The sequence below is a fragment of the Pezoporus occidentalis genome, unplaced genomic scaffold (genome assembly GCF_034315485.1).
Source record: "Pezoporus occidentalis ecotype Australia unplaced genomic scaffold, CSIRO_AGI_Poc_V1 ctg63, whole genome shotgun sequence".
NCBI classification, from domain to species: domain Eukaryota; kingdom Metazoa; phylum Chordata; class Aves; order Psittaciformes; family Psittacidae; genus Pezoporus; species Pezoporus occidentalis.
Window position 1 is genome coordinate 5,239,116 of NW_026915977.1, and position 208,966 is coordinate 5,448,081.

The 208,966-nt window shown below is 37.5% G+C and overlaps 1 protein-coding gene and 1 long non-coding RNA gene across 4 annotated transcripts; both read left to right on the plus strand.

The window, feature by feature from the left end:
- The first annotated feature begins 17,596 nt into the window (after positions 1 to 17,596).
- LOC134174862 (connector enhancer of kinase suppressor of ras 2-like) lies at positions 17,597 to 207,350 on the plus strand. 3 transcript variants are annotated; one of them, XR_009968814.1, is made up of 25 exons: positions 17,597 to 17,907; positions 79,924 to 80,087; positions 101,317 to 101,519; positions 102,828 to 102,915; positions 110,209 to 110,250; positions 114,527 to 114,646; positions 126,350 to 126,409; positions 130,501 to 130,569; positions 142,729 to 142,875; positions 152,755 to 152,888; positions 153,510 to 153,715; positions 158,515 to 158,600; positions 159,170 to 159,424; positions 168,159 to 168,193; positions 176,679 to 176,727; positions 179,956 to 180,004; positions 181,334 to 181,509; positions 182,738 to 182,811; positions 188,951 to 189,022; positions 200,045 to 200,115; positions 200,824 to 200,927; positions 202,338 to 202,845; positions 203,148 to 203,347; positions 203,713 to 206,050; positions 206,237 to 207,350. XR_009968814.1 is itself a non-coding variant. In XM_062640167.1 (24 exons), the coding sequence occupies exons 1-24, from the start codon at positions 17,841 to 17,843 to the stop codon at positions 203,926 to 203,928; spliced, it is 3,195 nt and encodes a 1,064-aa protein (XP_062496151.1). In that variant the 5' UTR covers positions 17,597 to 17,840; the 3' UTR covers positions 203,929 to 206,210. The 3 variants fall into 3 exon arrangements, 2 of the variants coding, with proteins under 2 accessions (XP_062496151.1, XP_062496153.1); XM_062640167.1 differs by lacking the exon at positions 206,237 to 207,350 and having other exon boundaries at positions 203,713 to 206,210; XM_062640169.1 differs by lacking the exon at positions 206,237 to 207,350 and having other exon boundaries at positions 17,598 to 17,907; positions 200,827 to 200,927; positions 203,713 to 206,210.
- On the plus strand, positions 50,933 to 76,020 carry LOC134174782 (uncharacterized). The gene is made up of 3 exons (XR_009968775.1): positions 50,933 to 51,296; positions 74,107 to 74,171; positions 75,107 to 76,020. It is a non-coding gene; the product is annotated as an uncharacterized LOC134174782 (long non-coding RNA).
- Positions 207,351 to 208,966: the final 1,616 nt, after the last annotated feature.

The window sequence follows — 208,966 nt, forward strand, 5'->3', positions numbered from 1 at the left end:
GAGAGCTCTGCATAATTTCAACAACTCTTGGTAATATACCAGATACTTTGATACACTATTTCCTTTGTGTCACACCCAGTGATTGTGTGGGTTAGATGTAGTAGTAAGCACCCTGAATTTAATAACAGGATTTTGCAGAGAGTCCACGTATCTTAAACCCTTAATCTAGCATTATACTGCTGCTTCCTCTACATATATCCCCTTCCTCTTTGTGCCATCAACACATACCTTGTAAAAATTAAACACAGCAACTGTAAAAGCCCTACACCACTTTAATAGAAAGTATTGTTTTGGAATTTGGAAGGACACCAGAGAAATCTGGTACGTTTTCTTCTCACATTCTGTGGGACTTGGGAAACAAACATGGTGAGACGGTCTCCTAAAATGAAAAAGCCTTTGATAAAATACCTCTTATTAAACTCTTAAAATGTGAAATGATACTAATATTTCTAGAGCTGTTATTTGACTAATAATGTGCTCACAGGTGCTTTTTCTATAGTTAATATCAAAAGGTCATAGGATTGTTCTTAAAGGAGACATCAGCTGTGCATTTAAGTTGTCGAAGAAACATGTATGCAGACTTCTGGCCACATAGATCATAGCAATAGAAATTTGTCTCAGTATAGAAGGTAAGACCAAGAGCTAAGAGCAAGCAGAATATGAAAAGAGAGTAAAGGACATGACTAAGTGTAGTCGTGCTAGTGATAGGAGCTGGGTAGAAGAGCTGCGCTTAACAATACACACTGGACAATACAAAAGAGTAAACTGGATGTACAGGATCAAAAAGCCACTGCTGTTTGCAGCACCAGAATAACAAGCTCCAGAAAGAGCTTCATCCTATTTACTTCCTTCCCTGGTTTTTGTTTGCCCTGAGACACACCTGGAGGGAAAAAATATGGCAGGGTGAAATAAAACAAATAATTCCTCCACTGCACCCGCATCCACATGCTTTCTCATTCATTAATAATAGATTTAAATTAACAGAGGCTGGCAAATTGGTCCAGGAGTTTAAACAGTAGCCCAGAACATAAAAGGACTCCTTACATGAGGGAATTAACATCAAAGCGAGACTCTCTGGTGTAGCTACTTTGTATTAGCTCATTAAACTAATTAGCTCAGCTTACTATTAGTTACTTAGCTCAGTATGGGTTACTGCTTCTATGTGGCAGAGAAAGCATTTCCCAGACATACGTGTGCTGATTTCTGAGCACAGTGCGTAGGTATTGCCCACTTTAACGGCAGCCCCATCATTCCCACATGGGATGTGGAACATAGTAAAAGCCCTATTCTGTAGTCCACAGTCAGGAACCCAACTGTCAGATAGCACAATTCCTCTCTTTCCCGTGCCAAGACCTTCTCCCTTTTCCAGCAGCTTGTACCATTTTTGCATTTTTAGCAGATCGTGCAGGTAAGAGCCTGGGGAGATGTATGGGAGAAGCCGGTACTGCAAAGCCCACAGTTAATCTAGTGCTTGGCTGTCCCCCCATTGTGAATGTTTTGCTAACATTCGTGCTGAATCTTTGATGAGTTAAGCCCTCAGAAGAGATTACTTAAACTTCAGGCTCAGGACTGACCGCAGCAAAACCCCACTTGCTCCTTTTGTTTCATCAAAAGACTATAACAGTTTTCTGAGCAGTTCCTCAGCCTGTTCTGATCCTCCGTGGCCCTGGCTTTGGTACAAGAATATCATGTCTGACCATGCCAAGTGTGTATAGTAAAACACGTTTTCATCCTTAACTGTTTCACAAAAAAATGATTTTCTTCTGAATAGTTCTAAAAGCACAGCACAATTCCTGAGATGGGGCGAGACCAAGTCTGTCAGGTGAAGTGTCCTCCTTGTGCGACAGCCGTTGTCTTTTTGAAGATAAAAATATCCTACTTTCTTCAATCCCAGAGCATCACATATATTTTGCAGAAAGACTGTGTAAGATTAAATGTTATCACAAACTGCTATCGCTCATTAGAAAATTATCCTATTAAGAACTATGTTTACAAAGGAATCTTCCATCTCTGTCCTTGAGAGAACAATAAAATTGAAGTGTTGATGGTTTGATGCCAAATAATTTTCCCTTTAGACTAATGCTGTCAGTTTATTCTATCTACACGCAGAGGAGTTTGTTTAAATGCAAATTCCTTGTTTCCTGAAAGAAGGCAGTCGTTTCAAAGCTTTGCAGGCACTTTTGTATTAATCACTATTTGTTTGAACAATTTCCTAAATGAAGTCCTACTTGTGGTAGGACTACAGAACTGTTTGCATTGTTTCCAACCTGGTTTACTTCCTCCATTTAATCCCAGTCCAGGTAAAGTGGAATGATGTAACATTAAAGGGAAGATTTTTTAAGGGGAGGGAAAGGTTATACACTTTTCCCAGTCACTGTATCTACAGTTTGTACTGTTGGGTCCCTAATAGATGCTTTTTCTTTAACAAACACATCTAGAAAATGTCCTTTTATCTCCTTTGAGTGTAAGACAGGGTGCCAAATCTTTTTTAGATACAGGCCTAGCCACTGTCATCTGTGCTTGTTGTCATAAGGCAATGCTGCTGTGGCGATGCACTTGAAAGCAGAATTTGGTGCAGAAATAGAGTTGCGTCCTTTTTAAAGCAAGATAAGAGCACAGGAACACAGGACAACTGTGTTGTATCATATCAGAAGCCTTTTTAGCCTAACATCCTGTCCCTGACAGTGGCTGATGATAGATGTTTTGCGTTAAAGAACAGTAGAAACTCACATATAGAGTGTATTTCAAGCAGTCGGTATTTTTGATGACACAAATACACTGTTTATCATGCTTTAATGCACCAAAGATGACCTGTGGGAATTTGTGTTTCATGACAGTATCAATGTATTGCTGACCAAGGAATTTCCAGCTATGAAACCTTAGAATAAAAATGTTAATCATTAGTGTTCATCAGTATCGGTAACTAATTTTGATCTCTGTATTTCCCAATGAAAAATCTGGATTTCATTATATATTTCATCCATTGCATACATTTCATTATAAAAATAATATATTTTACAACGTGGACATTTTGATTCATTTTGTCCCCAAAGTCTGTTACTTCATCTAGCTTCATCACTCATTCTTTTTCCACCTTATTTTTTTCCATACAGTAAATAGAATTAAAGATCAGAAAACCACTGGTAAACTTTAAAACAAGTCCCTATTTAAGGCTTCATGTTTCAATAATCTCATTAATATATTCTTTTTTGCTATTAGATATATATTTAGGAGAATATTATATACAATTTGAAGTTATTATAAGTAAAACCAAGCAGCATTATATTAGTGGATGCATCAGTATCAGCAACAGTGTGGGTTGGGCTCTTTTATTCTGCAGTGAATAAAACCAGGGCACCTCTGCATTGCATTAGAGGGAATCTTGTTTACCACATACTTTGTTCTGAAAACTGACTTTGCCTAAAAAAGTCCAAAACTTCAAAAGAATGCACTAGCACATACAGATGGTAACATGTGGAGCATAAACTACCTCCTCTGTAGTGGCAAACTCAGTGACAGGCACGGCCAGGCCACTTGTTTAACTGAGACCTGTAGCTGGGAGTATGTTTGCCTTCCAGCATATGTTTGAATGCAACAATTTTGAGTCAGAGTAGGGTCTGTACCACCGGGCCTCAGGATCTCCTGCTGGTTAGTCAGCTTGTCACTTGGTTTCATCTAAAAATACCAATACTCAACCACACGTGTATTTGTAATTAAGCACCAAACAACCTGGGTTATTTGAGTACATACATGGATAGATGGATAGGTGTGATTTATGAGAGTGTCTTAGCTTGCCTGGAGTGACTCAAAAACTCATTTAAATTAACAGTTTGAATCACAGAAGGGGCAGTGGCATCTGGAAAGGGCAGATGGACTTAGGTACTTTTGGCTTTTGATGCCACTCTTCTTCCAACCATGTCTCCCAATATTCTCTTCTAGGCCCCTCTTCCCTGGGGCACCGGGGTCCTGGCTGTGGGACACTGCCCTGTGGGGAGCACCCATTCCTTCTAGCCCCCAGGGAGCACCACCTCCACTTTGTCCTAACACATCATATTAAAACAAGCTTTTTGATATAATGGGGGAGAAAAAGATATAGTAGCTGTTAGCAGTCTATTTCAATAAAGACCTGAAAGCAAAAGCAGCAGCAGCCTGTCATGCTACGCAGCTGATGGATTTGCCCAGGAGACCTAAATCACTGGTTTTTACTTGGATTCACAGCTAATGAAAGGGTGCAGTGTGCTGCAAGCCGTGGAGCCGGAGCTCCATTAACTAATCAATTTCTAACTCTGGGAATTAAAAGCAGTGGTCAACATAATATCGTGGTTCTGCAGTTTCACAGGAAGCAGAACTTCAAAGCAGTTTTTTAACAGCAACATGAAAACTGGATTATGAAGGAGACACCAAATATCACTGTGTTTGCTAAGGGAGAACAGGGCAATAAAACAGGGTGATAAATATCTTGAAGAATGTGCTTTGGAATTATAAAGCATAGAAATAAATAAATCAGTAATTGTTATCATCAATCAGATGCTGTAGGTACAGCCCAGCAAACAACATATCTCAGATGCTGTGCCGTAGGAGACATATCTTTTGTATGTCTTAAAAAGGGGAAGGAAAGGTGGCTTTGTGCCATACCACAAACATATTTTCCCCTGAGCTACTTGATATATCTACAGACGCTGTTCAATATTGTGCAGGTATGTCACTGTAGTTTGCAAAAGCAATAGCGTAGCACTGTTCCCAGGTTAATTAGCTATGCCCTTCAGCAAGGATTAGAAAAGACTTGAAAGCATCGAAAGCCAGGGAGGATTCAAGAAAAGCAAATAGCCCGACTTGTGTGGCAGACTCTATTGCCAGGGATTCAACTTTGACTTAATCGAGATCTGTGTCAGCTGCATTGAGGGGCCTTCGCATAAGTCATTTAATTTTAGGTAAACATTTGTAAATGAACTTCTTTGTATCTGTAGCATCATTTGGGAAAGGGGTAAAAAGGACTATCCTACCAGCAGCGGTGTTACCTGAGCTCTACAGAAACATTTAGACCTTGCAAACTAAATGTCAAGTTGTTTCTATTGAGTTAGATTATTGCAAATTTAAGCTAATTAGCATAACCACTTTCCAAGGCAAACCAGACCCTTGTGCTTTGCTTAAGTGGTATTAATGGGTGAATATGTCCTGATTGACACAGCCCGTCATGAGCCCAAAGGATTTTTTACTCCAGGCAACAGAATTCTTCATGGACAAAAATGTAACTTTATTACAATAATTTTTAATGCAGAATTTTACTGTTTTCCTCATCCAAGTAGGAAACAGTCCTGATGAAAGGACTATAAGAGAAGGGACACAACCAGCCAGGAAGGAATAGTCAAATAGCAGCTGTGGGATTTTTAACCACAAGACTGGCACAACAGGCTCATAAAAGGTGAAGACCTGAGTTCTAGAAAATGGAAATGTAATTCTGCTTTGTTTTCTAATGTCAACCCTCTCCTTGTCACATCAGTATGCTGAAGAGATGCCCCCTTAAATGTTGAGCCTTGTGCTCTGGTTAAAACACTTTATTCTCAGTTTGGTGAAACTCTCAGGCTTACTAAACTTGTGCACTGTGTAAGCTGGTGTGCATCATTTTCTAGGTGTTACACTGGCAAAGTGGAAATCAAGATTAAAATCAATCCTATTTTAGAGCTATTAACTTGATGCAGCTAAAATATACAAAGGGGGATGCTTATTTACAGCATAAACCCAAAACATTTGCCTGGGGAACATTTTCTTGTCAAAGATATTTGTGCTACATCTAAGAATTCAAAAATGCTGTCTCAACAGAGAGGGTCAAAGCCTATTCAAGTAGTGACCCATCCAAATCTAATCCACGATACAAATCTGGATTTGGTATAAAAGGCAAAATTCTTCTGTCAGTTAACAACGTGACAGGATCATTGCTGGTTTCCAAAAGACTTGGGAACTTTAGGGAAGACATCACAAGACTTCTTGTAAGCCACAGTATTTGTGCATACAGGTACTGACGATCTCCTTTTGTACTTGGACATTTTGTACAAAATGTGTTCATGTTGAAATATATGTGTTGAAAAGTTTCAAAATATTTTGAAATTAAGGAGTTGAACCCAAGGGCTTACTCATTTAACTAACGGGAGGCTGTAGCTTGCTTGCGCTGGCATAGTAAGAGTGCAGATGAGCAAGTCTTTGGAAAACTATCTTGGCTTGATATTTTTAGACAGCGTCATTTAACCAGGATATGGTGCTCTAGTTTTGAAATCTTTTCTGTGACAAATCCTGGCACAACACTAGATTAAAGTCAGATCATGTGCCTGGAAAACCAGGCACCAGCTGAGTGGCCAGCCAGTGGCCTTTTCAGATTCTTCAAGGCAGGAACTGCATCTTGCAGCACTGCACCAGCTGGGTAAATGTCCAAAGCCAAAACATTCAAGTATCTTTGCCTAGCTGTCCTTGTTGAAAGTGTCCTCAGCAGCCACTCACACTCGTATCCATGGTTTATAACAAAGGTTTAAAAACTTTACATGGGAAGCCGTGCTTCCAGATCCCAAATTATCTATTTAAAATACTTTGTCAGCGTTTAAATGAAATAGATAGTATACAGTGCAATTGCACAAATAATTGCACTGACAAAATTAATTGCCATATAAAGTTTTCATTTTCATTAGGCAACTCCATCACTAGCTCTCAAAGGCTTTGTTTTCTTTCTTTCTATGACAGGGTGACTTCCGCTGTTGAGCCTCTCCAGAAGAACACCTACTTTTTGCATGTGTACTGATTTAAAAATAAATTGTTAATCTGAAGAATTGCTTTGGGGCATTTTGATTGTGTTTTATTTGGAGACTTGGAGTTCAAACGGAGGATTCATACTGTATTTCTGAAAACTGTCCCTGAAAACTCCCTCCACAAAATGTATTTAAACATTAGAATGAGTGTGAAAGTAAGCCCAAGATAGATATCCTCCAGTTAACTTGAATAAAGTACTTGAGTAAAGCAAGATCTGCAGAGAAGCTGTGAACCTGTGAAGACAAAAGTATGGCGAATGGAAACTAGGAAGTTGTAAAATCACCAAAGGATCCCTTTTCCTTGTGGTCAAAACTGGAAAAATTGGAGTCACAATTCCTGAAAAGCTTTGATGCAGTGATATTTTAACAGGAAAAGAATTTACTTTTAAATTCTAATATGTATACTAGAATTCTAACCAGGACAATGTCCTACCAGAAATGTTCATGAAAGATGTATCAGCAGCCAGTTTACATGGCTGTTTTCAATGAAGCAATACATTTCAAAACTAGTTGTCTTTCTATTGCTTCTTCACAGCTCAATGTGATACATATTTTTGTTCAAGTGTAAAATCATGGAATTTGGAATTTTAGGGGAAAAAGCTTTCAAGAAAGTTATCAGCCTAACCTGTTCTTAATCTTAGCATTTTCTGTAAATAAATAGAAAGAAATAGGAAAATGAATTGTGCTGTGAAAAAGCACTAAAACAGCTTTTCCCCTAGGAGATTATAAATGACTGTATGTATGAGCAGAATATTCAATTAACGTGAAGAATGTTCTGCTAAGTTTCATGATGATGTAGAGTGAGAAAGCAGCCATACAACAGAATTGGTGAGCTATAGAAAAGGTGCAAGAACTTCCTTAGGAAGATACATGATAGTATAAATGTAGACATTTATTGCAAAGATAGATGCAGAGATGAGTCAAATGTGGTGCTTCATCAGTAAAATGTAGGCAGCATTACACATAAGTAATGTTGTGTGGTTTAGGTTAGCATGCAAAATGAATTTATAAATCATAAATTGAACTAGTATTAATAATTTTACAGGTAGATAAATGAAATCAGTATCTTTCCTAACTCTCCCAAATAAATGTAAAACAGTTGCACCGTTACTCCCCTTTACCAAAGAGTTAAGGAAATATTCAATGTGTAGCTTAAATGATGAAAAGTTATCATCCCAAGATTAACCTTGGAGGAACTAGGATGAAGAGGGAGGTTAATATTGGAATATACAGCTTAGATTTTTATTTAACTTGAGCTTGGTGCTGCAAGTGTGAGCAATGATGCCTCCAGACACCTCTTACTTCTCTCTGCCACTGTGGCTGGTTGCTGCTGCAGCACCATCTCCAGAGTCCCATCACCCATCCCAAGTAAAAGTGGGGACTGGTACCAAGTTCAAAGTGAGTGAGGATATAGAATACGAGCAGAGTCAAGCAGTGGGAGCCTTGATCTCAGCTGAACCTAGGGAGAAGTTTCTCAGCTACATTTATAATGTCATTTTAAATCTACCTAGTAAAAAAAAGCAGGCCCAAAAAGGCATGAGGACTGGAAGCTGAATCCAGTCTAAAACCATCATGAAATAGTCACTAAAATCATTGAGCTCTTCCAAACAGAAGGCACAGAACCTTGTCTGTAGGGACTGTGAAATAAGGGTCAAGTGCATAACAGCTTTCTTGTCTGTCTCACCTTTTCACAGCGCTGGCTCACAGTCCTAACCTCCTACCGAGAGTTTTTGTAGCCAAAAATTGCTGCTGCTGCTGCTACTTCACTGAACTGAGAAATGAAAACACAACGACTCGAACTGCACGAGAGATTTTTCTCTGGAGGAAACCTGGTGGATGGAATTTGACTGGGAAACTGACAGAAGCTTGAGGAGCGAAAAAAGCAAAGCTTAGTGACATGGGGAACTGCTGATGGACAGGTAGCAGGGCTCCAAGGGCAAGGCTTAGCCATGGTCATATCTGTGTTAAAAGAGTCATGGCTCCTTTTTTTTAGGACTAAGTATTTTGATACTTGCAGCCGTTAGCATTTCTAATTATTCTGATAGGCAAAACAATCCCCATGAAGAGAAGAGCTAAAAACGCTAGCTGTTGTAAGGCCTCAGAGGACACAGGTCCTGAGGAAACACTCAGTATGTGTCATCAGGAATTAGAGAGCATTTAAGGAATCGCTGTAACTGTTGAAGACCACTGAAGCAAGGAGAGATGAAAAAACAATGCCCAGATTTTAATGGCAGGGCTGTGGATGGTCTTTGTTGGCTGAAGAACACTGTTGAGTCTGTCCTTCTCCCACAGGGAACAAAAGGACTATGTCTGGCTGCAGAGCAGTCGAGACACCCAGCAGAAGGAAGGAAATGCCACGGGTCAAGGGGAGGAAGGTGAGCAGAAGCTGCAGATGGCAGGGGGATTCTGACAGCTATTGCCATAAACGAGGCTTCCGGATGGCAGGTCTTAATTTTGGAGCTGAGCTCATGCAATCTGTGACTCCAGGAGAGTCAGAGGGAAATGAAAGCTGACTTTGAAACACAGCTACAGTCTTGGAAATTACTTTATACCTACCTCTGCTTGATCAGAGCAGGGATTGTCACCATCTAAAATGGTTTCGGGTTGTCCAAGGGCACTTTTAAGAGAAAAGGAAAACATGACGTTGTTTGCATCCCAAGCTCTTTAAAAATAAAGCTACCATTACATGTAAGAGAGAGCAGAGCTGTGTGGAATAGAAAAGGCAAAGCAAAAGTCCTGACAAATTAATTGCAGGAGGAAAGCTGGTTGTTAATGCAAAGGCTGCTGGTTAAGAGCAAAGAGCATGCTGCTGGGATATAGTGGAAAACACGACAGGACATATCACCATCATCTTTTTGGTCTATTTAAACGTCAAAGCAAGTTAATTTGGGGAGACAGGCTGAAGGGAAGAGACCTTTTTGTTCTGCATCCTTCTTTTGTATTACTGTTTTCCTTGTGTCAGTGTATTACTACAGAGAGAATCAAAACCTCCCAGCTCTGCATTTAAACCCAATGTTTCATCCACCAGTCATTCATAAATTTATGAAGGGCAGTATAGGAAGCTTCACATATTAAATTCTCTAAAGTAAACACAGTGAAGGCTGCAGCAAATGTTTTGATGTTAGTTTAGTCTGGCAAGTATTGGAGACCTTATATAGATTTTCTTTTTCTGGCTTTCAGCTTTTATCTCTCTTTCTGTTCACAATATTAAGGCAACAAAAAATTTGGCTCCAGTCACGCACTGAGACTATCTCTGTAGTCACTGCACAGCCAGTCCTCCAGGCAAATATTTAGTCTAACTAAACATCATGAATGAAGAGGTTATTGGAGTATAAAGTAGGAGCATAATCTGAGGTTTTAACCAAGGCATTAGAAAGACCTAATAATAGCAGGGCTTTGCAGAGATGCTAAGATAAAGGCATCTTGCAAATGCCTCCAAGAAAAGCTTTGCCTGTCACCAGTCACTTGGCAACATGAATGACAAGCTTGGACCAAGAATCATGCAGAAAAATGAAGATGGCATAACAATAATTGTTTCATGAATCTGACATTCTCCTTGCCAGCACATCCTGAGTGACCCCATCAGATACCTCTGCAAGGCAAAATGACTCTTTTAATATTTAAGCCCATATTCAAATATTTCTGTAAGGCAAACTTCACCATGGGGTGATGGAGAAGTTGAAGAAGAACAAAATGTTTCTTTACAGTGGAATACTTCTCCATATCATTGCCTAGATCGCATCCCAGTACTCTCCTGTATGCTTGAACTTGAACTTTTATTTCCTTTATCACCAGAGTGAGTGTCTTTCAGTAGCAAAACAAATCCCATTTGCAATGCTGCTGGACTGCTTTCCTCAAATAATAAATCTTACATGGAATATACAGATCAAGTTCCTTGAAAACATTAGGAAAATCAACAGGCAATTTTGTTTCAAAGCTTACTTTCCAGCCAGCAAATAATGAATAACAAGGGAATCTACTATCAACAGTTTGGAAGTTTTATTACTGTTGTCAGGTTTCCCATTATTACTGTTTTTTTCTGAAGTAATATGGTTTACTTCATGTAGTGAGAAGCAGATGGTTTATCACTTGTAAGTGGTTATATGCATCTTGCTGAGGAAGTATATTGAACACTTTGAATGCTTTTATCAACTAAGTATTTTCCATTTTTCCATTATTTACTAGAAGAAGGGGAAAAGCAAATAGAAATTATATTGTATACAAATGAATATGGATGTACTGACAGGAAATTAAATGTACCATAGTAATAATAATTCTTACATTTTGTTAAAATAATCTTTCTAATATTTTCTTAAAAGAAGCTGGAGTTAAGAGCCACTCAAATTTTAGAACCCATAAATGCAAAGATCTGAGGGCCAAAAAGAAGAGTTATGAAAATGTAGTCTGATCTACACAATGCCTACATAATACAGACCACTGATCCACATGGAATGGTTTTGGCATCACACTGACAATTTCTGGTGAGCTGGAACGTATTTTAGAAGGAGATTGTCCACTTTTGCTTTCAGAAATCCCCACGCTGACCTTGTGACTGTTGATTCTATGAGCCCCATGTTTTGGGAAACAGGGTGAATCCATTTTGAGCACAGAATCATCTGCACAATGCAACAGGATCCCCTCAGAAGGTGGCAAGTTGCGTGAGACTCAGACAGACCTGCTCTAAGATGTTTTCCTGTTCCTCCTTAGTTTAGTTACATTAGCCAGTCAGTTCTGAATTTAGCAGAATTTTGTAGCAATTCCTAGAGGAATTCTGTGTAGAAAAATGATAACAAAGGATCTTTCTGCTGTTTTTCCTTGTTTACCAAACTGATGATGGCAAACTGAGGAGATAAATTATGCAGATGAGGCATCTGTATTGCTAATCCTCTCTTTTCCATCAGCTCAGAGTGAAGATTTGCCCAAATATCTGTATCCTCATGACGTTTACTCTTCTGCAGGGAGGAAGCTGTGGTTAGCTCTGGTGGTACAAGTCTGTGTATGAAAGAATCCTTCTCCTTGGCAAGGTAGATGCATATTTGACAGGCGCTTCTTCAAGATGCTTTCTTCTTGTATCTATGCTTTAAAGACTGTCCCAGTGATTCACAGATTTGAGCATGCCCCGTTATTTGGAGCTGTTTAGAAGACTATAAACATGTTGACAATATTAGCAAGCAGACTAAAACCAGACGATCCTGTTTCCCTTTAATACGAAAACATCTTGGTATTCTCTGCTCAGAAAACATTTGCAGTCCTAGTCAAAGCAACACAGAGTTCATCTTCTGTGTGAATAAATTACTCCAGTTGTAACTTCACAATGTCTTTTCTGAAGTCGATGGATTTATATTAGAGAAGAACTATATTCTTCATGTTAATTTTTGGTATGGTTTTACATATCTTTTATATTAATACACTTAGTATGCATTTTAAACTCTGAACATGGCTGCAAAAAGTGATTGTTTTTTTCCCAGGAATATGTAATCTGGAGAATTCTTCCTACATAAACTAAACTACTGCTGACATTAAGGAATTGTAACATATCTGAAGGGCAATTCCGGGGCAGATGGAGGAGGAGAAAGATATCGTGATAAAAGTGATAGCAAGATAGGATGAAATTTGCACCTCCCCTGTCCATACTATACACGTTTTGTGGCTGAATAGAGGACTTCAGTCTCAAGAGGTGTCAAGGTAGGAGCTTTTGTGAACACTAAAATATGCTAAGAAAAACTGCTCCATAAAAGCATCTCAGCAATGTCAAAACATACTTTTTAGTAAGCGATTATGAAATAATTTCTCTCTAGTCCTAAAAAACTGAGTATTTCTTGCATTTTTGCGATCTAGCCCTGATTTCCAAACGTTTGTTAAGGGTGTTTTAACACCAAATTAATGTGAAGTATCATATATTATCACCAACACGCATTAATAAAACAGTTATATCACCTAATGGAGCGTGAAAAATATAAATTTCTAATGAAGCTCCATGTGAAACTGGCATATGAATACAGTATCTGCGACTGAATTGCAGATGCTACAGAGGGCTTCTATGAAAAAGGTACTACAAAATGTTGTAACAATAAAATCAGCAGTCAAACCAAACTCTTTGCTTCCAATTTTTTTTTAAGCCAAAATGTTCCTGCTTTCAAACTTCAAAATCTTCATGAACTTCACCTTGCTGAGAGCCGACGCAGGTGAAATCCCAGGGGGATGCTTCCAGCCATCACTACAGCCTAGTCAATAGAGACAAATCTTGCAGGTGGAACAAACGGCCTACAAAAGGGAAGGCGATGGGTGTTTTGCACAGCTTTCTGCTCGCTCCTGGCAGGCTCCTGGCTTGCGCAAATGAGTGTGGTGCCAGTAGATGGCACTCCAGAACGTGTAACACCGGCGCTGGGTCTGCGGGCTGGCTGGGTGCGGGCAATGGCCTCCACTGGCCACCCCTTGCGCTCTGTTGGAATCGAGATACTCGGAGAAAGGAGAGTAAGAGCTAATGCCTCCACAGGGCTAAATACCTCCCAGCACCAGCTGGTGTTGTATCTTCTCCAACACATGCTCACTTTGTATATCCAACCTATTTCAAAAGCAGTAGGACAGACCTATCATGCAGCACCTTAGTGTTAACCCTTGTTGGCGGTGGTCTTACCCTTCTTTACAGCCCTTGTAGGGGATTCTGGAAGCACAGGAAGCTTCCTTCAACTCTTCCAAACTTAGGTGAGGACAGTCAAAACCCAACCTTTCAGTTTGTAAACACAGGGTAAATTAAGGCAAAGGTTTATAGTTAAATAGCTTGTCACCACTGTGAGCCAGGTTTTTTGTTCCTCGTAGCACAAGCTTTATTGCTGTCATACAAATTCACCAAAGGCAATATTTTGCCCTGCATCTTTGAAACACAAGTCTTGAGAGTTATGATGCAAAGAAGAGATGTCGTGAAAGCAGCACCAGGCAGAACCCATCTTAGAACAGAACTGAGCAAAACTAATTAGCTTCTGCTCTTCGAAAATGTGCTTTTCCACACAAAATGGCTATATAATAGGTGAATGTTACATGATAAAAAAATTTCATTATAATCAAGAGTTCAGTGGTCATTTCCATGGACATTTTGCTTATATTTTCATTAATAATATAAATTATAGATATCCTAAGACATAACATTACGTACCACTTTTTAAGGGCATTCATGATTTAACTAATCTGAAACTGCATGCTTATGTTTTCCATAATGGCTATCGAATGCAATGTCAAGATGTTCTTAAACTGATCTGCTTATAAAGCACTTAATTCAGAACATGCAGGCTATGTCTTCATCAAAGACTATGAGAATAATTGTTATCAAATTAAAAATGCAAGAAATATGTGGTTGCTCTCAGTGTTATACCGTGTTACCAGGTCTGAGCACAATCATTAACAGGAAAGTTGTCGCTGGCCATGAAATACACAAGACCGTTTAACTGCCGCCCACAGCGACCATGAAAATGCAGAGAGTGATGATTTAATTAATAATCCCAGAGATACCAGGAGGTGCTCAAAAACTAAAGAACTACCAGCATTATTGCTGTGAAGAAGGAGAGAGTCGGAACGTTCCCACCAGCATGCTCAGCCTTACGCCTTTGCTGTCAAACATGATAGCAGAGATTATGGCTTGGAATCACCAGATTATTTCATATAGGCCTTGACAACAGCGTTGCATCATATAGTGAAGGGTCTGTTTCCTTTCTTTGTTTCAAATGCCTTACTTTGCTCCTATGCTTGTGCAGACTTCAGTCAAAAAGCATTTCTCATTTACATGACCTAGATAGAATAATAGTGAGAAAGCTGTTCCTTGATCTTTTTTTCTCTTGATTTGCTATATTCAGCCTGGAAGGAAAACAGAGTCATGGGAACGCATTGTTTCTTTTATGCTGGCATTAGGAAGCAGTGCTAGGTAGATTGGGGGATAGATCTAGGCAGAAGCCTTGCAATAAATGGACAGAAAAACACATGGAATAGCTTTAGGGATTACACAGTTTTGCTTATTTTTTAAAAAAAGTTTCTTGTTTAGTGACTTTTCAAACTTGATTTTACTACAGTGACCTGGAGCTGACAATAACTATAAGGTCAGTGATTTAACTCTAGCATAGCTATGTTTAGAACCATGTCAGTAGTTAAGGGCGATACCTCAGTGCAATGGGTGTCTTAGTCCATGATTACTCATTTCAGAGTCATTACCTCAGCTGGCATACTGGACAACCTATATTAAAAAGTGCTATGAACTGACTTGAACTGTTATGGAAATAGTTTGAACACATCTTGACTCCATCTGGCCTTAGCTGTTTCTCCGTTGTATCCATTACTCAGATCTGTGGCCCACCACAGGCTCCTTTTCTGATCTAGACAGATGTTTCTGTGACATCTCATATGACAAGGTATGAGAAAGAAATCTTTCTTGAACTAACAAAGCAAGAAGCAGAGGAAATACCCAGGTACAACTGTCCATGGACTGCCATGATGAGCATACCCATGAGGCAAGTTAAAGGAACATTTGCCTGGGTTTAGAATGATTCGTGACAAGCTGTGGCTATGTGCACTGAACTATGCAACGATAATGAAGCTGAATAAAACATCTGCTCAGGAAGGAAAGAAACAGAGTTATTTTAAAACAGAGTTTTTAACAACTTTAAATATTTTATTCCAAGAAGTAGAAGGAAAAGCAGACAGTTGTCCATAAGGCTGTAGAATCCCCAAATACAGACAAACTCTGACTAGCAATAACAAAGAAAAGGAGATCATCTGGTAGTTAAGATGTTTCTTAACTACCATTATCATTAAGATAAGTGCCACTGCTGAAGCCTGTTGGCGCATAACAGTATGAATAAATGAAAACACAAACCATCTTTGTGGTGAGGAGCCTCAGGAACAGGGCATGAAATAGTTTTTAGAAGTTCTTATCTCGAAAATGGAAGGACCGATTCCAAAATAATGGGTTTGGCGCTCTTGTCATCCAAGTGCAATTAACATAGATGGAAGTATGCCCACTGACACTGGGGGCATACTCCCACACAACCACCGGCACTGATGGGCTTGAATTCAGCCTCCATCCTCTTTCAAAAATATGTCAATATGTATATATATATAAAAAAAAGTCTATCCAGTCAAACATAGGTAGGAAACGTGAGACAAAAGGGCACTGACAGAGGAATTAGGGAAATAATCCAAGCGATCATGAATGAAGATTATTTCATGTAATCGTGTCCAAATATTAAATTCATACAAAACAGAGCTTACCACAAATTCTTCCATGCTTGTCTTGAACTTAAAAGAACTTATGAGAGGTGATCATTGGGTGAAAAAGAATTTAAGAAAGCCTGGCCCCCAGACAAACAGCTTGTGTGGTTTCCAATCTCCAAGCTAACAGAAATATTTATTCTACATATCTCAACTCTAGCCCACTATTGTATAAAGAAAGAAGTATTGTGTGTTTGAAATCTTTGTCATTATTATGTCCACTGTAAACAGCTGTTTAGGCAGAACTAAAGCTACTGAAAGTGGTTTCCTAAAAATCATAGAGGATACTGACATGCTCTTTCTTGAAGGAAAATTGATGTGAGTCCTTTTATAAAGGAGATCTGTGCTCTGAGCACTCAAAATATATCATAGAATCTAATCGTACTACTTCCCAAAAGGGAAGGATAGAGTGCACCACTGAACTGAGAGTGGTACATCTCTTTGGAGACATTTCGGGGGGGGGGGGGGGATGATGCCTGGCTGCATCCTTCTTTATATAAAGAACCCTGAAACAGTATAGCATGAATCCTGCATTTGTATTTTATGTTCCCCCATATGAGAGAGAGAGGAGAGATCTCAGCCTGTGTAAATGAGGCAGACATGGTAATGAGATCATCTTCTTACCCTGATGTGCTCGTGGAACTTGGAGCAGTGCAGGCTGAACAGATGAAAGATTACCGAAAAGGAGGTGGAACTGCTTTGTTCTGCCTTTTTTCCCTGAAACCTGAGTTTCTCCCCCGAAGATAAAATAGTGGGGATGCCTGTCTCAGACAATGGGTCATACAGAAAGCATACATCTATTCAGTGACATGATGCAGAACTTGTGCTGCATGAGGTGCAAAGAGTCACAAATGGGTCCAAAATGGGCTGTTTGGTACATCTCATTGCAATGTTTCACCTTCATCTTATGGAAGGGTAGTGAACTTCAGTATTAAGAATATTTAAATATTTTTTTTCTCCCTAAAAAAAGAGAGGTTGGCTAATAGTCCCACTGCTTTGAATTAAAATACTTGCTATACTTGTCTGTATTAAAGTGCTGTAGTAGTAAAAATTGACTCTTCCATGCTGTCATTCTTTCACTATAAAATGAGCAGCTCATAGGAGCAAATATTTTGGCTCTGAATGTGGCCAGAAAAAAAGAGTTTTCTTCCAATAGTTTTTTTCTTGGGTAAGACTTTTCATACTGTGTTTGACATTCTGAATTACATGATTATGTAGTATAAGACTCCAGCAACATTTTGTATTGTAGAGATGGAGATGCTCAGCATTTTGCCAGATGCCAAGTGATATTCTGATATTTATCTTTTCACTTTAAACTGAGTGACAGCATAGTCACAATGAAGCCAAGACAATCTGCTATCAAGTTACAGTAATGATATTTTCGCTGATGAAGATCCCAGAGCTTGTTGGAATAAAGCTCCTTAAAACTCAGTGTCTGGAATAGCTCCAGCTTGAATTGCTCTCTGTGTAATATCATTTTATATTTGTGCCAGTCTAATAAGTAGATCACTGGGTAGAGGCTTTGGTAAGTAAGTCTATACGTACTGCACCATTTCCTGGCTCTGTGCTCCAGTGTGTTGCAGGCTGTGTGCAGTGGGGGAGGTGCCAGCGCTGATCAAGCAGTGTAATTTTATACATTACTGAATCAGTGCAGGAGAAACCTGGAGGGACAAAGCATCATCTTCTCTTTGAACTGCACTGTAAAATCCTACAGCTCTCTTAGCCTAGCCATGCTTTGATACATTTTTTCTCTTCTTTTTCTGATTTTGGTGTGAATGATAAAGTGATCTGATGATGGCTCTCGTTATGGAACCTATTAGCAAGTGGACGCCCAAGCAAGTAGTGGATTGGATGAAAGGTATGATCATTTATTACCATGTATTGTCTGTACTTTGGATCCTTGCAATTTATGTATTTGCTTTTGTATTCTTTGTTTTGGGAAGAGTTTATTCAGTTTAAATCATCTGTATGCTGCTTTGCACAGTAGTTTTAAAGACACAACTGAGCAGAGAGGCTGTTTCAGCTGTGCAGAATGTTGTTGGAATTTCTGCCGAGAACTGAGTGGGGATCAAATGCATTTGTTGCTAAATGCAGACATAAAGTGTTTGTGTCTCATGGCTCCATTATGCATTGCACAGTGTAACATTAGTATGTTTGGTTGCTTTAAATTTGCCCTGATTAGGTCTGTTTTGCTCATATCAGGTGATCTGATGCAGTGCCTGTGCAGCACTTGTGTGTAGTTTTAGGGTACCACAAGGAGCATAAGGTGCCGGTGGCTGGATGAGGAATTGTGCTTCTTACTGACATGATGTCACATTAGTCCTGATGTGTTCACGCTTCCCAGCTGCTCCTGCTCGTGCTGCTGCCATGTCCAGCACACCCGGTCCCTGTCCGTCGCTGGTACCGTGGACAGTGCAGCCCCTGCCGTGCGTGGGGTGCGTGAGGGGGAGCACGCAGGGCTGAGCCTGGCTTCGCTGGGAAAACTCTTCCCGGTAACTTGACAGGAATGATGATTTCCCTGCACATTTGCAGTTTCACAACACAGCCATAAGCTGTGACATGTTTTGCCTCACAATGCTCGGCTGTGCTGCAAACAGATTGGATTGGATGGGAGGGTGAAGAATTGTTCGTGATGATGAGTGGTTTAAATTTCTCCAGTGTGGGGGAAAATGTATTTCCATGGTAGGATGCATTAGTGTTGTTATTCGTGACTTCTGATGAGCTGTCTGTCTTAGAGGCAAATAATTTCTGCTCCATTATATAAGGAGAAAAGGTGCAAATTTTGGGTTTATGGTACACATTTCTGTAATGTGATTGCTGAGCTTATTAGAGGGTTGAGTCAGATGCCCACTGTAATATCCTTAAAGCTTTTAAAGTAGTATCATTATTAAGAGAACGGTTCTAATTTCATTTTGCTGAGATGCATCTCCATACTTAACTGAAATTGGGCTCTTTAGGTGCTTATCAGACACAGTACAATTATGAGCAAAGCATTCTTTTACAAGTATATAGTAGTATGAAGCAAATAGTATCTTGGAGAATGTATGGAGTTTTTCTCAGGTGTTTGAGAACTCAGGTTATTTGGGAGGTCTTAAGCAGGTCATCAGGAAGGATCCTGAAACCGTTAGATACAAGACTGATTCCCATTCTCCAATGTCGTTACTTGAAATCACATCCTAATGTATGTGCAGAGGAGAGTTTTCAGTACATACAAGATTTCAAAAGTGGGCAGGTAATCATGCTATTTTAACTCATGACTTCAATTATAGCGTATGTTAAATGTCAAAGTGTGTGTAAGACTTGTTGCTAATTTAAAAATACTTCCTGCTGCTTTTTTACCCTTTACTAATTTACCCTAACTAATTACATCTCGGTTAACATGAACCCATAACATCTGTAGTGCATACCATGGGAAGCAAGAAGATCACACAAACAAAAGGGTTTAAAATGTGTGGAGTTGCCTGACAGTAAAATTTGTATACAAAACTGCATCCTGCATCCATAGGGATGTGTGGAGTAGGCAGTGATGTCTCCGTGCCTCTGGGCTTCAGCATAAATGAGGATAATGCAATGAGCATTGAAGTATTTACAAGAGACGTGTGTTCCTTGGTAACATGAGCGCTACACATCCACAAACATAACAGTTGCCCATTTGTCCATTTTTACCATGCTAATATTGCAAGCCCTTCTTTTGTCCTGGTGTTTACCTTTATAAATGCATTCTCCAGCTGTAGCCAAAGAAAAGCCCTAACACACATAAATGGAAGTGTACCAGAGTTAGTTTCAAAGTACTTATAAATACCTCGCTTTACAAATAATGCCCAGTTGTGGCCACTGTTTGCCTGTAATTTACATGTATTCTGTATGTCAGCTCTATTAGCTGTAGTCATTATGCTAAACAGCTATTAATACATTGGAGAGGTCAAAGGTCTGCATAGGTAGTGATTTTCAAGTGATGAGATAGCTTTTATGCATTTCTTCTACACTGAAAGGTACAATTCTGTGACAGTGTTAAAAAGATAAAGACATTTTAGGAAAATTGTCACGCCGTGAATGTGGAGTGTTATCTCTACTACAGATAGCAACATGTTAATAAACAACGTGACAAATATGGCAAGTGTAATGTGCCTTTTTTGGCTTAAAAACATGTAGTCAATTAGCTTTATTTGTAAAGGGAAAATTTCATAGGGAAATTATAGTAATATGCCTTTTAAACTTGAGTTTATCAGATTATTTAAGCTATCGTAGCTTATTTATAAAAGCTGTTAGCAAAGTACATGTTTTAAAATCAAATAGCAGTGAGTACCAGCAACATCAAATAATTGAAGAGAAGATGAAAGAAAGTCACAAAAATAATACTACTGTTTTGAGACCTGGCTGCCCAGGATGCGTCCTTGTTCCAGTGTTCTGTTACCAGCAGTAGCAGTAGCCTAAGCCCCAGCCAGGAGGGGACACCCTTCTCGTCTCTTCTTCCTTAAGGAAACATTACCTGCCAAAAAGGTAAAAACTGGTAGGGTTAAAGGAACATTATTATGACAAGCTGGCATCTTGTATTTACCCACAGTTCCTTTCTCAGGAATGCATTCAACTGGAAATCAGCTTGGGAACTGTGGACAGCCTGAAAAGGCCATGGAAGTCGTTTGAAATTGATTCTTAAGGTTTACAGGGGATCTAGAAGTTAAGGCTCCAAATAGCTTTGTGCTAAAAAGTTGTCTTCATACTAACATGTTCTGTAAAGTTTAGCAAATACACAGCAGAAGTCGCTGCGGTTCAAAAGAATGTTTTCAAAGGAATGGAAAGTGTTAATTGTGAAGATATTTTTAACAACAGTTTTCAGGCACTATTCTATTTTTTTCCCAGATTTCCTAAAATTTTAAATTTCTCTAAATGTTTTTTGCTTCAGAAATAAGGGAGTGTTTCTGCTGGTATATAGCCATTTCTTACATAACTCATTTTTTTTCCTGGGGATATCTACTATGGACCCAAAGGTTTTTTAGGAGAAAGAGCTTTGCCTTGCTCAAATTCCATTGTGGCACTGTTGGAAAAGAAGTACAGCCATAGAGCTTTCAAGTACATGAAGAGTCAGAGTGGTTTTTTAACCTGGTCAGGTTTTCCTGTGATTTAGTTTAACATATTAATATGACACTTCAATATTTGCATCCATAATCCTTCTACCTGCAGACTTTGATTGCTTTTTGGCCTATGAACTTTCTGTGAAACTCAGCAACACTTTGCTGGTGCCAAGAGGTTATGGGAGTGAGCGCTCCTAAACCAAAGGCCGTCTGTTTTTAGATGCATGTACTCTGGAAGGTGATCCTGTACAGAATTTGGGGGGCTTGGGGCGCAGAGGGGAGGTATGATGCCTTACTGCTGCCTCTGATTTGCACTTAGAATTAGTAAAAGCGTGATAGTTTGTGTTTTCATTTCAGGCTGTAGACAGTGTGCTCTATACTTGTAACAGAATTTACGAGTTTGTACTTCCTAAGTGAAGCAGTTTACAAGTAGGTCATGTAAAATGTGAACTCATTTACAGTGAAGTGATGCCTCTTTCCAACTAAATACTAACTTTCCCAAACAATGCAATGCAATGAAATGAAAGACAATGAAATAAAGCTGTGACTTCGGGGGAATGGAATGTTATCAAACAGCCAAAAAATAAAAATAAGGAACCAGTTGTTTCTTAAGTACCTGTAAGTAATAAGTCCACATGGAGTCAGTTACTCAAAGTCTTGGGGACTGACAAAACAGCCTGCAGTGGCGGTTTCTCTCATAATGTATGCTCAGCTTTGGATCCTCATTTCACAACTGCAAGGCGGTTTTTTTCCCCTTTAAATGCAGAATTTCTCCACTCTCAACAGGAGATGCAGAAATGAAAAAAATAAAAATTAATTCAGTTGGTAAACTGACTAAGTGTGCTGCACTGATCCTGTGCAGAATAATTATATGTTTAGCTGAAGGGTTTTCCTTAGCATGTAATTCCCTGATTTCAAGCTGGCTCATAAAAGAGAAAGGAAGGGAGGGAGGGGGGAGCTGAGAGCAAGGAAGCTGATGACGTGAGTGGACTTGTTAGCATTCATGTCACGCAGGGCTCCGGCAAACCCCTTCTCAGTCTTCCTTTGCTTTTCATTCGATCGCTACCTGTTCTGTAGCAATGTCGTAACCAGGGAGTCTCCCTCTATTTACAGCAAGTAATACATAAAATCTTACAGCATGCTGGAAACACAGCTAAATATGGTGACATGCTGCAAAAGCAGCCTTGTAGGTACTGAGCTGGATGATACTTAGCTTACTCGGTCCCCCTTCATGACCTTAGAATCCCATAATACAAGAACTCTACTTCACAAGATGCAATTTGAAACTTGAGTGGTTAACCCTGGTCATATCTTATTTAGAAAAACGTAGGGTTTATAACGTCGTTTCGGTTCTTTCTGAAGACAAATAGGTTTGGAAGAGAATTGAGAGCCATCAATAGAGATGCCCTCAGAATTAGCTTTGAATTTTCAAGCAGTTCCAATGTAAAGGTTTCACCAGTTTCTTTCTACTCCCACCAGTTTCAAAACTCAGACAATTTACTGTTGTGTCTCCTTCTTGGAGGACTGTGTTCCACTTGTACTACATTTCCAGTTGTCATTAGAAAGTCACTGAACAGAATTGTCTGCAGTTCCTCTCCAATTCCTCTTACAAGTTTCAGACTGCAATACTTTTTAGATATAAATTTTGGCAACAATTACTCTGTTGAATGTTGTCAACTGTTTGCTTTAAAAAGGTCAGAGCACACCTCAGAGTTGAATGCTTTGCAGTGTAGGTGGTTAAGATCAGATTTCAATAAACCAACATAGGTACAGCTAAGTGTTGGAATAAGCTGTCTGGGCAGGTTTGGCTGTTTCCTTTGTAGGAGATGTCTAACCCAACTAAGAAGAGCTCAGACAAGCATCCCTCTGGAATGGTTTATTTGCTGTCTGTCCATAGCAGAATGGCCTAATGTGTTCTCAAAGCTTCTGCAGCTCAGGCAAGATCTTGGGATGGTTTCTTGCATATGTGTGACCCTCATCTTTGAAATATGTGACAGAGTTCTGAAGAGATTACAGCTCTAGCTTCCTCCTGGATATTTCATGGTTTGTATTTTCCAGAATACCTTTGTATATCCTAGCTGCAGACATAGGTAGACAGCTGGGATGAATCTGCATTTCAGATATCTGGAATCTAGTCTCAATGGGAAAATTGCATTGGGGGAAAACTACAACTTACTTAGGAGAGTATATGAAAAAAATCATACACAGACTGTAATCTGAAAGCTCAAGATTACAGCTCACTTTTTCTTGCAAAGGGAGCCTAGTGCAGGTGAGTTGTTCTTTCATGATGAGTAAATACGACATAAGGATACATTGCATTTTGCTTTATTCTCTTTCATTTAATTTTTTATTTTCTTTAATTCTCATTTCTTCTAAAATACCTGCATTAATACTAAGAATTAGTATTTATAAAAGTTACTGGCAAGCCATGTTTTTATTACCACCTACTGTACACATGGAAAATGAAAGCAGATGTAGTCAATATTGACTATAAATTGTAAGCAATATAGGTATATGTGTAATATTTAGACATAGCAGGAAAAAACTCTAGTGGAAGTCTAACAAAATCAAGTCAGACACAAAGTATTCAAGATCAGATCAATACTCCGTTCCAAATGTCTAAAGTTCAAAAATCTTAATGTTGTATTTTATAAGAAGCTGGTGGCATAGCCTCCTGAGAACAGAAGACATGATATTCATCAGTTTCAGCACCAGAAGCAAATATATACCCATTCCACTTTTACTAACATTTTACAAAAGCCCCATTCATTTCAACCTAAGAGATCAAGGTATCATACAGAGCCTAGAAGACCCAGTACCTTCAAGGCTTTTAACTATCTTTACTTTGAATTCAACTTCTGTTCTACTGGCAGCCTGGACAGACAGCCTAACACTTTGCTGAGTCCATTACTCCATTTTCTGCCTTCCCAGTAACCATGCAGCCATATTTAGAGTCACAGTAAGCTGACCTACAAGCTGGGTAGAGTGTTGTACAAAGACCTCTATATACCAGGTCTACCTGTAATATTCTAGGGAAATTATTCAGCTGAGGTATTTCTGCATCCCTATCACTATTACCTCATTTTTACTAGCACCTTTTTGAGGACCAATTAGAAACTGGTCTATATATCTTCCAAGAACCAAGTGGATTAGTGCTATCTCTGTAAAATGTTTCAGCAATATTTAGCAATTTAATGGTCTAGATCTGTGATCTGGAGATTTAGGAATACATTCTAAAATTTCCCTAACTGTAAAGCATATACATTCAGACCTTTTAAAGAAATGTAATTCTGCAGTTCTGCTTGCAGAGAAAAATCTGAGCTGAATGAATCTCTCTCAAGTCACATCTATCAAACCTAACTAATCTTCCAGGTCATGATATATATAAATTTACTTTATTGCCTTGAACCCTAATATAGGCAGTCAGACACAAATGTCATGCATTGCTGTGTCTGTGTTTAAGAACATACCTTACTGTATGTTCTTAAAAGACATTATGCAAATCCTCAACTTTCTTCAGATTCTGAGCATTACAGGGAGAACAGAGTGGCGATGAGATCAGATCTGCCTTCTCCAGATCGTCATTATTTCACAATCTATCACATTAGGAAGCAAAATTCAGAATAAATTGGATCCTGTGAATGACACATTCCCATTAAATGAGGGACTGTATGTCAAGAAACTGCAAAGATACTGGATCCTGCTGACCAGTAATACACCTCCATGATTTCTTCCCAGACATAATCCTGATAACATGTTCTTGCCCTAATAATTCTGGATTGTAAATTTTTGCTTGCTTTGACAACACGCATACACGTTGCGAATTCTGTGTGTAACGCGTCAGAGTCACTTTTACAAGTTTATAAAATAAAAATAGTAGAAAATCTCAGTATTGCAGTATTCCTGGCTACCCAAGTTGGAAAGCAGTTTTAGAAACATTACACTTTGGAGAAAAATACATTATGAATAGCATTTTAGTGCATGCTAGCAAAATGCTGTCTAGACAGCAGAGAGTCAGGCAAAATTCTGTTCCTGTTCTCATGTCTCAAAGCCAGTGGGGAGGCAGCGGCTTGCTTTCTGGATCTTTCCCCAAGGTCAGATGGATGCTTCATGTGCTTGAGTAAAGAAGTATTCCTACCTAATGAAATTTCCATACATGTCCTTCTGACAGGTTTAATGTCTTGCATTTCTATTTGTAATGAAAGAAAAAGGCATGAGGCACAATAAATATTACAATGCTTGCATATGCCAGGAAACTAAAAAGTATGTTACAATTTGTCCTGAGGTGCTTTATGCACCTACAAAGCTTTAAAAGCTAAAAAGGAAAGAACTTATCCTTTTAATGCCATTCTAAGAACAGCTGTCCTGCCATGCTGACAGAAATGGAGGTTGTAGTTCTGCTGGTGAAATTAGTGGCACCATTGATATTAAATGAAGTATTGCACTTGATAAATGACAACAGTATCAAATATTGCTGAGCAATAATATACATTCATCCTTTCCCATGGAATAATTTTGTAGCTATCTTCTAAATCCTATTTTTGTAGTTAAGGTTCTTTTAACTCAACACGAAACTTTCCCCTGTCCCCTGATGTCATTGTAGTGATGACAAGAGTTGGAAATACGGAGTTTCAGGAGTTATTGTTATAGGATTCAGAGAGATATAATATTATAAGGTTGTATTTGTGAAGAGCTCTAGGGCTGGATCAAAATGAAGTTACTTCTGATTAACTAATAGTCAAACGGCTCTCAACAAGTATCCTTGTTGACCTTTACTCAGAAGAATTCAGCGCAATGTTCAGTTTTCCTACTCAAATTCTCCTCCGACTCTTTTCCAGTAAAAATGAGTTATAAAAAGGCTGTGGCACATTTCAGTTATAACATAGGTGTACATTTAAAATAAAAATGAAACAGACAGTAATGTTCAAAATACATTCAGCTTTATTCCCTACAGCCGTGACCACCTTTCTCATTCTAAACAGCATACAAAGCCTAGAAAAATTCTGCCGATTTCAGGAGTTCTGAAGACAAAAACTGTGTCTTCTATAACCACACTGAAACTACTACAACTATAGAAAGGATTAATTTGACAATCTGCTTTTTTAGCTTACATAGAAAACTGCCTCTGTTTGAGTTAAAGCAGACAGTGGTGTCATCAGCCTGACAAATCAGACATAGCAATTATCACTTGAATGGAGCATGTTATAGCTCTCTCTCCCCACCAGCCTGCCCTGTTTTCTCTGTCTTTCTCCTCTTGTTTATTCATATTACTCATTAGCAGTATATTTCTTGTCTTTTTCATAACCAAATAGAGAGTAAGCATCAGATTGTGAAGAAATTCATTCATTAAAAATGTCTAGGTCTAGGTTTATATCTCAGAGAGGGTTGCAGTGATTTGGAAATGAACAGCATTCAAAATCCAGGAGAGGTAACAAAGGGCTAGCAATGTGTGAAAAGAGTGGAAGAAACTCCCACAATGTGGGAGTGATATCTTTTCCTCGTCTGTCCCTCTTAGATTGCTGTCTGATCCTGCACAGTAGTTTTAACTGTCCTATCATACAGAGTTCAGGTACTATCTAAACTATCTAAAGAGCAGGCACCTCTGTGCTGTACCATGTTATCTGTCCTGACATGCAAATATTTCTTCTTTCTCAAAATGTCAAAAACGTGTTCACGTTAAGCATTACAGATAACAGAAAGTGACATGTATCAGCAAATTTTGATCTTCAGCTTGGTAAACCAGGAGTGCTTCTGTATGTCGCAAATGTGAGCAGTTCCACCACAATACTCTGTTATAAATAAAGGGTTACCATTTCAACATCCTCAGATTAAGTTGAGCAAGACAAAAGCCACCTGCCCTGAGAACATCTTCTGGTAGCTTTGAAGTGCAGTTGCAAGAGGACATATGTTGGTGTTTCATTGATTCTGTATTAGAAGCAAGGATGTGCCTAACTTCTCTTTCAGACTATGAAATGTTGCTTCCCTGGCAGGCATGGGGGAGGTAGTTCAACAATGGCATCTATTTACAAATTCTTTGCAATGACTAAGAACATATACTAGACAGGAATGTGCTGCAGTGGGCACATTCCTAAACCCAGGAAAGACATATGTAGGCATCTGTTATTGATCACTCAGCATGAACAATGAGCTCATAATGAAAATGTCCTAAATTACAGAACACTAAGGCGATATTTTAATTGGCCATTGTCAAGAGATTTTAGGTTTTTATTGCCAAGCCACGCTAAGAATTTTCCTTAGTTATGCAGAAAACAACTTTATGGTTTACAGAGGCAAAAAACATCCAAAGCAGAGAAAAAACACACTTTGAAAACTGCATTTGAATCATGTAGTTGGAGGGAACAGGTAGAGTAATGTAAGAGAAGTCCAGAACTAATAGAGAAGTTTAGATTATTCACTACTTGAATGTCATATAAAAAGAAATGGATCCACTTAGTACAGTAGCTCAGAGATGTTGGTTGTCCAGAAATAAACCTTGAAGAATGAAGAGAGCTTGTGAATAATCCACCATGATATTTATCATTCAGAAAATGATAATTTTTTGAATCCATATTAAACCAAGTCATCATGGTGGCACTTCCCTCTTTGTCTCAATGAAAGTACATGCTAATGTGATCTAAACAGATTCCAACAGAGATGATAGAAAGCAGTTCGTATTGCATGGTTCACTCCTGTTTTAAGCAAGAATCACATTTCATCCCACAGCTTGTATTTCAGTTAAGGATAACATTGTCCTTGTACAGTTTTTACAGCAGAGTTTAAAGCTTCTGAGGTGAGAAGCACTATGTAAATGTAGGATCGTTATCAGCATCCGCTGCTTGTTAGGTTCTTTTCTATTTCAGATCAGGTAACTGGGGACAAAGCAATACTTATGACCACAGAGTAATGGAAACCTTATATACATTGTAGACTATTAACTTTTATTTGGGCTCTGGTGTCTCCCATGTAGCAGTATTTCGACATAAAACTCTGCTGTTGCATGGTTCAGGGCATTTTTGGATTGCTAGAGAGAATGTCCACAGGGACAGACAGAGTTGGTAGGTACTGGAAGAGATATGAGAAGTTCAAACCAGAGGTTCTGAACTTTAAAGATAAGAAGTATTTCAAAAGCAACAACTCTTAATAGTGACAGGGAGACACGGTGAAATGCAGAGAACTGGCAGTTATTACCGTTAGCATCTGTAGCACATGAAACTTTCATTTTGGGTGTTTGCACTTTAGAATCACAATCATTGTTCCATAGTGCAGGGAAACTGCTCCAGTAAAGGAAGTCTGGCAAGAAATGGCTTCATTCGGGAAATCGCATCTTCAAGACTGAAGCAGTTTTCTGCACGCATATAGCCTATTAATCAAGAGGAAAAACTGAAGCATATTATTCATCATGTTTGCTGTGTTTGGATTTGAAATGATGAGAATTAAAATAATGATCTTGACTATTATTATTAAGTAATATGAAATGGTTTGTCTGAAGGAATAAATATGATTTGGCCTGTGAAGGTTCAGACATCTGGTACAAGCATATGGGTTGGGAATCATTAGCTAATTGTAACAAAAATACAACAAAAATGTCTTTTTAATGACAGAATCAAGTCCTTCAGGAGGACTGCTCCATGTGCTTGCCTCTTGAATTAAAGCTCCTTACTGTCCTGTCATGCCTCACAGCTCTCCAAAAGCATATGTGGTGCTTGACAAGTTATTGAGTTTACTTATTTGGAAACATGTTCAAAGTAGAACATAATTTACATATCTATTGTCAAACCTAATTTTCAGAAAATGGTTTAGATTGCACTGTTTTTTTTTTGTTTGTTTTGGGGGTTTTGTTTGTTTGTTTGTTTTTTTTTTGTGATGAATTGTCTTCTTTTCTAAATGTATCTATGTTGTGGATTCCTATTGCACTGCAATGTCAAGTCTTAGTATGGATTTAGTTAGTATGGATGTCCTGATGTAGGATTTGGTGCAAATGCTCAGGTGCTCACTTCTTTGAAGATGGAAGCGGGTATGTGACATAGCGTGAGCTAGTGAAAGAACTGCAGCTGTATTTTGTGTGGTCTGGCAAGACGTACAGTGAACAGGAGGAAAGACAAACAAGTTAATTCTTCATGATCCTTGATCTTCCCTGCTAACTTGAAAGAGTCACTCTGTGGCTGTCTTTTCCATCCATGGGCACTTGGAAAGGAACCTGTTTTGCTGAAGGGACTATCTCTTATACCAAGTGCGTGCAGCGTGAACATAATAAACCTTGATTAAGAAAAATCTGATGATTTTTCACCTAATGATACTGTGCTGTTATCCTCAAGCTGTGATGGAGAACCATTTCCTTGTCTAAGGCCAAACAACCTTTACAGATATCTTTGATAGGTCACTATGATACTAATTCACGTCTAAGTATTAGCCAGGAATCACTTATGGAAACAAAATTAAGTCATCTTGTCATCATAAGCCTAGTACTTTGCGAACCAGAGCCTATGGAAAAATACAATATTAATTCTCCGCTCCTTTTTTTTTGGGTGTATTTTGATTTCATCTTGGAATTTGTTAAGTTAAAACATCTTCACAATTTATTCAACAACTGTGACTTGCTGCAATCTTCTTTATGGTAGCAATTTAAGAAAAAAAGCCTTGGGCTGCATAACATTATTAACATTGAGAATTCCTGCTGTTTCTCAGGTAGCTGTCAGTTCAGCATAAGGAAGAAGCTAATTACTGTAAGCAGGTCAGTCGGAAAGAAAACTGATGTTTTACATAGCATTTAGAAATCAGTGTCCATTGACTTCAGCTGGAATTTGCCACTGCAGAAATATGTGGCTGAAAAAAGAATCTCCTGGTAAAAATACATGCTGCCAATATTTAACAATGTAATCTTACTAGGCTTGAAATCGGTGTATTTCATGCCGCTTAGTTCATTGGTTTGCACTAGAATGAGGCCAAGAAGGAGGATGAGGAAAACGAGAAGATGTGAATAAGAAAAAATAAATAAAAGTATGTGGGTAAATATCCTCTTTCTTGATGTAACGATTCTTTTTCTTCAAGAAAAGTGGGTAAGAATTATAGAAAACTTCTCAGACACTGGGCAAGATCTAAGGAATTGTACTATAATATATTCTGTATTTTTATAAAATATTTATTAATTTTAAAAGGCTTAAATTACACTTGGGAGTGTCACATCCCTTGGAATTCAAAGGCATTTAAATACTACAGTCTATTTACTTATGTTAAAGCGCCACTACTAGACAAAAAACTAAAAAAACTCTATAAAAATACTGCCTGTATTATATATAAATACAAAATTTCCTGTATCATGTGGTGTCCAAAAAATAATAAAGTTAAGTATTTTACTATCCAGCCTATTTTTTCCAGTGTTAAATGCTTTGGTATTTCATTTTGAAGGATGCAACAGGTTAGACAATTTTACTTTGCAGCAGTTACACTGGCCTTTTAATTAATGACAGTATATATATAGGAAAAAAAACACTTACGGGGATATGATGCCTCTTTCTCCTGTCACTCCTGCTAGTGTAAATCACTGGTACATTTTCACTATGAAACACTGCATCCAGCTGTTAACAGATTTATGCTTCATTGCTTACAAAACCAATCTGGTTTAGAAATAAAAGGAATTCTCTCTAATAAAATATAAAGGAAGTCCACTTTAGTTCTTCATGTCGGATAATGAAAACTACTTTATTCACCCTCAGGTGACATCAACAGCATGTGCACTGAATGGTCCACTTAAATCAATGGGACTACTTCTAGAATACGCTACTATTTAGCATATTGTTTTGTCTGTGAAGCAACAAACATCAATAGTATCTGGTGGAACTGAAGTGCCTCAATGGAAAAGGCACTTTTCTATTTTTTTAAGAAGAGAATTAAGGTAGAATTTGTAGCCTTGCTGAGCCAAAATCCATGTTGGCTCTGTAAACCTAAAAAGCTCTTGTGGTGATCATTTGTCTCTTCATGTGTACCTCCAGACACCTATAGGCTAAGCTTGGCTGTAATCCCATAAGTGATTCAAGCAGAAATTCCTTGACTTCAGCAAGCTCTCTTTTAACAGGGGTTTACAGTCTTAGTAATTATTTCTTTTTCAGATGAATTAGTTCACATTTTCAGTGCTTCAAGGAAAGAGTCAGATCCTCAGAGCTAAACTTGCCTGTTAAACTATGCATTAGATGTTTTTTTGTTATTTAAATAGGTACTACCTGAATAGCCCTCTTAGAAAGAGTAATCTTGTTTTTTCTTTTTAAGTGTATAAATGGTGTTTTCTGAAAGTAACTGCAATCTAAACACGTCTTACATGGTCCTGTTTCAAAAGAGAAGCAGATACAGCAGAAAAAGGAAAGCTAATCTGGTTAATAAAAATTATGAACTGTTCTGCATTGATTGTGGCTATTCTGATTACACATTTAGTTCAAGGTTTTCCTTAGCAGGCAGTTCCCTGTATTCAAGTTGGCTCGAAAAAAGAGGGAGAATAGAGAGTACAGCAGGGAAGCTGATGACGTGAATAGGCTTCTTAACATTCACATCACACAGTGCTCCGGCAAACCCCTTTCAATCTTTGCGCTTTTCATTAAATCACTACCTGCTTTGTAGCAGCTTTTCTCAAGCAGCGATTCTCTTACATTTACATAACATAAATGCTAGCAATGTGCTAAGTATCACTGTGGGATTGACACGCATCCAGGCTTCTTTGATGTTATCCTAAAAAAAAATATCTTACATCAGCATGCAATTCAGACAGGAGGAGGACCAGGCTGAGGAAGACATCAAGTAAGACAGACAGACAATTCTGGGACGTTGCGTCTGAAGAACAAACTCTTGGAAAGAGAGAGCTGGATTTTCGCAATGTACTTTGTTACCCTGTAGAAAGCATTGACCTAGAATGTTCCATCATTTTCAAAACCATATCAAATGAACATCAGAAAAAAAACAAAAAATCTTTCTGCAACCAGCATGTACACTAACCCAATAAATGTGGGTACCACAAAGGAGAATCACAGCAAAAGGAAGGACCTTCTGCTATAGAAATCCCTGGACTATACAAGAGCTCTAACTGTCATCATCTTTGCCAAAACTCCTCAGTCTTCCTTTTTGTTATTCCTTTTTTGCAAGGAAATACTGAATACTGAATTTTTAGGCAGAAGATTACCCCAATAGGACAATACATCTCCTCAACCAACCTTCCAGTGTATCCCTTTCTACACTGAGAATCTAACACTTTGTCACAAATTCCAACTGTGAATTCTGGAACCTAAACAGGTATTTAATTACAGAGTTCCATCTGTTTTGCCTGGGGTACCAGCCTTGAGATCATAGAAGTAGCCGAATCCCCTAGGCCACATGGATGTGGGAGAGGAGACAGGAAAGGTCTGCATGTGTTTTGTGAAGTGACACAGTTACACTGCTGTTAAAACAGAACCAGGAAACTTCATACCCAGGGCAAGGATATCGTGTTGGTTTTACATTTCCATTTGTGGTATCTTTTATCACCATCAAGAAGGTGAAAATTATGATTTCTTTGTGCAATACGTGTAGGTGTGGAGAACTAAAGCCATGGGTAATGTCCAAAACCACAGTGATTTCAGGGGTATGTTGCTTAATGTTGCTAAAAAACTTGCCACTTCTGGCTTTCTCTTATTTCCCATTTATAAAACACGGAGAACTGCCTCTTCAGAACCAACTCTGTACTCAAAAAATTGTTTTAGCAAGTTAATAGGGTGAAAATCCTGTACTTATTTTCTTTTCAGTTGCACAGACCTTTAAGACCAAAAAAATACACTCACTTTTAAGCCTTAACTGAATGTGTAAAGTTTGCTCATTTCTCTCTTGGTACTCTATGCATTATAGATTTTAATTAGCTCATGAATCTAGAGAAGGCTGTTTTCTGTGTTTCGGTTCCAAACAGGCTACCCAGCCTCTCTCTTTTTTAATTGAAGAAGTGCATATAATGTTTTTTATCTCCTGCTGTAATAAATATATTGGAAAATATTGCCTTTTCACGAAGAGTACGGCTGTCTGCTCTACCGTGTGGTGATGCCTCTGAGTCATAAGAAAACTCCAGGCAATCCCCTGTGTTTCTTCATTCACTTTACAGTACCTCTAATCACAGAATAGATTTTATAGGAATTTCCATGACATCTCTCCCTCTTCATTCTGTTTTTTCCTGGTTGTTGTAATCTCACATAGTTCCTTTGCTCTTTGTAGGTAGCGGGGCAAAAGACAAGAGCAAGAAATTATTCTGTCACTTTTTCCAGGTTTCTACCTTTTGTCAGCCCTTCCTCTAATGGTTATTACAAGATTAAAAAGTCATGGTTGGTTAGAATGTGGAGCACTAACACGTTACATCTGAGTTACGCAATTTTCACTTCAGTTTTGAATTTCTAACCAACTGCTCTATTTTAAGTGTTTCGTCAGGAGAAAATGCAAGTAAGCAATTAAGGGGAGGGGGGTATAAAATTATAACAAACTAGACTCCGTAAGACATTCTTTTTGTTAGCAAGGGCTCGTTGTGCAGTACATTTTGTCTCAGAAGACTGAGTGCTCGAAACACAGGAAATAGCGTCCCAGAATACTGCCTAAATGCAGACTGATGTTTATGTTCTCTTCCTAAAATGTCCGATCTTGCTCATCTTGAATTCAGTAGCTGAATTCAGTCTTCTTTGGGATTCAGCTGAAGCTGAAACATCTCTCGTAATCACCAGTTCATAGAGGTCTTCAGAAATTCATGGAAGTCCAGTCAGTGTCGCGCAGTTTCTCCATTTTCTTGAACCAAGTCAGGAATGCCATCAAGGGCAAAGTCTGAACGAGAACACAACCTAATAAAAACATGTACTTGCTCTCACAGGTAAATGCTTTCATTATAAATGGGATCTTCACTTTGCAAAAGACAATTGCTATTATAAGCATCATAAAAGTGATAACACAAAGCTCTAGGGAGCAAGCTACAGCAGAAATCAATACGTGCAGCAACTGAGCATTTACGAGCGAAGGTGCTAAAAGAAATGACAGAAGGATCATGAGAGAAGGCACAGATAAACTACTGCTGTAAAGAAATAATAAGCTCAGCATGACCAACAATGTGTACTTGCAGCTCAGGAAGCCAGTTGTGTGCTGGGCTGCATCACCAGCAGCATGACCTGCAGGTCAAGGGAGGTGATTCTCCCCATCTACTCTGCTCTTGCGAGACCCCACCTGGATACCACATTCAGCTCTCTGGTCCCCAACATAAGAAGGATGTGTTGGAGCGAGTCCAGAGGAGGCCACAAAGATGCTCCAAAGGCTGAAGCACCTCTGCTCTGGAGACAGGCTGAGAGAGCTGGGCTTGCTCTGCATGGAGAAGAGAAGGCTCTGGAGAGAACTTAGAGCAACCTCCCAGTATCTAAAAAGGCTACAAGAAATCTGGAGAAGGACTTTTGACAAGGGTATGTACGTACAGGATAAGGGGGAATGGCTTTAACCTGCCAGAGGGGAGATTTAGATTAGACATTAGGAAGAAGTTCTTCCCTGTGAGGGTGCTGAGGCGCTGGCACAGGGTGCCCAGAGAAGCTGTGGCTGCCCCATCCCTGGCAGTGTTCAAGGCCAGGTTGGACACAGGGGCTTGGAGCAACCTGCTCTAGTGGAAGGCGTCCCTGCGCATGGCAGGGGGGTTGGAACAGGACAAGCTTTATGGTCCCTTGCAACCTAAAGCATTCTATGATTCTGTGGTTCTTTGACTGCAGCCTGAATGCAAACTGCATTTTTAATCACACTGTGTTTTGGTACAGTCAATGTTATGCAATCTACGTGGTCAAGAATGATATCAGAATTCACGTAAGTATCTCTATCAGATAGACCTATAAATAAGGATAATCACCAAAGCTTTCTTCCTCACAGCTAACTTTAGTATTTTGTACTATTTTATATAGTATATATATAAATATATATAAATATACATATAGTATATATATAAATATATATAATTCTTGTTCACATTTAATTTCACAAGTATGGTTTAGCTAATTTTCAGAATACAGACTATATGTTTTTGTGTGCGAAATTACCTTTCTCACCAGAAGGATTTCACTCCAAAGCAATACCTGTGGTTTAATTCTCTCTAGTGGCATTTGGCTCATCTGCCTGGAAAATTAAGATTGGTTTTGCTTACAACTTAAATTCCCAGTCACCACATTACCAGTTTGGCAGTTATGATAACTTTTACTGAATTAATTTTCATCACAAAAAAAAAGCCTTTTCCCCCTGGCTTTCGAAGCTCATTCTGGCTGCTGGTGAGAATTCATTAATGCTTCAGATGTTACTGGTTCCTTTTTAAATATGTTTGTCCTTTAGGGAAAAAAAAAGAAGGTCCATCTCACTGCTTAAACACTGTAGGTCCAAGTGCAAGGTATGACAGCTGAGATACCCCTCTTTTCAGTTTTACACAGTTTAAATTTGTATTTGTTTAGATGGTTCCTGACCAGTTAATTTGTTTTGACAGCTCTGAGGGTCACATTTAGTTTATCCCCATAGGTGCCTTGTTCTGGAGGAGAATAAACTGCATTTGTCTCATCCACTTGCCTTTGATTTCCATATTTATGTGAATAACCTCAAAATCATAAGGAACATAAGAAATAGATTAAATAAAATGCCTGTATTTCCCTAAAGCATTGCCTGAAAGATCCACTGATGGACAAAATGACCACTGTCTACACCAAATGCTGAAAAATTCTGATGTTATTGTACCCTTAAAAAAGCAGCACATCTTCCTTTACTTTCTAAGCGGTCTCAAGTATTTTCATAGAAATATTTACATTATGGTTATTGGAATATCTGTATGTGGGGGTGAGGAGACCCAGTTTGTCTAAAATGATGATACCCCAATGTTGGAGGACATCAAGTTATTGCAAAGCCAAAAAATGAGAAATGTACTAATAGCAATTCTACTCAAACTTGTGTAAGCAGAAAGTGTTATGCTTGCTCTAAAAAAATACTGAAACCTAAAGTAAGCTTTGAGGCCATAGAAGATCTTTGAAAAAGAACTGCATTAAGACAGCATCTTCTAATAGCACAGGTGTTTGTAAAATAAAAGGAAGTAAGTAGTTACTTGAGCCCAAACATCTCATGGCACTTGTGACAACAGAAAAAGGGTGGCTAGAATGTAGTGGGTCCACACAGTTATTTGGTAAAAACATATCCATATACTGATGAAAACCAAAACAAACTGAAATTGATCTACCTTCAAAATGGCAGAGGATTTTTCATACCACATATATGGAAGTCATTCAGCTACTGCACGCTGCAGCCTTTTCTGTTACTTTCAGCTGTGTTCTTCCATATACAAAGAAATATGGTTCCCTATTACAGCAAACTGCATATCAGCACATGCTATGTAAATCACATCCACTTGAAAACCTCTCTCTATGTGTAGGAATATTCATTCCTTTCAATAACAGGCATCTACAGCTGCCAAAGATGTCTATTATTGTACAAAACTTAAAAGACTTCATAGTGTCTGCGAAGAAGGACCCCATGGGCTTGCGCATGAGTGTCAGTGACATCGGGAAATACAGTCAGGATAGAACATCATTTTGAATTACATGCCAAAAAAGGCTTTAGCTCATAGCCCTTCAACAGTTTTCTTTAAAACATTTCTATTCCAAGAACCCAGACAGTGAGATAGTGTTCCCATCTGTAGATAAGAAAAGCTGTAAATAGGTTTAAGATGTATGAGTCCCCTGAACCTTACTGGAGTTAAGGATCTTGCTTACACAGAAAACATGAACTTCAACTCAGGTTCCCACCAGACTGAATTACACATGAAGTGAACACTTTTGAGCTGGCAGCAGAAGTGAACGCTTTTGGAGCTGGCAGCAAAAGTGAGTGTACTTAATGAAGGACAATCAGTTCATATCAAGATCACCGCAGCAAGCGAAATGTCCAGACTGCATGCCTGCATGTTTTAAGGGGAAAAAAGAAAGACACTGCAGAGGGTAGATGTATCTGGCAGTTTTTCCAGAATAAAGAAGTTAGTAAACCCAGTAACATTTGCCAAAAAATAGAAGAGAGAACATTAGATAAGAATATTAGAGAAGTCAGAGAAGCAGATGCATAATGCATGACTGCGAAAGGTGGTAGGCTTAAACAGTAGAACAGTAATCAATAAGATCCTGAAAGAGTTAGCTCTAAAAAAAAAGCAAGATTACATCATGAGGGCAAGATCTTGGCAGTGCACCGAGGGGATTCTTACAGGATCGTATTTGCAACAGGAAAAGAACACACAGAAGGTTATGCAGTTAATGCCTAACATTATACTGGTGCAGCCTCTGAATTGAAGAAAGAATTATATGTGTAATACCAAAGGCAAAGAGAGAACTGTATTTAATAAAGCAATAACTACAGCTGACACTACCTGCCTGCGTAGATTGGTGACTTCTATCAAGACAGAATTCACAGAAATGACTTTCCAGCTTTTCAGTCCACTGTTTCTTAGAATTAATACAGAGCCATCAGGAGAAGCTACCCTAACTCAGAAACTCAGGAACAAGCTGAAGAACTAAAGTTAACTCACCAAGGAAAAGTGATCTTGACATATATTGTTATAAATACATCAGCTAAAGAAGACTACAGTCTTCACAAGCAGCTACAAACCTTCAGTATCAGTTCCTGTGGAAAGTCAATTCTGAAAATTATCTGGATTAGGTTAAGCCCTCTTAAACTAGTGATAGGGTTTTTCATCTGGAGCATTTAAACAATCTAATTGACAAAAACCACACACATGCTTCTACATAGAGATCTGACAGGGGAAGGATGAATTACCTCTGAAAGAGGGTGAAGGAACATAGTGAAAACAGGATGACGACCTGGGTGGAGTGGGTGCCTCTTTAATACACCACTGAAACACCTGCACTGCACATCTGGATTCAGATCCCAACTCATTTAGATGGGTTTTGAATTTTATTTTGTTCTTCTAATGAATCTTCAGGCTTGAATGGCATTTAGAAGTTTTCTGATATTCATACTAACACTTAGGGTACCAGATCTTGGTGATGGAAGCTTGCGATGGACAAGGATAGTCCCTTGGAAAAAATACAGTCTTTTGATTCTTGTCAATAAATTAGTGGAGATTGGGAGTTATTACAACTCTGACACAAAAGTGAGAGCTATTACACACAACTAGTATTTTCATGAAATATCAAATGGAGGAGTGGAAACCCACAAAAGGAGGAAGAGAGACGGTAGAGCTGATTTTTCTGTCAGCTTTCCAGGTAGAGTCAATGAATGAATTCTGAGCAGTCTGAAGCTCAGCAGAGAAATGACTCATTGTGCTGTCTTCTCTGAAGATTACAGAAAGAAAAGCATGCAGGCTGGCTTTTCAAACATACTTCCATGAGACATTCTATGCATGAATTATATGAAGACATACCTACTAAGCTTAATTTGGATCCTTCAGTCTGACTTGATAAAGTGTGTCTATTTAGATAGCTTTCATGGGTTGTTTAAATTCAGTTCAATGGGTTACACAGGAAAATTGCTTGCAACAGCCCTGTCACATCATAGTGGCTCAGCAGCCAGTCTCAAAATGAGGTAGTGGCTAGCAATCAGTAGCTTGATGAGGGCTAGATGCCTGAAATGTGTTTCCCATATTATACCGCCATTATTATACATTTATGCCAACAGATCTTCATAATTTATCTAATTATCAGGTTATTCCAACTAACTTTTAAAAATTAATTTACTGGAAATAAATGGGTCAATTATGTTCTTTCATACTCTGCTGTATTCAACCATGGTTCGCCTGGCTTTTAAGGCAATGAATGAAGAGAGCAGTGCAGGTGCTGTGAAGTGCAAATACACATGTGCGTGTGAATAATTTTATGCAGACTTTTTTGGCAATGCTGAGGCAAAAACTAACAAAAGAGATTTTGGTTTCAGAAAGATGTCACAAAAGTAGGGGACAGCTAGTTAATGGTTTAACAATGTTAACAGCCATTGTCTTCTATACCTAGAAATATTCTACAATATAGCCAAGTAGCTTGTGAAATAAATATAGCTTGATCAAGTATAGTTTTCAAAAGAAACATTTTTTTTCTTTCCTTCTCTAGCACTAAAATGACCCACATGCTCCAACTGTAATTTTTTACATGTTTACATTAGATTTGGGCCTAAATCCCCTGTACTGCCTTTGAATAGGTATTTTCAGTTGACAGAAGCTAAGGTAGCATAACTTGCAGGATCTGAGTTATTGCAGGTAATAAAGATAGTATTATTTGCCATATCCTAATGAGCAGCAATATAAAAAGTAGAAATAAATGGTGGTCAATATGTGCAACAAAGACAGAGGGTATGATGAAAAAAGAGCTAGAAATGTAAAGCAAAATAAAATACAGAATTAATGGCAATTTTTTAATAACTGCTTTGTAAATTTGATACCCAGTCTCACCCCCCCCCCCCCCCCCCAGCTGATGCAACATGATAATAAGGCCCATTAGTAAATAATTGCTTAAATTTACAACTATGTATCAGCAACTCCCTTGAATAATGCTGTAGTCAGAAAGACCTTCTCTGGGTTAAATAGACCTGATGCAGTAGGGTAGAGAAAACAATGAAAACTATGACTACAACTCATTATTCTGAGTAAAGTAGTTTTTGCTTCTGGAAACTGCAGAGAAAGTGTTTGGTGAAAAAGAGTACTTTTGTATTGATATACATAAAAATACTTAATCATGTTGGTGAAACAAACCGCACTGTGTTCAATCAACACAAGCATAGTACTGATACTGCAGTTTAAAATAGGACATGCTTTTTAAAATAAATTTTCTTCTTCAAACTTGTATTTTATTTTATATAATAATGTAGTTTAGAAGAACACATTTTGGTAAACAGGTGGCACGTTTTTCAGTGCCAAATCAGCACAAAATGGCTTCTAAGAAAAATGATATTACTGTTCAGTAAATACATGTTTCTTTTTTACAAGGCTTCAAAAATGTGAGCTTCAAATTTCAGTGACCTCAGGAGTGTGTCAGGAAGAACATATATGGATGATATGGCAGTGGCCATATGGAGTGCTCCACAGAAAAATTAATCAATAAATGTGAAATTGTCTCACTCGTAGGAAGATACTGTTATCTTAACTTTCTGCCAAGTCCTTGGCCATGAAAAAACTATCCAAATTATTTAGCAGATGATGTCTTCTGTTTTTTCATTAAACTAGTGGAGAAGATTAAAAATGGCTTTACAATTTTTGATAATGTCAGTTACTGTTCCATCTTTTTACTCCTCCTGACAGCATGTAAATATTTAATGGCACTCAAAAGGTAGACTGTCTGGGGAGGAGGACCAACATAAATAAATAAGCAAGAGTTGAGTACTAAGCTATTCAGTCTTTGGAAAAGAAATACAGTAAACTCCTTCAGTCTAATAAACTTAATTCAGTCTAATAATGCAGCCATGCCTTATTGATAACTTATGTAGTCATATCCATATCAGAAACTGAATTAATATCCTTACAGTTTCATACATTTACAGTTACATACAAAGGATGTATTTCTTGGATTCCTGCAAAGGTACATTTATATGTGTGTGTGCATTCTGGTATCTCAATGACACCATACATATTTGTGTTGTCAGAGATTAATACACATATTCCTATGATTTGATAATGTCAAATGTTTTATCTTCTTGCTTTTAAATTAGGCAGATTCAATTATAGACATGCTATCACAGTATGAACTGATCCTAAGCCAAATATTGTATTTGTCTAAGTTTCCTACCATCATCTTTATCATGCAGGACCAATGATGATTTGCAGTTTTTACCTCTTTCTAGTATAGTTTTTCCACATAAGAGAGATAGGATGCTTCTGTCTTTTCTACTTGATAAATTCCTTCCTCCTGATCTTCTGATCCTCCTCCTCCCAAAATAATCTGAAAGCAAATGAAACCAAAGTAAGTGAAACATGAAAACAGTGTGTAGGTCTCTATTTTATTTGCCTAGCACTATTTTCTATCAATCTTTTTAAGATTTTTAAGCAGTATTAAAAAAACAAAACAAGGAAAAGGAAGTCCAAGTTGAGAGTCTCACAGTGTTTCTGCTCCAGGCTGAAGTAGGTTGCTGAATGGTACTCACCTATCAGACATTTGAATTTCCATAAATCTGTCCATAAATCTACCCAACATGTTGTAAATGCTAATGTTGAACAAATTCTAATATAAAAGGCTTGATTATTTATGCAGGTTTTATTTTCTTCTCAAAAATAGATTTTCTTTTGATTCAGGCTTTTCAAGAGGTTATGTCTGTGTGCAAATAAGACTATTTTAAATACACAACAAAAATTGCTTGGCTCCAAGAAACAGTACTTTAATGATTATGTTGCATAATAGGTCCCAGACTAACTCTGGGCTGCACTCAGGAAACATGAGCAATCTGCTGTTGAGGTATACATGCCTTAAAGATCCAATATCCTGAGCATACAGAAACATTTGAGAGCAGAAAAGGGCCTGGAGATTATGAACCAGTTCTTCCTACAGCTTCCAGAAAGCTGGTGTGAAAAAGACCCAAAAGTCTTTTTGATCTCCAATATACAGAGCAACAACCTGTGAGGGGACAGCTCTGTAAAGCTGGGTTTTCACTACCACCTCCAGCTCTTTTTGCCAAACCAGCAGCACTCATCACTGGTTTAATAACACACTTGGACATTAACTGTCTGGGTCTCCAAGATAATGAAAATCTCCTTAGTGAAACCTGTTCCTGATTTTTATAGGGGTGTCAGGTATATGATCGTGGACTTTCCGTGTGGATATAAACCATAATTACCATTAAATGATTTTTTAAAATTATAGTATTGTACACTAAGTAATGCACATTATGGTTACAGCAGCAAGATGAGGTGAACACTTAAAGTATATAAATCTAATATTAATCCCTATGGCCTCAGCATGCTTTTCCTTAAGATTTGCATTCCTAGATGACCTATTCATGTGAACAACTTCTATGCATCTTGCTGTTCTGAAACAGTCTGTATAGGATATCGAACATCCAGGAGAGAGTATACTTAAGAATACGTCATGTTTAGAAACTGGATTGCTCCATAAGCAATTCCTGCCTTCTATGGTTCATTTTGTGTTCCCGTTCAGAAAGCAGAGGCCAACACAACAATTCCACGAGGCCAAACACGTGCCTGTGTTTGACACGCAGCATTGTTTCTGTGCTGCTTCCCTCTGGGTAAACCTCCCTCTGCAGTTCTACCAGCCGGAGGGCCTTCAGGCTGAGGGGAAGTTCAGGGCTCCCTTACCTCCAGGCCGCCTCAAGGATGCCATACAGATTGTCCCAGTCACTGAGGCAGTACAGGGACTTGGAGAGGCTTCCCTGCTTAAAGGGCGTGTTGTGGACAGCAGCTCTGCCCTCCATGAGGAAGGAGGAGGATGAGGAGGGGATTCCTCCTGCAGGACCCCCCCTCTGGCAGCTAACACTCTCTCCTCAATGGCCTGTTGAAGGGTCAAGCCCGTGGCCAAAGCTAGGCCAAGGAGGCTGAATGGTGGAGTGGAAACGGAGGGTGGTGATCTGGGAGCAGGGCACGTTGCTGGTGATGGCATGGGCCCACTGGGCAGTGCAGCTCAGGGAGGGTGGAGGGTGGTGGAGAGCAGGGATGTGAGCAAAGCCAAGGTGGCAGAGGCTGGGGCAGGCGGGCAGCAAGGGGCACTGCTGCTGCTCCTCCTGAGCTTCCCCAGGCCTTCCTCCATGAGGTCTGGGATTGAGGTTTGAGGGAGGAAATTCAGGTTTGTGCTGTGTACAGTGATATATACACAGTTATTATGTGTATCGATGTTATAAACTCATCGTCAGAAAGAGTGCCAGCAAAGTGCAAGGTTCCAAACTGCACAAAATGAGTGGGGAGAGCAGTGTAATGGACGGCGCTGTGGAGGAGGCTTGGACACGGGCCTGGAGCAGGAGGATGAGCTGCTGCTGCGGGTAATGTATACGTAAATGCCTGTCTATGTGTATAACATGCTAAATAGATTTGTGGTGGAGCCTGATTAAGATGAAATAACTCCTGCAAGTGTTTATGTGGGATGAGTGCTCGCTGACGTGAGTGGGTGCGAGTACAACAAACAGATGCAATGTGCTGAGACTGAGCACATATTTGTGCAAATATGTGTGAATGAGATACTGCTGTTGTTTTCCAAATATTGATGAGGAGCTGCTAGAATCATACTAGCCAGTTGCTTTGTCTGTTTGTTTTCTTAAATTGAGCACAGATTGAATAAGTAACGGCTGTTAAACAAAAACAATACCCACATTCCCTTCTAACCTCATCCGCACCTTGATTTCCTACTATAATCTTCTTCCCAACAGTTTTATGTGCCTTCTGCCAAAAGGAGCAGCTCAATGAAGTACTTGTAATTTCTCCCTTGGATATTATTGACTAACAAAATACCTATACATTCAGCCCTAGTAGATTGGGTATGTGTCTGTTTGTTCATATATCAAGTATGAATAACTCTGTAATTATCTAATATACTAAGAGAATGTAATGATATAAAATTCCAAGCCACATTTTAAACTGCATCTTTGTTGTAAATTTTTGTGTATATAATTTTCTAGAAAATGATGAGGTACATTAAAGTTAGAATCATAGCTGTTGAGGAAAACACTAGTCCATTATTTTCCATTCCTTTTCTAGTTCCTTGCAATCCATGTGCACTGCAGTGAGGCCTTTGTGCTAAATAGCTCTGCAGAAAGCAAAAGCTTGCTCGTTTTCATTTGATTCCTGCAAATCACCTCACAGTTATTCAGGCTGCAGGTGCAGAACCATGGAGCTGGTTCCCCTTGAGCCTGTGGGTGTGAAAGCAGAGGAGCTGTACTTGATGCAACGCTGCGCTACGTAGCTTCGTGACTTGGGTCGGTGCTTGCTGTGGGATCTCTGCCTTTGCAGTCTACGGTGATCCTGGTTCTTTGGTGCTCTCTGCAGTTTAATTTGCATGTGTTTGTGTAACTACTGTGGTTTTGCTTCATTTGTGTTACTGGAACTCTCAATTGCTTTCAGTAATTGACAGGTGATTGTGCTTGGTGTTGTGGCAACTTGGTGTGATTTTGGAACAGATTTTACATTCGCTTTCCCTGGGAAAACTAATGACAGGTTTGAGGGAATTGAACTAAAACTTCTGTCAGAAACAGGTTGGCAGCTTGGTTTCAACCTGTATTTCAGTTTCACTGTTTAGCTCAGATAAATTTGAATCAGATTGAGTCAATGCACATTGCTGGTTTTGCTCTACAAAGAGGTTCTTGCTTCCAAGACAGTATTTTTTCCTTAAAATACATTAAATGTACTTTAAACATCAGAATTTAGGAAACAGTTGTGTAGAAAACAAAATATTTTTCAAAGTGAGTTGAGTATTAATAGTCAAACCTCAGTCTCTTTTTGAATGTAACAAGTAGCATAAATGTTCCAGGACTGACTCATACTTTGTATGCTTGCCAAGAATGACGTGAGTAAATATATCCCAAAGCCAGCTCTTTTTCAGTAGACTATTGTTAACTGGCATTTGATATATTATGGCAGCATTCATCACAACTCTTCAGATAAAGTTCAGTCAGGAGCCCAGTGATATTTGTTATTTTTCTCTCCCCCATCCCTCCTCTTCTCTTAGTCTCTCTCATTTAGCTGTGTATGCAAACTGGAGCACTTGACATGAAATACACTATTGCCATGAGATTTCATGTTGTTCTTATAGGTGCCCACATAAGGTTCACGTTTTAGCATTTTTTTCAGCTTACACACCTCAGTACTAATGAGGTTTTGAATTTGTGAATGCCATAGATTGAAACAAGTTTACTTCATAATTAAGATCCAGAAGCACTTGTACTACTCTTCTTAGATGTGCTTGGTTTCCAGGAGCTAATCCTGGAGAGAGATTTAAAACAAGGTCTGAGTAAGAAGCTAGGCAACTACTTCAGAGAGGCTTTTGGGGGAAAATGAATGAAGTTGCATGTTTCAAGTTCTATTCATTACATGGATGTAAAACCAAAGCCATATACCTGAAAGCTTTTATTGGTAGTGAATTTCTAAAAGATTTTCTAAATTCAGAATTTGTAAAATACTTTAGTTGTAGCTTCGATATTCCTATTGTGTTCTAGGCAATGCAATGCTCTAGTAATTCTTTAGGTAAATTACTGCAATATCACAAAAAAGTATTAACAAAATGAAAGCAAGACCTTTTTAATTATGGTTTGGGATTATAATATATATGCGTTTTGTGTAATTTGAAAACAAGCAGGGTTTTTATTTAAGCCATTAAAAAATTGGCAACAAAATGCAGCAGGTGAAAATAAAGTGTTTGAATCTTGCATGCAATTCTTCTAAAATTCCATTGTTATTTCATAAGATAATGAGATGGTAAATCCTACTGAACACTGCAAACCATGATGTCGGGTTCTGACTCCCACAGTTACTACAGCAGGTTTTCAGATCTCTGGGCACCAGACAAGGAGCTCTTCTTTGAATCTCAAAAGAGATAGCTTTACAGCAGAGATGTGCCTTGAAGCTGGAACATTTATTCATGGATCAATGGGTGGCATTGCTTGAGAGAAGCTAGCAGCCTTGCAGTCTTATTTCTGTCAGTATGTTTTGATGTTAGACTGGAGATTTGTCTAACACTTGAAAGGAGTCTTGGGATGGGAAAAAAAGGGAAACAAGATCAAACAAAGGCCTGATTATATATTGTTTAAATAGGAGTTTCCAGCGCATATATATAGCAGCATTGAAATATTAATCTGATACCCATTATTTTTTCTGTGTAAGTAAAAAGATACCTCTATAAGTAAACAAACAAGTAATGGCCAAAATGCACAAGGTGGAGTTCTGATAGGTGAGCTATGAATCTGATACATTGATGTGGAGGAAAAAAGGCCTGGTTTACTGTGAGCCTTGGAATTTCAAAGGAACAGACGATACTGGCCCAGTTTACATCCTTGCTAGAGCTGTAAGTTACTCCTTTTCATAGGGATAATATTTTCTGGGTGTATTTTTTGTTTTGTTATTCTGCTATAGAAAAAGGAATGTGGACGTCAAGCGTGGGCATTTTAGTAAGGAAATAACCTACTTGGGGGCTTACACTGGTGGAAGTGTTTCCAGCGTAAGATCATGCTCTTTCTTTGATGTAAGTGGTATATTAGCACAAAAGCTGTGTCTGTACTGGAGCACGTGCCAGCAATCCTGCCAAGAATTTATATTGGGATATTTTTCACTGGAGAAATTGTATAACAAATAGCTAGCCAGATTTTGTCTGCAAATATTCACTGATAGTGGGTCTGAATAAGGGTTATATAGGATTTTAGTGTTGCTCAGAAAGCATTTCCAGATTTTCCTGTGGTGAACATCTTCCAAATGCTACATAAGGCAGAACTCTCTTACTGAATCTCTATAACCATGCTGCTCAGAGAAAAACCTGTTACAAATCAATCTTAAATGGTGCACAAACTGTAAAGTTAAATAGGCAAATTTAATGCTTTAAAACACTATCAAGACTGTTGTTGATAATAGCTGCATCTGATCATTTCAGCTTGAACATACTGGTTTTCTAAGAACATCTCGGCATTAGGGATTGCTTCTGTCTCTTTTTTTTTAGTTACTTTCTTAAAATGTTCATTTTGGTTTTTAGCATTCGGGAAGGAGTTACTGTAGTGTAAATAAATTAAGTCTGTACTGAAAACTGCCCCATAGTGCACACAAATTCAAAAGAGCTTCAGATATATCCGAAGCCAGCAAAGTTAACTGACCCACAGTAACTAGGTTGGTTCTGTTGTTCTAGACAGTTTTTAAGCTCACTCATTTTATTTCTAGGCTACATGGCAGTCATCAGTGGAACAATTTCCAGAAACACATTAATTATGAACCTACAGATGAAAGGAATTAAGACTGCAGCTTTGATTTTTGTAGTCCTGAAGTACAGTCCTCTGCCACTTGAAGTAGAGGAAAGGTTTATTAGTTTACACTTTCCTTATGGATTGATCTCTTAGGAGTAATTTCACTTTTTATAATCAGAAAGTCATTGCATTCCTCCATGGCCTCTTTTTGCCTCAGCCCTAAAGAATGACTACCAGACCAAAGAATCCCAGTAGTATTGCTGTTCCATTCTTGCTGGTGTGAATAAAGAAGGTATATGGTCTCACATGTGGAATAAAAAATGGTTTTGAGCAACATGATTGTAAAGAGTTTCTCTTTCTTATTTGCTTGGCGTCTTATTCTCATGTTTTTCCAGACATCCAACAGTACAAACAACATTTTAATTATTCAAGAAGCTCAGTGAATGCTGAGACTCAAGCAAATCTGGGTCTGGAAGCCTAAAACTTCTTTGAATATTAAGAACTGAATGCATTCAGTGATTAGCACTTCATAAAACTTCCTAGTGTTATAGCACAATCAGTTATGTCCAATTTATTCCTTCATAGTCAGTGAGGATCAGCACATTGGCTCAGAAATTAAATACATAGAGCTGAGCAAAACTCATTCTCAAATAGCAAAACCCCTGTATTCCTGCTGAAGGAAGAAGGGGAATAATCTGAAATGCACTCAGTGAAGGATAAGTTAGCTGAATGTAAATATATACTTTGTGCTGCTTGATACAGCAACAGTCCCAGATGACAAATCTGATTTAAAATATTAACGGATAGTTAGAAGCTTTGTCAAGTTGGACTCTGAATGACAGATGCTGACCTATATATTTTCTGAAAGATCTCTAAATCTTGCTCCCAGTTAGTAGATACTGGTGATGCCTTAATGGCTTTGTGATTCTAGCAGTTATTCATGCTCCAGTTTCTTCATCTGTGTTCATGCCAGCAGTGTAGCACTAGTATTCTCTGAAGGGGGGTTTGAACAACAACATTTGTATAAATGTAGGTGTATTTGAAGCAGCACTCTATAACAAGACCTTAAACAGGAGGAAATCTGTACTCTTCATCTAGTTTTTTAGTTTCTCAACAGATACAAACAGAGTAAACCCCAAATTTAAATTATGTTTTCATGGATTATGGTATTTTGTCTATAAATATATTAAAGTAATAAGGAAAAGGATTTAGTTTTGAGCAGTTGCTCAACAGTTATGCAATTGTTCCAGTTGGTCTTTTTATAGAGATAATTACAGAGAAATTCTAAATGAAATGAAAATTCTCCCTAAATATCTTTTTTTGTTTGTTTGTTTTTTTTTTACTTTGGGTTTTTTGATCACATTTTCAGGGTATGTTAAAAAAGCTTGAATTTTAAAGCACATTGCCAACATTTCAGGGATGTGTTGGCTTGGATCTGAAAGGCTAGAAAGGGGAATGAGCAGATATTTGCTCATTTTGATCCATTTTCTGAAAGCAGATTTACCCAGAAAATAAAATATGAGTTAAAAAAAAAAATAATTACCAAGATGTGCAGAATATCATGTAGAACAGTTCTACTCCCCCATGGCTTTTTAATTTAAGCCATTTCTGGTTAAACTATGGAAAACTGCTGAGTTTTGTTAAGGAAAGCAAATTATATGGGCAGTTGTTGAAGGTGAAGCAAATAAAAAGTAATACTGTTTAAAAGTAGCTTTTATAATGCCAAAACTCAAAAATCAGCCTTTGTGAAATTACTATTGGCTGAATAAGACTTTCTTATTTTTTCACTTAAGAGATAATGGTATATTTTCATTATTATCTGAGTTCTTGACTAGCATGTGGAACCAGAATAAAAGAAAAAAAACTTAGCACACATTCTATGTTTTGGTCTCCAAAGAAGAAAATATTCCTGGACGATGTTTAGTTGCTACATACCTGTAACGCATTTTGACCAACATGAACTAATAGTCACGCTATAAATTGTTAATTTCTTTTGCCTGCTGATATGGCACTTCATTTTTTCAGACTATCTGTAAAACATGTAATGTGGATCATATTTGTCAGGGCTGAATGTAGGATTATTTATTTATTGCTGCTGGAAACAAAGATGTATTTCTTTTGCTGCTGACATTCTGAATTGTAGCCATAGGGCAATCTGTTCCCAATTTGAAAGTGTTACTAGTTAAAAACGTATGTTTAAAGCTGCCTTAAAAAAAGTAGACTGCTTCCACTTTAGCAGTTGGTATAGAAACCATCTCAATCTATAAACATAAGTCTTTGAGATGTATGTAGACTCATTTACTATACTTCTTTATTTTTAAATAAGATTGCAGGATACAAATTTTATCTTTGCATATTTTTATCATTGGCCTGGTTAATGGAAATTATTGAGTACCCTGTGGAAATAGAAAAACCGCATGTTTTAATCTTGTTGTAAATTACCTGCTTTGACTTAAAAGCAGAATAAAATTGTTGGGATTACCTTAAGTAAACTTCTTTCAGCTTTTTGTAGTATGTATTTTCACATAACAAAATAATTGAATTATTTAATTATGATTTAATACATATCAGTGCATGGCACTTACAGTCCATCCTTGTTTCTGGTCAAGAGGTGAGAACAGTAAAGGTGAATAATTACATATTACAAAATATATAATGCCTAATGTAAAAGAGAAGATGTATGCATTTATATTTAATTCTAATACATGCAGCAAATTGTAATCATTAATAGCATAAATGCCAACTTAATGTTTGTAGTTGGACATATTCTGACGGGGCCTGTGGATAGGAAGACACTCAGGCTGACTTTATGTACTCCTTTCTAAAGCAAAGCAAGCCTGTTTTCAATATGCTTAAATTTGCCGTGCAGCTTTGGAATTTTTTGAGGATGCAGGAAAGAAATTGAAATCAGTGCAATCGTGTGAAGAGTCTGGGCAATTTGATCATTTCAGAGGGTTTGCAGGATTTGCAAAAAGAATCAGATGAAGGTAGAGGTGGGAAATTGCAGTCAGATATTATGATAAAATTCAGGAAGAAATAGCTTTTTACAAGGCTAAAGGGAAGTAATGAGTGAAAATAACAAAGGGGTATAGGGACCTTTGGCATCTTTTCAAAAGCAGAGAAAGACAGGGGTCTTGTGTCATTGTTTTTTTCATGGCTGCATTAAATACCATTTTGGTTCTGACTTGCTGCCTGGTTGCATGGCCAGCAGACATTTGCAAACAATTTTGGCAAATTCTACTGACATTTGTGTCCCATATCTGAGGAATTCTGCTAGATGTTAGTTTCAATGCACAAGCTGTAAAGCATTATACTTTGGAGAATCCTGTATTCATGTTTCTGCAATATTTTTCTCCAAAATAAGGAACAGCATGTATAATTTACCAAGTGCCTCATTAGATATTATATTACTCTTTTCTGTGCTCATTCAGACATGGAAGTGAGCCTTGGTTTCTTTTGAATTACAGTCAACTCTTTCATTTTCCTGCTGAGCTTTTGACTACTTATTTTTTGGTTAAAGAAAAAGCTGGCATGAAGTTAGCTTTAGGGATGTGGCTGTATTTCACATGACTGCAATAAGCCGGTTTTAGATCTCTCCATTAACAAGAAAATTTATTCAGGAAGTGTAAATAATGAGCTTGCTAATAATATAATGGGAAGCTGATTCTCAGGTTGATGTACCCACTTCTATCACAAGTTTGAATATAATTTTAAAAATCCTGTTTAATTAGGAAAGATGACATGCTAATTATAAAATCCTGCCATCAGATCAGCTGGAGAAAACTCAGACGTAATGGAAATGAAGGCTTGACCTTTCTCAGGTGCAGGCTTTTATTTCATTATGTGGCTCTGCCAGCCCTCCTTTTTGAGAGGATAAATTCAGGCGGGTCCTCTCTAAAGGCTCAGAAGTGTGGTCGTTCTTTGCTAATGCTATGTTACATCTTTAACTTCTAAGGGGTTGTTTAGCTTGACTTACTCCAGATTATTTAGCAGCTTGGAGTAGCGAGCACTAAGCATTTTTATTATAGGACTTTCCAGTTTTAATCTGTTTTAAGGACAAAGTTACTTTTGGTGTTAAAAACCTTTGTAAAGAAATCCCAGAAACATCTTTTTATGTAATATTCTTTAAAAGCAGGTGTTTCATTTCCAGTAGAGCAATGCATGTATGTGCCCCTAAATATTGTGCTGATTAATTTGTTGACCACCGAGATATGTATTTTGTTTTCAGTGGATGCTCAAATGAGTTTGTAAACAGGAGAACTATGTTCCATGTTCTCTTAGCAGAAGCATATATAGTTCTTATAACGCTTAAAGAAGAAAACAGGTATGTTATATTAAGTCTTTTATGTGATATGCACTAAAAGTTTCCATTTGCAATGCTTTCAGTTATGTTTGATAGTCCCAGCTAAAGAACAGGGTAAAATAATTCTAAGGAATGTTTTGGTAGAACTATGAAAATATCAGTTTCTTTTTGGTTAATTGGAACATTGGAGTTGAGCACTTTTTCTGAGTCTAGGTGGGTTTTAGTCCTTTTAATGCAAACAAATAATACAGAATTTATTCTTCTTTACAATTAATTTGCATATTTTCACTTTTAAAAGTGCTTTTTTCCTGATGTACATAATTTCACATATTTATGCCAAAACATGTGTTATTATAGAAAAAAAACTGTTCCGTAATTTTGAGATGTGAAATGAATAAATATTCCTGATCACTGTTTCAGACGTGTATGATGTTAGCTCCATATGCATTATCTAGTAGTATCCTTAAGTAAGAACTGAGCTTTAAAAATACATAAGATCCTCCCGTATTGCACTTCAAAAAACTCCTAAACTTTCAGTTCTTTGCCTAAGTACAGTTCTCTGCTGCTTTGTACTTGAGTGACAGCATGCCGTATGAGTTGCTACCACTGCTAAGTATGGGTTTGTGAGTTCTGTTCTTCTGATCACATATGATAACTCTTTGATGTCACAGGAACCTCAGTGTTTCTAGAAAATATATGTTACATAACAACTTAGAAGTTTCATCAAAAATACCAGTTTTCAAACCAGAGTGACTGCTGATTTAATTAGAAATAGAGACTTCCTTTCACCTGGGGCTATGTATCACTTGCATCAGAATGCACTTATTAGCTCAGTAATCTGTTCAGCATCCAACTCTGTGGAGGGGCATTTTGCTTTGTTTTGTTTTTTTTTTTTCCTTTAAGAACATGAGTGTTCCTTTCATTTAAAGTCCCTTACTATGGAAGTTTTCTGGTTGGTATCACAGTTAGTACCAAGAAAAGGGTTAGTAAATTTTGGCTGAAATATGAAACACTCAGCTACTCTCAGATATCATTGTTTTGGACTGCATGATGTAAGTTTTATCTTAACTTTGTTTTTTAACTTTTGGATTAAGATTGCGGTTTTTGTGTGTGTATGAAAGGGGTTTAAAGCTCTGATTCATTACTGTGCTTGTTGGTGCTTATGAAAGCTCAGCTCTAGGTATCTCAGTAATCTGTTGCAGTCTTCTAGCTGGTATATGGTTTCTCTAGAACACCACAGCTCTAATGCATTTCATATTTCCCTTTTGAAGATCTGCATCTCAATGCCAATGTCACTGTAGCATGTGCTGAATATTCTTGTCTGTGCACAACTTTTGCTGAAGCCTTGGACATCTGACTGGGATATTGTATGCAACTGGTCTGACTGGTTCTGATGTTATTTCATAAAACCTTAGTCTTTACCTACCCTTAGCCTTCTGAGGAAAATACCTGAAAGTCTCAGGTACTTTAGAACAGAAAAGCTGTCAGTCATTATTCACTGGTTGGTTTGGGGTAGGGTGTTTTTCTGGTAACAGGTTAATTACCTCAGAAAGTAATAGTTAATTACATGAAAGGCAAAACAGTGTGGTAAAGAGAATATAAACCTGAGGAGGAAGAGTCAGTATACGGACTCTAAAATCCTTCTTTTTAGACAGTAGGCTTACATTTAAATTTCATAGTTATGTGTGACTTCTGAAAAGTCAGATGGCTTCATTTATCTACTACTGTGTTTTTAGGGCTTTATATTGTCCTTTTACTTGGTGGCAATTTTTCCTTCTAACCTCAGTGGGGCCACATGCAGCCTATGGAGATGCTAGATATTGTATTTGATCCCAAAGAAAACCGGCTGCAAATATGTACTTTGTCAGTTGGGATGTTTTTTTGTATAGGGTTTTCCTATTTATTATTCCATTTTTATCTGGCAAAACTGCACAAATGATGTTTTTAGCAACAAGGCCATGCATCTGAAATTAAATAGATGAACAAAGAAGGTATAGCAATGAGACTTTGTGGAGACTGAAGTTCTAACTGGGGACAGTCACATAATTCACCTGAAAAGGATCTGCCAGTGAAGTTTTTTCATATTGCAACCTAAATAATGCTGGCACTACTTGGGTTTATATGCTTTTCTGCATCTTCATTATGACATAATGGTGGCTTTTACAGATGATGATATTTCAAGCAGAAATGATGATTATTGATGCTTTAATTAAGGTGCTTGAATAGTAAACAATCTTCTCACAAAAACTTAGTAATGTTTTCACACAGTATTAAACTTAATAAGCATTATTTAAATAAAACAATTAGTTCCACAATTCAGAATCAAAATTTAGCTGTTTGGCAAAAATCATCATCATTCTCAGCAACAAAAGTGTAGCCGTATTCCGGTTTTGTCATTTTTACTACTTATTGTCATGCATAGATTTATAGCCTGTATGTGAACAAATCTCTGCTGAAGAGCAAAGGTCATCGTTTCACTGCCCAATGAACACATAAAGTACAGTTTCATATACTTTTAGGTAAATCTAATATAAGTGAGGTCAGTTAAATTCAGATTAATCCAATTCAGTAAGTCCCCATCTCCCTGACTGTGCTAGTAACAACTGTATTATGTAGGGGTTTCTGTGGAAGGAATCAGTGGGCTAAAAATGCCCCTCTGCCCTCCTGTTCTTTCTACAGGGTCAATTTTAAGTTAAATAGTGTCACTAATTATGTTTACAACTTAACTCCATATACATACTTTAGGATTCACAAAATACCATTTTCTTATTCTTCCTTTTCCCCATTTTCATTAGTTTCTTCAAAAATAAATCACAGAGTATATTGAACACAAGCCAGATTGTTCAGATTCTTTATCCAGGTAACCTTACAAAATATGCTAAGTGGGAGTATATCTACATGGACACTAAAACCCCATAGCCTGGCTGTATGTAAACAGCATAAGCACATTGTTCACAGTCCAAAGAGTTATTCTGGCATTTGAAGACTATCTGAATTGGTAGTGATAAATATGGTGGAGTAATAACAGTCCCGCTAATGTTCCCCTTTTCAAGCCAGAAAGCTGCTTTTTGACATTTATGACTCCTGCAGGGTTTACCTAACTACCTTAGTGTGCTGTGTGTTCTACACAGTTCAGAGCCTACTACACAAGGCAAGGTTTTCCTTACATGGAATAGCCTCGCTGAAGGTGTAGACTGGGATCAACAGAAAGCTTGAATCTTAAGTCAGGGAAGAAAAGGGGAAGATTCTTGACTGAGCAAGATAATTTCATTCAGGTTCTGTAGAGCACTAGTAAGAGCACAGCAATTGCTGTTCGGCTCCTTTCTTATGCATGTGATATTGTCTCCACCTTCTCTGGGCTTTTTACCCTACTCTTGGTTGCCTGAATTTTTTCCTCAGGCTTGCAGCAGTTGACTTATCTTCTTGCAGTCTGCAGTGAGTTAAAACTGCAACTAGTAACTACATATAGTGTTTAAAAATAGCAATAGTGGTAATATAATTTATTGTTTACATATCATTGAAAATTACAGCTGATAGAATATCAACCCCAGTATCTGTATTCTGAGATGACTGGTAGAGTTTGTGTGTTACATAAAATCTGGAACCTGTTTGCAAGGTACTGTGTTCAGTAACTGACTTGACTAGAGCAGGGTTTTCCAGAGAGGTACATTTGAAAATATTAAGAAACAGTATATCCATTGCTTGAGGGTGCTTGTTCTTCTGTTTAATAACATTCACTGATGGGTTTTCAGTGTTCTGTTGTATGCTTTTTGAATCAGTTAATTTCCATCTTTTGTCTGGCTTTAACTTTGAACCAATCTTTCACTGCTAAAATTAAAGTGCTTCAGTTCCTGGTATATTATTTCTTTCAACAAGTACGAATAAATTGTAGCTCTATCACTTAAGTCTTATGTTCGTGAAGTTAAATGACTTGAGGAGATCATCTCATGATGTTCCTCTAAATCCTATAACACTTCTATGTATCATCTCTGATTATTTTTTTAACATCCTAAAATTGTAGGCATCAAAATTAGCTGCAGTATTTAAGTACCACTTCACCCATGGTACATCTGGAGGTAAAATTACTTCCCTATTTCTGTCACTACGTTCTTACATATTTACCTGAGGATCAAGTTATATCTTTTACCATAGCATTATATCCTGGGGCTCATATTAGGTTACTGTCCCATCTCAAGACTTTTTCAGAGTATCTGATTTCCCTGATATGTGCCCCCATTCTGGAAGTATGCCCTCCAGTCTGTTCCTGGATGTGTAAAATGGATTTGACCATTTTAATAATGCACTACTTTGAGTGGGTCAAACATGAAATGATCCAAATTGTGCCGTACAACTGCCCCATTGTCATCATTATTTACATCTTTCTGTAATCTCTCCATTTTATTTGCCATGATCTTGTATTTAACACCAGCAGAGATTTTTAATGAGGGACAGAAAGAAATTGTGGTAATTGAATGTAAAAAATTAATCACCTGCCAATGGATGTGAAAAATGAAGATATATAAAAAACTTGGTTTAAAGGAAGCAATGAAAAAAGATGATTGATAAGATGATAATAATAATACCCAAAATGAATGAGATGTGTTCAGGAATGGCTTGCAATGGGAAAATGAGGATTTTTAGTCTGTTGCAAAGCAGTCAAGGTATAAATATGGGATGTTGGAACTGAATAGGAGAGGGTTAAGGGACTATGTGTATTATGTAATTAAGAGAGAAAAAATATAAGAAATACAAATAATACTAGAAATTAGACAACCTTTGTCCTGTTTCTTTTAAAGATCAATTTCAATGTCCCCTTAGTTAATATGTATGTTTTGAATAATTTTTAAATACTCTGGAAAAACCCCAAATGTTCTTCAGGGATCATAGTTTGGGGATTTTTAGGTGGGTTTTTCAGTTGTACTATTTCCATGACATTGTGTAAATAATGTAAGATTTCTTCCCCCCACTCTATTCCTGGAAGAAGCCTGTTGGCGATGGCAGCCTCAGCAGTGCTGGCACTCACAAGCTTGGAGTGTGAAGTCACTAGCTTCTTAATTGATAACTGAATAACGCGCAGAATATTGTATGTGTTTAAAGCACCTAATATAGGATCCAGTTTATCTATGGTGTTTTCCCAATAATTTTTCTGGATGTGCTTTCATTTTAAAAGAATAAAAAAGACTCTTCCTTCACTCTTGCTGACAGATGGATTATATTTTCTTCATGACCAAAATTAGAAAGCTTTCTGCGTTGTTGCTGAGATGCAATCATGGTTAAACAAGATTGTTTCCTAGAGGTGAGGTTTTGCATAATGTCTCAATAGCATTAGTACTTGCACAGGAATCCCCTGGCTTTCCTTCGGAAGTTAATTAGAGTCTGTGCAGGGAATGAGTCAGACTGAATTCTGCGGCTGAGAGTGTGCGTTGATTACAGAACTGAAATCATACTAATGGCTTCTCTCAGTCTGCTGGTAAAAGCAATTACTGGCTGATATTTTTACAATAAATTTAAAGCTCTAAAATGTCATTTTAAGAAATAATTTGCTTCAAATGGCATTATGAAATTAGTATTATGAATATGCTATACACAAAAAAAATGGTGGCCTTATGCTCTTCCATAGTTTCAGTTTTGGAGACAGTGACTTTAGGATCTGTATTTGGGAGACTTTTTGTGAAGGTTTAAAAATTACTTCACTGAATTAAGAATGCTGTGAAGCTGTAAATGCTCTCTAATATTATAGATCCTAAAAACTGATCCAAAATAGTTTAAAAAAGGAAGGATGTACCTTTTAAAGCTATGAAAATGAAGGGTTTTTTCCCCTCTCTTGCTGAGTCAAGCACTGCTTTCTGACTCATGTATTTTGACTGTCATAAAAATGAGCAAATTCCAGGTTAAAGTCAACCATGAATGAAAATAAAGATTTTTGCTACTTTTTTTTCCGTCTGAGGAAACTGAAGTGAAAGCCTTGTTTGGCTCCTGGGTAGCTCTGACTTGCAGAAGTTATCAATAGGAGATTGTGATGGAAAGCTGAGCACGGAAGGCTTTGGAGCTTTTCTGATGGAATAGCATATATTTTACAGGCTGATAAGGATCATTTTCTTATGAAGATTTCACTCACATTAGTAATACTTTGGATAATGGCGTAATGGCTGCAGGGCTCTCCCAGATGGTATCAGAGATTTATGAGCCCACTGATACCTGTATATTTTACTTTCCGCTGCATACTGATAGTCTTTCAATTTGTCAGTTCCTTCCTTTCGTATATCAGCTGTGGTTCAACAGTGATATTTATATCTATTAGTTTATTATCAGAAAGTCCTTTTATATATGCATGTATTTTCAAAGGAGAGCATTTCTCATTATGATAGCATGAATTTGGATATTACTAATTGGTTTTTATGCTAACAAACTGTTGCTCAGTAAATTTATAAAGTTTCTAGCAAACGTGTCTTTAGATGATGCTTAGACCATTGTGGCTGCATCAAAATTGAGATTGACTTGCTCTTTATTAAATTTTTGAATGAGGGGTACATGTCACTTGATATCTGAAGCAAAACTTAGAAACTTTTCAACAGCTGAGATTGGTAATATGTGCTATTGCTTCATACCTCTGACTCTCTCTTAGTTCTGCCGTTAGAGCAAAGAATTGGAAAATAAGCCTAGCGTAATGGTGGGAACATCCTGATTTTTAGACTCTTTTTTTTCCCCCTTTCATTTCATGTTCAAATCCTGAAAGTACCTTTAGCATGCTTTTCCAAGCAGGTTCCCATCTTCCCTCTTTCCCCTTTCTTTTTTTTCAGTCTCTTACTCTGATAGCACATTCCCTGGAAACCACTAATTCAGAAATTACATTGCATAGCTGAACCCTGAAATTACTTTAGAGAGATAAAAATACATGCAGGTACAAAATAATTGGTGAGTATAAGTTACTATGAATTAAGTGCTGTGGCAGGAGATGACAGGTTACAATGAGCTGTTATTAGGTTTTCCTGCTGCAGTCATTCGAGCCACTCATTTTTCATCTGTTAACAATAGAGTTGCATTTTGATAACAAGTTTAATTTTTCTGCTAATCATTCATTTCAGTACTTGGATCTCTACATCCATTTAGGAGGCTGTGGCCTGTACATAGTAGCAGAGATATATCCAAAATGAGCATGATTGAGTTTAAGTGCAATATTCATCACAACTGTTTTACGAATAATTGCCTAATTTGAGCATTACATGCTCCTCTTATAAACTATATTATACATAACATCATTTGTTTTTTGTCTGATGAATTGAAAATATAATGTAAAATAAATAATGCCTTACTAGAGGAGATCAGGAGGATATTCTGCAAAGGAAATATGTCTGGAGCATTGTCTGAAATGGAATTGTTAGCAGACAGTTTATGTAATAAATTGGGGGCAATAAGAAATTATTACAAGGTGTTTTATTAGAACATTTCCAAAAGTTTTAAAACCAAACCAAACAGTCCACCACAAAACACAGCCCAACCTCAAATGTGAGAAAACTCATAGGTCATCTTTTCTTCAAAGGAGTCCCAGTACCAGAGAGACAGAAGATTGCGAATGAGATATAAATCTTTAAAAGGGATTATTACATGACCGTGGAGGACTGGAGAAATAAACCTAATTCCTCCACTAGACAAGTTTGGTAGAAATCACGTTAAGAATGAAGAGTTACATGAATAAATCTGACACTCTTGAAACCACTTTTACCTAGTTCCTGATTCATTTTTTGTATCAATAAAACCCAAACACTCCCCCTCCCCCTTCTAAATTATTGGATACTTCCCGTAATTCTGGCTCTTTTCATTCTGAAACCTTGCTCTGTTCTTCCTTCCATGGCAGCATGGCACACTTGAGGAAATAGTTTTACACTTTCAGGTCTACTTTTCTTAATGCATTTGTGATATTTATAGTCTTAATAGATGCGCACAAAGTTTCACAGGCCTGAAAAAAAGGTTTAATATTAAAGTTTAATAAAGTCTGAGGTAGTAGCAGATCATTTTGTTATATAATGAGCTGTGCAAACTCGCGAGAAAAATGTGATAACTTTGGTAATCTGATAAAATTGATAAATGTGACAATAGTTAATTTTACACTGTATTAATATAATGTGATGTGAGAAGTGCCTGGTTAACCCAGAAATTATGCTAGCAACTTACACTGGTAGCTGCAAATATGCTAAATTCAGTGGCAGTGAATTGAATATCTCCTCAGGCACTTGAAACTTGACAAGGCAAGGCATAATTATTATGAAGGCTTGTATGAGCAGATGTAGCCAGAAACAAGAACTCTCCCTGTGGAACACCTCACTTGTCATATACAACTCCACTTTATTCTTTTTGTGTGTATAGGTCTGCTATATAAAATATAACCTGTTGAACAGTAACACTTGAGGTTGTCATCACTTTCTCAGTGCCACTGCTTCTCTTTTTAGGTGTTATTCCAGATAAGTTTCTTAAATGTGAACTCAACAATTGCTGAAATCAGAATTGCAGTGGGTTGAGCAGAGAATCAGAACATCTTTCATAAGATTATCTGAATTTTGGGAGTGTTTTTTCTGGAAAAGAAGGGTGTGATAAATGCTGATGGAGCAGGATGGGCTGTGTGAAACGCCTAGAAGCAGTAACTATAATTTTTCTGAGTGCTGCTGTGATAAAAGTTTTTCTACTGACTTGATTTCAAACTTTGAAGTCTTATTTGTCAAATAATGAAATTTCACGTTCTTTTAGAAAAATGAATCAACATGATTCTGCAGCAGGGTGGGAGAGTAGGATGCACCTCTCCCTGTTTCGGCACTCCAGATGGTGTACTGTTGAGGGAAAACTAAAAAGTGGACACGTAATACATTTGCTAGGCTCTGGGTTTAAGAGAATCCAACATGGCACTCCAGACTCTTAAAATAAAATGAGCAAATACAAAATAATTAAGGCAATTAGCTTTTAGAGTGCACTTCAAGTTATTTATATTTGTGGCAGAATCTCAGGAGCATGTTTTTGCTTAATAGTAATAAAGCTGATTATTAAGGCAACTTTGGCAGATTTACAATAGAGAAGAAGGAAATCACCACAGACCTTTGGCTGATTTGCGTATGAGTAAATTAAATTGCTGAAAATTTATCTCCCAATTCGCTTGAGGTTTGTATTTCACTTCCTCACAGCCCTGGCTCATTGCTGTCAGGCAGTCCTCTGTCCCTAGAGTACTCAGGTTCTTTGCTTTTCCACTTCCCTTTTCTTTTTTCCCTCTTTGTCCTCTAACTAATGACTCTCCACACAGTAGCAGTAATCTGTTAATAGTTCTCATGGCATGACCTGTTGTATTACTCTATTTCATTCAATTTCAAGTGATCTAGTTCTCAAAGTCATACAGTTCTCTTCAGACAATATTTCAGTCTTTTTATTGACACAGCCTTTTAAGTTTATTGTTAATGTGTTTCATGAAAATGAAAGGGAGCACTTTTGATGGAATGTGAAAGAAGCCAATTTAAAAAAGCCAGCAGAAAGGAAATGTGTGCAAGAGGAAGAGAAAATATGCTGTGAGACTTGGAAGGTAAATTGGTGGATGAGCTATAAAGAGTTTGGAGGTGGATTCCCAGAGAGACTTGATGTTTTTCAAGAGAGAGGGAAGAAATAAGTGCTTAAGATCAAAAAGGACAGAGTAATTAGAGGATAATGAGAGTAAGAGTGAAAAAGTATTTTGTGTGAGATAACTACACTTCACAAAGGGGAACTGGGAGAGAAGGGTAAATTTGAGGAACTTTTAATCATTTTCTATCTATAAGTTCAAGGTATAGCAGTGTGCACATTATAGGTTAGTTTAGTTTAAAAAGTTCTAAGCAGCCCTTACTCACATTTTTACCATTTGGTGTCTGTGAGGTGAGGAAAGTGGAATCTTCCAAATCTTTCTGGAATATGAATGTGAAATGAAGAGCCTTTCAGCTGAGGTCTGATGCTCTTAAGCGTTACAGTGCTATTTCACATCAACAGTTACGTTCATTCTTGCACTTCTGAAAAGACATCACCAAGGTCCATGGATAAGAAGGCACTATAACTGAAGAAGCAGCTTATATCCTTCTGGTTCTGAAATGAGGCAGAAACTAGAGTTTGCTCATACTGCAGTCCATGATGGTTTTCAGTTATGGAAACAATGGTGAAATGCTTTGTTTGTTTTTGAGGGGTCTTGGTTGTGCTTTACCCTGAAATTTTTCAAAGACTTCTTTCCTTGCAGTTGGAAGTTGACTCTTCTGTTGGCCCATCTCCTGATCAGAGATTGAAACCATGCACAGATATGGAGACCTGCAGATTTACTGCAGCAAGAGAAATGCTTGTAGGAGAATTATGAGAATACTTAAGATTAAAAATTAGGAAAAACAAGGACTGAGAATTTATTTTTTTTTAAGCACAAAGGTGTTCAGGAGAAAGACAGGAGATAATTGATTATTTTGTTTTATTAACTTGTTAACAAAGCTTTTGAAGAGGATTAATTTTGACATAGCACTGGCATGCTGTTTGAGGGGGAGAGAAGTGGGAACGCCGCATACTTGCAGAGTGGACTTAGAATTGTTTAGAAGAGGATAGGGTGGACTGCAAATTGTAATATGTCTGCATCATTGCTGTGCTCCCAGCAGCCGCTCAGCTGCACGTTGGTAGGGATGGTAACAGAAAGCTCAGGTTAGGAAGTGGGAGTTAGAGCTGACACTGCAGGAAGCAAATGGTATAAACAGAATGTCAATCTAAAATCAGAGAGCAGAGATACTGAGACTAAGAAATGGGAGTACGGAGGACTAAAACAAGACAAGGATGTAAAGATAGCATTTGCAAAATGAACAAGAGATGTGTGGGAAAACAAGTAGAGTTAAAGAGCAAGCAGCAGAATGTGTGAATACATAATACGTAGTAATTTGATCTTTTTTTGGCATGAAGAATGTGATAAAGATGTCGTAGATCAAGTGGATGTAATTTTCTCTGCCTCGTTTACAATACTTGGTTGAATTTATTTTGATGATGAACACTTGTGAACTAAAATGCAGGAGAGGAAAATGCTGCTTCAACAGTGCTTATTGCAAATACTTAGAAATTCTTTCCCAAAAAAGAGAGGCCAAAGTATATGTCATAAATTTCCCTTTTTTTCTCTTGGAGGCCATGAATGTTTTGGTGGAGGATTAGTTAGGGTGTGATCTCCCTTTCACTTCTGTTAGAGAAGATGGGAATTTTTCCCAGTTAATTAGGCTCCTGCATGAAAGCTGTGAACAGACATGGGCCTATTTCTAGTTCTCCCACTGCTCTTCAGTGTGATTTCATGAAAATTGCTTTACATCGCTTTGGCTCAGTTTTCCTACCTGTGAAATAGGGAATTATGATGAGCTCCAAGCTCTTTAGGTTTATGTATCTGTGCTTCTTGACAGCTTGTATGCTAAGAAGCCAGAGGTAACCTTGGAGTATCTCCTTTCAGCAGGATGGTGATTGAAACTCTGTAAGTGCATTTCAGCCTAGAAATTTTTCCTTATTTTTTTAGGTGAATTTGAGCTCTCCCATTTCTTTTGTCTGTTGGACAGGCTTCAAAGAAGAGAGTTGTAATTTCTGCTACATTTAAAGAGCTGTCTGCTCTCAGTGCTTCTGCTTGTCACTGGCTTACCAAAACAGTTTTGTCAGAACTGTCTTGAAGAAATGATGACATATTTGGAATATTTTGATCAATATTAGACTTTGAAGAGAAACAGTTTTCTGAGAAATACATATTTAGCTGCCTGGAAGTCCGTGTCACACATTCATTGTGAGAAATGAGATCTTTAACAAGGGGTGAGCTCTGAATTCTGGCCCTGTCCCTCCAAGGCTTCATTCATCTTCCTGCATTTTCAACTGAAATTCTGAGGTTCTCTCTAAAATAAAATTCTATATTCTCAAAGGGAATTTACTTCAGTCAGAAAGCACCCCTCAAACTGGCATGCTTGGACATCCCCATGTTGCAGCAAGTGATGGTTTGTGGTAGTTCTGAAACGTGTGTGACTGTAGAAGCCAATCCTCCCCAACTCAAAGCAAACGCAGTGGAAAGTAGAGAGAACAGGAGGTACCACCTTCCTGCTGTCACCTCTGCTTCTAGTCCTTGGAAATGCAATTGCCTTTCTCCAGCTGATAACAGCTGTGCCGTGCCATTCCATGCAGGTCTTTATCTGACACTGAGACAAATTCAGCTTTTTTTTAAGTGCAGAGGAGTTACATTGACTGTTTCTTTCCTCACAAGCAACAGCTAAATTCAGCTCTTTGGGTTAAAAATGAATAGTGCAAGAACACGGCATATGGCTGTTTGCCTAAGAAACTGTGGCTTGTGTTTACTGAAAGAAATCGTAATGCGTTGGCATTCATTGTAGTTCAGTTTAACTGGGAGCTTGCCAGAATCAAATCAAAATGTGTTCACAGTGTATCCAAAATACTGCACAACTGCCAACTTTGTAGTAGCAAGATGTAACAACCTGTTTCAGAATGAAACATGAACATTTCCCAGCATGCAAGACAAACTCATTACGTGTTATCACTGAAGTGGGATGGAGGTATTCCTTTCAAGGCTATCTTGTCAACATTTAGAGTTTGATTAGCTATTTATAGCTGGAAAGATGGCAAAATATGCTTTAACTTGTCCCCTGATAAGCTACACCACTGGATTGCTTGTTCAGATGTGTGGCTGACCACTTCAGTGGGTCTACCAGATGTAAGGAGCTATTGAAGGCGTGCCGATATTGTGGGACACCATTTCTGCCAGCACAGAGAACAGATATCCTGTTTTTCTGTCTTTGAGTGAGTATCATAAGTAACAGTTCACGTCAATTTGGATGCGTATGTGTGTTGAAGAAACAGAAATGGATCATTTTCTTGCCCTAGCAATATCCATATGGCATGCTCAATTCTCATCTCAAACATCAGCGTTAGCTCAGTGTACTTTGTATCTCATTTTATACACAAAACACAGGTGACCTCAAGGTGATGAGATTTGAGGATGCTTTTAACATTGAGGTTAGAAGATTGGGTTTGTGCATTGTGTGTATGTTTTTGTCAGGCACATACATAGCAGTACATTTCATAGAGGTGTTAATTCTTGTGTTTTTCAAAATGGAGAAAGCTTTAAGTGAGATATAAATTTCCTTCCACAGAGACATGAATTTCGAACTGTGAAATTGAATGGGACCATCTCCAAACCTTTGGCCCTCATGGGCTCAGTCATGCAATATTCAGTGCACTCTGGCTCTGCTCCAGCAGTGCACTTAAGTTTGATTTGAATCATGTGAATATCCCTGTTCAAATCAATTGGAGGATTAGCAATATACAGGGAAGCGAGGCAGGCACTTAAATTTTTTGTTGGATCAAGGCCACGTTCACACAAATCATCACTGTAGTGCTTCCTATCTTAAATAATGACTGGTCAAAGAATAGGACCCCCTGTGATCAGACCAGAATTCATAAAACATTTATTCCTCAAATAGCTATGTGCCCAGTAATCTGGGCATGAGTAAGATGGACATAAGTCTAATTAGATTTCTATTTTAAAAGAAAATGTGTTTGATTTGGTGAGTTATACAGTCTGACTGCTGTTTCAGTCATGAAATTAAACAGAACATACATCTTAAGAAGAATTTCTGTAACTGCCAAAGATTTAACTGATGATTTCTTAATTCCTAGTGCAGCATATCAAAATTGGCTGTCTACCGTCTTACAATTTCGTTGACACAATCTTTGGTTTCATTCCTCATATTTCCATGAAGAACCACTAGAGGCACTCGGGACTAAAACAGTTTCTGCCTGTTGGAAAAGGACTCATCTGTTGCGCTCTGTGTTCTACCTCTATGCTTCTTACGTTCCTGCAATTCCTCTTTGCCCTGTCTCCTGGGAATGCTGGCTCTTGTTTCTGTGCCTGTGTTGCAGAGCAGTCATCTGCCAAAATATAACACTTCTCCTTTTATTTTTTCTGGGCTATTGTTCACATGGATCAGTTCCCCAGTGCAGCTCAGCATGCAGCCACAAAGACATTTGGAGGTAGCAGCAAGTGGCAGCGAAGAGCAGAAAATGACAGCTTCAGCTGTTGGATTTTCAAACCAAAGTTGTTTCACAGGCTTTTGACAAAAAAGGTTGAGCTTCCCTTCACCTTCAGTTTGCTGAAACAGGCGGATCTGAGGCACTGTGCTGATGTAAAATTACTAACGCCAATACAAGTGGAGTGGGGAGGAAAAGTTGTTGCCTTTCCTGGCAGCAGCATGGTCTGAAATTGGCTCGAGCCCATTACGGAACTGCACCTTGTGACCTTTTTCTATCAAAGGGGATAAGAAATGTACCATCTTAGGAAGTATAGTAGACACATCAGTACCTAAAAAGAAGAGCTGCTGAGGGGTAGTGAATAGACATTTAGACATACAAAGCACAGCTTTTGCAGAAGAATACAGCACAAAAGTATCTCAGCTTATCAGGCCTAGGATTTCTGTGGCAAATGTGGAAACACTAAGACAGTGTGATTAAATTTGAAGCCCCAAATGTCAGTTAAATTTTCTAGTAGTGTATACATTCTTTGAACCAGGAACTTGGTTAGCAAGATTGTCGCAATGCGGACTTAGAGGAAAAATTAAAATAGGAGTTTATTTAGTATGTGACTTTTGCATAGGCATTGCTTTAGAATGTCTTGTTAAATTCTAAAGTAATATTAACGTGGTATTAAAATAATCTTTAAAGAGAGATCAGGTTCTCCATAGGGAGAAATATTCCAAGAAAACATAAACTGAAAAGTTATTCAGCATTTCTAGTAACAATAATCATACAGTCTCCGTCTCACTTTCTGCTTTCCTATAACGGTATTGCAAGAAGAGGACAGTAGCCATGACAGGCTCATCAGTGTTACCTATGCATTTAAGTAATTGTGCCTTTTGTTTTAAAGCAGGAGCAATCAGAACACCAGTGAGCCTTTCCAACCCTCAGTAGTGCAGTCACTTAGTGAAAAATAACTCAGAAGACTTGTGAAATACTATAGACCTTGAAGCCCTCTAGAGGGAATACTAACTTCTCATCCTGTCCCTGGAAATGACTGAAGTCAAGGATGTTCAATATTCGTAGATCATTTTTAGCATGTTTGCAGGTACCTGATTTATTTTTTTAAGTTAGGATTTGCAAATTGGTCCTAGGGAGCCAATAGCATCCTAAGAGGTGTAGGAAATGTCATCACAATTTGAATTTTTCCAGTCTTATGTCTACATTCTTAGGGAAAAGAAACACTGTGAATAGTACTGCCAATTACTATACATTATCAAGTTACTTAACAAGTCACACTCTCAAATGTAGTTTATCTATGATTCTATGATCTGACAAAAGCCCCGTCCAACCTGGCCTTGAACGCTTCAAGGGATGGGGCATCTAGATCATCTGGAGAAGCATATAGTTGCAGCACAACAGTATCTAAAACTACTAATCACATGCTCTTATGCCATAAAAATGTGTCTATGCTTCTGGCTGAAGTGAAGATGCAAGTTGCCACCCTTTACATATACAATCCTCTTAACACAGGTGCACCAGGCTTCTATTTCCACCTACTGAAGAAGCAAATTGTAGCTGAATCTTTGCTAAATCCTCTTAGTGATGAAGCAGCCTGAAATTTCGCTGTGGTGTGTAAAATTAGCAACCAAGTTACATTTGCTCTTTGCCTGCTCTTTTGATTGACTGTGTCATGGGCCAGTTGTGTAATGTATTCCTTCAAGTAGCTCTGCTCCTCCAGCACTTTCCTGACTCTGCAACACCTCTACTGTAGCCTATTTGTAAGCACTTAATCATCAAATGCGGGCTAAAACCCTTTGTTATAAATGGCAACATTTCCCTTTTAAATCAGGTAGTATAACACTCACATAAAAGCATTTCAAGTTTTCTTTTTGCTTTTACTAATAGAAAAGTTTGAAAGAGAATATCTCTTGGATCCAGGATGCTCTGACCTTTTTCATATTTGCTGAAAGAGATTGGAGCTGCCAGATTTGCTTGTTAATTTACCAAGTGATATCACAGGAAAAATCCTTGCAGCAATAGGTGACACAATGCATTTTCATGGAGAATTAGTGACATCCTGAGAAATGAAGCTGTCTTTGTTTCATATCTTACTTCCAGAAGTTCAGGAAAAAGGCCAGTTAGAATAAGCTAATCGCATCATTATTTAAAGACAAAATGTTTTGTAAGTGTGAAAGTCATACTTAGCTCACTCTCTGACCTTTTTGGATTATCTCAGTCTTACTTCCCTGCTTTTTTCTGATCACAGCTATTTTATTTCATACAGAAACCTGTAGTTCTTTAATCTATTTGTAAACTGACTTTTCCAAGAACTTGTTCCTTCTGTGTAACTCTGGGTATAACTTGGTGCCACTTGAGATTCCCAGCCATGTTATCTCAGGGTTATGCTCAGTGACCAGAGGATGTCATCTAAAGCGTGTCTCTCTGTTGCAGCCTCCTGCCTGTGAGTATCATGTATAGTAACAACGTGTGGTGAGAGGATCAAATTGCTTCCTAAGCCTGTCTCAAGGTGCTGCCTAACCTTTAATGTCTTTCCATCTTTAGTTCTCTGGAACATAAACAGGGTAAGCCAGAAAGGACTTTTCTTTTTGAGGCTTTACTGGGAAAGGCTGCTGCAGCAGGACAAGAGCCTGCTCCCTGTGAAGCCATGAGGAATATCTCCAGAAATGTTATTTCATATTGTGCTACTTTTGCTGCCATAGAATTAATTTATCCTGCCTAGTTAATACAGTGCATTGCTCTGGGTTTTTGGGTCTGTATCTTTAGTGAGTTAATACATTTGTTTTCACTAGCACCTCTATTTAGAGTTTTTATGGACAGTTCTCATTACTATTACATATCTCTTATTCCTTGTCTGATATTAAAAAAAAGAAGCTTGAACTGTTCACTTATGGAGAACAGGAAAAAAACTAGGAATGGTCCAAGAACTGCGTTGGTTCTCCTGTTATCCTCTGGCAATAGGAGGCTCTATAGCTGCACCAGTGTTTAGGTTGAGATGGGGACTCTGTAGTACTTCCAGCCTGATGCTTTCTTGGCAAAGAGAAACAAATTTCAGGTGCTAGGCCTGACCTATGTCCCTTTTTGTGTGCTGCCATGTAAAAGATTTAATCATTTAAAGTATATGAAAAAGTAGTATTTCAAACATATGAGTGAGTGATATCCTGTGGTTTTAAAATGGTTTGTAATCACTTGATTATACCTTTTTTTTTTTTTGTACTGAATTACCAATAACCTTATTTCCTTGCTGGGCTGATTAGAATTTTCTTATGCATTGAGCTGCAGTCATATTTTATTCATGGACTTTGTCTATATATTGCTCTAGATATGATAAGATTCTAGCCTGTTTCATGTTACTTCACAAAGGTATTTAATCTTGGATAAGCTATGGCTGGATCAAATAGCAAAACATTTAGAATTCAGAATTAAAACACAAAATAATAGTGATTTAAGATGTAGTAATATTTTTTCATCGTGTAGTTGACGCCAGAGACTTAATCTATCTTAATCTGATACTGCATGAAAACTGGTAGCGAATAAAAATTTCCAGCTCTCATTCTGTTCAATAAAAACTATAATAAATTTGGCATAATCATGTAACATAAATATGTGGAATAAAAATGGGTAACTGTAAGGAAAGAGAAAAGCTTCTTCAGTAGGATTTACAATGTGATTTCTCTTTGTTTTGTAATTTCTTCACATTTGCTTATTTATGCTAGTTTCACATCCTTTGTCGTGACAAAAGTATTCCCAGGTTGGGAATTTCCTGACAGCTGTTCAACAATTCCTGACAAATCCACCTGCCTTTTAACCAAGCTAACTATCAATTAGTAGAACTAATTCTTCCCAACTACTTAAGTAAAGAACCTAATTTAACATCATCCAGATCTATAGAGTCAACAGGACAGCATAAACAAGAGCTGCAGTGTTGTGCATGACTCCCTCAGTGTTTCCTTGAAGTAAAAGGAATGAGAGAGAGGCATGCGTGGAAGCCCAGATCAACTGATCTATAGCCTCTTCCCTAGTTGTTGTCCAGCAGATGCCATCACCAAAGGTTCTGAAGAGCCCTGAAAAGCAACAAATCCCAGTCTTTCCTTTACATTCCTATTCCTTCCTATTACAGAAAGCCGAAAGCAGCTTCCCAGTGATTTTTTTGGCAACTGCGTGAAGAACTGTGTTAGGATTTGCCAAGGCCACCTTCTACTTCTAGGATTTGTATCTTGCAGCTGTTTAAACTATTAGTTGTGAATTAGGTTGTAGACTCATAGTTGTTGAAGAAACTGTGTTGAGCAGAAATGCTATTTGTTCAGGCTTTTCACTACAAACACCTACGCTGGATTTGGCTGTTCTTCTGATACCTAGGATTTTTAGTAAAATAGGGCAATGAGGTTGAAACAAGAATGAATGTATTTTGGAACTGAAACATCCATAGCGCTTCTTGTTTGACTCTTCTATGTCAACAGTTTATCACCACTCAGCTTTGCAGGTGTTGGCACTTCCGACAGAGAACACTGTCAGAGATTCTGGCTGTCCTATTACAGGTTTACGTTGCTGATAACATCTTGCAGCCGAACGTATGCCTCAGAAAATTTCCATTTCTTCATGCATGTTTTGGCCAGGAAGTGTGTTCTGAAGCATCTGTGGCGTTATGCTGGATGTCTTTGAATCTGAACTGCATTTATTGTAGAGCCCTGTAGCAAGGGCTCATCAGATACTTCTAGGGAAGAACTAATTTCACCTAAATTGCATACATTTTGCCCAACAAGTTACTTTCTACCTCTGTTGATCAGCTCAGACAGACTTGTTATGTATCTCTTCGGTATCTTTTTTTCTTCACAGGGAACAAGGGAAAAGTGGGGAATATCTCTTTATAACTTGTACAAAAACTTGCTTGGCATGGTTTTGCATGATACCAAACTAGTGTTTTGAAGGTCAGCCTGTGTCAGAAACTTGCCTGTGGGGAGTGCAAGGAGGATAAATCCTCAGAAGCTGCAGGAGGGACCTTTCAGTTATATCTATTTGTTCTGGTACTTTTGCTTTTAAGATTAGTCCTTGTAAATAAGAACATGGTTAATGCAGCTCCTTCTTTATTACAGTTGCTGACCTTTCTAAAATAGAGACAATGTGCTTAGGCTCTACTGAAGGAAACTTGATTTTCTAATGGTTTTCTTTCCACCTAAGAATGGTTCCTTTTTGTTGGTTGGTTTTTGTTTGATTTGTCTTTTGGTTTTGGTCTGTTAGTTTTCTTTCCCCCATCATCTTTGGTAGCAGCTTAATAGAGGACTGTAATACACCACTACCCTCCAGTCCAGGGAGATGAGAAGACAACCTTTGCCAGTTATTGCAAAAAGGAGAAACACAAAACTTGATCACCTCAGTTCCCCACTTGTAAGCAACGCTGTCCCTGGGGTATACAGGGTAGATGTTGTTTCTTCTAACTGTTACTACTGATCCTACAGATGTTCAGTCATCACCAGAGCTGTTCTGACACAGATCTTTGCTCTTTTGTGAGTGGGTAGAGATTTGAGAATTTAATTATGCTGGTTCTGCATTTTGGTTTGAGTATAAATCAAGGTTCCTTGAAATATGAAATCTATTTTTTGCCTTGTGAATTTATTTTATATTGTCTTTCTAGCTAACCCTAAAAGCTTTTTAAAATTTAGTTGTGTTTCAGGATGGCCAGAGCAATGGCTGGGATGGTGATCAGACGTTTGCCATCTCAGCAAATAGGAGAGAAAACTAAGTAAAGAATTACCAAATATGGCTTTCTCGTGGTGTAGCTTGAAAAGAATGTTTGTTGGCAGTCGTGCCAGTTTAAGCATCTGCTCCTTCATCCACTGGTGAAAGGAGTGAAGTTAACATGGAGAGAATTCTGACCCGATTCACTACACAGCCACGCACAGAGCTGTACGAGGCACAAGGATGTACAAAGGTACCACTCTAACTTGGAGCCAGTGCTTCTGCCAGCAGAGATTCTCATCAAACTCTGACTGGAAAAAGAAAAGCAGCGTGTTACATGAGTCTAGTACAGAAAATAGACTTGTCTTGCATTTGGCCAAAGCATTACCCTGTTAAAACAAAGGTAATGAGGCAGATTTGGGGTCCAAGTATTCTCAGCTTAGTCACGTTGGAAAGGGGAAGCATATAATCAGACAAACGGAGGTATGAACGTGCTGGCTTTTTGAAGCTTGCTAGCACTTCCAGGTCACTTCAGCAAAACTGCTTCAGAAATCTCTCTTTATCATGGAGAAAGTTACTGAGGCTCTGGAAAGACTTAATTTTTTATTAATACAACAATCTAATAAAGACACTTCTGGTTTTTATCACTTCTGTGGGAAATTCACTAATAACTGCATCAGTGACATACCTCGAGGTTAAGATTGCTGTGAATGTGACAGCAGGGACAGGCATTTGTGTCTGAAAATGTGATACATTCTCTGAGTGTGACACTTTTCTTCCAGAAGTATCCTTAAGGTCAGGCCTAGTTCTGGTTGTTTATTGCCTCTGTGATAATGTCACAGCTCAACAACATGTGTCAATTTTCGTGGAAGAAGTTAAATGGCTTCATTTCCTATTACTCAGACACAGGTAGTGAAGGCAGAACTATATTAAGTCACTTAATGTCGCTTTAAGGGAGATGTCATATTATTACATCAAATTGTATAGATGCAGCAGTTTGATAATTTGTTATTAATATTGCTTGACACATCCCCTTACAAAACCTCCTCAGATGCTCTGAACTCTTAAAGTATTAATAATTTCAGCACAATTTTGGTCTTGGTGATATGATTATCTTGGAAAATTGCTGCCCAAAGAGCTTGTAATCACAGACACTGAGATAATGGGAAAGCCTTGGCCATGCCCATGATGATGTAGTATACCCATAGGTTTTGTTTATTAGACAGAATTTGGCAGGCTGGTTTGTGTGTCAGACATGCACTCCTGGTGAAGAGGCTGTGATGTTTGCCTTTATTCAGTGTGTATGTGTGTAGTTCATATGCTCATGAGCTTGCAATGGATTTTTCTTGAGGATTGCACCCCTTTTAACAAAGGTGCTTTTGGCTGAGGAGATCTGTCATTGCCAGTGAAACTCTGGCCTATTCTGGGGATGGAAGAGGAAGTGAGGTTGGAAACTCCCAGCTCCCTCCAGCTTGTGCTCTCATAACACTGCTTCCCCGCTGGTACAGGGGAGGCAAAGCTGCCTACCTCACCTAGAGAAAACACAAAAATAGGGGTGGTGTGGAAAGAGGAAAACACGTGACAACTGGGCATGGAAGGTGGGAGTAAATGGAGTTGAAAATATATGGGATTTTGCTAGGGGGAGAAATGGAACATGATAAAAATTAGGAGGGTGAGGTGATACTTGTAACCAGGGCTACTGAGCCAGTGACATAGGCTGGTGTGTGGGATGTAGCAGCAGGATGAGGATGGGAGAGGCTGGATGCTGGCTTTTGAGCGTTTCTGCTCTCATGGGGCTGATGAAGAACCTGGCACTCTCAGGAGAGTAGAACAGGAGCAAGAGAAGTTAGATTGTGGACCTCAGCCGTGGTGTGAAACAAGTGGAGCAGTTTGTCTGGTGAAATTCAACCCACTTTGAAGCCTGGAAGTCAGCCTTTTTGGGTGTCAGTTGGTCTTTGAAAAACATCCATTCAAAGTGCTCATTCTGCACCAGTTCCTGTTCATGCAGATGATGGGTCTGTAAATGCAAGCAGCAAAAGTCTGCTTGTATTTGCATCTAAAACATCCATCTGTATCTGTGTGAATATTATAGTGACGCAGAGGAAACTCATCTGGGAAGCAACATTTAAGCCCATAATACTTGCACAGTCAAGCATTTAAAGGTCAGATAATGCCAGAATTCAGGGATTATTTTTTCAAAATAATCTTAATTCTTTCTTTTTGGGGTGTTTGTGCATTCCTGCTCTAACTTGCAGTTTTAAATGTACTTTTTGTGTGAAATTTTGTACTCTAGCTACCTTTTTGCTACAGAGCAGGTTTGTAATAAGCAGGGTAGCTTAAAGATGCAAATACTGCATGATAGTCTAGTTTCTAAAGAGACTCCAAACTTTAAGGAAGTTTAGGTCTGTAAAGCTCTCAGCTTGGTGTCTGGAGTGTTTTCAAGCACAGGGTTGTGTGGGTATGGAGATCATTTTCTCCAGGCACTCCTAACAGTGTTTTGGTTTTGCTTTTGTATTTGTTTCCTCATGAAAAGGCTTTAAGAACAAATAGCTGATATCTGAGAGTCACCTTAACAGGAACATGGTCCTGAGGATTACGCCTTTTCTTTATTTGGAGTGAATAATTCTTCAGAAGCTTTTAATGTCCCTAACAAATAATACCCACCTGATGGTTTTCATTGTTACAAGTTATATAAGAATGGGAAAAGACCCACTGTGCCTCAGTCCAATGTAGTAACTCAAAGGGGTTTGCGATAAAGAACACCCATGAACTGGAGTGTGTGTGTGTGTGTGTGTGTTCAATAAAATTACATTTAGGAAAAGGCACATGTTCTCCACCTACTCCTAGCTGTTAACAAACCAGTGGATTTCTTCCAGATCTTTCCAAGTAGCTGCTAAATATTGTTTTATATAGAAAACACCACTTGTTTAAAAAGAAAAAATGCACACCCCAACTTTTTCACTTTCTGTGACAACGACTGCCTGGGCTGAGGCTGTAGATGCTGTTAAACATTGGATATATTCAAGCAGATCTGCATATGTAAACTGAAGGTTGTGCTGCCTTCCCCACTTAATTAGGTAATTTCCAGCACAGAGCTTGGAGACTTCTTTTTGTCTAATAGTGAATAGCTCATTTCCTGGACTTGCAAGTGCTTTGCCTGAGAAGAGAAGCCACTGGTGGAATCAGGTGTGTTGTCTTGGGTGCAGTCCTGCTTATCTGGAAGGTCATGTACGAGGTCACTTCCAAAAACCAGCAGGAATCAATGTTTCTTTGCTTATGGTTCCAAACCTACTTCAGCAGTCTTCCCTATTCCTACTTTTGAAGCGCACACAGTTTCTGGTTGTCTTTTGCCCTTTCTCTCCCCTTCTTTGCAGTGTTTCTATCCTTTTCTTTCATCCTTGTCACCTGAGGCAGTTTCAGTACAACCAGTTTTCTCTTGCATTATTAGGTGACCCTGGTGTCTCACACTCCTGAGACGCATGTGCTGGTGCAGGCACGTTCCTGTTGTGCACTGTGGTCATATTATACAAGATTCCTGCCCTCACGAACAAGCGCAGTCACTGTTTGCATTTATCTTCCCTGAAGGACACTGCAGCTCCAGTGGATTTCCTCCAGCATCCAGCAGGATGACATTTGAAAATTGGTTTTGTCCCTTTTTCACTTTGATTTATTGATTTTCACAGGTTGCCTGTCTGCAAAACCAGATACAGTTGTTGTATAGCTTTTATTAGTCAAATGAGATACATTAATAGGAATATTAATTTGCTCTTGTCAGACCAAATTGTAATTATTCTGAACAAGCTGAGATCATTCCCTTGGCTTTCAGGTTTTGTACCTTAGATCCAGATCCCACCGACACTTGCATATGTACCTCGAATTTGCTGCTGTGTGTAAGCCTTTATGCAATTGTCATTTTAGTATTCTATGTGCTTTTTATTTTAGAAGTTATTTTAATTAGGAAAGGTGTTAAGTACATTCTCAGACCCTCGGTCAAGCTGGGTTTGACTTCTTTGCCAACTGGCTATAAATGGACTCTTAACACTTCCTTGTAGAAGTCAGCAGTGGTAAATGCTTTTCCACTGAGCTGTTTTCTTTCTCTTTCATCTTGTACCTAAAAGCAGAATGAGCAACGCTGCATTTTTAGAATGGAGCGTATCACTTTGCATACCCTCTTCTGTCAGAAGAATCCTCTCATGAGAGCAGTCGTGTTTGTGACAAGCTGAACTGGCACAGACCTTTCCTGTCTGCCCTCCATGTAACCCCTCCATTTCACAGCCAGCGTTCTGCTCTTCTAGCCAGCTGCTGTAGATTTTCCTCTGGGAATAATGATGTGGTATGAAGAAAACCATCACTTGGTGAGGAATTTTTAGGATCGATTATAAAACCAGCATAGGTAACAGAGTTCAACTAAAATATATGGAAAAAAAAGAAGCAAATAAATGTAGTGTATGGAGAGATTTATGAAAAATTGGAAATTAGACTTTTTAAACTTAGAAATTACTTTTGTGATGGATCACACTTCATAAAGTTATTGTCACCACATTCCCCCCTGTGAGAACTTCCCTGTCTGCGTAATTTGACTTCCTGAATAACAGGCAACAACTAACGTTTTTCCTTCATTTATTCTTACAGTAATTTTCTATCAGTATCTCTGTCTAGTGTTACAGGTAAAGGGACAGACCTTAACATAACATGGCAACTATGTGCTTTCAATGTAAAACAAACATGATGTTGTTTGACATCAATGAAAAAATTCACTTTAATTTCAGGGGGTCTTATTGCCCACAGTATGTAGCATCTCTTTTGTAATGTTGGCTCCGAGTTAATACCTAGGTTTAATTTTAGCTAGCTCTACAGAGGATTTTTTTATAACAAGTTGGTTTGCTTTGTTGTTTTAATGATTCTGTTTTCTTAAGTATGCAGTTCTAAAAATAAACATGTTAGAGCTAACTGGCTTGTCTTTTCCTGCCCTTTCTCCCTACCTGATTTTTCTGCCTCCTCTTTTTCATGTCGCTTTGATTTAGGCAATTTACTACATGCCTTATTTGCAAAGGCGTAGTTGGCAGTTGGTATATCACAGATGCTTGCTTTTCCTCTGCTCTTTGAACACAGGGATAGAGTTTTCCTAGTCCTAGCTTTTTACTTAAAAATGGGAAGGATCACAGAATCAACTAGGTTGGAAAAGACCCTTCAAATCATCAAGTCCAACCGTTCCCTAGCACTGCCAAGACCACCACTAAACCGTATCACTGGGGACCTCATCCACATGGTTTATGAATGCTTCCAGGGATGGTGACTCCACCACTGCCCTGGGCAGCCTGTTCCAACCCTCTCTGTGAAGAAATTGTTCCTAATATCCAACCTAAACCTCCCCTAGAGCAGCTTGAGGCTGTTACCTCTTCTTCTAGCACTTGTTACTTGGGAGAGGAGACCGACCCAGATCTCACTGCAGCCCTCCTTTCAGGTAGCTGTAGAGAGCTCTAAGTTCCCTCCTGAGCCTGAGCACAGTATGCTAGGTGTGGATGGTCACTGTCCTGGCCCTGCTGGCTACACTGCTTCTGATACAGGCCAGGATGCTGTTGGCCTTCTTGGCTGCCTGGGCCAAGAAACGCACAAGAGACAATATAGCAGAGACAATATAGCAGATCTCTCAGCATATCTCATGTTAAGTCTCAGCTTTAAAATAAAGCATACATGTTTAAACCTTTTTCCTTGAATTAATTTACTCCAGTATGATGGATATTTTGGTTAGTTACAAACTGTACCCCAAAAAAGTAGGAATGGGCAGGATCAGAACTGAAAGCCTCTGTGTTTCTTGCCTGACACCAATACTGTGTAACTTGGCACTAGTGGTTTAATTTCATTTAGATATCTGTAAAGCAGAGTTAATGCCTGTTAGTTGTTTGTAGTAATGAGTCTTAACTAATGTAAGTCTTACCTGTAAACAGAAATCATGTTGAGAAAATTGCATAAAGAGCAATTGGAGTGGCTTGAGGAAATAAATATTCCACTTGACTTTGGTGAGTCAAAATGATCTTATTCCATACTCTTTCTAATTGTATCTTTGATATTTTCATGCTAAAAACAATTACAGCCACAATAATAAAGAATGAAATTACTCTTAGCTAAGTTCCTGCTTCGTAACACCTCACAGTTATCAAAAACATTTTTACATTGCAAGAGAAGGAACAATGGAATACAATTCCTACCTCCTAGATAGACAGAAAAGCAACAAGCAATGGACAAATACTTCTTTCTCGGTGTGTGTATTTATCAAATGCTGTCATGCTATGAGACAGCCTGGTCCTTTAATGATATATTTCTGTATTCTGTTGTCAACTGCCATACTGTTTGCACTATTAAGTAAATGCCTCCTAAAGATGCCCTGGGGAGCTATTACAGAGCAGTATGAATAATGCAAATTTCATATTTTGCTCTTGTTGTACATTCTGTCTGGCACAAAGGGACATTTAATACATCTGGCTACACAGTTTTTATAGGATGTGATGTTAATCTGGTATTTTCTAAACCTTTCTGAATACTACAAATGCTTATTTGTAGCCACTGATACTAAGGTTTTTAACTACTTTTCTTCACTTTTGTTCAAAATAATTTAGTGTCTGGTATCAGTTTTAGTGACTTTTTATGATGAGTTTCAGGCAAATAGTCACTAAAAGCAAACCTGAAACACAGGGGTCTTGGAATTTGCTCTGGAATTGTTCTTGAGCAAGCAGGGAGCAGGAATGTGGAACGGCTCTGAATTTCAAATGTTAAATTCGCAGTGGTCAGCTTTTAACCAATCCAAATTGAAATATGCTTACATGAATTTGTTCATCGAATCATTTAAACCCACAAACAGATGCAGAGAAATAGTGTCCTGTTTGCAAACCATTCCAGAACAGAGAAAAGGCTTAGGTATTGGTTACAAAGAGACTGCTGATTTGAGTTAAAAAGAAACAAAACACCCCAGCAAAACAAAACCAAGAAGCAAAATTAAACCAAACTAGCTCATAATTATGGATAGCAACATAAAATGTGACATTTTACGTCACTGACCTTGTTTTGGATGGGCTATACGTCTAAGTGGCTATAAGGTCCTGTTGGCTACATGGTAAATGATAAAAGAGCACTGTAACATAACTCAGGACTATCTGTTTGCAGAGTAAATAATTGAGTAATTTTGAAAGGTAATTTCATTGAAGGAAACTGCAGTATATCCCCCTGTATTTCTGGAACAGAAGACAAATACATTATTTTGTTTATTCAATTCTTGTGTCATCACAATCCTTGTATGTCAACTGAATTATGTTGGCTTAACTGAGACTTAAAGTGGTAATATTAAGCATGCCAAATAGAAGATGTCAGATCTCTCTTCCTCAGATACTCTATTTAATAAACCTGAGAATAGAAAAACATGGAAACATCAAGTATTCTTGTCTACAGGGTAGTTTTAAATTCCACATTTGCTGGCTTGCTTTCAGTTCCCCAGGATTCCTGCAATGTATTTCTGTTCGTCATTGTCATATTGTGTCATCTGGTTACTTAGAAGGATCTCTGTGATTCAAAACATGTTTAAATACCTACGGGTTTCTCTTTCAAAGATCCTAAGGTGAATGATGATAATAATAATAATAATAATAATAATCCAGGAAATTAAAACACAATTAACTTTGCTTTATTTCTGTTTTTATTGTGTCTGTGAGAAATTTTAAAGAGACAAACAAGAACAATATCGTTCATATGCCTCTTGCTTTTCTTTTCTTTATATCCATTGGCTTTTCTTAGTGCTTGCACAAACATCTTCCCCTTAATTTAACCGTAATGGTGATGCTCTCTGTATTTAACACAATGTTTCTTGCCTTATCAATTTTCAGGGCTAAATGGAACAGTTCTTTGTTCATGAGTAAAATTGAATTATTAATCACAGGGTTTATAACAAAATCATTTGTATGTTACTGAGTTTCAGAAAGTTGAGAGTTTGACATGAATAAATAAATATATTGGCACCGGGTGTAGCAGATAGTGGGGGTGGTTACTGAGCCTCAAAACCGCTCTCATGAGTGGTACGATACAGTGGCTACACTGTATGACTTTGAAGAGTCAGACAAGAGGAATACCAGGAAGAATGTGCTTCTAATCATATTCTTCCATAACCGAAATTTACACTTAGGTCCTCATGACATCGGAAGAAAAGGGTTTTATTGTAATGGCACTCTCTGTGCTTCCCTGCTCTTCCTGGGTCTCCCTAGTGAGTACCATGGAGGATAAAAATTAGTGTTAAAGCAAGGAGGGCCCCCAGGATGATCAGGGGCTGGAGCACCTCCTGTATGAAGACAGGCTGAGAAAGTTGGGGCTGTTCAGCCTGGAGAAGAGAAGGCTGCGTGGAGACCCCAGAGCAGCTTCCAGTATCTGAAGGGGGCTACAGGGACACTGGAGAGGGACCTTTCATCAGGGACTGTAGTGATAGGACAAGGGGTAATGGGTTCAAACTTAAACAGGGGAAGTTTAGATTGGATATAAGGAGGAAATTCTTTACTGTAAGGGTGGTGAGGCACTGGAATGAGTTGCCCAGGGAGGTTGTGAATGCTCCATCCCTGGCAGTGTTCAAGGCCAGGTTGGATGACGCCTTGGATGAGATGGTTTAGTGTGAGGCGTCCCCGCCCATGGCAGGCGGGTTGGAACTGGATGATCTGAATGTCCTTTCCAACCCTAACTATTCTATGAAGAGTGTTGAAAATAATGTCAGTAATAGAAACTTTTCTCTTTAGCAGTATGCACTGAACTATGAAAGTTAAATTATACTTTTTGACACATTTTTCCATAACAAATCCAAACAAGGAATTATATTTGCATTTCCAAGCAACTTGGAAACTCTGTGAATTGCAGAATTATTATTGTCCCTGTTCTCTGAATATGCGTTGTTGGCTTTTTCAAACAGGCCTCGACGACTGCCTCCAACAATACATTAAAAACTTTGAAAGAGAAAAGATCAATGGTGAGCAGCTGCTGCACATCACTCATCAGGAGCTTGAGGAACTGGGAGTCACTCGGATTGGCCACCAAGAGCTGATTCTGGAAGCGGTTGATCTGCTCTGTGCATTGGTGAGTGATTTCTTGTACCACTTCATAATCTGGGTTTATGAATTTGCAAACCACGGTATAAATAATATAGACTGCACTCCCCAGCCCTGTGCTTGTATGGACACAGCAGGTTTGCTTGGACATGTAGAGGCTTCTTTGAGCTGTAAAGAAATTACATACATCCATTTTATGATTATGATGGTCTTTTGTTGCTCTTCCTCTGACTGGCTTGATCTTGAGTTCAAATACTGTTGACTATCACTACTGGCATCCATATGGTTCTGTAATTATATGCCATATGCCCTTCTATTTCACTGACATTTGCTACACTGTACTAAACCAAGTAGACCTGAGTGGTTTACCCATGCCAATATCCAAAAGGATGGTACTAAGGAGCCAGAAGGTAATGCTAATTAGACTGGAAGATTGTTTAAAACGAGCTTTGAGACAAGATTGGAATGGTAAAATTGACTAAAAGTGTAGATACAAGTGTCAATTTGAACTTTGGGGAAGAGGGTGCTTAGCAAAATACATGCATTTGGAAGAACACTGGGGCCTATATATAACAGGTCATTAATTCACCCAGCTTCTTATTTGATGTCAGAAAGTTCCTGTTTTCCTCTGTTATGTAATCCCTGCCAGCTAATAAAATGGAATGTATTAACTTAATTCTAAAGGAAAACTAACCTTCTTTTGTGTAGGTGAACAGTGAAAGGATATTGGAAACACAAAAAATAAAACAATAAAACTATATATAGGTAAATTACATATAACATCCCCAGTGCTTTAATTCTCGATCAGTTCTGGTTTTTCACAAAGTAGGTTATCCTCTGAGATTCTGGTCCAGTAAATTTTCTCCAACAGGGAAACTGGCACTTAATAGTAAAATAGAAAACAAGTGGGGAAGAATGCACTTGAGCTGAGCAGAAAGCATTATGAAGTACCTCTTATTATGCATATGCTTCTTGCAAGTACCTCTAATTACAGAATATAATGGATGCAGCTTGAGATCCTCTCTTAAAACTAAGTAACGTGTATGTCAAACCAGAGACATGCCTTTGGCCCTGATGCAGCTGTGCCTGTGCACTGGGGCATAGTGCATAACCCAACAGACTTCTGTGTTTTGGAAACATTTAAAATCGAGCTCCAGAGTTTCCCCCCCCCCGACACGCTGTTTTCCACATGAAAGGAATCATAACTACCCCACAGTGTTATGTTGTGTTATCTAAAGAACAACGCAGTGCTGTGCCCTGACACCAGGGAGACATAGCAGACCCAAGAAGTTTCCTCTGGCAAAAGAATGCCCTTCAGTGAAGTCTGCCCATTAGGAGGACCCTTGCTGGTTTTTCTTATTATTATTTTTCCTTCTTTAAACAAAGAAACTGTACCTCTTAAACACTGGCCCTGCTGCTGGTCAGTGGTGCAGCTCTTCTCTTACTGTGCTGTCTCATGACCTTATTTCTTCTTTTAAGGCACGGTGGGGATTTTCCAGCTCCTGCTATCATTTATTTAGCCTCCTGCCTTTAAGTCCTTACCATTCCTTTCTCACTCAGTCTCTAAAATGCCTGTTTTGGTTTTTTTTTCCTGCTTCTAAATTCTTATCTTCCTGCCCATTCCATGTGCTTTCTGCTGAGTGAGTCTGCTGCCTGCGGCTCTGCGCTTGGGGGTATTCTCCTGCTTCTGACATTTCTGCCTTCCTTCTGTGCACATCATATTCTTCAATTCTTGCAGCTTCTTACTGAGCCAGGATCACAAGTAAAAGTTGCACAAGATCAGGAATGTATATTTTTCATAGGCAATAATTTGTAAAGGTTTTAATCTACGTAGCCAAAAAGCATCATTAGGAATTTATCTTAATTCTTTATCTTAATGACAGTAATTGAACGGTAGGAGATCTGATGCTGCCTCTGTTGACAACTGACATACACATCTGAAAATTACAGTTGCACTCTTATTCTGTGCTAAATTTTGAAATAGGAATAGATTATTGCAGTAAAATATGATGTCTGGTTGAGTGATCAGTGAAAATTGTTCATCACTGCAGTGGGGTTTTAGACTAACTAGTCTAAAAGGAAAACAGAAGAAAGACCCTGCTTTTAAAAGTAATTAAGGAAAGGAGGAGAGGGTTTAGGGGTATGCTTAAGCCATTTAACAGGAATTAACATATAAGAAATTATTTGAATTGGAATGTCTTAAGGAATGCATCATTTTACCCCTGATTTTCTGAGTTACATTATGAGAAAACTTAACACAGTTTGTGAGCAGCTAGAATACAGCCACAGTCAGTAAGATGTCAGTGCCTTAATGTGTGTGTGTTTGTATCTATGGGGCAGAGAGTGTGAAGTGTATTTGTAGATTTGTATATAAATATACTTTAAATTTTTTTTCATAGGTTATTATGAAAAAACATGAGGGGTCACATCAATTCAGTCTAAAACTGACGTGTGGAGGGGTGGTAACAGCAGGAGCCATGGCTTGTTCTCTCCCTCCATCCCTCTGCTCACCCCATTCAGCATGGCATGTCCTCCCCACCCCATGCTGGCAGAGCATCCATGATGCTGTGCACACTGTTTCCTTCCTGTCTGGATCACAGACAGCTGCACTCCTCGTTACATCAATACATGTCAGTACTACTTTGTGCTCTGCATATCACCCACTCACTGGGCCATGTCAGTGACCATTGATTTTTCTTTTCTGTACATGGATTTCTTAATTGATTTCTGTTTGGCGATTGGCAGTGGCCAAGTTACATGACCTATTTCTTCCAGGCAGTATTAGCAGGATGTTCTACTCCATCTTTGCTAAGGTTGTGTAACACATTGAACAGAGGCATCTCCAATGTACTGTAGAAATCTCTCAGGTAAGCTTAGGCTCAGTGGTGCATCAGGAATTGAGCTGCCTGTTGGTCATGAGTTTAGCTGCAGAACAGCTTCAGGAAACCAAGAGAAATTTGGCTGTCTCATCTCAAGCTCTTGGAAGGCACTGAACATGCATGCTATGATGCCATATTTTCCATATGTGCTCCCTGCAGGGCTGGCCATCCCAGTGGCTGGCCAGCCAGTGAGCATACCCACTGGCTTTTAGGGGTAGGTGTTTCATGGGGTTCCACATCAAAGAGCAATGCTTCTGCTTCTATCTTAGTGATACAAGTCATTATACAGCATATATGTAACTAAATGCTGCCCCATAATGAGGGTTCCAAGAGCAAGAGAAAATGAAGAATAAAGGAGGCATCTCCTGTGTTTCTCTTCCCTGTCCTAGAGCACCTATTAGTTAGACTCTCAAATGCAAATTACTAAAGGCAGGAAGAATTACTATTATGCGTTTGCCCTGGATATGATTTTCTATCCCCTTTACACAAACAAACATGACCCCCCCAGTATTATGTCTTGGTTAATTGCTTCAAACCACCATATTATTTCTGAATAAATTCAAAAGAGAGAGTACTATTGCTATTACAGATCATAATTTTTCTTTTGAGAGGAAGCTAAATAGAGAGCTTTCTGTAAGTAGGCATTATACATGAGAATTCTGCCTAGAGAAGATTCTACACTGGAAGAAGACGACCTACAGCAGGGAAAAAGGAAATGTAAGAAATATAAATAGGGAAAAAGAGAATTATTGGATCCCTCTGTGCACAATAGGAGTGGCAACGTGGTGGTTTGGAAATGATTTTAAAACGTTGGAATAATCCAGGTTCTGAAAAGGTAAAACTGAAGTGCAAAAGATGAGAGTATCTTCCACTGTAGGAGAGAAAATACCGATGCTTTCTTGGGGTTGCTCAGGGGTGAATTTATGTGGGATGAAAGGAAAAGCCATAGGTGAGCCATGCTTTCAGCTTTGATTCTTTGCCCATTCTAGAAAGGGCTTTAATTATGAAGAAAATTGGGAATGATGGCTGTGGTGGAAAAAATCCAGTGTTAAACATTCTTCCCACTGTGGTCAGAAGCTGCTCTGCAGTTACTTATTTGAAGGGACCTAAATAACATTTAAGGACTAAAAAGTGCAGGCCAGTTAGGACTTGGACTGTAATTTTATTAAAGCTGAAATACTGATCTGGGTATGTATTAGAGGACTAGTTGCACAAGGACTGACTCTGAAAAAGTAGTAGGGCCTGGGGAAAATAACTCTTGATAGACAGTAAAATATACTGGACAGAAGAAAAAGGAGTACTTCTGATGTCAACAAGGGGTTGTTAAATCTGTGCAAGTAAATTTAATTCAATTAGGGCAGTATTGGAGTCAGTCTATTGTTAAAGCCTGCACAAATTAAAATATAAACAGTCTAGTGGAAAGAAAGACTGATAATGAATGGAAGAAAAAGGAATGCAAAATGAAAAGCATGCTCAAATATAGATTGTATCTAAAGTAATTAAAAGTAGTGTTAATTCATAGGCATTCAGCTAGTGAAAGTTAGGCACTGTTCTGTGATAGCGTTCAAGGAGAAATAAAGATTAGGAAATGTCTCTCTCTGCAGAAGTTGGCAATCCAAGCATGAGAGTTTTTCTGCTAGAAGGCACAATAAAGTCACCTGTGGGTCAACATGTTTATAACAACTGGCATGAGCTTCATTTGCTTCCCTATGTACTGCTTTTTTAAAGCAATGGATGGGAAGCAGCTACCAAGCAAACACGCTTTTTTGTTTGTTCATCTTCCTACCATTTCCTAACACATTTCTGTATTAGGCATCTCCTTAACAAAATTGCACCAGGAATAGCGTTTTGTTGGTCGGACGGAAAGCAGTTTGCAGTAATTTGTTCTCAAGTATGCCATGCTGATGACGCAGCCAGCCTTTCCTTGCTGTCTCTGTATCTATTGATAAGGTTGTTTCTTCTGAGTTAAAATTATTCAAGTTTTGCCTGAATTAATACTGCTTTTTAACGGCCATAACTACAAGGATCTCTCATGAGATCCTTTTAATCTTTCATTCTGCTGATGTGCTTTTTGATTTGTCAATGCTGTGCATATATTAGGAAGTATTTTTTCTTACTTTACCCAACAAGTAATCAAGTTTCATTTTGAGCAAATCATTCAATATCTCACATTCTTATTTTTCCCTCACAATTTAAAGGTTATTCAAAGGTAAGGTTTCTACAGTAAAATCCTCACTTTACATATATATTGATGCTTAAATAGATGGAAATAAATCTTTGAAATGGAATGCCATCTTAGTGAGAGGTGAAGAGATAGCCCATCTCCTCAGTATAATGAGGAACCTGGCACATACATTATTTTTGTCTGTGCAAACATATATGCATCCAGAGAGCTTTATTAATCTCAATTGAGAAAGAAGTTCAACTTTCAGCAGTCCAGTGCTATTTGTTAGGCGATGCCAAACCTTGGAATTAATACTATTGAATGTGTTATTTAATTATTCCATGTATTAGAAAGGAAGTGTCTTCTTTTCTTAGTCGAAGTAGATGCTTCATTCCTTTTTTAGTCTTTCCAATCATGCAATTTGGTAAAATGAACTATTTTAAGGACTGTCTGTTTTTTCTCATTCCCAAGTCTTTTACCAATTTTTTGCATTTTAAAAAGTCTTTAAGGATCAGGATGTTGAAGGAATGTAAGTAAGTTTGTACAAACAGTTCACAGTAGCCTAAAGTGCTTGTGATCACAGGTGTTTAACACTCATGCGTAATAGTTTTGTCTTACTGGTAAGAAGTTAGAAATTCAGGGTCTGCCTAAGCTGCTATGCTGAAAAAGGAGAACCTTGAATGCAATTATATGTTATTTGTTGGAACTATCTGGTGCAAATGAAGTTCTTCCATTGTGAACTCAGGCAGTGTTCCCTTACCAGACATAAAGGCAGCTGTGTGAGGTGATACAGAGGAGAACAAAGTAGAAGGCAATTTTTCTTGATGTCTTCTCAGTTTTCTCGTCAAACACCACTACCTCTACACTACTTGTTCCATAGCAGCACATGGTTTTCAAGACTAGAATTTGCACAGTGAGAATGTTTAGTACTCTAACAGTACTATCGATGTTTGTATCAATGTTTACTAAGTAAAATTTTCAGAGGTACCAAAGCACAGGATTGTTTTGAAAGGAATTTAGATCCTAAGTGACCTGTGAATTTGTGTTTTGTGTGTTCAGTTAGGATGGGGCTCTTTTGAAAACTCTATCCTATGTGAATTTGTCATTCTTGTCCAGCAACAGTGCCTCAGCAGTCAGGCCACAACCTCTGATGAAGGCACAGGACCCTCTGGTTATGTGATGTCTGCATATCAAGTAGCCAAACACAGGTGGAAATGGTCCTGTCCAGGTATTCCAAAGTGTGTGTGATCTGTTCTCACAAGATGAGGCGTATGTAGTGGAAATAAAAGGATGGAGGTTGGCTGCATTTTACTCAAATTTCAGCTCTCTTCATAGAGCCCAAAAGTGGACTGCAGTTCAGGTGAATGCCAGTAGACCACATCTAATTATTTTCTACGAGTAATGCATTCAGTCTTTGTGGTATTAGGCTATCAAACTTCAGATAAATTACTTCAGGCTGTATTTCTGTATTTTTCCTACTTAAGGCTGGGTTTAAGTTTAGAGAAAGGAGAACCATGTTCTATTGAAAGTAGTAAGTCTGTTCCAAAGCTTGTAATTTTCTTCTGAAATGCATGTTTTAAGTAGCAGTGAGAATGAGGATCCTAACCCATTGCAGGCTAGGCTGGTGAGTAGGCAACTACAGGCTTCTGCATGCTTCTGAAAATTAATGTACTTATTCCCATTTATAAATTTATAATACTGTATCTATCAATATATAGTAATGGATTACTATAATCTGTAACAATCCATTACTGTATCTTGTGTCTGGGTAAAACCAGTGGTATTCTATCATATTGTGAGCTACTGTCACTTGCTGGTAGAGAACAGTGCATAATATGTACAATTAAATTGCATTGCTGCTTATTAGGTCAGCATAGAAGGAGAAATTAATGCAAATGAGTAGGTGCCATAATGATATGGCCCCAAAACCCACACATGTCCGATGCTGTAGACGAGGGCAGGAGAGAAAATACTGGCTGAAATCCAATCCAAATGGTGTTGGTATATATTGTAGTTGGTGTATATTCTACCCCTGGTTTAGGGGGTGTTAATGGTGCATTCATTTCTGACATCATTTGGATTCTTTTGAGGTTTACATCGGGAAGACAAGGGTTTTGTTTGTAATTTCAGCCCATCTGGATGTTCAGTTTCCTCAAGGCTGATGATAATGATCACAATTGCTTCTAGGGATAAAGGAACGGACATTTTCCCTGCACAGTGAAAAGTAAAACCTGCATGGTAACATTCTATTTTGTTTCAGAAGCAGCTGTCGTAACATTGCATGTTACAGTGTTGAGTGAATGCTTATTGCTTCTTTGGCTTTGATTTCTGCCTGTTTCAGAAAGCATCCTTTATTGCCTATTGGTCTGGTTTGCCAAAACCAGCAAAAAGCAGGAAGGCTTTGTTTCCTTAACCTTGTTCCCCTGCTGCCTTTCTCCAACACTCTGCATTGCTCTGTGTAAGCTCTCTTGTATCCCAAGACTGGGCAAAACTGGACACTTATCTGCAGCAATGTGGAGATACCCTGCAGTCTCCTTAGGGCACTTACCTAGCCTTTGTGGGCTAATTAGAATTGACATATCCAATTAATTCATATGAATTCTTGCTTTTGCTAGAATTTCAATGTGAAGTGGATGGCATAGCCTGCTAGTGACACGTGAATAAATGTTCCAATGGAAGACTCACATTTTCTTTTCTATCTTTTTCTTTCTACACTAAAGGAATTAAAAAGAACGATGCTTGTAATGTTTGTGTCCTGTGTCATCTCACACCTCTTGATAAAGCATGGTGCCAGCTGTCTACACTGCTTTTGATAACATTACGATGTACTTGATTAAAGCCTTCCACAAAAAGGAATCTTGTGAGAGGTTCTTATCAATGCTACCACAAACATTAATCTCTGAGATAAAATAGTGCTTTGCACTTTTCCTTTTCCATTGCTGGATGATATTTGTGGGGGACTTTGAGGTAAGAATGCACTTACATTTTCGCACAGCCTTGAAGAAAGCAGGTATTTAATGTTTTGCAAGACTATGAGCACAGGAATGACAGCCAACCACTCGTGAGTTGACCACTGTGGAGGGAGAAAGCTCTAAGTTGTAAGTGTGAGGTTTGGTGCAAGTCAAGTTAAACCTTTTAGATCACTCTGGTCTTAAAATGACATTTATTATGTTATAAAACTAGTAGCAGTGCTGTCATACAAAAACGCTTGCACAAAATACTCAGCTGTCATAGCCTCTTACTTTAAGAGTCCCTGCTTTTATACATAATGCCATAGGCCACAGAATATAATGTCTCTAGCAAATGTGCTTTTCAGATAACAGCATTGCATTAAGTGGTGCTTAGCACTGAGCAACTGCGTCTTCCTTTTGTTTCAAAGTGGGCATTGCTTTGGCATTTCTTAGCTCTGTATAGCCAAAATGCCTGGATTCATGCAAATATATAAAGCAAAATTCCATCTAGAGAAAACGATATGAAAAGTGGCTTAGATAACTGAATCTTGACCAAGAGAGCAAGTAAAGTGAGTACCCTTGTTTTGAGAACTGTGGAAATGTCTCTGGTTTGGGACAGTGCAGAAACACTGGCCAAGTTTATACATCGAGTCAGACTTGTTTTGAGATTTGTCCGGGGACTACATTTAAGGTTGGGGTGGGTTTGGGTTTTGTTTTAGTTTTGGCAGATGCATCAAATTTTGGAACTGGTGCCACTTCAGTGGTTGAATATAGTGCGGGTCTGGCTGTAGGAATTCATCATTCTGCTGCTCTTTATTGGCTGACATAAAACATAATTACTGGTTGTTGATGCAAATCCATGTTAATTTACTGGGTTGAGACATCCACGTGTGCACTGACTTGTAAAAACCAAGTCTCATGTCAGTGGCTTAGACAGTCTTTATCCTTGTTTAATTTCTTCATGCACAAGAAGGGGAAAGCTAGCAGGAGCAAAGAAGTGCTGTTTCAGTACTGGTAACTTTTCAGTTCTATGTTCCGGTGTCTTGCATGCTATACATACTTTATTACAGATGTATTCTTATAGTAAATAATTTTACTGCTGAAACAATTTCACTGATGACTTCATATCATTGTTACAAGAAACATGGTTGGAAGTGGTTGGCCTGTTCTCATCATGAGGTTTTGGAAAGTTAGTGCTCCATTCTGTGTAAAGCATAAAAACACGTATCTTGCAAGGTGTGCTGTGGTTTCACAAGATTGCCACTAAACCACCATCCTTTTGTACAAGAGATAAGTTTTAAGTTCAGGAATCTTGGTGGTACCTCTTCCATTCTTATCTTTTATTGCAAACAGAAACAGTGCTTCAAGCAGTGTATATGGATGGAAAACATTGTTTTTCTGAAATCAGGACTTGAGCAAGGAGGGCTTTTGTGCTTTCTGTCAGAAACCAGCATATGGTTTTGGTGTATTGGTAGATAACAGCACTAACTTGGATACTGTTGCATTAAACAATATATAATTTAAATCCATTAGCCAGCTGAAATTGATAATTTTGACTTGGCATGCTTCGTTAAAAGCCATTACCAGAGCTGTTTGAATTCCCATATATATTTGGGTGTGAGACCCATCCAAATATGAGTGATTCTGAATGCAGAGAGGAGGGGCTTTGTCACTGTGCTGCCCGTGTCTGCCCCAGCTCACCCCTGCAGCATGTCCAAGAAGTTTTGAGTGTTTTAGCCAGTCTCATCCAGGGGTGTATCCTGCACCAGTGACTTTCTGGGAGAAAATGCACTTGGTCCTTGCGAAGAGGCATGAGCCATATTGTCAATGACAGGTGCCTGTAGCCTCTGTGGCCAGCTATGAGGTGGCTTACCCTGGCTTCCAGAGCTTGTGCCATCAGCCTTAGTGTGCAGGTTACATGGAGGCAAGTGAGGAAGGAGATGTGGGTAATTAGCAAAACAGATGATTGAAAATCAGGCCTGTTCAGTACCTCACTGAACAGTTTGTTATTCCTTACACTGCGATTTTAAATACCTGTGCATGACTCCTGGTTTGCTAGCATTGCAGTAACATGCTTGTGGTGTGCCAGCACTGAACAACTTAGAATTAGAGCAATGAAAGCAGTGAAAGACAGTTCATTGACTGGATCCACTTAATGGAATAATAATTCAGGCCTAGATAATTACATTAAATGTAGGGTGAAGGTATATTAAATTAATAGTACAGGGTTCTATTTTTGGAACAAAAAGGAAGAATAATGCACGGTATTGCAGGAAGAGATTAAGTTTTCACCATAAAATGAATAAAGTATTATTCCACTAACTTAAAAATTATTATTTTTTTAATTACCCAAAAGCTCAGTGATGCACAGAAATTGTTGTGGTTTGTTCATGTGTTCAAAGTTTTAAACCCCAAAGAAATTGTTGTCTCTGTAATGGTCCATGTGAAACGCATTGGTAATTCTTAATCTTGTAATGAAAATAACTGCACTACTATGTAGACAGTATTTTAAATAATCAGGCATAAACATTATTATGAACTTTAAAAATTAGCCTTCTTTTTCCCAAGGCTGTAGATTGTTTGTCACTGTCAAGGATCGCGTTTTATGTGTTTATGTTTGCAAAAGCTTCTTTCTCCTGCAGAAAGCACTAGTTAATATTTTCTTCAGGATCATGCACTCAATGATGCAATGATGCAATGCACGTTACATTGCACTGGTAGCACGCGCTATACCACAGCAATTCCCTGTGCAAAGGCAATGCTGGGAGTGTGTCAGTGTAAGTTAGGAATGACGACTTTTGCCCTACGCAGAATTGTTTTCTTCATTTACAAGGAGCAGTTTCTGTCATAAATTCCCAGTAAGTTATTTTTCACAGCGCTCTGTGTTACAATAGCAATTGCTATAAGCTGCCTGAATTCCTGAGTAATTATCTATGATCAGTTATTGTTACAGATAGTCATATGCATGCAAATATATATATGTATGCACATGAATATTCACGTAATTGTTGACAAGTGTGAGCTGCTTGAGCAGCCTTCAGCAAATTCATGATAAAAATAAATGTACTTTTTTCACATTCTCATTAATGCCCATTCAGAAGAATCTGGTTGCTAATTTAATTTCTGTATGCTTCCCTCTGAATTTTTATGAATATATGTAACATATTTTTCCTTAACGAATACAATTTTCACATGGAACTACCAATCCTGCAAGAACCTAAGCTAAATATCTGACCTAAGTGAAACAAATGGTCAGTGTTGATGTTTTATTTCCAGAAGACAAGCCCATAATTTATTCCCTGAATTATTCATTCACTGCTGTTTAAAAGTCTAATTTTCTCTTAAGTACAGAACCTCTTATTCTCCATAATCTTGCATTTCTGCCTCATCATTCATTTTAAGAGGCACTTAAAAAATTGAGAAAATGAGACTTCCTACAAGGAAATGGCTGGTTTTCACACACAACTAGGATTATTATGAAATAAATAGCAAAGTTTAATTGGTCACAAGGTTTTAGTAACAAATAACAAAGGTTTGTAGTTATTGAACAGTGTACTACTATACACACGTATGACTTCATTAGATCTTGCTGAGAATGCAGCACATGAATAAAGATCAGAGTACTGGAAAGGTGTAGTAAAAGCTTAAGACATTTTGTCCTTGCAATAAGGCCAGTGGAGTTCCCTGGATTATCAACAAGAAATTTAAAGAAGAATTTGGGTGTAATTTCAGTATTTCTGAGAGACTTAAGTGTTGGCGGTTGCATGCAGCATGGAAAACAGCAGTTGGAGGCATGGGAACCACTAATGCAGGCGATATTTGGTCATCAGTTTTAAAGTTGGCAGAACATCTTCTAATATGTTTTTGGAGGTAATATCTTGTAGTCATCCTTTGGTCTTGTTTATTTATCATGGTATCCCCAGTCAGTATATTCTGCACAGCTTGTTTTCATACACATACGTGAAGAGGTCAAGCCATCACAGATGTCTGGCTTGCGTATGTTTTTTAACTGAATCCATATACGGATCAGTCCTTACTTAATACTGAAATAAAGTGATTGGAAACAATTTCTCTTGTGATGAAGAAGCCACAAAATAGACTGACTTCCCCCATCCTCCTGGGTCTTGTTTCTGTGCATGTCAGAAAAGAAACGCTGCCACAGATTTATTTTCTTACTGATACTTTTCCTGAGAGTTGACATTGAAGCTCCTGAACATGCACACGTGTAAGTTTGACAGAGGACAAATGATATATGGATGGTGTGATACATTCACCGTTTTATATCTGTATGCTTATGAGAGGGTTTCATTATCCCATGCTGATGTAATATTAAGCTTTTGCTCAAAAATGTAAGAGAAGATAAAATGCATTTTGAACTGGAGACTTTTTTTTTAAATGCAAATTGACTTCCAGGGAATTTAGACCTAAACTCTTTGTGAAGACAGAGTTGAGCAAAAGATGTGCATTAGAAGTACAGGGGGAGAGCAGTTAAGAACAGCTCAGAGGGATGCTGCTGAAGTTCCATCGAGAAGTAGTTGAAAGCATTCTCTTTCAGATAAGCTGAAGTATTGTTTAAAGCAAAGGTTAGGATCAGTCTGATTAGGATTAGCCTGACAGGAATACTTGTATATTCTATTTGTTTAACATTGTAGGACATTTTAAAATCCCTGTGCTGTTTTTAATGAATTTAATTTTCTCCTATCTTTTTATGTTTTAGATACTTGTACCATAGTAATATATTCTTGCTCTCTCTCCAGAGATAGATATGTATACATACATAAACAAAAACATTAAGATGTTCCAGTTTATTCAAGCTTACCTAATTAGAGTATTTGGATATTACACAATTTAAGTCACGTTGACTTCATTAGGATTAAACAGACCAAGAAGGGCTTTACACAGTTTGTTCAGAGATCTGTAGCAAGAGCTACAGTGTAAAAGCTACTTGGAAAATGTTTAGTCGGGAGATATGAACACTGGTTAATTCTTGATCATCTTGACTATTTCACAACAGAAACCAGTATACAGTGCAGATTTAGCCTGGGTCAAGCCTTGTCATAATCAGTGACCCTTCTGAGATCCATTAACAACAAACCTGCATGCTGTGTCGGAGTCTTCTCTTGATCATCTTCTGTGCATAGTCCCTTCAAGGTTCAGTCTCTCCATGTGTTCTTCATGTTTTCAGAGAGGAATCTGCAGGGATATAACCTCATCTTCTGCTTTTCTCTAACTCTGTTCCTCTTACCACCTGTCCAGTCATTTGACTCTTTAATGCTTAAGCGTAAACTTAATGATTGATTTAAATACCATATTCTGGAAAAACCTGTTTCCGAGGCTAGTCTACAGTCTTTTTGAGTCCAATTGTTAAAGGAAAGACTCTCATGTCTTTCTAATTCTTACCTGAAATCAGAAACACGTGGCTTTTTCAATAAAATACTTTTCAAGGCACCTTAATTATGCTTGATGACATTTATATATGTCAATTACAATGGAAATGCTAAAGCTTCTTCTGGAAGTAAAAGATATAATGCAGGTGCTGATTTTTTAAAGAAGGTTGAAACATCTAATCTTAACACTGTATCTACTTAATGTGTCTATTTACAAGATAATAGGAAGGCCTAGGAAGTGCTTAGAAGCACTGCGACAAGTTCCAAATTATAGACTCGGGAGACAAGAACACGTTGTGACACAATTTGCTTCTGGAAGGTGGGATAATTATAATGGAAGGGAGCCCAAGGGGGAGGAAAGCTGCACGTAGGAAAGACTCGAGGTGTGTCAGATAATACACTCTAATTTGTATTATGATGTTGTATATTTGCATAGTATTACCATAGTTATTAATAAATTGCAGACTTTCATTTTTAAGAAATCTCACTGTGTTCTGTGTATATAAACTCTGTTATAATACTGCAGTTTATAATAAAGTGATCAGCAAATGTTATTAAAGGTAGTGAGAGGGATGGTTTTTATTATGTAGCATTTCTAATTTACTGATTTAGAACAAGAAGAGCTTTTAAAGTAAAAACTGAAACAAATTTGGGCACTGTTGTGCTTGAACTGCAGTCCCCAGCCATTAGGATGAAATGTATTATCTTCATACACTTGTAGTTTGCAGAACAACAGGGGCTAGGATTTTATGTATCTTTAAAATCTCATCAATTATTGAGTATTTCAGCTTAAGTAGCACATATACAGAAAAGCCTTCTATTTTTTAACTTTCCCTAAGGCAGAGCAAAGCAAGTTTATTTAGTAAATAAGGCTTCTCTTGTCATTTGAGAAATTCATCTTGGTTAATATCAAACCAGGTATAATTCTGAGTGTTAATATACAGTACAGCATCTTGTTGCTATAAAGTAACTGGAATGACCATTACAGTAGTAATTCCACTGGATGGTTACTACAGACAGATAAGTTAAACTGCACAGAAGTGGGGATTTGTGATAAGACACAGGGAGATTGTCACATCGGGTTCGTTTACCTGTCATTCAGAGGCCCCATTCCTCTGCTCACAGAGTAGGTGGTTATGATGAACATGACCCTGTTAAAACCCTACTGTGCAGTGACAAGCCTGACACTGTATGAACTACATCTGACATGGGGTTTCCTTAATAAAACTTACTCCATTTCTTTGATTTGATACCAAACTAGATATTTTAGCACTTTATCTGCAGTCTGTAATACTTAAAGTGGGTCATATTCTGCGGAACCAAGGTTTAACACATACTTTTGACTTGGTATTTTCAAATGTACGCTAAAATGTGTTTCCTTGTTCAGATAATTTCAAACCAAGGACCTTTGTGATTTACATGAAAAATTCAATTTACCTCCTTTAAATTGCTAGTCATATAAAAGATATTCCACTTGGGAATTCTTTTTAGAGCGGAAGATGACACACCTGATGGGAATGCACTGCCTCACAAACTTTGACTTCGTACTGCTCTCAGAATTTCAGGTTCAAGTTGTATCATAGAAATATCACCACAAAATTTTAACTGATCTGCCTGATGAAATCACAGAAATGCTCAGAGACAAGAATAAGGTTTCTGCTGTGTTTGCCGTCAGGCTCTTAGCCTTACAAACATACCTCCAGGGAGGAAAATGAAGACAGAAAATGTGTTCTGATTGTTTTCATTCTATTTATGTGTCAGAGCTATTTAGGCTAAAATCGCAGTGTATGATTATTTTACATTTTTGCTTTTATTAAACAGGCTGTTTGCCTGGTTTTATTCAGTCAGTGCTAAATGACTACATGCTATCACAAGCACCATAACTTTCCTTGCGAAGATACGACCTTTGCAGGAGCAGCATACACAGCAAGGCAGACAGCAGGGAGTTGTGGGATCCCATCTGGCATGTCATGTTTTCCCAAAGGAGATTCTAAAAGCCCAGAGCTGCCTTGGGGAATTCTGTTTCCTTGTCATCTCGGAGCCCTGTGCTCGACCATGCCCCCTAAGGAGACTGGTGGGAGAGGTCTTGTGCTGTCATACCAGGGCTGTGAGCACACGTCCCTGGGACCAGGAGGGCTGAGAGGCCAGCAGGGACCGACCGGGCCTGCTTTCCTGCCAGAGCATCCCTGGAGAGCTGCATCTGATGTAGGAAGTCCATAATAACTTAAAGTCAATTTGTGCATAATCTGAGAACAGGTTGAAGACCACTGTTAGTGGGGGAGATGCTCCTGAAGATCAAGCTTTTAAATTAACCTCCTAATCCTGCTCATTGCACAGTGGTGCTGGCACTCAGGAAGAGGGCATGGCAGCATCTTTCTCTGGCAGTTCACAGATACATCTGGGTTCTAGCAATCAGGAAGGTGAGGCCTGAGGAAGAGTGGAGTGTGCCATGAGTCCAGATGTGCTGCTTTCAGGGTGGGCTGGCGTGGGAGCAGCCAGCTGTGCTAAGCACGGCTGTGTGCTGAGGCAGGCTGATGATGAGGGGCAAAGGCAGAGCTGCTGCATGGGTTTGTTAATGGTCCTGAGCTCACATTTGACACAGAGACCTGCAGCGGTGGCTACCACAGTTGAACTGGGCTCATAAACTGGGGGGATTCCTTAGGTTTGTGCATGAAACACAAAAATGGGAGTGTAGCACAATATTTAGGTTGTCGTATTTTAAATGCCTTAACATGGTGAATTTAATATAAGATGCTTGAGATTCTGTCAGGGCTGTTTCCTTTAATCTCCTCAGTCAGATCTTGGCTCTGCACTTCCATTTCTCTGAACCTTACAATTCAGTGAAAATGGGAACACTCTCAAAATATCACCTACAGAAAAAGCAGTGTATACATCCATGTGTTTATATGTATTTATTCAGAAATTACATTGACTACTTACATGAATGGCAACATCAAGAAAAATTACTATAATTAAAAATAACTCTGGTTTTGAGGTAGGTTAAAGTCATCACTTATGCAATATAAATTATCTAGCTAAAATTATATCCTCTGTCAGGTAAATTTTGATGTGCACACGTTTCTTACCTCTCTGTGACACATTACAGCAAAGCAATTTCATTATATTAGTACTTTAAAGTATATCATGCTGCGGTGGGGTGTCCACAGAAGAAATAAACTCCTCTTATATTGAAGGTATTTCCTGCTCTGCTATTCAGGTGTTTACAAAAAATTTGATTAGTACTTGCCCTTTTTTTCCCCCATTGTACTTGTTATTTTTTATTTCAGTGTTTGCTACAATAATTTGGACTATTTTATCTTAGTGGCTAAAATTTTATTCACATAAACTACTCATTTGTGATGTTATTACACACCTGCTGTAAGATATGAGAACACCCTATGCTATAGCTGAAGACTTTTCCTCATTCCACCTCTTTGAGTATGTACAAACCACAGGTATTGTATGGTCAGATGGATAAAAGGTTTTCCCAGTTTTCCCAGTGTCTCCTAAAAACGGAACTTCAAACCAGAATGTATGTACAAAGCAGGACTTGCAATATAGACACAGAGCAGCAGGGTTCATGTCACACTGCATTTAGCTATTTATTTCTGCAGTTTGGATTTATGCAAAAAGGAAGAAATATGCGTTTGGAGACAGATTCCCTGGTTTTCAATTTCCAGTATGCATTTTTAACTATATGGAATATTCAATAACTTATTTTTTACATCATCCCTTACACTCCATCAGCACTTTGACCAGCTGAATAAGCCCTGGAGCAACCTGCCTTGTCTCGTCCCTCTTTCCACCCTACAATAACCTGAGTCACTAGAAACACTGGAACAGGCATCTCCAACCAAACTGGAGAAGGGAGCTGGGGAGATGGCAGGAATCCTCACTGACAGTCATTAGAGAATGAGATTGCTAACACTGAAAACTGTGTTTTCCAGACAGCAAGCAGACTTACCCTTAAACACAAATCAATTGTACATCTCATTAGCAAGTGTCATTTTCAGCACAGCTTCATCTTGCCATTATCACTAATGATATTCTTCCATAATAAACTTGTCTGGCTTTCATCTCATTTGCATTTCATTTCTACCTCTTGAAATCCTTCTTTTCAACTTCTGTTGTTGTACAAGGCATTAGGTATTCCTGAGCTCTAACCTAAAATACACTACTGCATCAGTCTGAACAAATCAGATAACCTCTAGGTAACTTCCTCTATTTAATGTGAAGGTAATAATGCTATAGTATATTACACTCAGTGAATATACAGAATCTCTCACTGTTTGAACAGTGCTTTTATGTGAAGAAGCTTGAGTAAACATTTAATAGATTTACCAATTTACAGTCATGTCTTCCTGTGCTCAAGATGTCATTACTTTGGCCCTGGCCTCCCAGTTACCCTTTCTGCAGTGCGCCTGTCAGGCCTGCTTGACTGAAATGGAGTGTGGTTGACTTCAGTCCACTTTCTGTTCTCACTAAACAGTTTATAATTCAGATTTAGTAATAATTTGACAATTTGTATGACTGTGTAGTTCTGGACAGGCAGTGTTTGGGGTCACTTTTAATAGTCTGTATTAATTCTCTAAACCTGTATGTCCATTTCCACAGATCAAGTAAAGAAAAATTGGTAAAAATGACTGTGCAACAGGGAATGGATTAAACCTTGCTTGGCTCTTTTTTTCCCTGCTCTTGGTATGAAAAATTATCCTGTCTATGCTAATGGCACCCCCTTGTCCCTTTTATAGGCTTTTCCCCTTTTTTTTTTTTTTCTTTTTCTTTCTTTTAAAACCAGAAATTATATCTAGGATTTACTGTGGAAGAAAGAAATCACCTGCCAGGAGGAAGAATTTTACCGGCTCAGGAGCATCATTTCTGTGGTGCATCTCACAATAATAGCACATGTTTAGCGCAACAAGAGCAGAATATATGGCTGTGAAACTGAAGGCTGGTACAGTAGCTGGGATAATGAGTTAGTCTAGCAGGTTTGAGACTATCTCAGTCATCACCATGCAGATGAGATGCCTACAGGAACTGGAAGTGATACTTGCAGGGTCACGTCTACAGAGCAAGGCTACCCATCTACTTACTTGTTATCATAAACTGCATCTCTTCCAACTGTGTTTTCAGGTGCATTCCCAGAATCTGAATCATTGCAGTTCACATCTGTGTGTGCACCCGCTTGCCTGCTCTTTTCTGCTCCAGAACAATCTCTTTTATATCAAGGCATCCTGGTTGCTGATGAGGGAAGGTGCATATGGAGAGAGAAACATGCAGCTGACACGAGGTTGGCTGGGTGCTGAGAGTCAGGATGAGGTGCTCAGAGGTGCTACTTTTGAGGATTATTTCTGACTTTTTCCCATTTTATAATTAATTACGGTAGTTTCATTTTAAAATGATCTTGGATTTAAGGCAAGCTTAAATGTAGAGCAATATAATTCTTGTCTTCTACAGAGATACTGATTCACTGTAATTTTTTGTAATATTTTTATCTTTTCCCCTTTACTGTGGCTTGTGAAGTCTCAGCTAAACCACTCACTTGCATCAGCACTTCTACTGTGAGGAACAATTTCCTTTCATCTTCTGATTATCTTTATGAACATACTTTGTCTGCGCTCTGCTATATTTTGAATTTGATGCTCACAGTAATTGAGGTTGCCATTGGCATGTAATTAATAAAGATAAAACAACAAACTTACTCTTTCACTAGGTGGATTTCCTCAAATGCTTTTTCTGTTCAATTCTGCATATTTACTAATGACTTGAGAAGATCGCTCCAGTTGCTTACTACTTGGTAGCATCTAGCATACTTTCTGGCTTTTATAGCTTCACTGGCCAATCTGTTTCCCTTTCTGCTTAGCTTTTCTTGGCAGTAAACTGAGAGGTTTCCAGAGCTTTTGTGCAATAGTGAATTACTGGGGAAATATTTTCTGCTTGCTTCCACAGGGATAAGCAAAGCTGGACGTGGAAATAAAACCAGGAGGATCTGGTTTAGCATCTTTGTAACATCTTGTTGAGTGTGCAAATTCAAACTCTTTCTGAGGGGAAACCAAGCACTGTCTAGTTGGTTGCTAGTCAGTAAAGGTATCCTGATAAGTCCATTTAGTCATCATCTTGGCACAAGGAGAAGCTGAGAGAAAAATAGGGCAGGGGAAGGAATTCCTTCAGTGCCTTAATAAAATAAAGATTTGCTACAAATATAAAACAGATGGCATATTAGTATCAAATACAGCTGGCTTTTTAACATTAAACTTTTGCAAAATAGAATGACTTACATTAGTGATGCTGACTAACTGCACAGTATTTGTTATGGAAAAAAGATGAAGAGCATTATTCTCATCTGTAGCTAAACCATTGCAACTTCCGTTTATTTCACTGCTCAATCTTAAACTCAAATTCCAAACCTCATTGACTGTGATGCTTTAGGCATGATATGTGTATAACAAATAAATTAATTCTGCCCCTACTATTTAAAACTATTTTAAAATCTGAATTCTTTGCAGAACTGACTCAGATAGCAAAGTGTCTCCATTCCTTGTAGGTTGCCCTCCAAGCTAGAGGCAGGGGCTTGATTTATTTTTCAGTGTGAGCTCTAAGCAGGAGAATGGCTGGCAGAGAAAGCATGGTCCTCAGGATGAGCTGTAAGTGGTCCAAACAACTTTACCCAGTGTTTGTTTGTGTTTTGTTTGACTTCCATCCAATTCCATTTCATAAGCTTGTTATTGGTCAATGCATTTTCCTTTTTTGGTGTTGGAAATTATGATTGCCAGTAAAAATATCCATATTGGCATCCATCAGATTTTATGCTGTTTGCAGTTCTTAATTTTCTGTTTTGAGGAACAAGTTCAGGCAAGAAAAATGTGATATTCATGATGTAACATAAACAGAGTTGAAATTAATAGTGGGCAATCAAATCACACTCTGAAAGTTGATTTTTATTTAAATGCTCATTAAATTCTTTCACATGCTACATCCTGTTGTGGGAGCAGGAAATCTGTGTTCAATTCAGTATGTTTCAGACTTTCTATGTGAACCTGACTGAATTATTTAATGTATTTGAGCTGAGATATCTTTGTGCTTGTTACCTGGGTCTAAGTGGGGAATTGGCTTGGTGATAAAAGGACAGAGACATAGATGAAGCAATGTTGGACAAAGGGAAAATGGACTTGTGTGTGGGAAACTTTACTTAGATAAAACACCCCAACCCTCCCCCAGTTCCCATCAGCACTGGAACGGTGGAAGAAGATCCATTAAGACGTATTAAATATGAAGACCCTGTCAGTGGCTGAAGTCTCTGAACACTAACAGCTGTTACAACATGCTTGATCTTTTCTCAGATTCTTCCCTGTGCAGTTACTGGACACAGGAGTACCATATCTTTGTTCTGACCTGATTTGACTGTTCCCATCTTACATTACCTATGGGACAGCTGCTCACCACCAATAGCAGGATTCAGGAATTTTCCTGTAAAAGCATAAGTGAAAAGGAAGTTCTGCCAAGGCTAAGTCATTCTGACTTAGTGGAGACACTGACACAATCTGTGTGAGCAAGATCCAGTGCAGTGGGGCTGCTAAACACTTGCTAAACTTGCTGTACACCACATAGTTGGCTAACACTGAAGCATAGCAGGTAGGGATGATGTTCTGACTCATCCCCACTTTTTGAAAATGGGAAAGACCTTCAGACTCAGCATATAAGGATTCTTTTTGCCTTCCCCTTGGTGACATAGCTGGACCAATGGGTTTGCAGAAACCAGGCATCCATAAGTCCCCCAGCTTTTCAGCCAGTACCATTCAGAATGTTTAACTTCTTGGTTTATGTAGCTGACAATGCACTATTTCACTTCATTATGTATCTTCTTCTTTCCCCTCAGAATTATGGTTTGGAGACTGAAAACCTGAGAACTCTGTCTCACAAGCTGAATGCCTCAGCCAAAAACCTTCAGAACTTTATAACGGGTAGAAGGAGGAGTGGCCACTATGATGGCAGGGCCTCCAGACGACTGCCAAATGATTTTCTTACCTCTGTAGTTGACCTGATTGGTGCTGCCAAGAACTTACTAGCCTGGCTGGACAGGTAATTTACTATTCCTTGATCCTTTATGCATAAGAATAATTATTTGGGTTGTTTTGTGTTTGTTCTTTTTCTCTTGTACTCTTACATTCTAATATTAAAATGCCAGTTCTGGAATTCTAGTTCTGAATTTTTTTTGGCAAATTTCTCTAAAATAGGAGGGAAAAGTCTAGTACCCTTTTCTGTCAGGAGGGTGTTAAAGTTTTCTCTAGTTACTTTCAGTCTGACAGTATTTTATGTGAAATGAACTGTTTTGTCCTATTCCAAGTTGACATTTCACTGCCAGAAGAGGCAATGTCACAGGTAATTTCAGAAAGAAGGGCAAGGAAGAAAAGATTGTAGAGTTTGAGCTGTCCTTCAGCCATCAAAGGAGACACAAAAAAGCTGGAGTTGAGCAAATCAATTAAGAATATTCAAAATAAATTATAGTACATGCTTTGCCTGAAATTTAGCTTTACTTATTAGAGTTCTTATCAAGAGCAGGATTGATGTGTTAGATACAGTTGTGGTGCTAGTTCTCAACAATCAGTCATTTCCAAGTTCAGAATTTGGTGTACGTATCTCTCTGAATAAATGCAGTTAAAATTTTGATGGTGGAAAGATGGAAACCAAAGCACAAACTAGCATCAGAGCACTTATGTTTTGTTTCTCTTTCTTTAGAGTTGTATCAACAAATAGTTTTATCTTGAATCTGAATGCTTTCAGGTGTATAAATGGAACCTTAGAAATCACAGTGAGAGTGAATCACCTTCCTTTCCAGGATTTGTATAATCCTGGTGACATTTTTCTAACCTAATGCCAGCAGTCATATTCTCTTGGGCTATCACCTTGTCAGTTCTTATGAATTCAAATGGGGCCAGATTCAGCTAGAATCTGCAAAGCCTGAAGAAAATCCGAGTGTGCAGGAAGCTGTTAGTGACTAAGTAAGCATTGCTTTGGTGTCTTAATTAAGGTGCTAACTGCTGCTGAAGAGTGGTGTCATATTGGAAAAGCTGTCTTTGTAATAAGCTGCACAAAGGAAATCTGGACTATTGACAATTTTTAGGACGCTCCTATTTCCACTTGCCACAAGAACTATAACTTCCGATATTCTGGCCAGAATCCAGTTTACAGCCTTCCTGCCTACCTTGTTTCTTGTTTCAAAGATATATTTTAGAAAAATTGTGTAACTTGCTACTGGAAATTGTTATGATTAGGTATTTCATATTTCTGTGATGTAGAATTGATCTCTATATTACGTGTTTCTGCTTATTCGGTGAACAGGAGGCGTCATTGTGAAGTCTGTACTAACCTACCCTTCCTTTCTGACAGGTCTCCATTTGTCAGTGTGACAGAATACTCACTGCTGAAAAACAACATTGTTCAACTGTGCCTGGAACTTACAACCATTGTGCAACAGGTAGGAGTGATTATCTTCCTATCTGAGTCCTCCTCATTCTGATGCTTAAAAATTGCAGTAGTAAAAACATTGCTAAGCTTTCACTTCATCAGAAAAATTGTTTTAGCTTTACCTCTCTGTTCTTAACATATTCTCTTTCTCTGGGAGTGCTGGAAAGGTTTCATGTCAGGTTATCTGCCACCATGCAAGTGTTAAAAAAAAAAACAAAGCTACAGTGGGAAACAGCATAACTACTGCTAACAGTTTATTACAGGTTAAAATATGAATGATCAAAATTCTTTCAGGGACAAGTTCTTAGAATACATACAAATAAATGTGTTTGTACTGTGGCTTGCTCAATTAAAGGAGACCCAGTTACCTGAAAGTTGTTTAGTGATTAACATGAAATATTCATAGCACTGAGCAAACCAAATATGGAACAGATAATGGTAGTAGTGTTATCATCACTAATGTTCATTAATTAATTGTAATATAGTACTGTCCACAGGTACACAAAATAAATTTATCTGGTCTATGGTACTACGCAATATACAAATAATAATAGCCTCTAACAGTGCCTGCCCCTGAAGTAAGATAAGAGGTGACACACAGGTACAGAAACACTAAGTGGAAGCTGGTTTTACAAATATTTACAGTGAGCTTCTCCTCTTGTGAGTAGATGAAAGCACTGATGAGAAAAAGCAGCGTTACTGCAAGATGTGGAGAGGTTAAAGAACAGGCAGGGCTGTCTTGGAATGAAGCAAAAGAGAAAGATGAAAGTGTTGTAGGAAGGAAAACAAGAAAAAAGCTTAAAGCTGTAGTTTCATAAGTACTGTCTAAACGACTGGCCAGTTAAATGGCCCTGCCTCCAACACAACAATTAAGTACAGAGTAGCTGCTTTCTGCAAACTCTTCTTTCTTTTCCTCCTCTTCAATTTCATTTTAATTCTTGGAAAAAAGAATTAAGGTTGATAAGTATCAGTCTTTGTATTTTACACTATTACAGTATCACAGTATCACAGTATGCTGGAGATTGGAAGGGACCTCAAAAGATCATCTAGTCCAATCCCCCTGCCAGAGCAGGAACACCTAGATAACGTTACACAGGAATGTGTCCAGGCGGGCTTTGAATGTCTCCAGGGAAGGAGACTCCACAACCTCCCTGGGCAGCCTGTTCCAGTGTTCCGTCACCCTCACTGAGAAGAAGTTCCTTCTCAAGTTTAAGTGGAACCTCTTGTGTTCCAGTTTGCACCCATTACCCCTTGTCCTATCATTGTTTGCCACTGAGTAGAGCCTGGCTCCATCCTCGTGACACTCCCCCTTTATATTAATTTATAATATTCAGCTTTATTCCTGTTAGAAATTTTGCCCTTTATGCGTTTTTACAGTGCAAAACAAAGATCCTTTTTCTGTTTTCTTGGTTTAAAAGTTCCTATGTAGGCATTTAATTATTGATGTATCTTTATTAAGCTTTCTCTTACAAGGTGTTTATAGCACTAGGCTATTTTTGATTTACAGACTAAGCAAAATGAACTTCTCTACAGTATAAAAAGTTTGGATTCTGATTCTGCCCTTCAGCTGATATTGCACTTTGTGTGTTTGATTTTTCCCTGTGGTCTAGGTGAGAACAGTATACTTTTGAATTGCTGTCTCCCTTTCTGTCATTCATTTCACTGGTTTTGGCGGATGAAATTCAGTTCTGCTTTGCCAGCAATAGTTTCGTAGTTTGGTTCTTTTTTTAATTCCGAGTCTTCAGCACCACTCCCAAAGCTGTCCTCCTTTTGACAGCATAAAAACAATCTATCTTTTAGCATGAACTCCAAGACATTCCGAGATGAGAAATGTTTAGTTAGTTCTTCAGGTCTGTTAAAAATCAAGTTTTGTCTTTTCCTTATTGTCAGGTCTGGGTTGTTTGATAGTCATCTATTGAGTCCTTTTTACAGTAGACTAAATTTAGCAACCAGAAAGAGTAATAAAAACCAAAATCATTGCTAGGGAGAATGTTCTGATGTTACTAAATCTGAGGAAAATTGATCTTAATGTGTGAAAGCAGAAATGTTTCACTTAACCCAGAATTTCAGTCTTAACTATAGGCTAAAATATGAATTGAAAGGTGGAACTAATAGAAACCTGGATTTCAGATCCTTTCAGGTACTCTTTGTTTCATGAACAATGTATACTTTAGGTGTCTAATTTAGTCAGTGTGAAAGTAGCAGACAGGGCTATGCATTTGGCACATTGTGGAATGCCTTCAACCTGATGATTTATTTTGTGCAAAATCAACACACTTTTGTGGTTAACTTATAGCTGCCACTCAGGGTGAACTTCCTTCTGAATAGGGGGCATTGGTGCATAACCTTAGTTTAGTACAGACACTGCGTGTGAAGCTTCTTGCTGGGATGTACTGTATGTATCTGAGTGACATACTCTTAGCTCTAATCAGGAAGTAGGTTTTTAGCTTTTATGTCATGTTTTTTCTCTGTATGACTGTGAAGATGACATCTTCATTCGAAATTTAAACTAAACATGAACTGCAATGCTGGATATCATTATTTACACACCACATAAATGCTATGATGAGTAAGCATTCACTTGTTTATTTGGAAACAGTATTTTTTCATACTGGTTATGAGAATGCTGATCTTTAGCTTTAGAGGAGTTTTACGCCTGTCCATTTATGCTTGGGATTGTACTTTACTCAGTTTTCTTATCTCTCACAATATCACCTTCACTAGAATAAGCAGGGAAAGTATGAAAGAATAGCATTATGCAGAAAGCTGCAGGCACATCCTGATTTTAAGGTGTGATGTCCTATCAAAATGTGCTGATGACAATGTGCAAAAAAAAGCATGTTAGAACAGAGTATTGAAGTGTCTGAGCTGCTGACTTCATTTTGAAGTGCAACTTTAGCTTCAAGGTAGGCTAGCTCTCCTTTCTCCTCTGAAAATGAATCCACCAGAGTTACTTAACTGAATTTGGATTTGGTCATGCTCGAGTGCCAAGGTTACCCTGGAGGAAAGATAACTGAAATAACAGTTGAGGAACAGGTTTGGAATTTTGTTCATAAAATGTAGACGCTGGTTAATTTTTCATTGAGTAGAAAGAGTTCACTTGTTCTAATAGAAATGGGTTTCTGATTTTTTTCTGTTTCTGTCTGAGATGTTTAAGCTTGTGATAGATGCTTTTGGTACATCCATTATAGTGCACGAACAAATGTCCTCTAAACAAAAAGTTTGACTGTGCCTCGTGAAAGAATGTCAGCACAACTCAGGCTAATTTTTTTCCAACAAATGCCAAAAGAACTTTTGCTTGTTCTCCCCTTCATTAATGTTTAATTATCCTCACTGAGATAAATTCAGACACCATAACGCAGACTTTTACCCTACTTTTAGCCAAACACTTTGTGTTCAGGATGAAGCTTTGTTTTTTAAAGCTATCTAGTTTGTACTGCCATGAAAAGAAATTGTTTCACAGCAGTTTCCTGTACCTGGTATAACTTTTATTTGCTCCTCCGAGCAGGTGGTTGGACTAGATAACCTCCAGAGGTCCCTTCCAACTGAACTATTCTGTGATTCAGCAACTGCCAGTAAAAACGTGGGTGTTATTTTCAGTTTGAACTTTGCAGACTTCAGCTTTCAGCCCCTCCATCTTATTTGGCTTGCGTTTGCTAAAGAACATTTTGTTATTGAACATCTGTTCACTGTTTTCTAAATATAGATTATGATCAAGTCTTTACCTTAATTAAACCGAGTAAAATAAGTTACTTCAGTCTATTTACCACTGCATATTTGCCTAATTTCAGAGCAATCTCATTCTTTTTAATTCCAGAAGTGTTTGATTTTATATATGCAAGCAATATGTTTTTAAATATCGTGTTGTCATATCCACCGCACGAAGCTTGCAGTAGATCTTTACTGCAGTGTTATATTGGGAAATGGCATTCAACTGGCAAACATCATAAAGTTTGAAGTTCTCTTCCAGGCTGCTCCTTTATAGGGTCTTTTTTTTTTTCAGTAGTTGACTTAACTCATGCAGGTTTATTGTACTAAGGTAATGAACTAAATAAATATTTTACTTGTGTTACTACCTTTATGTGTTGGTTAACTGTCCTCAACATTTCTTACAAAATGTTCTTTATGGTATCTGTCTGCAAATTTCAGTAGTGCTTGCATTTTTCCCTTTTGGAAATAGAAACTAGAATTATGAACATAGTGTGGGTGAGCACAAGTCCTACTGACCTTTTTTCTTCATGAATATTCAAATAATGCTGTTTTGCTTTATCAGAGTTATGAATGCGTACTGTACCTTTGAAAGGTAGGTCGTTCTGCAGAGTGCAGAAGCTGACTTGTATGTAACACTGCTGCTGTGATTGTTTTCATAATTCCTGTATTTTACCATTTTACAGAGGGGAAATAGAATGCAGGTGCTTTGTTAAGAGCTTTTTAGCTCAAACCATTTTTAAACATGTCATCCTGCCTAAGGAGGATGTAGGAAGAACATTACTATAACTATATTGTTTATTTCCTAAGAAAAATGGATCAAAATTCTATTCATGTTAGTCCTGGAAGGTTTTGATTTTTTATTAATGAGGTCCCTAGTGCATAGCTGTGTATCAGAGAAAAATAAATCAGAAGAATATCGTGACCTACGTTATCTTAATATGTCAGTGTAATATTGGAAGTGCTTTTAACCTCTCAGTTAAACTAGTCTGATGTATTTAAGCAAAAAAGTCAATATACATCTATTTTGGAAGGAATCCCAAAGCCATTAACATTTTTAATGCTAATGTAATCTTGAATGTGCAACATAAGTATAGCTGACATTAATTCTGCTCTACAAAACATTAAAATTTCAGTTTTTCTATACAAAATGCTTCTATTCTCTGACCTGAAGTAATTAAGTTTGTTCAGAATGAAGCTCATATTGCGTTTCTAGCACAGAAATTAAAGGAATAATTTAGAAAGGAGCATTAGCTCTGAAGTCAAGTGGTATGCCCTGCTGTGATTATTTTGTTCTCTTGGTACTCAGAGGGTTAAAAGGAGATGGTGGATGTGCTGTTTTAAGTGTGTAAAACTTGTAGGGAAAACTGCCTTGGGCATTGCCATCCAAACTGACTAATTGAATTCTTTTTTTGTGCTCTAGAAAATAACAGTGTGAATACAGGAGAAACATCAAAGGAATACTTGACCATGAAATGCTAATATAAATTCTTCTCTGTGTTTCTTGGCACTCTCAGTCTTCTGATTTTAACTTTCTTATTCTGTCACAATATTCTCTAAACGGTGTTCACTTAGAAATTAATTTCTCTATAAAAGTGCTACTGTTCCAAAATAAACATGACCCTTGGGGCAGAGGCTGCGGTAGTTGCCTGTACCAGGAGCTGAGCGGCTCAGGCAGGTTGAATCAGATCTGCAGCAGCCATGGATGGGCGGAAGGACAAGGTCCTCAGGAGAGCACCCCAGGAACATAGTTTGGGGGCTGGGCACTGTATCCTCAGTGGGGGGGGATACAGCTGAGGTTTTAAGCCCCTGGACAAGCGGAGCAGAGATCTGCCAGTCAGCTGCTATCTCTCTCACAGAGTACCACAGCCAGAGCTAATCTGCTTCTAGAGTAAATACAGTGGGGATGTTGGAATTATTTAATGGGAAGTTTAAAATAATCAGCTGTTATTGCAAAGGTATTATGATCCAGGAAAGAGAAATTATAGGGAATCTTAAGTTATTTGAGGGGGTCTTTTAGGTATATCAATAAGTTAAACTTTACTTGGAAACTAAACACCTAAGACACCTAAACAAGGCAGACTGTTTTTTACTTGTCATATCCTCATCCTTATAAATATGTTCTGAAATCCTCATCCTGCTTTGCAGAAAGCTTTTTCCAACATGGCATATCACTTGGAGAAGTGTTTAACAATCTCCCAACATAGCTTTTCTATTAATCATTCATTTGCTTAAATGTAATTACTCAATGCACGTATGGCATTACAGACAGGAAGCTGGGCACTGGTGAGGTGAGGAGCCCACAGCTTGGTTGTGGAGGGCTCATAGGGCTCTGGGGCTCCCACCTCCCTCAGGGTCTGGTGTGGGTCTCCCTGAACACAGGGAGATGCCGGGTGGTGCTGTGGAGCCCTGGCCGCGGTGGAGCTGCCTCAGTGCACCCAGGGCCTCTCCTGTAGCAAGGAGTGAAGCACTTGTGCCATGGCTGTGCCTTGCTTTACAGAGGGCTGTGCTGAGGAAATTCCCTAAACATTCAAAAGCAGTGGAGGCTCCTTTTAGGAATTTGTATGCTTTGTTCCACAAAGGAAAAGTGCTATTCTAGTCACTGTAGTATCACTAGATCAAAACAGACATTAAGGGAGAAATAACTCTTAAGTTATGGAGTTATAAGATTTATTAGACTTTAAAAAATAACTAAAATAGGAAAATGGCTGCTCTAGAAGTTACAAGCAAATTCAGAGGTTTATCAGGAATATTGTTTTTCAGCCCTACTTTAAATGGTTAAGAGCAACATTGTGTAATGGAAAGCTGGGATGGAGTTGTTCTTTGGGAGGTCTTACGGCAGTGAAACCTCCTGGATATTCCTGGATCAGTGATCAGCATGAGCAGCCCTGTGTCCTTTCTCATCCCTTTTTGGTGTGGCTTGTGCCTTCCGTAGTTCAAAGCTCAAGCAGTTATGTGACTTCTGCAAGCAGATGGGACCACTGCTCTTTTCTGTCCCTTGTGCACAGTGTAGACAGTCAGGCCTTGGAGCAAAAGATGGAGCAGAAGAAACTGACAGAATGTACATGCGATGTTTAGCATCTTTAGCATTGTACTTGTCAAATATTGTCTGTTTACTCTTCCTTCCCGTGCTTTATAGTAACACAATCTACCTAGTGATAGGTCTGACATGACTGCGCCCCGCACAGCTTGTGCGACAGGTAGCAAACATTCTGCCTGATTTAAGGCCAGGCAGTGTAGCCCTTGCTCTGCACATCATTGAAAATCTGACGTGCCACATTAATTATACGCAGTTACTTTTTTCTCACTATCATGACTCTGTCCCCCCCCTGCTTACATTTATATTGTTGTTACTTTTGAACACGAGTGTCAGGACTGACAAGGGACGAATAGATCCCTGAGGTTAACTAGCCACAAGAGAAGTCAAGTGGCCTGAGATTGTAAAGTAACCTTTTGGTCATGACAAACTCAAGAGCTCATTTGTCTTTACACGTACGTCTGTAAGAGATAGCTATCAGCATAAAGACGCCTTTCATTTCTTCACAGGACATTTAAAATAACGTGTACTTATTGCTTTTTGTTTATTTTGCCACAGGATTGTACAGTGTATGAAACAGAAAATAAAATTCTTCATGTGGTAAGTAATCTAAGTGTTCTGCTTTGCTCTTCTCTAATCCTACCCCTTTTACTTAAATGATATTAAAAAAATTAAAGCTACTAGAGAAAAATAAAGTTTATTAATGTTTGACACAGCTTCTGATGAATTGTGACAGTTGCTAAAACTTAAAGTTTTCATAAATAAGATCAAGACCAGCGAGAGAGAGATCAGCTTACATGCTTTGTGACCCTGCCTGAAACCAACTTAGTAATAGCTCTGCTTCCTACCAGCCAGTTTACTGGCTGCCCCAGTACTCTAGATTTAACACTCTAAAATGTCCTTTTTTACATCAACATAAAGAAATGGAGATTCTACCCAAACGATAGTAATAAGGTAACACCCACACCTGTTTATTTTAGCAGGCAAAGTCAGATGCTCCCTCTCACTCCCCTGACACAGTTCCTATATTCCTGTTATACCTATAGTTAATTGCAAATACATAATTATTGCTCTTAGATTGTTTTAGAAGCTTCACAGAACTCTTACTAGTATAATACACCTATTAGTATTGCTGACGTGGAATTCTAGTAATGGATCCCTCAGACCTGGTGCCTTCACTGGTTGTCACACTGAGCCATTGGTGCACAGTGTGCACACAAAAAATACAGCGATGAAGAGGAATGGAAGAATCTTATATAAAAAGTTATTGATTAGATACTGGCCTGTAAAGTTCAAATCCTTTATATTTTACTGGCACTAAAAACTTGTACTGGCTGAGACAGAGTTAAACCCTATGGTGAAAGGGAAATCTCAAAGGATTTGCAAGTTCAGATAAGCTTTTGACAAGCTCTAACCAAGTGCCTGACTCGTTTTAGCAGGAAAACAAAAACCCCAAACCTTTTACACATACTTTGCTTCCAGCAGGGATTAAAATATGTCCTAAAACATTTATGTGCTGTTAAATTCAAAAGGCATGCAGTGACTTTTAGACAATAACTTACTATTCTGAAATAGCTTACCTGATTCTGAAATGGACTTCTAAAAGCACCTGAAATCTTCTGGGATTTGGAGTATGTGTGTGCATCTATGTATATATAGATACATATATGTACATTTTTATCTCACGATTCTAATTGCATATGACTTTCACAAATACATCTTTAGCACAAATATTACTTTTGACTTTTCTACCTCTTGTTGATGGTAACCTGAAAAGATGGAAGTGAAGAGAGAAAAGTTTCCATTTTTAAGCCTTCCACAGGCTCAGCAGTGAGAGTGTGATGAACCTTAAGGAGCCTAAATCCCAAGGCAGTAGAACTCATCTTAGCCTGAGCAAAATCATGTGAAGCTATGACCCGGAGCATCCTGGCTCTAAGAATTGACATGATTATAGTCATAACTCTGGGTAAATTGAGAAGAATCACCATCTTTCTAGCAGCATCTTAAAAAAAAAGAAAATTTATTTCAAGGACACTGAATTAAAGAATAAGCTTTGTAAACAGTTAATTTCTTTTATGGTCTCTATATTTATAAAAAAAATAAAAAATAAGAAAAATAATTTTGATGCTCTAAAGTAAAAATTTACACTTGTAAGAGAATCTGTAATTCTTAAACACCACATGGCCTTTTGTTCTCTTTCTGAAAGATATTAAGAAAGGTATGCTTAGAAGTAAATACAGATTTATAGAATGATGATCAATGGTTGACTTTCTTCATTGGCTACTGGAGATATTCACTGAAGTGTAGATTTGTGTGGAATAGCTCCACACTGAGGGAGAATGTTCTCAGCTGCAATCACAGGGCACAGATGCCATTCCCTCAGTAGTCGTGGGACTGGACTGTGTCTACTCTGCACTCAAGTATTATGGGAAAAGACAAGTTATGAAGGAGTCATCTTCAGGATCACTCTGAAGTGAATGTTGGAGGGTCAGGTTTCCTTTTTTTTTTGGGTATCTGTTCAGCAAATGTGGTTGTTGGGACTGCCTCAGTTCTTTAGACTAACATAGTATGCCTCTCATAATAAATAAATGACAACCTGCTAGTTCTTTCTCTCAGCAGTACATACAAATTATTAACTATATCCGTTCTACCATCCAAGCAGTAGCTGCCATACTAAAAAAACCTTTTGTGACATAGAAGTTTGCTTGGCTTTTTCAAGGCTTAGTGGCTACCTAGAGGGTCTATTGTCACGGCGCATTGAGGGAAGTCTAACAGATGAATGTTGGTGTTGAACCACCTGTAAAACTGTATGGAAAGTTCCTCTGCAACAGGTACTGAACTTCTTGAAGAACCCTTTTTTTTGTTTGAGATTTTCTGAAGCACAGTAGTATTGCGCCATCTGGAGAGTGTGCACTTTGCTTCTGTGTGCTTTCAGAACTAGTACTCAAGACTTCGGTTCTTCCCTTTTTTTCAGTGCCCAAAATACTTCAGCATGTGTTGGTGTATCATCCCATGTTGATAGTCCGTACCAAACATTACTTCCTGACCCTGGCCTTGGCATTATTTACAACTGGTGTCAGGCCTCTCTTGTATCTGCTGAACTTCTTTTGCAGCAAACTGATCTTTTTAAATACTCTAATACAATTTTCTTGAATATTTTCCTCATGATAAAGTCCTACATAGATGTTATTTGATTTTCTGAATCATGGGGAGATCTTACAGATTCATAACAGTAAATTTGACTGAAACCTTCTTTGTTTATTTCATTCCAAAGTTTATTTACTGAAAAAATATTTGAATTACATCAGAAAGTAGAAAGTGATGTGTCTGGGATTTAGTCTGCATCTAATCTATACATATGATCTTAAATGTTAAAGCATAAGAGAGGGCTTCAGTTTGAAATCATCATAGTGTTTTGATATGTCTAGTTCAAAAGCTGGATGAAAGCATATACTCACAGACAGGGTGAAACATGAATTCATAAGCAGAATAAGCAGTAGGGTCCACTTTTTGAGCAAGCCAGTTTCTATGTCTCTGGTGGCAGAAGACAGGACCTAAAGTTTTGTTTAGGGGTTCTGTCCCAAAGCTGAAACTACTAGAAATATTTTGGGTAATGATGACCTTTAGGTGCAGTCATGCATATCTGAATGGGGGACTTTGCACCTTGCAACTGGTACAGAATACAGATGCCACATCCAGTACTCCAGACCTGTCCTTGGATTTCCAGATGAGTGAATGGAAACATAATCTCTAAATTCAGGCAGTTAATTTATACATTGTGACAACTTTATTTGTTTAACCTATAATATGTCAAATGAGTTATTAGAAGTCTTCATGCTTTTGTAAATGCCTGGAATAAAACTTCCCTTGATTTCACCAGAATTTGCTGTAATTAGGGAAAATGAGAGTATAGTCCCCAAAGGAAAATAGATGCATACCGCACAACTTTGACCTGAAGAACATACAAAAATCTATCCATACAAATGCTTTCACTTTCAGATTAGGTTCAAATATTTTTAGGCATAGTCTTTTTAAATGAAAGCTTTAAGCAACACATGCAAACTTGGGAATCAATCTTTATATATGAAGATTCTCCAAGAGTACAGATCGACTTCTTTCTAATCCATATAGTTGACAGTTTGCCTTTGAGAGACGTGTTTAGTCTTTCAGTAATACTGTGCAATGGAGTTCCTACTTCGAAGGTGTTTATGTGGATTGGCATTAAGATTTTGAGATCTTTAGCTGGAAGGCAGGGTAAGAAAATTATTGCACAGTTGCAGTGATCCAGAATATCAGTTAAAGGATGTGTTCGAAGATGCATAAGAATTTTACTTCATGAAATTAGTTAAATAAGGCACTCATCTGCCAATGTAATTTTTAACAAAGGGAACACTTTCTAAGTGGTTTAATGCAGATTCACCTAATGATCACTGCTGATCGGGTTGCTCTTTTGGTAGCCAGAATAGATTATTGAGTTGGTGGATAAGGCATTTATTTTGACATTTTTCACTTGACTTCCATTGTATTTATGTCGATACATTATAATGACAGATAGGATGTAGTTGATCAGGTTGTTTCTGGTTTTGTGTGTAGCTGGAGTTGAGAAGTTAGTTCAGATACACAGTTGTTCTCAGTGCACAGTAAAATGTTTTGATCAGAAGAACATGCATGTACATGCATGTAAACTTTTTTTGTAATTTATGGTTATTTTCTGTTCCCTTAACTTTTTGTTCTTAACTATCATATACCTGTAGTTTTTACAATGCTAAGAAGTAAAATTATCTATTTATTCTCAATTAGTTCTCAGAATAAGAACTTCTTCACTAGTAGTTTCAGTTTAATATGAGCAATTATATTGACTTGTTTTTCTTCGTAGTGTAAAACCTTGTCTGGGATTTGTGACCACATCATTTCGCTCTCATCCGATTCTCTGGTGTCACAGTCAGCACATCTTGAGGTAGTTCATCTCACCAGCATTATGCCCAGTGAGGGTTTGGTAAGTAGCAAAGCAGTTTAAAGTTTACCTGTTAGAGTACAGAATACAAGCCTCAGTTCTTCAGGGTGATAACTTCTTTTGATGTATCGTGAAATCAGAATGTATTTACACGCAGGGTCCTACTTATTTGGTAAACTGATTCAGATTTCCGAAAGTGGTTTAATTAACATTTATCTAAATAAAGGAATTGTATTTTTTTTAAGAAATTAAAACCTTTTTTTACCTAGGGCTTCACGTGCAACTGGTAACTACATGAGCAGCTAGGGAAAGGTTATAGCCATTTGATAGCCATATTGCAGGTTTTGGCATGTACCAAAGTAATCCCCAAATACATACATATACAAATAAAATGAACTAAGTATCGTTAATGTGGTTTGAAAATGTGGGAGATATGTTTCTTGGGGTTGCATAAAAATAGTTATATGCCTCCCTACGGATTCAGTTCAAATAAAGCTTTCAGAAGTATCATCCCAGAAACAAAATGAAATCTCGTAAGTTATTGTTGACTGAGCAGACTAGTCAGGTGTCTTTTGAATGCCACAGCTGCTCTGCAGTAAAATGGGTCACACCATTAACATTTTCTTCAGAGGTAATAATTTAATAATTATTTGGCTACCACTTTTAAACAATAATGTACTGTTACATATTTTGGACAAGGGATTTTTGTGAAGTTTTAGGGGCAGGTGGTAAAGATTTCTGTCTCCTCTCAGTAGTCCTTTACTTTACATCCTGCTATTGGTAGGCTGCAGGAGGATAGGGGTTGTGCTTGGGAACCTAGTGCCTCAATAAAAGCTAAAGAATAAGGTAGCACTGCAGGCATGAGGATGTTCTTGCACATTCTCCTCAAGAGACAGACTACTTTTTCCAGTACAATCTCATATAATGTCTCCAACTGCCCTCTCAGGGTTCAGGTTTGGTTTTCTTGGGTTTACTCCCCCCCAACCCCTAAAGAGGAGGTATCCAAGAATGTTGGTCCTGGGTTGGTGGAAGCACCCGGAGGAGCTAAAAAAGGAGGAGAAGTTGGTAACCATAAGACTTACCTGCCAAATATCTCAGCTTTAACAAATAAAATACATGTGAGTGTTACTATAGGCATTCTGGCATGTTTCTTGACTGCGATTCAGTGTGATTTACAGTTAAATTTCTGCTAGTTGAGATGTGGTGTATCATTTCAATATCTTACTCTTTGGTCTGATATAGAATAGCATGAATTGAATGCAAATCCTGTCAAAGTTACAGGAACATGATTTTGAGGTGTGCATATTAATTTGAGAATGGTGTATTTTAATAACATGAGGAGGTTTTGTATGACTGCATAAGTTTCCTTTATTCTTAGATTAAGTCAACAAAGATCATTACAACAGTATAAAACGCATTTAATTTTAATTCTGTAGCATCACAGATGCAAAGCCTAGTATGTAATCCTGAAGACAGATATAATTTGCTTGCTGTGCTCCTGCATCCCAGTGGCCAAATGTGTTCCCTCTGTGGCCCAGTTTCCCCTCTTGGTCTGATTTCTGGGTTAGTGCAGGGGTGTCCAGAAATACCAGGTCATTTACAGTTTGTGTAGTATATATGCTGTAAATCAGTCCGTGCTTTCGACTCACATTAGGACTAATACATCCTGTATGCTAGTAGTCTGGATCTCTATGTAGCTTTCCTTTCTATCAAGAACTGTAATGTATTTCTGCTGATCTACTTAGAGGAAAGGTCACTCTCAGTGCTGAAGAGAATGTGAACAGAGATAAGATGCCTTTTCCTCAGAGATGATGCAGTATAACAAGCAGGGCTTGGCAGTGCTAGTGTTTCCTGTTCAGTGATAGCTCTAGATCTAGGACAGGGGTGTAGACTGCTGGAGGACAGGAAGAGTGTAGCCTACTTCAAAAATGGCATGTCTGGTCGTGAGCTGAAAACGTGCAATATTAGGCAGGTGTCTTTCCAGAGCCCCTGGGAATGAATGATATACTTTCTGAGCATCTTATCATAAAGTATCAGGTTATGATTTAAACCTTTAACGTGTGAGTGTCAAGATGAGAGTTGTTGACTGTATTGTTGTGGCCTGTCATGTGGTCCACACTTTCCTCCACACCGCTCTCGTTACTAACAGGACATCAGGCAGATAGGGCTGATGCTGTGATCATGCTGTAGACTGGACTCTAACACTGGGTGGAAGAGCCATGGTTTAGTCTTCACCCACAGTGCACACACAAATCTATAGCCAACAAAACTGTGGTAAATGGGCACTGCTGACAGAAGACATGAGCAAATACTGCAATCAAAATTGCCTGACTATTTTTTTCCTTTTTCTTCTTTTTCTTTAAGAAGAAGTGAAATCACGGTGAATAACAGCATTTTCTGTGCCTAATTGTGAAGGCGCTGTAACATGTTAGGTTGGAAAGTTCCTTATAATCAATTTTGCTGACACTGTGTTCTGTTTAGAAGAAAATATGAAAAAGGACTATAAATGGGAATAAAAGAAAAATCATGTGAAAAGGAAAAGAAAACATTAATCAGTATCAAATATAGAACAGAGTAATGAATTACAAATGGTTTTCTCATGATTGTATAGCAGGTTTTTTTTTTTTCCACAGGATCTCTGTTCCATTCAAGAGAAAAATGAGTGCTATTCACTGAATGGAATGTATTCAGAGTTCCATTTTTATCCTTATCATTCAGTGTAGGGGTTGAGGTCTTATTTACCACACTTCAGCTAAGCTCTGCATTCCTTTGAGTTACTAATTTCATTGTGAGTTCTTGGGTTTGGGGTTTTTTATGTGGCCTTACTGTGTGCTTCACAGACACCAATGAATTCATCTGCACAAAACATTTGTGAAAATTATACTGTAATTTTAGGTTTATGGACAGGAATCTAACAGAGTCATTTGGGTCAAAATCTCCCAAAATCTATTTTTTAGGAGAAGCTTACCACCATACAGTTGTTCAGAACAGTTGTTACTTTTAGAGCATAAGTTTAACACATAGTCTCTCTTGCTTTTAAGTGTAGCTAAGGTTTTCAGAGCTATTGAGAACTTTAGCTTGAGATTCATACATTTTGGCACCTAGAAAATTGACACAATTATTTGCCATTGGTGAAAAGCATGGTGTAAATTACTCAGATTTATATGAGAACACAGTTATCTGGAATGATACTCAGTTGACTTAATTATAAGTCTTCCTCTTTTTTCAAAACTCCGTTTGCAGACTGGTTTCATTTTATGCCTTCTAATTTCCTCAACACATGAGCCAGAAATCCTATAGACATTGCAAAGGCTTACACAGAAACTGGATTAATTTCCAGGCCCAAGTCCATGCAGTTGCACAGAGTCAGAACTCCTGTGGGGCAGTGTCTGTGTTTAACTGTTTAAACAAATTCTGGACCATAAGTATTTTCACAAAGGGTCTGTATGTCATTTGAATGTGCATCTGTGGTTCCAGCAATTTCTAACCTTATGTCTGTGCTTTTATGAGCTTAATAGTTGGGTGTTTTTGTTTATTTTTTAACTCTCTTTTCAGTCTGGTTTATAAAAAAAGTCTTACCTCACCCTTTGCCCAGAACACACTCTCTGTTGGTAGTTTCATGGCAGTTTTTGCCATACAGAATTTGCATGGGGAAGCACACGTTTTAGGTTCCATTCCAAGTTCTGATGACTGTGTTTGTATCCTGATCTCTGTAGGCATTTCTTTGCCTGCAGAAACATACTGGGATTTTTCCTCTCTCTTTCCATTCCTTCCCTAAGTATACCCATCATACGTGTCAGTTTAGTTGCTTCCTCCTTTTCTTTATTTAGCCTCTAAATCTTCAGTGGCAAATACTAAAACACCCTCCATATATTTTCTATTTCATTTTAAAATAACTTTAAAGATTGTAAGACACTTTTTCTCCTGAATTGTAGTGCTGGATAAGGTAATACCATTTACATCTGATGTGTACTGCACGATCAGCCCGAGTAAGATGTCTGGAAAGCAAAGCATGTTTCAAACAGCCAGTTTCACAAACTTGAAATAAGCTCCTGGGCTGAGAAAGTGTTAGATCGTGAGAAGCCCTGTCAGCTTTGACAGAAAGAGAACATGTATACGGGTGTTTTTATGAAATAGAATAGAACAAAATAACTTCAGCATTGTGATTTGAGAAAATTCCCTTCCTTGGCTTTTTGTTTTTCAATTCTTTGTGTTATCTACAGTGTCATTTGTAGCATAATGAAGGATACTGAATTGTTTTTATACTTACAGATGTTTATTACAAATTGTTTTCTTACTGCTTAGAGAAAGATAGGTTTCCATTTCATTGCACTGCATGGTAAACTTCCTTATGGAAGTTTTACTGTCAAATAATCAAACACAGGCTAAGGGAACAGAGTGTTTTGTACGAGGTGATGGATATGGAGACTTCTTGGAATGGGAGCAGGGAGGGGTTTGGAGGTTTGGGGCTTTTTTTCTCTTCTCCTACTCTTGGATGATCAGGGATTGTCAGTAGTGGAAGATTCTTTTTATTAGAGCCAGTATTATTCCAGACTAAACTTTTTCTTAATGTTCTGACCTCGATGTGCTGTATGTGTACATGGAACTTTAATCTTCTTTGAGGAGATTAATGATTACCCTTAAGCAGGAAATTCTAACCAGGCAGGCTGTTGGGCTTTTGTTGTTTGGTTTTGTATTTTCTGACGTCTGAGGAACGTTTTGCTTCTCAAATGCAGTAGCACTGTTATTCCTCTTCCTTTTTTTCCCCCGCTGTTGTTGTCTCTTGTGTCTGAGCTTCCTACTGCTGATAGAAACAGTGTAACCTGTCACCCTTTAATTGAGATATACGCTACTTCTATCCACAGCCTTGTTAACTTTTCTGCAGAGGGAACTTTTCCAGTTTCATTTAATAATTTAAGGGAAGCAAAGATTGTGGGAATAAATATTTTTATAAGACCAGCTGTGTATCACTGGAAAATAACCTCAAAACCAAAGAGACAAGCTGTCAGAAACAAACCCTTTCTTTAAACCCTTTCTTTAAACCCTGTCTTTATTAAGGGTTATTCATCTATCTAATGTACAGTTACCCTTTCAAATGGTACTTCTCTTTCTGTGGAATTTGTAATTTAAGGTGATGGAAACCAATCTTTCCATTTGTACAAGAAAATAACTTCAAGAGAATGCAAGAAGAAAAAGTAGAATGTGAAGGCAGGTTTTTTTGTGGAAATACTCATGTCTGTCAGACTGTTAGTTCACATTATTTTTTAAAGGCTTAGAGAAACTCAAGCTTCCATCATGCTTGACATAAAAAGGTTGTCAAAGCTTACCTTTTTTGCTGTCTATGGGTTTCTATTTAGGTAAGATTTAGTAAAAGGAACATAAGAAAGAAGAATAAACTCTCTTTTGAGTTAGATGAATGTTTTAAAGAACTAAGAAAAAAAAACAACGTTAAAATGTCTGGTTAAACTGGGGGGGCAAGAAGCTCAAGAAGGACCAGAAAACCAAAACAAACCAAACTCTGCTTATGTAGAAGAAGAAGAAAAAATGCTACTGTATAGCAGGAATGAAAGTAGAGGCATTTAGTATAAATGTGGGCAAAGGACTGCAGCATATGAGGTAGACCAAAAAAATATTTCAAGAAATGCTTTGTAATGGAATGAAATTTAAGTGAAAACTCTTTCAGGCACCTTCTTAAAGCTACCTTGTCTGTTTGTTTATACATATACATATATATATATATGTATATATCTATCTTGTCAGTTTTTTATATGCCTTTGTCCAAATTTGATACTTAAAACAAGGTTAAAGAACCATTCTACATTAGAGGCAAAAGATCAAGGGGTGTAACTGTTCCCTGGTAGTTTCTAGCATTACAGACCTGAATCTTGGCTATTGATGTTTAATTGTGTTATAAAAGTCGAGCCTGCACTCCTGTCCTTCTAAAAGTGCTGTTGAAGACACGTAGACCACTACACTGTAGTTTTAAAACCCTGACATTTTCATGCTCAAGTATTTTGTCTTATTTCATCAAAGAGTGGTACAAAAACACGAACCCTCTGAAAATAGGTCATTGTTACCCAGAAAGCAGTAATAGCCTACATGGAAGTGTTGGAATTATGAGCCAGAAATGCTTATACCAAAAGAGTTTAGTCTTATTGTGAAATTCAGAGCTCTTCAAACATTATCTGAAATATCCATGAATTGACCTGGGTATAGTTGTTGACACATAAAATTACACTGCTGCCATTTGCAGATGTCTGCAAGAAATTTTGAAGAAAATTCTGCTTACAACTGGAAATACCATTTTCTGGGCAACTGTCTCTTCAAACTGGAATTTTAAATGTCTGGTTCCTTCCCATATGTTTTAAAAGGTCAGATTTTAATTAAAAGCTTTCAAGTCACTCTCATTAGAGACCAGTGACAGAGTTACTTGGGAACAGTCAGATTCCTGATATAACAGCCTGTGAAACATTTCCGTGTCCTGTGGCACCTCTCATATATCAGCATAATTCTTTGGAGTTTCACATTTAACATATCACATATTAAAGAGCAGCTACTTATTTCTAGCCCAGTAACTTGAAATGACAAAGTATTCTTTGGATATCACTGTTAAAGCAGATGAGTTCCTTCCGTTCTGTCTGCATAGTGATTCCGGGGCTGGATGTGTGTAGGAAAAAGCTTGTAGTAAGACTGGGGTTTGGGTGCTGGACACAGAAGGGGAGATCAGAGCTGATGGAAAGGCTGGGGGGGGATATAAACTTATTTGAGAGGGATAGCCATTCATGTTGAAGAGGAAGCACCAGAAGAAGAGGGAGGTGGAAGACAACCAGAAAAAAAAGCCACTTCCCACTAAAAGTTTCCCATCCGGAACCTAGGATGGATTCCAGGATTTGGAAGTTCCCTCATTTGTGTGCTTTTTGTCTGTGAAACCCCTGACAAAACATTCTTCTTATTTAGTCCTAGCTGATGTTTCTGCTCTTTTGCTTTTACAGCTTACATGGCTGAAATCTATGAAATAGTTAGCAAGCAGTTTGTGTAAAGAGTGATTTGAGAATAATCATCTTACAAGAGTATAGCTTCATTTCCATCCCATTTATTTTTTAAACAGACATTAATAGGATCACAGTAGCAGATAGGTGGATCCTCTTTTAATAGATTAGTTTACAGGTTAATCAAAGATTATGCTTATGCTATAAAATACATTATTACAGAAGAATATGGCTCTTGAATATGCTGAATCAGTGTAACTGCTCTAAGTCACAGACAAATAGTAAGTGTAAACAAAATAACTAACAGTTCCAGAAGCAGTAGCAGTTGTCACAACGGGATCTACTCAGCTATTCGTATCTGTGCTTGCGGAAAATAAGCTTGCTGCTTCTGTTCTTCAGCTGTGGTATTCAATCAGTATTTGCCTGGCAATTACATTATCTGACAGAAAAAATAATCAGAATATATTTCCTTTTTTTTTGTTTTTTAGTCTTATTAACCATTAAAAATGCTTATATCAGTGGAAACAGAATGAAACCATGATGAACAAAGAGATAGCCAATAGCTATCTCTTTGTTAGAAAGAAAGGTCCAGCTTTTCTGACTAATTCAGGCTGTGAATACTTTTTCAGGGTTCACAGAATTAACAGCTCTTTAAATGACTACATTTCGCAGTTTTGGACATTTCTTGTAAAACAGAGTAGATTAATTTTTAAACTGAAGTTTGATGAAAATGACCCACTTTGTATATTTATTTGAGCAATTTTAACTTCCAAGAGGTTCTGCTAACCTGTGCCAGTATTGCTTGAAATATGCCTGGAGATTCTAGTCGTTCTCTTTGGAAATGCTGGTTTTGAGAAATAAAACGAGGATGGGGTTGGGGATGAAACACATGAATCACTAAAATAGGGTTGACACAGATTGTCCTTTAGAAATAATATTTTTCTTAGTATGAGTCCTTTCATGTTGAAGGATAAACTGTCCTTTAGAAGTCATGTCTACAACAGAAAGCAATTGTGAGCTAGTTTAAACTGTGGACAATGTTACACACCACATTATCTGTTGTAAAAGGACAGGCAAGTGCTGACAGTCAGCGTATCAAGGACAGGGGTAGCTAGGGAAAAATGTTTACAGGGTTGGAAGGAGTGACTTGAAGCAGGGAACATAATCTGGCCTCTAGGTCAGATGACATAGACTAAATAAAGCTCTTTCAGACTTGGTGTATGTTGTCTCATTGTCCAGTTGGAGACCAGTAACGAGTGGTGTCCCTCAGGGATCAGTGTTGGGACCGGTCTTGTTCAACATCTTTGTCGCTGACATGGACAGTGGGATTGAGTGCGCCCTCAGCAAGTTTGCCGATGACACCGAGCTGTGTGGTTCGGTTGATACCCTGGAGGGAAGGAATGCCATCCAGAGGGACCTCGACACGCTTGTGAGGTGGGCTGATGCCAACCTCATGAAGTTTAACCATGCCAAGTGAAGGTCCTACACCTGGGTCGGAGCAATCCCAGGCACAGCTACAGGTTGGGCAGAGAAGAGATTCAGAGCAGCCCTGCGGAGAAGGACTTGGGGGTGTTGGTCGATGAGAAAATGAACATGAGCCGGCTTCAGTGTGCACTCGCAGCCCAGAAAGCAACCGTATCCTGGGCTGCATCAAAAGGAGCGTGACCAGCAGGTCGAAGGGGGTGATCCTGCCCCTCTACTCTGCTCTTGTGAGACCTCACTTGGAGCATTGTGTGCAGTTCTGGTGTCCTCAGCATAAAAAGGACATGGAACTGTTGGGACAAGTCCAGGAGCCACGAGGATGATCAGGGGACTGGAACTAGCAGCCTTCCAGTATCTGAAGGGGACCTATGAGGATGCTGGGAATGGACTCTTCATTAGGGACTGTAGTGGCAGGACAAGGGGTAACAGGTTAAAACTTACACAGGGGAAGTTTAGATTGGATATAAGGAAGTTCTTTACTTTGAGGGTTGTGAGGCACTGGAATGGGTTGCCCAGGGAAGCTGTGAATGCTCCATCCCTCATGGTGTTCAAGGCCAGGTTGGACAGAGCCTTGGGTGCCCTGCTTTAGTGTGAGGTGTCCCTGCCCATGGCAGGGGGGTTGGAACTGGATGATCTTAAGGTCCTTTCCAACCCTAACTATTCTATGATTCTATGATTTTTGGGGGTTTCTTTTGAAGAGTACTTTCAATCTTGTCATGAGTATTATACAGAAAACCTTCTCCCAACTGGAAAAATAGTTTTCAGCTATTATTTTGTGTAATATAGGTATGTAAAATGTATATATGTAATATATTATACAATATAAAATACCTTGCATTCTGAACTATATTTTAAAACCCCCAATATAACAATTTTAATAATTTTAGACAGAATGCAATCTTTCCTGGGTTTGGGTAACACAGATATGTCAATGTGATACAGTTCTACTTTAACAATCAACAAGAATCAAGCTCTTTTCAGTATTTTTCTTTTGGGAAAACAAGGATAAAAGTTCCACCTAGGTTAATTTGAAGGCTATGAGTCATTCACTAAAGTTGTTTATTTTTATATAGTTTGTTCTTAAAGTTTAATAGCTAAGATGAAAGAGCAATAGCAAAATGTAGGATACTTCTTAGTGATCAGTCAGTATTTATGTCTCTCAGATGGCGTATGTTAAGAGATAAAATTGTAATTTGATTTTTCCAAAAATAGACATAGCTTAACAGGCAGCTCAAAACTTAATGAAGAATTATGTGATGAATTCTAGTTAAAAATTTAGCACTATGTTCTGTTTTGGTCTTAAAAATCTTAGTCTGTTGGTTTAAGTGAGGAACGAATCTTGTCAAAACAAGTAGGGTGTTAAAATTGTGATATTAAATTTGATATTAAAAGTGTGGTTGGAAATGTGTTACTGAAGTTTACTATGTGCTAAAATAACAGACTTCTGTGATGGCTGCAGCAGTGTTGTGTAACATTCCGGCTAAAATTTCACTATGGAAATCCAGTGTTACACGTGCTAGATGGATTTAAATGTTTAGATTTTTCAATGGAGATTCAACGTCCCATTCTCAATGAGAACCTTCAGGTTTTTTCATGATCTAGTGCTCCTGTTTATGTCTTTTAGTTGGGAAAGAGAATGAGATGTGTGTCAGTAACAGTTGAAGGTAGTACAGAGCCAGTAGAATAGCAAACTGAAATTTAATCCAACTGTATAGAAGGAAATACTGGAAGACTCAACAGAAACTTCTTTCTTCCAACTAATCACATTTTATGAATGTGATTTCAAGACTTTCAAGGTCTAATTTGGATATCCTTATTTTTCACGAAAAGCTCATAAAGCAGTCTCATTTATGAGAAGAAGTAGTCACGGTGAGTAAAATCTAAAATGGAGTTTTCTATGCAGCAGAGTTAAGCAACCTGATGAGTTTTAGGCAGTTCTAGTTTTGAACTTTTACGATTTAAGTAAAATTCGAACTTGTTGAAATTGAACTAGCTTGCCTTAAAGTAGAAGTCACATTTTCTCATGACAAAAAAATCAAACCAGATCCAGCTAGAGCAGGTTACTCAGGGCCTCATCTAGTCAAGCTTTTATTATCTCACAGGTAGAGATTGCACATCCTTCCACTCTGTTCCAGTGGTTTATTATCCTCACAGTAAAATTAAAACCAAACCAAACCAACTTCTTCTTTAATTGAGTTCCAACTTGCCCCTTGCTTCTCATCCTCCCACTGTGCGCTCTGAAGAAGAGTTTGGCTGTATCTTCTCTTTACCCTTCCAGTTTAGGTACTTGTAGAGAGCAGCATAATCTTGCCGTTGTAGTATTTTACCTTTTTTGACGGGGGGGGGGGGGGGGTAAGATTGGTGAGGTGGGGAGTGTTTGTGTAAACAGCTACCCTGAAGATCTTCATTAGTGTTCAGGAATCTTGAAATTGATTAGTCTGAACAAAATGTTCTTTCTTATTGCTGGGGGCTCTAAACTTCCAGTTTGATAGCACAAGGTGATGCAGAATTATTGAAAGAATAATAAATCAACAGTACAGTGTACCAATTAGATTAATTAGATTTCAAAATTTGATGGATAACCATACTAGGGAGAGATGCGAAGCTATGACCTTATTCGTGAGAGGCAAGCGTACAAGGAATTGAGTCTCACTGACATTTAAAGTTCTCTGTGTGTGTGTGTGTGTACAGCCGGATAGATACCTACTTCGGTTGTCTCTCTTTATCTTGTTCATTGCCTCCTTGAAGCACAATTATTGCTGGACTAATTGCAAAGCTCCTGTTAGTTCACCAAGTTCATTTTTCTCCATAAATCGGCAATATGAGCCCTGGCTCATGCATTTTCTGAGTTAGACTGTGGTTTCATTTTCATTGAATCAGTAACTCTCTGAAGATGGGGCATTTAAGTTTAAAGGCAATTCCTGTTTGTGTTTTCAGTTTTTGATACTACTTTTATGTCTCTTGTAATGAAAAGAGGTCATGTTAAATATTTCAAATGCTGAATATGCACAAGCTTTTATACTGATGCCGAGTGTTGAGTTCTGCCAAAAAAACCTTTGCTTGGAATTTGAAAAAGTATTAAGTAAGAAAACTGTGCTGTTTATAATGGGTCTTGATACATATTTGTTAAACTTAAATTCGCAAATGTTAATTGACCATGGTCCATAATGTTATGGTCCTTAAACTGGAAAAAATACGCTGTTCTAATTATTATGCAAACATCATTTCTTTATTTCCTGCAAATATTAATTATGTCTCTTGCTCTTTTTTCCAGGGAATGTATATCAAATCAACATATGATGGGCTACATGTAATCACAGGAACAACTGAAAACGTAAGCTTAAAGACTCTTATCATACATACAAGTATTTTCTGTATATATGCAGTGAATTTTGTAATATGAAATCTTACTTTTAATTAAGCCACTTTTATTAATACTTTTTATCTTTGCTCTACATCTGTCATATTGCCTTTTTAAAAACTTGGGACCCTTGAAAATAAGCATAGAAAAATATCTGTGGTGAAGTGACTAATAACTAACAACATAGTAAAATGAAAATCTTGAACTTCTGTTCTAAATGGCTTTTCAGAGACTCCTTTCCAATAGTGTTCATGGTGATGCTCTCTCTGGCACAAAATTGTTGTCCTATATATTAAGTAAATTTTTCTAATGTAAGAACATCATCACTAGTCTAAAATAATACTTGTATATCAGAGTTGCTGATGAGTGAAGCTGTCCTCTGAGCATCCTTTAGTATGTGCAGTCAGCTTACTTTATGCAGTGAGTAAATGTTGTCACACAATAATGAATACATGTTTGCTAAGAGTTCTTTGTGTTTTTTTTTTCTCAGAATGAACTGTAATTTTATTGTGTGATTTTTCTTTCTAATTACCAAATTAATTTAGAAAGAATGTTAGAGTAATCAGACTTTTGGAGATGATGCCTTTCCTGGAACTGACTCATAGAAAATGAGTAGCTTCTGTATGTATAAGTGATGCAATAAAATAGATTGTAAAATAATAAGTTTTAAAACAGTTACATTATCATCAGCTTGGGTGGATGAAAAACACAGGTAATGGAGAAAGATAATGAAAAATACTGTATTTGATATCAGGCAGGTTATAGAATAATCTTCGATAAAGCAGAGAGTTTTCCAGTCTAGCAGTAATTACTGACAGAACTATCTCTAAGAGGGCAGAAATTGTGGAAAGAAGCAAACAGGTTTTGGTGCATGAGTGGAATGAGATGGATGATTTGACAATGCTAAGAAAACATTAGTTGACAACCCTGTTGTGTGAACATGTATGAAAAAGTTCTTTTATGAAAATAATCATTCATTATTCAGTGTAAGAAAGATTTGTATTAGGATAACTTAAGCACCATTGTATTTTCATATTTTCCATCATGTGTAGTAGAAATACAGAAGAGACCAAGAAAAATGTATTAATTATCATTTTCATTGTAGTCCCAGAAGTGTTAGCCAAAGCACACAGAAATGCTGGTGCGCATGAATCAGTATGACTGATTACAGGAAACTAAACAGTGTGACAAGAATAACAAAGGAGCTTCTAAATATCCTCCTTGTTACTTAACTTGCAATGCATAATTAGAAATTAAAAAAAAAAAAAAAATCAAATCTCCTTCAACTGCTGCAACCTAATTACCATCACAGCTTTCATAATAGGACCCATCCCTTCTGGTTTTGATATGGTCCTTTAGTCACACTTCACATTCAGTCTTGGATCTGTTAAACAGCACATAGCTGGATAAACGACAAGTTTAGATTTTATAAAGTGAATGTTGAAGTTATGTAATGCTGACACCCAGGGAATATAAAATTAGCACTATGCAGCTAACCAAAGCTGTAAATGCTTGCTGTGGTATGCTGGCCCATATGGGTAAGCTTCAACTGCGATATTTCGTTCTACGTGATTTATATCTATTGGGTAGTATTACAGCACACAGTTCTTGTCACTCAGTGCGAACCCATGGAAAGGCTGATGATTTGTGTGTCACAATTTGTGAAGACAGGTCTAATGCAAATTAAACTTCCAATTCGTTAGCTTGTTTATATTAATGTCATTGGCGGCAGTTAGAACTATTAAAAGAACTGTATGCGTACCTTGGGTCCTGAACCTTATGAATGATCCCTCTTGATTATGTTGCAGCAGGTTATGTTCATAGATTGGATTACTCGTTCTCTAATTAATACACTTTTTTACTGTAATTCTAATTCATTTGAGAAATATAATGCAGTTGTAGGGAAAATATTTATATACTTATAACTGAAATTCACAGGAGGAATTACTACGCTGCCAGTCACTATAATTTTTATTTTGAGTAAACTTTAGATGTCAAAACTTTTGGTAAGACACCCCCATAAGAAGCTGCTTTTTTGTTTTTTGCTAAAAGTATAATCACACATGAGATAAAGCAGCTTCAAAGACATGTAATTTCTGGTGTTTCAGCAAATTGATTTTTCGTTCCTTTTGAACGGATAATTGACCTCAGAGCCAGTGTTTACTTTTAATTTTCATAGATAACAAGTAGCTCATCCTCATCAAAGTCAGGAAAGCAGCTAAAAAGAGAAAGAACCAGGCCTCTGCTTGCTTTTCCAGCAAACATCAACTGAAGTTAAATATTCTAAATCATGGTACTTCAGTTTCCTGCTTACCTTTCATTCACTGCTTAGAGCAATCAAGTTTGCATTTACATTGAATGCCAGAAATATCTATCTGTTACATGTCTAGTCCTGTGCAAAACAGCAGTCTGCCAAAATTCTGCAAGCTTCCACTGAAAGGAGAAAGTGACATTGGAATCAGGTAGCTCTTTACACCATCACATTAAATACATAGGTAAAATACTGTTTAATTTAATGCAGAAAGACTCAGATGGCTGGAGTTGAGATGTGGATGCCATGACCATGTAGTTTAGCTCAAGGGCTGGACTCCCCAAGACAGGAGATTTAAGAAGCCCTCATGAAAGTTCAAGCAATGATCAAGCAGGTGAGGGGTTGGAACATGGCTTGTGTTGGGGAGTCTGGCCAGAGCATGGTTAGGAATGATAAGCAAGCAGTAGGCTGAAGGTAAAAGCTGGGCTTGGAATCACTATGTCAAATATTGGCTATTTGCCCTGTTGGCTTGTTTTTTCTTACTGATTGAATAATTAATGATGTTTCCTACCACTCTCCAGCAGCTGTGTAGGCTGCAGAATCTATTGATTAGTCAGCAGGTGCTGACGATGGGAGAGATTTGACATCCTCATAGATGAGTCTCTTTGGCATTTTATTCAGATGTAATTGCAGTAATTTTTTTCCCAGTGGCGATTTAGGGGATTTTAATATTGTTTCCTCTTGCCTTGTTCCTTTTATTTGTTTATCTTATATTTTTAATCTCCATCCACAAAAGGGATGGAAATGATGGGTGGAAATGATGGGTGGAATTTTTGGTTGATGAAGACTGTCCAGCTGGAGAGCTCTTGCCTGTTTCCTGGAAGTCTTTATCGGTACACAGTGAGCTCATGTGTATGAGCTTCTACAAATCACTTTGAGTTCAGATAAATCTTTTCTTCCTCTGCATTTGACACCTGGCTCTTGTGCTGTGAGCAATTTATATATATGGGCTGTCTCTAAAAGAGATCCAGAAACTGAACTAAGTTTTGGTAATGTAACTCCTTTTCTGTGAGGAAATTCTTCAGCAGTATTAGAGCCACTCCACTTTCTGTAGCTGCAAGTGGCTCTTTTCTTGCCTTTGTTAGGAGTCTGCTTACTTAGGGAACTTTAACTGTCAATCCAAGAGTATTTTGCTTTCAATGTTTCTGCATTGTTTAAGATGGGACAGTTTGTCCTCTCCTCTCTCTGACTCTGTATCTAACAAGTAGAGTAAATATTCAAGCTTGTCTAATCTCCTAACTGATCTACTTACTTAATAGCTAACTTCCACAGTGATTTACTTCTCAAGGTGATGTCTCAGCTCTTCAAGTATTTCTTGTTTTTTTCTCTTAAATTTCAAGTTCTGTCAGTAGCATGCTCTTGTAAGCTAGTGTCCAATGCAAGTAAGTTGCCTTGAATTCTCAAGTCTCTCCTTCTGGGTATGACTGCTGATCTCCTGCATGCCTTACAGATTTGTCTTAGAGATACTTGTACTCCCCACAGAGAGGTAAAGAAGCTAGAATAATTCAACCAGTCAAAAAGGCTGTTCACCACCCATGGAAATGGGATTCTAGATTACTTCATCAAATTGCCATCTGTAACCAATAAAAACATAGTTACTTATAAATATGGGTAATTATTGCTATTTGATAGCAATAATACTTCTTTGGGCACAGCTTTTTTGCCTCCATTGACATCCTTTGTTTTAATTCCTGCTCTTCCCTTCCCCCTCCATGCCACCCATGTAAAGTCAACTGTTGTCTCTTGTCCTTAGTCTCCTGCTGACCAGTGTAAGAAGATCCATGCTGGTGATGAGGTGATCCAGGTCAACCATCAAACTGTGGTAAGTGTTTTGGAAATTCTGTTCTGCAGCCTTTGCCCACTCCCACTGCTAAAAAAGTCATAATTCTTCTTAGAAGGTAACTTTGCTAAACTATATTATTGTTTGTGTCTCTTAAAATACCATAACCAATACTTATGCTTCATAAGAAAAGGCACAAGTTGAGTCAGTAACCAGCAGGATTAAGCCAAATTTTTATTTTGAGCAGTTGCTGTTCAACATTATTCTCTTACATGAGGAGATCCCAGAATATTTCATTGAAACTCTTAGACTTCTCATTACAGATGTGCCAGCTAGTTTAAGTTCTCTTAAACATGATTTTAGATTCTCTTTAATACAGAATTTGGATTAAAAATGCAGAACTGCTGTAACAGACATATATTGTGAATCTTTTGGGGAAAAAACATAAAGACAATTGAAGTGTTGATAGAAATTTTGTCAGGATTTTGCTTTTGTGCATTCTTGTTTGCTGATTCATTTTTAGGCAGATGAACTGTTAGCAAAACTATTAATCTGTTTAAAATCACATAAGTGTGTACGAGAAGTATATGCTGAACTTCAGGTATTGCTGTACATGGTTTGCCTACATTTAAATGTGCCTGCCATTTCATTTCTTTCACAGCTGTGTGCTGTATGCACACAAAACTACATTTCATGTTATGTGGAAATACAGGAATATGTTTCTGCAGCATCCATAGAATTTTATTCTGACTTAAAACACGTGACTTCACTGAAGAATTAATAATTTCATTTTAAGATTAAATCATTTGTAATTGAGCTCTAAAAGCCTATCACAGCCTCATCCAAGGTTGCGTGATTCTTTTTTCTTCCTATTTTTTGATGACATAAACTGCTGCCTTATATATCATGTTAGTTAGAAATCTGGTCATTACTAAAGGGAATGCAGTCACATTTTGTCCCAGTATTATCTTATTTCATGAGGAACTGTCTTTTTTTAAAAAATGAAATTGTATGTTGCAGAAAAATGGAAGCATTGTTGATGGGACTACAGGTGAAAGGAACACTTGTATTTATTACTTATTAGGCATGAGTACCATTTCAACAATGATAACTTCCTAAAGTGCTTACAATGTGGACATTTAACTTTGTCTTGCTGAACCCCGTCTCCAAACACAGCAGCAGCAAAATTAAGAAATCTTCCTCTGTCTGTCATTTGTGGGAGGTGGAAATATGAAAGTCTAAACTATTAAAATCTTATGATTAGAGAGCAAATATTTTCTCTTTAAAAGAAATATAACTTATTCATTTACACTTTAAATATTCATCCAATGGGCAGCTCTTAACTATATTAGAGAGGTTCTACGAGTTGTCATAGTTACAAGTTGAAATATGCATTAGACTGGTTTTCTCCATCAAACATACTCTTCAAGTGACAGGCCTGGTTTAATCTTTACTCCCAGAAGTGAAATCCCCTTATTCAACTACTCAAGAATTGGCTTTCTGGGTATGAACTCTTTCTCTGTGTGTTGTTACAACAGGCCCAAGGTGCATGATACTTGTTATCCCTTTCCAATGGAGGGCATGGTACCAACAGCTGAGCCAAGTGGCAAAAAGTACCTCTTTCTGAAAAAAAAACCTACTATGAAATATTCATTCTGAAGTTTATAACAAGCAAAGAGATAAATGACAAGCTGTTTCTTTCAGAAATTTATTCTTCTTTTGAAATGCCTGGGAAAATATCACTCTTGTCTTCACTGTGACTTTGGAAAATCAGACAGTAATAGCGTTTGGATGTTGTGATGATCAATATCTTGCTTATAATTGCCATTATTTCCATTAGTGCGCTAGAATAGTTCAAAGGCAACAGCTCATTAAGTTTCCATGTAATTAATATTTTAATACTAGCAAGACCAGCTCATGAGGTGTAACCCACTGCTTTCATTTTCCCTTCAACTTGTTCTGGGGCTGAAAAAAGTGCAGTGTTTTTTTTCTCTGCTGTGTAATTCTGTTGAATTGATTTCATATGAAGCTTTTAGCATTGCCCTGTGAAGGGACAGTTTTTTACATTTAGTATCCCAAATACTTCTTGGGTTGACAAAAATTTTCAAGATAGTTAAAGTATGATTTACAGTATATGTATCTGGTGAAATCCATGGTCTCCAGTCTCGTATTAGTTTTCCACAGAGACTCTACTTAAAGCATTAAAAATCTAGGTGACAAAAATATAGGTCTTAGTGTAATCTCTTATTCCTACTTTTACCTGTTTATTGGTAAGGGAGGATCCATGCTTTCATAAAATTTATACACAGGTTAAACTATATGATGTAAAGATGCAGAAATACATTTTGTGCAGATACTTGTATGCTTCAGAGACTCTGCATCCAACAGATTTTATCTTTGTTGTTTTATCAGAGACATTTTCTTAAGGTTGAAGTTTCTGTAGCTCTTTGGTAGTCCATCAAATACAAATCCCATTCAACACAACGTGATTTGAAAGAATCTGTTCTGAAGGTGATTAGATATAGTCATTTTGTATTGCCACTGTTGAAAATACTTTACTGATAAGAGAAAGTATGCATCTCTTTTAATAGATTCCAATCCTATAACTGAATACTGGTATCATTTAATCTGATTTTACTGAACTAGCCCAAAGTATTTTCTAGATGAATTCATATTTGCTCATTTAATGAGATCATTTGAGCTTTAAAACTTCTATTGATGTTCCTACAACTTGTAATAAATTGTCACCGTCGTTAATTATTCTCATTTCTGGGGAAAAATAAAAAAGCCATTTTAATTGTAGTCTACATTTGTCTGGCACAAGCTTCCAGTGTGTATTTTTATCCATTAGACTGGAGAGTGGGTTTCTCATTTAGGTATTTTCAGGATTCAATCAAATTACCTCTTCACACTTTTTTGGTGAGCTAGGTAATTTGAGCACTTCTAGTTTGTCATCCTAATGCATGACCTTCCTCAACAACCTCTTTAAATTCCCAACTGTAATACTTTGCATATTTAGCACAGAGTTACAGAACTCTCCAGTGAAAGCATTCATTCATGGTTAGGGTGGTACTCCTGTGCTAAAATAGTACCAGTGAAACTACATTAATGTAGCCATTACCAACTAGCTGTTTATTCTTCCTTACAGGTTTGTGTTCGTTTTTCATTTATACATGGGCAAAAATGAAACTGAGACCACTTTTACTTGGTTTTTTTTTTTTCCTTTAAAACCAAAACTTGTAATTCCAGTTTGAACTCTTTCCATTAGGAAGCCCATTTTAACAGAAGAATCTGTGAGAGGACTAAGCTCTTAAACAGGTTTAAGAAGATGTAACTTGGAAATAGTTGTACTGTCCCTGCATTTGAGCGGAGTCAGCACAGATAACAGCATTTCTAATCCTGGAAGCACTTCTCTGGGGCTGCATGGCTATAGCAGAGGATTAAGTGTGCTGACAGTGTCAGTCCCATTGAATTGCTGGATGTATGGAGTGAAGCATTTTGGAATTTATGTGATGAGAACAACTTAGCTGTATGTTTTCCAGATTATTACCTCCAATTAATATAATCATAGAATCATAGATTAATTAGGGTTGGAAAGGACCTTAAGATCATCTAGTTCCAACTCCCACCTCACACTAAACCATGTCACCCAAGGCTCTGTCGAACCTGGCCTTGAACACCGCCAGGGATGGAGCATTCACAACTTCCACTTTCTTTAAAGCATTATTTGTATTGAGTGAGAAATATCAGATAGCCAGGAGGTAGCTATATTCATTTTTTTTTCTGAAACCATGTATATTAACAAATATATTAAAAATATTAACAAACTAAGACCACTTGTTTTTCAAATAACTTTTCAATGTAGTTGAGAGTTAGAAAAAAATAAGGAAAAGAGTTCAGAATGTATCAAAGGAAAGCAGCTTACGAATTATACAATGCAACCATTGCAAGAGTTAGAGATAAAAGACTTAAAATGTGGAATCTGGTCTGACCAAGAAACACTTTGTAATACAATTAAAAAGATCAAAGAAAAAAATAATAGTACTTTAAGCAAGAAATTAATTAAATCAAGCGATTCACCACTGGCTGTTAAGATCATTTAATCATGATCCAATTTCCTTATTTGCTTTTCTGCTTCTTGTTCTTGCTTATTAGATTTTAGTAAAACAGCATAAGAAACTTTAAAAATAAGTTATACATTCCAAATTACTGCCATACTATTTTCTCCCTACAGTAACAACAGGCAGTAGTTCTGCCTTTTGTAGATTTTTACTTTCTCTCTCATAAAATTATAAAAAAGTGCTGAAGATGCCACTGTACGTTTCTTTGCAAAATTAATAATGACACTTTAGGTTCTGTGGATGCTATATTTTCTGCTGCTTAGCTGAAATAGTGAATTTCATAGTTTTTTTAAGATAAATTTATACACAGAACATAACTCTTTAATCAGAGAATTGAGACTGTAATGCAGTTAAAATAGTTTAAAATTAAAGCTAAGGTAGTCACTAGCCAAGAAACACTTGTTTCAATTTTCCATAACATGGATAGTGTTGAGCATAGAACAAAGAGAAGAAAACCAGTCATAACAAATGTATAGGCATATGCATACTCAAAATGTAAGCAAAGTTGGATAACTTAATCCAAAATCATCCACATCTCAGTTTATTGAAGATACTGAAGCTTTATATTGCAAGTCCCTAAGCACAGATTTTTTTAATGAATAGTCTGCTTTAGGATAATATTGTATGCTGGGGAAATTTAATAAGGCAACACTTGCTAGTCAATACTTTGCAAGATTTTTAGGTAGCTTAGAGAGGAAAGGATAACTAATGACATGAAGGAAAATGCATGTGAAGTGAAATGCAGCATCAATTCATGAAAATTAAATAGTGCTAATGTTCCACCTTTGACAGTTTTTCAGACATAAGAAATATTGCAGATCCAAACAAGTATTGATCTAGCTGCCTGACCATCTGTAAAAAATCTGATCTACTTCTGTATAGAAAAGTGTTTGATAACCTGGGGAAAACTGACTTGAATTTTTTTTTTTTAATTAGAATTTGAAGGTCATTTAATAGGACAGAGAGCAATAATAATGGTTTTACTAATGCCTGTTGAAAGCTCAATGTTACTCAGGAGCAACTGGCAAGACTCCAGAAGTCAGAATGTAGTAATTAATCCCATATCAGCTGAGCACCATAGAGGTGATGTGACTGAAAATGGTAAGATGAACCTGGAATTAATCAGGAAGAGGTTTCCAGGAGAAACAGTTTTAATGCCATCATCTTGACAATGGTAATATCTTGTCTGAAATACAATGTGATGTTCAGGTCATTTATAGTCATTAAAAGTGTGAAGTTAAATATGAACATTTGTCCTGGGTTCAGCAGTAGCAGTCATTTTTCTCCTTCTTGGTAGCTGGTGCAGTGCTGAACCCAGGACAGCATTAAAAAAAATAATGGGTAAAAAAGAAATGTATCCTCTGTCTCATATGAAAATAATTTTTTTCAGGATTTCAGTTCAGTTAACCCAGCAGCAAAGCCTGAGACAGAATTCCTCTTTCTTTACAGACAGAGGCTATAAAGACCAGGTATAAACCAATCTTGTGCCACAACAAGTGTTCATACAAATACCTGTAAATCTGTAAATTCAAAGAGGGCTGCCAAGGATTGTGATGTAATCCTTTCCATCAGTTCTTCTATTATACTTGCCTGCAGCTATGCAGAAGAGCAAACAAATGGATGTAGTAGCCTAGAAGGGTTCTTCTGGTTCTAACACCTTTGCTTCGCTGTGTAACATGTTTCTTATGTTATCTTAAAATAGCTGGGTTTATTTTTTAACTAATGGACTTGCAATTTCATACTTGATAAGGTTATTCTTTGGAATTATGTATGCTATGGTTCCAGTGCTTAAGGGGAGCTTATAAGAAAGATGGAGACAGACTGCATAGCAGAGCCCATTCTGATAGGACAACGGGCAAGGGTTTTAAATTAGAAGATGGGAGATTCATACTGGATATAAGGAAAAAATTTTTATGATGAGGGTGTTGAGGCAGTGGCACAGAGAGGTGGTGGATGCCCCATCCATGGAAACACTCAGTGCCAGGCTGGATGGGGCTCTCAGCAGCCTGATCCAGTTGAAGATGTCTCTGCATATTGGAGGGGAGTTGGATCACACGACCTTTAAAGGTCCCTTCCAACCCAAACTGTTCCATGATTCTAAATACATGATCAGCAGACTAATAGCCTTTCATACTGTTCATTGTCAGATTACATACTTTAAGTGTGTCAGGAGCCCTGGCACAGTGAAATAATTTCAGTACTTACTTATTTGCATTAAGCTATCTATTGAATTAATAGCCTCGGCATATGTTTGCTGAATTGTAAATTTGAGAGCTCATTTTAGATGGAGGTAGACCTCTAAATGTAGTGCCAGGTCACACCATATGTCTTTCAGCACGCTGTGTTGTGAAATACAAGTAGGAAAAGGAATGACAAAATATGTCACAAGAATTACAACTTCTTCCCCCAAAAGATGTCATTCTTTTTCCAAACAGATTGTCACATGTTACTTATTCTCAGGCTTCTGCCTTTTAAAAAGGCTTAGTAATGCATAACTTCCAGTAGCAGACACTGCATCTTCTTGCACTCTTGCAGTATTTCTGCATTAGTTAATGAAAAATACTATGCAGAATAATTGAAGAACATTTGGGTTTCCATCATCAAATATTGTTTGCAACAGTGAGGATATTAAGGAGTGAATTAACTACAGGTGTTAATAATGAACTTCCCATTCAGTGACAGAAAGTAGTCTTCTGATCTTCTTGCACATTTTTGTCTAATAATAATTTCCGATTTCCACGTTAATCAAGCCAATTCCCTAATGAGGCAAAAGTGAAATGTAGACTTCAAATATGAAAGGATAGTCTATTTCCTTAACAAAAAGTTGAGTTTACACAAGCCTTGTCTTTCTTTTTTTTGATGTAAATATGAGGAGAGGTCGTACTCTTGGGGTTCAAGTAAGTATCCAGATGGCTTTGGTTATGTATTTGAAGAGCCTTGAGGGGAAACATCTGTCCTGGTTCATGTAAGGGTTACTGCACTCAAAGCAGAATTACTTGTTTTCAGGTGGTGTGCAATATAGTATGTTGTAAATTTTTAGAAATAATTCTGTACAATTGATTTCCAGATTAAATGCCTAAAAGGGAGGTCTTAAATTCCTGTTTAGTTATAGCTCTGGATCCTAGGTAACATTAAAGCTGGTATATGGTGCGGTGGGTAGAATATGCACAAGTTTCACAAGCAAGGTGTAACCTGCCTTGCTTCTGTGAGGTGCAGTCTGTGTTTTTGTATTTCTTACGACTTTTTCATTCTTGAGAGCCCTGATAGATGCTTGTGGTTTGATAAGCAGTGAAGGAACTGTGGAACTGTGCTTCTGCTTTATTCCCGGAATTTTCAGATAAAGGAATATAGTTATTCTATCCACTGTGCACTCCTAGTTCCATTATTTGAGCTGTGTCTTCTACATTTGTACCATAACAAGTTTATAATGTGTTTGGAAGAAATTGGTGTGGAGGTGATTAACTGTTGTGGTGGTTTTGACTACTGGAGTCCTTTGATAAGCACCAACATGTTCAAGAGTCCAGCTTGTTTTTCAGTTCCTTCTAATAGACAAAGATATCACTCACTTAAAGCCCACGAAGTCATCCACAAACTCACCAGTTTGTGTTTTCTTCAGTCTTTTTTTGTGCGCCTGTAGCATTAAGGATTTTTTTGATTTTTTTGTATTACTTTGTTTTTTATACCCATCATCACTGAGTCATCACAGGCCAGGTAGCCTTTATCTTAAAACAGGAGGAAAGATGCTTGTCCAGCATGAACAGGGTTTGGGTTTATAAAAATGCCCAAATCGCTATTGCTGGTAGCATGCATTCCAAATCCTATCCATCCATATCTACATGAGAAGGAACAAAGTCACTATATGGAGACTCTAAAGAAGATATTGGAGAACTAGGAAACAAACTAGTTCATTGTCAGTTCAGGAAAGTTAGTTGTATTTTTCTAAGCATATTAATTATGCTGTCCCAGCTACAAAATTATCAGGTTTAGGTATGCAAAATTCCTACAGCATTGTGGACATTTAAATCATACTTTTATGGTGAAGAAATTTAGCATTGTAGGGAATAATATTTTCAGAACTATTATTTTTTTTAAGTTACTATAGTTTACAGTTTCCACTAATTCTCTAGCTTGTGCCATCAATGAGAAAACCAACAAATCCTTTAACTTAGAGAGTAGTACATGTTTTTTTCCCTGGAGTCCTTCTTTCCACGCTGAGGATGTACAAATCAACAAAAAATATTGATAAGAGCAATTCCAAGTATAAACCACCAAAATCTTAAGCGTCTGCCTGGCTCTTACCATTTCCAGTGAATTGTGTTGCATTCTTCAAGGTTTCTTCCATATTCAGCATCTAAATTAACAAAACAAAGCTGAAGTTAAAAATCAGTTGGTTTAAGCTATTAAGTATCTACAAACTCTGTGTGTATCACTGTAGTAGCAGTTCTTATTGGTGGCACCTGACTGTCTTTTGTATGTTGAGTTATGAAGTAAGACTGCAGTAGGCATGTGGCTTTCCACATTCTAGGTGTTGTAGATTATAAAAAGATCAAAACTGGTGCAATGAATTTCAATATACAAATATGTTTAGCAGAGAACAGTGCACCATGACTACAGCTTTACTGTGCTGTGCAAATAGGACATAATAATCTTCTAAATTTGTTGTTTTGAATGTAATGGGTATCATAATTGCTCTGATTTAATTTATTCAGGAAAATACAGAAGGTATCACATTAGTCTTTTTCCTTCATTAGTCTAATTTTAATGTTAACTTTTATTACTGAGTGAAATATCTTAACCCATATTGTAGAATCTGATTAACTGAATGTGTGTGCTAAAAATCTTACAGGAGCAAAAAGCCCTTTTGCTGAATATATCTTAGAGTAGCTAGAAGCTAGTAATTGCTATTAGAAACTGATTCTTGAAGAATAAATGCCAAAATCTGTCTCAAGGACTGGTTTTAAAGCAGGATTTTTAATTCACTGTAATGACTTCTATTTTTTCAAAGATATTTTTAGTAATACAATTTATAATAACATGTCCAAACTCCTAAGAGCATTTTATCATTGCCTAGTAGTAATGACTGCAGACTGTTCTCTTATAGATCTTGGTATTTAATGGTTTTGTCATTAAGGTTCTTATTGGAATAATTTATCATTAACTTAATTATTTATCATTCTTTTCTAAAAGAAGCTCATGGAACTCTGAAGATTTCCGCATTCTTACAATTACATCCAAAAATTACATCAATCTTATAAAAATCAAAAATAGTTCATTTTTAATTCTATAATTGAGTAAGATAGATAGATATAGCCTCTGCCACTTTATAAACAAAGCACAAACTAGAAGGGTTTGTTTGGAATGCAAGTTGACAAGTTGTTTGGCTGGGGCCTGCTTGTAATTACAACCATTTTCTGGTTTCCTGTGGCCAGTGCATTTTTAGAAAGTGTTCGATCGAACAGCAACATTAAAAACAGTATACTAAAAAAAGCTAATAAAATCCTTTGCAGAATTACAGCATATACTGCAGTTCTTTCTGAGCCAAATGTTCATGCTGGGGAGCCTGACTTTGGCCCACTGTGAAGACAGGCTAGAGCCTTATAGTTTATATCTTAGCTTCCCTTCAGCCCTTATAAGAGGATTTTAATTTAAATCTCTTCAAGGTTACCTTTACTATTTTCCCTCCACCCTTGTGTGTAATTAGATATTATCTTCCTCTAAGATAAAGTCATTACAAACTATCCCTGTTACAGTGCAGTGATGTATGCTGACTTCTCTGATTCTGAGCACCTAAGTCTTTTCATCTTCCCTTGTTTTTTGATAGCAGTGAGAATACACACTTAGGCCAGAAGGGTAAGTCTGATTAAAACGTTATAGTGAAGTTCCACACACAGGTCAAATGTAACTAAAAAGCCTAGCAAATACAACTGCACTTAATGCTTGCATAATACAAGAGCAATACAACAGCAGTACAGTTACTGCTCTTGTATTCCCTAAGGTTTTCATTCTTAAATGTTCACTCCCAGGCTGCTTCAGTTTGGCCTCAAGTAAGGTTGTGTTTGGAGAAGTGCTGTACGAACCCAGCATTCCAATTCCTATTTGTTACAGGTCTACTTGACACTAGGCTTAAGACTTGTGATTGATAGTTATAACATTTATGACAGGTGTTTACTGTGGTCATTTATTAGTACTGTAAAAATCTGCCATGTTTGGAACAGAAAACGGAGGTAAGAGTTTAATACAGGCACTTTTAGAGGTGCTGGGGGCTCAGCTTTTCTGTGAAAGAGACTGGCTTTTGAAAAAACATCCTGTGCATAGTGCTCTATTTAGCAGAACTGTGAGTAGAGAACACCAGTCTTCAAATTAACACCCGACTCAAGTAGTGTTTGATAAAGGATGCAATATTTAAAAGGGTAAGTGAAGAGTCTATCCTGCATCTATCCATTTTCCTTCCTGGCAAATCTGGAAATCACATATGAACTGGAGAAGATGTGAATAAGTAAAGCTAGCAATATTCTCCAAAACCTCTCTTTAAACATGCATGCCTTGCTGTTTCCTAGAGCTGAATGTGAACCAGTAACCTAATTGTCACTTGCAAGTGGTTACTTTTTCCAATAATTCCTTTCTAGGTAGGCTTGTTCTTGTAACTTGAGTTGCTTCAGCAAGATCCTTTGTGTACTGCCTGAAAATAATAAGATGAGAGTAAATGGAGGCAATAGTTTAGCCCTGGGCACCCAGAGCTAAGATTAGGTGTGAGTAACTAAGAGTCTTCTTTAGACATCATACCGTTTTCCAGGTGCCAGTGGAAGAGAGACTAATTTCAAACTTTGTGATGTAATTCTGGTCATCTAGATCAGGTTGTAAGTATATTGACCAAAACTTCAAGCTTTAGAAGTGAATGTTAGCAGATCCTACAAGCGTCGCAATGGATTCGTCTATCATTACTAATTTGGGTGCTGCAAAAGATTTATTTTTTTTTTTTAGACTGTCATATTAAAGAAACTTCCTGTTGCTCAGGAAATTGTGCAGATCAACTTTAATGATAATTCCCTGTGGAGTGCTAAGCAGTAGGATTTTCTCATTTTATTCATAGCGAACAAACTAATGCATCAGTTGCATATAGAAAGGGCAAAAGGACTGCTGAGCGGAGCCAAATTTATTCTCTTTTTAAAACTAGTACAATTGCAGTAATTTCAGTGCCGTAACATGGCAGATTGGCTGAGGTTTGGAAAAATGTGAATTTTTCCCAATTTTACTTTCAGTTCTGAATTTACATCTCTGACTGGTTTGATACCCTTTTTGTTGCCGTTTTCTGGTTCTCGTATGCCTGGGGAAATATGGATAGAAATTCAGCAGCACTTAAATGTGTAAGAAAGTACTTTTATCATTAACATCTTTATGTTCTGTCATTTATATTATTTTTCAGTTTTAAAATCTCTTCAACCATTCAGGATAACATACTGTAAACATTTATTTAAAAAAAAAACACATAAAAATACATTTTCTGTTTTCACATATGAACAGTTCACAGTAAATTCATATTTAAATATTCAAGAAAATTAGGAAATATGTCTAAGTAGCTTTTTGTTAGCAGCACATATAAAATCCTTCCAGTACTAGCGATCTTCTTTCCTTATAGCTTTGTTTACAACTTACAGAAACTCAAATTACTCAGCTCTATCAAGGGGTCTATAGATAAATCAAATAAATGATCATTTCTCTTCAGTTAGGATCTTAAAGCTGTTACATATATGTTACATATGCTGCTATAGCATAGTTTGTCTTCCTCCTCAGCAGTGAGCTGTTTCAGTATCCAGGCTGAAATTATTTCATGACTCCTAGTCTTCATTTGACGTAAAATGTACAATGATCTCACAGATTATTAAGAAGGAAATGGTGTTCATTGAGAGAAACTAAAAAAAAAATACAGTTTCAGCAGCATCATTTCAGTCCAACAGAAGTAATCAGTTTATAAAAACTGCTTATGTCTGCAGAGCTGTAATAGACCTTTTTGGTTAATAGAAGACTTTCTTCACATTTAAACAGAAAGCTTACAAAATTCAATTATGGAATTTATCCGTAGGTTGGCTGGCAGTTAAAGAACCTAGTAAATGCGTTGTGGGAAGACCCAAATGGAGTGATTTTAACCTTGAAAAAACGTCCTCAGAATACCCTGGTTTCTGCTCCTGCCCTTCTGAAGAATGTGAGATGGAAACCTCTTGCACTTCAGGTAAGAAGGCTGCTGCAATGCTCATGTCATGGTAAAACCTTCACTCAAGAGAAAACACTAGAATTTTTACTTCCAGTGAAAGGGACAGGAGCCTCTAAAAAGTCCTAAATTCCTCCAAAGTAGGTGCTGAGATAAGTATGTGTGTCAATACTGCATGTGTCAATAAGGTTGTTTTGTTGGGAGCCACAGGAATTCACAGAAGAGAGAATGTTTGCAGACAATGCTACTGAAGAAGAAGGCTGCCTAAGGTTCTGTAGCTTGCTTTGACTGGCACTGGCAATGTTTCTCTCTGTTTCCATTATTTCACAGTCTGTCAAAAGTACTTGTTTGTAATCAGGTGTGTCAGACCTTTTAAATGCCAGGAAAAGTCTGCTTCTGTTCCACATCTCTCATCAAGCTTGAGTTTTTGGTAGCAGTGCTGATAGAACCTCTAATATTTCTTGCATGCTTCTTCCTTGAAAACCTGTTATCAAAAAAATCAACTGTGAACATCACAGCTGGTTCTTCCTACAGCATCAACATGTAGAAAAAACTGACCATAAAAAGACTGAACTCAAAATGTCATTAAAGGAAAGTTTTTGAGTAAGTTAGTAAGTGTGCATGTTTATCTTTAACACTGTATAACATTCTGTAATAACTTTATGCACTTTCATGAGGAGGGAGCTTCGGAGTGGCTTTGTTTGGATCACATAATGCATGAATGTGTTTCTGAATATTTTTTCAATTAATGAAACAGAGCAAACCCTTCAAGCTTAACCAGGCAAATTTCCTTCCTGCCTGGCACTTCCTGAATCTTTCATTACTCAAAGTGCCTAAATCCCATACAGCGGCTTCACTCAACGAGTTTGTGTAATCCTTGCAGCGCAGGAGTGCTGACACTTGGATTTAGTGCCATCTTTTCTTTCTGTGTGGCTACCTCCGGGGGAGAGGAAAAGGGCATGGTGACACCCAGAGGAGAATCGGGACTGCTCAGGTTTTTCTGTCGCAAGGGCGCAGGAAAAACACTCTGCTCTATTGACATGCTCATGAATCTACTTGTGTCCCGCGTTCAGCAGTAGCAGTCATTTTTCTTCTTCTTAGTAGCTGGTGCAGTGCTGTGGTTTTGACTTTCAGCTTGGGAACAGTGCTGATAACACCGATGGTTTTAGTTGTTGCTCAGTAATGTTTACTCTGACCAAGGACTTTCTGAGTCTTATGCTCTGCCAGGGAGGAGGGGAAGCCAGGAGGAAGCAGAGACAGGACACCTGACCCAAACTGACCAAAGAGGTATCCATACCACAGCACATCATGCCCAGTATATAAACTGGAGGCAGTTACCCAGAAGGGCTGGATTACTGCTCAAGTTGGGCTGAGTATTGGTCAGCGGGTGGTGAGTTGGTGTATTCTCTTCTCTTGTTATTTCCCTTATCATTATCATTATTGGTGGTAGCAGCAGTGGTTTGTGTTATACCTTAGTTACTGGACTGTTCTTACGTCAACCTCTGTGAGTTGTATTCTTTCGATTCTCCTCCACATCCTTCCGGGAGCTCGGGGGGAGGAAGAAGGGGGGGAGTGAACAGGCGGCTGCGTGGTTCTGGGTCACCAGCTGGGGTTAAACCACAGCAGTTCTTTGTGGCGCCCAACGTGGGGCATGAAGGGTTGAGATAACGACAGATCTGACCAGAGTGTGTCTAATCGCATTTGTGATATAAGCATTTATTGTTTCAGAGATATAGTCATCACAATGCTGATTTATTGGCTCTCAAAGTTGTTGCTCTTGATCTCAGAATTTCAGCATGTCATACCTTACTTACAGCTGGTATTTGCTGTGTTAGTGTTTATCGGCTGGAGGGCTTGGGCTAAGGTTCTTGTTTCACTGTACTTTATCATAATGACTTGTAATACAATAGACTCATTGATCATGAAACTGATCTGGCTTCCGTTCCCAGTGTGGTCACCACCTCTATACTTTGGGAGGTATATAACAGAAGTGTTTAGCAATTACACATCTTTTTTCCCCTCCTTGGATGGTCAACCTATGAAGGAGACATTCTCTTATGTTCCCAGCCCCCCACCCCCACCAGATGATTTACAGCATCATTTGAGAGTTCTGAAGGTTTTGAATTGCCTTTGGGTACCCTTAAGACCTGCCTGCTGATTGTGATGGGGATCAGCATGTTGGCACATATGCAGAGTGTGTTTTACCCACAACCATTTCATCTGATCTCGAAAGTTAAGCAGAGTCGGGTTTGGGTCTTGTCTAGGGTTAGAAGACAATATAGGAGGACCAAGAGATTTTCCCCGAGGCTGGACAGTCATGAGTGGCAGGGTGTGTGGGACAGTATGGGCAAGTATCTAGGCCAGTGGGCCCCTCCAGTGCTTTGGAACTTCACCATGGAACAAGTGCAAAATCCAGAAAAATTAGTAAAACACTCAAATGAGGTGTGCTGTCATGCTGGTCATAGCAGAGAGGGACAAATCATGGCAACGTACTGGGGCTTGGCCTATGATTACAAAGCCCTGCTCAACACTGTCCAGCACCTTCAAAAGGAAAAAAATGTCTCCAGATCCGATTGCAAAGCAACAGACAGTACAGCTACTCCAACTCCAAATACAGCAGCTACACCAACCCTAGTGACAAGTACAGCAGCTACTCAAAGTTTGACTACAGCAGATAATGCAGCTGCTCCAGCTCAAGCACAGCAGCTAGACCAACCCCAGTGACAAGTACAGCAGCTGCCCAAACCCCAAGAACAGATACTGAGCCACTCCAAGCACAGTGAGAATCACTGCAGCTAAACCAGAGGAACAATTCGTGCCAATACTGGTTGCCGCTGTACGCAAGGGGAAAAGCAAAAAAGAGGCAAGAAGGATGAAGAAAGGTGAAGAAACAATGCACTTACTACATGGGACAGCATCTGATCAGGAGTGATTATTATGTGAATCAGAAGAAGAAGAAGAGGTGACTTCTCGACCCCAGACCTCAACCAAGCTACAAAATATGCAAAAATATTTTTACCCGTTAACCAGGGGAGCACATCATCACCATGGTCTTGTCTGTCTCCAAATGCCCTTGCTCATGAGCCAGGGCCTCCAGCTCTGTCCAGACCAGCTCAGGCATCACCCAGTCTGGGAAGTCTGCCACCTCCCTCCTTGCCAGGACCAGACCAGAGACATCCTTCCACACCTTGCACCCTTTAGGATACTTAAAAAAGCCTTCCACTTTCACTGTCAGAATCTGCACCATGATTTTACACAGCCACTTAGGATCTGAAAAATATAGATCTCTCAGCTGCAGTGCTGGGACTTGAAAATAGTACACCTGGTTCATTCAGAAAGTGAATTGCATGAGGGAGCTCATTTTCATCCAGCTGTAACTGGCTTTCTTGTACCAGTTCCAGTAAGCATTTCTGATCAATCACAGGAAATTCAATTGGAACATTTTTACTTTCCAGCAAAATTCTCTTCTTCAGCTCCAGGTAGCTCAGGAATTAACTAACCAACCACTGATTGATCTCTGATCTTGAAGTGAAGACTCTCCTTTATTCTGATTTTCCAAAATCTGATTCTTCAGTAGCATTCACAAAGTGATAATCTTGGATTGCTGGGAAGCCTTGCTTATTCAACAGTTCTCTAGTAATTTTACTCATGCAGGCCTTACATTGTATTTCATCAGAAGCTTAAAGTGCTGTGACAGGTAGATCTTAGGAAACTTGCTCTTCTTTAAAAGGAATTTTTCCACATCTGAACGCTTTACAATTCCTTTAACTTCATATGAAGCCTCCAGGGGCAGCAAAATGGAAACTGCGTTTGCAACAGGGCTTCTGTAGAGATCCTCTCTTTATTACGTTAAAGAATCATCATTCACAAGCAGCACTAGCTCTGGAAGTTTTGTCAGTGTGAAAACAATGTGTACTGTATACATGGCACTTCCCATGAAACATAGAATCATAGAATAGTTAGGGTTGGAAAGGACCTTAAGATCAAGTTCCAACCCCCCTGCCATGGGCAGGGACACCTCCCACTAAACCATATCACCCAAGGCCTCATCCAACCTGGTCTTGAACACTGCCAGGGATGGAGCATTCACAACCTCCCTGGGCAGCCTCACCAGTGCCCTCCAGCACCTCACCACCCTAACAGGAAAGAATTTCCTCCTTATAAACTTCCCCTGTTTAAACATGCTGATCTTTACTGTGGTGGCCAGATAAGAGACAGTACACAAAGCTATTTTTGTGTAATTATCTACAGTTTCTATTTCTGTGATGTGTCCCCTCCTGATGACCCAGAACACAAGAGCCCATGAGGATAAAGGGTGTTTTAAGTGTCACATCACTAGAATACGTTTCTTCTGAATTGGAGAACAATGCATTGAGGAATTGAAATAAAAAAATACATCATTTTGGAGAATCTAAAAAGCATTGCCAATGGTACTTCTTAACAGTAGATTTTGTAATATGTTGAAAACCAACTTTGGGTCATCTTGAGCATCTTTAGGTCTTCTTTAGCCTTTGTGCCACAGAGGCAAGCTCAAGTATTAGGACCTGGATGTATTTCAAGATACAAAGTTTGCTTTTGCCTGTTTTCGGCAGGTCTCACCTGGATCTGGTATTATTTGTTATTGTCATTAATGACTTGGAACTAGCATGATTAAATTTCAAGATGATACTAGAGCTTGTGTTTCCTGGACAGCTGACATAACAGCTTGATGCTGCTGGAAAGCAATGATCTCACTTCCCTCTCCCTGTTCTTGGCAGCAGAATGCCCTCGCCTTTGTTTGACTTTGGCATTTTTTAGACTGTAGTTCAGTTTAATTTGTTGAATTTTTAGGAACGCTTCTGGGTTTATTTATTTGTTTTTATGGAGTTTTCTATCATTAATGGATTAAATTGGTTCTCACAGTGCAGACACTGTCAGAGGCTGTTGACAGAAATAAGCAGTATACATTCAGCATAGGCAGAAGGTTTTATACTGAGACAAAAGTAAGCAGCTGTATGAATGTAGGAGATGGAATGACCAGTTTAAGCAACAGTCTATAGAAAAAGAGGCCAGAAATAGTATTTCATAACTCCATTTAGTATGCAGTGGGAATTTTTAAGAAAACGGTGTTTTCTATTCTTGCTTAAGGCACTCACAGGTGTTACTGGTATTCTTTCCACAATAATTATGTTTAAAATTATACCACACAGTTAATTTATGAATTATTAATGATACACAATCTATGAATCCTTATAAAATTTATTTCTGCTCTCACAGTATTCCTTTGCTGCATATAGTTTCCCTTGATGCTTAATTAACAACAGCAGAATGTTAACATGTTTTGTGCTACAATTAGCTTTCAGTAAGGCATGTCAGTAGATACCATTTTCTCCTTTTGCCTCTAGTTGGCATTATGTGATATTAGGACACTCTTTTAATTTTAAAACTCTTTGATTACCTTCCCACTCGATATAAAATGGTTCTTCCATCTGCAATGGCAAATGCTGCTCTGTTTTTTATAAAAGTGAGCACACCAGCCACTTCAATCAAATAAAATACAACATTTATTGCATTTTTTCTTTTTATTTGCAGAATCTTTCAAATTGGATTACTACTACTTGATCCAGATTATTGCACTTCTTATTATTTAACTTGAGAGATAGAATCTGTCAGCTGATATGACTAGTAAAGCTTATGTCAACAGTGACAATTTATTAGAAATGTATGTTATGTTCTGCATCTTTATAAGTACCTTCAGAATGATTCCAGCTAAACAGCTCATTTCAGATTTTGAAAACCATGTGAATTTGGAGAGTTCTTGCTTTGTACAAAGATAAATTCTACAGCATTATGAGAACAGACACTTGTAGAGTGAAAAAAAGGAAAATAGCAGGTTTGGTGTATACCACTCAACTCAGTTTTCAGTTCATAGTTCAGGTACTGTACCCTTATAGAATTGCTTAGATGAATTCTGAAATTATGTGCCGCCCATATACTTTATTATATCAGTGAGAAAAAAAAAGGGCAAGGAGAATCTTGTAGCATAAAGAAAATGCAGCAAGTAATAAAGTTGTGTCCTGTTCTCTAAATGTCTTGAAGAGATGCCAAATCATCATTTCCTTTTCATCTTAATGCCACTAATGCTTTTATTGACTTCTGTCATAATAATAAATATTTCATTGTATCCTCTTGCTCTGAGAACCAAAATTATCATCTACACATAAAAAAAAAAAGTAAAGTTCATATTTCAAATTTCAAAATCCACAAGACTTGAAAGCACCATGAACGTACCTGCAATCTTACAGAACAGCTATACCAGCTTACCAGTACGCAGGAAATGCTCCACAGTATTGAGAGTTCTGTTTCTTATTGTGAGTAGTATTTGTATTGTTGAACACTAATATTATTTTTTTATAGAAGCTTGTCTTATTAGTCAGCTGTATCACTGGCATGACTTAATCTATTCTGACAAAAATGACACGCTGTAGGAATGTATAGGGTGATACGCAGTTACAAAGCCCCATTTTCCCTTACCGCAGGCAACCCATGTAGAAGAGTGACACCTGTGTGTTTTCTGTGAATTCACCCATCAGGGGAATTCTGGGGATTGAGTTTATTCCTTCAAGGGAGAAAGCAGAGACTCAGTACCCCAACCTTAATCTTCATACCCCCTCAAAAGGTAAGGGATGTCCATATTCAAGCTTCCTGTTGCTGTACCACCAGGCTTTACCAGCTTCCTGCATCCTGTCTTCTTGGTTTTTGCAGGATATATGGGATCTTGTTTGTTGTTTTGAACAGCACTTTCAAAAGAGATACGCTATTTAATTTCCCTCATATTTGCAAAGTTCCCTCAGAGTTACAGCAATGCATTTTGTTTCTGAAAGTGTCTGAAATTTTCCTCTTCGGGAGACAATTGCTTATTTCTGATAAGTGTTGAATTTACCATTTGTCTTTCCTTTTTATTATATTTCAGAAATGCTTAATTATTTTTTTAATAATTACCTATTCTCATGAAAAAATTTGAATAACAACAGTAGATACCTAAAGTGTCACTTTTCAGAAGCCCCTTACTAATATGTTTTTCTTGCAATTTTTTTCATTTCTGCTTCTATTTGCACACACTTCTTAAACTCGTGTTTTAATAATATTGTAAGACCCCTGTGCTATTTTGCAGATACTTAAACCACTGAAATTCCATGTCTGGTATCACAGACGTACCTAGAGCTCAGAGTGCAGGTACGCGTCTTTGCTACCTTCATTCTGAGCTCCAGATCATAGAACAACCAAATTAGTTGGAATAATCTGAGTGATAATAAAGGAGAAAAAACAGGGTGCTCTCTTCTATTCGTTAAAGATTCCCAGGCCAGCTGAGTGAAGATTTCTTGTCAGCAAGCAGCAGAATCACCCAATACGGTGTATTTGAAGTGGACACATCCTGTGAGAAAGTGATAGAAACAGGCCCTGTTCCAAAGACATAATGGCCCACAAATTCTTGGAAAGCATCAAGAGAGGTATTTTTCATACAGAATGTAGAGAACATAAACCCGAGAGGGAGAAGGCAGGATAAAACTTACTGAGAACAGTCACAAGTCAGTGTATTTTCTTAAAAACTTACAGCCCTTTTACATGGAAAGTGAACTCCAAGAGCACATATTTCTGTAAACTCAGCAGACAAGCTCTTACAGTACACCAATGGAAAAGGCAAGAAGAGTTTGTTTTATTGTGTTGAGTGGGGGCACTCTTTGACCGTTATTTTTCAAACATATTTATTGTGAAATTGAGAGATGGATGAATTATAGTAACATTCAAAAAACAAGAAGTATAATGCTTGTCTTCAGAAAGCGGAAATGTAAGAGCCAGAGAATTCTAAGTCGGTCACTTAGTATGCACAAACAGTTCATGAGCACTTGGAAGATAACAGATAAGTAAAATCAGTATGAATTTATTATGAAGAAATCATTAAACAGATTTAAAACTCTCATGTGAGCAGTTACCTGGCCTGGTGGATAGGACAGAACCTGTATATCTTACCCTGATATTAATACCTTTTCTTATGACATCCTCATAAGTATGGCGTAGAGAATTCAGGACTAGATGGAATTGAGATTAAATAGGTGGAAAACTACTTGATGGTACCTTGCCTAGCGAATAGCTATTAATGGTTTGCTATGAAATAAAGAATATATCCTTTAATATTCAATAGATAGGTTGTACACCTGTTTTCCCAACACGCTCCATGTTTTCCCAACACCCTGAAGGATCTGCTTACTAACTTTCTGACCCAAGAGGGCACTTGGTATTTAAAAATTGGAAAATTATAGTTTGAAAAACTAGAAAAAAGCTCTAAAAATGTAATGAAATGAAAGAGGGGCAAATGTAACTTATTCTTTGATTATTTCTACTTGGAAATAATGAACTGAAGTTTTAAAGAACGTAGCAATGGAATAATACGGCAATAATTCCAAATAATGTGAAAATTACAGTAAAGAAAAAGCTGAATGTCATCTTGGAAGGAGCTTGCCTTGCTGAGAGATATAAATAGGAATATGTACATCAGTTATTTCACTTGTGTTTCATATTCCTAATTTCTGGAGATATGAGAAAGTAAGTAGTGAATTATTCTTGTCTTTGCACATCACTTATTATCTATTTATATTGATAACATGAAAGAAACCTAAAACATTTGATTGGAGTGTAAGAGGCTTAACAATAAGCATAGCAGAGTATAATTTGTACCCCTATGCAAAATGTTAGTTTCGTGAAAAAGCATCCTTTTTTAGTATTTAATATTGCTTTTACTTTTTGAATCACACAAAAATAACGTCAGTGTTTTTCTTTGGAAGATAGAAAAATTTGTATTTAGAAAAAGATTATAACTGGTCTTCATAGCTTTCATCCAATTTTTAGGGTCACTGTTTCCTTTCCACCTGTACAAAACTAGCTGTATCTATTTCAGCACAATTTTGTAATTGAATGGGAATTATTAATATTCAAAATCTAGACAGTAATACAAAATAAAAATATTTTCTGTTTCTTTACTACAAACACAGACTGTACCTGTGTTTAAAAATATTCTTTGCATATATTTTTGTATCCTTCACAGAATATTTGGTTGTAGTCCTTATAGCCATTGACTTGAGCTTTCTTGGCATTTGAGCAAAAAATAGTGTTTAACTTTATTTAAAAATTAAAAATGCAGAAATCCCCAAAGACCCCCATATTCTATTCTATTCTATTCTATTCTATTCTATTCTATTCTATTCTATTCTATTCTTATATTTATTGTTATTATTTCAGTGTTTATTGCTCACATTTATTGCTTAGGTTACTTATTTTATCGGTAGTCACAGCAGAACCTGTCTTTGTATCACAGTGGTACAATCATCACTGCTATGGATTCATAAAAAAATAAGGAACAGTACATGACTATAAATTCTGCTTTTTTAAAAGAAATTTAGTTATTCTGTCCTTGTTAACAGTAAATCTTCTACTGAACCCAACATTCTGCTTCTGTATACTTTCATTCACTGTAAGTATTCCAGAGTTCTGTAATTATTTTTGTATTAATGGCATTTGATAGTGTCTGCCCTCCTTCCCCATGTAATTGATTTTCTGCATTGATTAAAAATCTTATTCTGATTCTGAGCCTCAGATTTTTCCCATGAGATGGCTTTTAAAGTAATGTCAGTGGTCTTTTATCAGTTTCTTTCATAACTAGTCTTGAACTCTGGTAAAACAGTATCTCAGCAAACATCTTTTTTGAAGAAAGCTCAGTTGAATTTGAAAAGAAGGATAATCCAAAAAAAGAGGTCAAGATTCCTAAAATGATTCACATTGACTCCATTGTGAAGAAATTTTAGCACAGAAAACATCACTAATTTATTCTTTCATGTGCCTTTTTTTTTTTCTTCCTTTTTACAGCCTGTAATTCCAACCAGTCCAACAAGCAGTTCTACAACACCAACGAGTACCATGGGCATATCCTCAAAACTGGAGAACTCCACACTCCAGGATGTTTTCATCCTGTCTCCTATGTCAGGACTTTATGGCCCCAGGTATTTACTTCCTAATTAATTTGAGGTTTTGAAAAATAAAAGTTTACACTTGAATTTCACTGGATTAATAAAAACCAGACAAAACAAAAAGCCCCAGGATGAAACTAAATATTTATTAATATAAATATTAACATTATTAAAATTGGTAGTAATTTATATTAAAATGAAATGTTTAGTAAACTTAAGCAGTGTATCATTATTTTGAGAGACTTAACTTTCATTTAGAGACACAAATTGAGCAAAACCTGTTTTTAGGCTGAAACCAAGAAAGATTTAAAGAAGTCTTTAATTGTTTAGTTTTATTTACCTTTATGTGATCACTTGAATCTTATTCCAAAGCATGCATTTCTGCAAGGGAACCCTTTGTCTCCTCATGTTATATCAATTCCTTGGGCTGCCTCTCAGGTACTAGAAAACTCCTGAATAACTATGTTTATCTTACAGGTAAAATGAAACCTAATGATGATTTCATTAATTCACATTTGTTGAATGTAATGCTCAAATAATAGCATTTCAATTATAGGACTTTTTATTTGTAGTGCTTGGGAGAGACAGTTTTATACTTTAGCTTTATCATAAAGTGGTTAAATTCTCCAGAATCTTCTGGTTTACTGTTTATAGGGATGAAATTGGAATAATGTCTTGTGATGACATCAGCAAATTTGGAAAGTCTGGGATGAAAGGCTCTGACTCTCCAAGCTATTTTCTGGAGCATGAAAGTGGGAAATACTACACCCTAATTGAGAGCGAAGGCCACCCTGTGGGCTCTGAGTATGAGAGAAGCAGAGCTACAGGAGTGCGGAGGAGAGAAAAAACACCCACTCATGGTAGGTTTGATTTCTTACATTTTTTAATTGACTGAATTTGGAGATTGTACTGTTGACACTGCAGTGCCTCAAATACCTGTCATTTTCTGTTAGACCATGACCTGTTGGCTATGAATAAAAAGCAAAAGTTTATGTGAAGGAATGATTAGTATAATTACAAGCCAACATTCATGATCAGGGCTAAGTTGTTTATAGATTTATTCTGAAGTGCATACTTAAAATTTTGAATGCTACTTAAGTTCATATTATTTGTACCTCTAGCATCTTGCTTTACTCAATTTCATTCACAAACTCTTGGAGATTATTTTAGTTGCAGTGTTGTGGCCTGCTAAACTTCAGTGGAGGGCCTGAAAAGACTTACTGGAGTATGAAAGTATCTGTAAGATGCAAGGCCCTCCAAAATTCAGTGCTGTATTAAATTGATATAATTACATTAGTATCCTACAGTGCATTTGTTAATACCAGAAATATATTTCCAAATCTTAGACTGGGGACTGCTTAAAACCTAAGATGCTATTAAAACAATAATTTACTGTGGGTTTATATGGAAATTTCTTGTGTATGTAAATTCATATGAGTGTACAGGTATATGTGTATGTACCTTGTATATGACTATACATATCTATATAAAATGTATTGCTGAAAATGAATTGACAGGGGTTTTTTTTGCTCATCTGTTAAAATCTATTTCCTTGGTTCTGGTGAATTTTGGAAGAACACAATCGAAATATAACACTGTATTCTCCATATAGTTTCAGCAGTTTTATTTTAAGGCAGTAAGTTATTTTTCTGTAAAGTTTACCACTTTAACAGTTTTCTTTTAAGAACTGTTATTACATCTGCTTCTGAAAATAGCATTACTTCTGAGCCAAGAGAGAACTTGTCCTGATCATAGCATTATGTATGGATAGGTGATATCTTTTAAGGTGTATATATATATATATATATATATGTGCGCAATGCCATCAGTACGTACTTCATTCACCTAAGAATGAAACTCAGAAAACGTTCTGAGACTCAGGTTTTTCCTTTCTCACATTTTGTTAAAAAAAAAGAAAAAAGAAAAAAAAAGAAAAATAAAAAAAGTTCCTAATTTTTGTTGGTCTTTGATATCTAGGAAAGGGAAAACCTCTCACAAGCTCAGAGTAGTAAAGAAAAATGTGCCTGTGAAGAACCCAGGTAATAAAAACATGCTGCAGTTCAATTGAGATAATACCAAAGGCAGTTATAGTGAAAGATCCAATAACAGCTGAAATGGAATACACTTGGGGGGGGGGGGGAGAAAAATCTTTCAGCACTCCAGGCACTGATTCTGTTGGTCTGCCACAGAAGTGGTTGGTCTTGTGCAGGATTTGATACCATGTGTGTTATTAAATGTAGCTTCCCCTGCTTCTTTCAGTTGTTAGAGCCAAGCCAACGCAGCTTCTCATCCCTGTTCTCAGACTGAAGTGTTCTGACCACCATAAATGTCAGAAGAGTTAGAGCTGATGGCTCCAGATGCCAAAACAGGTTTTGGTAGTTAAGCTGTACATTTTCCTCTGTCAGGATCCGTTTGCTGAGGTTTTCTTATTTTATGTGAGGTATCTATGACATAGTTTACATGGCTTACCTTGATTAAGGTTTCAGCTGTATTACCTTTTGCCTAAGGTCAATGAATAAGCGGCAGTAAAGTAACCTCACCTGCTGTTTCAAGAGCTGAGAGGGTACAATCTGAAAAGCTGCAAGGGTATTTCAAATTATGTCAAAATGCATTGAACTATCACTGCTAGAGTGTGGTAATTCACCGTAGCTAGACTTTTCCGACAAAGGACATCCATCTTCCCAAGTTTTGTTTCGGCTTTGTTGTTCTACTAGATTGAAACCAAGCTTATCTTATGTTTCCCAATTAGACTTTTGTCCTGTATTTGTGTTTTGATAACTACAGCTGGATTTACAGTAAAAAATGAAAAAATAGCCATTATAAAATGGACAGGATTGTGTATATACATTCACATACTGTGTTTTCAGAACAGGGAAGCTTTAATAAATCTTTGTGAGATATAGGATATTTTTAGTAACTAGTACAGCCATATACTTGATGCTTGAAGAAGCTGTAACATTGAAGAATGGGATTCCATCTTAAGACTAGTAATATTCAGTCTTTATCCACCTGGTAAGTGACATCATTTTATAATAAAATTAGAAAGAAAGATAAGTCTTAACTGTGATTAAAATTGAAGCCAGGTGGATGTATTTGGCTTGCTTTCATAGAATCAGGCTGCACAATGACTTCAAATGTTGGGCACTCTGCCTGATCCCAGTAATATGCAAGATTTTTCTAGTGTTTCTGATGGACAGTTCTGATTTTCTGTAACCTTGAAAATCTAGAGGGAATTTTATTTTAAAGTCTCAAGAATATGCCTTTGTTTCAAAACCAATTGTTAAACCCAATTTTTTTAAACTACAGATTAATCTGTCAATTATATCAGACTTAAAATGAGATCTTTTTTTTCTACTTATGTGTAGTATTTAATTTTTTTTTACTTAAAGATATGCATCTGACCCTTCAAAGTGACGATATGTCTTTTGGGTGGAAAGACAGGATTTATGGTAGATCCAATTAACACCTATCCAATGCTGGAGCCAGATGGCCATGGGCAAAGTAAGGAAAATGAAAACTGAAGTTTTTGATGGTTGAGCAGACACTTTCAGTATTGCAAGGACTCACATAGGCCACAGTTCAGAAAGATCCTGACATGGATCTAACAGAATTAAAGTGCTTATTAAAATCCACTCTCTGATGCAGCAGGTAGGTGGCAGGATACTCAGGCAGATGAGACAGTCCATATTGATGATATATGCAAAATCTAGGAAGGCAGATAAGTTCATTTTCTTGAACCATTTTTTTAAAGTTAAGCTTGTATTTATCATTGCTGCAGTGAATTTTTTGTCTTACCAAGAGTTGTACTATAACATTAGTCCTACTCTAACACGCTATGGTATTTAGAGTTCTTGTGGCAAAGCATTGTCAAATTGTTTCTGGTTTATGTGTTAGAGGCAAAAACATCATAAGTAAGTTTGGAGGTTTTTTTTTGTTTTTGATTTATACTGGTACTTGTGCAAAGTAATTTTGTATAGTTCTAAATGACCAAGTTGCAATGTTAAAACACTTCATAGTTTACTTACATTTGTTTGCAAAAGAACTTGGAAGCAAAATAAGCAATATGCAAAATCACTGGTTCCTTTGTTTGGCTTGTGTGCTTCCTTTCCTGTATTTCTACTCTGATGTCAATTGTGCTGAGTTATCTAGCGTTTGTGTTACAAATCTCTCCAGAGCTCCAGACCTTACTTCTCTTTACAGAAATACTGCTAAGTTTTATTACTTTGATCATCATCTGTTATGTGCATTCTTATTTTCTCTCTTTTTTTTTAAATTTATAATCTTCACTTGTTTCTCATTCTTTTCCATATTACTGATTCGTCCTTTTGTTTGATTTATTTCTTAAATTTGTATTGTTCTTCTAACACCAAATTTGAGATTGGGAGTTGAATAATACATTTGTAGTTAGTTTCAACTGTCAGGCAGATAGGGAAACATTTATTTACCATACAATTAGTTATACACTAACTATTATGGTATGAGTAGAAGTATAATATGGGAGTATCTCAGTACTTAAGGTGTGTTATCCCTTCCATTTGCAGAAAACCATGTTACCCAGAAGGATACTTGTCTTATAAACCTGTTTGTTCTTAAATCCTTCCCAACATTTTGGTAGCTACGAACCTGTGTTTTGGAAGAATGGTGAATAAAACACTATATTGGCGTGCAAATAAGCCACAGAAAATACTTTGTCACTCAAATCAACCTGGGAAAATTCATAATGGAAAAGAAACACTTGTTCACATTTAAGTTCCATAATTATCCTAGAAACAGAACAGTAGCAAGCTACCTTAAAAAAATGTGTTCGAGTGCTCAATAAACACACGAAGTCTAGTCAGCTGGTACATGGAAACATGAATCTTTGGCTTTATGGGTCAGACAGAACTTAACCCATAATGTAGAGGGTGTGTTTCTGTGTTTTGTGATAATAACGCACACTGACAAGGCCAGAGTGCTAATGCTTTATAGTAGGGTATGCAGTATTCCTCCTTTAATGGCCTGCTATTAATGTTCTACTGATACTATAGCAGGGAATGACTAGTGCCCATTTATATCTTACAGCCACAGAGCAATAAAAGTGTATTAATAAAACCCTTAATGTCTGAATCTTCTTTTTTTGTTGTTGTTGCTTTTGTTACCAAACTGCGCTCCGTGTTTTCTTTTTAAGGCATTTAAAATTCATGCTCTTGAAATGAGATCCCCTTATTAATCACCATGTGGTTTTCCAGGCCAGAGAGGTTTTACTGTTTAATTGATACATACATAATATTCTATCTGTATTAACAGTCTTTCTAGTTTTACTAAAGCATATTAGTCCATTTAAAAACTGATTCTGTAATTATTCCAGAACATCTATTTAATGGGTGAGCAAGTTTTTACAGAACAGAGTTCAAAAGCATATTTGTAATCTACTTCCCATTTGCAAGGAATTTCACCAAAGTAGTGGTACTTTCCTTCAGATTGGTATGATGAAGAGGAGAATCCAGCATATATGGTGTTTAATTGATCCTGAATGCTACACCTATAATAATATATAGGTGCTGATAAAAAGGATTGCTCTGAAGGGTCATGTCATGACTGTAATTTATAAACATAATCTATACTGCCACTACTTTTAGTCTTCAAAAATTATAATGTTTTATCTTGGGATTGTTTCCAGGAGATTTAAGGCCTGTTTCTATGCCTACTGAGTACAGTTGGATAGGGGAGTCAAAAGAACAAAACATGTACAAGAGGGGAAGCAGAGGTGAGTATTTTTTTTTTCCTGTCCTGTTCTCCAAGGTTTTTTTTCTTTGTTACCTAAGAAGCATGAAGATACCATTACAGGAAGCCAGTCTGTTTTTCTTGAGTACCACAGAGAACATAAAAGAACCTGTTTAGTATCTGGGCTTTTGTGTTTCTGCTAATTAAAAAGTTTGTATTAGTAGAAGGGATTTACTCTATCTAATTGTAGTATAAAAAAAAAGATAAACATCAAGGGGAAAAAAAAACTTATAAAATTCAGATATATGTTAACAGCAATCAGTTTTTAATCTTCACAGTTCTAGAAAGCAGTAAGTGATGTTATAGATGTTATGTTCTTTGAGACAGGTTTCAATTAGTATGAATAAGTATTTGAAACAAGACTCTGCAATTGTACTGTCAGTGTTCAGACCAGCAGTCCTAATTGAATAAGTTTCTATCGATTCCAGTGGGAATTATGAACTTTGCAAGAAGCATGGTGATAGCAAAGTTCTTTTTTTTCCTTTTTCATTATTCTCTTTTTGTTTCCTCTTACTAATGTTTCTTTTTTCTTTTCTTTTCCTCCAACAACTGACTCTGAGAATTCACTCCTGCGGTATCTGAGTGATGACAAGATACTGGTTATCCAAGAAGAGCCTTTGACACAAAAAGACAACAAAAGGGACACAGGTCGTAGATCAAGAAAAAAGGGCAAACCCACAAGCAGTACAAATTACCCTATTAGTCCATCTGTATTGGCATCTACTATTAATATTAGGCTTGAACCTGGACAGCAAGATGTCTTGAATTTCTCACTGGCAGAAAACAATACAGTTCCACTTTATCATGTAAGTATATAAAAATCTTGCATAGATTATCGGGATCACAAAGTCACAGAAAAGGATTTCAGATCCAGAGAGAAAAGCAGTAGTTCATTTTTTAAGATGAATGAGAAAATTATGCAAGTCTGCAGAAAACTGAACATTATTTCATAAGATGGTAGATGAATCAACTGGCTTTAGGTAATTTCTGGAAGAGTGATGATTGTCTGTTGACTCACCTGTCTTCTGAAGAAAGGGATATGAGTCATATGGGGTAAGATGCTAATTGCACTCTTTAAATAATGATAGTTATTGGTTAAGTTCCCAGGCTCATTGTCTATTTATTTCTCATCACCAGTAGTAACAGAAGTTTCAATAGAAATATTATCTTAAATGTCTGCAACAAATACACAGTTTTATATTATTTTTTTCAACTGTAAGTCACTGTCACTAGGAGCAGCTCTTCATTCTGTGGCTTTCGTTGCATGTTAATATGAATGCAACTATTTGAAATAGGCAAGATAAATTAGTAATATGATATTGTAGGATAGCACAATAAATATGAAACTAATGACATAATACATCAAATGTGAAGGGTCTGAAGGAAATACAGGAAACCGGAAAAAAGGAGATAATGTTATCTGTAGTGGTTGGTCTACCCAAGAAGTCAGTGCAGTACCTCTTTCATAAACTCTACTACAATGTGTAGTAATTACAGAGGTGGACACATGTAAAATGACTATTCATTGACTGAGAGAGTGGTATAAATTCTTTTATCACCATACATGTTTTGAACTTTAGAAACAGACCTTTGCAGTCCTTAAGCAGATAGTCATAGGAATCGGAATATCTCAGGCACTTAGTCAACTGCCTTATAAATATACAAGAGGAACTGAGTCAACAAATATACAAGAGTTGCTGACACAGGTTTTGTGGGTTCTTGCCAGTACAGAATCATTCGTATTCGCATCTGTCCACTTTGAATACTGAAAGAATTCTGAAAAGAGAAGCAAAACACTGTTTGGCATATCTGTCCTGAAAGATATCTACCCAGAATGAAAATGTTAAATATCAAAGAATATTTAATGGTTTTTTGGTAACAAAAAGGAAGATAAAAATAACAGATAGATGTGTTCCTGAATTAAAATTTAGGTTTTAGGTAGATCATCTCACATCTAAAGGTGTTACTGGGACTTTCATAAGCACATTAATTTATTTATTTGGATTTTATTTTATCAAGAATTCAGTCTACAGCAAGATTAAGGTTAATAAAAAGAAGATACTTCTAAACATTAGCAAACCAAGTCACTATAAACCAGCGTTTGTTACTTTCATATTAAAAATAAAGAAATAATAAGAAGAACTTGTCTGAAGTCAGCTTACCTTTTCCTTGCTCTTCTGCTCTGTGTTTTGTCTTTTCGCAGCTGCCTGGAGGTAGTACTATCAGATGACAAAACTGGTTTCGTTTTTTTTTTTTGTTGGTTATTTTTTTATGGAAGTCAAAACTGCAGAACTGTTATAATCAAATTTCCATTATTTCCTCTACACTTAATACATGCCCAGAACAACTTTGGGATAGAGATAAAAATTTAAGCCTACCTAAATGCTTTGAAAAATGGAGATGATAATGCTAAACAGGATCTTAGCCATCTTTAGTAAAGGGAAGGTGATTGATTGTGTCTTTTAAGCCAACAAGAATGGCATGATGGAAGGAGGAACTGAGATACACAGCATCGCTTAGCCATTGCTTTATTTTCTAAGCACTTACATAAATACATACACACACAAAAAAGGCACTCACTTAACAGTAGTTTAAATTACCAGACACAGACGTAAGAAGTTTTACAAAATGGGTAATTGCATAGATTCACCACTAGATTAATGCTTTGGAAAGAATGTTGATTTGGAACCTAAAATTAAACAATTAGGCTGATTTCATAAGTTGCTGTGAGGATGCAGAGTTACTATATAAAATGGATATTTAGGTAATGCAACATTGGCAGTATGCCCAGGATATAAAATGATGCATAAAGCTATGTTGCAGTAAAATATCACTGTCAAGAAACACTGCCCCTTTCAGGATATATTTATAATGCTAATTTAATTGATGTCACAGAATTTGAGGAGAGTCAATTACAATTAACAAGGCTATTATGGTTAATTATTAATCAATAAAGTATTTCTTAGAACATGACTTCCAATGTTTACTATGCTTCCCTTCTGAAGAGACATTGTTTACCAGATTAAGCTAAACAATGAGGTATATGTAAATACCACAAAAGTATATCCATTAGAGACTGTTGAAATGCACTGTTGGGCTTGACTCTGGGCTTGCTAGAAAAGAGTTAAAATCTGGATGTGTTTTTATTTTCTATTGACAAGAGGTCATTCTGAAGAATATTAGCTCATCAAGTTCATACTCCAGACCCAGTCTGAAAATCTACATGGTGTTCAACTGTGTGGTTTTACTGCCTTAGATCTGCACTAGTTTCTGAAACTCTGAAATTGAATTTACTGGTTACTACATTAAATTCTCAAACAAGATAATGATCTCTTTTCTGGTTTTACTTGGCAGTAAATGTTCTGGGCTTATTATCTACTAAGTAATTGGATATTTTGTTTTGTCGTGTCATATATTAAGAAATTGGATTGTAAACTATTGAATCTTCTAATTTTTTTTGTGAATTAGAATTCGATATGTAGAAGGGACTTAATTTTTAATTAATTTTAAGATAAATTTTTTCACTTCAATATTCCCTGTGCAGTATAACAGAAATAACGACTGCTTCAAGGTAGTCATTGAGAATATTATGGCAGGAGTCCCTTTTTATTTTAAAGGTAACTTGAAGCATTATAATAGTTCAGGGTTAGTCATTGTTTCACAGCATTTGCTTAATTTGCTTTTTATTTTCTTCCTGCTGACCCCAGGAAGTTGGTAATGCATGCCTTTTAGCACAAAGTGATGTAAATGCTATTTAACTGTTCTTGGAGCTGTAGAAGTCAGCGTGACAAACAACATAAAATTTAATGGCTCATGCTGAGACCTAAAATGTGTCCAAAACCAATGTAGATCTGTTTTTCCTGTAATGCTGCATGCTGGGATGGGCCAGATGTTCCAGATGCCTCTTCTGGTGATAGGCAGCCTGAGTGCTATAACAACTAAGTCTGGGAGAATCTATGTATTCAGTTCCATACGACTGAAGGAGGAGTCTCTTACTGCCAATTTTGTAGGAAGGAAAAGTCCTCATATTTTATTTCTTCTTTCCTGGTCCTGCAGGGAGAAACAAAACTGCACTGTCAAGGATGAGAATTACTTTCTTCACAGTTTTATTTCCTTTCTGAATTGCTGAATAAAGTCTACCTTTGCTTTTAATTTAAATCTCTGTAATATTGAAAACTTCTTTCCCTACCTTGCAATTATGTTGAGAAATCACTGTGAGAATGATTATATCAAATCTAGCTGCTCAGAGAAGCTAATATAAGTCTATTTAGCTTCTGTAGCTTCACACCAATTCTGTCCAGTTGTATTGATTTTAAAATAAGATTTTGCATATGTGCTGTACTATAACTGTGCACATGACGAGTATCTAGGATCCTTCAGTAGCAATATCCAATAACATATTTCTTCACAGTTCTGTTCAGAGATGATTCTCTAAAGTATACTCTTCAATGATCTATAAACAGTTCAAAAGGGAAAAGGCATTTTACAGTACAAAGGAAAATAAAGGGAAATAAAATGTTAAAAAATACTCTTTTTTATTAATACTGTCAATGGCCTGTAGATTTCCACATTCATTCAGTAATTCTGAACTTTACAATCAACCTGAATCCAGGAAAAAAGGCCTAAAGCAGTGTTAGTCTAGAACTATGGTTGTCCTTTATTTCTGTAAAAAACACCTACTTGCAATAAGAAGAAGCAAGAAGGCAGTTGGATCTGTGTTAGGATTTAGTGCTGAGCAACTAATTCCACAATGGAAGTTCTGTCATGCTGAAAAGTTTTGCCTTTGATCTCCACTCCACTAATGAAGAGAAATCACCATTCAGTCTGAGCTTCTGGTACCCTTTACCCCCTGTGCATAATGCAAAATGAAAACCATGTATGGATTCTCTACGTTAGACCAAATTTAGGTCATGGATCTGCACACAAACCAGCTTTGTTTCAGGTAGACCTTTTTGGATAAAGAAGCAATTTAGTAAAATGGTTGAGCTTACTCCTGAAATAATATACTGCCTTTCAACCAAGCATCGTGTGGGCACCCATCTCTGTAGAGCATTTGTGAAGCTCAGCTGAGGTATGAGCATTTGTTCATAAATATTAGCCATAACTGATACTATTACTCCCATAATCTCAACATATATAATCCAGAGGAATGATAATACGCAAACTCATAACACAAATATCATCTCCCACTGTTGCTGACAAAAGGATCAGTACATGGGAAGCCAGCTGTTGTACTTTGAAGACTCTCCTCCGAGTTTTTCTCCCTCCCTAGTTCAAGCATTGGTTCCTGCCCTTTACATCTTCTCAGCAGGCTTCCTATGTTCCTCACCAAGAGAATGAGGATGGGGCTTTGGAGGATGAAGGAAAGCATTGCATGAGGCCAGTCCTGAATAGGACAGGTCACAGGCAGCCTGTCCCTAGAGAATGGAGAAAGTGAGAAAAAGGAAGGGGAAAGAATTGACTGTCTTATTCCCTGGCCTGTCTAACTTCTTGAGCTACACTACATCCTTTCAACTTCAAGGCCATTCCCCTTTTTCCACTTCCCTTTCCTTTCCTTTCCTGTGGAGTCTTGTGCAGCAAAATCACTGCTGAATACTGAGCTGCATGTCAGATGATCTTATCTTCTCAGCAAGAAAATGTTTGTGCTTTGTGACAGTGGAAAGTTGCAGATAGAAATACATTCCATCTCTACCGGCATAATTTCATGTGATTGCATTTCCAGCTGTACCAGGAAGAACTGCATTATGTTTTTCATTTGAAATCTGTGAAACTTCACCATGCTTTTTATTAAATGGCACTATATTCTGCCTTGGAATTTTTCTGTGATAAAATAAAATTCTCTAAACTTTAGTGGATAATCCAAGTGAATGTCCACTTTAGTCCCTCTACATCATGTATAAGATGAAGATTCCTTGTATGCAACATGGAATGATTGCTCATTCCTTAAAATACCATAGTTATAGTTGGTTTATTTCAACAAAATCATATCTGGTGTCTGCTCCAGAAAAACAGAAGAGTTTGAGAGAACACAAATATATTTAAAAGTGAATACACTGATTTTCTTTGACCAAGAAAACCTCACCCATTTTTTAAGAATGCAGGATTTATTCTTAGTTTTTGAAGAAAAGAACTTTTGTCCTGGGTTTGGGGTTTTTTTGATGGTGTGTTGATATTTTGTTCTCATTATTTTTTTTGTACCTTTGCTGTTCAGATAAAAATTTATCTTTTGTTTCCCTTAAATTAAAAGAGTGGATTGATGAGGACAAAGGTAGGCTTTGGTCAACACAGAACACGGTTTATCTATTGTTGTGATTTGTCCTTTTGGACTATTTTTCAGTTTAACACATAAGATAAATTTTGTTAGCCACAAGACACTCTTCCTTTATTCATTCTTTCAGAATACTTTTTTAACATCAAATATAATCTGGGATAGCTTCTCTTTGGGATGTAACAGTTTTCCAAAAATGGAATTTTGATTAGTTAAAAAAATTGTTGCTTAACCTGCTACCTATTGTGTGCTGATATAATGTTCATAGTGCACCACATAATTAAACATTCTGAGTGGATATTTTCTTCTGTCTTGAGTTAACTTTCTCATCTGTCATTTTGTGTTTTTTTCAGCCTAAAAATTTAGTACCTCTGAAATGTGCATAGATACAGATTGCATGAGATTATTTCCTGTCTCTATTATCTCACCTCTCAAAGAGAGCAAGTGGTAGAAAAACCTCAAATGCTGCTTTCATTTTTAGCTGAGCATAATCATTTCACAAGTGTATTCAATAGGTTAAGCATCAGCTCACTGAGCTGGAGAGATCAGTAAAGCCCCCGGCAACAAGGCTACTCTTTGATTTTGAAACAAACATAATGTAAAAGTGATGCTCAGGATAATGAGTATGTGAGTTAAGGAAGCAGGAGAAGAAATCATTTTTTGCATGGAATTCAGTATCTGAGCATAGAAGAAGGACAGTATTCATCAGAATGGTGAAAATCTTTTTCCCATCTGAATAAATGACATATCTAGGAGGTATTGAATACATTACATTTGACCACTGAGATTAGTAACACTCACTGTCAGATTCTTTTAGTCTCATTCCCAGCTATTCTAGTCATTTCCACTAGTAAACTACAAGAACAACTTTTGAATGTTTTCACACTATCTCTGCAGTTCAGGGTTCTTTTGTTTTCTGATTTATGTGTTTTCTTTACTTTTTAAGAGGAAATATTTATTTGCATTATGAAATCTTGATTCTAGGAAACAGGTTTTTTGTTGTCAGTTATTTGTAGAAATTTCAGGCAAATAGAAGTTTCTACAGGATTTGCTTTGGGAGAGGACCATCAGATATCCCTGTTAGACTTCACAGGCCTTATTGTCCTTTCATTGCTACTTGTGCAAGTGAGAAGTAGATCCACTAAAACCCCTAGAGCTACATAAATGTGCAGCTCACTAAAGAATGCTGATAAGTGCCAGTGACCTGAATTTCACAGACTTTGTGAATTTATAGTCTGTGACAGCACGACAAGACTTGTGCCTCCTGAGTCTCCCACATGTCTACTAGTCATGAAAGTGGCCTTTTAGTAAGATGAAGTAAAATTCTAGTTTGGGAACAAAGCAACTGCTGAAATATAAGGTTGCTGAAATTGTAGATAGGAGTCTACCACATGCAAGTAATGGTCAGTGTTCTATCTGTGCAGTTACACAAGTTACACACTATTAATTATAGCTAAGTTCTCTTATTTGAATGTAACCATCTTTGATACTTGTATTTGCTAGAATATTTGCAGAATACCAGAAGTAAAAGGCTAGTAGTTAATGTAGCAACAAACGAAAATCAAAAGTTACTTGTAAAATTTGTAGCATCCTAATATTGCAGAAGGTAAGAGACAGGAAAGGCTACGTAAGTGAAAACATTTAATTGCGCGTCATTTTTGTTGTATTGAAAACACTTTTGCCATGATATATTCTCTGCCTTGAGTGTGGGTTAGCTGTGGCAGTTAAAACACAAACCTGTCAAAGAATGGCACTCAGAGGAGTGCTTGCCATTCTTTAAGTTTTAGCCCTATAATCATTATGAAACATGTACTGATTTAGTGATCCACTTTTGACTTTATATAGGCTGTCAGTAACTTCATATGCTTGATAGTTTGGAAATAAATCTCTGCCATTAATAATCCTACTGTCTGTTCACGATGTTCCCGTAGGAGGCTGATTCTCATTTGGATCTGACGAATGCTTTGGATAACAGGAACGCTTAAGAGAAAAGAAAAAGAGTCATGTAGATCTACATGGTCATGCTGTGGGGAAGATGTCTGTTGGATCTTAGCTTAGATAACTCTCTTATTAGATGCAAGCAGGTGACAAAAAGGACTCTTGATGTATTTTCATATTACTATGGTACCATCAGTCCAGTGCAAACCTATTAGTTTATATAATATACATATATATATTATATACCAGGATAACTTGATCACTTAAGGTGTTTTTGCCTTCTTCAAGTGGTGAACCTATAACCTATAGTAGAAATAGCAAGGTAAAAGATGAGAAATGATTCTGTATACAGATACACCAAAGGAATAGGGGAAGGAGGGGAGTGGCAAAATACATACTTGTGCCCTGAAGATTTTAAAGTCTTCTTAGAAAAGCCTGCTGTTAGAATATATCTGTGTTACAGCCCATGTGGTTACACAGACCCAGCAGACTTCCTGTCTTTTAAATGTGCAGCATGAATTTCAGTTTTGTAGCTGTTCCCTGAAGTCACATGTGATTAAGTACCTTACTCTATGCGTAAAGGGGTGATATTAAAACACAAATATTATACCTACAAAAAATAATCTGTTTCATGCTTGGTTGGTCAGAAAGCATATAGTCAAAGATTTTTCAAGTACAGATTTCTACATTTACAAACAAATACACATTCATTTTAAAGCATACTTTGTTGAAATTTCAAGCTGTGGGAAACCTCCATCATAAAGCTTGGTTTAAAGTAACAAAAACAGTCAGAAGATTTTATTTTTTAATTAGTGTTACAGCTGAACCATTCTTGAATCACTTACTACTGCAAGACAAGTTCATTTCCAAACCTCAGAGGAATAACCAGTGTAGTAAATCAAGTTATATAAAGCTAGGTGAGAACAGTATTAAAGAAAGTTTTGGTGACAGTTTGTTCTTCTGAAATTCTGTATACTACATTCTAATATTTGTCCTTTACATTTAAACTCCCTTTTAAATACAAATATTTTTGCAAACACTGACATTATGACAAATTTTTAGCTTTCTTATTTTAACGAGCTTTGATCACAATTATGCAGCAGCTGAAGCTATAAGTGCAGATGCAAATTGCTTTAAGCTTGATATTCACTCTGAAAGAACATTTAGTTAGAAATTGAACTAAATTTTCCATTTCCTTTTCCTTGAAGTCACAGAATGACTACTGTGGTTTACTTCTGTGACTTCTCTTGCTGCAGATACCCCTATGTTGAGTGCACCCAGGAAGTATACGTAGTCTTTAGTCGTGCTTAATGCTATTTGTTTTTCTTCTACAGAGAGCAGGAGACACAATCAGCGGAGATACTGAAAGGTAATTACTTCTGTTACTCTATATTTAAATACCTACATAATGTATCTATAAATTACATTCACTTCTTTACTCCCAGAAATTAAGTTGCAATATTTGAGAAATAAACTGTCAGGATTTAGTGATATTGGCATTAATATAATTTAGTAAACGTCCTCGTTTTCATTTACTGACATCAAATATAAATATAGGTTCCAAAAGTTAAAAAATCTATTTTAGATGTAAGTCTATTAAAGATTAGGAGGAGGAAAAAAATATACTACAACAGTGGGTTTGTCTCTCTTTCCATTGCAGTTTATCTGATGAAGTATGTTCGTACTCTAGTTGCGTGCAGTAAGTCATATTAAAAGAACAAATTTAAAATAGCAAACACTTGGGTATCATAGTACGTCATAATTAAGTCTAATTGGAATCTGTTCATCTAGTTCATAGTTATTCTTTTTAATATTTTTTCATCCTCTATATGGCCTAAACCTGTTTAAGAAGTTAAACCATGCACTGAATGTAAAATCAGTAATTAATTTAGAGTGCTTTCACCAATCTAAAGGATTTACAATTCACAATGATGTTCTTCAATGATATAAGTACCACTACATTACAGCTGGAAGTCTGAGGCACAATGATACTAGCTGCTGATCATAAATACAAGTCACCTCCTGCCTGATCTTTCAGGAAAGTCAGCATTTTTGCCTCTGTATATGTGTATTAAACATTGTAGCTCGTTTCAGAGACAGTTGTAATGGTAATTACAGTAATCAGTAAAAGAATTTACTGATGCTTACCAGTTGTAGGGTACTGTGAGCATTTAAAACAGCATTCAACTAAATCGAACAGCACCATTATCACAGGTGATAGTGAGACAAAGGTAGAGTTTGAAAGACTTTTTCTAGGTTAAAATTCTACTTCATCTTATACAAGACAGGCTTGTCTCTCCATTGTCACCATTGTAGTAGTTCATTACCTTGTCATCCATCACCTCAGCTAAATGTAGGTTTTTATTTTTACAATAAATTAATATAGTCCCACTTAGTTACAATTCAGAACCAAAGCAGCCTGTATCTTGTGTAAGGCAGGGGTTACATGGGGAAAAAGTGTGTCATTGTCAGTCTCTTTTTTAAGTAACTGTTGGATTTCGCCTTTTGCCCTTACTGCTCATGTTGGAGTTTTCAGAACTTGCTATTTTCTGTGAATCTTCTGCATTTGCTCTTTTCACTTAATCTCCCAACTCCTTCATGCCTTGTGCTCTTGTCCTGTTCTTCCCTCACACTTGTTTCTCCCTACTTTTTGTCACTCCCTTTTCTCACCCTTCTTCATTCCAGGATGGCTGCTCCTTCCCTCAGGTCCTTCCTACCTGACTTTCTGCAACAGAAAGAAATCACATACCACTCCTAAAAAAGCCTCACCCCGTTTTTGTCTTCCTTCTCCACCACCCATAGTTTCTTGCAACCAGAAGGAGCAAATGAATTTTGCTCTTCACAGAACAAAGCATGCCTAATTATTCCGAGTGGATTGCACATGCTCAGTTTGGCAGGGACATTGCAACCCAGATGGAACATGCTTTGTGGACAGGACACAAGTCTCTACTGGACATCTGCTGAGAGATATTTTCCAGGGACATACGACTTGATGAAATTTTGGTGAACTTTCATAGCAAAGGGCTATTCTTCAATATTCTTCCATAGAATGACTGTCTCTTTCCTAATCCTACTCCCAGTCATTCTAAAATTCAGGTCCACAACCTTTTCAACATGTTGAAAAATATTTTAAAAGAGGCAGAATTACAGCTTCTTGTTCCTAATAACCTTCTTCTAAGTAGTTTAAACAGCTTAAACCAAAATAAAACCCCTTCAGATATTTATCACATGCAGCTAGGTTTTGGGGAGCGGGAGACAAACTATGTGGATTGAGTCACATTATTTGGATGAAATAGCATTATCTTAATTAACTGTGCAGTTGCCTACTGAGTTTCCATGATATGACTGCATCCTTTGTTTATGAAAAGAAAGGAAAGCCAAAAGCCAGAAGAAAGATGTTTCTTGTACATAGCAGACTGTACCACAGGCTGCAGGGAATACACCAAAACCACTAGCAGCTATGTGAGAGATACAGAACTACAGAATGTTACTATGAATATCTCACTTTTTAAACTCATTGCATAAGTAGAATGTAAAGCAAGTCTAGCTTCTGCAGAACAAAACCTGCATCATAACTCTGGTTTCCTCCAAACTATTTTGGCACATCTACAACACAGATTTGGCCCAGCACTATGCACAGGGCTGGACTTTCACCACCCACACAGAACACCCGCACCCCTCATTATAAGAGACTGTCCATTTACACATTAAACTCTGCCCCTCTCTGACAGATAATGGAGAAAAATGTGAGCTATGCTCTTGAGGAGTTTTGTGGCTAGAAAAGTAGGGCAGCCACAGGGAAGTTGTGACTTCACTTCTGAGCAGGTGTCATGAGTTAGGAAATTACGCTCTGCGATTGGAGGTGGAATCACTAACGTGTGATTGTTCTGAGGTTTCAGGAAGGCAAGCTAACTTAAATGCTTCCTGAAGAAGCAGCCCATTTGTTTTCCTTTTACCAGAAGCAGTTTACCCTGTTTATAATTGTTTTACAGAGAAGAAAGGGGTAATGGGCACCTATCACATAGTCGCTGCTGCAGCTTTTTTTGCAGACAGACATTGACTGTATGCGTAGCGCAGTTCTCTGTGTTCTTTGAACTTCATTTTACTTTAGGAGAATTTTCCTTCTAGTAATAGCAAACTTTGACATTTAGATTCTAGACACGTGTGTGTAATGTAACCATCATTAGAGGCATCTTGGGTTTGAAGAGTTTACTCTGCTCAGCCAACCACGCAGGCCTGCAAGGGGAAGAGAAGGCATAAAGGAATTGTATCATTCATGCATTGCATAGCTGCTAGTTGAATAAACAGGTTTTATGAACATTTGCACTGAGTTTCCATGTGAAAATGCTGCTCAGGCTTTATTTTCATAACACATTTTGCCTTTGTAAATATGAACGCTTAAAAGTTGTTCTAGTCATGTCCACAGTAGCATGCTTCGGAAATTATTTGATCGTGGTTAGTGCTGGAGAGGTCAGAGGAGATAAATACTTTGAAAATGACTTTCAGTCTTGACATTGTTCTGTCAGCTTTGCATGTAGATACCCTGATAGTGCAGTGACTGCGGAACAGTACAGATACATCTGAGCTAGCTGGCTGTTACTTGAAGTATCAAGTCATAGCCTGTAGCATAGTTCAGAGCCAGTAGCTCAGCCAGCATGGAACTGAGACGGGATTTCAAATCTCACTACAAAATACTCAATAATTAATTTGCAGTGAGAATTGACTTGTTGTGTCAGGGATAGGTTACATAAGCTGTGGAGGCTTTAATAACCTCAATATAAATCATGAATCCAGGCAAGGTGGTTAAAAATGCAGTCCTGTGACCAGGTAGATAAGTGGAAATTGCTACATATGTGCTCTTGTGAACCAGCTGTGAGGAAATTTCACATTGTATCTACAATACCTTTGTTCACAAACGTGTTTCCTAATATGCTGAATTTAGGGCTTTTTTCTCAAGTTAATTATGGTGCCCCTGACCCCGAACTGCAACCAAATAGCACTTGAAGTAGTTCAGAATGTGAGACACGAAGGCCAAAGGGAGTTTTGCATGCCCCTTTCACCTATAAATTTACATCTCCCAAGCGTCTGCCACATAAAAAAGGCAGGATTATAGGTGCCATTGTGTAATGGTTTATAGCTGCTGTGGAGCAGTAGAGTTGTCCCTCAGGCTCTCTGTGTTTTGAATCACTGTATGCTTGTAAGAAATGCAGGTGGCAGCAAGGATTAACAGTGTGCTTTCAAGCACAGGCATCACTGCTGTCCATAGTGTTTAACCAGCAGCTTTGAAATCATCTCTTGATCATCTGTGCTGTGTCCCTAAGCTCTTACATTTATGTAACCTTGCGAAACAGGAGCCATCCTACAGAGGACTAGCAAGAAAAACTCTCACAACAGTCTGTTTATGGCCTGTGCAGCGACTTGGATGATCACATAAGTCTCCAGCCAGAACGCTCAGAGCGTGCTGTAGTATGACAGAACGTGAAACGCACTACCAGTAATTCATACCCAGGTATATCTGTTCCAGAAGTAAATTCTGGCTAAAAGTGTTCTCTTTTTACCTACTGGAAACTTTCCTAGATTTAAAAAAAAAAAAAACAAACCACAAAAACCAACAAATCGGAATAGTCAAAAAATAAGTTTGGATTGCTTTGTTTGGTCAAATAAATGCAAATCAAAGAAATTATTACATCCAAAATTGTTTAATCAATGGTAAATATATATTTGCAGTTTGTTATAACTAGAATTACTTTATATTACTTCTAGTTTATAATCCTATCCATTACTGCCAGAATATATTGACTGTAACTATTACAGATACAAAAGATGAGGTAAAAGGTAAGTAACAGTCGAAAGAATTATTGTTGTTTCTAGACTGTATTCATTCATTGGGATTTATTATCTGTATCCTGTCACCTGTGGAGAGGCCAAACCAACAGCAATGTAATAAGATACATCAGTTTATTCTGAGACAGTTAGAACTTCCATTCAGTGATGGATTCAGTGATCCTATAGGTAATAGAAAGAGAATTGGGAAGTTATAATTAAGAGCACTGCTATTTGTAAGAGACATTCTATTTAATTTTCTTTATGAGCATTGCTTATGTGATCAAGGGATGCTTAATTTGTATGCAGCTGGTTGAAATCAGTCCTTGTTTTCGGTAGATATTCTATATATTTTACAAGCTAAGACACTATCCCTTACTAAAGTTTATGGGATAATTAAAGATGTCTTGTTATCTTTTTATGGCAGAAACTGAAAACACATTCCTCAAAAGGAAAAGAGGAATGGGTGTCAACATGGAGGTGGTATTCACAGTTGCACTTGCTTAGTGATGACTTGTTTTGTGAAGCAGTAGCAAGTCACTTCTGTTCATTATCAAAAGAGGTTTTGTATGAACAGAAAGTCAGGTTACTCAGCATTCTGGTGCTGCTCTTAAATAGATATAACTGCTCTGAAAGCAAATGTGCAGAAATGTGCGCAGCTATGCTGTTAATTTCACATATGCAGTCTTTGGTAGGTGACAATTCCCACCATTCATGTGAAATCTTTTACTGAGTATGTTTTTGCATTCTGATTCCTCCAGCTTCTATCAAACACATTAAACTGGTATATAGTACTCCTGCTACTCCCATATTTCTAGGTTTTTCCATTCTAGTTTGTTTTCCAGAGATTTGTTATTACTGTTTTCTAATCATGCAACACTGCTCCTCATTTGAAACCCTGATTACAAATCTTATCAGTACACTTGCACTTCATTTGCATGTGCTTTAAGATGGGATTTGGAATTTACCACACCTACTCAAGTCCTTTACATTTTCAGTGTTTTGTTTCCACTTAGGTCAAATTCCCATCCTTTTTTTAGCTCAATCTTGTTAACCTTTCTACTTCTATGCTCAGAAGCATCATTCAGCCTGAATACTGAGTCCATACTGACACCAGATTTAGACTGTATTTAACCTTGATCTGTGTTTGCATTTCTCTAATTCTTCTTCCCTTTTTATATTTATTTTTGTTTGCTTACAAACATAATTTAATCAGAGTTCTGAAGACTGAATAAGAGGGAGGCAACCTTTTTATCCATAGAAATTCCAGTATATGCCACACAACTAGACAGAGCCTATCACCACTTACAATAGATATTGCTCAAGTCCTTTACATTTCTGTCAAACAGGAATACCTCAGAAATCCATTTGAGGAAAATTGTATCATAGAATAAGTATTTTAGAATGAGCTTTATTACAAAATCAAATTCCTTTTAAAGTTACTGCTTAGTATTTTCCCTTTTTATGTCATGCTCTGCATTGACTGTTTCTGCAAACACCCTGAAATAATTGCTTGGTTTGTTACTGTTCGGTTTGGGGGGTTTTTAATTGGTATAAGTTATTCATAAGCGATGGCTCCTCCTTTCTCTAGATTCTGCCAGTTTCAAAACTGGTATTACACAAGAGCAAGAAAACAAGTGCCTAGAGATCATCAACTGTTTTAACTGATTTGAGATGTATCAGTCCAGGCCATTATAACCATACTCTGCATGTACTACCCCCACCCCCTCCCGCTTTTTTTCCCTTTTACTTCTGTAACAACTCTTTTCCTAAAAATAAAGGTGAAGAGTAATTATGATGCAGAGTATTTCAACCAGAATAGACAACATTCCAGGGTTCCCTCCTGTCTGAAATAATTGAGTCTGCCACTTTCACACAGATCATTTACTTGCCTAAAGAGAAGATCAGTATTTCTTCTTCTGTGACCTGCAGATTTGAATATTTGAGGATTAATTAGACTTGGGGAGGAGTATTTGATACACATAAAATCTTTAAAAAAAGGAAAACCATTTGATACACATAAAATCTTTAAAAAAAAAAGGAAAACCAAACACAAAACCAAGAACACCTCTTGCAGACTGTTGGAAACTATGCCCAAATAAGAAAAGTAAGCTCATGGTACATTAGAACACCCGTTTCTGACCTTTCATAACACGCCAACTTTTGTAGAGCTTTCAAAAGTTCAGTTGCAGACTGCTGCTGTAACTTTACAACATAGTTGCCGGTGAAAGTCTGTGATTACTGTAAGGAGACACATTATTGTGTTCGCATGGAAGCAAATAAAACTTGACTAAGGACTTTTTACCTAAAAACACAGATGTATTATTCATATTGTATATTGGCTGAGAGAAAGAATGGGAGCATTGGAACTGACACTTTCCAGATGGGTCAAAGCCAGGATTAAAGAAACAGACCAGAAACAAGGGGAGAAATGCCCAGCAGGGCTGAAGTGCACTTATGGCATTCTCATGGGCAGACAGAAATGGAGTAGTAATGACAAAATCTGCCTTGCAGGGGTTTAGGCGTATGTCCATTCCCTTACTAACTGTTGTAAGCTGAACTTTTCTGATTTTCAGTTGTTTCTTTCAACCCTTGTAGTCTACAGACAGCTCAGAGTTTCTGAGTCTTGCCTATTAACTTTGATGGTTTTAATTTTAATGTTATGCATCCCATCTTTTCACTGCTGTCTGGAAATTTTCTTTGATTCAGGACTGAGAGATGCTGTTAACTGACAATGAAGCAGTTGCTTCTACTGGTAAATTTGATTTCTCTTAACAATGGAAATCATCTGATGAGAAAATGCCCCTTCTTATCTTGCTGACTGAAGATAGATAGTAACATGACCAACAGAATTTGAGAATATGTTAAAAATGTCACAATCCTTTGATTACTTTTTTTAATTTCTCCATTTTCCCCTTCAAATCCTTTCCCATTCTAGTACTCCTTTTCTGTTTGTATGACATACACAAAAACAGTCACATTTTTTAGGATTTTCCCATTTCTCCTTTTTCTAACTTCTGAAAACATGAAATTTTATCTAAACCCTGGGAATTGTGTCTGTGCTAGATCAGACAAAGTTGACCTGATTCAGTGTCCTGTTTCCATCAATGTCCGATACTGTTTGTAATTTTATAAGGAAAGCATCTGGTGATGCTTTCCTGCTTTGTACTCTAGCCTTTGAAGACCTCCAGGAGAAAGCTTGGATACTCCATAGATCATATTTTTGCATTTTAAAGGCTACATAATTTTTTATATCCATGGCATCCTGTATACATTGCTGAAGACACCCAAAAAGTAACACAAAGGAAGACACGTACTACACAGTTTGAGTTATCCTTGGTTTGAGTCTGTAATGTCCTGGGGATGACATTTTGCACCTTTGCGAAATAAGGAACATTATGAGTCATTCCTGAAGGTCAGAATTATCAGTTCAAATACAAATCCATAAGCTGTTCCATTTTCAAAACGCAAATTACTCTTAAAACAGAATTGTTAAATTACGCATATGTCTACCTTTTTCCTGCTTAAAAATACTTCATCTTTACCATTTTAGATTGGGCACTAGGAATCCACTGTACCTGTGTTAAATGCTGTTGATGCTGCAAGAAATGCACAAATGAGAGTTATCCCTGCAACAAAGAATGATTAATGTATCCTAAAACTGTAGTCCTTAGGAGGGAGGAATTGCGTTGGTTGCTTCAGAATCCTAGCTGATCAGGGTTGAGTATTTTTAGGCCAGTGGTTGAACCAGAACTAAATATTCCCAGAATAATTATGTGCTCTTAAATCAGAATATGAAGAATGGCTTTGTGTTTATTAATGACATTAGCACTGTTCATTGGAAACAAGGGTTACGTTTCCAAAGGGCCTCCCATTCAAAGCGCTGTATTTTAAATAGTTTTGATACATGATCACACCTGTAAGCATACTTGGAATGACTTGGAAAAGCAGAGTGTGTGTCTAGGTGCACTACTCACTCAGATTATTTTTTCCCTGTAGTTATTTGACATCTTTCTTCTTTCCTGTCCTAGATATGCAAGTTCTGCCATTGACCATCAAGGAAGCACATCCATGAGGAAGGTAATGATTCAGAAATGCACTTTAAAAAAAAAAAACTCAAAAAATTCAATTAATTGTCATATTTTTCAAAGCCACAGAAGATATCACAAACCTTGACGTCTGTCTGTATTATGAAACAGCTGAAAATAAAAAGCTAGGTATAATTTCCACGCTCAGTGCAACCACAGCAGGTCAGCGTGCATATGTTTCTTCCTTCTAACTGAGCACTGTTTTCACTAAGTAGGTGATAAAAAACTTTTCAAAGTTGACCAATGTAATTCTGCCTCCCAAATATTTACAAAGTGAGGCTAAAGACCAGTGACAGTAGCAAGAGATATATGAATACATCTGTGGTTTGTTGAGAACCTGCATTTGTGTTTATTGACATGCTGCCCCTACCTGCCAATCCTTCCCTCGCCTGCTGCTGGTGAACACAGAGCGGTGGCTGTTCCCAGGGATGCTGGTACTGCAGATAGGTGCCCCATTCTTTGTGTACTTTGCTAGTGAATGCACTGATGGCTGTTTGGAACTTCCTAATAGTTTTCCCTAAAAACTCTTTAGACTCAAAATAGGAGAGGTGCATGCAACCAGTCTTGCATTAATATAATAGGCTTGGTTCCCTTCATCCTGACAGGTAACTGCGTCTCTAGTCTCCAGGGCATTTTTTAAACATAGCAGAACTTTTCATTTGGTGATGCTGTGACAGCACTGCTCCTACTACACTGTGATTATGTTGAGGCCTCATTAATTTAGCTTCATGTAGCACAGATTCAATTCTGCCTCTTCCCCCCCCCCCCCCGGCGTGCTGCTGTCTGAGTTGTGGTGGGAGGGTGTGCTTTTTGTTTAACATTCTACTTTGCGTTGTGGTTTTGAGATGAGAACTTAAATGCTGACAACCATATCGTGTTCTCACATCATCTGTCTCCCATAGCAACTCTGAGTCATTTTAGAGTTGCAAGTTATGTTTTCCTACAGTATTTACCACAAAGTTAATTATATAGTAGTGCCTTTATCTCAAAATATGAAGCTTGAATTTTGTAAGCTAGCGGTGCTGAGTACTGTTTCTCAAGGTATTGCAAACCATTCACTTTCTCCAGTTTTCTTGCTGTGAATACGTTGTATGTGTGCATAAACAAAACACAGTAAGGCCAATTAACTTATGTTTTTAGAAGAGTTAATATTTTAAGCTCTCCTCGATTTGTTGTGTCTGTATTTCATTACTTCAAAACTTTTATATGGAACGGTGCACACCAGTTTCTGCTGAGGATCATGATGTGTGTATCCTCCAGCTGCTCCATTTTTCTTGAAGTTCTTTAACCACATATGAAAACTGTAATTTAATTACAGGCTTTTATTCCATCACCATATTTTTTTTAGCCTAAATTGTGAAGAAATTTGGTGATCTCTTTTTCAGAAATAGAGACTTGCCCTGTCCTACTGCGTTTTTATGCAGAAAGAGGAATATCGAACAGATTGTTTCAGTGACAGTCACCACAGAACTCCAGCTGGCACAGTTTGACTGACCAATACTGCTGCCTTGGCTTGCAAGACATGAATAAAGGCCTCAGTGTTGCTGTGCAGCTTTGATACTTTGTCACAGACTTACTTGTGTTTTTTTTCATTTTCTGTTTTTTTACTACTTTTCCTATAGCATAGGAGCAAGCATTAATCTTCGTCTTCTCTAGTGCTCAAAACAAAGGGATGGATTTGCAGTTATCAGCTTAAATGGAGAATACATGCTGTGTTACAGTGATAAAACGTACACGCACTTACAGAGCTTGTCACCTGTCAGAATTGCAGTATATTTGTGAAGCATTCATATACTGTGACTGACTGGGAGAACAGCCTGAGACAGAGCACAGAACACCTGTGTTCTCCCAGCCAGCTCCCTCAGGAGTCAGGAATTGCTGATTTCTTCAAGGTACTACAAAACGTTCATGCCATTCAACGCTATAAAGTGGCTGAATTGCTAAGGGTTGCAAACAGGTCCCTGCCTGTGCAAAACAACTCCCCCCTCCTCCACTTCTATTTGAAATAAAACTCCAATATTTGGTGACCTCTTTGCAGCTGTTGCTTTTCTGTAGTGCTTAAGATGGGATCCTTCATTATTCTCTATATTAATTTAAATCATTTTTAACTTCAATTGTAATCCTCAGTTATTTTACATTTTCATATTGTGACATTTAAACAATTAGTATGCTGCAGCACAGTTAATAAGGACTTTTATAGCACGTGTTTGCTTTTTGACCACATGGTGAGGACCTGCTCTAAGGTCAGGTAAGCAGCCTGGGAGAAGGGAATTATCTGTAGTCATATCACAAGTTAAGGCAGCACGGAGATACCCCTCAGGGGCCGTGGCACCCTTCTTCTAGGCCCTCTGTGGAGCTGAATGTTATCTGTCACAAAGGAAAAGTCAAGAAAAATTAAAAAATGGCCCTTTCTATGCTATTTTTGGCCTGGATCTGCTGGTTTATCACGCTGTGAATGTCACTGGTTTTTCTACTGGTAATGGCAGCATAAGTTACCTATCAGGCAGCTACTTCATTATGTTGACTTGTAAGTTTTCCCCTAGAATTTACATGTTGGAGGTAAATCTTTACCATCTTTTGAGTAGTATCCCTGTTTTTTAAAGTAATGAGATGCTTTTAGGTTTTTCTTAAGACTCCAGAATGCTTTTATGATGCAGCCACAAAAGTAAGAATTTATTTTTTTCTTCTCAGAGTTATTCTGTCAACCCACCAGCCTAGAAAACTCACTTGTTTTCTGTAGTTGGAAACAATTAAAGAATGGGACTTCAACATGTCATTGAGCACATGGCTTTACACATCAACTATGTGATGTTTGTGATGGATGTTTCTTTCTAAATGAGTATAACTATCTCATGTATACTTACCACAAACTTCAGGTATCATTCATTTTATTAGGTCACTCACATGAGTTTATATCCTTAGTTTTCAAACTACTGCATAACCATTCATGCAATGAATCCTTGATGATTTCATTTAAATTGTAATTAATAACGGGGGAAAAAAATGGGATTTCAATTTGCAGGCATAGAACTGTGTTTTCTTTATGATGTTTATAATGGCAGCAAGAGAAAAATGACAGAAATGAGATCTATGATAACTGATTCTATGTTAACGGATCCTAAGATAACCATGGAGATGGGAGTGAACACCAGCCTTTTCATGAACAGCCTACTGTTACCTGCATTGGGTTTTCACAATCTGTTGGTTTTTTTTCTTCCAGTCATTCCACTACGCTTCCCTCAGGGTAAAAAGCAGAAAATGGTCAAAAGGTAACTTCCTTATGTTAACATTTTGAAACTAGAAAATGAGACTTCCTTTCTCATAAGAAATGATCTGGATCGAATGCCAAAATTCAACTTCATTAAGTTATTTCTCAATGTGATTGTAAACCCCAAAGTAAAACACTAAATAAATATGTTACAAGGTACAGTGTTGCTAGATGTGGTGGTAAAATTTCTTCTCACTTAAGTTCTTCTCTGTTTCTTACCAACTCATGGCCTATTTGAGACTGTTTAAGCAATGACCATATGAGAACTAGTTACAGCATAATACATTTGTATGAAAGCATATGGCCACTGTGCTCTTTTTATTCTATTTGTTTCTTCAGTATCCTTTCTATGAACACTTTCCTTTTATTGTATTATACATTTTTAATTCTTCTAAGCCTGACCAGGACACAGCACAGCTATTCTAAAACGAACAATACGTTAGGAACTTGGCTGTAGGATGTTGCAGAACAAAGGATGGCGTTTTGATGTTATCTACATTTCTTTACTCTTTCACAACAGGATAACATAGTTGTTCCACTGTACGACAAATATAATTCTTGTAGAAAAATAAAATTGATTTTTCAGAGAGAAATGTCTAACATTTTAATCTCCTGGAGAGTCTTTTTCAGGAAAAACAATGCCATAATTATGACAAAAACCTGTTCTTTAGGATCATAATTTTAAGCTGCTCAATTAGGATGTATTGAAATAACAGACAAAAAATCCAACTTCCTGGTGCTGGGCTTTTAAACAGAATGCAGTAAAGATAAAATACTGTTCTTCAGTTAAATTCAGGATAGAAGACATGTAAGCATGTGCATTTTTATGAAAGTGAATGATCTTTCTTTTTTATTGACTAAAAATATCGACTATAAAAATTGAGTTTAAAAATGCCCAGAATTTGACAAGCCTTCTATTCCTAAAAGTAGTAACAGAAGATATATGGAAGAAGTAGTGTCTACATCTGTATATAGATTATGACATTCTCTAAGTTTCAGACTGAGGGCTAAATTAATACATTTTTACTTTGGAATGATGCAGCCCATCTTAATCAGATAAAAATGCAGCCTTAAGAGGAATGAACCCTTTAGTGATTAAATAAAGCGTTACATAAACCAGGCCCTTTCATTTTGTATTCATGCTGAAGCCAAAATCGCAGAGCACTGTCAAATTTGGAAATAGTTCATTCCATTTTCTCTCCCTGAAATTGGAGAGAATTTGGCTTCAAGGATTTTGAATTGAATCCTCATTAAAAATTAGTAGCATGTTTATATAGTTCTTTCACCCTTCCATTCAGTGGGATGTCTCACACTATTGTTGCCTTCTCAGGGAGCTCTCTAACGAGTGGGAGCAGAAGACGGATTTCCTGCAAAGACTTGGGGCATGGAGATTGTGAAGGCTGGCTATGGAAGAAAAAGGATGCCAAAGGTTATTTCACTCAGAAATGGAAAAAGTACTGGTTTATTCTGAAGGATTCAGCCTTGTACTGGTACACAAACCAAAATGTAAGTATACTCAGTGTTTGGAGAAAGCCAAAATGAAACCTTAAGCTTTATAATTCTTTTGAATAAAGTCTATTTTTACTGCATGATAGGATATTTTAGTAAACTGCCACTTTAACTGTCAGGTCTGGGTTGCTCTAGCTGGAAATATTTTAATTGAAATTATATTTTCAGGTCTCTGAGTCCATGTCCAAACTTAATAAAAGAGCAGATGTTCGTGTCATTCTTAAAGAAATGAATATGTCAGTCACTGATACTTTTCCACAGATAGCATTTATTTGGACTAAAACAGTGTTCACACTCAGCTCTCCTCAGTTTCAGTTGTGTGTAGGGATGTATACAGTTTAACCATTCATGTTAGTGGAGTATTATGTAAGCAGACGTGAACATCTGAATTTGTAGATCTCTATCTGAGAGTTATTCTTACATAGATGTTCCTCCTGCTTTTTGCTGAATTAGTCTGGAGTTGGCAGTTTCTCGTGTGTAAAACACTGTTCTTGGCGAAATTTTATTGAAAATCACTGGGCCTACGCTTGTGCAATCTGCATATATGTAGGAAAAAAATAATGGTGGGGAGAAGCCAAAATTCCTCAGACTGCTGCTCTTCCATTTGTATGCATTGAGCCTCAGTGCCAAATCGGATCTGTCAGTGTCACAGCCTGCTTTGATTACTGATACTTTACTCCATATTTTCCATTTTCCATAAGAGGACAATTTTACTAGCATAATTATCCTCAGTTTTAGTGGTTTCTTGTCAGACTAAACCAGTGCTGTTTCAGGTCTGTGGGTGATATAATCACTGGTGAGCTCACTGTAGGAACCTGCTCAATTACTATTAGCAGGGCAGATGGTCTGCATAATCGTGACTTTAAAAGGAAGCATCCACAAAATAGTTTTAAAATGTAAACTATGTGATGAAGAAACTGAGAATTCTCTGTAGCTGTCAATGTCTTGAATGCTATTTTAGGTACTGAAAGGTTTTCTGCAGTCTTCAGCAAAGGGGAATTAGGATCACTGCAGCTCCTTTACATAATTGTCAGTTTAGTTACTTCATAAAAGTTATTGACACTGTATGATTAAGTTAATATATTTCTTTAAGTAAAAACATTATGTGGAAAATGTTCAGTGTTTCAATTGGTTGGATGTTTGTTCTTAGTATAAGACCCAAATGGCTACTGCTCGTTTCTCTTCATGTTCTTCTTCACAACTGCTTTTTCTTCTCATTTGATAGGATGAAAAAGCAGAAGGATTCATTAGCTTACCCGAGTTCAGGATAGATAGAGCAATTGAATGCAGACGAAAACAGTAAGTAATGTGTAAATTGTGTTTGTAAATTAAAGGATCGCTCTTTGAAGTATACTATATATAGTACTGAAAATTGGCAAAGTGAGAGAAGGCAGTTTCACAGAAACCCTTTAAATCTGTACATAAAACATAAAAGATCCACTTAACCTGTATTGTTTGCCTTTATTATAAAAGATATAGCTTAATGTAAATTCCATATACTGTCTTACAAAGAGTTGGATAACTATTTGGTCAGCTATCCAGATAGCCCAGTTACATCAGTTAAATAAAGCAAAAGACAATGAATTTGTTAGTCAATAGATAAAATTTTCTTAGGTTCAGAATGATCATCTTGATAAAAATCAAGCATGAAAGAAACAATTCCCATATGAAATACCATACAAAATACCATAACAAGGGATGGTGAATATAAACTTCATTTCCTCCTTTATGGAGGAAGCTTACATACCCAATATTGTGTTATTCTCAACTGCTAAAATATTTAGGTTCCAGATGCAAAATGAGTATTATGTTATTGCTTTGTGCCTATTGCTACTACTGCATTATGCTTCCAGTAAAAAGCATACACTAAGCTTTGCCATACTTAAGGGATATTTAATAACAGAACTCATTGGAAATTGTTTGCAAGCAGTGTTGGGATTGCAAAATGCAAAGCTGTCAAACAGCAGGTTTAACAGAACAATCCCAGTGCTTTGAGACAAACACTTTGCTGGTATCTCCTGTATTATTTGCACATGAGTTCTATATGCTGCATCTGGATTTTTGAAACTTGCTGCCACGAGGTGCTACATAGAATAGTATTGAAGATACTCTCTAACTAAAGCTTTCATACTTACAACTAACCATCCTGAATTTCTGTTGTGCTTGTCCAATGACTAAACACAATTTTGGGCTGAGAAATACAAGACCTACAGCTATGAACACGTGTACAATAAAAATATTGACCATATAAATTACAACTGAGACTGCTCATCAGATCTGACCTCTTCAACTGCTTTTTCTTGTCTTGAGTTATTACTGTCTGTCAGAGAATTAGAAGACAGTGCAATTTGTACTTCTATTATTCTTTTTAGCTGAGGGTATCACTATAGATATTACACATGAACTAAGCACTATAAATACCTCTAAGGAATGAGTAGATATTAATAATTATATTGAAAAAAAATACCCCCAAAATAATACTCTTTTGTTAGAATATAAAACACTTCACAAATTTCAATGAATTAACAAAGATCAAACAGAAGGTCATTGTGCACAGCTAGAAATAGCTTCCAGAGATTTCCTCTAAGCATTAGAACACATTTCTTCAGAACACTTCTCAGAGTACTATTTCTGTAGGGTATGTGCACAAGAAAAAGTCCGATTAACTAAAACTTTGCACACTATTGAAAACAAAGTACCTTCAGGCTTCGAATCCTTTCAAAAAGAGGTACGTCCAGGGCTAAAAGTATAATAAAGACATTAATAGTATTCCCTTTGTTCACTGAGCTGAATTTCCCTTTGATTTCTTCCTTCAAGGACTCTCATTTATGTATTAACCCACTGTAAAAACTACACCCTACTTTTGCCCCTGTTTTACTTGCTCTTCTGAAAACTGCAGAGAAAGTAAATCCAATCCAGTGTTCACTCACATTCTAGTATATCTAGCTTATATGAATGGAGGCCCCTGCTTGTATGGCAACCAGTTCTAATCCACAGCCTCTCTAAGCACACTTCCAAAGCACTTACCTATCCTCCTCTATGTTATCATACCAGGCAGGACTAAGCATGATTGCCATTGCCTGAATCCACTGAAAGGCTAATGGTTCTGGTAAGCATAGGGACAAATAAAATTAAGGAGATGGTGGCCCATGTTGGCACAGCATATGCTGGAAAGGTTCTAACTCAGTTCATTACTGTCTCTGCTAGACTAGAGGGGAACGTTCCACTTAGGATTTTCTTGCCTCCTTTTCAGAAAGCTAGTGAAAGTCAGATTTTACAAGATCAGTTCTCACTTCTTTCCACTTTAGGAAATCTTTTTCACTAGCATTATCATTTTTCATTGAACAGTGGAGTTTCTGTAACATAAATTCATTGCAAGCTTGAAAACTGAAAATATGAATGTGGTTGTGCTCTCACTTGTGTATGATTGAGTCCATTTTAACATTAATGTAAAAGCTAGTAAAGCAGTTACCTTGACAGTTAATAAGACCAGGGGAATGAAACCTAGCTCTTTCCTTTCTTTTTTTTTTTCCCTTTTCTGTAGGTTCATTTATTTTTAAAATAAAATTTCAAAATAAAATCCCCCAAAGTACACATAGTATTTTAGTGCACAAAGAAGTCCAGCTAAAATCACAGCGTTAGTTTTCTTTCAGCTCCCTCAAAATCAAAGCTAAGAACATTTTGGTACTCAGCTTGGATTTCCCCTCAAATTTCTGTTATTTTCAGAGCCCTCCATGTGAAATGTTCAAACTTTATTGAACAAAAGAGTTTGAAGTCTGACTACAATAGCCAAGATTTGTCTTTTCCACTACCCTGTCAGATGGAGAGTGCTGTTTTATAGAATGACTTACTGATGGCCATAGCATACATTGAATGAAATAGCCTAAAGAAAGATTTCACAAGAATGTATAGTAATTGAATGCATTATTCTGTATGGTTTGATGATGTGCCTCTCTAATGCATTTAATGAAGGTACCCTGATTATTATATGAATCATGGCATTATCTCAGACTGGTTTAGCTCTCCAGGCTATATTTGGATGTAGAATGACCTTGTCCCTGAGAGAGGAGGTTTCTTGCATTGACACTGAAAAACTTTCCACTGCTTTAAGGCAACACCTGCATTTTCATGATTTAAAATCATTATAGCGTATTAGAAATCTCGGTATTTAAGTTTGTGTGATGTGGAATGACCTGAATATTATGGTATTTTCAAAGATACTCATAATTACAACGGCCCGTAATAAATTACGTATATAATTACTCATTGTTAACTAGTGCTTTGCCTGAACTTCCAAAAATCTTCACCAGGTCAGAATTTTCATTGCATAGTTAATGCATATTCAGGTCTTGAATTTATGAGAGCACATACCATGCTGTTTATTGGAACTGTGCAGTCTGAATTCTATATAAATGTCATTGCTATAGCATAGGTAGACATGAAGTTGTCCTAAGGTTGCTACAGCTTCAGTAATTTTTATTACTCCTTCTGAAATGAACTTTACAGTCTTGGTAGGCAGTAAACCAAACTTAGTGAGCCCCCCCCAGGAAGAACAGCTAACAGCTTACCAGCCTGTGTTAACTGGAGTGCAGGCAATAGATAAAGGAAGTGATTATACCCTTATACTTGGTACTCATAACACCACATCTAGATTACTGTATCCAGTTTTGGGCTCTCAAAAAAAGGCAAAGGTAAAAATGTAGGTATTGTTCTTCTGCATCATTCATATTCCTCTATACTTCTAGATTTCCCTGGAGAATTTTCTGCAGTTCTTAATGCTAGCATATCTAAATGCTTCCCTAATAATAATCTTTGTGACACTTCTGGGAGATGAAAATGGCTTTATTGTTACGTTTTGCAGCCCAGAAACAGAACTGCAAAACATTTAAATAAAAAGTTTCCACAGAATTGAGATCTCCGTTTCATAACAATAAAGGCTTGTTTTCTCCAGAGTATGTAAATGTGTAACAATAAAATACATTATTGCATCTATGAGTGCTCACCCGTTCAGTAAATTATCAGAATATCAGGCACAAAGATATTAAGGAATATCTAATAACCGATTATGAAGTCTGTTTGCTGTGACTTAGCATGTAAGAAATCCTTTGCATAAGCAGAAGACCTGCAGCATTCAACTGATACCTTGAAAAAATTCTGCATTTTAAGACACATTCACAAATTCTGTAACAACCAAGACAGAAAGTGGCCTTATCTGTTGGATGATCCTGATTCACCTCTCCAGCCAGTCCACTCTCTGCATCCTAACTGAAGTAGGGCTCGTGGGAGAGTGTAGAATTCAAATCCATAATCATAGATTGCATCACATTACAAGAGCACAGTGGAGCCAAATTTCAGTTCTGTTTATCGCACAGGCTCTGGCATATTGTAGCTTCTAAAAGGTTTTGAATCCCTGATAGTGGCATTTAACGCTTTTATGTACATAAATTTCCTGTCTAGGAAAATAATCCTATTTACAAGCAGAAACTCCATCATGTGATACTCTATCAGGATTAGTCAAGAGGATTCGAATCTTTAGATCCACCATATAATCCTCTCCAATTTGAGCCAATTCTTTAATCTGAGAACTGGAAGACAGTTGGGCAAATGAAACACTAGAAGGTAGAGATGTTGCACAGAGCTCATACCAACTGAAAACTGCGTGCTGATGCAAAAAATACACCCGTCAAAACAGCACACCATAGTATAGCAGTGCAGGAGTATTTGTTTAGTAATTACTTCCTATTTTTAGTAGTAAGGGTTCTGTTAGGAAGTTCTTTAAGGGGTATAGTATTTGTTAATTACTTTGTAGTTACCAGTGTGTAACATATCTAATATATACACGTGTCTATAAAGACATAGAAAACTGTTTCACATTTCTTATTCACAGATGGATATCCAGTTTTGCTAAAGCAGCTGGAGTTGCGGGTAGTCAGCTGGCGTAAGGGGAGTAAATAGTTCTGCATTAAGAAGCAGGAGACTAAAGATGATAAGAATTTTTGTCATTAAAATTATATTACACTAATGAGGTAAACCAAATCATAAATGTACTTAAAATTAATGATCAAAATCCCTTGCATTAAAATCTTACGATTCAGCAGATATAATTAACAAGTGTATGCCATCTAGTGGGCATGAGGAAGGTCTCCTCCCTCTTTGGGGTTTCCCATGCACGCACTATTTTCGTTTGTAAAACACAAGTAGCTAAGGAGAGGAGGATCTGCAGCAACAATTACCAATGTCCAGATGCTGAAATATTCTTTACCTATCTCTCAATTCTTCTTTTATGCAATTAAGACGTTTTATGATGACCCTCTGTGCAAAGGTAAACTTAATATACATCTAATCTCATGAAAAAGGAAACAACATAAATACAACTGCTGTTATCTCATTTGTCTTTAAAACATCTTTTAGGGAAGCCTGGCACTGTATACATTTTTATTAATAGCATCTATAAGGAAGTCAGTGTGCCAAGTGAAGCTTCTTTAGCATTCGTTTTTTTCCCTCTGAAAACTACAATAAATCATAGTAATTAATAAAGCACTCATTTACTTGGGGTTTGGCTGGTTTTAGAGTAACTCGGCATAGCAATTGCTGGAATTAGAAGTGACTTAGAGTTAAGACTCTCTAAGAAACTTCTTTACTATTATCTGCTTCCAAACAAAGCAAACCTGCCACTTACATTCCCTAGAACTTTCTATACTGCTTCTGTTAAACTCAAATTGAATGAATATTGTAATTGGGGATTTAAAATATATTGCATCAAATTTAGGAAACATTCCTTTACTCAAGTTTATTCTGGAGATCTTACAGGCTAATGGCTAAGGAAAAAGAATTTGAGTGTCCTGTATTTTAAATTTCATCTCCAGTCGAATACAATTACTGGCTGGTTATTCATCTTCATATTCCTTCTCTTCCTCATTTATTAACTTAAAAAAAAATGGATAAATTCATGAGTATCTTCAGAATCAAAGTTGAAATAAAAACATGAGACAGTTATAACAATAACCTGGCAGCCCTCTGTATCTGAGTAGGACCAAAGCACAGTCATCTAAATATATGAGAAGAGGTGATGGGATTAAATTCTTATTCCTTTAGTTGATCTTTGGACTACACCTAAGATGTAGTTAAATATATTCAATAAGATTTTTTAATTCACCCAAGAATTTTTCAGATGCGTAATATCAGTGCTTATTGAAAGGATTTATATTTCTAAGTTATTCAAGGGCTTTTTACAAAATAGGAATTAGGTTTGCAAATGTAGATGTAACTGGATCAGTAGGAATCCATCTATAAATTAATCCAGCAAGATTCAGACTGCAGGTTCAAAACGGCTATGAAGCCCCTACCATGATGAGGAATCATAGAGCAGGTCAATCTTGCATATTCGTAGACAAACTGTCTGAAATAAAAGGTATTTTTATTTGTGTTTATTCTACAGTGCCTTCAAAGCATGCCACCCCAAAATAAAGAGCTTCTACTTTGCAACAGACTGCCTTGAAGAAATGAATAGGTAAGTTATGCTTCCTCTTTATCATGGTACTCCAATAACTGAAATTGATATTTCATCTCACATAGAAATACACTGTTGGAGCATGATGTCATGCTGATTGATAGTGTTCTCAGAACTTAGTCCACACAGTTCTCCATTAATTCTAACACATGCATTACACTGTGTAACTCTACTGAAATTTTCTGTCAAGCTGCATGTCAAAATTTGGCGAAGATGTGTTTGGAAAGTTAGTTCTGTTGGTCTCATCTCCACTCAACAGGATACCCACATGATGGGATAAGATATTCTGAAGTTAGATCTAGTGACAACCCTCAGTAATGTGACAGGACCTAAAACCAGGCACAAGCAATTTGAGGTGTTTTTTTAATCACCCAGGAACAGGACTGAACCTCTGAGGTGCTTTTTATATTTCATGCCACAATCTGAAAATGAAAAAAAAACCAAACACCAAAAAACACAACAACAAAAAGCCAAACCCCCAACAATGACAAAACCCTGTGGTAATTAAATTATTCACGCCATCACTCTCCCCACAAGGCACAGAGGTAGGAAAGTTCAATTTTGGGCATTACTGCGTGCTTTTAAATGCCCTTGGATGTGCTGGGAGGACATTCAGAACTTGACTGGACAAGGCCCTGAACAACCTGATCCAACATCAAAGCTGGCCCTGCTGTGGGTGGGGAGTCGAACAGACAACCTCCTGGGATCTCTTCTAACCTAAATTACTCTGTGTTTCTATTTTGTGATTCAGTGATGAAGGCAGAGGTCAGATAAAGGTGGGACAGCAGCTCTGATCCTCAAAGGCAGAGTCAAATGTTCTACCTCCTCCTGTTACTTCACTAATTTGTTTATTCCCAGCTGAGGTAAAAAGCAAGGACACATGGGACAATGTTACCGTGTTCTGAAGCCTTAAATCTTTCCTCACGTAGACAGCTCAAACTTTGAGGTTTAGTTAGTTTTTTCTGTTCCCAGACTTAGAAAGACAGAATTACTTTAGAATGCAGCTGGATCTTTTTCTTTGGAATACTAATGTCTAAAAATTATTTTTAAATTGAGCATTTATATCCGATGGCTTATGTAGCCCTTCAGGAAATAGTGTATTGATGCGTAAGATTGGCTGCATTGAAAGAGTTGAGGCCAGTTCATCATCCACTGATGAGGATGATGCTGGTTCAGTTATCCAGAGTATCTCATTGTGGCTAGCAGTCATTTTTAGGATATAAATTTGCTGAAACATATTGTCTCCAATGTTAATAATGTTCCATTGTTCATTTATGTGATGTGGCTGAGATTTCTTTGGTCCAAAACTGAAGGGAGCTTGTTCTGCTATTTTTAACTGTGCATTGTCCCTCCTTTGATTTTAGCTACTTTGATAGTTATCATTTGCTGAAGTGCAATTGATCGTGTCTTCCTGTTACACCATAAAATGCTCTGACTCAAGGAGTCTTGACATACATTCAATAAACTGCTCTTACAATATTAATGGATTTTTCTATGGGGAGTCAATGAGATCGTCTTTGTGAGAGTTTACAGCCTTCATTGGGAAGGTACCAGGATATATCTTCATATCATTTAATTTCATATCATTTAGTATGGAATTTTTGAGAGCCTTTTTCCTGACTTTTGGGGACGGATTCCTATGGGAGAAGACAAAAAGTGAACTCCTTCTGAAGTATTATTTGCACTATTTTTCCTTCAGAAATGCTCTTCTTGTAGAATAACTGGAATTCATTCTCCAGTCCAAATGGTGGATTACTTTGCTGCCTCTTGGGCATCCCTTGCAGCTTTTAAATGCTTCCTGGAATTCCTTCAAGATATTCTGTGTGAAATTCAAAAATTAATAAGCAAGATTCACAGATGAAAAATGCACTTGAAATCCTAATTTTACAAATCTCTGTCTTCCCAGCAAATTGCTAGCTATCTGAGGAAAAAGGGCATCTCATACTCCTGCAGCCACCACAACGTTTAACTGGATTTTCTATGCTAATAGAACGTTAGAGCTTTCATGCTGAAAAGTAAAGGAGTTTTAATATGGAGAGGGCCACAGCATCTCTTTATTCACTGTGTGGGGAGCATATACCCTTTCTTCAACTGCGTTTACCACCAGGTTTTGTTTTAACAGCTGTTTTTAGAGTTTCCTGCTTCACATTCACTGTTTAATAATTTTTTCCACTCCAGAATATTTTAACCTACCTTTATTACCGCATTGCTGTTGTATACCAATGGGTAGTAATTGATTTGTATGTAGCAGGTAGAGTCACTCTGCTGCAGCTGAATTTTGCCTGCTGTGTTGTGTGGTGCAGACAGACTTTGTTTTGCAAAATTAATGCTCACGCTGTTTTGTCAGATCTTACATGAGCATAGCTGTGTTCTTAGGAATGAATTAATAATGAAATTGATGAGCTCATCTTTTGCTTGCCATGGTCACAGGGTGCTCCAAGCTTGTTAAAGGCCTTATTTCCCAGGAGTGCTTCATCTATCACTGTATCATGCATGACCTGTTTATGGCTTTAATACTCCTAAGGAAACAAGCAGTGAATTTAATATTCAGCTGTTTTACAATATCTACTTTATTTAAAACTTGCATGGGATTGAAGTGTGCACTGCACTGTACTTAAAATCTCCTTATGGACTCCAAATATTAAATTTAGAAAAGTTTGCATTTTATGCTGACTAATTTGATCACATTTGATTTGAATAACTGGGTTAACTTTGCAATATTAATAACTTCCATACACCTTTGCATTCATTCAAAAAAATAGAACAAATACCTGCGACTGGGTTGATCCCACTATTTTTCAAGTAAACAGCTGAAAGATTATAACACAATATTTCTCTTAAAAGGAAACTCTGAAAATTGAAGTATTCTGAATTAAATCTATATTGACAATAAGTAAACTTCAGGATGCATATCTGTTTTGATTTTTATGCATAGAATATAACCAAGCAAATTACTCACAGCTTTTTCTAAATCATCCTCTTATTACTGAAGTTCACTCAGCTGTCTTCCTTAAATTTGGGGCATTTTAGTTTCTTTGATAGATCTTGGCCAAATCATATGGTGGGCCAGTTAAATAATTAAAAGTATTAATACATCTTTTACAGTACTAACTTACTTTCAATCTTCACTTACAAATAAGGTAGCAGCTAAGAAGATATCTCAGCAACTAAAAATTTCAGACCCATGTTCCTGTTAGACATTGCCCATCTTATAAACAAGAGTTCCTTGAGAAGTGAGCAGGAGAGGAGTCATGTCAGATCTGTCTGCCCTAATCTAACAGTTCTTTAACAAATAGAGCTGAATATGTTATTAAAGAGCTCTTGCTCCCCAGTTCCTTACCCAGTGAAAAGCAAAGAGAGCATTCTGCAGAACATGAAAGGCAATTTCAAATAGAAATCCCTGAAATGGAGATTCCCAATGGTGGTGTAAGTAAACATAAACATCGTGTTCTCTCCTTCTTCCTGTATGTTCCTATAAACTTGTTTCAAATCCAGGAAAAATAGTCCATGCCCAAGGCCACTTCAGTCCTCTAATAGAATGCTCTCACGTAAAAGCTCGTAAGTTGCAGCACCAGTAAAACAATTTTCTGATCAGAATTAGCTGCAGGCCCCAGAGACCTGATTAAATCACTATGTACGGGGAGTGAACAGTGCAATAGGAGAGCTACCATGCTCCGTTTGGGGAAAATACTACACCAGGAAGTACTAGTACATGGCTGTACATCCTTAAATTCTCCTTTTCCTGGCTAGTCACCTAACTCTTCCTTTCTATGATTTATGGACTACTTACTACAGACTTGTGAAGTACCATTTTCCAGTTAATACAGTTTGAGAACCAATCGGTTATAGCATAGCTCTAAGGAGTTTGCAGTACACAACTACAATTATCCAATACCCAATCGAAATCAGCATTCAGGTACGAATTTATCCCTAATGTGTGGGAGTTAGAGTTTGCATTGTCTTTCTCTACTAGTTTATATTACAGAACTAACTTAATCAAATTCTGCTGTAAATAATATCGTTGTGAATTAGTATGGTTCTTCTGGGAGTTAAACAGTTTAACTGCATTTAATATAGCGGATTTTTGTGATTACAGTGCGGTACCTCTCAGTGATGAATGCACATGCATCACAGTCACATATTGTGATGTTGTGCCAGAGATATAAAGTTAACAGTGCAATACCTCAAGTTTTTAGTAATGAAAATAAGTAATATATACATAATTAAATAAGCCAGGCATTTAACAGTATTGTTTGGCCTATATGATCTGATTACTTGAAGAATATGTGGAAGTAGAATTACATAATTTCACAAGTAAATCATCTTATTCTTATGAAAGTTGCCCTCTAAACCCACAAAAAAACCCACTTGTACCTTTTCAGACCATACTAAACTCAGTTCTCTTGCTCATAAAGAATATTTCATGTCTTCAAAGGTTTCTTTTGGGCCAAGCACTTTTACAGCTTTATACCCCTTTCCTGTACTTTGGTAAGACTGGTAGAAAATTATCTGGAGAATACTATGTGGCTGCACATGCTGAAGGATATATAATGTCACAGTCAGTGTAGGAAGCTGTAGGCGAGTGCAGCAGCCAGTACTTGTCCTTAAGTGGATGCCCAAAAAGTTTGATGAGTTACCCAGAGTAACATGGTAAATCCAATAGTACAAGGTTACAGAAGAGTAAAATCCAGAAGCCACATTTGACTAATGAAGAAAATATCTTGTTGTCATCTTAACAGATTCCTGTAAGTATCAGCTTCCGTACCTTTAAGTACCAGCCTTCTGACTACAAAGGCATAGTAGTGCAGCTGGCTGACAGGGTGAACTCAAAAATCCCATTAAGTGGAAGCATATGCACGGAGGGCACAAACTGCCACGGTTCACTTGCCAGCTCTTAAACTGTCTGGGGCTTTTTCATATTTCTCCAGCCTGACAAATCTAAGAAGACAATGCACGAAACAAGATCAACAGACTCATGTCAAAGGATTAAATAAGAAAGTACTTGCAGTTTAGCCGTGAATGATTTTACTTAACAAATTCCAGCAACTGTGACAAATACAATAGCAGAAATACAGGCTGCTAAGAGTTGATATGTTTGGAGAGATGAGCTCATTGAGAAGGCTCTGCTTATTGCTGTATTTCACTGTGAGACGTCAGTTACATTTTGGGGCTTCATTTTGTGTTGAGGAAAATCAAGGCATCATTTTAGCCATACCTACTACAGGAACCTTTATTCTGTTAAATGAATATGTTAACTGTATAACCTTAGAAAATACTGAAAATAATGTACCTTAGGAAACAACATGGGAAACTTACTGATTTCTTTTTTAGGGGTCCAGTAAGAGAGACTGCTGAGGAAGATGCCAGCATAGCGAGTACAAAAACAATTAAATCCGTTTAAGAATACAGTTTTGTATTACAAAGAATTGAATTCTAGAATCCAATTACCCCCATGCAAGAAAATAAAAAACAGAATACAAGGTTTTTAATCAGAAATTAAATATAAATTGCAGTGAATAAATTCTATGTATGAAATAAATAGTTCAAGGGAATCTATTTTTAATAGACTTAAAGATAAGTCAAATTTAACTTCCACTTTAGTTTTGTTTTTTTCCTTTTAACAAAATTATGTGAAGTGTAGGTGCAATCTCAAAAGTGAAGAAAGATATTTTCCTGCACTGAGATATTTATTGCACAAGCCCAAGACAACATACAAGTGCAAGTACCAGTTGATGAAAAGATGCAAGAAAGAAAGAAAATACAGAACTTTATTCTATCCTTGAATGTCTCAGTATTTCATTGGCTTCATTTTCAAGGGAACTTTTAACAGAAAGATAATGAAAGTGGATAGACTCTTTCTTGAATTTACACCTTTCCAGGATATATCCTCTATTTACTTTTTCAGTTGAATTAACTAGTTTCTTCTTTCTTCTACATACCAGCCATCTTGTATGCAAAAGTATATGCAGTATTGAGGATATGAGCAAATAAAACTTGCCTGAACCATAGAAACTCACTGCTTCATGACCTATTCTCCAGGAATTTATGGAATGGTTTTAACTGTAACTTTAAAAATTACAGACTCACACATCTTTCTTTGAAAGATGGTTACCCTTTTGCCTCTGGTTTTCATTCTCATCACTAAATGTAATTGTTCTCTCAAATTTATTATAACTGAGATTGTCCGAGTTGTTTTGGCTTTTTTACTCACACTATTTCACTCTAAGCTGTAGGAAGGAATAGCCAAGTGGGTAAAGTGTGATGCCACTATGAAAACTATCATTGCCTTCAGTCCCAGAACCTCACACTGACCTTGGACCAGGTCATCTCCACACTCAGCAGGAGTAAATTATAAGAAGCACTAAACAGAAACTTCCTGCATTTGTACAATGAGTAATAGCATACTCTCATTTTTAATACAGTGTGTTAGGACAGTGAAGATATGCAAAACTGTTTCCCCAGTTGTTTGGTCCTCTTCTGCATTTTCCAGTGTTTTTATCAGATGACCAGTAAGACAATGTGCTCCTGGCTCCTGACAATTCAGGGCATTTCAAGCATGACTCACTCTTTTGTACCAAGTCTTGATTATTGCAACAGCTACTTAGTTCATCACTGCCCTCAGTGCCTTTGTAATCATCACTTGCCAGGCGTTGGGATAGAATCAGACTCCCTAAAGACACTCTGGGCTGTAATCCCCTGGTAGTAACCAGAATTAACTCAGTAAATTTAACTTAACTTCCTACAATGCAACTCTGTTTTATCCCAAAGCAATGACAACAGTGCCTGTTTCTAATTAACAGAATTAATTAAAGTCAAGTCTGATTTATTTAGAATTTGAACCATTGAGACAAGTACAGAACTTACTTACGTATTTAGATGACAACACTTGAAACTTATCTTTTCCTGCATGTGGTTCAGTAAGTTACAGTCAATAAAAAATAATTAATACACTTGTTGGTCCCTTGTAAGTCGTTACAATGTACCTCAGTAAGACAGATACCACATCTTATAGAGATGTTGTACAATATTAAAAGTAAAGTTGATTTACGGACTAGAACTTCATAACTCACAGTTATAAAGCAGGTATGCTTATTGCAGTGCGAGGGGGTTCACGCCTCCTAACTCACACACTGAGAGCTCAACAAGCTAGGTATTCATTACACACAAACATCCATATTCATCAGATTTCACAAGCATAGGAGGAGTTGACTACAATTAGTTCCAAGAACTCGTTAATACCATTCCCTCCCCTCTACGCCTGCGCGCTGCCAGCTGGTGGTCTTGGGCCAGGGTCTTCTGGATGAAGTAAGAGGTCTTCCTCGCTGTGCGCTTTTCACCCTTGGCACAGTTTCCCCAGCTGGCAACCTCAAGTCTTTTAAAGACCAGTTGAAAAAGGTTCCTGTCAGACATTCATCTTCTTGAGGGAAAAGGGTCCCTGACGTTAAACAATGGGTTTTGGTTACGCATTCTATTCTGGGTTATAGTTTAACTAGCAAGAACAAGAACATACCTGTTCCCTATACTAAGTTAAGACAATCAATACGCAGTTGGAAAAAAACTCTTAACCCTTTCCTTAGTCCATTACTATTCCTTGCATCAAAATGTTGTAGCAAAGTATCCTTGGGATGTTTAGTAGAGCTCCATGTCATCACAACTGATTCAGTGAAAAGTGCTGTTGAAGTTGTTTAACTTTCAGAACAAAATATTTGAAATCATCAAGAAAAAAGGCAGAATTTTGGGAGGAAGAGGAGTCTAACTTTCTGCCTCAGGGGGGCAAGATACATAGAGACGTGCATGTAAGACTGCTGTGCATGTAGCTGCCAAAATATCTCGTGTCTTTTTATGACCACATGAAGTTCGAAAAGCTATTGGGATATAGCTATATAAACCTAATTAGACAAATATCTTCTGGGTTTTTTTCACTATAGCTGCTTGTCACGTGCAGCACAGAGTCTTGCATTGCATGACCTTCAATTAAGCACAGAGTCATCTACACCGTAGAGTCCAGTTCTGACACATACTCCTACAAGGCATTCAGTGAAGAGTTCAGAGCAAACGGTTGAGTTTCCAAGCTTTCCACGGAGAACTTTTTATAACCTTGACTACCTGTTTTATTAAAAATGGAAGTGGTTTGCTCATCAAGTAAATTCATCAAGTTTACATAGCTTTCCTTTGAACTGAGCTTGCATTTGATGTTAACTGTAAGAACAGGATGTGTAATCTTAGCACTTCTATAACCCCTGATTAACCTCAAAAACATTCACCCATGCTTTTTTAAAAAACACAAAACCTCAAATTGAGATTCTTTTTCTTTTATCAGAAGACAGTTTAGCATTATAAGCCACTGAATGTCATCAGATAACCCTTTTTGTTGTCTTGACAAAGAGCTAACTCTAAACTGTGGTAAAATGAAGTAAGAAAGTACTTGTAACTATAGCTGGGGATCTTCTGGCCCTCTGGAAGAGAAAAATCTGAGCAGTCTTAGAAGTTACATTGGAGACCATATGAATAAAGCCGATACTCTGCGTATGCTAAGAATATCCATGTTCTCTTGAAGATTAGTATTAACACTTTGGCTGTTATCTATATATGCTTCCAAGATCTAAAAATCTCAAATTAACAAGATAAATCTGGCAAGAAATTTCAGACAATATAAATTTCCATGCACTGACCACTGAAACAGCTGAATCTGCTTTAACTTTGAAAATGGTAATGAGTCTTCATTTATCACTGGTGCTTAAGCAGAGCCTTAGTTGAAGCTGCTCAGGCATTCTGCTTAATTGCCAAAGGCATATGGCAAAGAATGACTAAAACTATTCTGTTCCAATGCTAATGAGTTCAGAAATTCAGGAACAACAGTTGAAAAAATAGTGAATACAAATGCTTAATAATGAGCAAGGGGATGATGTCATTTCAATTGCTGCAATAAAGAATATGTCTTTCAAGAGAATGTCAAGTGATCAGCCTGCTGTTTGTGGAATGAAATTAGACTGGTGAGCACTGTAGAAAATCTTTTCTGCAAACCTGTTAATCCACTTGCAATTTACTTCTTTTTGTGATAAAGATAAGTTATTGATATGCCAATGCAAACAATCTCTCTGTAAGCAGTTCTAACCCTGCCCTTGTGAAAACTAATCAGCATTTCCATTTCTATTTCCAACCTGCTCGCTTCTGTTCTAATACTGAAATGCAAAACAATATTATTGTACAATCTTTATATGTTCATAGTTTTGCAAATAAATTAAACCCTACAACAATTCCTTGTGAGAAGTAAATGTTGTTGTCCCCTTTGGATACTTATGAAAGTCGTAACATAAGTAGAACGGTTTGCTGAAGGCCATGCAATGAGTCAGTGTTATATCCAATATTACAGATTAAGATCATTGCTCTGAGCAACTGCCACGCGTTGCCTAGACCAGGAGATCAATAGATGCTGAACTGCGAGCTATTTTTAGTGGAGAATTCACTCATCCGTCTCATCTTGTCTCCCTACTGTGTATGCCACCTTCCTTATACTCTACTATTAAATCAATAACACATTCACCAGTATCCTTAGAAGCTTTTTTCTGTTCAAATGGGAAAGAATTACACTGAATAGTTTTCTTGGTTTAATCTGCAAAAAAACTTGTCCTTATACTGTGTATTATTTGCTTATGTGTTTCTTGAAGCTTTTGAAAGATGTTTTTGTCATGATAAGATTCATTAACAAAGAACATAATTATTAACAAGTTTCATGTTGCAATGTTAAGGAAAAAAAGAACTGCTTCTGAAGATTACCTTACATGCAACACACTAGGAAATGGATAACACAGTAAATACTTTAGTCACTGTGAAGGGAACAGTTAAGAATGGATCCCCATCGTTGCATATGTCTATTAATAGGGCTCTTTTCTCTGGTTATGTTTCCTTGTTGATGAAAATAGGGCAATTCTTGATTTTCCATTTGCTTAACATTAAGAAGTCGCTTTCCCCTCTGTGTGTTCATTTCTTTTTCTATTGTCTTTTAATCATATATTTTATAAATATCTTGTTATGTAAAGAAAACTCTACAGTTATTTTCCCCAAAACTTACTATACTATATACAAAATATACTACGTGCTTCCTAATGAAACAATGAATCTTGGTTTTGTCCAAACTGATTAATTTTGGGACAAAGAAAGAAACCAGAACATCCAACATAAAATGCAAATACTGAAGTATTTTCAACATTCCAACTCTTGTTTCAGAAACCTAAGATTTTACGTGAAAAAAAACAAAGCAAAATAATATTGATATCGCAGCTCAACAAGCCTTGACATTTACATCACCCGTAGCATGAATCTAGAGTAGCAAATAACCAGTGGAATACTGTCACTGTCTGCTTTAGGTTTTTGATTCTACACATTTAATACAACTTATTTCCTAATACAATTATTTTCATAACTCTGTTTTATTTGATAGCATTTTTTCCAATTCAGGGTAAGTTCCTGAAATTAATATAAGTAGCAGTCACAATAAATGCAATGTGCTCCTTTATGCAATGCCTCTGGAAACCATTACACACAAACAGTTTGCAGATGCAGCTTAGAGAGGATTTGAGTCTGCTTGATGTGGAGACTGAGCTGGATGCTCTCTGTTCTACACAGATTATTCTAAACTTTCATTCAGTCAGTGCTAAAGTTAGAGTGTTAGTGCATATGCTTCATATTGTCTTGATGATGATGATGTAAGGAAGATTTGATATCATGATTCTTCAGTTTTCTATGCAGCAGAATAAAATGCAATGAATCTGATACTCCGCTTGACAAACATCCTCTAGCAGATGTGAACGGAAGCCCAGAGGTACAGCTGCATTGTACTCGAACTGGAACATCCCTCACTTGAAATAATTAACCACTGAACACAGCTGAATCATGATTTTAACAGTGTTCAGTTCCTGGGCTAAACATCGTCTCTGACTTTTCCAAATGTTAAGAATGTGTTAAGATTTACACTAAATGTTCCTTTTAAGTATCTCTCTTACTCATTTTTTATTCTCTTAGATGGATGAATCGTTTGGGCCTCGCAGCAATTGGTTACACACCTGATGACAAGGATATTCATCCAGATGAAGGTAATGCTTCAGATATAATTGGGAGAAAAAAGCAGAGAGTACATATCTGTTCATTATTTGAACAAAGTTGGAGATGTCATAAATGTCTCCTTTATTAACCATATCTTTTAAAAAATCCATTTTCCTAAGAATCCCTGTCCTCAAAGCACTGTATTTACTGGTGCCGCCACCACAGAAAATAAAATCCTGAGCAAAAATTCTTGGAACTGTTTAAAACCAACAATAAGGAGAATGCAAGGTTGAGGGTGAAGTATGACCTCCCCAGTCGCAGCCATCGGGTTTGCTCATCACCTTGGAGCAAGTGAAGACATGACAAACACAGGTCACTGCTTTAGAATTGGTTTTGCATCTCCTGAGCTCAGGTGCCAGCCTTGCCTCTTTCACCACTACCGATGGTGGAAGCTCTTATGCTGAGATAATTAAATGAAGTGTTGAGGTTCAACTTTACTTCGACAACTAGAATGAAGCTTCTCTTTGAAAATCTGTGATCAGAAGGTGGTTTTTACGTATGGTGGTAGTTAGGTGCCTATCCTGCTTTCTGTAACACTATCCTAAAACCTTTGATGGTGATTCTACTATCAGTGTGCCAGACACTTTCACGAGTCTGTTCCTTAGTGACTGCCGAACACCTAGGTGACTGTGAAAAGTTTACCTTTGCATGCTAATGGTATTTAAAGCACATGAGTGAAACCCAGAATGCTTTGCTAGCAGATTACTGGAGTGAAAGCGACCAGGATGACATTGATGGCTCTCTGACCCTGAAGCAGGAAGGCTCTTCAACACTATGTGACAGCTACCATCGAACACCCTCAGTGAGTTATAAATACTGCATTTGACAGTAGGTCACCAAAAAATGTATGTGCCTTTATTTGCATTTTCCTTGGTTTGGAATATTTAATTGCCATCAAGGCAGAGCAAAGATGAATCTCATTGTAAGAATGAAATTACTGCTGTTCATCATAAAGTAAGACCCAGATGCTTCCTTAACAATCCGATTGCAAAAAAAAAGCTGTGGTAAATGTCTCCTTACACAGATATGTCACCAGACTGCGAATGTGACCTTTACAGGATTTGAGAGACTATACCTACTAATAGTCAAATACTGGCTTTTCTGCAGAATATGAAAAGAATGTGGTGGATGGGATACTGAGACTGCTTTCTGAGCATGAATATTGGATACCAGATGATAGAGATTAAGATAGATCACATTCGTGAGTGATCCTGTTCTAGTACAAGCATATTTTTAAGGAACATATCTTTAGAGGCAACAGCTTATTTACAGCATGAAGCATTGTGTCCAATACCATAGTAGTGACAGTATCTTCCGATAGTCGGAAGATGTGAAGGAGCTGATAAAAGTACTTCTAATATATTGTGTGCAGACAGGGTTTGATAACTGAGGCAAAAAAAACATTTTGTATACGAAGAAGCTCTAGCAGCAAACAAGAACATGTCTATTATATGGAACATAGACAAGCTGTGATAATTACTCTGTATTTCTAAGTGCAGATAGGACTGTTCTCTATTTTTCTTTCAGATTTTTCTTCAGCGTGAATGACACGATCCTCATACAGCCAGAACCAAAGAAAGAGTGACTGAGACAACAGCATCACATGGGTGAAGTTCAGACTGATTTTCACCCATGTGATGCTGTTTTATCAACTGAGATACAGGTTAAGCCCCTCCCTTTCTGTTTTTCCACATTTTTGCCTTTCTCTTTGCTTTTGAATTAAAATTCTATAAAGACCCAGCAGAAGTAACTAAAATGATTCGAGAATTCAGCAGACCCCCTGGGTGCTGAAGTTGTTTCGGTTGTGGGGTTTTTTTCCTATTTGGCTGGATACTTATTCCCTAAAATGAATAAATCCAATTATAGTTTCTTTTGAGGACTTTCTTGTCTTCACTGCATACTGCTGGACTGAGCACAAATTGGATGGGTCTTCAGGAAATCTGTACCATGATTATACTGGTCTTTCCAGCAGGAGTTGCTCATGGGCAGAGAATGTGTAAAACAAGAATAGGGAGTGGTTAAAACATAGCACTGGCATAAAGGTGCTCACTGCTAATTATATTCTGTTTACAGAGGTTCATATTATGACATATCAAAACACACATATAAGACCATTCTATTAGTGTGTATCACATAACGTTCTACACTACAGTCATTTCTTGGGTCTGTTTAAACCGTTGGTTTATCGTCAGGTACTTTTGTATCTCTTCAGGTGAATTCTTCAAGTCCATTCCCTGAAGTCAAACAAGGTCGACACTTTTCAAGTGAATCAACATATTCTCATTCTTCTGCTGAGGATTCTCGGCAAGATGTAGCAGGAAGCACCCACTCATCGGGATGCAGACCTCCCTACCGAGAGAGACGCTCGTGGCAGGATCTGATAGAGACTCCACTAACCAGTTCAGGGCTCCATTTTCTTCAGACTGTTCCTCCTGATGCAGAGTACATGAGTGGCCAGCCTGGAATGTCACCAGACAGACGAAGACAAGCAACGCTACCAGTCCAGAGACGGCACAATTATGAGCAGGATGGGCCTTTCCCTTTGGTGGAATGTCAAAGGGGACACAGCTCTCACAGCAGGCCACAGCAGCAGCGTAGTCAAAGCCTTCCCCGAAACAGAGACGTGAGGGGTAAGGGCCATGTGAAGTCCATAGAAGGAACAGATGACAAGCTAGAAGAGAAAGTTCCTATTAGAAGGCATAATAGTTTCTGTGCAGAAGGTAAGCTTTTGCAGATGTTCTGACCCTCTGAATGCTGTTGAAAGCCAGAGCAATATTGCCATTACTCTCAACAAGGTTTTTGTTGTTGAACAGTTTTATATTGGCAAATACATGTAACAGGAGTTTGTACTTGAAATCCTTGGATATAATGCTAAGAGCATAGCTTTGGGGCTGATCAAAATGTTCTTGTTTTAGCAAAACAAAAATTAGAGGACTGTTATGCCTGAATTTGCAGTATCGCTTGCTGGCTTTAAAAACTTCACCTGAATCATTAGATTGATTGTTAGGCTTCTTTCTTTCAGAAAATGTAAAGGAAATAGGAGAAAATACAGATGGTCTGCAAGAGCTCTACAAGTCTCTGGAACAAGCCAGTTTGTCAGCTTTTGGAGAGCAGCGTCCTTCCACCAAGCAGGAGTTCCGCAAGTCTTTTGTAAAGCGATGCAATGATCCAGTCATCAATGAAAAGCTGCACCACATCAGAGTTCTCAAGAGCACTTTAAAAGTAAGGCTTTATCACTAACTTTGTGTATAAGCAACATAAACTAGTGAAAGTATAAACGTTTCCCACGGATGAGGCTTTCTTTGGAGCTTCAGAATTAAGTTCCAAAGAAATGAAAAACACTTGAAAACAAACATGTTCCAGCTTAAGGAAAATAAATAAGTAAATAATTTGGCACTCTTCATAGGCATGTGACTGGTTCTCAGTTTAAGCTCTAAAAGTTCCTGAATGTAGGTGAAAGTGTCACATGTCCATAGCAGTTTCCCTAACCCTTTGCATTAAAATGAAAGAAGAAATAAAGTGACAAAAGACAAAATGTGGCGTAAGTTTCATTTTGACATGTACTTTGTCTTTCTGGAATTTGATAGGCAAAGGAAGGGGACCTTGCTGTTATCAACAGTCTTCTGGATGATCCCAACTTAACATCAAAGAAGTTTAAAGATTGGAAACTAAAGAACTATGAGTTTTTCCTGGACATTTGTGAGTACAGTGCTGCTGTGAAATCTCAAAACGGAGCCTCTGAAATTGCATCCTCAGCACCAATGCTGACACATACACACTCCTTCATTGAAACTCACGTGTGACAGGACTCATACCCTGAATAATTGCTGGGTGCCATGAAAGATTGAATAAGATAAATACTGTAATATTTATTGATAATGTACTCAGCAGTACTGTAAATAAGTTGGATAAGAGAATAGTGCCACAGGATGCCTACTACATTGCATGATAAGACAATAATATTCTTTATTAATTTTTTCCATTTGCTATTATCAACCAATGTCCGTATCAAGCTCTGCATTAGAAAGAAGCAGTGCAGAAGTGTAACTGAAAATAAGTACCAGTATATTTGAAGTACTGTACTAAAACTAAGCTTATAATATGAGCTCCTACAATCATTTTATATATTTAGATATAGATCAAGACATATCTACGTATATAAAATGTAACGCAGTAGTTTACATTACTTTTAAAATGCCCTGAAGTTCACATCCTCACACATTCTTTCTTGAGAAAAACACAAAATGAAAACATCAACACATTGGCCACTCTTAGAGATGAATGTTTATTTTTGCAACATTTCCAGGTAGTGACCATCATTGCAAATAAAAGGACAGAGTTATCAAAATGTAAACTCAATCCCTATAGTGTGCCTTAAAATGTACACTGTACATCTAGCAAATAGATCCCAGTCTGGCCCTATGGGCATACTGTACATGCCATTTAGGTACTGTGTTTGAAACATACTGTGACTGCCTTTAAAGTGAAAGAATATAAGCAAGCAGGTATGGCACAGAGATTAAGATACGAGTAGAACAATGTTGGTTGTTCACTAATGCTGCAACTCAAACTGATTTTAATATAATTTGAAGTATATCATGGTGAAAGAAAATACATCTGCACTGAATATACTACATACTGCAGGTTTTCATAGTTTCTTCACTGTGAATTTAAGTGACATGTGACTGTGAGTCACAGAATTCTAAAGAGCATGCTTCAAGGATGAGAATTAAGTTTAAGAAACTCCTGAACTAATCAATTAAACTGTAATAGACTGACACCTAGAGCTGAGAAAATGATTCAAAATGATACAATGTCTGGCAATAATTTTTAACTGTTAGTAATACATTAGGAAGTGGGTGAAGTTATTCAATACATCATTTGAAACTCAATCTTGTACTGATTGGTTTAGGAAGACACATGAGTCACATAGTGTATTTCACTTCCTTGCCTGGATGGGAATGATTTCTAAGAATCAGATTTTGGAGAAAATACTTTTGGAAAAAAGATAAAAAGAACAAACAAACAAAAAAATTGCTCTATGTTCAGTAGCATTTACTGAACATAAACTCCTAACACCCGTTCACAATTTTCTTTGACTATGCTTGCTAGAATATTTCTAAAAGCAGAACAAAGGGGATGTGAATTCAGCTGGCATCATTTCACTCAAACACAAGCATTCACTGATAATCTTTCCATGAGATAAATCTCGTCTCTCATACATCAAGAACCGTAAAATTGACACAGCTCAGTACAATATAGGAAAAAACATTATCTTAGTGAGGTCCTGCTATCCAGGAAGACGTCATTATTCAAGAAGCCAGAAGTGGTGAAGTTTGAACTAAAGTTATTTTTTAGTTCAGTCTCCACAAAGCGGCTGTGGTGGGCTGATCTTGGCTGGCCACCAGTTTACTCATTCCTCCTCCTCCTCATTAGGGAAACAAGGAGAAACTATCATGGAAAAGCTTGTGGGTTGAAACAGGGAGATCACCTACCATGGGCAAAATAGACTTGGTTTGGAGAAAATTAATGTAATTTATTGCCAATTAAAAATACTATTACCACAAAAGTTGGTCAGAGAAACTCCCTAAGACTCAATATAGAGTTTCAGAAAGCAGCATTCTTCATTGCAGCTCTGGGCGCACATGCAAATTGCACCCATTGCTTACCGGCAGCAGCTCTATATTTAGCATACTCATGCATATTTACAGCTTTCCCAGGAAGTTACTTACATATTCATGACATTCCCGGGAACTAATTATAATATTTGCATCCTAATTACACATGCGCTTTCTTGCTGAGTGGGGGTCTCTGCTGGTCTCTGATAGTCTTCCTCACTGTGTTTACTGAATGACCTCAGTGCCTGCGCACGCTCACAAGGTCCTAGTGCTGAGTTAGCAGCTGGTAGGTCCTGGCATCTGTTCTGTTCCATGTTGGGCGACACTGCTATCTTAAAGGCTGGCATCCTTGGTCTGATTTACTGTGTCCTTAGTTGCTATCAGTCCCATGATGCTCCTTCTCCTGTCAGCCGAACCAAACACCATTAGAAAGATATATTTTCACCTGCTTATCTAGAACTTTTTTCTTAACATACAACAACTACTCAAAGAGATTCCACACTGGATGCCACTCTACTCTCTTAAAGGCTGGCATCCTTGGTCTGATTTATTGTCTCCTTAGTTGCTATCAGTCCCATAATGTTCCTTCTCTTGTCAGCCCAACATTTCTTTCTCTCTACGTGTTAGCAAGTTAGAACAGTTTGCTCTATTCTACTATGGCACTTTAAAGTCACACCTCTATTGTTAGTTTAAACCTGTAATTTGAGTCTACATTTTCCCCTTTGAGACACAGGATATATGTATATATCCTGATATATGTATACATATATATGTATATATACATATATCCTGTAGATCTCATTCTATACCCTTTACCCATATTTGATTCTAATACACCATTGTGACCAACAACTACAAAATTAAATCATCATACATGCTAGGATACAGACACAAATTACTGATGATCATTACAAACGAGGTTTTTTTTAACCATATTCAATTTGGTAGCCAAGAAGTAAGTCCATGCCATAATTCTTCAAATCCCCAGGAAGTATCACCTTCAGCAGCCTGATAGAAGACCTTAGCTTGCTTCCAGATATCTGCCAGATCTGTGGATATCCTGCCACTCTGGTCTATGTATGTGCAGCAGCTTGTGTTTATAACTGTACAAACACCTCCTTGGGAAGATAGTAGCTGATCAAGCGCCACACGGTTTTGCAGTGTCATCTGAGATAGGCTGGATACCTCAATCTGTAATGCCTGTATAGCATCTATAATGTTGTCTTTGATGTTTCAGTTCCTGCTGCTGTATTTATGATCATCTTTTCTAATTCACTCACCCCCAACCAAGGGAGAAACCATCTCACAAAACTGTGACATTTTGTAGGACAATCAACAATGGCATTACGGAATATCTTGGTCCTTTTTAGGAAGGTTCTTATCCGTCCTTTTTCTGGTTGGAGAGGTTTGATTATTGTAATATCCATGAGTACAACTCTCAGTGTACATGTTCAGTCCATCCTGGGGGAAGGGCTTTTCTAGCAATATTATGACACAACCAATACCACCCTTTCCCTTCTGGAGCATTCCAATAGCCTGTCTGAGGTTCTTTGATTTGAAGTTACATTGTCCAGATACAGTTTGGGTAATGTCCTACCACGATATCACCAGAGTTTTAACCTGGTGCCAGCAGGTATTGTCTGAGATCCTGTTTCCCCTGCAAAGACATATCACCAGGAACAAAAGGCAGTTGGTAAGGCTACCCATACATCAGTTCATATGGACTTAACATGATTCCTTCCTGGCTATGTTCGAATCCTTAACTAAGCAATTGATTCTGTTCCCCCGTAAGTTGCCTGGTGGTTTTCTTCTCACAAGAGGCTGTGAAATTACTACTTGCCTGTTTGATGTAACACACCGTTCTTCTTGGCTCCTAATAGACTAGGTAATTCCTCATCCTTGGTTTGATAACTTGGAACTTCGTTATCCAAGCACTGATACTTATGAGGCAATATTAATATAAGGTCCTCACCCACAGCTTCTTTGGCTGCTTTGTCAGCAACACGATTACCAATATTCACTGGAGTGTTATCAAATTGATATGCCTTGAAAGCAAATTTTTACTAACAATTCCAAAACTCTCTATGATCCCATGTTTGGTTACCACAGCGTATTCTGCTTTCCAGTTTCCATTTTTCATAAAGCTGCTACCATCAACAAGCAGTTTGTAGTGCACATCCTTCAGGGATGTATCTTGCAGGTGGTATGCCTGGAATACACCTGCTCAATAGTCTGTAAACCGTTGTGAGTCAGCTCTCCTGCTTCTGGATTGGTTTTGAAAACCACTGCTGTGTTCAAAATGTTAGTTCCTTTCCATTCTATGTCCTCTTGTTCTAAAAGCACAGCCTGATATTTTAACAGCCTGCCTGGGGAAAGACAATGACTGCTTTCCTGTTCCAGAATGGTTGTTACCATGTGAAGTACAAATACAGTCCATTTTTGTCCCAAAGTATTTGATAAAATTTTCTATTACAGGCTCTAGTCCTTTTCTTGCTTCCAATCTTATGGGATATTGTTCCCATCTTACTGGTCTGATGTCTGAAATGATGAATAGTTCCTGGTTCTGCAGCCTATACTACTGGTGTGACTGCATTCTCCACTTCTCCTGGTATATCTGGCTCAGTGGGTGGTTTCTGTAGTGTAAAACTTGGACCTCCACAGCCTTTTCATCAGGAACGTATATCTGAACTTTCTTTCTTTAAACATAATTTATGCATGTAACTTACTCAGTATATCTCTAGCCAGTAACAGCATGGGGCACTCAGACGTGTAAAGAAACTGATGGGTCAACACCTGTTTGCCAATTTTTACAATTTAAAGGTTGAAAGAAAGGCAGGGTTCCTGTCCACCCTGTGGCACCAATGACTGAAGCTGTTTGTTTGCTTAATTGCCCTTTACAAGTATTTAGAAGAGAATAAGTAGCCTCTGTTTCTACAAGAAATTTTACCTTATCATTCCCAACCTAACTGTAGCCAGGGGTTCTGCTGGAGAGTTTTGAATCTTCCCCCTGTCCTCCTCAGTCTTCATCTAAAGTCATCATTTTCTCTGCCTGTCCTGACATTCCACTTAATCTCTGGATTTTATTTTGATTCTCAGGGCATTCCCTCTTCCGGTGCAACCCATGGAGTCTGTTCACAGACCTTTCCATGTAACCCTTCTTTCCGACTCTTTCCTCCCAAGCCACTCCCCCCTTTCCTGGTTTCCTGGGTGAGAGCTACAGCCA

Bases quoted from the DNA above. Each gene is read 5' to 3' on its own strand.
- LOC134174862 (XM_062640167.1), top strand. From the start codon at position 17,841: ATGATGGCTCTCGTTATGGAACCTATTAGCAAGTGGACGCCCAAGCAA. The intron at 200,116-200,823 runs GTAATGCTTCAG...ATGCTTTGCTAG, and splicing joins GGATATTCATCCAGATGAAG to CAGATTACTGGAGTGAAAGC. The intron at 203,348-203,712 runs GTAAGGCTTTAT...GGAATTTGATAG, and splicing joins TTCTCAAGAGCACTTTAAAA to GCAAAGGAAGGGGACCTTGC.